This window comes from Dama dama, chromosome 5, assembly GCF_033118175.1.
Source record: "Dama dama isolate Ldn47 chromosome 5, ASM3311817v1, whole genome shotgun sequence".
NCBI lineage: Eukaryota > Metazoa > Chordata > Mammalia > Artiodactyla > Cervidae > Dama > Dama dama.
In genome coordinates, this window is record NC_083685.1 from 7,809,812 (window position 1) to 8,017,308 (window position 207,497).

The following is a 207,497-nucleotide window of genomic DNA, read 5'->3' on the forward strand; positions in this document are numbered from 1 at the left end:
GAGCCAGGGCTGGGTGTGTACTCACGTGCCACTCTGCACCCGCACGGAAGACACCTTCTCCTGGTAGCCATGGGCGTGGAAGCTGGGCACGTCATCGTCTATCACCTCCATCTTCTTCCCCGTAAAGTTAGGGTTCTCATACAGGGTGATCTTGTGCTCCTGGCTGTCCTGTGGACGGGGAGTGGGAGTGTGGGTGAGGGCACCCAGGGTGCCCTGGAGTTGGGACCAGCACGCTCTGCCTGCAGCCATCTGCCCAAGACCCCTACTGCTTGAGTGTTGATGGCACTGGCCAGCGACAGTGGTCATCATACTGGGCTACCTTCACAAAACAGTCACTCCAGCTTCTACACTTTGGGGCGTACTTGGCTCTGAAATGGCATTTTTCCCTCCCACAGCCTCAACTCCCCTTTTTAAAAATAAATGGTAGCCATGATACATACATACACATAGGCTTATCATGCCTCTAGAAGACACAATATTTTGGCTTTCCTTCATCTCCACATATCTTCCCATTCTCCTGTTCCTCTGACATTCTTCTTCTACGTCTAGTGTTCATTCTTTAAGCTACTCTTGGCTCGGACAGTAAAGAATCTGCCTGCAATGCAGGAGACCCAGGGTCGAGCCCTGGGTCAGGTTGATCCCCTAGAGAAGGGAATGGCTACCCACTCCAGTATGCTTGCCTGGAGAATTCCATGGACAGAGGAGCCTGGTGGACTACAGTCCATGGGGGTCCCAAAGAGTCAGACATGAATGAGCGACCAACACTTTCACGCTATTTGGCAGATGAGAAAACTGAGACTCAGAGAAAGTGACTTGGCCAAGGTCACACACACAGCCAGGAGGACTAGAGTCAACAAAGGAACTCAGGTCTATAGAATGCTAAATCCAATGTCGTTTGATTTTGCATCAAGCTCCGGGGGGAAGCAGGCTGGGCTGGGGAGGTTTGGGAGCGTAACTGAGCATTAGTGGTCGCTTTGCCCTTGCAGACCACACACCAGTAAGAATCAGGATCTGAGAAGCTCTGAAAGGTCACAGGGGCATGAGCTATGAACAAGAACAAGCTGCCTTCTCCTCCACCCCAAAACCCAGAATTTCTCTGAGTATTTATAGCAGCAATCGTTAGGGAGCAATTGCTCTGTGACAGGAGTTGCATAGACCTGAATAGCGCCATCCACATAGACTAGAATGTGAACGGTGCCCCTGGAGCATTCTGAATGAAACCTGAAGTCCCTGAAGTTGTGCACTGCGGCCACACTCAGGCTATGCCATTGACACTAATATCCCCATTTTGCAGATGCGGAAACTGAGGCTTAGGGAGGTGAAGTAACTTATGCAGGGTCACATGGCCGGGGGCATGATGCCAGAAGGGAAGGCTCCTTCCTAGTCCCTAGACCTCTGGCTTTAAGCGGGGCAAAGAGAGGAAGACGACGAGGGACGGGGGGCTCACCACTTTGATGGGCCTCAGGGAGCTGAGTGAGTCCGTCCTCCGACTGCTGGTCCACGAGTCCCAGCGGGGGTACTCACCCTTCTCAAACACGAACTGCTCCCCTTTGCAGTTGGCCTGCTCGTAGCCCACCCAGCTGCAGTGGAGACACAGAGAGACAGCAGGTCAGGCTCCCTCCGGGCTTCCTCTGGTGGGACCCTGGCTCCTCCCTCAGGCCCCAGAGTTCACAGTGGCCCAGCTCGTCACAATGAGTAGCAGCCTCATCTAAACCGAAGCACAGCGAATCAAAGGGCAGTGTCAGCTCAGTTATCCAAAACCCAGCACCGTGCTGGCTCGTCATCTGGAACACAATCAAGAAATATAAAGGAAGCCTAAAAGACAACCTAGCAACAAGCACAGATGTACAGAACCCATGTCCTGGGGCCAGTGGTATACTGGTGAATTAACAAGGAGCTCTCAAAAAGAAAACAAATCCAGCTTGCCAGTTTCCATGGTGTAAATACTCCCACCATACGTGGCTGATTTCACGCCCTCCACGTGACGTCAGTGCACACGGAGCTGGGAAGAAATGTGCCCAGTTGGCTTTCACCACTGAGGACTGACTCCAGAACATCATTGCTTCTAAAGCTCACACACCTTGTTCATACCAATCCATTCTCTCTGTTTCCTCTTTTGTTCCTGATGGTGGTCTCTGGACTCATTTTGTACAGACAGAACACCAACAGTCTTAGATCCACAGTAGGAGAGAAATAGTACCTTAAAGGGAAGGATTGCCTTCCAACGGGGCGTGGCTAATAGAGGAAAGGGGACAGTCAGAAAAAGGCGGCACGATTTCATGATGCCTGGTATTCTGGGGCGCTTCATCGCAAAGGCTAACAATCCAGCCTGGCACAGTAACAGCCATTCAGAACAATGATATAAGTCCTTAAGGGAAGGGAGACAGTGTTTCTTGCTGCTTTTAGAAGAAGAGAATGCCTGCCCTCTTGATCTGGCAATTCTGCTTTAGGTCACGTGTCCTTAGAAAACGCCTGTTGAGAGGCTGCAGACATAAGGGTAAGGCTGTTCATCATGGCGTTGTTTATAACATCAAATAATAGAAACAACTTACACAGCCAATAGGCAGGACCTGGTTGAGGAAACTGGGTAATATTCTGTGATGTAATGTTAAAAAGGCATGAAAAATCATGAGCTAGGACACAGGGTCTCAAGCCTAACTGGGCAGAAACATCACCAGGCAGGTTTGTGAAATGTAGATTCCTGGGCTCCAGACCCCAAGAGTCTGATTCAATGGGGCAGGGAGGGGGCCCAAGAACATGCACGTCAAAGCCTCCCCCTTCTGAGACTCTGATGCAGATTTATCTCCAAACAGCTCTTTCAAAAACATTGACATAAAATGCTCCTTAATGACACAGAGAGAATTTGAGGTATCTTGCAAAGTCTTCAAAATGAGTTACAAAAGAGTTTGTAAAGCATGATCTGACTTCTGATTAAATCTATTTCTAATATATATTTGGTGAAATACATACAGAGAAAAATCTAAGTATATACAGACAAAAATCAAAATCTTCATGGTTACTTCTGAGTAGTAAGACTAGAGTCATATGGGTTTTTTGGGTTTTTTTGCACTAAACCATTTCTCCTTAATGTTAAACAATGAACAATATAAACATCAGATAATTTTTAAAAAAGAAAGCAGAGAAGTGTAAAGTCTATTTGAGAAATTCTCCCATCCAAATACTAAAAAAAGAAAATCAGATGTGGTTCTTCAATGGTCAAAACCTTAGCTGTCCAGGAAGACATGGTCCTAAGCACACTGGTGTCCTGAGTGCATCAGGTTAGCGGGGCTGGGTGGGGCCATTCCTTTGGTTGTGTTGTCCGTCAGCAGACTCTGATTCAAGTAGGGTCATCACTCTCTGCACAATGCCCTGTGAAACTTGAGGTATGGGGCAGGTCACCCAGGACCCACACCAGACTCACTGACCCGTTGGTTGGGTGTCACTGGTGGCCACCTCTGATTCCGGAGGCTCTTGCAAAGAAGGAACCACTGGGGAACCACAAAGACAGGACCCTGAAGGTTGTGCTCAACTATGTGACCTGAGCATGGCTCAGTCCGAGCAGACCAGTCACCTCCCCTTCTTTCTTGGGTCTGGGGTCCCAAGCCTGCTGGCCCCCAAATGTGTCAGTGAGTCTACAGAGACCAAGTCATCATCAGGAACAGGGAAGGGAAGGGTGGATGCAGAGCTGGGACATCCAGCTTCAGACCTCCCAGCAGAGTGAGGACACTCCCAGAGTCAGAGACTGGCAGCTCTGCCAAAGTCCTTGGGAGTCACCGTGGCCATCTCCCTGCCTCAAGGAAGTGGCTGACCCGGATGTCAGGCTTTTCACATGGGCTCCATCCCATCATCCCCAGGAGGACACGGTTAGCCTCGTCCTACAGAGGAGGAATCTGCGGCCCAGAGAGGGAAGCTCCTGGTCCAACAGAACAGAAGTGGTGAAACCAGGATTTGAAACCTAGCTCTATCTGACTTTAAAACACAAGCTCTCTCCGAAGGCTGCCAAGACCCCAAATTCTGGTCCCCCGATTGCACAGTCTAGAAGCTCAGGACAGATCCCTCCAGCTCCACAGTACGGCCGCCTCACCTGTCAGCCCGTGACCGAGTGAGGCCCCCCCCCGCCCAGGTACATACGGTCCAGCCTGCACCAGGACAGAGGCCGCCTTCTCCACGCCAGTCTCCTTCAGGTTGGGGCAGGGCCCGTTGAGCTCATGTGAGTGGCCCTGGAAGTTTTCCTGCTCAAAGATGATGATCTGCAACAGGAGGAGAGAGTCAGACCCTCATCATGACTGGGAAGAGGAGAACAGGGCAGCGGGGTGGGGAGAGGACTCAGAGAGCCTCGAAGGATCCTGAAGGGTTCCGTGCTTGTAAATCACCAATCAAACATAAAGTCTGATAGTCCCAGCTCCAATGACCAGCTGTGAGACCCTGAGGCAGCATTTCACCTCTCTGAGCCTCAATTTCCCCATCTGTAAAATGGGAAATAAAGACAGAACCTACCTCATGGGGTTGTTGGAAGGATTCAGAGGAGCATAGTGGTGAGTATACCATATTTGCTCTGCATGTGGGAGGCACAGTCATATTAATTAAGGGACATGGGTGAGTGGCAGAGCTGAACTTGCAGCCCAGGCCTGTCTGATGCTGTCTCCGTTAGAGCACTGTTCTGGTACCACTGGTCTGTGGACCAGAGTAGGAATAGCACAATGCTAGGTAAGCCATGCTGCTCAAGCTTCTCCGGCCCTTGTCAATACCAGCCTGCACCCACATTCCACCCACAAAACCACACACACCCGTGCTCTTCTCTTAAGCCCCCATTGGTTCTGCAGGCTTTCTTCCCTCTCGGGATACCTCTTAAGAAGACTTCACCCCACTTGCCTCATCTGGTCCTCATCAGCCCAGGGACGGGCTGGCAGAATCCCCACCAGGAAAAATGAAGCTCAGCAAAATCAAAGGACTGCCTGCAGCTTCATAGCCAGTGCTAACTGGGAAGCAGGTGGGGACAGGGGGCAGCTGTCACCTTTCATGATTGCAAAGAGAACTCAGGGTCAGATGCACTTCCCCTGGGAGCTGCCTCTGGCTGAAGAGCTGGGCTCAGGGCAGCTGGCTCCCAGGAAGGGCAGCTGGAGAATCTACATGCTCAGCACTTGCTGGGTCAACATGCCCCTCTCTCCCAGGCCAGGGATTAGCCACACAAAGCAGATAAAGCCAGGGGAGGGAGGCCCAGTAGGGCTCAGATTCCATGGGCTCAATTCAGGCTTGATGCTCACTGACTCGACCATGGATGGGTCAGGAGATCTGAGCTCCAGTATCTCCTCTTCTGCATCCAGCTGGGCAACCTGAGAAAGCCACACGATCGCTCTGAGCCTCAGCTGCCCTGACTGTGAAATGGGGAATCATGCCAACTTTGCAGGGTTACTGAGAAGAATCCAGAACATGAGAGTCGAGGACTAGTGTGTTATGACCACCCTGGCCTGGGAGACAAGGGTTGCAGGCTAAGGAAGGTGAAGAAGGACAGCCTCCCCATGGATCTGAAAGGCCTCAGACAGCCCAGGAGCTCAGTATTATTATTATTGTTGCTATTTATCCACAGATGGATGCTAAAATTTTATGTATTACCTAATCCTTTCAACTTGCACTGTCCAATTCAGCAACCACTAGATGTATACTGAACATATGCAACTAATCTGAATTGAAATGTGCTGTAAGTTTCAAATACACATCAAATGTTGAAGATTTATTATGAAAAAAAGAATGTAAAATAGTCCTCTAACAATTTTTCTACTGACTATACATTAGGATATATTGGGTTTAATAAAATATACAAAAGCTAATTCCCCTTGTTTCTTCTTACTTTGTTAACATGGCTACTTGTTGTTTAGTCACAAAGTTGTGTCCGACTCTTTTGCGACCCCATGGACTGCAGCCTGCCAGGCTCCTCTGTCCATGGGATTCTCTAGGCAAGAACACTGGAGTGGGTTGCCATTCCCTTCTCCAGGGGATCTTCCCAACCCAGGGATCGAACTTGAGTCTCCATCATTGGCTGGCAGATTCTTTACCACTGAGCCACCTGGGAAGTCCAACATGGCTACCAGGAAGCATCAAACGCCGTCAGCGGCTCCCATTTGAAATTGACCGGATGGTGGCTCCAAGCCACGTCCCACTGGCCTTCTTGCTGCTCAAGCTCACCCAGCTCACTCCGACTCCTGGCCCTCTGTACTCACCATGCTCTCCGCCTGAACACTCTCCACCCCACGCCCCGATTTTCAGTGCTCCCCACCCTGACCGGGGCTTCTGCTCCATGTCACCTCCTCTGAGGAGTCCTCCCTGACCTTAGCTAATATGTTCCCTGTTCACCCTGACTCTGAAGGACCCTACTCTTTCTGTTTCTTCCTAATACTTCTCATTCCTTGAAATTATGTATTTACTAGTTTATTTATGTATCTGTCTTCCAGAAAGTAAGCCCCTTTGGGGGCAGAATGGAGCAAGCTGGGTCCCAAGTCAGACAAAAAGCAGTTCTAGGATGGAATCCAAGCCTGGAGCCCCCGAAGCAGAGGGGGCTGAGCCTGTTTCTTTGCCTTTTCACAGATATCTTAGGCACTGAGTCCAACTCTCCCCATTTTTAGGAGGAACCTGAGGCTAAGAGAGGTGAAGTGACTGGTCCAGGTCACACAGCAGGTGTGAAGCCCACCCCACCACCCATTCACAAACCCCCTCTTAGACTGGGCTGAGGGTTCACCCCAGCTTTGGGGACCCCTCTTGGGCAATGGGGTTCAGGGTAAGGCAGAGAAAATTGAGTCTCCAGAGTCAGAAATATGCTGGCTGTGGGCTGGGAAGGAGCCTTCTAGCACCCTCCTCCACTGTGCAAGTTGGGGAGACTACGGCCCAGAGAGAGGGACCCCAGAAAAGAAGCCACAAATCCCAATTTATAGAAGGAAAACCGAGTCTTAGAGAGACTCTGCACTTGCCACCCCATCCCCTGACGTGGTACCCACCTTGGGGTTGAGGGGCTGCGGCTTGCCCGCTTGGGTCTGGTGGTCTGAGGCCATGGTGGGCTGTCCCGTGCAGGAGTGACCTGGAAGGCATGGGGGAAGCAGCAGTGAGGACCCCTCCAGGCCCTCGGCTCCCTCACTGGGGGGCCTGAGCCACATCATTCCAGCCCCACCTCCTATTCTGTGTCTCCCTGCCTGGTTTCAGGTTCTCCTAGGGCAGTGGGGACGGCCAGCGTCTGCCTGAATGTTCGTCACTAGCTTTGCTTCTGTGCATCCAGGCCGGCTCCAAGGGGGTACAAAGAAATGAGGTGTACTAAAAAATAAAGTGAGAAACTAGAACATGACTGGGGGCCCACGTGGCCCCAGACAATTGATGCTACTACACCTCAATTTCTTATACATCAATCAATATTATGCAGAAATTTCTTGATTAAAAGAAAACAGCATAAGCAGAGGAAACTCACGCTCCGGCCATGCTTGGCCAGGGTGTAGTTCCCAATCTGCAGTCTCACAAAGTTCCCCGGACCCCCTGCCCCCGCCCCAACATCCTCCTTGACTGCCTCCCCACCACCTGGACCCCAGAACGCTCCTCTCCCCTACTGGTCTTATCCGCCCCCCACGATTAGTACATACATCTATTATGGAGCTCAGGAAGCAAAGACATGAGCATAACACAACTTCAGACACTGATCAGCAGCAGGACAGTTTCTTAATGACCGAGAATGTCAGAAAAGTACGGACAACGGTCAAGTGTCTCCTCCCTTCCCGCAGGAGGGGCAGAGAACCCAGCCTGCGTCTTTCCAGTGTGGAGGGGAACCTGTCTCCTTCTCCAGAGGTAACATCTAGCTTCCAGAAGCTCCTTCCACACCACAGGCCAGGCCAGGATGTTCCCCCAAAAGAGAACATTCAACTAAACAGCTTGGGAGCCAGACCTGCCCTTCTCCCCTAGGAAAGCAGCCCTCTGGGTCTGTCCCTGTGCCCAAGGCCCCACATTACTGCCCTCCACCATTGGCGTCCTCAGACTGAAGGCTAAGCTCAGTTGGTTCAGCTCAGGCGCTGCCTCTGCCGCTTACCAGCTTCAACCCCTGACAAGGGTGTCTCCTCTGTGCCTCAGTTTCCTGCTCTGTAAAGTGGGGACAGGATGGCGCCTGGTCACGTCTACAGACAGGTTGTGACGATCCAAGTATCGAACACAGAAAACCACAAGCACTTGAGAGTTCCTGGAACCCACTCAGCGCTCAGCACACAGCAGCGATTATGGCTTCACTAGGGTCCTTTCCACCCAGCTTTAGTCACCTGTGGCTGGGAGCTTCCATTAGACGGGCGGCCGCTTCCTATCTGTCCCAAGGCAGGACACAGAGCAGGTGTCCCGCACAGGTTTGTGGGTGTGGAGAGAACTGACTCACCGCCCTAGAAGTGAAGCTGAACCTTCCATGGGTTTATTCCTTCCACTCACAAACCCTCAGTCATATTCTTCTCCGCTGGCAAAACGAAGATGCTGACAGACAGTTTAGTATCAGTAAAGAGCATCGTCAAAGTACACGCTCCATGCCAGGCATCACGCTGGACCACTCACCTACATTGTCTCTGAGCCCCACGGCAAAGGAGGTTTTAGGACCCCGGCCCCTCTCCCCACTTCACAGAAAAGAAAACTGAGGCTCAGCGCCTTGAGGTCTTGGCCCCAAAGTCACCTGGTCAGAAAGCAGTAGCCTCTGGATTCGAACCCAGGTCTCCCACCCTTTCCATCAGGGAGCAGGATGAGAGCAAAAGGCAAGACAAGCACGACAGCCATTCTTACCAGTGACACCAGTCCCTGAGAGTGCCCGTGGAGCCTTCCAGCGGGAGGTGACATTTATACCTTCCCCAAAAGTGCCCGTGCCAAGATGGGTGACTGCTGCGTCCCCGTGGACAGTGAGGGGAGAATGCAGGATTAAGCCCACACCAAAGGCCGGGTCAGCAAATGCCCACAGACATTGTGTCTCTGCACAATAATGTCATTAGCTTTCAGATTCGGCCGCGCCAGGGTGGTCAGGCGGTCGAGCAAGAAGCTGCCTGCTTTGCAAGCATCAGCCATCCAGCTGCCAGGCCCAGGGGCATGCTGGGTTCACTGGTGTGGTCCGTTGAGCCCTGGGGGAGGCAGACAGATGCAAATCTCAGTGACCCTGGTAGGAAAAAAAAACAAAACAAAAAACCAAGGACAGGAAGGTGGTTTGGCAGGGTCCAGCACCCATCCATCCATCCAACAAATATTTATTAGGCATGGATTTGGTGCCAAGCTCTGTCTGAGGGAGCAGTGTCAGGGAGGGGACCTATCCGGGCCTGGACCATCCGGAAAGGCTCCAGGGAAGAGTCAAAGTCCTCAGAGATGGTGAGAAATGAGCCTGGGAAGCCGAGTTAGGAGGACAGTTCTAAGCAGAAGGGGACCAGGCACAACGCACTGTCGTGGTATTTCAAGAAGACCTGCAAACAGGTTAATGCATCTCCAGGGTGGCCTGCGATGGGGAGGGCCTGGGCTGGGCAGCTAGGATGAGCACAGGGCTGGCCAAGCCAGACCGAGAAGAGGGAATGTCACCCTGAGGCCCGTGACTCTCCCAGCACCCACTGTTCCTCAGTGGGGTGCCCTCAGGATCCTCACCCCCCGGGGTTTAAAGAAGGCTCTCGATCCCCCCTGCCAGCCCCATCACTGCCCTGTGGGCACTTGGCCTTAACTGGCATGCACACCCTCTTTGTAGACTGTCTGTGTCCTGACCGAATCCAAGGTCAGGCAGGAGAGAGGGGACCCCAGTGGGGCGTGGAGATTGGGTTGGAGTGAGGGGACTTGCTCTCCCCAACTTCCATACCCCCAGCTGTGCTGTCTCTCTCTGTAGCACTCCTCACCACCTGACGTCATGTTGCTCATTTATCTGCTGTCTTTACAATCAGCAGATAAACGTCATGAGGGCAAGGCCGTGGTCTGCCAGGTTTACCACCTATTGGACTGCACCCCAAAGTCTGTGAGCCTTGTCATCACTCGATCTTCAGGCCAAAGAAGGAGTCAGAGACAGTGGCAGAGACGTCAGTGATTCACTGGACAGGCGATCTTACACAACCCATCCTGGGGCCATGTGAGTCCAACAGGGAGCAGGACACAGCAGGAATCTCCAGCTACTCAGAGAAGGAGGAGGCTGGCCTTTGTGGAGGGAAGTGACGTAGGTGGGCTCACCAGTTACTAGGGACCAGTGAAGCCCTGTAATTGAAGAGGATTGGGTGGTCATGTGAGTAAAGCAGGGGCTGGCCAAGCAGGAGATGGACAGGAAGCAAGAGAACAGCCATCTTGAGTGGCCTCACCATACAAGTCTCCCTTACATCCTCCGTATGGCCCTGACAATGCTGATCTGCCCCTCTTCCCTGATATCCCTGGGGTCAGGTGAAGGGCACCGCAATCAAACAGCACAAATGCAATCCAGACACCAGCAGCTAGGAAGCATCACCAGTAATCCAGGTGCTCATTGGGTCAATTTTTCTTTGAAGTCCAGCAGACAGCCACAACAGCATCTCGCTATGGACCCAGCAATGAGGCCAGCATTGTCGCCCAGTCTGTGAACAGATTCCCTCCACTCAGACCAAGGAAGAAATGTAAGATGTTCAACAGGCACAACACAGGGAAGATCAGGGCCATGAAGCGACATACAGCGACAAGCAGCTGCAGCGCTGAGATAACCTCACCTGCCTGTGTGTCCGTCCTGCCTGCAGGACCGCACCGCCTGTGCACCCTCGGTCCCCACAGCCGGCACTGAATACTGGTTTAACAACGCACCACAGTAGTTGTTTAGTCGCTCAGTCGTGTCCAACTCTTTTGCAGCCCCATGGACTGGAGCCCGCCAGGCTCCTCTGTCCGTGGGAATTCCCAGGCAGGAATACCGGGCTGGGTTGCCATTTCCTTTTCCAGGGGATCTTCCCAACCCAGGGATCGAACTTGCAATTCTGGCATTGGTAGGCTGGTTCTTTACCACTGAGACACCAGGGAAGCCGGTTTTCTCCAGTAGGCGCCCAGGTTAATTACTGTCGCAGCCTCAGGTGGGGCCAGGGAGAGGAAAAGTGAAATCTGTAAACCCCTTTCTAATCCTATTCCTCAGGAGGCAACAAAGACAAACCAGAGGGACTTACCTGCCGGTCTCAGGCTCAACAGGGGGCAGATCCCATTTGAAGGGCAAAAGGTCGTTCTTGGTTGGCAATGATCCTTTGGTGTTGACAGTTGAGCTCAGATGATGTTGACTACAGTTCTGGGTTAACACGGCGTGGGTGCTGGGACGATGATCATGGGATGCTCGGTGATAGTTCACAGGGCTCAAGTCAGCCTCCTGATCCACGTGCTGAGAGCAAATTCCCCTCTCAGTGTTTAAGTGCTCTTTTAAACAGCCTGGCAGTGATAGAGTTTGTAAAGCAGGTGGAAAAGCCAGTGTTTGGTATTTTTAATGGCCCATTCCTGGACTTCATGGGCCTTAGTAGCAATCCATGTCCAAGGGGGTCCCGTAGGTCACACACGGCTGTTCTAGACCCCGAACAGTGGTTGTGGTGCTCGAAGACTCTGGTTACATCTTGTAACGTCTCACACCTGTTGTAACGCATTGTAGCCGGCATGTAGCCGTGGTCCCGGCCCCCTACATTGCTGCTCTGCCCACTCCTGTGGCCCGACTGAGGCCGGTGTTTGGGGAATGGGGTTGTCTTACCCGACCAGGTAACCCCCAAGTATGTGACATACTTGGTCCTCGCCTTTCGTCTGCATTCAGCCAACCCCGGGCAGTCAGAGGAGCCCCGAGCGCGGAGCTGCCACCTTTAAACTGGAATGAGACTCTGAATTGAAGAGGACACTCAATCTCACGGAAGAGAAAGATGCCTCTCGTGGCAGCCAGCTACGCAGGGCCCCTCGTGCTAGTGGACGCCACCTCAGGTCACCCCCACAACTTTCCGGCCCCGTCCTCACTTCCCGATGCCTACGCACTCACGAGTTTCCTCAGCCTCTTATGGCCAACTGTGAGTGAGCCTTGAAGTTGCCCAGCCTTAAACCTGGAGACAGAGAGACGTCAATGGTTATGCAACAGGGGACCTCACACGTCAAGAGAAAAGTGTCCTGAGGCAACAACCCCACTTCATGCAGCAAGGGGCGCAACATGGCGGCGCTATTCACCACTGGGGGTGGGGGGGGTGGGGGAGAGAGGAGAGAGACTGCCCTTGATTGGAGGAACCAATGTCACGTGGGTTCATTGGTTACCAGGGAAACCAGCCTCTTGGGCACGCCCCTCACGACCCGTCAGGTTAATAATCATCCAGGTGTTTCCGTTTAATAAACTAGCCCCTGGAGCCCTTCTGCCGTCAGGATTAGAACCATCCCTGGCTGGGGCAGAGGGCAGGCACCGACATGGTCTCGTGCATAGGTGCAGCTGAAGCGGGGGCTGGTGGAGCAAGGAAGGCGGCGTACAGAGAACAAGAGAACAGCCATCTTGCCTTGATTTTTTAAGACTCTTGTTGTGGGCCATTTTTAAAGTCTTTATTGAATTTGTTGCACTATTGCTTCTGTTTTGTTTTGGTTTTTTGGCGGTGAGGCCTGTAGGATCTTAGCTCCCCAACCAGGGATTGAACTTGCACCCCCACCCCCGCATTGGCAGGCAAAGCCGTAAGCACTGGACTGCCAGAGAAGTCCCAAGAGAACCGCCACCTTGAATGGCCTGACCACACACCGTCATATTCCCAAAGCCCGGTGCCTGACACATAGTAGAGACTTGTTTTGACTTCCTAGACTACCAAAGCCAAGGGCCTGAAACTAGCGGCTTGAAATAACAGAATTTGGGGATGTAAAATGGTGCAACCTCTGTGAAAACAGTACTGCAGTTCCTGAAAAAATTAAGCATAGGGTTCCGTGCGTGTGTGCATGCTAAGCTGTTTCGGTCATGTCCAACTCTTTGCGATCCTATGTGCTGTAGCCCACCAGGCTCCTCTGTACATGGGGTTCTCCAGGCAAGAATACTGGAGTGGATTGCCATGCCTTCCTCAGGATTCCCATGTGATCCAGCAGTTCTACTTCTGGGAATACACTCACGAGAAGTAAAGCAGGGATGCCAGCTGGTATTTGTATAATGCACCCATGTTCATGCAGCATCACTCACAAAGGCGAAAAGGTGGAAACAGCCCAAATGCTCACTGGCAGTTGAATGGATCAACAAAATGAATTCTAGCCTTACAATAGAATGTCATTCAGCCTTGAAAAGGAATGAGATTCTGATACAGCCTACAACCTAGATGAAACTTGAAGACATTATGCTAACTGACAGAAGCCAGGTACAAATACAGTATGGTTCCACTCAGATGAGATTATTAGTGCAGTTAAATTTAAAGACTGAAAGTAGGATCGTGGTTGCCAGGGTCTGGAGGGAGGGGGAACTGGGGAATTATGGTTTTATAAGTGCAGAGTTTCAGTTCTGCCAGATGAAAAACACTTCTGGAGATGGATGATAATGATGATCGCAAGAGAGTGTGAATGTATTTAATGCCACTAAACCAAATACTTAAAAGTGGCTAAAATGGTAAATTTAATGTTATGAATATTTTATCACAATAAAAATAATGTTACATAAAGACTTCCAGAAATGTATTGCCTCATAGTTCTGGAAGCTGAAAGTCTGAAATCACCTTCTTTTTCTTTTAAGATTTTTAAAATTGAAGTATGGTTGATTTACAAGGTTGTGTTATACATGTTATATATTTTCTTTTTTAAAATATTCTTTTCCATTATGGTTAACACAGGACGTGGATTACAGTTCTGTGTGCTAACAGCAGGACCTTGTTGTGTATCCGTTATATACATAAAAGCATACATCTGCGAATGCCAACCTCCTATTCCAGCCCTCCCTCAACCCCCGCCCCCTCAGCCACTACAAGTCTGATTTCTATGTCCATGAGTTTGTTTTGTAGACAGATTCATTTGTGTCATATCTTAGAGTCCACATGTATGTGATAGCATGTAGTATTTGTCTTTCTTCTTTTTGAAGAACTCCAGTTAGTTCTAGTTGCACTCATGTTGCTGCAAATAGCGTTATCTCATCCTTTTTTATGGCTAAGTAGCATTCCATTGCATATATGTACCTCATCTTCTTTATCCATTCATCTGTCGATGGACATTTAGGTTGTTTCCATGCCTTGACTATTCATAATGCTACTGTGAACACTGCAGTATCTTTTTGAATTACAGTATCTTTTTGTCTGGGTATATGCCCAGGAGTGGGATTGCTGGATCATATGACAACTCTATTTTTAGTTAAAATCACCTTTTTGTTGCTACAAAGAGGAGAAGACCTGGTATCCCCAAACACAGTTTGATCCTTAGACATAAAAGGAACCAAAGCCAGAAGGAGCCTCAGAGGCCACCTACATCAAGAGAACTCGTCTCCTCTTTCAGCACCAACACTCTCTTCTCATGACAATTATTTTGTGACAGTCCATTCATCTCTCTAAATAAAATTGAAACTATAACTCAAGTATGTGCATAATGTTCAGAATGAATTAATAATAAGATGTCCTAGCTATAAAGGAATAAATAAAAGGAAACATAATAATATGTATTTCAATAGAAATAGATTTGGACAGTTATACAAGAATGATATAAACAAAGAGTTAGGTATTTGTGCTGCTTACAATGGACAAGTTTGGACTGGAAGGTAATAGTAAACTGAATGTGTGTTTGACAATTTCATATGCCCAGGAAGAATCTTTTTGAACATAATACAGCCAGACATGCGAATTGATCCAGTGGTGATTTATTGGTGATGCAAACACTGCAGGCAACACCACCTCGGGGTGCCGTGATTTTTCCAAAATGGGGAGGAATGCTTGGTCAAGTTCCCACTGGGGTATTTACACAGCAGTTCCTGTTAGCTGTTGGATGAGGGCTGCTTCTAGTAGGTGTTAATTCCCCAGAATTCCAGCTGCCCCTGGGCACACAGGCATGCAGAGGCTGGCAGCTGGAAGTAGCCCTCACACACCACCACTGCAAGTTCTAAGGGGTATGGAGATTCACATACCATCCAGGGGGAGATAAATGACATCCAGGGTAAAAACTGGGGAGCAGGGGGCAGCTGGCAGCAGGAAGTGGCAGGAGGACCCCTAGAGAACCTGGCATGGGGAGTGCATTCGTCGAGGCTTGCTCCTAGTGGGCCTGTGGAGGAAGGAAGCCCGCAAAGTCTGCTGCCCAGCGCTCAGGAATCCTTGGGCTTCAGCCCAGTCCTGTCTCCTGAGTCCTGCTCCTCCCCAGGTCCCGTTCTCCCCATGAAGTCTTGCCACTATTTGGATTCCCCGTGCTTGGCCACGGAGCCTAGTTCCGTTATTCTCTCGCTTGCACTGGCATCCTTAGGATGAACCCCCATCACTGCATCACCGAGACATCTCTCTGGATCGTACAACCACAGAGCCCATCTCTAGGCTCATCATTTTTAAAGATACGAAGGAGGAGGGTGAATACTTTCGGAGCCCACACTTTATCTACTGTTCTCATCCCTTTCTGCAAATTAAACTTATGCACGTACTCAAAGCAACCTGGATAAATAGTGTTATTAACTGCACATTACAGACGAGGTGACGGAGGCACAGAGAGGTTAAGTGACTTGCCCACAGACACACAGTAGATGATGGAGCCTCAGAAGGAACTAAGTGATGTGGATCAAAGGCCCATCTGGGTCACCGTGTCTCTAACCAGTAGTCTACAAGGCCTCTCAATTAAGCAAAATGGTTTCCTGGTTCTGAATCTTGACCTTTAGTCACTGAGGGATGCTCTTGTTTCGCTGTCCTGTTCAGGCCCTGCCCCTGCACCAACTGGAATTTGAGTCTAGGTTGGAATGAAGAGCAGCCTTTAAGGGGTATGCAGCCTGGGGTCAGATCCCAGCACGCAGCTCGCAGCCCTGTGTGACCTCGGCCCTTGGCTGTCCCTGTCTGTGCTTCCCGGGCCTTTCAGAGGATTGAACCAAAGTAAAAAGCCTGTTTCAGGGGGCTTCCCTGGTGGCTTGGTGGTGAAGAATCAGCCTGCCAATGCAGAAGACCTGGGTTCAATCCCTGGTGCGGGAAGATCCCCCATGCCGTGGAACGGCTAAGCCCGTGTGCCACAAAGCCTGAGCCCACACGCCACTACTGCTGACGCCCGAGCGCCCAGGAGCCTGTGCTCCGCAACACGAGGGGCCGCACAACGAGGAGCCTCACACTGCAGCCCGAGAACAGCCCCCGCCCCCGACAACCAGAGAAAAGGCCACGCAGCAGCGAGGACCCAGCACAGCCACAAATAAAGAAGAACAATTTATTTTATTTATACCTTTTGAAAAAAATAATTTGAGGTGACTTCTTTGCTGTCAGTATTTTTTCAACAGGCAGGCTGAAGGAACTGAAAAATCACCCTATTTTCCATGTCTTCCTGGGGTCCCATGGGCCTCCCCCACATCAGCTGCCTCGGCCATGGGGAGGCTGAGGGTGGCTGGGAGGGGCCCTGGGTGTCACAGGGGAGCAAAGTCGGGGTGACTTCTGGAGGTGGGAGGGGTGGGGACTGGTCCCCGGGAAGCCAGCTGACACCTGTCCAACCAGACAGTCCCTCCTCTTCCCACGGGGGGAGGGAGGTCAGAGGAGACTCATGTGTTTACCCGGTGCTGCGGCAGCCCCCTTGGGCCGGATGAAGCCACTGAGGCTCAGAGCAGTGACGGTCAGGAGTCAGGGGCGGGGTGGGGGCTCCGCCATCGAACCGAGGCTGCAGAAGGGCAGGGGGCGGCCACTGAGCATGGGAGAGAGACTGTCGGGGCACCACGTCATCTCAGCTCACCCCGATCTCTGCAGGAGCCTCCCAACCTGTCCCCCTACCTCCCCGTTGGCCCCACTGTCTGTGTTCTGGGCCCCAGCTGGAGCGGTCCTGTGAAACCCAAAGGCAGACCATTCAAACTCGCCTTGTTCAAACTCTCCGTGGCTCCCACCTCCTGGAGAAGAGTCAGAGTTTGCCAGGGCCGGTAGAGCCCTACACGCTGACCTTAACTCCCTCTCTGACCCCTCCCAGTCTCTCAGGTAACACATTCCAGACCCACTGGCCTCCTTGCTGTGTCTCCAACACTCAGCTGCAAAGCCTGTTTTCCTTCCACCTGGAATGTTCCCACAGCTCACTCAGGTCTGCGCTTAAATGTCACCTCAGAGTGGAGTTCTCTGACCACCACCCCATCACCCTGCATCCTTGAATCCCGCTTTCTTGTCCTTAACCTTGGCCACCTCCTGACGTTATGGTCAAACTTGTTCATTTATGTTTGGTCTCTCTCATAGAAAGTGAGCTCCAGGGACAGTGGGACTTTCGTTCAGCTCTCTGCTGTGACCTCAGGCTTTGAACAGGGCCTGGCATTTGTTGAATACATTACTGAAAACAGAGATGGGCAGAGAGATGGAGGGGGGATGACAAACAGGTGGATGGGCCAGAAGAAGGATGGATGGATTAATGGGTGAAAGGGTGACTGTAAGGGTGGATGCATGGATAGATGGATGGAGGGAGGGGTGGATGGATGGATGGATGGATGAATAGCGGATGGAAGGATGGATGGAAGGAAGAAGAACTGCAGGAACAGAAAGAAAGATGAGTGGGTAGAAGGAAGGATGGATAAACCAATGGACAGAAGAAAACACAGAAATACGGAAGGAAGACTAGAAGGATGGATGGACGGACAGACTGCCAGATGGAGACGCAGGCGGACAGACACAAGACCAGGGTTCACCCGATGAGAACCGGGGGCTTGGAGACGGAGCACAGCTCACTGCCGTCCGCTGGGGCCCTCAGAACCTTCCAGCCGCAGTTTCCCTCACCTGCCCCTCCCCGGGCTCCACGCCGGGCCCGCCCCCTCATGCAGTGACTCGGAGGAGCATGGCAGGTGGGGGACCGGCCCCAGGCTTTATTGAGCAGATTCGGGGGAAGGGTGGCCCGGCAGGCCCTCACCCCGGCCCTGGAGCCGCCTCTTCTTGCCTTTGCTGCCCCCCGGGGCGGGCCTGGGCCCCTGGGGCCTGGGCGCCCTTCAGCTGCTGAGGAACACGCCTCTCTTGTGCCACTTCTGGTCGCGGATGCGGCGCACGGACTGCAGTTGCGGCTGGTTGGCGTCCCACTCGTTCCAGTGGCGGTACTCGCCCCGTTCAAACACGTACTGGCGCCCGCGGTAGCCCGGGAACTCGTAGCCAACCCACCTGCAGGGAGGCGAGGTCAGCGTGAGAAGCCTCCGGGCTCTCGCCTCCCAGCCAGACCCAGTCTTTCAAAACCAGCCTCTGAGCCTGCTCTCCACCTGCCCGAATCCTTCCTTGGCTTCCCGAGGCCCTGGGGATGAATTCAAACTCCTCGCCCTGCTCACAGACGAGACTCTAGCCTTACCTCTCATTCCTCCTTCATACCCCACACTCCAGCCTGGCTTAGTGTACTTTCTCTGAACCTGCATGTCTCTGAGCCTTTACACATGCTGTTCCTTCTGCCTGGAATGCTGTTCCTTGCCTCATCCTCATTTCATCCTCTCTTTCATAGCAACCTTTACATATCAAGTGGGACATCTCCTCCTCCAGAAAGCCCTTCCTGATTGCCTCAGGCTAAATCAAGCGCCTCATCAGGACCCCCAGAGCCCCTGCATGTCCACAGTTCTGATCACTACGAATTGTGAATAACTGTTTCCTTGTCTGTTTCCCTATTACACTGTGACATTCCCAAGGGACAAATGATGGGACTTGTGTAGTTCTTATTGCCCCCATACCCTACACACACAGATCCTCAGTGAAAACTGTTGAATATGGTATTATGTGGTAGAGGTGGCACCTCTCAAGGCCCAACCCCATGTCACAAGCCCACAAGTGAGATGTAGTTGCCTAGACAAAGGGAGAGTGACCCTAAGATTGCATTAACAGAGATATCAAGCCTAGAAGGAGGGAGGAGAAGAGCCTGTTCTCCTATGTAACACTCGGGCCACCCATACATACATGCTGGGTCTCCTGGTGAGAAGGACAAAGACTGTGAAAGGGGAAAAACAAATCTGAACTTCAAGGCCTAGGGGAGTTCAGAAAAGGAGTGAAGACTTTGATGCAGACAAGTAAGGGAGTGCAGATTTCACTTGGTTAAAAGAAAAAAAAAACTGTCTCTAAGTTGAGGCTTCCTGGAAATCCAATGGTACAGGAATGCAAGCAGGTGGACATTCAAATCACGGGGGCTTTGAGCAAGGCTGGTGTAGGGGCCCTGACTCGGATGAGGGGCCTCCAGACCCTGGGGAGCCGGAAGTGTCAGCTGTGTAGGAAACCGTGAACAGAGATTCCGTTTGGAACCCAAGGCAATGTGAATTGGAGGACAGGGCAAGGGCCGAGAGTGGGGTCGGGTCCCTTACGTCCCGTTGATGGCCCGGACGCTCGCCACGCGGTCCTGGAAGCCGTGAGCCCAGAGGCTGGGCACGTCATCATCCACTATCTCCATCTTGCGGCCGCCGAAAGCCGGGTTCTCAAAGAGATGCAGTTTGTGATCCGGGCCATCCTGGGGGCAAGACCACAGACGGCAAGACCATGGGATGAGCCAGCTGCTCCCTCGCCCAGGACAGAGGGCCCAGGAGGCTCCAGCAAAGGCTCAAGGCACCGCAGAGTAATGCCCACCCCCAGAGCTGGCCTCCTTAGGACTTCCAGAGCCAGAGAGCCGTGAGGCCGAGAGGAGGGGCTTTCAGGTCTGGTTAAACCTCGTCATTTAGCAGATAGGGAAACTGAGGCACAGAGAAGGTGGTAGGAGACCAGAATCACTCATGTAGAAACATTCCCGCTTTATGAAAGCAGATTCTGAGTCCGTCTACCTGGCCTTCCTCCTCCCAATCCCCTCCCCGCCCCCAAGGAGCATCAGTCATTGTGAGCTAGAGGAAGGGCGGGGCTAGCCCTGAGCCTGAGTCAGCAGGTGGGAGGGAAGAGCGACGTTTTACTGAGCCGCCATGCACCCGGCCTCTTTCAGGTGCTGGAGAAACACAGGGGAAGGACTTGAGCTGATTTGCAGTTACTTTCTGGAGCCGTTTACCAGGCTGTATGGGTCCGACTGGACCACATGGCTCCTGATTTTAATAAGGCTACAGAGGGACATGCCAGTGACCTGCTGGCTAACGCAAGATATGAATCCCGGCCTCCCGACCCGCAGCCCAGCGCCCATTCAGTAGCCGGCTTCTTGTCCCCCCAAAACCACTCAGATCAGAAATAACGAGGGCTCTCCCCGGGCCAGGCCCGTGCCAGCCGAGCCCTTGGCTGAGCTCGTGAGAGGAGCCTGCCTCGGGAGCCCCCGGCGTGTCCGGCTTCCAGGGGCTGTACTCACAATGTGCAGGGGTCGGACGGACAGGAGGCTGTCGCTGTGGTGACTGTTGGACCAGGCGTCCCAGCGAGGGTAGTCCCCCTTCTCCAGGACGTACTGCTCCCCGCGGAAGGCCCTGCGCTCAAACGCCAGCCACCTGCAGGAGGAAGGAGGGCTGGGTCACTCATCTCTGCTGCCCTGGGGTGGGGAGGACCCATGTCTAGGGAGGGGGTGGTGCCCGAGAGCTGCTGACCTCTGACCCTGCCCCTTTCCTCCAACCCTAGTCCTGGTATCGAGGAAGTTACTAGAACCTACTAGGAGCTGAGGCTCTGAGCCAGAAAACCAGCCTGGGAAAGAACAAGGCCTGGCACACAGCAAGGATTCCATCGACAACTCCTCTTTTTCCTTCGCTTATTCCTCCCCCTCCTCCTCTTCCTCTAATTCCTCTATTAGATTGTTATTCTTATTATTACAATTATACTGTCGTTTAGTACATCCCTCTGTCCATTTTCACAAAATCTCTGAAGTGCATACACTATTATCCCCATTTGACAGATGAGATAACAGAGGCCCAGAGGGTGAAGCACCTCACCCAAGTGGTTAGCACCAGAGCTTAGATTTTCCATCTGAAGAATTTAGGGTCCAGCAGATGGTTGGATGGCATCACTGACTCAATGGACATGGCTTGGGTAAACTCCAGCAGTTGGTGATGGATAAGTGAGGTCTGGCGTTCATGGGGTCGCAAAGAGTCGGATACGACTGAGCGACTAAAGTGACTGAACTGAACTGAATGGGACTCCTGCCTGCTGGGTGGACGTGGACAGGACAGTTAGCCACTTTGGCCTCAGTTTCCTCATCTGTCAAGTGGGCAGTCGTGAGGATTTAGGGGTATTGTTGCTGCTGTTTAGTCACTAAGTTGTGCCTGACTCTGCGACCCTATAGACGAGCCCGCCAGGCTCCTCTGTCCATGGGATTTCCCAGGAAGAATACTATTTGCCATTACCTTCTCCAGGGGGTCCTCCCCAACCCAGGGATCGAACCTGAGTCTCCTGCATTGGCAGGCAGAGTCTTTACCCCTGAGCCACCAGGAAAGCCATTCCAGGATATCAAGCGCATTAGAATTTGGATGCTATCATCATTAAAAAGTATTAGACCCCACTGGCTGGGCAGCGAGCCAGGTGCCAGAGTCTTTCTCTGTCCTCTCTGCACAGTGCTCTGCTACTGACCCCAGAGATGGAGGGCTGGAGGGAGTCCAAGAGAATCACTGTTCAATGCTCCCATTTACAGGTGGGAAGACTGAGGCCAGATATGGGGAGGGCGTTGCCTAAGGCCCCACAGCAGACTGAGAGCTTGCTCCTGGCCCTCCCGACTCCCACGGGGCTCAGGGTTGGGAGGAGGGCTGGGGGTCCGGGTACTCACGGGCCCGACTCCACCTGGATGGAGCCCACCTTCTCCAGCAGGCTTTCCGTCAGGTTGGGGCACTCGGCTGTGAGCTCGCACCGCTTGCCCTGGAAGTTCTCCATTTCGTACACGATCACCTAGAAAGACAGCCTCCTCAGCATCCCATCGGGCCGGGCTCCCAACCCCAGCCCGTGTCCTGCCGGGGAGGGCCTTGGAGGCAGGTACCACCCCCTGCTCCATCAGCTCTGCCTGGAACCGGCCTGAAGCCAGCGCCGCCGCGGGCTTGCCCTGCCCCCTGGTGGCCACAGAGGGCAACGCCTCCAGGAATCCCCATTAAACCAGGGGCCCGCAAGCTGGATGTCTGGCCGGAACCAGGGCAGAACTTAGTAAAGCGAAAGGTCCAAAATGACTGAAGGGAGGACTGTGGGGAAACGAAGCTGCTGTGGTCAGGAGGGGCTGTGGGCCCCCTTCTATGCTTTTCGAGAGAAGCCGCAATATGTCATTTCCTTAATGTGAGATGTCTCCATTTTGAAAGTCCTGGGCAGAGCAAATAAAACTCCAGTTTGCACTAGCTGAACTTCACCTGCCCCTGCGCCCCCGAGGAAGGGGCTGCTAAGGCAGAAGGGGGTTTTGCTTCTTTCACCCGCTTAGAAGCACTAACTGTCTCTGCAGCGGGTCCCTGGGGAACATCAGCTCCTGTCATTTTACACAAGGGTCAAGGGAGGCTCAGAAAGGGTCCTGGGCTGCACAGCAGGTCAAGTGGAGGTACTGGATTCAGAAAGTCCGCTGACTCTTCATAAGCACCGCTGTGGCCAGGGGAAAGCCCACAGATGCCGAAAGGAGCCAGGAAGGGCTGGCAGTGATGCCCGCTTCTCTGGCAGGGGGCAGCTGGGGGTCCACAGGGCAAGGCTGAGTCACCCACGAATCAGGCGCAGAGCCAGGCAAGCCTTGCTGCTCTTCCCCTCCCGGTGTTGCCCCGTCTGGTCAAAGACCCCACTTACTTCCTTAGTCAATCCATCCTGGGACCGCACCTTATTAAAGCCCCCGGCATAGCTTAGAAAGGGCGGAGAGAGCCCACAAACGTCAGCTCTCGGGTTTCTCCGTTTGCTGGCCGTGGTGACGGCACCGGCGTTTGACCCTCCCTGAGAGGCGTGGGTGCTGTCCCCAGGTTAAAGGTGGGGCTGCCGAGGTCCAGAGAGGCCCAGGGACTCGACCGAGCTCAGGCAGGAGGGTCAGCACCGTGTCTCCTGAAAGCCCCGTCGACACCGGCAGCGTGGGTGTGACCAGGTCCCCCGTGCAGATGAGGACACAGAAGAGGCAAGGGCGGCAGAGAGGGGAGATGCCCTCCTGCTCCTGGCTGGCTGGCTGGAAGGGCTGCTGCTGCTTTCTGGAGAGAGGCTGCCTGGCCGGGAGGCGGGCCCCGAGGACCCAGGGCCCCCCTGGGCCCCTCCCCTGACCCCGTACCTTGTAGCCGCCCCCGAGGCCGCCGTGGCTCTTGCCGGCCGCAGCCTGCTCCGGTGTGCTGTGCTGCTCTGCCATCTCCACGGGAATCCCTGTGGCTTCGATCAAAGCAAATGGTCACCAGGTGCGCCCGGAGGGGACCCCAGGTGCCTGGAGTCGAGGACAAGCTCCAGAACCCGACTGCCTCTGAGATGTGGTCGGTGCTCACAACCAACCTTCAGTCATTCAGCAAACATCCACCGAGCATCTACTGTGGCCCACAGGGCCTGGGACAGTCAGGGGAGGCGGATACCCACTTTACAGGTGGAAATCCCTAGGCCCAGGGAGGCAAGGCTGGGGTGGGGCTCCAAAGCCCGTGCCCTTCCCCTCCCCCGGAGCTTTGGGGGGACACGACACCTGAAGACTCTGCTCAGGGGGTGGGGTGCGGGCCTCGGGGAGCCTCCTCTACTAGGATCGCTCCTACCTCCGCCCCCCAGGCAGTAGGCTTCTGTTCACCAATTCCTTCATTTGCCAAAGATTCCAAGAGAACCGAGTTGGTCCCTTGCCCTGGGCTGGTGATTGAGAGGAACAGGGGGCCACGGACTAGTGGGAAATAGGCGGACGGACGTCTAGAGAAAGCAAGATGCTGGGGAGCAGGCCCTGGGACACCCGCTCAGCTTGCTTTCATTCCACATGCGTTTACAGAGCACTCACCATATAGCAGCCACTTAAAAAAGAGACACGGATGCAGATAGACAGACAGACGGCAGCCCCGCATCCCTAGGGACGAGGCCACATGCCTCGTGGGCCTCGTGGGCCTGAATTCTCACGTGGAAGGGCCTGCCTGATGCCAAACACCCAGACACACAGGCCTGTTCTGTTCATAAACACACCCATGAGCGCGCGCACACACAGGCTCCCATGATTACTGTACATGGCCACTTTCCACCTGCTGCGCAAAAACAGCCGCCCGCTTCTCTCTCGGGGACACACACATGCCCATTTCAGATGCCCCCCGCCAAGGTCTGGAAGGCATCACAGCCACCCCCCACATTCCTGGGAGCGGATGGGCTGCGTGGCCCTCATACGCAGCACACAGGCCCAGCGATGCTGTCTGCCTGCCTGTGTCCTGCCTCGTCAAAAAGTGGGGCCTGGAAATGGGGCCAGGTCCTGGGGGACTCTCAGCAGAGGTGCCAGCCCCCCACTTTGCCCACTCCCCTTCCTCAGCGGTGCTCAGTCTCTGCAGGCCCCCTGCCCTAAGCTCACATCCCAGGGCTTGACCCTGCGCACCCCGTCAGACACCGGCTGGCTCAGGGGCTCTCCTGAGTCCTCCCTCTCAGCTCCGGCCCTCATGTGGATCCCCGGTTGATGCGGGGGGCCAACTATGCATACCCCCTCCCCCGGAGACCACCCAGGTCTGGGCCGGCCTCCCCGTCCCCGCGCCCCCGGAGTGCACCTGTTGCAGTCGCCGTGAGGAGAGAGGGGGCCGGCGCCGTCTGCAGACTCAGTCCGCTGCTGCTGGGACTGCCCTATTTATGGGTGCTTTCTGACAGCCCAGCACAACCCAGCTTGCTGAGGCAGCGCCCTGTCCACCCAATTCCGTGCGCGCCACTTCACCTCAATAGCAGGCCCGGGGAGGCCCCTGCGCCTCTGTCCTCAGCCGTGGTCTCTGATGACTTCCTGGGGGCAGGTGGGCCGTGTCAGCTTCCCGGGGAGCCCCGCAGCACCAAGCTCTCAGTGCCCCCAACTTTCCTGCTCTGGCTTCTCAGCGCCAGCATCTTCCTTTTGGGATGCGCGACACCCTCGGAATGGCTCCAGTTCTTAAAAGCGCCAGGCCCTAGAATTCCTCAATTTTCCCATGTGCCACGGGGCCTAAAATTTAAGTCAGATCACCGTGAACATCCCTTCCAAGGTGGGTGTAAATCCGTCCACACATTTCCATGAGACGTGGTAACAGACCCAGCAAAGATTCCTTTTCTTCATACTGAAGGCATCTACGGACGACAGTGACCATTTATGGGAGAACTACTACGTGCGTGGTGCTGGGCCAGCTTCATGAGCAGTGTCTGTTCAGTCCTCACGAAGCTCCCTTGAGGAGAGAAATTGTGATTGCCACTTTTTAAAGGGGGAGACAATTCAGAGAGGTAAAGTCACTTACCCAGGGTCACACAGCAGACAGGAGGTGGAAGGGCTGGCCTGCTCCAGGGCCCAGCTCTCAGCCTCAGAAGAAATAAAGATGATCACAACAGTCACTTCATTTATGACCAAAAAATTAGATCCATGCATTTTGTGTGTGTGTCTAACAAAGTATAATTTCGCCTGTGACAGCTACATAATTTCCTCAGTTTTCAAAAGTTCGCCTCAAGCCACTTTGCTTTTATGAAAGACCTACATTAGTACCTGTTTTCTATAACAGAAAAAAAATCTAGGGGACCTTTGCTTTTATGAAAAAGGGCGAAAAACAACAGTTGCATTCAGCCTTTATTTTATAACAAGCCATTATAGAAGCAGGGTGAGCCCCAAGCAGCGACTGGCGCCATCAAGTGCCTCCCATGGGAATTACACTCAGCATCACGGCGTCGGGCGCCACGGCTTTGAACTGCGCCGGAGTGTCTGCTCACCTGTGAGCATTTTGTGCATCTGTGAGCAAGCTGTGTCCACAGGTCACCGCTTCTTCACACCCCTGCAGCTTAACCAAGATTTCAGAGGAGCGCTCTCCTCTCAGAAGAGAGGAACTTGTATTCAGAGGTTACTGAAGCAATAAAATAAATGACAGAGCAAAGGAGTGAATTGTTAAGTGGAGGGTTTTCTTTAGCTGTTGCTCGCTTTTGGCTAAAATCCTCAAGTCAGCGCAAACCCCAGCATCCCCGGAGAGGTGGATGACAGCAGGGCTCTGGAACCCGGTGGATCTGTGTGACCTTGGGGGAGTGAATGAAGGTCACGGCCACAGTCTCCTCATCTGCCAGGGGAGAAGCTTCTGTCTCCTCGAGCCACTGAGATCACGGGAGCAAAGCAGGGCGGCCTCACTTTCTTAATCACAGAGGACCCTGCCCACTGCTGACAGCTCAGACCGAGGGGCTGCTTCCTCCCGGGGCTCGTGGAGAGCAGAGTTGGTCTCAGCCCCTTAACCTGAGATGCAGCTGGCACCCGCCGGGGACATCAGGGGGTGACAGAGGTGGGGATGGCCCAGCAGGCCTGATTCCCCCCAACCACCTCCCCCCCCCATCAGCTCCTTTAGGGTCCTGAAGACCCATGTGCCCAGATCTCGCATGCCACCCGTCTTTAACCTAGAGTTCTCGGTCTTGGCACTGTTGCCAAGCGGGGCTGGGATTATTCCTTGTGACAGGGGAGGAGGGCTGTCCTGGGCAGTGGGGGATGTTGCTCAGCATCCCTGGCCTCCACTCACTACATGCCAGGAGCACGCCCCTTCCCTCCTTGAGATAATTTAAAAGACACCGCCTGTCATTTTGCCAGATGTCGTGCAGACGGGCAGAGTCCATCCGGGGCCACTGCCTTTAACTTCTGCCGGCTCATGTCACTCGCATCGCCTCTGTTCTGGAGGAGCGTGGGGGTCCAGAGATACCCCACAGCCAGGAGGAAGTGGAGTTGGGGACTCAAGCCCATGCTGAGTGGAGATCCGGCTCTGCCTCCATCGGGCCCCCTTTCCCAGGACCCCTGCTGCACCCTCCCGCAGTCGGGCCCCCCAGACTGGCCCCCCTCAGCGCGGTGGAGGGACTGACTCAGCGGGAGACAGGCATGCATGCGTGGGGGAGTCCATTCATTCACACACCGACACGCTGAGGTCTCCAGGGCAGCTCGCATCAAAGCTTTATTTGCTGTTTCCAGAGTCTGAATGTGACATCTTTGTACATGCAAAAGGTCATTGTGTTTTAGGGCAGTCGACCAGACTCCCAACTGCTCTGCTGTGCGTATGAAATCTCTTTACAGTTACAAAATAGAAAAGCACTTGTAGACATCCGATACTCTGAGAGGTCCGGGAAGCCCCGTTGGTTTTGACGTTAAAAATATAGTTTTTTTTGTTTTGTTTTTTTCTGGATGAATTCTCAGTCACATGATTAGAGGTCCTTTCTGGGATTGAATAAAGTGCCGGTCGACCGCCTTCCATTCAAAGCCCCTGGAGTCCATGAATTCGTAAGGCAACTGCGAGGACACCAGTTGGCAGGACGCTTCAACTCTCCTGCACACAGGACTCGAGTTCCTTTTCGATCGTGACTCAAATATTGGAGGAAGGGACCCAGGAGGAAGGTCAGGAAAATACAATGGTGTAGGTATATATATACACATCTCCACTGCCCCCCATCTTACAGAGCATTCTAAGGATCGTAGTCATCGGGGAAGTCTAGGACTTGGAGGATACTGATATGACTTAAGAAGCAACGCAGTACAAAATATTTCCCGTAACACAACAGATAACTTTTACAAGCCCCGTATTTACAGGATCTATAAGGCTGTGTGGAACGAGATCACTCTTTCACACAACTGGCATTATATATATTTTTTTTCTTAGGCAGGCACGACGCCAGCAGAGATGACTAAGAAAGTGCCAGGCTGATTCATGAGATGGTGTGGTGCCGGGTGTGAGGGTGACAGACAAGGGGATTCGGGGAGGATGATGGGGAGCGGCTGAGGGGTGACCTTGCCAGAGATCTCAGGCTGACTTTCCAAGAACCTGGCTTTCTGGTCTGCCCCCCTCTGCAGAAGCCAATCCAGACAAAAGATATCTCTAGAGGGGTGATGGGGGGCGGGGGGCGGAGGGCAAAGGAGACACAGACTGGCCAACACCTAGCGCGTTCGTGCCTACTGGCTTTCTACGTGGTTCTGCGTTTCCAGACCCTTGCCTTGCCCAGAATCCCAACACGGTGGCACCTGGCGGCTCTCAGCACGGGACTCAGATCCAGCAGTCCCCTAAGAGGGCGGACCCCGGGATGAACCCCCATCCAGATGCGGGGTGGGTCCCTCCTACCTCATGGAATCAAGATGCCATGGGGCTTTTTTCTTTTCTTTCCCTTTCCTGTTTCAACACACGTCGAAAGAGGAAAGACACAGTCCGACTAGTAACGCCACGGCTGAAATAGGAGGGAGGGGCAATTCCCAGCGGAAAGAGCCTTCCCCCCCTTCCCCATAGACTTCACCCTGCAATGCTAGTTCACACAAAGGCCACCGTCGTCCAGCTTCCTGCATTAAGGGGCAGGGTGGTGTGGGAAGGACCACAGGGATGGGGGAGGAGGAGGAGGGAGGCTGCCTGGAGAGCCCTCTCCTCTGGCGGGACGCTGTCTTCCACGCAGGACCTGAATCACCTGGACGCCAGCATTTCACTTTGGAGAAGATCTGACCACACATCTGTAGGGTGCTAGCACTGCAATCACGCCTGGCTCCTGGGCTGTCTGGGGGCGTTGCGAAGCGAGACATAAATGGACAAGGCAGCTGGCAGCACCGGGCTGAGCAGCTGAGCTCTCCTTCGGGGAAACCATGCCTCAGGGTTTTTCAAATCACCTGCACAGTCTCTGAGGCTGAGGGCCTCGGGCCCATTCCAATACCCAGAGCTTGCCTCACTTCTTCCGGGGAAGCAGAGAAGAAAGCACTGGAAGCATGCGGCTTGGCTGGTCCCCTGCAAAACCTCCCCATCTGACTGCCCTCTCCCCGAATCCCAGGCAACTGGAGGCTGTCCGGGCGAGTCGCTCAAAGCCCCCGACGTCCTACACACTGGGGGGCGGGGAGGGCGGGCGCATCTCTTCCACCGGAGTTTCTCAGGTGGCGCTGAGGGATTTTCCACAACACTGACTCTTGAGGCCCCGCCGTGGAATTTTACATGTCAAAGGCGTCTGTTACCTTAGGCAAGAGACCCTGAAGAGGGGGGATGACTGGAGGGGAAAGTGATATGGACTCATCAAAAGAGCAGCTGTCAAAATGCTGATGTGCAAAGCGGGTGGGGAGAGGGAAGAGGGGAGGGAGAGAGAGGGAGAGAGAGAGAGAGAGATTATACTTTAAAAAAATCACCTATCTAGCTATCTTATTTTGGATGCATTCTGTATAAAACTGTCATTTAAAGAACACCAAAGGCCCAGGCAAGGAGGGCTGGATGAGGGTGGGTGACTTGAATGCTGACGAATGCTTAAGGCATCATTCAGTCCGTTGAAAAGGAGACAGGTTTCCAAAGGTGGCTCCAGGAGAACTCAAGAAACCAGCATACATACAACCCCCTGCGTGGCCCCCAAGGGCTCACCCCGCTTAGAAAGAGGAAACGTAAAAGAACCCACTGGCCTAGCTGGCTGTCTGCAGAGGCTTCCAGCAGAGCGGCGGTCGCTGGAGACGTCATTGTACAGATCGCGGCCGGAGCCGGAGGTCCCAGGAGCCTGCGTTGAGCTGGTGGCTCCTTGACCCACCGAGACTGTCTGCTCTGCGGGGGAGGGATGAGGCTGCTGCGGTCAGTTTCAAGGGATGGACTTTGCCCATCCTCGTCACCAAGGAATTAAATGGATTTTTATTTCCAGTCCGGGAGTGGGAGGTTAGGTAGACGCTCTCCAGGTTGATCTCGTTTTTGAGGGTTTCTTCCTTTCCTCTAGGGTAAACTTGGGCTGAAACATGACTGATGGAGAACTGAGCCTGGCGGGTCCTAACTGAACACAGCAGGTCACTCGTGCTGCCTGAGACGGAACCAAGGGGTCTCCGCGCCTTGAGAAAGACACGGGAAGACCACCACCAGGAAGAGGGGTCAGGGTCAAGGCACACCCAGCGTGCCTTTCAAAGGGGACCTGTTGACCTGCAAAGTCACTACATCACAATGAATAAAAGGTGAACTGCATCTTAAAAAAAGAAGACAAAAAAATCAACTGACACAGATCCTGAAAGGATTAAATCCCCAAATGGCCGGAGAGAACGAACTGACTGCAAACTCAGGGGATGAAGAGGATGCAAACTACGGTCAAGCAGGACCAACCCTCCGGACACAGAAGCACATGGCTGCCGGCGACAGGCTCCAACCACGGCCCGTCCAGGGGCCAGAGCGCAACCCACAGGACTTGCGGGGGAGGGCCCCCCACTCCGCCTCAGTCACTGTCCACTGTCTGAGCCACAACCCCTCTCTGGCCCAGGTGTTGGTCGTAACCCAGAGCAACCGGATTGGTCTCCATCCTCCAAGAGAGGGAAGAGGCGGTGAAGGGAGAAAAGAGAGGAAGGAGAGATGGGGCGATGATAGAGACTGAAGGATGGAGTGGGTAGCCAGGGAGAAGGGAGGTGTGATTTGACAACATCTGCGAAGAATGGATTTCTCAAAGAGAGACTTAGCAAGCTCAGCCCCCACGCCCCGTAGCAGTTGTGGGCAGCTCTATGACCTGCCCAAGCATCCTTCTCTCAGGTGGGCGGCTCCCGGGCAAGGTTGGCACAAAGTTTATGGTGACTCCAGATGTGGCGGGTGGGCCGGCCATCTCTGGGATGTATGCTGAAGCCTTGGGCCTAAGAGGTGGAGGAGAATGGTGTGCAGAAATTTCAAAAAAAAAAAAGAGGACACAGTAGACAGTGACTGGAGATCCCAGAGGTCTTGGAGGTTTCTGGGAATGAGCTTAGAGCTGGCAAGCAACAAGAGGTCAGCCAAGGCTGTACCTGGTTACCTAGCATCCTCCAGGTCTGTCTGGAGTCCCTGGACGGGGGTTAGGGGGAGTGGGAGGACTCCCCTCCAGAGACGGGCTTTCAGCAAGGCTCTCCCTTCCTGCATTTGGATCTAGAAAAAGCACCTGGTCAGCTAGAACTGGGGGGCCGGGGTGGGGGCGGGGGAAGGGTGGGTACAAAGGAGAGATGAGAACAAAGCAAAAGGACCCCTCATTCACCGTGTGCCCTGAGGCCAATGGGGAACGCTTCCTTCCATGCCAGCAGCTCAGGTCGTGTTCAGAAAAGGACTCTGCAGAAAAAGACTCCAGGGGCGGGTCTGATGCTTGGGAGGGAAAGGCACTGCTGTTTGGGCTGCCGGTTTTGGAAGCCTTGAGAGCGAAGGTCACCCCACAGAAGTTCGGAGCTCTCACGAGAAGGAACCAGCAAAATGTACACCAGGGTGACAATGACCGTTTAAAACGCTTGGGGGAGGGGAGAAGATAACCTGAGATGATCGGATACTTCAAGCAGACTACGCGCACACCTCTCCTCCTGTTCTGTAGCGTGAAAACATACATAGGTACTGAATTTCAGAGAAAGTTGGTGAGATTATTGCTTTATCGCCTTCTGAAGCAAACAGATGGGAGGAACAAGGCAACAGGCCGGCCCTGCACACAGACCCGCTGGGAGGATAAACACACTTGAAGGAACCATGGCGAGGGTGTTTAAAGATTGGAACTGCTGATTTCTTTGAAAGGGAGAAGGAATTCGCCAAAGGAGCAATCGAGACCTGCCCTCCTCCACCGCAATCCGGTGGTACAGCCTGGACCGCTGGTTACAGCAGGAAATGAATGGGCTCATCTTCCTTGGAAATGTCCTTTTGAAAAAGATCGGCCCTGGGGTGAGGGGCGAAAGAGGCTCTTTCATGATTCAGAACCCAGGGGAGATGGTCCAGCCTTTATATCCATGTTCCTGGAGCTTCGCAGGGGTCTAAAAATGCGTAGAAATGCACATTTTTATGTTTAAAAAAAAAAAATCCCCAAAAAACAAAACCACCAGCATGGACATTTCTGGACCGCTCGGTCTCTTCCCCAGCCTGAAGAGCTGTCTGCGGAGACGGTGCACGGGCTTGTGAAGGGTGAGCCTTCCTCCCTGATCCATCGGGGGAGCCTGCAGGGGGCGGGCACTGGGATGCCTTCTCCACCTGACCGACAGACCGACCAGAAGGACCCAGGCATGTGCAGGAAGCAACGGCAGCGGCGGGACCTCGTCTTCGGGTTCGGACAGTTAAGGCTTGTTCGTTAGACGTGGCGGTGTCCCCTGTCTGGAGAGGACAGGTGTCAGCAAGGGGGACGTGAGACCCCACTTCTCCTCAGCATCGAGCCCGCAAAGCTTTCCTGGTGCTCCCCAAGACGCCACCCCAACAAGCCACGGGCCAGGAAAGGCGTTTTCTTTTTTTTTGAGGAGTGGGATAAAGAAGGCAGCGGGCGGCGGATACGATGGAATGAGCCTGCAGTTTAGGGTCAGGTCAGGGGGCCAGCTTGGGTGCCCTCAAATGGACTGCTGGAGGCCTGACTGAGACATCATGGGTACAGCACTCAACGCTGAACAGACACAGGCTCGGATCCCCTCTCCAAAACCCTAGAGTGCAGTTTATAGGAGAACTCAGAGATACTTTTGGAGTCTATTATATACGTGTGTGTGTGTGTGTGTTCAGTGGTTTCATTAGTATCCAACTCTCTCGTGACCCCATGGACTGTAGCCCGCCAAGCTCCTCTGTCCATGGGGTTCTCCAGGCAAGAACACTGGAGTGGGTTGCCGTGCCCTCCCCCAGGGGATCTTCCAGACCCAGGGATCGAATCTGCATCTCTTAAATGCCCTGCACTGGCAGGCAGGTTCTTTATCACTGGCACCGCCTGGGAAGCCTCGTGCAGACTACACAGGAATGTAGAAATTGGGGGCAGTTGGGGGCAAAGATCAAAGCTGATCTTTGATGTCATTTTACGAAGTGGGGCTGAGATTCAGCAAGCAGGGCTGGCCAAGGGCATGAGACCAGAGTCCTGCCCGTCCCTCCCACCCCAGGCTGCCCAGTGGAGTGGTTTTCTCTAAGCGGCAGCAGACCACTGCCCTCATCTTTCCAGGAACCCAGGACACCCGCATCCACATCTTCCCTTCTCCTTCCAAGGTACAGCACTTCAAGTCTCCGAGCCTTTGCTTCCCGGCCCAAGTTCCCTACTCCTCAGGTTGCAGGCTCTGCCCGAGTACCCACTCCGGGGCCACCCCCATACCTGCTCAAGCTTGATTCTCATACAGGCTTTGTCTCTTCTTGGATTTCAGCTCCTTCAGCCACTGGGGAGAGGGCTCGTCCGATCTGAAACCACAAATCCAGTGGGAGTCAGGTGCCAGCCTGAATGAGGGCTGGGCCTGCGGGCAGGGCTGTGTGGGACCCAAGTCTCCCACCGTTGTGCCAGGGTAGGGGGGCTGAGCCACGCTCGCGGGTGGCAAAGACACCCAGGTCTGTGTGATTGAGACAGGAACTAACCAAGGCACCCCCAAATTCCCAAATGGGAAACGTTCAATACATCATGGTACGTTCATTCTATGAAACCATCTGCAGCAGAAACTCAGGCTCACATAAAATTATTTCCATCCATCCGTCACCCAAATATCCATCCATCCGTCCATCTCTCTACCCATGCAAATGCTGGTGAGGGTTAAAATTCTAGGCTAGGCCACAGTATCCAGCTGCTTGCTCAAACATTATACTAGATGTTTCTGTGAAGGTATTTATTTAATTTTTTTTAAGATGAGGTTAACATTTAAACCAGTGGTCTCTGAATAAAGCAGATTACTCTCCATAACATGGGTGGACCCCACCCAATCAGCTGAAGGCCTTAATGAAAAAAGACCGACCTCCCCAGAAGGGGGAATTCAGAAAAGATACTGCCTTTGGGACTTGAACTGCGACACTGGCTCTTCCCCAGGTCTCCAGCCTGCCTGCCTGGCCTGCAGATTTCAGAGCTTATCAGCCTCCATAATCATGAAAGCCCATTCCTTAAAATAAATCCTTCTCTCTTTCTTTCTTTTCCAGAGTATACATCTTAATGTGCTATGTTTCTTTGGAGAACCCTGACTAGTACAATGCCTGTAAGATAGAGATAGATTAGACAGGCCTTCTGTTTACCGAATAATTAACAATAATTGTTGGGGGGAGGTACAATCTGTTTCAGCTTTTTCTAAAATTGAAGACTATACATTCAGAAAGCACTCAGGTCACAAGTTCATTTTCCCCAAGTGAATACACTTGAGTCATCACCATCTGAATGACAACCCTTTTGAGTGTTTTATTTTTTACTTTCTTCTTTACGTATCTTTTCTTTGTCCTCAGAATGGCTTGTCATGAGAACACATCATTTGAACAAAAACGATGAAGTCAAACAGAAACTCTTGAAATGTTTTTAAAGGAAAGACAGATCATGCTTATGAAGACTTTGATGGCCATGGAAGAACCATCATATGAAACATGTAACCGGAAAAGAAGCTGTGTGTAATGTATGCTATAATCTTGACTACATTTAAAAACCACTGAGGAAGAAAAGCCCAGATTTCACCATGGTCGTCTTTGAGTGGGGGGTGGAGGTGGGCAGCAGTGGTGTCAGATCTTGGCTGGTTTTCTTTCCTGCTTTATATTCATTTTATATTTTCTACAGTTCCTACGGTGAGGGTGTATGACTTTTATAATAAAACAGATGTTCACACAAGACCTGACCCCTGTTGGTCTCAGAGAAATATACCGACCCCACGGTCCTGGAGGGCCTGGGGACACTGGTGACTTGGCTGGGGGTGGGGTGGGGGTCTGCGAGGAAGGAGAGGTCCCCTGGGGTTAGAAAGGGGTTTGAGTGCCCCCAAGCAAGCCTCCTGGTGGAGGCTCAGGACCAGGGGGCCCCTAGTCTGGGGGCCCCTCCAGCCCTGGAGAAACACTGGCACCCTTAGCTGACTCCAGGGCAATTCTGGCATCCCCAGAGCAAGAGAGAGACACCATCTCGGGACTTCCCTGGTAGTCCAGTGGCTAAGACTCTGCGCTCCCAATGCAGGGGGCCGGGGTCTGATCCTTGGTCAGGGAACTAAGATCCCACGTGCTGCAACTTAGAGCTCACAAGCGGGGACTAAAGATCCCGTGTGCCACAACTAAGACCTGGAGTAGCCAAGTAAATAAATACTTTTTTTAAAAAAGAAAGAGAGCCACCGTCTCTGCCTCTGCCTTTTCTCCCTCTCTCATCCTCTTGACCTCTGCTTCCCACAGCCCACTCTGTGCTCCAGTATCACACACTGCCCACAGCACCCAGTTCTACCAGGTCTCTGGGCCTTTGCACGTGACTTTGGCTGCCTCTTTTGTCTTTCATGACCCAGCTCAGGCATGCCTTCTCTTGGAAGCCTTTCCCACACCCTTCCTCAAGTCTGGGTTCTGAACCCTTCTTCTGCCTTCCTCTGTCACCAAGGGCAGATATGAAGGTAGACAGTAAGTAACTCGGACTTTGAAGGTTACAGGGTGTCTGTGTCAACGCATCAAGCGGCAGGTGCATGAAGAAGGCAGCCGCGGACAACCCTTCCATGATGGCTGTGTGCCAATAAAACTTTGTTAACAAACACTACCCTTCCATGATGGCTGTGTGCCAATAAAACTTTATTAACAAACACTACCCTTCTATGATGGCTGTGTGCCAATAAAACTTTATTAACAAACACAACCCTTCCATGATGGCTGTGTGCCAATAAAACTTTATTAACAAACACAACCCTTCCATGATGGCTGTGTGCCAATAAAACTTTATTAACACACAGATGGTGGGCTGAATTTGACCTGTGGGCTATAGCTGGCCAACCCCTGCCCTATCATGGCTCTTGAATGACGATAACAGTATCAGGAACAAGTCTTAACTTTTACGTGTCAGCCACGCTCTCACCTCTCATCCTTCTCCATGCTGGAGGGTAGCACGCGACTGCCCAGCACCCCAGGCTGGAAGGGAGACTTGGGGGTCTTGGGCTGGGGGGCCCAGCCAGGGGCTTCGCTGGGACTGTCTGCCTCTGGCCTCTTGTGCAGCTGAGCCTGGAGAGAGAAGACAAGGGTGGAGTCTGTAAGCTGCCTTTGGCCTGGGGAAGGGCCCCATCCTACCTGACTGTGGAGGCCAAGAAAAATCAGAGGCCGGGTTTGTAGTCCAAGAGGCCACCCGTGACCATTGGGATCAAACAACCATCAGAAATTCACACCATCACATTATCTTTGGCTGAAAGGCCACCACGAGTGGTGTCCTCATCACAGGCCCTTCCGTCTCTTCTAGTTTCCTGAGAACCCCACGGTGGAGACAAGAGTTCATCTTATGGCCAAGGACCAGCTCTTCTAAGCTCCTCGCTCTGGTGAATGTGAATCAGTGGGGTTTCTGACTGTCAGACTCGCAGGAGAAAAAGGCCATCATTTTTGGAGGACGCGGAGGGAATGGCGTGGCTTGGAAGGGCGGGCCGGGGCTGTGACGGCGGCAGATGGCCCCAGGGGTAACGGTGGCACAGCCCCTGCTGCGTGGTCGTCACCACCACCGCCCGCCTGGCAGCCTGTGCACTGGGCTCCGGACTCTTCCAGGCTTAAGCTCCAGGACACGCGTTTCTGGGGTGGAGGCTGGCTTTCTGTATTTTATAGAGGAGTAGCCTAAAGGTCAAAGGTCGAAGGGTTTGCCCAAAGTCACAGGGTTTTCCAAAGTGGGATCCGCCTGAGGTCTGCCCAATGCCGACCCCGGGACTCATTTGAGAAAAAGCCCGGCAGCCTCCACAGGGCCTCTGCCCCGTCCTGTAAGCAGGGCCTGTCCCTGCCTCCAGCAAGGCCAGGAGGGAGAGAGGAGAGGAGGGGGGAGGCGGGTGAGAAACACGGGCCTGTCTGTTCTGCGGCCGCGCGCAGCTCTGGACGCGAGGTCCCACACCTTCAGTGCAGCCGGGTCCACGCCGGGAAACACAGGCATCCTCTGAGGTCTGCAGACGGGCGACCTCTCGGCCCTGGGCGTCCTCTCCTCCTCGTCTGACTCTTCCTTCCTCGGGGATTTCTCCTCTGTTGCAAAGAAAGGATCCTGAAGTCAACGGCAGCCACCGTTCTGAGATTCCAGCTGTCTGTCTACAGAGCAAGCCCAACCCTTTAGCCAGGAATCACACGGTTCGCCATGAACTGGCCCTGCCTTTGCAGCAAGATTCCTGCTAGTCCCGCTTGGGCAAGGCTGAACTGCTTAGAGAGACCTTCCTTGAGATTCCCCAGCCCTGCCACACCCATGGAACGTTCTTTCCACATCGCTGACCCTTTGATCCCGTTGCTGTTTTCACCCAGAATACCTTTCCCTGGCTAATTCCTATCTGCTCTTTAAGATCCAGCTCACGTTTTGACATGGAATGCAGACAAGGAAGCCCTCAGAGGAAAACCTATACCGTGAAGGACGGATCAGAAACCCCAAAAGACTGGTAATAAATGAACTGGTCTTTCAACTCGAGAATCTAGACGAAAAGGCCAGCCAAGAAACCGGCAGAGAGGGTAAGGGTGACTCGGATAATGATAAAAGCGGAAACAGTGAAAGCCTAATAAAGTTGTGTCTCAGTCCCTTGCAACCTATGGAGCCCCAATTAATAGAGAATCGGCAAAAAAAATTTTCCTACTTAGCTTCTAGCAAGCTCGGTGTAATGAGAAATCACAGTTTCTTACGTTACTGCGTTCTGATGTCCTGCAGCCTTCAAAGCCAGAAAGCTATTCCCAGAGTTTACCCTAACTCGTTCCTGCGAGCCAGTGCGCGCCCGCGGAGGAGGAGACGGGGCGTACCCGTGGAGTCCCGGAACATCCACGCGCTGTCGGGCTCCTCCTCCCAGGCGGACCTGCCGTCTGGCTCGCCGGTGCGGCTGCGCCGGAGCGAGCGGGCCGTGGGAGCGCGGCGCCGGCTGCTCTTGCCGAGCTGCACCCGGGTCTTGAGGGCACTTGAGTCGAGCACTGAGGTTTGCTGTCGGAGCGGCGGGGAAGAAGAGGGAGAAGATGAAGCTCCGGAGACATAAAGGGAGGGCACCGCCCCTGGGAGGGTGCGTGGCTGCGCTGATATGCACAAGATGCCATCGAAGGGGGCACGCGGATCAGCATTTCCGCCTTCTCCTAGGAACCTAAGGCCTCGAGCCTACATTCCCTGCGAAGGATACCACGTAGGCTGATTCTAAGAATCAAATGAACCCGGAGTGCCCCACGCAGTGCCTGGCACATTGTGGGCACATAATGCAAACACCGCCCCCCTCCTGGTGACACCATCTGAGCAGGTGAGCTGCAGCAGTACATTAACGGGAGCTCAATACACGTTTGTTTGTTTGTTTGTTGAATAAACAATTGAACATACCGCCTTAACTAAATCCTTACATTGATTTTACTCCACACAGGGTCCACGAGCTGAGATTCTCAAGGTGCTCCTTCCTCTACCCACAGTAATTCAGGAGGCGGGGGGAGCTGGTGGAGCAGCCTACTCAGTACCAGGCATTTGTTTTCAAGGAGCATGCTCTGAGCAGAGGCCGGGGGAGGGTCAGTGATGGTTTCCAAGATCACCACCTTTCCTGCTGGAAGGGCCGGGCAGGGGCAGACCCCCCCGGCTGAGCCCAGCAAGGAGGAGGTGGGGCAGCTGTGGCTCAGTGATCCCCCAGGAGACCACGGTGAAGAGATGGGAGCCTGGGGATCATATCCCGGTCACTTCAATTCCTAGCTGGAATTGTCACCTCAAGCAGGGGACTTACCCTCTCTGAGCTGAGGTGTCCCTAATGTCCCTATTTGTAAAAATGGAATGATACTAGTATCCCCTTCCTAGAGGGGCTGCAAGACTTCAGGGAGTCCAGGCATGGACAGCCCTGGCTCCAGCAGCATCTGAGCCAGGCTCATGGCCGAGAGCTGTTCCTACACGAGGCGTCTCTGTGCCCCGCCGGCTCGGGTCCTGGTGCGAAATGTTGGATTCTTTCTCTCAGGTCCACTTTGGAGAAATTCTGTCACCCAGGGCCTTTTAAGTTAGCAATGATGAGCTAATTTCAGTGACTCATTTCCCAGAACTGGTAAGTGACAGACACCCCGGTGGGGGCGGCAAGAGGGTGTTGATGTCTGCAGAGCTGTTTCCCAAACCGGCCACGATGGTGTCTGGTCGGGGGTGGCGGTAGCTAGAGAGAGACGGAAATCATAAAGGATCTGCCTTCCCTAAGAGGAGAGCATGCAGCTCTAGTGGTCACCAAACAGTCAGTTTCTGAGACTCAGAGGAAGTGGGAGGGAGCCACAGCGATGCAGGGGCTGGCTTGAGGGGGACTTGGTTCCATTTCCCTGGGGCCCCCCTTGAAGCCTCAGACTGGTGCAGAACATCCTGAGTTGTAAAAAAAAAAAAAAAAAAAGAGAGAGAAGAGACAGGACTGTTTCCAGCACTGCTCCCAACTACCGACTCACATCGATAAAGGAGAAGTCGTCCACCTTCTTTGCGGGGCAGGCGTCCGGCAGGGGCGGCCCCTCCATTCCGTCAGTAGACTCCAGGTCCGTGCTGGATCGGTCCACGCTGGTGCTCCGCTGGTCCCTGGAACAGTCGTGCTGGTCCCCGGCTGAGGTGACCTCCGTTTGGGAGGACAGCGAGGACAGGCGGCTGCTGGGGGGCTGCTTCCAAGCCGAGGTGGCACTGCTATCCGGGGACGGGGACTCAGGGGCCAAACTACTAGAATGGGAGGGAGGGAGGGAGGCGTGGTCAGGCAGGTTGCTTCTGAGACCTGGGTGTCAAGGAAGGGAATCTGCAGAAGGCAGGATGTGGGGCATGCTTTGTATGCCAGGAAATAAGAGACAGACATCCCAGTGACAAGAACCATCCTGGGCCCAGCCAGGTGCTGTCCACGGTGCCTCTAGAACACCTGGACAGGTGCGGAAGGGGAGGAGCCACTCCCCCATTCAAGGCCCTCTAACTCTGTGCTACCCAGTGGGGGAACCGTGGGTCACCTGTGGCCTCTGGGCCCTTGTGATGGAGCGAGTGAGGGCTGAACTGGGCCAAGAGTACAGAGTACATGCCGATTCCTAACACTTGGAGTGAAAAAGAAAGTAAAATACCACAGTAATAACTTTACAGTGATTACATGTTACAAGGACAGTATTTGTAAAGAGTCTATTGGGTTCGGTGGGGCTTCCCAGGTGGCACTAACCTGCCTGCCAACGCAGGAGACATGAGAGACGTGGGTTTGATCCCTGGGTGGGAAAGATCCCTTGGAGAAGGGCACAGCAACCCACTCCAGTATTCTTGTCCAGAGAATCCCATGGACAGAGGAGCCTGGCAGGCTGTGGTCTATAAGGCTGCACAGAATCAGACACGACTGAAGCGATTTAGCACACACACTATGTATTAGGTTCAGTAGAATATACTGTTAAAATTAATTTCGCCAGGATTTTCCCTGGCAGTCCAGTGGTTAAGACTTCCCCTTCCAGTGCAAGGGGTGAGGGTTCGACCCTTGGTCGGGGAGCTAAGATCCTGCATGCTGCATGGCCAAAAAAACCAACAACAACAACACAGAAGTGATACTGTGACAAATTCAATCAAGACTTTAAAAAATGGCCTTTAAAAAAAAGGAAAAAGAAAGACTTTAAAAAAAAAGGGAAAAAAAAAATCTTAAAAAAATTAATTTCGACTGTTTTCTTTCTACTGTCTTGACATGGCTACTAGAACATTGCAGCTGCATGTATGTCTTGGGTGTGCAACTTGTGCTGCGTTTCTGCCGGGCAGGGCTGATGGCGATCAAACCGTCACTGGCCGTCACCCGTGGAGGAGCGGGAGGTGGGGAAGATCTGCATTGCTTCATCCATTCATTCATTCATTCACTCACTCCACAAAGATTTACTGAGTGCCTACCATGTGCCAGGCCCTGTGCTGAGAAGCTGTATCCTTTCATCCTCCCCACAATCCTACAAGATAGGAGTAACCTCACGAAATTAAATATTAACTTTGCGAAAGATGACGAAACTGAGGCAGAAAGATGTGAAGAGGCTTGCCCAAAGGGGCAGGTCCAGAATCCAGGTCCATGACCCTCTCTCTCCTCCTGGAATTTCTGCCCATGATAATGTATTCCGAGTACCACTCGGATAATTGGAACCACAAAAGATAGAAAATTTATAAATAAACCAAGACATTACAATTAAATAGGCTCCCTGCTCCTCTCTTAAAAAGACCCCAAAGTCAAGAGCAGAGGAAAGCCTTATCCTAAGGAAGGGGGGACCGGCACAGCTGACAACACGTCCCTGATCGGAGGGTCTGCCCCAAAAGACCCCCGAACTTCACCCTTGGGCAGAGCTGTCAAGCCAGGTGTTCCGGTGCCTCACTCAGGGACCACAGCCTGCTTTTTGTCAGCTCCGAGAGGATTTTGTTACTTGGAATAAGCAGGACGGTGGGGCGTGGGGTGGGGTTGGGGCAGATCCACCAAAAATGAGGGAAATACCACCGAGGGGCAGCAGGCGGCGCTGCTGCTCAGGCCTGGGAGTAAAGCCGCGCCTGGGCCCTTTCTGGGAGGAGGAGCTGCAGTACCTCCGAGAGACGGGAGGGGGCGGCAGATACCAGGACACGGGGCGGGGACGGGGGCAGGGGGAGATGCCAGTGGCCGGGTTTCCCTCTCTCCCTGTAAGAGCTGGGAGGATACAGGCCCGGGGAGAGGGTACTCCCAGGGTCAGACAGTGACAGCGAAACCAGGACCCAGGCTTCCAGACTCGCAGTCCCCTGCTCCTGCAGGAACATTCTAGTGAAATTGAAGTAAGCTCATTAACTAACCATATATCACAGCTTAGACAAGAAAACGAAACGCCCTTCATGGGTACTATTAGAAACCTGTGCTTCCCTTTTTCTTTTCCTGTGTGCTTAGTCGCTCCGTCCTGTCTGACTCTCTGTGACCACATGGACTACAGCCGGCCAGGCTCCTCTGTCCTTGGGGATTCTCCAGGCAAGAATACTGGAGTGGGTTGCCATGCCTTCCTCCAGGGGATCTTCTCAATTCAGGGGTCGAACCCAGGTCTCCTGCACTGCAGGAAGATTCTTTACTCTCCGAGCCACCAGGGAACCCCGTGAATACTGGAGTGGGTAGCCTGTCCCTTCTCCAGAAGAACTTCCTGACGCAGGAATCCAACCAGGATCTCCTGTGTTTACCAGCTGAGCTACCAGGGAAGCCCACCCATTTCTAATTTCACTCACCTCCCCCCAACTTGGGTACAGATGACAGCTATGGGATGTAAGTCAGCGGAGGGGTGTGCCCGCTCCTGGCTGGGGTAGGGGGCAGGGGAAGGAGCTGGGAGACCTGGGTCTGAGTCCAACTCAGCCATGGACATGCCATATCCCTGGGCACGACACCCACAGATGACACCCACCACCGAGACACAGTGACACAGCCGGAAAGCGGCCACACTGGGGCTGACCCAGATCTTCCTGGCTTTAGAACACCGTGCGATCCTGCACCCCTCAGGTGGGAAAGGTGAGCCGAGAACATGGCAAGCCCACCCTTGGTATCCACAAAGCTGCTACTGTGTGTGTGATCCCGCCCAAGGGCAAGAGGAGAAAAACTGCATTTTTAAAACAAAGAAAAGGTACGATGAACAAGTGCAACGTATCAAACTCCTACGACTAAGTGCCGGGAAAGACGCCAACTGTGAACACAAGTTACCCTCCTGTCCACCCCATGTCTCAGTCTTCGTCTCTGCAAGATGGGACTAGAATTAAATGTTATGCTTCAGAGCTTACAACAGGGCTGGGCCCATCCGCTTAATACACCTCAGCTGTTTTGTGAGCATCATTCCCTTTCTACAGGGCCTTCCCAGGTGGCTCAGTGGGTAAAGAATTCACCTGCAATGCAGGAGATGCAGGTTCGATCCCCAGATAGGGGTAGATCCCCTGGAAGAGGCCAAGGCAACCCACTCCCGTCCTAGAGAATCCCATGGACAGAGGAGCCTGGCTGGCTACAGTTCCGTGGGGTCACACAAGAGTCGGACACCACTGAGCGACTAAGCACGCACGCACGCATGCACCCTTTCTACAGAAGAGGAGTTCGTAAAATCTGGCAAAAAAAACTAAATGATCCAGGACCCCACAGCCAGCCAGAATGGAGCTGGAATTCAGGCCTGCCTGCCTCCTGAATCCAGGTGATGCGTGGTAACCTTCAGGCTTCTGCACAGTCGTAACAACATTCCCTCCCAGCCAGGCTGACACCTGAGGGGCCCTCCACGTCACTAATAGTGATGATCCTAAATGCTGACATAGCTTATGAAGCGGTGTGTATAATATGCTTCTCTGTTTATAAACACACTATATATCTACATAGAAAAAGCCTAGATAGACAACCAAAACCACTAATGACAGTGATACCTGTGTCCTGACATTAAAGTTGGTTTTCATTTTCTTTGCAATTTTTTTTGTGTTGTGGTGAAACATGTAATGACATTTGCCAGTAGGGGCATTTAATGCATTCATAATGCTGTGGGCTTCCCTTGCAGCTCAGCTGGTAAAGAATCTGCCTGCAGTGCGGGAGACCTGGGTTTGATCCCTGGGTTGGGAAGATCCCCTGGAGAAAGGAAAGGCTACCCACCCCAGTATTCTGGCCTGGAGAATTCCACGGACTGTATAGTCCATGGGGTTGCAAAGCGTTGGACACGACTGAGCAACTTTCACTTTCCTTCTTAATGCTGTGTGACCATCACCACTCTGGTTTAAGAACGTCTTCATCCGCCCAGGAGGAAATCTGGTCCCCATCTGGCAGTCCCTCCCCGCCCCACCACCCCAACCCTGGCAACCAAAGTCTCCTCTGTCTCTATGGATCTGCCTATTCTGGATATTTCATATATCATTTTAAAGTCTTTTTTTTTTTGTACTTTCTAAACTTCTGTTTTATAAAAAGAATGGGTTGCTCTTATTACGCAACAACCTGTTACAGACACAACAGGTTCTACTTAGTAACGGAGAAATCAGGAGGCAGATGAGGGCCCTGAGTCCCCCAGAGGTCCTGCCCCACACCGCTTACCTCTCCCCGCTCTGGCGCTGGTCTGGCCACGTCCCATACTGACTGTCGGCTTCCTGCACGAGGGTGTCGGTGTCCTTGGCCTCGGGGGTCCGCCTGGAGAAACACTGCTTCAGCTGATCCTGCAAAGACAAGCCAGAGGGTTCTATCAGGCAAATGCTCAGAACCTGGTCCAGTTGATAAGCCTATTTATCAGCCCATCCAGCTGATAAATCATGATGCATCGCCCCCTGCTGAAACCCACCTGGCTCCCTACTCTGCTCTCAGAGACGGGTCCAAATGTCTGCGCTGAGAACTACAGTGACCGACGTCCGGGTCTGCCCAAGGCATCATAGGAGGCAGGACTGCTGGAGCCGAAGCCAGGCAAACTGGGGTGAAGGGGTCACTCTCCCGGGTCCCGTGTGGGTACCACCCTGGCCCTGGCCACACTTCTGTCCATCTCCAGTGCTCCCAGGACTTATCAGTCTGGTTAGGGCTAAGATGCCACGCTCCTGGTGCAGGGGGCCTCGGTTTGATCCTTGGTCAGGGAACTAGATCCTGAATACCACAACCAAGTGTTCCCACAACTAAAGACCCTGCATGCTGTAACTAAGACCCAGGGCAGCTAAACAAACAAACAAAACCCCAAAAGATGGGGATCTCTGAGTGCTGAGTAAGGGAGGAAGGGCCCCTGGCAATCAGAACGGCAAGACTCCAAGGCTGCTGAGGGTGGAATCAGGGCAGGAGGCAGGGGAACGCTTCCTGACCTCCTTTGGAAGGCTCTGGGCTGCGGGGTGGGGGTGGAGGAGTCATATGGTGCTCAGCAAAAAACACATTGGCTTCCGTGCATCCCCATTTGTGGGCTTTCCTGCAGAGGTTTAAGATTCATGCTCAGGGATGTGAAGTCCCTGAAGGCAGGGAGGGAGGTCTGCTCCCTGCACTGCTAAAGCCAGACTCGGGATTCTGGAAGGCAGCATCCCCAACTCCCCCGCCACTCTCACACCCATGTCGGGTCAACCTCCAAGCCCTTCAAAGTCTCCCTCGGGAACATTCTGTCCAACCCTGGCCAGCTCTGGGGCTCCCCTGCCTCCTTCACCTCTGGTCCCCTCCCAGACATTCTTTTCCCGTAACAATTTCTAAAGGTGAACTCGAAGCCTGCAGGGTCCTTGCTCAAAACCCTTCAATAGCTCCCCAGAGTCAAGTCCAAACACTGGAAGGATGGCTTGTGGGACCTTCACTGGTGGGGCTCTTTCTCCACCGTCCCCTGTCCCTCTCCCACCCCCAGAGCTTCCCCCCCGCTCTTACTGGCTGCCCCAGCCCTCCCTCACCTCGGGACCTGCTGGAGCACCTCTTGGCCCTCATTCAGACTGCAGCTTCAGCTTCATTGGCTCTTCCTCCAGGAAGTCTTCCCTGAACTCCCCCTCTCCCAAGGCTGGCTCAGGATCCCCCCAGCTCCCATTCCCTAGACTTCAGGTCTCTACACCTTTGTTGTCCAACACAATAGCCACACGTGGCTATTTACATTAATTAAAATTTGAAAAATACAAAGAATCCGGTTCTTCAGCGGCTCTAACTACATTTCAAGGGCTCCGCAGCCACATGTGGCTACCAGATTGCGCAGCAGGGACAGAGTACACGTCCGTCACAGCAGAGTTTCCAGTGAAGAGCACTGCTGCAGAACGTCCCACAGTATATTCATGGGGACTGACCTGTTTCCTTTCATTCTCCCGGGGACAAGTACTGTTTCCAGAGCCAGGATGCCTGGATTTGAAGCCAGGCTCCATGGCATGGTGGCTGTGTGACCTTGGGCAAGTTACTTAACCTCTCTGGGCCTAGTGTCTGGACAAAGCAGATGTTAAGTATTTGGTTGAATGCCATCTCGTTCACGACGTCTTAACACCGAACCCCCAAATCTAGAGTACTCCAGGGGTTAGGATCATCCAAGGGAATTCATCTTGTCGATGAGACTTAAGTAAGCAGGCTGTTTGTCAGCACTCCCTTCCGTTAGCCTGCTGCTCACCGTGTGCGCATTATCCATGTCTCATTGCGGCAGACCCTGGCGGTCCTTCACGTCAGCAAGGCTTGATCTTCACTCTCAGGGCCACGAGGCCTCAACAAGACCACAGAAAGGGTCCAAAACTCTCTAGAACTTGCTGAAAGTCAGGTTTTTAAAATTAGCTTTAAGGCAGAGTGTTTTTCCAAACCAGCTTTGCCTCACAGGCTGCCATAAAAACCCCCCACTGCCTGCAGGGGAGTACGTATCTACAAGGCGATCTGAAAATACACGATGGCTAAAGAGAAGAGTTGTCTGAGGAATACACGTGTCCAAATTAGCACCGCTCCCCCCATTTTGGCATGGACCCCTGATGGATAGCAAACAGCCACAATCCAAATTTTAGCTGCCATTTGCCACATGAGGTCATCGCATCTTAACATTTTACATCTCCAAGGACCCCTCTGAGTCCATTTGGTTGGCCTTTTCAGATGACAAACTTTTTCAGATGATAAAGTCAGAGGCACGGACGGGTTGCTCGAAGTGAGTCTGGAACCCAGGTTTGGGCTTCTTCCACACACACCCCACCCCTAACCTTTTCCAGGATACTTCAAGAGGTTCAGGTGAGGAAATGCATGTTAAAATGCTCTAAGAAGGCAAACTTGGCGAGATTTAAAACGAGAACTTGGTGGATTTAAAACCCCCCTGCTTGGGGACTCCCCTGGTGGTCCAGTGGTGAAGATTCCACACCTTCCACTGCAGGGGGTGCGGGTTTGATCCCTAATCAGGGAACTGAAATCCTACATGTGGTGTGGCACGGCAAAATAATAATAGTTATAATAAACTAATTAATAAAAACCACTTGCTCAGACTAGGTCATCAAGCCCCCAGGCTAGTGGTGGGTGGACATTCTGGGCCCTTGTCTTACAGATAAACACGACTGCCTCAGCCCAGGACAGAGGATGGACAGTTTTCTAACACCCAGGCTGGGGAGACCAGCCTAACAGACGCCTTTGAGGGCTGTGTTTAAACAAGCGGTAACACATGTCCTGAAATTTAAAACGTGTACACCCTTGACTCAGCCAGCTTAGTTCCAGAAATTTATCTCAAGAGAATTATCAGACACGCTCGCCAAGATCTGTGAACATGGATGCTTCCCCACGAGAGCGGGAAGATTGCAAAATATTGCAAATACTGGAATCGCCCTAAACATCCAACAAGACAGGGATCAGTGAAATATCAGTTCAGCTCAGTCGCTCAGTCGTGTCCGACTCTCTGCGACCCCATGGACTGCAGCACACCAGGCTTCCCTGTCCATCACCAACTCCCAGAGCTTGCTCAGACTCTTGTCCATCGAGTTGGTGATGCCATCCAACCATCTCATCCTCTGTCGTTCCCTTCTCCTCCCACCTTCAATCTTTCCCAGCATCAGGGTCTTTTCCAGTGATCTCTTCATTCTTTCTGGAGTTATTTGTCCACTCCTCTCCAGTAGCATATTGGGCACCTACCCACCTGAGGAGTTCATCAGTGAAATACACAGAATGAAATATCCATGTGGCGGAATAAACACAGCCAAGGAAAAGGATGCTCAGAAAGACTACTGACTATCACAGAAAGCTGTCTGTCTTATCCTAGCAAACATTCGTATTTTTTTTCCCCAAAGTCAGATCCCTTTATTACATGTAGGTAACAAAACAGCACATGTGTTGTGATACCAGCTTTGTGAAGACAAATATATAAATGCATGTGAGAATAGGCAAAGGGGATCTCTGGAAGTTTTCACAGAAAACTGTTGCCAGTGACACCGCCTGTAGTGAGGAAACGGGCTTTTTTTTCTCACCACACCACGGTGCAGCATGTGGGATCTTAGTTCTCCATTCAGGGATCGAACCCGCGCCCCACCCGGCCACAGTGGAAGCATGGAGTCTTAATCACCAGGGAAGTCCCTGTCTCTCTATTATTGATGATGATTTTATTTAGGAGCCACACTTGTGATTTTGGATCCCAATATCAGCAGATGATAAAATTAAATAAAATCAATTAAACCAGTCCTCCAACTCTATCATATGGTACACTTCCCTAATTAAGAACAAATCAGAAGAGGGCTCTTCATTTGTTCATCTCTACCAGAGCCCAGCAAGCTCTTCCTATCAAGGGCCAGATAATAAATATTTTGGGCTCTGTGGGCCATGGGGTCTCTGTCTCAGCTTCAGCTTTGCTGTCGTTACCAGCAGCACAGATGATGTCTGTGTTCCAGTAAAACTTTATTTACAAAACAGGGGGCTGGGGACTTCTCCGGTGGTCTAGTGGCTAACACTGCAAGATCCCAACGCAGGGGGCCAGGTGCCCATCTCTGGTCCGGGAACTAGATCCCACACGCCGCAACTAAGACCCGGCACAGCCAAATAAATAATATACAGGTGGCTGGCTGTTTGGCCCACGGGTGGCTGGCTCCTCCCTGACACCCTGTAGACTGTCAGCTGCATGAAAACGGGTTCTCTTTCACCCACTATTGCACCCAGAGCTTAGAACCACACCAGGCCTGGAGTACTTGTTGAATAAATATTTGCTGGAAGAATATGCTTCTGAAAATAACTTTTTTTTGCACGGAACAGGTGTGAGCTCCTTAAGTAGAAAAGGCCATGTCGTTAGGGAGGGGGTGACGGTAAGAGAAAATATGACCCCTGCAAGTATTCTGGGGTGTCTGACACATCCGTCTAGGAAGGGAGCCTGAGTCAGGGCGGCGCCGGGTGGCCCGCGGCTGACGGGGCAATTCTGAGCAATTCAAGACGCGCGCCCCCCTCCCCCTCTGCAACTGGACACTGTCAGCCGTGCAGGGTGCCCCGGGGTCACGGGGCCCAGGCTGTCGAGGGTGACACTGGCTCTGTCCCAGTGCCCCCGGGGCCTGGTGGCATCTCCCTGCCTTGTGCCCGGATCAGACTTGCACAACGGCTGAGCGGTAACAGTAACAACATCGGGGGCTGACACCACAGTGAGCACTGCTGAATATCCTGGCTTTTCACTCTGAACAGGAAGACTTAGGACTTGCGGGCACTGTCATGGGCCCATTTTTCAGGGGAGGAGACTGAGGCCCAGAGAGGGGCCCTGACACACCCAAGGTCACACAGAAGGTGGGTGGAGCTGGGATTCGGGTTTGCCTGACACTCAGGCCCTAAAGTGCTCCCCCAAAACTGCTGCATTCTCCCAGCTCTGGCTCGACATGGAGAGCTCCATAGGGCCTTCAGTGATCATGTCACAGATGGGAAAACTGAGGGCCAGGGAGAGGAAAGGATGCCAGGCCAGGCCTCGAATCCAGGTGTCCTGAGCCCCTGGCCTGTGCCTGGTGACCACAGGGCAGTCCTAGCGGCACCCAGGTGGGGCCTCAGGCCCAGGGGAGAAGGAAGGGGGCGGCAGGCTGAGGTTGGGCCGAGTCCCCCAGGGGGCCTCCCATCTACCTGGACCCCCCCACTCCAGGCTCTTATCTTTTTTTGTTTGTTTTGTCTCACCATGAGGCATGTGGGATCTTAGTCCCCTGACCAAGGATCGCACCCGTACCCTCTGCACTGGAAGCGCAGAGTCTTAACCACTGGACCAGCAGGGAAGCCGCCCAGACTCTCATCTTAAAACCCCGTCTGCCCCACTGTGGCCTGCGGGGCCCGGGTGTCCACCCCCTCACCCCTCCTTTGTGCTGCCCACACACTTGGGCACCGTCACAGCCCAGGCCTGCTGCCCAGCTGTTCGCCAGGCCAAGGGCCTCCTCATTCACAGCGCACAGCGAGTGGCAGCCCCCCGGGGCGGCTTCCCCGGCCGAGTCTAGGTCCTGTCCTGGCCCCGCCGAGCCCTGGCCTTGGCTGGGGGTTCTCAGCGCTTGGACGGGTCCTTGGGTGCCTGTTCCTCCCAATACACACGACCCCCAACAGCAGAGCTGCATCTTGTCACTGGCTTCTCGGTGCTCAGTCATAGGACCTGGCACACAGCACGTGCTCACCGAACGGGAAGGAAGAAGGTGGGGAGGAGGAATAGGGAAAGGGAGAGAAGGGAGAGCCAGGTAAGGCAGTCAGATCAGAAGGAAATGGGCAGGAACAGGGTAGCACAGAGCCCTCAGAACTCCTGATGCTGGCAGCAAAAACCCATGTGGCGTCCCCTCCCTGGGGACTTGGGTCCCAGCTAGGAGGCATCAGCACAACTGATGGCTTCTGGGAGCCCACAGTGTCCCCTTATCCCCCAGCGGCTGGAGGGCGCGCTTCCCGGGGAAGTACCGGTTTCTGACACCTCTCAATGGGCTCTGGGAACAGTTATGCAGTCTGGCCAGGTGTGGCTAGGTGTGGCCAGGTGTAGTCAGGTATAGCCAGGTGTGGCACGCTGTGGTGACTTGGATGGGGGTTATAGCCAAGATGGAGAGAGAGCAAGTCAGAGACGGAGAGAACACACCCAGGACCAGGAAACACGCGGAGATGGGCAGAGACAGACGGGGAGGCTCCGACGAGTGGGAGGCGGCGAGGGCTCTGAGACTGGCAGGTGGCGGGCAATTCAGCTCTGCCTTTTGGTAGCTGTGAGCAAATCCCTCAAACCTCGATTTTCCCGTCTGTTAAATGGGTGTGGGGGGTGTTGGGAAAATCTTGTAAAATGTCTGGTGAGAGTTGTACATGCCAGGCACGTGAGAAGGACCAGAGAGATTCCGGTTGAGATGATGGTGATGATAACGATAAATAATATCCACTGTTTAGTTCCCCAAAGCATCAGATTAACAGTCTAACGAGGTGCTACAATGCCCTAAGGAGGCCTGACTGCTCCATCATTCAGCTGAGAGCAAAGGGGTTGTCTTCACCAGATCCCTCACTATCTCCCCTGACCCTGACGTGAGTCAGCCGCTCTCCCGCGTCCCGGAGTGAACCAGGCACGGGCTCGTCCAGCACACCCGCCCTCCCCAGGGCCGAGCCGGGCGGGCAGGCTGCAGAACAACCGGTCTGGCAGAGACACGCGGTCTCCACGGGACAAGCCTGTCACCTGAAGTGCGGGAACACACGCTGGCAGCGGGTCCTCAGGAGGCGTGCTGGGTTATTGCACACAGTGCCCTGCAGGCCTCCAGGGAGTGGGGGCGCTTCCTGACTCCCCCAACCGCGTCCACCTCCGAGCCTATAAACAGAAAGGACAGCTGGGCTGGGGGGGCGGGGGGCCTGGGCTCCCGCTGCCCTTGGGGGTGGGGGGGCGTCTCCCAGACTTCGGAAGCCCGATGGGCACCCTGTGCTCTGGGTGTCAGAGGTGAGTAAGGAGACGATGGAAGAAGTAATAACTGGGAACACACGTAAGGAGCACCCACTGCGCACCCGGCACCAAGTCAGATTCCTCATGTGCGCCGTCCAGTTAAACCTGAGTCGATGCTTTAACATGCCCATCTCACAGGTGGACAGGGACGGTGGGAAAGGATGCTGACACTGCCCTCCTGTGTGCCCAGACTCATCCTCCCAACAACCCTAAGAGGCAGGTGCCACGAACCAGCCCCACTTTCCAGATGGGAAGACTGAGGCCCAGGGAGGCGAAGCCACTTGCCCAGGGTCTCAAGAGTGGGTGAAGGAGCCCAATTCAAACCCAGGTGGCTCCAAGTCTATGGCCAGTGATGCCCACCCCGCTAAGTCCCTCTGTCACTGCACCCAGGAAACATCCAGCTGGGAGCCCTCCTGGTACAGTCGGTCAGCCGCTGGCCAGGGCCCACCCCAGGCCTGCTCAGAGTGAGGCCCTGAAGCACAGCGTAGGCATCAGCTTCTCCCAGAAGCCTCCATTCGAGCAGGCCTGGGTCTCTCCTGGGACCCCACAGGGCCCCTATGCTCACTGTTTGTCTGACTGTGGGCTCCCTGAGGGCAGGCAATGTGGTCTGTTCATCCTCAGACCCTGGCATCAAGGCAAGACACAGCCCCGACAGTGGTCTGTGAATGAATGGTCCAGAATGAATGAATGAATGAGTCAGTGAATGGACAATCCACAGACGATCCCTGGCCCCCTTTCTCATGCTATGAACAATACTGTGATCTATTCAAAGTTTCTTGGTACAGCCCAGGACTGTTTTTACATATGCTATTAAATTTTAATTTTTGTTACTTTTTAAAAACAAATCTTTCTTCTAAGTCACCCCGTTCAGTGTGCTGACAAACATTGAAAGCAGTCTGGTGACAATGATATTTTTTTTAAGGTGCAAATGAAAGAGATTGGCCCAGGAATGAAGGACAACCAACCCCCATCCGCCCTAGATAACCAGGAACCTTCCTGCAGGGGGAGAGGAAAGAGCTTAGTACGTTCTAGAAGTCCTGAGATACTTTTACACAGACCAATTCAAATTCCTTTTAAGCCTCAAGTTCTATTAATAAAAGGCCTACAGTTCTAAGGTTAAAGAGTAGTCGAGAGAAAAAGAAATGTGGTTTTTTCCAAATGTATCTTTATATTTTAAAATTACAGAACCAACCATAGCGTGGAATACTTTTCAACTGTCGAAAAGAATGAGGAAGATCTATGTGTCCTGATATGGAATAACTTCCAAGATACACTGTCAAGCAAATTTAAGGCAAGGCTGGAAACAACAGGTGGAGGGGGGAAGAATATATATGTAAATATTTGAAAATGCACAGAATATGTGAAGAGGACACAGGAAAACTGTCATCACACTTGTCTCTGGGCGGGGAACGGAGTGACAGGGGGTGGGGGAGAGAGGGAGACACAGTTTTAAAATTCCACTTCTTTTTGTATTTTGTAACACTTGCGGTTGGTAGCTTTTAAAAATAAACGTTAAAAATGTACAATTCCATGTGAATATAGAATTCATGTTTCCGAGCATCTCCTCTTCAGGGGATCTGTCCCACCCACCCTGACTCGGCTCCTCTTGGAAAGATTCTTAAAACAGTCTCTCAGGCAAATTTGACTCTTTTTTTTTGAAACATCACATGTCAAAACATCTCTCCCATGTTTATTTCAGGCGAGGGCTCAGCTTGTCGGGTGACAGAATTGCAGACTTTTGATGTGTCAGTGTGAACCCAGGGAGGAAGCAGGGAGCTGGTGTGTCTCTCTGCGGGCCCGGGACCCCAAATCCTGCGGGATCTCTCCCTGACAGGCCACGGCCACCACCTCCACCACATCTGAGGCTGTGGGCACACTGCGGGGTCACAACATTGCTCCACCAGCCCTGCTTTTGGTGATTCACCTAGCGGGTACACACACGTGCATGCACACACACATACACACCCAGATGCACACAACACAAATAAACACACATGCAAACATACACACAAACACATGCTCTGTTGCGCCATCATGTCCGACTCGTCGTGACCATATGGACGGTAGCCCACCAAAGCTCCTCTGTCTGTGGGATTCTCCAGGTAAGAATAGTGGAGTGGGTTGCCATTCCCGGCCTAGGGATCGAACCCGCGTCTCCTGTGGCTCCTGCATTGGCAGGCGGATTCTTTACCACTGTACACAAAAAAAATACACAAATACACACACACAAACGCAAACACACACAGATACATGGAAAACACACAAACACACAAAATACACAGATAACATAAAAGACACAAACACACGCACTCACACAAATACACACATGTATCAACTCACAAACCCCAGGATGCTCATGGCAGCAGCGTCGATTTTGGTCAACAGCAAGCACAGCCCAGGTGCTTTTCCGTAAGGGCACCTGTGGAAAGGTTTATCCCTGCAAGGGCACCTGTCCTGCCGTTAAGAACAATGAGGCAGAATTCTCAGCGCTGACGGGGAATGATGTCAGAGCTCTCTGACAGGAAGGTTACTAGGAATGAGGGGCAGACAGTCCCGCTTTAGAACACCCCCTTGGTCACCCGTGCGCTGACTCTGTGCGGCCCCGTGGACTGGCGCCGGCCAGGCTCCTCTGTGCATGGGACTCTCCAGGCAAGAATGCTGGGGTGGGCTGCCATTTCCTCCTCCAGGGAAGATTCCCGACCCGGGGATCAAACCCGCATCTCCTTCGGCTCCTGCACCGCAGGCGGGGTCTTTACCGCCGAGCTATCAGGGAAGTTCCTTGATCATCCTGGGCCCCATGATTAATAATTTCCCAGGGGACATCTCTGGTGGCCCAGTGGTTAAGAATCCGCCTGCCAATGCACGGGACACGGGCTGGATCACTGGTCCAGGAAGATCCCACATCCTATGGGGGAACTGAGCCTGTGTGCCACAACTACTGAAGCCCGCACGCCCCGGAGGCCGTGTGCCCTAGAGCCCATGCTCCGCAACAAGAGAAGCCACGACAACGAGAAGCCTGCGAGCTGCAACAAAGACCCGGCGCGCCCAGAACCGAATAAGTAAATAAATGAAATGAAAATGATTTCCTGTCCCAGGTACCCGAAGTACCGAGAGGCTCCAGATAGAGGGGAAAGAGAGCGGGCACAGGTGGTCAGGAGGGGCGGCTGACAGAGGGCATGTGACATGGCCCGGGCCTTGAAAAGCGGATCCGACTGAACAGGTGGGAGAAGGGAGAAGACAGTGCAGGTGCCGGGACAGCCTGAGGAAGGGAGCAGCGGAAGGCCACCTTTACGAAGAGCGGGCTACGTGGGGGACTGGACAGCCCCTGTGCCTGCCGTCCACCCTGCAGAGCAGCCCTGCAGGGGAGGCTTGGGACCCCGCCCCCGGAGGGGGGCGAGGCAGGGGCTGAGCTGGGAGCTCTCTGCCATCGCTGGGCCTGGCAGCTCCCTTGTTGATGAGCGCCCACCCTGGTGCAGGAGGAAAACCAGTTGGGCTGCCGTTGCATCGCCCAGGACAGAGGCAAGGGCTCCGTTTCCTCCTGGTGCCCGGCCCAGTCTGTGGTTTTGTTCAAAGACCCTGACCAGGGTCCAGGGTGCTGCCCGCTGTAACTCACAGCTCAGCCCCATCCACCCCTGCCTCCTAGTTCAGCCCTCGAGAAGCCAGAGGCCCTGGAAAATGCTTGGTGGATGGTGTCTCTTTGGCCAACCCGTAGCGGCGGCACCCAGGTCGGGGCAGAACTGCCTGCCGCAGGGTCCTGTCAGCACATCACCTGACTCAGTGGGTTACAAGTGGGTGAGAGAGATTGGAAGCCTGTCGTGAGCTCCAGGACACAGGAGCCGGGCCCACGCACGGCTCCAGGCCAGTTTACCGCTGGCTGCTGGCCGAGCCCGGAGACGTGTTCAGACAGACAGTGCACCTTGGTCAAAGCCTATAAACGAAATAACAGGCCCATCTGGAAGGACCTGGTGCTGATGCAAGCTTTTGGGCATGCTGGATAAAGCCCTGAGCACCCTTGGGGCCAGGACCCAGCTAGCAGGACCTGCTCAAGGTGGAGACGGCATCCAGGCAAGGGACCCTGAGCATCCGGGCACTTTGGCTCACCGTGCCCGTGGACCACGGCCAGGTGGCGAGAAACATACTTTACCACATCAGCCCCCAAACAGTCCTCTCACCAATCTGGGAGGTGGGTTTTAGCATCCCAACCCCTAAACCAGGGGCCAGATGCACTCCAAACTCGGGACAACTCAGATTTTTAGCAAGGCAACAAGCAGACATACTGTATATTGGGAGGAACCCCCAATGGGGTCTAGAGGAGGGTTTCCCAATCTACCAAGTTGGGCACAATTGTGGGGGGAGGGGCTTTCGCTGTGCCTAGAGGAAGCCAGCAGCATTCCTGGTCTGTACCCACCGATGCTAACTGTAACCCTCTCCCCAGAGCTGAGACAACCCAAACTGATTCCAGACATTGCCAAGTGTCCCTGGGGAGCAAAGTCACCCTGGTTGAGAATTAGTGGTAAAGGTCCATGCATTCTCTACAGAGAAACTGGTTCTTGGTGGGGACCTTATATTTTGGCATATAAAGCACAGATGTGTATATACTACATGTATAGATGGGCTTCCCAGGTGGCTCAGTGGTAAAAAATCCACTTGCCAATGCAGGAGATGTGGGTTCAACCCCTGCGTCAGGAAGATCCCCTGGAGAAGGAAATGGCAACCCACTCCAGTATTTGTGCCTGGAGAATCCCAGGGACAGAGGAGCCTGGAGGGCTACAATCCATGGGGTCACAAAGAGTTGGACACAATTGAGCAATTGAGCATGCACTCATGCACATGTACAGATATACACTAGTATCCATGATATTAAAATTTCATGGAAAGGCAAGTAAGAAAAAATGTTACGAAAGCGTTCTTTAGGGGAATTCCCTGGCAGTCCAGTGGTTAGGACTCCGGCTTCCACTGTAGGGGGTACAGGTTCGATCCCTGGTTGGGAGGGAGATAAGACTGCATAAGCCGCACAGTGTAACCAGGAAAAAAAAAAAACAAAACAGAGAGGGAAAAAGGCCCTTTGGGGGATGATAACTTTAAAAAAATACTCCCACAACTGGCTAAGTACTGTTGAAAGGCAACCATAAGCAAACGTATTACTATTTCTGCAGCAAAGCGCATGAACAGTCACACCATACTGTTAACAACCTCCTGTCACCACAATGGGAGAGGAGAGGGTAGTTTTGCCACAAATAAGGGAGGACTTTGTGGATTTCAGAATGGTGGGTAAGGGTTGCATACCTTTACCACAGGGGAGAACCGGAGGCTCAGAGAAAATAAGAGACTTGCCCGTGTGGGCGCATGTGTGCTCAGGCCAAGGTTCGGCTGACACCAGAGGGATTTAATCAAATCCTGCGCGGCACGAGCTCTTTGCCGGCATCCCTGTCACCCCACTTCGAAAGGTTACTCTGATTATGTAGGTGATGTTCACTGTCGCATTATTTATAAGGCAAAAAGACTGGAAACAACCTGTGTGTCCCAAAATCAATCTGGGCCTGACTAAATAAAGTGGGCATAACCCGAGACATGGACTATACGTAGTCTGCAGGTCCATGTTCATGACATGAGAGGTCAGTCATAGAAGAGAAAAACGCAAGAAAACTAGGTACAAAAGCGTTCTTGCAGTATAATTCCATCTGGCTGATCTATCTGCAAAACTATGTATATATACTGCATATATAGTTTTGCATGGATATATGGGTATGTGTATATAGCATACATATGCAAATATATGCAAAGGAATTATTTATATACAAGTGCTATGTGCTAAGTTGCCTCAGTCATGTCCAATTCTCGCCATTTCATGGGCTGTAACCTGCTAGGATCCTCTCTGTCCATGGGATTTTCCAGGCAAGAATACTGGAATGTGTTGCCATTTCCTCCTCCAGGGGATCTTCGAGACGCGGGGATTGAACTCCTGTCTCTTTAAGTCTCCTACATTGACAGGTGAGGTTCTTTACCACTAAAGCTACCTGAGAAGCTATTTATATGCGTATGTGCATATATTATATATGCATATATATTTTGCACATATGTCTATGCATACGTTTTGCATATATATTACACATATGCAAAATATGAATGTATTTATATATACATGTGTATATATATCATATATTCACATGGATTGTATATATTTTGCATAAAAGTGAGTCGCTCAGTTGTGTCCAACTCTTTGCGACCCCATGGACTGTATAGTCCATAGAATTCTCTAGGCCAGAATACTGGAGTGGGTAGCCTTTCCCTTCTCCCGGGGATCTTCCCAACCCGGGGATCGAACCCAGGTCTCCCGCATGGCAGGTGGATTCTTTACCAGCTAAGCCACAAGGGAAGCCCAAGAATACTGGAGTGGGTAGCCTATCCCTTCTCCAGGGGATCTTCCCGACCCAGGAATCTAACCAGGGCTCCGGCATTGCAGGCAGATCCTTTATCAACTGAACTATGAAGGAAGCCCTCACGTATGTGTGTGTGTGTGTGTGTGTGTGTGTGTGTGTGTATATATACACACATATACATATATTTTAAAAGATTTGGGTTTGAAGCATCCCATTCTCCCTCTCCCACCTCCCCAAACTGCATTCTAAGCCTAGCATTCTCTCTGCCTACTCTTAAACACTGAGCTTCCCAAAGAAAAACATGAATTAAGCATGCAGAGTGTGAGCCGCTTCTTCCACCCCCGTGGGGCAGCAGAGCCAAGATACTCCTGGGCCAGGGCTGGTCTGGACTCTCCAGGTGAGAGGAGGGGGGCGGGCAGCCAGGGCTGAGATGAGGCCCTGCCCATTCAGCTCCTCGGTTTCCCCAGCAGATGCCGCTACACAATGTTCTCTTTTATTCTACTTTTATTTTTTCAAAGATTTTTTTCTATGTGGACCATTTTTAAAGTCTGCATTGCATTTGTTACAATATTGCTTCTGTTGTTTATATTTTGGTTCTTTGGCCTCAAGGCACGTGGGATCGTAACTCCCTAACCAGGGATCGAACCCACGTCCCTTGCACTGGAAGGTGATGTCTTAACCACTGGACTGCTGGGGAGGTCCCTATTTGCTTTTAAACACTGATCGGGTACCGACTGTCAACGTGGAGACCCATGCTGGGGGCATTCCTAAGGGTCATCTCCAGATGTGAAAACCAAACGGGGGGCTTCTGGTACTCAGCTCCCACTGGGCAGGGGGAGCGTGTTATCCTTGGTCAGGATCCCATTTTCCAGATGGGGAAACAGGTTCAAAGGGACATGACCTGCCCACAGACGCACTGGAGTAAAATCCTGGCAGCCCGGTGTCAACCCGGCCTCCTAGGTTACCTCCCTCACCTCCACTTTATTTATTTAAAAAATTAAAAAAAAAAGAAAAACCTTTATTTGGCTTTGCTGTGAAGCATGTGGGGTCTTAGTTCCCTGACCAGGGATCGAACCCATGTCCCCTGCAGTGGGAGCACAGAGTCTTAACCCTGGGCCACCAGGGAAGTCCCTTGCCTCCACTTTAATTCTTTAACAGCATTTAAATAATTAAATGCTGGGAACTGCTATAGTTCCCAAATGTTTTTCATGACAAATAACATTTCAGGACTCCGTTGCTGAGGCCTGGGGGAAATCTGGGAAAGACAGAGGGATTTTCTTTCTGCCCCCTCCCCCCAAAAAAGAAGTGCAGGCAAAGGATTTGTTTGAGCAACTCATCTTGGAAAGGCCATGTGATGTGGGAGAGTCCAACCATCATGGGGGGGGGGGGGGGGGCGGTGGGTCTGAGGTCAGACAGACCTGGGTTCCCGTCCTGGCAGTGCCTCATGCCAGCTGCGTGACCTTGGGAAGCTCGCTCCACCTCTCTGAGCCCACACCTGGCCATGACTGCCAGATCCTTTATTATCATCTATACTGTACTTGTCTTGAAAAGTGGGAGTGCTAGTTGTTCAGTCACATCCGATTCTTTGTGACCCCATGGACTGTACCCCGCCAGGCTCCTCAGTTCATGGGATTTCCCAGGCAAGAATACTGGAATGGGTTGCCTTTCCCTTATCCAGGGGATCTTCCCAACCCAGGGATCGAAACTTAGTCTCCTGCATTGCAGGCAGATTCTTTACCGTCTGAGCCACCAGGGAAGCACTAGTCTTAGGTTCTACTGAATACCACTGAGATGCTCCTGCCATCGAAGCACCTCCTGACCAGTGTGAAGTTCACTTTCTGCACAGATAACCTTCCCAGGGTGTCACTGTTTTATTTTTTTTTTAATATACAGTTTACAAACAGACTTGCATGTCCACCTGTGCACACTCATGTACACCACTGGGACAGTGACTCTGCTCTTTTGCCTGGGTTTTTTCACTCAGTGGACTGGAGCTGGCTGGGACCTCACTTAGGGTGCAGGAATCCAAGACCCCAGAAGCGGCTGGGCACCACAGGAGGAGGTCACATTCAAAAGAGACGCCGGACGCTGTTTCTGCTGCCTCCCTCCTGGAGGAAGCACAGGTCAGGGGGGGTAGCCAGGACCCACCTCTCCCCATCCTGCTGCAACATGCCAGCAGGGTCACCCTGTGGCCATCATGGTCATTGTCACCATCCAAGGGGAGGTCCCCGGAGGGCTCTCCACCCCAGAATCCAGCTCTGCGGCCTGTGCTGCCAGAGAGAATGAAAACAAGGGGACGCGGCCGAGTTCGCCTGAGTTTCAGCCGCCGCCCTCCACCCCCTCGGGCTTTCCAGTGCTGCGATGCCTGCGGCCTGACGGTTTTTTAACTCAACCCACCCACGCTGGGGAAAAAAAGCCAGTGGCATTTTTTTTCAGATCTTCCCCCAGCTCCCTATTTATAGCATGCTGACAGGCGAGGGATGGCTTCCAGCAATAATTAGGGAGCCCACACCGGGGACCCAGGCCTCAGGTGGGCCCCGCGGCCGTCAGGTGGCTCTGCGGACTACCGGGACCCACTCACTGTCCCCAAAGAGATGGGATTCCCAGGTGCACATGGCCAGGGGGAGCTGAAAGAAGCTTAGGGCTTCCCTGGTGACTCAGTGCTAAAGAATCCGCCTGCCAATGCAGGAGACACAGGTTTGATCCCTGGGTCGGGAAGATCCCACATGCCACGGAGCAACTAAGCCCATGGGCCACATCTATTGAGCCTGAGCTCCAGGGCCCGGGAGCTGCAACTACTGAAGCCCATGCACCCTACAGCCTGCGCTCTGCAATAAGAGAAGCCACCACACATTAGAGAGTAGCCCTGATCACCACATCTAGAGAAAAGCCTGTGCAGCAATGAAGACCCAGCAAAGCCCAAAATACTTGTTTAAAAAAAGCAGGTTAGTCGAGCACTATGAGAGCAAAACGGCCACAGGCCTCCAGTGGGGGACACACCTCCTATTCGTTTTCCTTTCTTGCCCTGAAACATCACCAAGTTCTAACATTAGCCACGCATGGGCCCTGGCAAGGTATGGGTTAACGAACAGTGATGGGGCTTGTACGGGGCTCCCCAGGGAAAGAAGGAGGTTCTGATGGGAATCCCTGGTGCAGACAGGCCTGGGTTCCAAGACCCGCTCTGCCCCTGCCTGGTGGTAGGGCCCGGGGCGGGGGGTCTCACTGGGCCTCAGTTACCCCATCTGTACAATGGGAACAATCATCATATTTCATTCAGTTGCTGTTGAAGACCAAACAAATATTTGTTTTAGGTTTGGCGAGCCTGGGTCTCCTTGTACCAGAGGCCACGTGACTCTGAAAACTGCCCCAGCTCAAAGTCTGCACTCTGTTTTGCCAAATCTTAGGACTGCTCTAGGAGTTTGTCCAGTGGCTTGCGGGAGAGGGGAGGTGTCGGGGGAGTGTCATTTGTTGAACTGCGCCAGGTGGAGGGCCTGGGCCAGGTGTTGTTGTAAAGGTAACCAGGGAGGACATGGCCCCTGCAAAGGAGTGTCCTCAGAGTGCAAGTCCCTGGAATGAAGGTGACCCGCTGTGAGTGGGGCTTAGATCGTCGGGCGGGAGTCAAAGCCCGGAAGGCTCCCTGGAGCTCCCTGGGTTTCACCCGCCTGGTTTAAAGGGAGCCCAGGTGGACTGGGAGAAGGTAATGGCAACCCACTCCAGTATTCTTGCCTAGAAAATCCCATGGATGGAGAAGCCTGGTGGGCTGCAGTCCATGGGGGTCGCTAAGAGTCAGACACGACTGAGCAACTTCACTTACACTTTTCACTTTCATGCATTGGAGAAGGCAATGGCAACCCACTCCAGTGTTCTTGCCTGGAGAATCCCAGGGATGGGGGAGCCTGGTGGGCTGCCATCTATGGGGTCGCACAGAGTCGGACACGACTGAAGTGACTTAGCAGCAGCAGCAAGTGGACTGAGAGCCATGGACGATATCCACCTGGCCTCAGCCCCCAGAACTACTGGAAAGCCAGACCCACAGTCCAAGACGACAGCGGTGCGGGTTCAAGGAGATGGAGCTGTAAACCCACGGGGCTCACGCGCTCCTTGAGGGGAAAGGACCAGTTTGTGACTCCAAGTCCCGCTTTGGGCTTGAGAAGTCCCCGGGAAGGGGCTGGATTCTACAACTTGTGGACAGGCTTGTGCATACTGCTGATTTTTCTCCTTCTCGCGTAACTGGATATAGGTTCCATTGTAGAGGGAAAGAAAAAAAACGTTCTGACAAATTAGAATATTGACTGGGATGGGTTTCCCGTTGCTAGGCAACCAGAGGCCGTTGCTACGGTGCACATCCCGTCCCCTAGTCCCGTGCCCCAGGACTTGAGTGTGGAATAACGGGGTACTACAGATGTTAAAGGTCTGGTCGCAGCAATACTTGATGGAAAAATTTGCAGCTCGTTAAATTCTTAATCTTGAACAAATACCCACCATGTTTGTGGTGTTTCCTGGCTTACGGGGTGTTACCAAGTGACTCATCCCCATTGCATTTCCCCCTTCTTCAGCCCCTAAGGGGCAAGGACTATCCACAGCCCCATTTAAAGCTGGGTATGTGTGTGTGCGTGTGGGAGAGTGGGCGAGGCTTGGCAAGAGAAAGGGGCTTGCTCCAGGTCACAGAGCTAGGACACAGTGGAGCCAGGGTTCAAATTTATGTCTACTGACCTCCAGACCTTGGAAGTTGCCAGGCAGACCCATGAACTCGGGGTCTAAATCAGAACCACTGGAACTCAGCTTCGAGAGGCTGGAAAATGGGAATCCACTTCGATGGACCATCTCTTTAAATACAATAATTGAGGGGAGGTGCGCAGCCTGGATCGGCTGAACTCTGAACAGGTTCCTCCTCGCAGGAGCAAGGCTGGTGGCTGCAGCCTGCCCGGTCCCTGTCTCCCCGTGGCCTTCCCAGGTAAGCCGCATCACCTCGGCTCCCCACTTCTTACTAGGTAATTGCCTCTCTGAGCACCACAGGCAATGAGTGTTCCTTTTATAAATATCTTCAAAGCAGCATCCCCAGAATTCCCAGCAGAGAAAAGATGAACACAGATGCTCAGGGGACCCCTTCAGACTGCCTAGATCCTATATTAATTCTTCCTCCACTGCTGCTCAGTTGGGAGCTTGTTGGGGGGGGGGGTGTGCAACTGGCTGGGGCTTCTCTCTGCTTAAGTACTGAAGCTGGCACCCCTTTCTTTCAAAGTGAAGAACAGGTAGGGATTGGGATTCCCAAAGCCCCAAGGACAGGCCACCTCCCTCAGCTCCCTGGAAACCTCCTGAGGCAGCTGGTAACCACAGCCCACTCTGACACAGGCATATAACATTCTGGCATGTGATAAGTGACGCCCACATGGGGTAACCCAGGCCTTAAGGTCTGCTTGGCAATACTTCCGTGGGTTGCAGAGACACAGTCCTGCATTTCTTTAAAGACTCTGAATTCCCATGAAAGATTAAAGATGACGTAAAGCTTTTTTTTTTCTTTCTTTTTTTCATCACTGCAAGTTGGCAGTCCACCTCTAGGATAAACCAACAAATGAAAAAATACATGGAAATGCCAGAATCAGGAATGGTGCTGTACTGGACAATGGAGGTATGTTCAACTTGGGGCTTCTTAGTGAATCCAAGAAACCAGGATGGAGTTAATTCAAAAGGGTGGCTCATGCAATAGGGAAGGAAAAAAAGAGCCTGTGCAAACTCATTTCTACAAATGAACCCACAGAGATCACGCAGAGACTGTGGCAGGCAGACTGTATTATGAGGCATACCTATTTACTGCTTCTCCCTATAGGAAAATTATACTCCCTTCTAGAGCACAGGTGTGGTCATGTGGTTTAGCCCTAGCCAATGACGTGCGAGCAGAAGTGATGTCATCTATTTCCAGGCAGAACTTTTAAGAGCCAGTGATGGATGCCCCATTCTCTTTCCCTCAGCCCTGTGGTTGGTTATGTCCCTAGCAAGTTGCTCCACTAACGGGGGCCTTGGAGTGACAAAGACAGGAAACATGAACACAACCAATGTCAGTGGACATGTGGAGCACTCAGGGAAGAAAGCTGTTTTTCTGTTTAAAGCCACTGAAGTTTTGGGGGCTGTTTGTCACTGCAGCATAACCTAACCCATGCTGACAGATACGGAGGCAAACAATTTTTGAGACAAGGACAAGAAAAATGAACCACTACGTACTGAACAATGACTGCAGGACAGCCGCTCACTTGACACACTTAAGAGCAGGAGCCTCTGAGGCACGCTGGCCTGGCTCTGCTGCTTCTTGCCTGTGTGACCTGAAGCATGAGTGGCTTAACCTCCCTGGGTCTCTGTCCCCCACGTTAAGTTGTTTACTTGCTGGAAACTCTCCCAAATACACGCGGGTCCTGGCAGGAGGACAAACTCTCTCAGGGAGGGATGAGCAATTTTTGCTTTGAAAGGAAATCACTTGATTAGGACATAATGACTAATAACAGTAATTGAGCAGAAACAGAAGAAGAGACTTACAGGAAAAGAGGCTATGCCCGTTCTGACCCCCCAGCAAAAGTCCAATCCACTGATTACCCAGGAATGAGCTCTGGAAACGAGGCGGGCATACAGTGGTGCCCTCCCAAGAAACAGAAGACATTAGTCTCAAGTGTTCTTGTCTGCTGTCTTGCTTGTTAACCTCGGTTACTGGCTATTGCCAAGTTCCCCCAGGCTGAAGGAAAACAAGGTAAAGAGTGACCATTCCATGGGTCCATGACGCTTTCCTAAAGCCTCTGACCTTTACAGTCAGACCCCACGGGCCTGGTAACATAGAACAGACAACTCTGGGCGTGGGAGTGGATGGCTGCTGACAACCCTGTCCTCCTGTGCCCAGATTTTAAAAAATAAAGTAACAATTTTGTGCTGCAAACGGAAAGCATTACCCTTTAAAATAAGAGAAAAATGAGGGTTTCCCTGGTGGCTCAGTGGTAAAGAGTCCGCCTGCCAATGCAGGGGACTCGGGTTCCCTCCCTGGGTCGGGAAGAACCCCAAAACCTCGGAGCAACCAAGCCCGCTCACCACAAACGCTGAGCCCTTGGGCCACAGCTACTGAGTCTGTGCCCTGGAGTCGGTGTTCCACAGCAAGAGGGGCCACTGCAGGGAGAAGCCCGCACCCAGTGATTAACGGAGACAGGGGCCCCCTCTCGATGCAACTAGAGAAAAGCCCTCGCAGCAGCAAAGACCCAGTGCAGCCAAAAATAAATAAATAAATAATCTTTTCTTAAAAAGAGAGCAACAATGAGGTGGTCCAGTGGCTAAAACTCTGCGATCCCAATACACGGGGCCTGGGTTCCATCCCAGGTCAGGGAACTACATCTGCCTGATGCAACTAAGAGTTCATGTGCCAAAACTAGGAGTTCTCACGCCACAGCTAAAGATCCCACATGAAACCACAAAGACCAAAGATCCTATGTGCTGCAACTAAGATCCAGCACAGTCAAATAAATAAATATTTTTAAAGGAGAAAAAAAAAGAACAAAGATGAGAAAATCAGTGACACTCTCTTGCTTGCCCATGCCAGACATCAATAATCAATTCCAGAACTGATGACGAGCCCTGAGAATCCCCAACACAGCACCCCAGGCAGCCACTGCATCATTCAGAGATAGTAGGTGGGCAAAGACCTATTTGGTACCCTGCTCTAGGTTATCTTTTATCAGAGTCATGGGATTACAGAGCTGAAGGGTACTAGGGACGTTATCCTAGCTTTCAGCCTAGGGGAAGATGTACATATATATATATACATAAAATGAAACGGGAGATGTATGTACAGGACTCACACTGTAAGCGCATAAAGTGCAGAGAAGCTGCATAAGGAGTATCAGTTCCCTCCCTTCATCCTCGTCGACACAGGACCTCCAGGACAGTTTCCAACTCAGAGCTCAGGTTGACTGCAGAGTTCACGCTCTGGGGTAGCATCACAGAGATGCTCAGGGGCTTGAGTCTAAAGGCCGATGCTCGAGGCCGACCCCGTGTCCTCCCAGCTGTGTGAACATTGACAGGCCATTTCATCTCCCTGCACCTCATTTCCCCAAAACGTACGGTGGGACGACACCACCTGCCTCGGGGAGGTCTGCGAGGAGCAGAAGCATCAAAGCACGCGTAGCCGCTGGGAGGGTGCCCGGCACGGGGCACTCGGGGAATGCACAGGGTTTTCTGTAGCTCTCCCAGGAGCTGGGAGAGGCCAGGCCCAGGGGAGACGGCCCAGAGGAAAACGCTCTCTCCGTCTATTCCCAGAGCCACCACCCAGGAGGGAGGCAGAAGCAGCACCTTGTCTCGTGGCTGCCATTGTCACAGCATCTAAAAGGTCCTATTTCCGCATTAGGAGGTGTTAATTAGTCACACATCTGGCTCTGATGCTCTAGACTTTGAGAGCGGGAAGGGAATCTCCAGGGTGTGAAGGCAGAGGAGAAAGCGGGAGGCTCCTGCTGTGAGAAGCGGCACACGGGGTCCAGGTGACACAGGATGGCCGAGTGTCCGGAGGCCCTCGGATCTTTGTGGCGGGGCGGGCGGGGCCTGTCGCAGACACACGTCTCACCGAGATGTGAGGCCAGCCCTTTGGCAAGTCGATGGATCTCTCCAGGACGCGGCCGTCACACCTCTAAAATGGGATGGATACGATGACGGCTACAATAACTGCTAACATTTATAGTGTTTGCTAGGAGACACTGTGCTTAAGTGCTCTGTCTGAGTTAGCTCATTTCATCTTTTTCTTTTTTTTTTTTAAATTTTCACTTTATTTTACTTTATTTTTTGGCCTCTCCTCCACAGCATGTGGGGTCTTAGACCAGGAATGCCCCCTTGTAAGCAAAGGGCAGAGTCCTAACCACTGGACCACCAGCGAAGTCCTAGATCGTTTTACTCTTTTTCTCTTTCATTCTTTTTAAGCCTTTATTGAATTTCTTACAACATTGCTTCTGTTGTTTATGTTTTCTTTTCTCCTTAGCCAAGAGGCTTGTGGGATCCTAGCTCCTCCACAGGGGATTGAACCCACACCTCCTGCATTGGAAGGTGAAGTTTTAACCACTGGACCACCAGGGAAGTCCCAGCTCATTCAATCTTTACATTAAATCTGCATATGTGTGTATGCACATATATATATATTTATATACATAAAATAATAATTAACGTTATCCCCACCTTACCTAAGAAGACACTGAGGTTCAGAGACGTTAAGGAGTTGGCCCCAGGCTGCAGCGCTGACAAGGGGCAGACACGGGGTCTAGAGTCAGGGCTGTGGGACCCCCAGTCCCGTGAGCACTGTGTGTGAGGTCCCGCGGGCCCGGCGGGCTCCCCCTGAGCTCAGGACGCAGAGGTCATCTCAGCGTGACTGGTCCCTGCAGGACCCGGGTCAGGTTTAAGGTGCCGGTTGCCAGAACCAACAGCACAAGCTGTGCTTAGGGCTGCCAGCGTCAGAGACACCTCATTCTATTTCCAGGGTCTCTGAGGGATGATTTTGTTTCTGAAAACCGATCGAGAACAGCTAAAAACAAAATGCCAGAGCTTCTGAAAACAAGACAGAAGAGCTTCTGCAGAACCAGGGCTGGGAAGGGGGTGTGGGAATCGGATTTCAGCTCCTCTCCCTCCCTCCCTCCCTCTCAGGCTCCATCAGGAGGGCAGGGGTGGGTAGGGAACTGCGCCCCACCCTCCCCTCGCAGCAGGAATTGCATGCCAGCCAAGCCTGTGGTAAACACAGGAATCCAGCCGCCAAGCCCTCTGGCACATTCATTAATTAAACTCTATGGATTTGCTCTGTTCCCGGAAACCCCCACTCCTGTCAGTAATAATTGGAGGCCGACCAGGCTCAGGCTATAAGAACGGCGTGCGAGGTACTCAGCCACGACGGCGCACAATAAGAAACTGGGGGGCCTGGGGTGCGGTCCTGGACTGGCCACGTCGTTTCCACCTCCGGGCCTCAGCTCCCCTTTCAGAACAAAGGGCTCTGAGTGGACGAAGCTGCTCTTCTGGCCTCTCAGGGCTGTTCAGGCCTGCCCCATCAATGCCCGGACAGCATTGATGGACACTTCCATGCACGGACCTTCCTCTCTGCCCAATAAAAATAGAGGAGGGAATGAATTCATGTTGACTCTACAAAGGCAGAGTCTTTTAATGGAAGCTAACGTATGCAATTCCGGGGTGGTGGGGGTGGTGGCGGGGGAAGGACTGAGCAGGTTTCCCAAAGTGTGTTATGTAAGATACCAACCCAGCAAAACCCTTTGTGAATTCCATACTCAATGCACGCCATCCAATTTAAAGGGATGCCTCTCATTTGAAGGGACATTTCCCCAATTCCAGATTTAGCAAAGTGGACATCTGACCATCGGGGTGTCCATTTCCTGCTGTGATGTTCTCTACCTCGAGTCAAAGAATGAACCTACAGCTCTCCTCTCGATGGATAGAGTTCAGACAGACAGGATGCCAACGACCATCTCTGGAGGTTCCTAATGTATATTTGCATAATTAAAGGCTCTGAAAAGTCCTGCATTAGAAGCATTATTTAACCAAGCGATTCTTAAATGAATTGTCTCTGGTAATTTCTATGTGTGGAACAGGGATCAACAAGTCAAGTGTGGCAAAAAAGAATTCTGGGAAACTCCCAGACTGGAAAAGTGAAGGCCAGAAGCCAGTTATGGGGGTCCCCAGTGCTGGCAAGGTGGGGATAGTCAACTGGACAAGCTAGGATCTAGCATCTAGGATCATCTAGGATCCCTTCCCTGGTCTGATTTTTGTGGAACACATTTATGTAATATCCATCCATTGATTCATCTGTTTTATAAGAGGTACCATTCACATTCATCTCAAGCCCTCCCAGAAGCCTCTAGAAACATCCTGTTGTTGTTCAGTCACTAAGTCGAGTCTGACTGTTTGTGACCCCGTGGACTGCAGCACTCCAGGCTCCTCTGTCCTCCACTATCTCCCGGAGTTTGCTCAAACTCATGCCCACTGAGTTGATGACGCTGTCTAACCATCGCACCATCTCATCCTCTGCCGCCCCCTTCTCCTTTGGCCTGCAATCTTTCCCAGCATCAGGGTCTTTTCCAATGAGTCGGCTCTTTGCATCAAGTGGCCAAAGTATAAATGGCAACCCATTCCAGTATTCTTGCCTGGGAGATCCCATGGACAGAGGAGCTTGGCGGGCTACAGTCCACGGGGCCGCAAAGAGCTGGACGCGACTGAGCAGGCAGATACATCTTACAAACAAGGAAACCAAGGCTCCTGGAGGTGTAGGCAGTTGCCCACGGTTGCCCAGAAGCTAAATGGCTGGTCTCAGCTTTGATCCTCGGTCACTCTTACTCTGCAGCTGGCCTTTCTTATGCTCCTGACCTTGTGGTTCCCGGCCCTGGTGGCACCTTGGGATCACCTGGGGAGCTATGAAAGCTCCAGCTTCTGGGACAGCATCCCAGACCGACTGTGTCAGACTATGAGAGGTGATGGCTTGGGGAAGCTGCATTTTCTGAGAACCTTGGTTCTCTAACAATGGTTTGCAAATTGGGAGGCTGAGAGCTTTTTGCCGGGGGAAAGGAAGGTTTTTGGAAACGACCCAAATCCTGCTTGCAGATGATTTGTGTCTTGTTAAGTTCATTGATTTAGAACAAGTAGGGCTGTCTAAGAGGGAGCCAGTGTGTCCTGTGTTCTGTTTCTTAAAGCCTGACTTAAATCAGTTCTGGGAATCATGCGAACAGCGTTCATAACCATGCCCACATGATAGGAACAGCACCCCTCAGCAGCCCCGTCATCGGAACAGGGGCTCACAGGCGTTCCTTGACGGCAGGCGCTGTGTGGAGTGGATTCACAAGCATCCTCGGTCATCCTCCGATCAACCCTGTGAGGTGATGCCCGGTCACCCGCTTTCGGAGAGGAAGACTCAGAGGACCCAAGGCGCAAACAACCTGCCCACCCAGCCTGGAGGTGGCAGAGTTGGGATCTGAACCTGAAACCAGTCTGCCCCATGCCTGGGGCGCCTCCGAAAGAAAAGGGGTGGCTCCACCCTGGCCTCCGAGGGCAGGGAGAAGAATGCATCTCCCTGAACCCCGGGACCTCCCAGAGCCTGCGCCACGGAACGGACAAAACAGGACACAGGGTACACCGGGCAGGCGGCCGGGGCTGGAGGCGGCCCTCGGCGCGGATGGCTTGCCAGGGTGACATCAGCCTCAGCAGATGCGAACGGCTCCTTCACCTGACCCGCCACGCAGCTCAGGGGCCTGGAGGTGGCTTCACCCACCCACCCCCACCCCGGAGCAGACCCGAGTTGCCTGCCAGGCCCTGGAGGGAGAAGAGCTGAACCAAAGACCCAGACGACAGCTGCTCTCCTTGGAAGCAGGCCTGGGGACCAGGCACCCGCTGCGTGCGGGCTGACAAGGCCCCAGGTCCCCTCACATGCTGAGCACCTGTGTACCTGAGACCCCTATAAGGGCATCACGTGGGCTGCAGGCAGGCCCCTTGGACTTAGCTTTCGCGGGCTGGACGACATCCAGCTGGGACCAGGAAGCCAGACCCGGGACAGCCCCCACCACCAGATTGCTGTGTGTTACCAGCAAAGCACTAGGCCTCTTCGAATGTCCCCTCGCCTCTGATCGAGGGCAGCGGCTGGCACCACAGCGCCCGTTTTCCACTTTCCTTTATTAGCTTTAGAGAAATCTCTCTAAGCAAAATCACAGACGCCCAATACATTACAAAGATCGAGGAGCAACCAGGTCTGGGATGCGGTGGCTAAGGTGTAGGGCGGGGGCTGGAGCCCAGGAAGACATCTCTCTCCTGCTGGTTCCTCCACTCCCATGAAGATCTCTAGCAGAATACAGTCTGGAAGCTCCTCTGCCTCCCATATTCGCAGACCTGGGATGCTAAGTGTCTCGGTTTCCCCAGGAGGGACGGATGTGGGGGGCAGCGGGGAGAGGGGTTTTCAGCCCAGGGGGTGGGTCTCTGGTGCCCCAGGGCCAGGGAGGTGCCTGGGCTCTGAGTGCAGACACAGGCGCCAGGGCGTTCTGTGACCTCACCTGGACGCTTGGATCTTTCACCCCAACCTTGCAGAGTCTCCTCCACCCCCAAGGGACAGTCATTCTGCCTTTATGGACTCTTTTCAATGTGTTTAAGTTTTCATAGTATGAGGACAACTCTCCTTCTGCACTTCTTTTTCTACATCTACCCAACAGCTAAACAGGTTATGCGGCTACGGTTACAAGTGAAACTGGCATAAGAGGTGTGGGACCAAACCCAATGGATCTCTATTCATTCATTCATTCATTCATTCAAGAAGCATTATTGAAGTGCCAGGTAAGGAGGACCTATTGGAAGGGGCATGAAGGAATTTTTGAGGGGGAGTGAGAATGTTCTAGAACTTGACAGAGTTGTGGGTTACATGGGTGTGTGCATTTGTCAAAACTCGTCAAGAGGTACGCTTAAGATATGTGCATTCTGCTGTATGGAAATCATCCCTCAAAATACTTATGATATTTTATACGTCTTTTACAATATGTTGGTGTTCGGTTGCTAAGTTGTGTCCCTGTGGACCGCTCCCCTGTCCCGCACTGTCTCCCGGAGTTTGCTCAGATTCACGTCCATTGAGTTGGTGATGCACTCTAACCATTTCACCCTCTGCATTTTATAATATAGCAATGAATATAATAATGTTAGTATCTGTAATAAGAACTTTTTAGAGCCAACTACATACCAGGTAGTGTCTGAGGTGCTTCACATGTGTCAGCGGATGGATTCTTCACAACAACCCTAGGAAGTGCTATTATTATCCCCATTTTAGAGACAAGGAAACCGAGGCACAGAGTAACTTGCCTGCACACCGCTAGTGGATTCCCAAACTGGGGTTCCAACAGACATGTCTGGCTCCAGAGTCTGCCTTTTGTCACTAACTAGCTCTTCCTGACTCTCAGCAAAACTGAGTGAGGCCCCTGTCCTCACGGCACTTCAGTTCTTGGGGGAGAGACTTAATATAACACCTCGGTGGCTCAGCTCACGGGATGAAAAGTGCACAGAAGTATCAGGGAGAAGCCCCTGCCTCGGCGTGCAAGGGCCTGGGCCTCCAAGTGAGTGCCTCCCTTCTGACTTAAACCTTTGAGCGATCCTGAGGGTGAAGTCAAGTCAGGTCTGTGAATGCACCCAGCCTATGCCCGGCAAACAGCTGGTCCTTAATACAGGTTGGCTGAATCTGAGCAGATGATGGTAGTCCCAACTAGCTGCTGAGGAGGCTTCAGGAGCCTGCCTCTGGCAACACATCCTGTTGGTTCACAAAGGGCTCGGGATTCACTCTCCGGAAGACTGCCTGACCCCAGCCCCACTCCGTCGCCTAAACAAAGATCTGTGAGTGCAGCGCGGCGCTGAGAACCTTGGGGTTCAGGGAGATGTCTGATGGGGGTGGGCATAGTGACGCAGGGCACCAATTGATGGAGCAAGACCAGAGCTGGACTTCTCCTCGGCTGGCCAAGACAAGGGCTGACCTCAAGTTCTTACAGACATGACTGCAACAGGCCCCGGGACTTCTGGGTCCCCAGAGAGAACGGCCCTGACCCAGAGCAAACGCCTTGAATGTGGAACTCCCATTTACAACCTGGAGCCTCTCCAGACCACTTTCCTAGCAAGCAAGCACAGCTCCTCTGGGCCCGAGTCATCCACCCAACTAATCAGCTGGTGGGCACCAAGGAGCTTAGAGTCTATTTGTGCATGTGTCCATTCATTCATTCATCCCTCCATCAGACATTTACTGAGTGCCACGGATGTGCCAGGCATTCTGCTGGACTCTGAGCACGTGAAAGGGTAAACATACCCCAGTATAGCTTTGCCAACCAAAGTCCATCTAGTCAAGGCTACGGTTTTTCCAGTGGTCATGTATGGATGTGAGAGTTGGACTATAAAGAAAGCTGAGCGCTGAAGAATTGATGCTTTTGAACTGTGGTGTTGGAGAAGACTCTTGAGAGTCCCCTGGACTGCAAGGAGATCCAACCAGTCCATCCTAAAGGAAATCAGTCCTGAATATTCACTGGAAGGACTGATGCTGAAGCTGAAACTCCCAATACTTTGGCCACCTGATGCCAAGAACTGACTCATTGGAAAAGACCCTGATGCTGGGAAAGATTGAAGGTGGGAGGAGAAGGGGATGACAGAGGGTGAGATGGTTGGATGGCATCACGGACTCAATGGACATGAGTTGAGTAGGCTCCAGGAGTTTGTGATGGACAGGGAAGCCTGGCATGCTACAGTTCACGGGGTCGCAGAGAGTCGGACACGACTGAGCGACTGAATTGAACTGAACTGATGGCTTTGTGGTCTAGCAAGGCAGCTAGAAAGAATCTGGAAGAAGCCGCAAAGGCACATCTATGATCAGAGCAATATTAACAATTCATGCAGCCACTCATTCGTTCCTCCAGCCACAAGGTGTTCGCTGGAGCAAATACAGAGCACATGTTCAGTGTATGACATACTTCTGTGCACTTCTCGTCCTGTGAGCGGAGCTGCCGAGATGCTTTGTTAAGTCTTTCCCCTCAGAAGTGCCATGCAGACAGGGTTCTCTTTGAGGACTAGGACCACCTCTGACTTGTTCTCTGATGAATCTCTAGGGCCTCTGACTGTGCTTGGCACACAGTAGGTGCTCAATACACATCTGCAGACCGAGCAAATCACTTTGAGAAACCGTTTCTCCAAGGATGGTACTTATGTGACCGTTCCCACCCAGAGCTGTGTTTCAAACACAGGCAGATTCTGGGGCTCACCTGAGACGCAGAAGACCTCCTCCTGGGACTCTGCTTACTAAACCAGTATCCAAGGGGCCCCCCAAAGTTTGAGCTCTGTCCTCACACATTAGCCCCCTTTGCACTCAAGGACTGTGTGTGCGCTCAGTCGCTCAGTTGTGTCTGACTCTTTGTGACCCCACGGACTGTAGTCCGCCAGGCTTCTCTGTTCTTGGGGATTCTTGAGGCAAGAATACTGGAGTAGGTTGCCATGCCCTCCTCTAGGGGATCTTCCCAACCCAGGGATCAAACCCAGGTCTCCCGCACTGCAGGCGGATTCTTTACCACCTGAGTCACCACTGTTCTAAGAGGTCAAGGCCCTGGGCCAAGGTCACACCTAGAGGAAGTGGCAGCACTAGGACTGGAACCCAGACCTGCCTGATGTTGCCACCTCGTGCGGCTTTCTCCTCTCTCCTGCTTCGGGAGGCCAGATGTCACTGAGGCTCACAGTTCAGCTCAGAAACCTGCAAGGATTATGCTTCCACCGGCTGCACCAAGCTGGTGAAAATCCACGGGGCCCCACATTATATGAAAAGATTAGGAAACTCATTAAGCAGAGCTCTGACAGCCTTGGGTTTTTTGTTTGTTTGTTTTTTTTTTTTCCTAGTCCCTCCCCCACCGAAAAGGGCTTGTATTTATGCATAAGAAAAAGAAAAAATGTACCCAACGTGGGACATGAAGAATCTAACTGTTCTGCCCTCAGCTACATTTCAGAACGCCCCTTCCCTACCTCGGAGCTGTCTCTTCCTTCCTAATGAGCTGTGGTTGTGAGTGACCCCAGTATGCTTTCATCACCAGGAAGCAACTCGGCAGTGGAGGCAGGGAGGGCTTGGGGTGGGGGGTGTCCCTCGAGGAGGGTGAGCAGGCCAAGTGGACACGAAGGAGTCTGGGAGCCGCCAGGCCCACCTGCTGGGCTCCATCCTTCTCTTGACCCCCAGAACACCTGCAGGGGGAGGACCTTCCTGAAAACAGCGCTTAAACTTTTCAAACCCCGACGGAGCCCCTGCTCCATCCCTGCAGGAAGAGGGAACGGCTGGTGCACAGATGGGGAGGAGGGGAGGTTCTCGCAGAGCCCGGATCAGGCCCGCGTGGTTGGAGAGGGAGGCCAGGGAGAGTGAAGCCGCTGCAATTACTGACCACAGGCGGCCAAGGGGTCACTGTGGGCCGGGCTGCCTCCTGAGCAGTTTACGCTCGTCACTGTAAGGAACTCCCACCCGGAAGGTAGGAGCTATGAACGCCCTTCTAGCAGATGAGGAGACCGAGGCTTTCTCAAAGTCTGGCTGAAAGTCTCACACCAGCAGACGGAAAAGACGGGATTTGAATCCAGGCAGACTCCACGGGCGAGGCCCAAGAAGGTCACACCAGAGCCTCCATGGACAGAGAGGGAAACTGAGGCCCACCGTCAGGCTGCAGAGAGATGGCTGGTTCGTGGCTGTATATAGCTGGGATCATGTACTTTGGTCACTTTTCCAAAAACGTCCCCGAGGTGTGAACGGCATCTTGTTACCTTTGGAACCTCACACAGCTGACTGCGGAGTTTTGCAAAGAGCAGGAGCTCAATAAATGTCTGCTGCTCCACTCTGAAGGACACCAGGGATTTTTGAGGACTGTATCATATCCTTAACCGCCCCAACTCTGGATTTAGAAATCCCGAGCTCCTGGGTCTGTCACTGGCCTGTTGTGTGACTTTGCGTAGCTTTCTTTCCCTCTCTGGGCCTCGGCTTCCCTAGCTGTAACATGAAAGGAGGGCACTGGAACAACCTAGGCGTTCTGGCAACCGAGGCTCGGGAGCTCCTCCAGGAAGAGAAACCCCACATCAGCAACCCTGACCCTTTTGCTCCCAAAGCGCACGTAACTTGTTTTACGGATAACAAAACTCGGTTTTCCGTCATCCAGCAGGGTGACTACCTTGGTGCAATCTTCAAGCCCAGAACCATGGGTTCCAGAACCTTCCAGGCACTTCCTGCCAAGATGTCTATAGGCAAAGGGGTGGGGGAGAGGAGGTGGCAGCCGCCTCTGCATGGCCCCCACATCCCCCCTTCACCCTCCCCAGAGCAGAGGGCAATTACCAAGAAGAACAGAATGGACTGCTAACTACTAATTGAGGAATTACAGATGTTAAATTATAGTTGTGCCCGGGGAAGGGCCGTTTCTAGAAATCAGGCTGGTGAGTGATGGGAGCGTGGGCTGCTGGATAATTTCTGGCTTTGGCAGGAAGCAAATATTTGGACGTAGAGCCTGAAGACACAGGATTGGAAATTCAACAGACCGTGAAAGGTATCTTCGATTGCTAGGAAATGTGCACCCCCCGCCCCCACACACATACCAAGTGACAGGTGGTAACCGGAAGGTCCATAAAGCGCTGACTGTCTGCTGAGCCAGGGCACCTGACAAGCACCTCGTGTCGCCCTAACAACTCCAGCAGCAGACATCGTCCGCTCCATTTCATAGCTGAAGGAAAATGCTTCATCCGTGTGGAAAGACTTGCCCAAAACGACACCAGGCATCAAAGGTTATTTTACCTAGAAGTCAGTAAATTCCTAAGTCCTGCTACTGAGGTCCTGGCTTCACTCGGAGTGTGCTGGTTAAGGCCGTGTGGTTACCCAGGGCCTGGCAGGGACCCCAGCTCACAGCTCGTGACGCTTACCATCCGCATCAGCGGTTCTCAACCACGGGCGACTCTGCCTCCAAGGGACACTTGGCAAAGTCTGGAAGGACTAGTTCAAGACCACAGATGCTGCTCAACATCCCAGAAAGCAAAGGACAGCTCCCCCCACCCACCAAAGGAGGATCCAGCCCTGGGCGTCAGGGTCGCTGTTGGGGGGACGCCCGGGTCAGCACCAGGGTGTCTCCTAACAGAGGCACTCGGGTCCCGCCGTCCACGGAGGGAGGAGAAAAGAGGCTTTGGCCGCCCAGGCTGTGAGCGAGGTCAGGTCCTCCCCCTGGGTCTCGGTTTTATCCTTTGTGAATCGGGGGTATCAAAAATCACACGATTCTGCCGGGCCGTGACAAGGCATTTGCTTTGCTCAGTGGCTGGCACAGGATAGGTGCCCAAGATATGTCCCTCCTGTGCCTTCAAGCCCCTGCCTTGGTGTGACCCTAAAGCTTCTTCCCTCTGACGCCGCTACACAGAAGTCCCGTTTTCCCAGATGGACTTGATACAAGATTCACACACAGCCCGGAGAGACAGTGGCTGCAGATGGAGCCAGGAGTGGACTTTGTGTGAGCAAGAAACAAACACTTCAGGGGGGTGGAAGCTGGGGGGGGTGGATAAACGGGGTGAAAAGGTACAACCTTCCAGTTATGAGATGAATAAACCCTGGGGACATAACGTACAGCATGGTGATGATATGAAACGATCCTGGGCTGTGTGTGTGAAAGTCGCTGAGACAGCAGATCTTAGACATCCTCGTCACAAGGGAAAAACTGTGTTAACTCTGTGAGGCTTGCTGTTTAGTCACTAGGTCGTGTCCGACTCTTCTGAGACCCCATGGGCTGTAGCCCGCCAGGCTCCTCTGTCCAGGGGATTTCCCAGGCAAGAATATGGGGATCTTCTCGACTCAGGGATCGAACCTGCGTCTCCTGAATTGGGAGGCGGATTCTTTACCATCTGAGCCACCAGGGAACGGTGTTAACTAAACTCATTGTGGTGATCAATTCGCAGTTTATACACATGCAAATCATCATGTTAAGCTCTAATACAGAGATGTATTATATGTCAATTACAACTCGGTAAAACTGGGGGGAAAAACAATACTTGAAAAAAATTCAGATTGAAAAAAAAGAAAAGAAAAATTTTGTGTTGAGAGTTGAGGGACCTCCCTGGTGGTACAGCGGTTAAGATGCCACATTTCTAATGCAGGGGGAGCGGGTTCAAACCCTGGTCGGATAACTAAGATCCCACATGCTCCATGGCCAAAAAAAAAGAAGAAAAAAAAAGAGTTGGGAACTACTGTATAGCACGGGGAACTGTATTCAACATCTTGCAATAACCTATATGGAAAAGAATCTTAAAAAGAATATACATACATATATATACATATAAAACTGAGTCACTTTGTTGTACACCAGAAACTAACACAATATTGTAAATCAACTATACTTCAATAAAAATTAATTTTTAAAAAGAGTCGAGAGTTGTCAGTCTGTTAGTGCAATATAGCATACCCTAATCTGACTATCTTATCAAGGTTATAAGGGGAATAATAGCAGCTAAGATTTATTATGCACTTTTAGGTTCCAGGCACTATGCTAAGAACTTCACAGGGAAACTGAATATCATAAAAGGAAAGTCTCCTGTCCAAGGCCCCACGGCTAATTAGCGGCGAGGCTGGGATTCAAACTGGGATTTGTCCAAACAAGCCAAGCTTTTTCATTTTTTTTTTTGATGTGGATCATTTCCAAAGTCTTTATTGAATTGGATACCATATTGCTTCTGCTTTGCATCTTGGTTTTTTGGCCCCAAGGATGTGGGATCTTAGCCCCTCAACCAGGAATCGAACCCTCACCTCCTGTATCGTAAAGCGAAGTTTTAACCCCTGGACCGTAGGGAAAGTCTCAGAAGCCAAGTTTTTAACTGGACTGACCTAATTCTACCTGCATCTCTAGACTTTTTTGCCCTCAATCAAGAAACGACAGACAAGGATGCCAGATCTATGTTTAAAAAAGCAAAAGTAAAAACCCACACACTTTGCAGTTTTTTGAACTCTTGGTGATGATTTATGTTTCGGGAGCTGCCTTTCAAGGGAGCAGGACAGTTGGTGGGGGTGTGCTCCTCTGGCCTAGAAATCAATGTAGGAGGGAAAAACCGCTCTTGTACACCTTGCTCTCAAATCCACGCAGAGGGTTCGCTGCTGTTTATGGCCCAGCCTCTATGATGAAAGTTTGATGAGTTAAACGGAGTGATAAGCACTCAGCATCCAAGAAATGGACTGCCTTCCATGCCAGGGGAATCATGCCAACTCCTCCAAGGATGTGTTGCTTAGAAGCCCCTGGGACCCTGAACCCAGACTGGTCGAGCAGCCTCCCTTACGTGCAAGAACCCCGGAGACGAGAAAAGTATCTGTTGGGAACTCCGAGGGCTACCGAGTCACAGATCTCGGATGGGTCCCTCGAGTTCTTCCCACCTCAACTCACTCATCTGCAAGATGAGGACTAAATAATACTCCCTGGCCACCCCTGGACTGTCTGTCATGGTAGGTATGAATGAGAAGGAACTGGTTATCTATTGCTGCATGACAAATAGCCCCAAAACTTAGTGGCTGAAACAACTAACATTGCCTCTCCCAGTTTCTGGGAGCCAGGGGTCCAAAGGCACTTGGCCCAGTGGCTCTGGCGCAACCTGCCTCAGGAGGGTGGAGTCAAGCTCCTGGCCAGAGATGTAGTCTCCTCTGCAGGTTGGCGAATACAGAAATATATGCTGTGAATACAGAAAAGCGATAGGGACTTCTTAAGCTAGTCCAGTGGTTAACAATCCACCTTCCAATGCAGGGGACAAGGGTTCAATACCTGGACAAGAAACTAAGATAACACACGACAACAAGCAACTAAGCCCACACATCACAGTGAAGCCTGAGTGCAGGCAAAAAAAAATAAAAAATAGCATCACCTAAAAAAAATATATATATATACACCCCACGGACTGCAGCACACCAGGCTCCACCGTCCTCCACCATTTCCCAGAGTTTGTTCAAATTCATGCCCACTGAGTCGGTGATGCTATCTAACCCTCTCATCCTCTGTCACCCCCTTCTCCTTTTGCCTTCATCTTTCCCAGCATCAGGGTCTTTAACAATGAGTCGCATCAGGTGACCAAAGTATTGGAGTTTCAGCTTCAGCATCAGTCCTTTCAGTGAATATTCAGGGTTAATTTCCTTTAGGATTGACTGGTTTGATCTCCTTGCAGTCCAAAGGACTCCCAGGAGTCTTCTCTAGCACCACAATATGAAATCATCAATTCTCTGGTGCTCAGCCTTCTTGACGGTCCAACTCTCACATCTGTACATGACTACTGGAGAAAATATAGCTTTGACTAGACAGACCTTAGTCGACAAACTGATGTCTCTGCTTTTTAATTCACTGTCTAGGTTTGTCATAGCTTTCCTTCCAAGGAGCAAGTGTCTTTTAATTTCACGGCTGCAGTCAACTGAACGTGCTTTGCCAACTATTAAACACTAAATAAACGATGACGATGCCAGGAAACATTGACTGAGACCCAGCTAACTCGCCTCGAATGGCGCCAAGTGCTGCGTGCGCCTTATGTCAGTATACTCCCCAGCGTATCTGTGGAGTCAGATGACATCACAGGCCCCGTTCTACGGAAGAGAAAACAGAGGCGGGAAGAGACTAAGTCACCTCCCCAAAGTCCCACAGCAAAGCGAGAGGCAGAATCAGGATTCAAACCCGCAGCTCCGGGGACCCACAGCTCACTGTCTCCACCCGCAGTGGTGCGGACACAACACAGTGGTGTAGACACAACAGTGAACGTCTCAGGAAGTCAGTTCTGAGTCAGCTGCCAAACACAGCCATTACTAGGCATTAATGATATAAAATTATAATTAAACAAATCCTAATAAAAGCAAAGGTAAGGAGTAGTCAAACCTCAATACTTCCTAATCACTACATTTTACTACCATCTGTGGTCTTGAGATCATGTCTATCCATTGAAATCTGTTCGGTGAACATACTATACTCTCGGCACCCCTCCATTCTCTGCACTTTCACTTTCTGTGGTTTCAGTTACCCACGGTCCAGCTGGGCCCAAAAATATTAAATGGAAAGTTCCAGAAATAAGCAATTCACAAGTTTTAAATTGTGCGCCTTCCTGAGTAGTGTGATGAAATCTCACACCGTCCCTCGTTTGCGCCTGACACCCATCCACCACCATCGACATGGCTCCGTGATCCGGGATAACCCAAAGTGCACGACCTTCCTCCTGACGTACGGTCAGGTCAACGGAAGCCCCGCGGTCTGAGGCACTGCCTCCGTCATCCTGCATGTTGCATCTTATCGTGGAGGCATCTGATCATCCCACATCGTTACCAGAAGAGGAGAGATGAGTACAGTACAGCGAGATGTTTTGAGAGACAGAGACCACATTCACACAACTGTTATCACACTATGTTATTGTCACTATGTTCTATTTTGTTGTTAGCTATTGTTACTCTCTTACAATGCTTAATTTACAAATTAAAATTTATCATAGGTACACATATGCATAGGAAAAACAAAGTATATATTGACTGGATATATTCATTGACTATATTGGATATATTCTTTGAGTATATCCTGGACATTCATTGGAAGGACTGATGCTGAAGCTGAAGCTCCAAGACTTTGGCTATGTGATGTGAAGAGCCGACTCTTTGGAAAATACCCTGATGCTGGGAAAGACTGAGGGCAGGAGGAGAAGGGGTGACAGGGGATAGGATGGTTGGATGGCATCAATGACTCAATGGGCATGAGTTTGAGCAAACTCTGGGAGACAGTGAAGGACAGGGAAGCCTGGCGTGCTGCAGTCCATGGCGTCGCAAAGAGTCAGACACGACTTAGCGATTAAACAACTATCCATGGTTTCAGGCATCTACTAGGGGTTTGGAACGCAGCCCCCTGGACATACAGAAGATTGCTGTGTATAATGATGATGTACTGCACATCTTTTCCCAGCTCCGTGTACAAGGACGGCTATTTGGTACCTGCAGTGGGCCCTGGTGGGAGTATTCACACCACGGGGATAGGCAAATGCTACATACAAATCGGGGCTTTTCCCCCAGAGACTCGGCTAACGTTAAATGTTCACCAGTGGCTCACTGCAGCTGACCCAATACGTCCTTCCTGTTCGCAAGGCGTGATCTCAGTGACTCCTTGCCAGAGACCCCATTCTTTCTGAAATCCAAAAATACACCATTCCCTGTGATATGCAGTGATCCAGATTTCCTTCCTGAAATTTCCAACTTCCTGATGAGGAGAGCCAGAGGCACTTTGAACAAAACATCTGAGAATTGAAAATGCTGAAAGAGGGAAAGTGAGAGGAACAGGGGGGCCCTCAGGTTGCAGAGACCCAAAAGGGGCTTTTTTAACCTTACCCACCCCTCAAAAATCTGGACAAAGACATGCCCACCCAGGGCCGCCCTCACAGTATCCTTCCTGGCCGCCCCAGATGGGGAGCGACCCGAGGGTATAGGCAGAGGGGTGGATACACACAAGAGCCTGTGCACGGCCACGTGCGACCCAGGCCTTAACAAGGTCTCTACTAGAGAAGAACAAAACCAGCACATTTTCTTTAAGGACAGAAAGAGACAGAAGGTGGGAGACGTTGCTTGAGAACGGGAGGAGAAAAGACAGAAAGGAAAGGCATTCAAACGCCAAGAGTGGTTTCCATGGACGTTAAAAATCACAAGTGGATTTTGTTTTTATTCAGGCTTTCTGTACTCTCCACGGATGGTGAGCGCATCTGCTTTTTTTAGGGGAGGGAGGGGGCGAAGGACTCAACCTAATTTCACACAAGCAGAGCCCCGTGGGGGCGGCCACGCCTCGGGCCTGCCCTGTTCTCCAGGTCTCGCCCAGAGGTACTGACTCTGGGCCCAGCCTTTGCCCACCACCCCCCGCCTCGACTGGACCGTGAAGAGACCATTGTTCTCCGGGGTGACATCATTCTGCTGCCAGCAGGGTGAAGCGCGACCTGGAATTGGGTGCGGCCAGCCCAGGAGCAGGTGACCCATCCTGCCTAACCATCCACAGCGGAGGTGAGGTGCGGTCACTGCGAGCTGGGCTCAGGGTTGCGGGGTGGGGGTCGGGGGGGAGTCACTGAAGTCCAGCACCCCAGCTCCGCGCCCCAAGGGGTGGCCCAAGACCAGGGCACCTGTCAGGGCTCTGGCCCAGCGGTGGCAGGCGGCATCGGCGCAGGGGGGTTTGTGACAGCTGGACCCTACTCCCCTGAAGCCCAGGCCTCTGGAAGAAACCTGACAACCTGCGCCCGGCACACGGTAGGCGCGTGGTAATCGGCGACCACGACTGTTACTCTGCTCTCCTCACCGCTCTCGTACTCCGCACCCTGCCGTCCAAAAAGTTCACACTGTCCTCACCGCGGCCCCCAGGCCCTGCATGCCCTGGCCCCCCACCCCCCCATCTTCTACCTTCACCACACTGGCCTCCCTGCTGTTCCTCAAACACGCTGAGCACAGACCTGCCTCGGGGCCTTCGCACTTGCTTTTCCTGCCGCTGGGATGTTCTTCCTCCAAACCCTTTGAAGACTCATTCCCTTCGCCTCTCCATGCCTCCAGTCTCTCATCTGTGAAATATGGGGCTACCCTACGTGTCCTTCAAGGGGGGAGCTGTGCAGACTCGATGAGACCAACTCCAAGCCAGAAAGAGGGGCCTGCCCTGCTTCCCCTGCTCGGGTCACTGCGAGGATACCCCAGATACACAGTCCCCCAAACCAAGTTACATCCAGCAGTGGTTCTCAGCTGGGGGAGGGTGGCGGTTTTGCCCCCAGAGACACTTGGCAATGTCTGGGGACAGTTTTGGTTGTCATGCTTGGGAGTGCTATGGCATGTAGTGGGCAGAGGCCAGGGATGATCTTTCACACATACATACACAGGACAGCCTCTCTGCACCCCAAAGAGTGATCAGGCTCAAGGTATCAACGGTGCTGAGACTGAGAAGCTGACACATGGCAAGAGTTCAGGGTTGGAGGCAAGCCCTTCATCTTTGAAGACGGTTCCTAAATTTTCAAACCTACACAGCGTATCAGAAAGCGGAGACACCACTTTGCCGACAAACGTCCATACAGTCAAAGCTATGGTGTTGCCAGCGGTCATGTACAGAGTTGGACCATAAAGAAGGCTGAGCGATGAAGAATGGATGCTTTCAAACTGTGCTGCTGGAGAAGACTCTTGAGAGTCTACTGGACAGCAAGGAGATCAAACCAGTCAATCCTAAAGGAAACCAAGCCTGAATATTCTTTGGAAGGACTGATGCTGAAGCTGAAGCTCCAAGACTTTGGCCACCTGATGCAAAGAACCAACTCACTGGAAAAGACCCTGATGTTGGGAAAGATTGAGGACAGGAGGAGAAGGGGGTGGCACAGGATGAGATGGTTAGATAGCATTAATATCACCGACTCAATGGACATAAGTTTGAGCAAACTCTGGGAGATAGTGGAGGACAGGAAAGCCTGGTGTGTTGCAGTCCATGGGGTCGCAGAGAGCTGGACACAACTTAACTTACACTCACGTGCTTTATGCTCTGTCCCCTTGAAGGCGACTCTGTAAAGGCCAGAGCTCTGTCTTGTTCTATTCACAGCTGTTTCCCCAGTGTCAGAACCCTAGTAGGTGCTCGATAAATACTGGTGGGATGAAAACATGAGTGGGCGAATGACAGGGTACAAATACACACCTCACACTTGCGAGGGCCTGGCATAGGGGACATACCCACGAAAGGTCAGCCAGGCTCTTACTCTCCTCTGCGAGGGGCGCCAGTCTGGCCATCTGGGCAGGAGGGACTGACATCACGGCTCCGGCAATGCATGTCCCCGTGAGAGCAATGGCGTGAAGCGCCACTCATTAAGCCCCTCCTGTATGCCAGGCGCTTAACAGGTACCAGTCCCACTGAACCGCCCGCCAGACAAGTCCCAGGTGAACCCCCGCTTTACGGATGACGATGCTGAGACTGCAAGAGCTGGCTTAACTTGCCCAAGATCACTCGGCCAGCACGTGGAGGAGCTGAGCCTCGATCCCAATTCTGTCCCGTTCCTAAGCCCTCTCTGCCGAACGCCCCTCGCCCTGGAGAATCCACCCCACCTCCCGGCTTCCCACTCTGACTCCGGCTGTAGGCCTCGGGGGGCGCTGCCGCTGCGCCTGGGTTCTGGAACCTTCTGCCTGGACTCCGCTCGGCGTCCACCTCTCTGGCAGGGCTTGTTCTCAGGCTCGCCCTGGGCTGCGGCACAGACGAGCCTCTTCCTGCCTTTGTCACTCGGAGACAATGCGATTATTTCCCCTCTTCCCCCCTTTTATTCGGCAGACGCCCAGGCAGGCCATTAGCAGATTATTTCAAGGCTGCCTTTGGAAAAGCGTTTCGGGGCACGCCTTTCAGGGTTGCTTTCTGCCTGCCAGAGATTCTTCTACTGGGCTCTGAGTAAATAGAAGCCTCAGGCAGGACTTGGGAACAGAACGGATTATTTAGATAAATCATGTACCAGTTTGAGTCCAAAGACTGAAATCCCGCCCCCTTCCCAGTCCCAGCTCAGGCTCCTGCAGGTGTCTCCTAACTCTTAATTGTCTGTGGCTTTGAAAAGTTTCCTCCCAGAAAACAAACACTGACGCCAAGTCCCCAGGGGAGAGGGGCGCGTGTGGATCTCCCAGTTCACTGGGAATCTTTGGAGGAACGGTTTGAGAGGAAAGGTTTCGGCGGTCACGTACTGGGTGACAGGGCCACGTACTGAGTGCTAAGCAGGGCTACCACGGGCATCATGCGTCTCCGCAGCAGGTCACTGCCCTTAAGCAGCTGCAATGGGAAATGTAAAGAATGAGGACATCCCCATCTCACAGATGAGGAAACTGAGGCACAGAGAAGGGAACAGTGTACCCGAGGCTGCACAGCTAGGAAGGAGCAGAGCCAGAAGTCAAAGACAGGAGTCTCTTCTGCAAAAGAGCCTGCGTCTCCACCCCAACTCTGCCCGGGAGGCAGGACACCGGGGCACCTGAGAGAAAGCATCTCCTGGTGCTCACCCACTATGTGCCCGGGCCCGCGGTGGGTACCCATGTCAACCTGATGACCCCCAGTTCTCCCCGGCTGACAGAGGAGGAAACCGGGGCTTGAGAACGAGTCAGGGCCTCTTTGCCAGGATGTGGCTGGGTTTGATTCAAGCTCTCAACCCCAGCGCCAGCTGGTAGATGCTGAACGTTAAATGGGAAGGAACCAGGTTAATTCAGCCCAGATTTACCGAGCGTGCATCAGCGCTGATGGAGGCAACAGTGAACAGAGGAGGCAAAGGCCCTACCAGGCCCCTCTTCGTTCACTCATTCATTCATTCACCAAGCTGGGGAGCAGGGCGATGGGGCCTGGGGGACTCCGGCCAATGCCCAGGGCCAAACAGCAGGGAACTGAATGTTACCAAAGCCCCAGGCCCTTAACTGAATTGCCAGAGAGAGAACAAGAGTGACAGAGAAGAGGGACACAGAGAGAGACACTCACACAGAGACAGAGGGGCAGAAAGAATGACCGAGAGGCCGTGACCCGTCCCAGAGCTTGGGTTGGGGGAATCTGTCTTCTAAGTTCAGGCCCCACTGATTCATCTCGAGCCACAAAGCAGCACAGACCCAGGAGGGAAGGAGATGTCATCTTCACGAGGCATATGTTAGCAGCTGACTGCTCTCGTTGCTGCGTGACCCTGGGAGGATCACCACACCTCTCTGGGCCAGCTGAGGGGACGCCTGCAGCCTCGAACGCGCAGAGGGCTGGCTCAGAGCCTGGTGCACCCCACGGCTCCGTCAGCCCTGGGTCTGAAATGACAACCGGGACTTAACACAAGGCTGAATCCGGGGGAGGAGGCGGCTCAGCACTCCATCCATCTTTGGTCTCCTGTGAACTGGGTCACATAGTCAGGAGACCCTCTCTCTTTGAGGGCCTGTGATAAGGGCTTCCCTGAAGCTATCGGGAAGGTCTGGAGAAATCTTTTTTATAGAAGCTTGGTTGGAAAGAGCCCTGAATGGGGTTCAAAGCTGGGGCTTCCGGCACTTGCTCTGCTACTCACTCCCTGTGCTACCCCAGGCAGCTGTCTTTCCCTCTCTGGGCTCAGCCCCACCTCTTCAAATCATTAGCAAGGTCCTTGAGGAAAAAAAAAAACCAAACAAACCTGGGTGCAGGTTGAGTTCGCAATCATTAGATGTCATCCCACCCTGAACCCCAAGCCCCATCACGCTTGCCAGAGTGGGAGCTGCTGGACTCTCAGGACCCAGATTACCCTCCTCCGGCCCGTGCTGGCCCATTCACTGCCTGCGGCACTGGCCAGCGGGCAGTCCTGCCTGCCCCCTCGGGCGATCAGAGGAGACCGCGCGGTTTTGCTCAGCTCGAAGACCACAAAAGCCACAACTCCACACGCACATGATGTGGACGCTCGGCCACCCATGGAGGGTGTTTGAGGAGACAGAGCAGGTGCCAACTAAGCCTCCCTAGAAATAGGAAGCATTTGCATTGGGCTGGAGTGTCAAACACTTACGGATAAACCAACCAGCAAAGCCAGCCCCGTACACAGAGACGCTGAACCTGGTATAAATGCACGCGCGTCTACCGTCAAGGGGAATCACCACCACACGCCTCTCTCCCAGGCACGGGAGCAGGAAACGATCTGGCTGGATGGACAACTGTCCCGGAAAAGGCAACTTCCCTGGCTGGATTGATGGGACGCCCCCCCGCCCCCACCCAGCCAATTGACAGGGAGGAGTTCTCACTCTTGTTTCAATACTTAAACAACAAACAAACAAAAATAATAACAAGCTTACTAGGTCTGGGGGCTCTGAATCCGGCTGCCTTTTCCTCAGGGAAGAAAATCTCTGTTGGCTTCGCGCCGAGAAGCGGCGGAAAGACTCTCGACTCCGGGAAGCCAGGTGTCGGAAGGACGAGGTGCGCTTGAAGGGGGTCCGTCCGGAGGGCTCCCCGCCCGCCCGCTCAGGGCCCGCTGTGCTGGTCACCAGGTTGAGGGCCTCCTGGAAGGAGCGCCGGACGGTCCCCATCCACTGGGTCACGTGGCTCTGGGCCACCGTGAGTTTGTCACCCAGGTAATCCATGGGGCTGGTGGGGCGAGGTGGGGAGGAGGGCAGGGAAGTGCCAGGGTCGGTCCTCTAGGGTCCCCCTGCTGCACGCTCGCTTGGGCAAGTTCTGGGCTCTCGCTGGAGAGGAAAGATAGCCGCCTCTTCAGTAGCTGGACCGGGAGCAGGTCAACACCCGCCGAACCGGTGGCCAGGGGCATCCACGGGGCTCGTTAGGATCAGGCTGAGAGTCCAACCCCCTGGGGCTGTGAGTAAACACACCGGCGGCTCCAAGATCCAGTTCCCAGTGCTCACCAGCCGGGCCAGGCCGGCTGGCTGGCTGGCTGGTTCGGGTGACGACAAGCTTTGCTGCGCTGGCTGGCTTCGGGGTGTGACAGTCCCCCCGCGAGCTGGGGGAGGAAGAGGCGGTGGCCCCCGGGGAACCCTCGGCACGGTCCTCACTCGCCCCCAGGGGCCCCCCCCAGCTCACCTGGCCCATGCAGGTTTACCCGTCCTCTGGCCAGGGGGAGGGGGAGGAGGTTTCCGAACCTGTGGGCCGGCGGGCAGCTAGCTCATTTCCGGAGGCAACCACACCGGGGCCGCGGGGCCCCCCCGGCTCCCCTGGCTCCCCTGGCTCGGCAGCCCGGGATGACATCAGCCCCCATTCTCAGCGAGGGGCTTCGCCGCCCGGGAATGCAGGAGGGGCCTCGGGGAGGCGGCCGCCCAGGGAGCTGACGTCCGCCCCCATTTGTTCTTCCCCACCCCACCCCACCCCCAAGTCCCGGCTCGCTGGCTCACCGTCCGCGGGGCTGTCAGGGCCTGCACGTGCTCGGCAGGCAGCCCACCCGCCCTGCAGCCCCGACCGCCGGCTCAGCGGGGGAGATGGGGCTGCACGTGCGTGCATGCGGGCGCCTGTGTGCGTGTGTGTTGGAAGACCCGGCGGCCCCGGGAAGGCTGAACAGTTGGGAAACTGCCTCCAGGGTGACGGGACCTGTGGCCGGCAGTCAGTCTGTCTCCCTCTGGCGGTCCATTTCTCGGTCAGGTTCCCAGCCTCTCCTTCCTCCCCGGCCCTGTCTCAATTTCCACTTGTTCCTCCCTGAGCTCCCTCTCTCTCTCTCCAGCCTTCCCTCCCTCCTCCCTAAAAGGCAACACCCAACCAGGTGAAACAGCCCCCAGGCCCCCCAAGGAAGGAACTGGGCCGGGCTGTGTTTTAGTACTGGCGGAGTTGCCATGGCAACCCAGGGCCCAGCACCTGCCCCATCCTGGGCAGGCAGGCTCCACGCGGGAGCAACAGGAATGATTCATGGTTTATACTGGGTCACATGAGCTCCTGGGCTTTAACCCTTGTGGAGCTGGAGTGGTTGGGACTCGGGGTGGGGGAAGGAGGGCTGGGGATGGGAGGCAGAAGCATCTGAGACCGGAGGGGGTGCTTGTCGGCAAGGGGGAGCAGCAGCCGGATCCTGAGGGGAGGCACGCGTGTTGGAGAAGCTTTCTTCCTTCCAGCAGGGATGGACCCTCTGCGGTACAGATGAGGAGGCTCAGGCTCAGAGACGTAGATTCACTGGCCCAAGGTCACACAGCAAGGCTCTACCACCAGGCCGTGGCCCAGGCTGTTTCCTCCCCGCTCTCCGCCCCTTTTCAGGGTCTGACGCGGCGCATGGTCCAGAGTTGGAGCTCAGTAAATATTTATTGTTCAAACGCCAACTCCAAGAGTGAAACTTTGATCAGTTTGACTGCATCCCAAGAGCTTTTCCCCACCCACGTCACCTCCAGTTTTGAATAAATATTTGCTCCCTAGACACTGATCAAAGGGCCTCACTTGAGAAAGTTTTTCATGGAGGCGTCTCTGACAACGCAGCTGACGCAGCTCTGCTTCTCTGGATTCCCAGTCCTTATGGATGTTCGTTTGCTCACTCATTCTTTCACTCATTCATGTAAACATCTGGAGACTGCCGTCTCTGGGCCGGCTGAACACGGACCTAAGGATAGCCCCTGCCCTCGAGGACTCACAGCCCAGCAGGACCCTGTAATGATGCTGATATTTACTGAAGAGTGACTCAGTCTCCAGTGCTCTTCTAAGTGCTAGCAAGAATTAACTCAGGAATCCTCACACGAACCCATTTGACAGAGGGGAAGACTGAGGCCCAGAGAGGTGACAGTTACCTGCCAAGGTCTTCCAGGATGGCAGGCAGCCCTCAAGACGGCCTCCAGAGATCCCTGCCCTCTGTGAGTCATACCCTGGTGTGGTCCCCTCCCACGATGAGCGAGAATTGGTCTGTGTGCCCAAGAGGTGAGGCAGAAGTGACAGCGAGTGACTTTCAAAGCCAGGGCCTGCCAGCCACCATGCTGTGAGGCACTCGAGCAGCCCCGTGGAGAGACCCATGTGCAGACAGGCCAGCCACCCCAGGCCAACCGCCGGCACCAACTTCCAGCCACGTGAGTGAGCTGCTTTGGAAGCAGGTCCCAGATCGCCAGGAAGACCCTTGGATGACCCAGCCCTTGACCGCAACTTCATGGGAGACCCTGAGCCAGAGCTACCCAGCCAAGCTGCACCCCCAGTTCCTGACCCACAGAAACCACAGGGGGGTCAGATGCCCAGAGGCAAGGTAGCACCTGGGCCATCAGGAAACACAGGCTGGAGCAGGAGGAGAGAGAGGGGAGGGGACTAGGGGCTCTCGCAGTAGCCTGCACCCCCCACTATGCAGATGAGAAAAGGTGCACAGGGCCCCAGATCCTCCCCCCAGGCATGTGTCTGGCCCCACCCACCACCCTATACAGCCTCCAGGGTCCCAGGGCTTCTGGTCACCAGGGTTTCCCTGCTTTCCACACAGTGTCAGCAGCTAGCCTCCTGTAACAGGTGGTCCCCAGCAGACCGGGGACTCCCAGGATGGGAGCAGTCCTCCCCACCTAACCCCAAAAAGCTGCACCAGAAATACCTGAAGAGCTGGAAAGGGATGCAACTTTTTAAGGTGGGGGGGATTTACTGAGCACCTCCGGGAGGAAAAAAGTTACATCAAAGCAGCACCTTTAAAATTGTAATATCCGGGGACTTCCCTGGCAGTCCAGCGGTTGAGAATCCACCTTGCGATGTGGGGGATGTGGGTTCGATCCCTGGTCAGGGAACTAAGATCCCACATGCCGTGGAATGACCAAGCCTGAGCTGCAACTACCGAGTCTGAGAGCCACAACTAGGGAATCCATACGCTGCAACCAAAGATCCTGCATGATGCAACGAAGATCCAACACAGCCAAATAAATAAACTAACTTAAAGTTAAAATTATAATATCCAGTGTTGGCCAGGCTATGGTAAAAGAGTCATATTTACTCACAGACAGAGATGGAGATGGGTATGCGTTTTCTGAAGGGACTTTAACATTCAAAATCAAAATTCTTTTTTTTTAATAAAATCAAAATTCTTAAAAACAATGCCCTGCCAGTTAGCGACACACATGCTAAAGTGTACTGACATCTATAGCTCACTTTGACACGCAGGGGGAAAAAAAAAAAAAAAACCTGTACACTAAGGAAGGGATGGGAGGCTAGATTTTTCTTAGGCAAATGTAGCAAAATGTGACCAATTACAGAATATTCCTGGTGGGGATGTATAATTTCTCCATATGTTTGAAATTTTTCATAATAAAAGGCTGGGGTGGAAGGATGAGCCTGCCTTTTGACCCCGAGTTTCTTGATCCACACCCAGCACTTTGTCCGGAAATGAGCATGATCTATACAAGACATTTTTGCCACAGAGGTGTTTATCACAGTCACATGTGATAGTTATATTTGTGAAAAAGTCGTAAAAACCTTATCATTCAACAAAAAAGAGACCTGTTCAGGCTGCGCTGACCCACATCCAAGTCAGAGGCAAAACAAAAAGTCAGTGATATTGATCCCACCTTTATGTGTTATGTCAGCGGTCGGTTTTGTGAATTAATTTTGATTTTTAAAGAATGCTGTATAAAAAATTATTTATCTTGATAACCTATTTTTTTTGGGGGTGCTCTCTTAAGCTGTAGACCTTACGGGTGTGCCTTAGTCACCTCACCCTCGACACAGCCCTGGATTTGCTAAATCAATACAGCATCATGGTTAAAGGTTTGTGGACCTGTCACTGACTCATTGGAAAAGATCCTGATGCCTGGAAAGATTGAATCAGGCAGACGGAGAAGGGGGCGGCAGAGGATGAAGTGGTTGGATAGCATCACTGACTCAAAGGACATGAATCTGAGCAAACTCTGGGATATAGTGGACAGAGGAGCCTGGTGTGCTACAGTCCATGAGGTTGCAAAGAGTTGGACAGGACTGAGGGACTGAACAACAACTCTTCTCTAGCTCTTCTTAGACTATGTGGCCCTAAGAAAGTTACTGAGCCTCCCTGATTTTCAGAGAGGAACTCATCAAAGGCTGTCATTGTCACTGATGCTATTGGTACCATGGGCTGTGAGTGCCAGGCATCGTATTAGTAACACATTGTCTGCTCCTCCCAACAATGAAATGAGGTCTGTGCTAGGATTACTACCCCAATTTTACAGATGGAAAAAACTGAGGCCGAGGGATTCCGTGACTGGCCTAAGGTCACACAGCTATGAAGTGGTGGAGTGTGCAATCCCCGGCCTTGCACCTTAAGCAAGGACAGGAAGACCAGCCTTTGCCAAATCAGTCTAGAAGGAAGACAAGTGTTGGGAAGAGCAGAGGGGACTAGGTGGTGGGCAGGATCACACAGTCCGCCTCCTTCCACACCAGGGGAGAGGGGTGCAGAAGGGAGCTAGAAAGCCAGATTGCCTGCCTGCTCCCAGCTCCCGGCTCCCTTTAGGTACAATGTGGTCTAAAAGTCTGACTATAAAAAGCGTCACTTTCTGAAAACTGGGGCACAGCCTGAACGCTTTCCCCACCAGAGGACTTTTTATGCAAACTCTTCTGTTCTCTCCAGGAAACTCTTGGGAGTTTGCTGGGCATCAAAAAGGAAAGAAAGTCATCTCCTTACATAATTAATCCAAAGGACTCTGGAGAAGCCACTGCGATCCAGGAAATAGAGGAGAATTTTACCACCACAGTAGGAGGTAGAGACCAGAGGTCACCATTTCCAGACATGCGTTTGCCGTTACAGAAATCAGCATGTCACTCATTCATTCATTTGACAAATTTCCCTGTTCAGTTGCTTTATGTGAGCTCCGTACTGATCCCAAAGGGACTATAGTCCCTGAAGAGCTTGGGGTAGTTCTCTGATTCTCAGCCATTAAGAGGAGAGGGTATCCCAATGGACCATATCAAACCCGAGACTATAATTTTTTCCCCCATATCTGATACAAACGTGAACACTCTATAGAGAATCCCTCAGTGGAAGAAAACGCAGAGAAAAAAAAAAAAAGAACATTTGCAATACAAATACCAAGAGCTAAGAAAGACTAGTGAATAACACACTATGATGGGAATGTTAAGAAGTGGAGACCCAACTAAGAAAGTAGGAAGTTGAGGAAAGACAAACAAATGGAAGATGATCATTTATTGAGGATCATTTATTTTAACTGGAAAAAGGAAATCTAGGTAGGGTTTTGAAGGATGAATAGGAGTTCTCTAAGAAAGCTGAATGGCATTTGCAAAGGTCACTGGGCATGGTCATATTCCACCCTCCCCCTGGGCTTCTGCACATGCTGTACCCCCTGTACCCCTGCCAAGAGCTGCTTTCCCCTGTTCTCCATCTCTATCAGATGTCCCCCCACCTCGAGACCACCTTCAACAACCTCAGTCTTTTCCAAATCTCCCACAGGAGGTCTCAATTACATGATCCTGCTTCCCAAAAAACCGGACATTCCAGGAGTAGGCATGCAAGGTCTCAAAATACATTAAAATAATATTATATATACATAATTGTATTATATATAATACGTATCGATATTATGTTGATAAGGAAGGTGATGTAGTGGTAATAATAGTGATGATGAATTGAGGATCTGCTCTATGGAAACTGGTTACCCAGGCACCTTACCTCACATAATCCTGGCAACAACCCTATAGGGTGAGCCCTGTTATTAATTATCCCCGGTTCGCAGAGAAGGGCAGTGAGGTTTTCAAGAGCTGAAGGTATTTGTTCAAGGTCACTGAGCTTGTGGGGCTCTGGGACTTGAACCGAGACCTGTAAGATTGCAAAGCCCTCTTCCTTCCAGGGCAGAAGCCAGACTCTCTCCACACCTCTAAAACTCCTTAGAACAGCCAGTTCTGCACCCAAGCCCCATGCATGAGGGCGGTGACTAGTCTACACCCTTCTTGGGGTGTCCTCAAATCTCCTCTGGTCAGGAAATTTCTGCAGAAAGACTTGTCTGGGTGCAAATCAAAGTTTCCTTTCTTGACAACTGGCCTAGAGACTAATTCTGGGGACCATGTGTGGGAAGGGCTGATTTGTGGACCCAGCTTAAATCTGTTTTCTCAGGGACTTTCCTGGCAGTCCAGTGATGAAGACTCTGCCTTGCAATCCAGGGGACATGGGTTTGATCTTTGGTCAGGGGACTAAGATCCCACACGCGTTGGAGCAACTAAGCTCGCATGCCGCAACTAGAGACTGTGCATCGCAACGAAAGATCCCGTGATGCAACGAAGACCCGAGGTGGCCAAATAAATAAATATTAAAAAAAAAAACAACCTGTTTTCTCTCCCTGTGGGATGGAGCAAAGCTTTTGAAGGGCCGGTCGGTGGCCAAACTTCTCCTTTCATTGAAGAACCAGGCCCACGTAGACGGCTGTCCCAGACCTCAGGGTACACCTGTGACAGGGGCCCTGATTTTCCACAGGGTCGCTCACAATCTGCATTTGACAGGGTCTCTGGCCTCAGGTCTGACCTCCACCCCCAGGGTCTCTCCACCCCAGCCCGACCAGACCAACTGCCATCCTGGGATGTGCCAGGCTGTCTCTTGTTCAGCCCTTTGCACATGCTGTTCCCTTGGGCGAGGAAACTGTCCCACCTGTTCCTCACCTGGTCGGCATCTACTGTCCTTCACAGCTCAGCTTAGGTACTCCCTCCTCCAAGAAGCCTCCCCTGATACATGCCCCCCAGGGGGCCACCTCTGGGCTCCCACTTTGCCAAACAACACTCTCCCGCATCATTAACAATCTGAGCTGTAGCTCAACTGACCAGTCAGTCTCCCCACTGGACTCTGAGACCAGGGGCAGCAGGTATGTGTTCTGTTCAACCTTGATTCTCAGCATCCAGCACTTGATGTGCCTACCGTGTGAAATGAGGGAATCACTGAGGCTTGAACCCGAGTCACACAACTCCCAGCATCCCTCTGCCTAGGCTTGTTTCCAAGGCAACAGGGAAAAGAATTCTGATATGGGAGAAAAAAGAAAACAGAAATGACTTGACCTGACAAGTCAATCCCAGATTATTTATAAACCAAGCCCACGACTGTTTCCTTGTGTTCATTTATCACATTCTTATTCAAGTAGTCATTTTAATGACCTAAGATGCCCCTCATTAACCTTGGAAGGGGAGTGGTGGGGGGAGAAAAAAAACTATCTGAAAAGGAAATCTTTGTAGAAACAGCCAGGAACTTGTCTCTCTGCTTTATCAGGCCCCACCCCGAGTGCAAGCGGAAAAAGGAGCATTTTCCACGCTGGGGAGAGCCTGCTGTGTGGTCCCGCCCCATGTGGCAAGGTCGGTCTGTAATTACAGTCCCCCTTTGAAGAGCTGGGCGTCTAATAAAGCTGCGGGGTCCGCCTTCTCTGAAATGGAAACGGGGTGGGCAGAGGGCCCCGCCCAGTTCACACAGCCACAGCGCTGCCCTGGGGCTCTGGGACAGTGTTTCTGGAGCGCTGCCATCCCTCCTTGGGATTCCTGGTAAGGAGAGGGGCCCCACTGAGGTCTGATCCCCTTGCCTGGGGTTGGTCAACACGCCCGTTTCCACAGTTCAGTTCAGTTCAGTTCAGTCCCTCAGTCGTGTCCATCTCTGCAACCCCATGGACTGCAGCACACCAGGCCTCCCTGTCCATCACCAACTCCTGGAGTTTACTCAAACCCATGTCCATTGAGTTGGTGATGCCATCCAACCATCTCATCCTCTGTCGTCCCCTTCTCCTCCTGCCTTCAATCTATCCCAGCATCAGGGTCTTTTCCCATGAGTCAGCTCCTCGCATCAGGTGGCCAAAGTATTAGAGTTTCAGCTTCAACTTCAGTCCTTCCAATGAACACTCAGGACTGATCTCCTTTAGAAGATTCTTTAGGCTTCCCTTTCCACAGGAGCCGCTGAAATCCCACATGTTTGGATCGGTTAGTGAACGAGAGCAAGATGTTCTTGGGGAACAAGAAATTATGACTAGGATGAAGGAGTCACGATGTCCCCCAGAAGACTTATCCCTGAGTACCGAGCCTGCTATCCTGGGCTAAGTGCCCCTAAGTTGCATCCCAAGATCTGAAGACTCTCCCTACGATAACAAAAGGCTGGAAGAAGGGGAAGAAAAGGCCTTCCTGTCCCTGCCCCTACGCTCCCCCCTGACACCTTCTGACTTCAACAAGCGTTTGAATGGGGGCCTACTTGGTGCCCAGCGCTCTGTCAGGTGAGAGAGGCCCCAGCCCGGCCCCTGGATGATAAGCAACCTCGGCGGAGCTCAGTCGCTGAGGGCCTGCTGTCACCCCCTGACTCGAGGAAGCCAGGAGGGTTGTAACCCGCGCGGTGCAGAAGAGGAAAGTGAAATGAGGGGGACCGGAGCCTGCGCCACAGGGGAGCCACGTGCAGAACTAGGCTCGAGCCGGGGGCTGGCTGGGCACAAAGCCGGGGCTCCTGGCCACCGGGCTACGCTGCCCCTGGGAGCGCCCCGCTTCATGGTAGAATTCATGGTAGAACGGGGTTGGCTTCTGGGGTGCAGAAGAGGTGGCCTCAGGAGCAGGGTCCAGACCCCTGTTCTTTCCTCCTCTCTGCTTTACTTCCTCAGACTCGGGCGGCCGCAAGTGAACCCCAAGTGAAGCCTGACCGTGACGGCACAGGTTTCCCGAGACAGCCTCGGAGACCCCCTCTTGGCATCAGCCGACCCAGGCGGCCTTGCAGGGGGCTCTGTAGCCTCCTGCCCCGTCTGAAGGGAGGCGAGAAGGCGGGTCCTGGGCCCACTGACTCGGGCTTGAGGCCCACCAGGCTCTGCCCCCAACCACTGAGGGTGCCCGGGCGGCGCTCCCCCGTCTCTGGGAAGTGGGGGAGCCCAACTCAAACCCCAGCTGCCTCGTGTCTAAGGCCCCCCGTCCCTGCCGGGCCCAGACACCGTGCGGCCGTGGGCTGTCATGTGGCCTCCTCTCGCCCGAGGTGCCTCATCTCACAAAAGGAAATCAAGACACCTGCCCCCCGGGTCAAGGTGCCCAAAGCAGGCCCCAGCAAAGGTAGGCGGCAGGGCCTTGGGCTCCGACGGAGATGTCCATGGCTGCAGCGTTCACTTTTCTGAGAACAAACTTATGAAGGGAAACGGCCTCCCAAGTGCCAAATCCATGTCTATTCAAACGCTGCTAGGACACGGTGGACGCTTTCTCAGCACCAATGACGCGCCAGCCGCCACGCCGTCTCTTGTCATTCCCCGCACACACAGTTAAAGGCAGGCCTCCCAGGACTGACTGTGCGCTGTGTGACCCAGGGCAAGTGACTCACCCTCTCTGAGCCCCTCCTTTCTTTTCTTTAAAATGGGATAAACATGGTCCTCCCCTTCCCAGGTGCTGCGGAAGGCTACACGGCGCGTGTTCTATCCTGTGGGAGCAGAACCACCGCCCCCATTACACAGAGGACACTGAGACAGCGAGGCTGAGGCCGCACGGTCAGTCACTTGGGGGTGAAGGCTGGCCGGGAGGCCTGCGCTCTCTCTCGGCAGCTGCGGCTCAGTGAGCACAAGGGTGCCGGGGAGCCCCCAGGCCCAGCCCCACAGTTCCCATCACCCAGCTCGCCCTCCGCTCATCTCAGAGCTGCTGTAACGGTCCCCACGCGGTCCCGCTCGCTGCACGCTTTCTCCCTGCCGGGCTAGAGCCCTATCATCTGGCGCCTTGTTCCTCGGATGGTGGGTGGGGGCCCTCCTCTGCGCCGCCCACGCTGTTCCAGGAGCCAGGCTGTGCCGGGCGGTGGGGAGGGAGCGACGGCAGGAAGGGGGTGGCCAGGCGGCCTTGGCATCTTGGCATCTCCCCACAGGCCCCCACCACCGCCCACCCGGGAGGCACGAGGCTGTATTCTGGCAGCCTCGGAGCCCGGGACCTTGAGCCAGCCTGGGCTCAAAGCCCTCCAGAGCCCCCGACCTCGCCGGGGTGATGAAGGTGAGATTGCCCCCACCCCCCAGCTCCCCCCACCTGGCTGCTTCCTGCCAGGGAAAGGCTGCGGCCCCCACACCAGGCAGCCTTCATATTTCTGAGTCTTTGCCCCCAGTCCCTGCCCTGATCACCCAACAACACAAAGGAGCTGCCAGACCTTCTCAGTCTTAGCGCTCTTTCCTTTCAGTTCAGTCGCTCAGTTGTGTCCGACTCTTTGCGACCCCATGGACTGCAGCACGCCAGGCTTCCCGGGGCCATCACCAACTCATGGAGCGTGCTCAAACTCATGTCCATCGAGTCGGTGATGCCATCCAGCCGTCTCATCCTCTGTCGTCCCCTTCTCCTCCTGCCCTCAATCTTTCTTTTACATGTTCCTTTTCACTACCTGGTATTGATTTAGTGTGATCTCTCCAAGCAAGTCTTGTGAGAGCATAAACCTGGAGTGTCTTACTCTCTGCTGTTGCCCCCTTGCCTGGCACACTGCCTGCTCTCAGTAAGTGTTCGCTGAATGAATGGGTAAATGAACCAGTGAAGCAAAGAAGCGGAAGAAGGGGTGAGGCAGGAAGGAGAAATAGGGTAGGCAAGAGAGGGAGGGGAGGAAAGGGGAGATGCACAATAACTTTTAAAAAATTACTTATTTATTTTTTAGCCATGTGGCATGCAGGATCTTAGTTCCCCAACCAGGGATCAAACCTGCGCCCCCTAAACTGGAAGAACAGAGTCTTAACCACTAGACCACTAGGGAAGTCCAAGCATGATAACGTTGGTCCTGCAGTCTCATCCTCTCCTCTTTCCCTGGCCGATTCCTACTCACCCTTAAAGACTTCACAATGATGCCCTCCCCTCCAGGAAGTCTTCCCTGCTACTCTCTCCCACTCAGTTCAGTGCTTCCTCTGGGCTCCCCAACCCCTGAGTTTTCCCATCACATCATAAATATAAGGGCGATGGGACTTCCCTGGTGGTGCAGTGGATGAGAATCCACCTGCCAATGCAGGAGATGTGGGTTTGATCCCTGGTCAGGGAACCAAGATCCCACATGCCGTGGAGCAACTAAGCCTGCGTGCCCCTGCCACCGAGCCCAAGCTTGAAGCCCCTCGAGCCACAACTACTAAAGCCCTCACACCTGGAGCCTGTGCCCTGAAGCCACCACAACGAGAAGCCCGCACACCTCAACTGGAGAGTGGCCCCACGTGCCTCAACTAGAGAAAGCCTGCACAGCACCAGAGACAGCACAGCCAAAAGTAAAGAACAGATGAAAACTATCAGGGCCGGTATCCACACCCCTCCCCCACCGGCTGCAGGCACTGGAAGGTCAGGGCTGTTTTCAATTCCCTTTTGCATCTCCAGGGCCCATCCTGAGGCCTAGCACCCAGCTAACGCATCTCAAGGTCTAACCAGACACCAGGCCCAGGCTGATGCTCTGAATCAGAGAATTCACAGACTCTTCAGCATCACCTTGTAAGTAGGGAGACCATCTTATACCCATTTTACAGACAAGAGAAGTAAGGCTGACAAAAGCCAAGCTCCTCAGCCAAGGTCCCACAGCAAGGACCCGGGGAGACCATCACACTATCCTGTCCTCCAGCACTATGTACGATGCACTGGGCACTTTATATAACCCTCATCGGTTCTCATCGGCCCTTAAAGGAGACATCACTCTCCCAAACCTCAGATGAAGGAACCAAGGCCAGGGACACACAGGGTTCTCATACTCAGCTCAAACTCATTCAAGACAATCAGGCACTGGGAAACTAACCAAAGAACCTGCACAGAAAAATATAGCTGTGAGCAAAGTTCTTCCTTCCTGGCTAAGTCTTGAAAACGCTGACTACTCACTTCCCACCCTCTCTTGCAGCAAAAGCATGTGGATGGGACCAAAATCCTGGCCAATGGGATCTGGGGTTGGGGGGGGTGGGGGGGTAGTTTGCTGGCTGTGCTCAGGGAGAAGTCTTCCTCCCAATGCACCCTCTCTCCCTTAGCTGGATGTTGTCAAGTCTCCCAGAAATGGCTGGAGCTGTGGCAGCCACTTTGGGACCATGAGAGGACAAGACACTGAAGGGATAGCAGGAAGGTGGAAAGAACTGGGGTTAATAAACTACTTCAGGATGTGGTAAACTTTTAAAATTATATAATTATTGGTTGTGCCACACAGCATGCAGAACTTCCCTGACCAGGGATCAAACCTGCACCCCCAGCTTTGGGAGTGGGACTCTTAACCACTGAGCCACCAGGCTAGTCCTGTGACAGACTTTTGAAAAGGGCCGGATAGTAAATATTTTAGGTCTTGCTAGCCACATCTGGTTACTGTGACATACTTTTCTGTTTTGTGGGTTTTTTTTTTTTTTTAATCTTTTAAACATGTAAAACCCATCCTTAGCTCACAGGCCATAGTTTAATGAACCCTGCACTACATTCCCTGTACCACCAGGTAAATCTTGTGAATAACACACATCCTTTTGGTTTGGCCCATCTTTATGAGGGGTCTTTTGCTACTTTCAGCATCTTCAAAACCATCTTTCCCGACAAAATGGCAGTGTTGGACCAAGTAGTGACGGTGAGGATGTGGGCAAGTGAAACTCTCAGGGGATGAGACGCAAAATGGGACCAAATGGTACTGGAAGACAGCATGGCAGCTTCTAAAAAAGTTTAACATACGCCTATCAGGCTTCCCTGGTGGCTCAGAGGTTAAAGTGTCTGCCTGCAACGCAGGAGACCCGGGTTAGATCCCTGAGTCAGGAAGATCCCCTGGAGAAGGAAATGGCAACCCACTTCAGTATTCTTGCCTGGAGAATCCCATGGAGGGAGGAGTCTGGTAGGCTACAGTCCATGGGGTCACAAAGACTCAGACACAACTGAGCGACTTCACTCACTCACCATATGATCCAGCCACTCCACTTCTAGGTGTTTACCCAAGAGGAACGAAATCACGTGTCCATACAGAAACTTGAACAAGAACGCTCACAGCAGCTGTATTCATACAAGCCAGAACGCGGAATCATCCCAAATGTCTGTCAACAGATGAAGGGGTACACACACTGGTACCTCCACGCAGCAGAATGGCCCTGAGCAATAAAAAGGAATGGGCCGCTGGTACCCACTAGGCCATGGATGACCCTCACATGTGAGTGAAAGAAACCAGATGCAGGAGAGTACGTGGTGTCCCACTCCACTCACAGAAAAGCCTAGAAAACACAGGCTAATCTACAGTGACAGAGAGCAGAGCAGCAGCTGCTTGAGGGCAGAGGGAGGGAGGGATGGGCTGCAGAGGGGCAGGAGGAAGCTGATTGAGCAACACGCTCAGTATTTTCATCGCAGCGGCGGGTCCTCGGGAACGTGTGAAAACTCATCAAACTACGCATGTGGTGCGTCAGTTACATCCCCACAAAGCTGCCACACACAGAACAGGGGCGGCTCTCACAGTGAGCAGGGCCCTGAGGGCACTGAGGGACAGGGCGCGGGTGAGTCTTGGCCAACTGTGCGCTAAGTCGCTTCAGTCCTGCCAGACTCTTTGCCACCCTATGGACTGCAGCTCACCAGGATCTGCTGTCCATGGGATTCTCCAGGCAAGAAGTGGGTTGCCATGCCCTCCTCCGGGGCATCTTTCCAACCCAGGGAACAAACTCATGTCTCCTTCATCTCCTGCATTGGCAGGCGGGTTCTTCACTACCAGCACTAGCTGGGAAGCCCAAATGGGGCCAACAGAAATGGCCAGAGGCCCCCAGCAGACCTCACGTGCCGTGGGTGAAGGCTGACGTTCAGCTATGCCTGCTTCATAATGCAGCTGAAGACAAGTGAAACCTGAGATGTTTCTGATTTGGCAAACGAGGCGCCCCAGCGGCAGCCCTTGGGGATAGCTCGTGGACCCTGTGGGCCATGCTGAGTGCCCTCAGTTCTTTTCGGAATTCCCGGGTGCCAGGGTTGGTGTATGGGCGCCAGGTCTCTTCCCGTCTGAGGAGACCCAGGGCACACAGCAGGCGGAATTTCCTGAAAGTCCCAGACTTTGTTTTTTCACTCAGCCCAGAAAGAACAGGAAGAACTCCCAGCTCAGCCCTCCAACCACCATCTGCAGCAGACCGGGAACAAGTCTGGCTTGGCAGCTTCAGAGCCTCCGCCCGCACCTGATCGGATCCCAGGGACAGGCTGGTAGGCAGTAGGCCCGGCAGAAACCTTGCCTTCCTCCCTCAGTCCCAGAGCCCTCCAGACAGTTTGGGGCTCTGCACAAAATCGCCTGCCCCTGGGTCTCAGCAATGGGCACTTCTGCTCCTGTTTAACCATTCTTAGCCCCACTAGACAGCATATTAAAAAGCAGAGGCATCACTTTGCCAAAAAAGGTCCATATAGTCAAAGCTCTGGCTTTTCCAGTAGTCATGTACGGATGTGAGAGTTGGACTATAAAGAAGGCTGAGCACCGAAGAATTGATGCTTTAGAACTGTGGTGTTGGAGAAGACTCTTGCAAGTCCCTTAGACAGCAAGGAGACCAAACCAGTCCATCCTAAAGGAAACCAGTCCTGAATATTCACTTGAAGGACTGATGCTGAAGCTTCAATACTCTGGCCACCTGATGTGAAGAGCTGACTCATTGAAAAAGACCCTGATGCTGGGAAAGACTGAAGGCAGGAGGAGAAGGGGACGACAGAGGACGAGATGGCTGGATGGCATCACTGACTTGATGGACATGAGTTTAAGCACGCTCCGGGAGTTGTTGATGGACAGGGAGGCCTGGTGTGCTGCAGTCCATGGGGTCGCAAAGAGTCGGACACGACTGAGCGATGGAACAGCAAAAGCAACAGAGCCCTGGAGCAGCAGAACCCACCCTCGCTGTGAGAACACAGATCCTTCGCAAGGAGGTCTGAGTTGACGGTCTGCTTTCCTCGAAAACAGGACCGAGGTTATAGCAACCTGTTTGGATGCAAAAGCCCCCATGGGGGTCCTCAAGGGGGTTCCATGTGGGAACTTCTGGGGGTGGGGCAGGGGGGCGGAGGGGTGCCTGCCAGCGAGCGTCTCTGTCCAAAGTGGAAAGATGCGGGGACAGTGAGAGTGTGTGTTGGGGGCGGGGGGAGGCAGCGTGGAGGGCGGGGTGGAGGGCAGGCAGGCAGGGTGGAGGGCTGGGTGTCAGGCCAGATCCCGGTGCCTCTCCATTCTCACCAGACAAGTTATTTCAGATTTGAATAATAACCATGAGAACTACCTTCCCTTCCTCCTGCCAAATGTTCTCGTTTCAAAATGGACTTAATGAGATCCGTTGGCGGAAGGACTCCTGGAAGCAATGAAAACGCTGCGCAGCCTCAAGATGCCAGTAGCAAGTGGCACTTGCTGGGGACCCCAGGCAACAGAAGTGGGGCAGGGCCGGGCGGCCATCACTTACGCGCCTGTGGGGGCTGAGCACAGCGTTCGGAACACGGCAGGTGCCACCGCGCCTCTCATGCCCGCGATGCTCTGCCAACAGGCCCGGCTGGTCTCAGCTCCTCTTGAAAGATGAGAAGTCTGGGCCTCAGGCTTGGTTCCCGGGCTGCCCAGCATCAAACCCTGACCACACCAACGAGCTGTGTGACTGTGGGCAAGGCTGCTGCACCTCTCTGAGCCTCTGTCACCCTATCCATCTGTAAACGGGGATCATAATCCTGACCGCTCTGGAGGAAGCGCTCGGTGGATGTCCGAGCTGAGCAGCTTGCTGGGGGTCGAATGGCTGGATGCGAACCCGGGAACCTGCCCGCCTTCAGAGCATCATCAATTCTCTCTTTCCACTAGTTGCCAAGTCCCTCTCACTTCGCTGAAAGAAACCGAGAGAATCAGAGGAGAGTGAGCCCACCCACTCCTGGCCCTGGCATCCAGGAGCCCGCCCTGCCTCCCTCTGGCTGCTGCGGAAGAAAGGGCCTCACTTGCAGCCCAGGCCGCCCCCACCTCTCATCCCCTCTCACCAACTCGAGGGCGTCACCCTGCAGCTGCCTGTCCCCCGTTCCCTGCAGCACCAGCGTGCCTCCTCCGATGGGCCAGCCCCATCAGGAAAGCTTGAACATCCCTCATCTTTAAAAGCCAAATGGCGGACTTCCCCTGTGGTCCAGGGGTTAAGACTGCTTGCTTCCAGTATAAGGGAATGGAAGTATAGCCCACATGGGTTCCAACCCCCTCAGGGAAACAAAGATCCCACATGCCCCTCAAAAAAATTTTTTTAAAAGCAAAGCCAAAGGGAAGCCTCCTTCAATTCCATCTCCCTCTCTGCTTAGAAATCTGATGGCGCCTCAAACGAAACATCCCAGGACAGGACTCTTGGTCCCTGTTCTCAAATCTGCTTCCTCCACACAAGGCCCCCTGCCCACCCCACTGGCCTGTAACCTGGAAACCCTCCTCAGTTCCTCTCCCCTCTCCCCTCCTCCCCAAAATATAACCTAAACCAGATCACGTCTCCCCCCACCCACCTCCAACATTCCTCCTCCAGCAGCAGGTTCCCGCCCCCATTTCCATCCTATCACACCAGCCTCCACCGAAAGTGCACCCTCAGCTCTCTGCCATGACCAGAGTGAACGCCAAACGCCAAACGCTCTGTCCTCAGACTCTCTGTGCCCAGAATCTCCCGGTGGGCCACTGGTTAGGACCTCGCCATCCAATGCAGGGGTGCGGGTTCAGTCCCCACTCAGGGAGCTGGGATCCCACATGCCTCAGGGCCAAAATACCGAAACATAAAAACAGAAGCAATATTGTAACAAATTCAATAAAGACTTTAAATAAGGTCCACATTAAAAAAAAAATCTTTAAAAATAAATAAATAAATTGGATTGCTCTGCCCTGGCCCTCAAGGCCCCAATCCACCTCTCCCCACCCCCTGCTCGATACCAGGCGGGACGATATTGACCCGACTATCGGCCTCAACCTCTCCAAGCTGCTTCTGGCCTCGGGGCCTCTGTGTGTGCTGTCCCCACCGCCTGAAACCCTCTTTCCCCGGACACCCAGGGGTGGGCTCCTTCTTCTTGGATCTCTGCTCAAAAGCCACGTGCCCTTTGGGACCTTCCCGCCACACCGTGTCCCAGCCTCTCTCTCCCATGTCATCCTGTCTTACGGCCTTCGTACGTTTGTCAGGCTTACTGTTCACACGTTTTTGTCCGTCTCTCCCGCTGGAACATACCCTCTGCTGGGGTGAAGACTGTGCGTTTCCTATCCCGCCCGGATGCTCGGTGCCTAGAACAGTGTCTGAGGCAGCGAAGGGGCTCGGTAAATAGTGAATAAACAAGTGAATAAAGGAGCCAACAAACGAAAGAGCGAATGGACACGCACACACCAGACAACTCTCTGGGGCTCATTGTGCTCGACTCTGAAGAGGAGGTGGCAGGCCCTGCACCCACGGGAGGATGGTGACGGTGAGCCCTGACGGACAGGGGCCCGGGAGAGGCTCAAAAAGTACCTGCTGGTTCAAGCGCTTCAGCCAGCAGAGACCCCGGCGGCAGGAGTCTCCTCTCAAAGCCTCGCTGTATTAAACTCGCTTTAAAGCCAAAATTCTGTAACTGAGACACGGTGGTTGAAGGTCTAGTGGAGACCATGTGTAAGGGCGTGATTCACTGGATTACCCGGTAGCCATGGCAACTGAAATCTTCAAGTATGGTTCCCTTTTGCTTTAACTTTTTACGCAGAAATTTCTAAAAGGAAATGTTCAGATTCCTTCCTCTGGTGACATTCTACAGAATAGGCATTCTCGTTTCACTCCCAGAGGGGGCAAAAAAAAAAAAGCAGCAAAATGTCAGATTCCTAGGAGATAAACTGGTTTGCAAAGAAAGATGCTTCATTTAAAATATATATATATATATGTATATATATATATATATATATATGAGTCTATTTCTGAGAGGAGAAACCAGATCATCATCACAATAAATACTATTATAAGCAAATAAAAGTTCTGCTGTAATGGAATGGACCAGTACTTTAACCTTCACTTGGTCATTCAACAAATGCCCACTCCCACTGTATGCCAGGCCCTGCGCTGGACTCTGGGGAGACAGTAGGGGATGAGAGAGATGATGATCCCTGCCCCCATGGGGCATGTGGTCCAACAGGACAGACAGCCAGTGAAAGATCATTCCCAGCAAGGAATTTCCAGCAAAGAGCAGAGAGCTATATGGGAGAGATGAAAGGACTGACCTGTGGGATGGTGTAGGCTCCATCATTCACTGGTGGTGTGACCTGGGCAAGTCACTGGATCTCTGTGAGCCAGTGATAAAATGGTGATAACAACACAGCTTGGTGACAAGTGCCACGAGAACCCAAGGAGAAGACAGGAAAAGTGCCCTGCGTGGTGACAGACCCCTCGTAAGGAGCCTCCTGTCCCCTCGGACTCTCAGAGCCAGAGTGACACCCTGGCAGATGATGCGGCCTTTGGACATCAGGCAGGACCCCAGACCTCGTCTGTGTCGGAGGCAGGTCACCCGCCCTCGGCTGCCAGCTCCTGTGTGTCCTGATGCCGTTCTCCGTACACGAAACGCCTCCCCTTCCCCCACTCTCCCACCCCTGCCAGCCCCAGCCCCACTGGAAAACCCTATTCAACCTTCACACGACCTGGCAAGTCCGAGGCCAGGCATTTCCCCTGCAGACGCAACACACAAGGGCACCGAGACCTTTGCACAAGATGTTCCCTGCGGTGTTGTTTATGGCTCACGAAACTGGAAATCAACTACATGTCCTTTGGGAGGGGACTGGTTCAACAAATACAGTGGGGGTTGGGGGGTGCTGGAATATAAAGCCATCAGAAAGAATGAGATATACCTACTGTGCTGATAGGGAAAGGTCTCAGCTCTATGAGGAAAAGAAAAATCACGACACAGAACACGACGAACAGCAAGGTCAGACTGGTGTTAAAAAAATACGTGTACATATACAGGAAATACAGATAGAAGCACAGACAGTCTTCTGTATGCTGAGAATATTTCTGAAAGGAGATGTGTGAAACTGTCACTGATTCCTGGGCAGGCGAGCAGGGAGACGCATTTTTCTTTAGAACGCTATTTTGCACTGCCGGAAATGTTTACTGTGACTGCACTACTTTTTCAAAGCTAAGAAAAATAAACTATGTTTAACGTTTGGACATCACCTGTGTTAAATTTCCTCCCCTAGAGACGGACCTCCAGTGTGGAGACAGCCCAGGTTCCGCTCCGTTTCTATGGGTGTCACCCCTCCTGTGGGGACTCAGCAGCAAAGAATCTGCCTGCAATGCAGGAGACGCGGGTTTGGTCCCTGGGTCGGGAAGACTTCCTGGAGGAGGAAATGGCAACCCACTCCAGTATCTTGCCTGGGAAATCCCGTGGACAGAGGAGCCTGGCGGGCTACAGTCCATGGGGTTGCAAAGGAGTCGGACACGACTTAGTGACTACACAACCTACACACCCCATCCTCCTCAGAGGCACTGAGGGTGGGGTCTACACCTGTGCGCCCTCTAAGAGCCTGGCCCCTCGTGCTCACTCAGGACGCCTTAGAGGAACAAACAGCGTCATGACATCCACGTACCCACTTCCATCTTCTTCACAGCTTTTTATTTTTACCAAGTTATTATTTATCGAGCATCGACTCCTCCATGGCAGCCAATCCACACCAGCGTCTCACTGCTCTGGGTCCATGACTCCCCAGGGTGCCTGACAGTACCTGCCGTTGGAACCCTGCCCAGACCCCTGCAGTGGCGGGAGCCCCGTCCTCCAGGTTCCAGGGTGCTGGCTGCCACTGCTCACGGCCCCGTCCTCTCCAACAGTGGACCCCAGCCGGTGGAGGAAGAGCCGCCTTGCTTCTCCACGGAGACTGATTTTGTGGTGCTGAGGACTCTCTAGAACTCCCCCAGAGATGTGGCAGACTGGAGTTCTCCATCACTAAACTGTGGACACGTGGATTCCCACTCAAGCTCTGTTTCTAGGGGACCCAGCCTGAGACACTGCCTCTCAGAGTCAACTGGAGTAGACAGTTCTTTAAACACAGTTGCTACGTATGGATGTGAGAGTTAGAGAACTGATGCTTTCGAACTGTGGTGCTAGAGAAGACTCTTGAGAGTCCCTTGGACTGCACGGAGATCAAACCCGTCAATCCAAAAGGAAATCAACCCTAAATGTTCATTGGAAGGACTGATGTTGAACCTGAAGCTTCAATACTTTGGCTACCTGATGTAAAGAGCCGATTCACTGGAAAGGACCTTGATACTGGAAAAGACCCTGATGCTGGGAAAGATTTGAGGGCAGGAGGAGAAGGGGGCAACAGAGGATGAGATGGTTGGATGACATCGCTGACTCAATGGACAGGAGTTTGAGCAAACTCCAGGAGACAGTGAAGGACAGGGAAGCCTGGCGTGCTGCAGTTCATGGGGTCACAAAGAGTCGGGACAGGACTGAGCCACTGAGCAACAGAAGTAATCCACTGAAAGCATGACTCTGGGAGCGGGCAGCCTCAGCACAGGGAGTTTAAAAGAGCAACAGACGTGTGGTCAAGATGGGAAAACAGGAAAGGGGGCGAGGGGTATTGATAATGCCTATTTCACAGATATGAAAACTGAGGCTCAACTGAAATCCAGAGGGAGATCTGAACCCTGCTGTCTCAGACCCCAAAGCCCTGACTCTCTGCTCTGTTCCCGCTGCTCAGCTATGACAGGGTTAACAGGTCTGGCCTGCATGAGGACAAGGTGATTTTAGGGGCTGGCTCTGAGTGGAACATACCTCCCAGGCATCACTTGCTTTGTGCAAAAAACTGCTCAGCAGGCTCTAAAATAGAACAGCTAACATGGTCAGGAAGTGGGGTCCCTGGAGGGTACTGTTCCTCAGCCAGCCAGCGCTGGGGCCTGGTGTGGCGCCTGGGTCTCACCGAGGGCAGCTGGCATGAAGAAAATATGGGAAGCAGGTCTCAGGCAGGCCTCTGGGGACTTCCTGTCCACCTGTGTGGATGGGAACAACAGGAAGTCTCGGAGGCCCCCCTGGGTCGGCCTTCCCCTCTCAGTCCATTCTCAGGGATGGATGGACACGCCCCGCAACGGTCGGGGCAGCAGGGAAGCATTTGCTAAGCACCTGCTGTATGCCTGGCCCTATGTCAGAATCTGAAGAAAGAAACGAACAAGGTACAGTCCCAAGCCTCCAAAAGTCTGACATATGTACTCACGCCTTCATTCCTCCATGCATTCAGTTCAACAGACATTTGTTGGGTACCTACTGTGGCCGAGCGCTATTCTAGGACCTGGGGAAACAAATAAGACATGTCCCTATCCTCAAGTAGTTTCACTTTTCATTCATTCATTCCTCATTGAATGAGCACCTACTGTAACCCCTCCCCTCCTGGAGGAGGGTTCACTGGAGTCGATCTTTCATTCATTCTGTCAAGCACCGTGTCACGTGATGAGGACACAGCCTAGGGCCCAGTCGTGCTTGCGGTCTCACCCACGCCTTCCTGCCTCCATTCATCTGGTACCACCAACATTTACTGAGGGGCGACTGGGTGCCAGGGACCAGGGGTGCACAGGAGAGAGCCTCCTTGCCTGAAGAGTCAGCCACTCTTTCCTCCTTCCGTCATCATTCATGGGTTCAGTCCACCAAACATGCCTTGGGCGTCCATCGTGTGTCAGACCCTCAGGAGGCAGGGGGATGAGCCCCAGCTCTGGCCCCCGAGGAACGGCAATGGTGGCGCACACACAGGGCTGGGTGGTGATGGCTCATTTCCTCTGTCAGGGCCCCGAGGCCCCACCCGCGGGTTCCTCAAAAGCCTGGGGAGAGGCAGGCAGCGCGCAAGTTTGCAACCAGCCCTTCCCACGAGCAGCAGAGTGGAGAAGGGGTGATGGCGGGGGCAGGGCGGGGGGAGGGCTCTGGGCACACAGGCAGAGGGAAACTGCTCAAAATAAACACCAAAGGGAAGAACCGGTGAGTGAGGAGGAGATGAATCAGACAGCTAAGTGAGAATTTTCAAGAACTCAAGGAATATTCTAAGTTTAGAGGAGGAAGGGGGAAAAAAAAACTGGCCCACGACTTCCCGCTGTGACACGCTCAATGCCAAACTCAGGGCAGCCCTGCTGATCTCCCTGGGTTCCTCCACCGTCTCTGATGGGAAAACATCAGGCTCCAAATTCCCCATCCCCTGGGACTACGGGGAGGCTTGTGCAGGTTCATCCACGGGAAGCCCTCGGCACAAAGTTAGTGCTTGATAAACTGTACTCAGTAATTTTACTGTTACTTCCTGCTGTGGCAGCTTTGAAACACGGCTGCACGCTCTTTGATGCTCCTTCCATTGAGAGGTGGGGGGTCTGTGTCCCCTCCCCCTGAATCCTGGGGGGCTTGTGACCGCTTTGATCAACAGAGAACAGACAAAGGGACGCTAAGTGACTTCTGAGGCTGCATCCATAATAAAGGACGAGGCGGCAGCGTCTGCCCTCTTGGCTGCACGTGCTCTGGGAGCCCCGAGCCGGAGCCCAAGCTACAGCAGGTGCCTGGACAACAGTCCTGGGAAGCCCAGCCTCCAGGTTACTGCCGGCACGAGACGGGTGGGTGAAGACGGTGGGCGATTCCAGCCCCCAGCCGCTAGGGACTCTCAACCGACACCCCAAGTATCACGGAGCTGCCGTCCCCGCCGACTGAGCCTTGCCTGACTTCCCGACCCACCGAGTGAGCGTGCTCATAGAGCACAATCATCAGTGGCTGGGGGACTTCTCTGGTGACCCAGTGGTTAGGAACCCGCCGGCCAGTGCAGGAGACACAGGTTCAATCCCTAGTCCGGGAAGATTCCACGTGCCGCAGAGCAACTAAACCCGTGTGTCACAACTCCCGAAGCCCGAGCACCCTGGAGCCCGTGCTCCACCACGAGACGCCACCGCAGTGAGAAGCCTGCACACGGCGACCAGAGAGCCGCTCCTGCCCGCCGCAACCAGAGGAAGCCCGAGGAAAGCAGCAGAGCCCCAGTGCACCTGAAGTAAACAAATAAAGCTAACTTATTAAAAATAAACCAGCTTGCACCCCGATGTTCTGAGAGCTTGTTTGGAGGTTCTAGCAGGGGAGCATAGCTACTAGTACATCCTTGACCAAAAACCTGTCCTCCTCCGTCGGGGATGCTTGTCCTCTTCAACAGAGGGGCCAGTTTGGGGAGGGACACACAGGAAGCAGGAAGGAAGGAAGGGGACACCCGCCTAGCCAGCCAGGTCAGCCGAATCAACCCAGGGGGTCGGCGGGGTGACAGCTGTCACAGCCAGACTGCCCTCACACCCCACACCCCGACGTTTGGAAGCGGCTCCTGGGGACAACTACTACCTGCCTCTCTGAGTCCCTGCCCTGTATGATGTGTGCGGAGAGGCTGGGAGGCTCCACCAAGCTGGAAAAGCTTGGAGCAATTCTATAAACTGTAAAGTCCTGTGCACTCTGGAGCCCCTGGCATCGCCGCTCAGGACTGGGGCGGGCTCGGCCGCCTTCCGGATCCCACCGAACTCTGCAACCCCATAGCCAGGCTACCGCGTCCCCTGCCCCCCACCGGGCTGAGCCTGGAGACTCTGCGGGTCAGTGGGGCTGACCTGAACTCACGTGGCAGGTCGCTGCTTTGTCCCCGGGCTGGGACTTAGGTCATCCCTCTGGGAGGGACAGACCGGAGGACAAAGGCTGCTTTCACTGGACTCAGGCTGCTCTAGGCAAACACGGGCGGCGGGGGGCCGAGAAGGGGACAGGCGGCCCCAGGCACACCCCTCCTGGGAAGGTGGCCAGCAATCCGGTGAGGGCCCGGGCAAGCTGGGGCAGCACTGGGGTCTGGCAAGGGCCTTCCCTCTCCCTCTGGGCCTTTTCCAATCACACCTAAAACAAGGACTGGGCAGGGTACAGAGAGGCAAGGAGAAATGTTAGGTACGTTTAATAGAATGAGACAGGTTTAAAAACAAAACACAAAGGCCTTCCTAAGATTCAAGTCAAATCATAAACAAAAACCAAAAAAGTGTGGGCTCCAAGGCAAGTCATGATGGGATCAAATCCCAGTTTCACTGCCGACCAGCTGTGTGATTTTCTGTAAGTGACACAACCTCTCTGAGCCTCAGTTTCATCATCTGTAAAATGGGGATGATGATACTATCTCCCTCCCAGGACTGCTGTGACGGATAAAACGAAGTAACATAAAGTGCTTTGCCGAGAGCGTGGCTGCTATGGGCTGAATTGCGCTTCCCCCATATTTATATGTTGAGACCCAGGACCTCATCCCAGGACCTCAGAATGAGACTGTATATGGGAGATGGGGCCTTAAGGAGATAATTAAGTAAAAATGAGACTGCTGGCCTTATATGGAGGAAATGAGGACATAGACTCCACGGGTGCACATGGAAGCAAGTCCACGTGAAAACAAGCCAGGAGGCAGCCCTCTGCAGCCAAAGAGAGTGGCCTCCTGAGAAACCAAACCTGCTGACACCCTTGGACGTCCAGCCTGCAAACGGACATAGATTTCTGCTGTTTAAGCCACCTAGTCAGTGGTATTCTGATAGGCTATCCCTAGCCAATACATACACTGACGCACAGGAAGGCTTACATGAAGATCTATTACTAGATTATCACATTTATATTGTGGCTCAGTGGTAAAGAATCTGCCTGCCAACTCAGGAGATGCAGGTTCCATCCCTGGGTCAGAAAGATCCCCTGGAGAGGGGAATGGCAGCCCACTCCAGTATTCTCGCCTGGAGGATCCCATGGACAGAGGAGCCTGGCAGGCTACGGTCCCTGCGGTTGCAAAAGAATCGGACACAACTGAGTGACTAATTCCATTCCACATACTATAACTATGAAATAATGTGATGTTAACATGAATGAGCTTATATTTTAATACAAGTAGGTTTACCACAAAATATTAATATGATAACAGACAGGATACATCTGCAAACAGTTGTCCCTTCCTACCTCAGAATTTCTACACCAAACACCAAGTTTTCTTACAAAGAAAGCAAGGAGTTTTCTTAATTTGGACCAAATTCCTTGACAATCTTCTCGTTCATGCCCTACCTCACCCTTGAGGAGATATTTACATTGTGTTCTAGCTTTAATCAAAGACACCTCAAACCTCTTCCTTTTTTTTTTTTTAAGGCTTTTTTTGATGCGGATCACTTTTAAAGGCTTTATTGAATTTGTTACAATATTGCTTCTGTTTTATGTTTTGGTTTTTCTCCCAAAGGCATGTGGGATCTTAGTTCCCTGACCAGGGATTGAACCCACATCCCCTGCATTGGAAGCTGGAAGTCTTAACCACTGGACCATGAGGCAAGTCCCCTCCCACCTCTTCCAGAAATTCCAGGCTCCCATATATGCTGGTCCCACTACCTGAATGTCCTTCCCTTCTTCTCCTACTCAGGCTTTAAGACCCAGCTCAGAGCCCAGCCCAGAGAAGGCACCCAAAATCTGTGCACGGCACAGCAAGTCAGCTCTGAGGTCAGCCGATGACTGCATCTCACAGATGAAGATGCCAGACCCAGAGAAGGGCAGGGACCATCGAAGGGTCTCACAGCCGGGACCAGACTCTGGCGTCCCGGCTCTGACTCAGCGATGCTCCCCTGCTAGGTCAGGCTGCCTCCCCACTCACCGGTCCTGCCCAGAACGTGGAAACCACGTGCTCATTCAGTTTGCAACTCCCAAATCCAAATGCCTTTTCAGCTCTAGAAAATCCCGTTGCCCACCAGAGACAAAAGTGGGTGGCAGAACGGGTGCTGGCCTGCTTCAAGTTTTTCATCCCGCCATTGCTAATGGACTGAAACCAGACTTGCAACCAAAAAAAAAAAAAAAGGAGGTGCAGCTCCTAAGGAACAATACCCTAGGATTTAGCAAAGCTTAGCGTAACCTGCTCCACGGCTGACACTCCATGCTATAACCCCGACTCTTGATACTGGATTTCCCAGCTGAAACAACTGGAGGTCTGGGGCCGGCCTGGCTGATCCCACTGAAACTAACCTCGGTGGCAACACTGTTTTCATGCTTCTTAGCCTCCACTGGCCTTAGAACTGGGGTAGCAGGAGAACTTAGGGGCAGAGAGAGAACGTGGGCGCCAGTGTGGAAAAACCTGGCCCCAGAAACCCAGTTCTGAGGCCTCCTTTCTGTGTGACTTTGGACAAGTCAGGTTTCCTCGGTGTCCCCATCTGTAAAATGGGGATAACCAGGGCGCCTGCCTCTCTGGACAAGGTCACACATGCTCAGGTGTGGAAAGCGGGTAGCCCTGCATTGGCTTTCAAAAGGCAGGCGTGTGGGATTAGCAGATGTAAACTACTATGTATGGGATGGATAAACAACAAGGCCCTACTGTGTGGCACAGGAACTGTGTTCAACATTCTGTAATAAACCACAATGGAAAAGGGGAAAAAAAAAAAAAAAAGAGCCGATCAAACTGATTTGTTAGGACAGGCGCGCCCTCTAGTGTCTTAATCCGGAAATCATTCTGCTGGTGAGGCCCCCAGCCCACATCTCGGACCAAGTCAGTTTGGATAATACTGCTGAGAAGGAACGTGAGGAGATCCGGCCCTCTTTATTTAGTGCAAATCATGTGCCAGGTGCCCTCTCTACTGATTTCCAAATGAGACGCTGACATAATCCCCATCTGAGAGAGGGAGATTACTCATCCCCAGACGAGAAAGCTGAGGCTCAGAGACAGGAAGACATCTTCTGAAGGTCACACGGTGGGGAAGGCTGGATTCCCACCCAGGTCTGTCTGTCTGACTCCAAAGTTCATGGGGTCCTCAGACCTGGGAACTGTGCAGAGCCAAGACCCTAAAGGAGAGCCTGGCCCGGCGCTCCCGCTTGGTGGTTCGGTCGCTAAGTGGTGTCTGACTCTTAGACCCGATGGACTGGAGACCCCCAGGCCCCTCTGTCCGTGGGATGCTCCACACTGGGGAATACAGCGGCGGGGGTGGCCATGCCTTCCTCCAGGCGATTTTCCCAACACAGGGGTGGGACTCATGTCTCCTTCGCCGCCTGCATTGCAGGCGGATTCTTTACCGACTGAGCCAGAGTGTTGTTGGTACACCAACAAAGAAACTGAGGCCCAGAGACGGCAGGCAACTGCCCCAGGGTCACACAGAAGCCACGCCCCAGCTCCTGGCTCCCGGAAGGGTTTTGCCAACATGCCCACCCCTCCGGACTTCCACCCTGCATTCACCATTCCTTCCGGCGGTCACAGGATTGCCACGCCCCTTCTGATGGCTCTAATCCCTGGAGTGTCTGAGACCCGGTGACGGCTTCTTTGGGACAGTGAGGACTGCCAGCCTGAGACCAGCCTTCTGAGAGCAGGGAGCCCAGTTCACTTCAGCCCTTCAGCGTGACGTTCTCAGTGGCCTGGGTCGGCGGCTGGGGCCCATGGAGGACCTTCCAAGCCTGGGCACCCACCAGCATCCGAGAGCAGGGTTCTCTTTTCATTTCATGTCAAGGATTCTGCAGACGACAGGGAGGAGGGGGGCTGAGGTGATGAGTGGTCCTGCCCCGGAGGGGCTGTTAACAGGTAGAAAAGTGCTGGACGTTTTCACAGTGAGAGAGGTGCCAAGGGGGGCTGGCCGTGGTCCAGCTGAATTCTCATAAATCCTACTATGAAGTTATTCGCAGGGCTTCCTGATGTTTAAAAGCTCTGAGTACCTCTCCCTGGGGACTCAGAAATGCTCAGAAATGCTAAAGAATTTCCCGACGTGGGCTTGGACTGATCACCCTCCTCAGAGGTCTTTTCAAATTCCTTTCAAAGCATCTCAACAACCTTCAGACACAGGCAGGGCAGGAATTACCTTCCATTGTACGGACGGGCAAAGAGAGGTTGGGGAAAGAACGGGGAATGTCTGGGGAATGTCCAACAGATGTTTCAAGCTCAGCAAGTCCAAAGCCGAATCCTGATCTGCCCCCAAGACCCTTTCCCCCCGCGGTTTTCCACCCCCTCCCAACTGCCAGGCCCCACATCCTCAGGGTCTGTGTGACTCTCCCTCTCTTCCACCCACGCCCAATCCACCAGCAAATCTCGCGGTGCGACTTTCAGAGCAGATCCAGACTCTGTCCGCTTCTCACCACCTCCTCCGCCGCCCTGGGCTGAGGCGGTCAGCTCCCACCTGGACAGCTAGAGGCTCCTCGCTGGTCTCCCCGAGTCTGCCTTTGTGTGTTCAAAACCCACGCCAGCCTGTGCCGCTCCCCGCCACGTGACTCCCCGCCCCAGCCGCAGAGCACCAGGCGAAGATTCCCGAGTGGCTGCCAGGCCCTGCATGACCCTGACAACTCCTTTCGCCTCGCTCACTCTCTGCTGCAGCCTCCTTCCAGTTCCGCAGAACGGCCTGTGCACACACAGACCTCAGGGCCTTTGCACTGGCTGCTCTCTCTCCCCTCAATCCCCCCGGGCCTACTCCCTCCCCTCTTCCAAAGTCTCAGTTCAAGAGTCCCCTTCTCAGGGTGCACCCACCCATCCAAGCCCCTGAGTCTCACAGGCAAGCCCCCCCGAGTGCTTCCTTCCTTCTTTCCCAGCAGCACCGCCTCCTGACTTAAAATACAGGGTTCCTGTGTCCCACGTTCCACTAGAACGCTAGTCCTCGAGGCAGGGATCTTCCTGGTTCACTGACTCTCCCAAACACTGAGAACATGCCTAGCATGGGCATTTAACTGAACTGAATTGAGGACCCATTAGCTGTCCACACCGGCATCAGCTGCTAACATTTCAAGACTAACCATACTCCAGGCTTGCTGGCATTGCCTCAGGCAATGCCTGAACTGCTTGAGTCTGCAAGGGAGATGTCATGTTCACTCCCACTCTACAGATGGCAAAACTGACTTTCTGAGAGGTCAGGAGACTTGCTCGAAGCCCCCCCACACCCTATTAGCAAGCAGCTCGGTGGGAACCGGAAGCCAGGAGGGCCTGACCCCAGTTCTCCACCCTGCCACTGGGTTTACAGGGCACCCTCGGCTGAAGTCTCGTGACGCTGGGTCCAAGCCTCTGACTCCAGATGCACAAAAATAGCTGGTTCTCCTGTTTCAGCCACAGACGCTGCAGAGCCAGGCCAGGCCCTGGGCACAGAGTGGGGCCGCCAAGATCTGAGATGCAGGGGCTGGTAGTGAAAATAACAGCGGGAACGATGGTAACAGAGGACAGGCGTGTGCGGAGTCCAGGCGCCCCGATGACCCCCCCACAGCCATCCAGCCCTCAGTACAGCTTCCATACGCACTGTCCACTGAGCACCAACTCTGAGCCGGGCACCGTGCCAGGGGGCAGGGTGAAGATGGGCATCCTTCCTGCCCGAGGGCAGCCGTGAGCCATAACCAAGCACGTCAGCTTTGATGCCAGACTTCCCAAATTCAAAGCCTGGCTCCACCCATTGCCGGCTGGTCCGTATCAGGTGGGCATTCAACCATGCCCCAGACCTCCAGGCTTCTCATCTGAAAAATAGTAACACTCGCCTCTCGAGGCTGCTGCAAGGATTAACCGCGAGGCCCCACGGATGAGTGCTCGGAGGCGAGAGGGGAACGCAGGTCACTGTCTCATGACTGGTATTATTATTCCTGGAGGTGACGACAGGCTGAGTGAGGGACACGGCTGAGTAATCAGGCAGCGAGAAGGCCCCGGGGAGAGAACTGCCAGGCTAACCACATTTAGACATTCGGACATTTTTCCCATTAAAAAAAAAAAAAAAAAAATCTGGCTGAACGTGGGGAGATGAAGCTCAGCAAGCACCATGGAATACACAGCGGTTCCCCATCCCCGCACACAGATGGAGCCACCGGACCAAGACCTCGCAAGGAGGCATCTGAAGGGGGCAGGAGAGGGGCCCACCAGCAACAGCACGGGGCACCCTGGGGCTCACACGGCACCTTCCTGAAGAAGCTGTCGGGAGTGACACCCGGCAAGCGCCTTGGCTGTAGCTGACAGTTGAGGAGGGTGGCCGGCCAGGAGTCAGCCCCCAGGCTCTGCAGTCAGGTGGGACAGGCAGCCTCTGGGGAGCCTGGGAAGGTCTGGTTGGGGGTGGGGGGCTGTCTGCCATTCTATCAGAGGCCCCCACCTCCCAAACAAGGACATCTAGACAGTGAGGGTCTCCTCGGAGGCCAGCCCTGTGCCAAGCATACTCGTGTCCCTTGTCTTGGCTGATCCTCGGCACAGTCCACGTGCGGATGGGGAAACTGAGGCTCAGAGAGGCGATGTTGGCAGAGCTCAGATTCTAAGCCAGCCTGACCCAGGGCGACATCCTTCTACAATCCTCCACCTGGCAAAAGCTGATCCAGATAGAGAGCTTTCCTGTAGACTGGCAAGTCACCTCAACCTGTGGGCCTCAGTTTTCCCATCTGAGAAATGGGAAGATCAGATTCAACAAAGCAGTCGCGGGAGAACCGCAGTCGGTTACAGGCTCTGACACCTCCTTGCTGCAGGCAGGGGTGGCCTTCAGGAAGCCGCTTAACCTCTCTCAGCCTCGAGTTCCCTCACTGCAAAATGGGGATAATGAGACCTACAGCTGGGCTTCTCGGTTCTCATGAGATGCCCATGAAAGACACTTTACAAGCGCTCAGTAGGAATGGTGGTGGTGAAGGTGGCCACTGTTGTTGTTATTACTGCTGGTGCAATAGCCAATCACAAACAACCAGCTTGGTGCAAAGGGCCCAACAAGGCCACCAGCCTTGGGACCGTCTGGCTGGGTTATCTCGTCCACAAAGGCGATTAAGTAACTCAAAACAGCCGTGGCAGGGGGAGCCACCAGCTACAGTTACTAATAATGATTTGAAGCAGAAACCTTATCTCCCTCCCCCACTTCCCAGCTGATGCTGGGCAGTGACTGGGCTTGTCGGCAGTGGGGTGGGGAGGAGACAGCCTCCTCCCCCCAGCCCCAGAACAGAACTGTAGCCCCATGGGGGGACTCGGGCCGCCAACAGGAAACCACCGACATCCCACTGACAAAGGGCAGTCTCTGCAGAAACCTGCTGCAGCCCACGCTTGGCCCCAATTCTAAGAAGCTGACTTAGAAAACAACCTGAAGAGTGAGTAAAGGTTTAAGGCTGAGAACGATGTTCACTAAGCTCTGCGTGCAGTGAATGCCTGAGAGCAACCCAAGCATCCAGCCCAGGGCGAACGCCTGAACGGTCAAGGCTGGTGACAAGTGCCGGGCATTAACCAGGCACCACACATCACGTTTGCAGAGGGTATCTCGAAGTGGGCAGACGTTCCCGTTATCAGTGGGCACGTAAACTGAGATGGGCAAGGTCTACACTCACTTGTTCACCACGATGGATGAAATTTAGAGGCAAATTACAATGTGGGACCTCGTATCGGATCATGGGACAGAGAAAGGACAATAGTGGACGATCTGGAGAAATCAGCGGGGCTTCTCAACCTTGGTGTGATTGATGTAGGGGCCGGGTCATCCTTGGCGGTGGTGTTTGGGGGGGGGGGGGGTTGGGGCTGTCCCGCTCACTGTAGGATCTTTATAAGCAGCCCTGACCTCCATTCCCAAGATGCCAGCAGCCCCTCACCCCCACCCCACCTGTGACGATCAAAGAATGTCACCAGACATTGCCAAGTGTGCCCTGGAGGTCACCCCTGGATGAGAACCACTGGAGTGAAGTCCAGAGTTTAGTTAATACCAATAGCACTGTGAAGTCAGGTCCGACTCTTTGCGACCCCATGGACCATACAATCCATGGAATTCTCCAGACTACTGGAGTGGGTAGCCTTTCCCTTTTTCAGGAGATGTTCCCAACCCAGGGATCGAACCCAGGTCCCCCACATTGCAGGCGGACTCTTAACCAGCCGAGCCACCAGAGAAGGCAATAGCAGTGAACCTGTGTTAATTTCTCCGCTGGACAGACGTTCTGCGGCTGTTACAGTAGGATGCTAACATGAGGGGAAGCGGGGTGAAGGGTCCACAGGGGCTCCCCCGACCATCTTTGCAACTTTTCTATAAATCTAAAAGTATTTTTTTTTAAAATTATGAAGAGGTGACTTGGAGCAGAAAGCTGAGAGCCGTTGGGGTCCGGGCTGATGGAGCGAGTGTATGTTCTGCGCCGTGCGAGTCCATGGCAGGGAGGGGGAAGGCCATCCCTCCCCATCCCTCCCCCACATCAGGGCCCTTACAATAATCGGTGCTTAGCTGATCCCGTGCCCTCTGAAGTGGCTTCCTGGGCAAGAGGAAGGACTCAGGCGGTTGGTTTCCCTGGCAACCAGCCCCCATCCATAGGTGCTGGCCAAAAGTCATCTAATTAACAGAAGGTCATGTGTGAATATCTAGACGCTTTTATCACTTTTATCAGCCTGGAAATTCCAAGGGTTTTAGGAGCTCTGTGGCAGAAACAGGAACAAAGATCAAATGTGTACTTCTTACTATAAATCAGTGTATCACGGCCTCCCTGAGGCTGGAGCCCAGCGCATCAAAGACACGCGGTCTCCGCGGGGGGCAGGTTCCCCAAACACAAATGATTGTGGGTTGCTTCTTTGCTTTCTCGCACATTTCAAAACTTTCCAAGTTTTCTACCATGTCCATCCGTTATTTTTGTAACTAAAAAAAAAAAATCAACTAATGTCCTTTTACACTTACAATACGACAATGCACAAAAGCCAGTGATCAAAGTCAAAGGCCCGGAGGGTCTCCTGTTTCTCCACTGCTGCAGGGAACTAGGGCCAGGGGAGGTGGGGCGGCTGAAGGACAATGTTTCCTAAAGTTGTATTTTTAGGAGCTCCGGAAAATTCCCTGGGTGAGAAGGCATTTGAAGTATTTGCAAACATTCAGCAGGGGGAAGAATAATATTTCCCAAGTCTTTCTTTCTTGGGCGTTCTCAATTGGGTTGGCGAATGTTCCAAAAAACCCCGAGACCACCTGTGACGGTTCTCTGCCAAGCTCCTCTGTTCACGGAGCCCTGATGAATGTCACACGACCCACCGTAACCCACGGCCCGCCCCCTTAGGGCAGCGAGGGAGGAGGAAACAGAAGCCCAGAGAGGGGAAGCAGCTTGCCAGCAGACACACAGCAGGTCAGTCTCAGAGTCAAAGCAAGATCTGAGAAGCACTTTAAACCCCACAAAGCACTTCCCCACGGGTTCCCTGTTTTTGGCATTCTGCCACAGAAAGTTTTGAGGTTTTTGTTTTTGTTTTTTTTTCCTTCTTCTCTGTTATATTTTGATAGAAAAGAGGCTGCGATGTGAGGGTTCCAATATTTTCCTTTTGCTTAGTAAGATCACCGAAGGAAAAACAAACTCTATTCTTTTCACCTCATAAAAGAAGAGACAATTTTACATGCACACAACTAAGGCAAGAAGGATGTAATTTCAGAATAAAGAACCATCTCGTAAATCAAAGAAATGTTGCTTTCTGGAAAGGTCGCTCGTTTTTCCTGTTTTTTTCCCGCGGACTGGAGGGGCGGCCGCTGTGCCCACTGATCACGGCGGACAGGACCCTCTCCTCTTCGATGAGCCCCTCTGTCTCCCAAACCGAACCCCCATCCCCTCCCTCCTTGAAACAACCACCATTTCTAAAGAACACAGAGGCGCTGCCGGCCAGGCAGAGCCAGGAAGCAAAGCTGGCAGGAGAAGAAGACTCGAGTCCGGACGGCCAGACTCACCCAGAGGTACCGCAGGAGCTTCAGCAAGCTGGGGCAGTAGTAATACTCCATCTCTGGAGCCCGGGGCTATGCCGCCTGCCTTGTGCACGCTTCCAGCCTCCCTCTGGAGGGGGCGGCTCTTCCCGCTCGGCTTGTCACGCAGGAGTCAAGTTCAAGGCGGCATGAATCATTCAGGGGCCGGCTGGCGGCCAGGGGGCTGGCAGGATGGCCCTGTCCCGAGCACCGGGAGCTGCTGCTCAGGTGTGGACTCGGGGCCCTCCTTGGGGTGCTCTGGACCTGGGGGTTCTTCCACTGAGGGAAGGCGCGAGGATGGAACCCCAGACCTGAGTGTGTGCCTGAGTGAGTCATGTGAGTGCAAGTTCCTCCCCAAAACCACACACCGAGGGGGAGCCCCGGCCTCCCCACCCCGACTCCTTCCACATTAAGGACATAAATCAACCCAGCCTCACACAGCCCCTCCCAGCTTCTGAGCAGCCCTGGAAGTCCCCCTTTTCCAGGGGGGGGGAAGAGGGGGGCCCAGAGAGGGAAGGGGACTTGGTCGAGGTCACACAGTGAGCTGGAAACCCCAGCTAGTCCTGGGTTCTGTCTGCTCCTGCGGGTGGGCAGCCCAGCAAAGGTGGGGGGTGGTGCTCCCCAGCCACCCCCTGCTGGCGGGGGAGTGGGGGCCAGGAGGAGCATCCCTTTTCAGAAGCTAAAAATGCCAACTACAGCAGACCTGCAGGCGACCCGAGGTGACCTCTCTTGGACGTTTCCTTCCAAAGAGTGTGATCATGCCATCACCCAGCCTCCCCGAGCCTCGGTTACCCCTTCTGTAAAGTGGGATGGAGGTTCCCTGCGTTTCAGGGTTTCCTGCACAGGACCGGGTAGAATAACATTTAACACCAAAGCGTCTCCTTTCGTCCCGTGGTGCTTTCCCGGGGTAAGCCTCACCACCCCCGCCGGCCGCATGGCGAGGTGCGAGCTGGCAAAGGGCGCTGCCCGGGTTAACCGGGCTTGGGCAGGGGTGGAGCCCCCGCTCAGGACCACCTCCATCAGGCCAGCCCCGTCACGGCCGGAACTGGACCGGCTCGCGGCGAGCACCCCACAGCAGAGCCCAGGCAGGGAGGGGCGGCAGGCCCTCGGCTGAGGCACCCCCCCACCCGCCAGGCCCCGGGGGGACCACCGGTACTGCACACAGCCCCATAGCCTGACCCGGGGAAGAGCGGCTGGCAGGAAACTCAAGAGGACCCCAGGGGGAGCTGAGCTCAACAGCGGAGGACGCCACCCGCGCGCAAACCTCAGAGCCCTGGAGAAGCAGGCCCGTGGCTCCTCTGACCCGACCCGGTGCCCGGCACCCAGCCGGCGGGGGCAGGTCCCAGACGATGGCGGAGCCGAAAAACCACCGGGCCCCGGCTCGCTGGCTGACGGACAGTACAGCTGGAAAGCGGAGCCCCGCTCTCCCAGGGGCTAACAGAACAGTGTGTGGGGGTGGACGCTGCTGACTCTGACTGACGTGGGGAGGAACAGTCCGCCACCCCCGGGGGAGCCTGGAGGCTGCTGTGTGCCAGCCCCCGCATCTGCAGCCTCCAGCCCAGGCTCAGGGCGGCCCCAGACACAGGGCCCCACGGCACCCCTTCTGGAAGAACATTCTGCATCTCCGTGACTCCTTCTTCAATCCCTCCTCAAAGGTCAGGTCCCCAAGGGCCACCACCCTGGTCGACCTGGTTCCCCTCGCCCCAACCCCACACCCGGTCACAGCAGGTCCTCGGCAATCCCCTTTTTGGTTTGGTTTTGTTTTTGGCTGAGACGCATGGCTTGTGGGATCTTAGTTCCCCTACAAGGGACTGAACCCAGGCCCTCGGAGGTGAAAGCACCCAGTCCTAACCACTGGACCCCCAGGAAATACCCAGCTATCCTTATTAATGTCATTCATTTTCCAAAAAAGACTGAATGTGCAAACAACCATGCGAACCTACTCAGAGGGCTTAGCTATAAGCAGAAACCTCTATTAAAAAGATAAGGAGGCTGTTAAGATCAACAAGAATCAGAGAGGAAAACAGGGATGTAAAACTGGTAGTCCCTGGGTGTGACTCTCTGAGAGTTGGGGTTTTTTTTTTTTGGGGGGGGCACTATTTTATTTTATTTGAATGAATGGAGTGCACACGAGAAGGTGCAACCTAGGAGGGCTTCTTAGAGGAGGCTACCTGGAGCTGAGACTTGAAATATGACCAAATGCTCCTATTCTCAAGGGACCCTGTGTTCAAGGAGAAGGCTGTGCATCTCTGGAAATACATCTACTTAAGTCAGAAATACCATTTCTATATTCACAGGGCTGTCATTGTGGGCTGCCCATTCGCTAGACACATGCATTCACCCCTCTCCACACACACACACACCTCTTTTAGAAATAAAAACTTTTTCCCAAAAATAATAATAATAGTTTCTTCAGAAGAGAAACAGCATCAGCAAAAACCAACTGGGGTGGCCAGCGCTGTGAGGGCTGCAGACCAATGTCCCAACTTGAGCCCAGCAACTCTGACAGGCCGGCAAAATCAAAACGTACCAGACACCTGGCGGGGAGCCGAACTGAGTGACACGCACTCCAAAACCAGCGACAGGCGTTAAAGTAAAAATCTAAATGGCCGCGGTGAATTTGATTTTGGGGGATACAGAATGAAGATTCTGGCATTAAAAACTAGTAAAGAAAAATGCTGAAAATAGATCGCCCCCACCCTGCCCTCTGGTGGTCACTCGTAAGCACTGCACCAGGAAGCTCGTGTCCAGTCTGGAAGGATTGGGGGGATGGGGGAAGGGAAGGGAAATTGCAGCAAGAACTCCCCCTGGTGGACACTCAGGGCATTTCTGATGCCCTGTGAAGGTGGAGGTTTCCCAAAAGAAGTCCAACATCGACAGAGCCTGCAGGTGGCACCTGCCGCCTGGGTGAGCCGGGGCCAAGTCACTCACTTTCCCAAGGACTCAGCAAGATAATACGTGAGTCAAGACTGCCAATACCCTGTGTGTTAGCTGAAGGCGACTGGGTGTGGTTAAGTTAAAAACTTTTTTTTTTTCCTGTACTGTATAAAATGGGACTTCCCTGGTGACTCAGATGGTAAAGAGTCTGCCTGCAATGCGAGAGACCAGGGTTCGATCCCTGGGTTGGGCAGATCCCCTGGTGGAGGGCATGGCAACCCACTCCAGTACTCTTGCCCGGAGAATCCCATGGACAGAGGAGCCTGGCAGGCTACAGTCCGTGGGATCGCGAAGAGTCAGACATGGCTAAGCACAGCACAGTGTATAAAAATGGCGAGATTTCACAGTAAGACCAAATCCCCATCATCACTTTTGCTCTCAACACTGGATCATCCAGCCACTCTAGACAGGACCACTCCAGGAGGCACCCCTCCACACCCCGCCATCTCTCTTGGTTTGTCATTAAATTCTCATCCCTACCTGACCTGACTCCCGGGGGGACAGCCCCTGATAGAGCATCTCAAGGGGCACCACCCGCGAATCTGGATTCAGATGCCCCGAATGCATCTGTCTGAGGCTGGTAGTTGGGAGTCACCAGGTCAGGAGTCTTCTGAGGCGGAAGGAATGGGGTCCTCGGGGTGCTGCCCAACCCCCTGACGAAACTCTCCCCTTTCTTACACATCTTCTGTTCTGCTCAGTGGCAAGGCCACCCTGTGAGCACAGGGGTCCCCTCCGAGGAGGGCACTGGGGACCACAGACTTCTTCTGTGGCACAGTCAAGCCCCGCCGCTGCTCAGGCTGGGCCCTCTCTGCCCGGGGGGCCCTCCCCACCTCCCTCCACCTCCCGACTTCTACGCACCTGTCAAGACCCAGCTTCACCTGGGACCCCAAACCCTCTGCCTCCCCCACAACCAAGTCGAGGGCGACTGAACCTTCTGCCTCAGCAGCTCAGTTAGCTGTCCCCCCTGCTGGCTGCCGACTCACCCACTCGCTGAATCACTCAACTCACTCACTCAGTCATTCAACAAACATTGGCAGAGGGCCAACTCCGTCCTGACAACACAGCATTGAACAAAGGAGTCATGAGCCCAGTAATGTGGCAATTCCTGTTTGCACCAGGGAGACGGGGGATCAGAAAACAAATAAACAGTAAGTACAGACAGAAGTCAGAATAGGGAAGGAATGAACCCGGTACCAGGGGACTGGGAAAATGAGAGGCGTGCCAGAGTGGAAACGCACCAGATGTCCCATCGATAGACGCTCAAATAGCCCAAGTGTGGTGGGCTGATGTGAGAGCGTGCTACCCAGCCGTAAAAGGGGACGCAGTATGGACCCACGTGAGGGCCTGGATGGACTTGGAAACACTACGCTGAGTGAGATAAGGCTGAGCCCCAAGGACAGACGGTGTGTGACTACATTTATCTGAGATAGCTGGAACAGGCGATCCTTTTTTTTTCTCTCTTTTACATATAGTTGGGTCTTGCTTTTTAAAAACCCACTCTGACAAACTCTGCTTTTTAGTTTGAAGTTTTTTTTACTTTCACTTTTTTGGCCATGTTGTGTGGCATGCAGCATCCTAGCTACCCAACCCAGGACTGAACCCACGGCCCCTGCACTGGGAGCTCGGAGTCTCAACAACTGGACCACCGGGGAAGTCCCTAGGCGATTCTTAGAGACAGAAACCAGGAAAGTGTTTGCCTTGGGCTGGGGGGTGGGCGGCGGCGACTGGGGTGGCAAGTAATAAGTACGGCTTTCTTTTGGGGTGAGGAACGCAGCCTAGAGGTGACCGTGGTGATGGCTGCATGTACTAAAACCCACTTAACTGTACCTTCAAAGGACTGAATTGTATGTCATGAATTACACCTCAGTAAAACTGTTATTTTAAAGTGAGCCAAGTTCAAGAAAAACATTAACTACGTATTAGCTCAAGCAGTTAACGAATATGAGAAATTTCCAGGTTCTGTGAGAATGACTAGTGTTTCGGGAAACATCGAATTCATCCCTGAGATCCTCCCAGCTGTTCCCCGTCCTGGGTGTGTGATGTGGGCAAGTGGCTTCCCCCCTCTCTCTCCATCTCTCTCTCTGTGGGCCTCAGCTTTGCTATCTGGAAAATGGGAACGAGAATACTTCCTACCTCCAAGGGTCCCCGTGAGGATAAACTGAGCATGATGCCTGGCACATCCTATGAGGTTTGATAAACGGTGTCAAAGAGGGGCTGGGGGACTGATTGAATGAAAATCTTCTAAAACCGACTGCCTGATGGACGCACACATTTGTGAGTATACCAGGAGCCTACGAAAACCCACACGCTGAGGGCCTGCTATGCGCCGAGCACCGTATTGGGTGTTCGCTGCCTCTCAGAGCCTCCTCTCTGCTGGGGAGGCCCCGCTGAGGGGTGACGCAGAGCTGACAGAGGCCCTGAGGGGAGGGAAGCAAAGGGCGAATCTGGAGAACAAACAGCCCGAGCCAAGGCCCCGGGGTAGGAAGACGTCCACGTGTGTCGGGAACATTCCGGAAGCCAGCGTGGCTCGCGGGGGTGAGCGGAGGTCACAGCACACTCAGGGCTCAAGGCCCTCTGTGCCCCTGGGCTGGAGCCTGAGCGTGAGGGGGCTTCATCCTGCAGGAAGGGATGTGAACCCGGCTTCTCCCCTGCACGCGGGAGGTGTTCGGCAGACGCTTCTAGAATGAACCCCGAAGTCTGCTTGGGACCTGGACCACTAACTCCGACTCTGCAATTCACCGCCTTCAACACTCACGACAGCCTGTGGCGGGCACGGAGTGGGCCTTGCCGCATTTTGCAGATGGGGGAAGCAAAGCTCAGTGAGCTGACCACAGCCGGGGGCGGCAGCTGAATGAGGTCAGACTCGAGTCCAGGCCGAGCGGGGCTCGTCCCGGGTTCCCAAGGGTGCACACGTGTGTGTATACATGTGTACACACACACACAAACGCCCTGCTGGGCACCCTGGAACTGGAATCCGTGTGGACCCAGCAGCCCTGCCCGGGTGTAGGGGCCGCTGGTGCGTCTCCATCGGCTACACGGGTGAAGCGAGGAACTGTGACTCTTGGCAATGGAAAGTGCATGTTCGTTAATCATTTATGGTCTCACCAAAAATAAATGAGTCAAGATGATTACGGCATGAGCATCATTCTCACGCAAGGGCACGTCAACAACATACTTTCTCGAGGAGGTGAAGCAAAGAGATCGGATCCCCCTCAGCCCTCCGGGCCCTCTATTTTCTGACCCTGGGTGAGGTGGAATGGGTCCATGTGGAAAAGGCTCAGCCGTAACAAAAGGGTGACATACTGACATGTGCTACACCACTGACAAAGCCGTGAAGACAGTACGTTAAACAAAATGAGCCAGACACAGAGGACACGTGTTAATACTAAACGGTTCCATTCATAAGAAGGACTCAGAATGGGCAAATTCACAGAGACAGAAAGCATTACAGAACAGAGGCTGCCAGGGGCTGGGGGCTAGGGCCAAAGGGAGTTAGTGTTTAGTGGCTCACAGTTTCTGTCTGGGATGATGAGGAAATCTCTAGAGGTGGACGGTAGTGACAGTTACACACTGTGGATGTATTTAATGATACCATATAGTATGCTTAACAATGGTTAAAATGGCAAATTTTCTGTTAAATATATTTAGCCACTGTGTGTGTGTGTGTGTGTGTGTGTGTGTGTGTGTGTGTGTGTGTGTGTGTGTGTGTGTGTGTGTGTGTGTATTTTTAACGGTCTTACCCAAATGGTTCAAACACCTCCTAACTGGTCTCCCAGCTTCCAGCTTCCCCTCTCCAACCGCCCCCTGCAATGGCCACTAGAGGGCGCCCCAAGCTGCATCTCTGACCTTCTACAACCCTAGTCACAACTTTCCTTGGCTCCTCCAAGGTGGAAAAACACCCCTTATTTTAACCCTGAGGGTGCTTCTCAGCTGGGTCTTGTCCGTGTGCTCGTGCCTGAAAGCTCCTGGAAAAGCCCACGTTCTCCCCACACCAGAGTGTTAGCTTCGGGCGGGCAGGAACCACATCAAGGTTCACTGCTGCACCTCAAGGACCAAAAAGCCCGTGACACACAGTGGGTACTCAACCCGTTTCTGCTGCTCAAGACATTTAGTGAGTGACGAAATCAACAGACGACCAGTCAGTGTCATCCTGGGTTTATAGTCTAAGAACGGGAGCAATCTGGGGACAAGTTAACTTGTTCATCTTTGTACCTGTAGAGCTTTGCATGTATTAAAAACTGGATGGAGGATGGGTGGGTGGGAACGTAGATGGGTGGGAGGGTAGGTGGGAGGAGAGATAGCTGGGTAATTGGATAAACACAAAATCTCCCCAATACAAAAATCTCAGGCACAACTGATCATTTGCATGTTAAGACCTAGGAAACAAAAGCTTTCTGGTCTGGCTGGTTTTAATCCCGAAAAGAAACTTTAATCGGCTGAGATATAAATTACTCAGTTCTTCTCCAGTCCTGTTGGGCTCAGCAGTGAAAGACAAGAAGCAATTAACAAATGAAATTAGCCTCCTGCCAAGAGGACTCCTGGGCTGCCTGGGAGTCCCGCTTGCCGCCGTTTCCTCAGCACTCGGCTCCACATCATGCCCCGAGGCCGAGTCCATCGTCCGGGCTCACCCAGGCGGAGGGGCCCCTCTGTCCGCTGGGCCGGCTCCCACCTGACCAGTCCCTGCCCCTCCGCCTCCCTTCCCTTCCCTGGCACACGCAGGCCCACGATGGGGTGAACTCATCACCAGATGAGCCGGCAAATGCAGACTGACGGGTTTGGGGATTGGAGAGAACATTCTTGAGGTTCCCAGGGGCCCGCCTGCCTGCCCCATCACAGGGAACCCCCAGAGCTGGTGAATCTGTGCCTTCACAGTCACAGGAGGGGCCTCCGGGGTGAAATGAGACTCAAGGTCATGGTCCGAGACTGAGTCACCGTGTTTTATGATCCGCAAGTGCGGGCCAAAGGCTCACCTCACGAGGAAAAGTGGGCGCGCCCACCCACCACCACCCTGGAGGGGGGAAGGAGGAGACTGGGCACGGGACTCAGACCTGCCACCTAGACCCGAGGTCCTAAGGGTGCCCCTGAAAGCAGCAGGGGACCAGGGAGAACAGAACCCTGGCCACAGAGTCAGAACTCCAGTCCCAGCCCAGCCAGGCTGCCCTGGGACCCTGGGTCGAACACAGTCCCCTCCCCTGCCGCATCTCCTCAACAGCCAACAGCTCCTAAGATTAGAGACAACTTCCTGTTCTATCAGTAGATATTCAAGAGAATGTAGGGGAATAAAAGCAACTGGCAGCAAAATCATAATTAACAACACATAATTAACAGCAGGTACATCTATCAGGCAGTTCCTTCTCCACCAGGCGCTGTGCTGAGCGCTTTATAAGCACCATCTTGTTTCAGCCCCGTCCTCCCACCACACGATGTCAGAGTAGTGGAAGGGTCAGCAGCTGATTAGGAGCCTGGACTCCAGACACAGACCTTGGCAGAGGTCCTTTACTGGTGCTGAGCCTCGGTTTTCCCACCTGCAAAATGGGAATAAACTAGTGTCTATGCCCCACAGTAAGCACCATGGTGGGTATTGTCATTTCTGTGATTCACCACCTTACAGAGGAGGAAAAGAGAGGCTTGGAACGGTAAATTCTCCGAAGCAGCTGGCTGGGACCAGTCTGACCTCATGCTCAGGGTCTGACCAGTCGGGGGTGGACTGGGTGGGGCTCTGGAGATCAGCAGGCATCAGCTCTGGTGTGTCCCGGCACCCTTTGGACCGTGGCCAACCCTGTGCAGGGCAAATGTCACATTCTCAGCCCAGGGGCTTGGTCGGGTGTCTTGTTTCCTTGTGAGTGAACGTCCCGAGCACTGCAGGCTCAAGAGGTGAGAGGCTGGCAGGCTGGCCCGAGCCACAAGCACAGTGCCGGAGCAGAAAGGGTCCGGGGCCAAGGCTGGAGGCGAAATAGGCCCAGTGTCCACTCCAGCTTCCCCCGCTTTCAGACTGTGTGGCCTGAGGCAAGCGGCTTAACCTCTCTGAGCCTCAGTTTCCTCCTCTGCAAAATGGGATTCATATTCCCTGAGAAGAGGGGGGAACTGGGGATTGACAAGGCCTGGGGCACAGGCTCAAAAAAGGGAGATGCACCTGAATCTCAACTGGAAACCAACAGAACAAAGTCATCGATCAAAAGAGTGACGAAGTACCAGCAGACAGCGTTTATCCACTAGTGAGAGGCTCTTCAAATACCCCACAGGGTGCAAAGCACAGCTCTGACCATCTCTGACCTCCAGAGCGGCCGGGCGGCCATCCGGGCCAAGGGGGGCTCAGGGACCCCAGGCGTCACCTGCAGGGTCGCCCTGGCTGCCCCTCTGGGGGCCTCAACTTCCCTGTTCATAATGAGAGAGTTGGCCCAGGTGAGGAAGAGGGAGAGGAGGGGAGGAGGGGGAGTGAGGAGGAGGGGGAGTGAGGAGGAGGAGGGGGAAGAAGGGCAAGGGAAGTGGAGGAGAAGAAGGAACAGCCATCCCTGCTGCCAAGGCGTGAAGTGGGAGTTTACTCTTCTGAGCGTGGAGTGACTTCACTTCCCGCCCACAAAACTACTCTTGAGGCCACTTAGGACCATCCTCATTTTACAGAAGCAAAAACAGGCTCATTGGGGCCCATCAAGTCACCTGCCCAAGGTCACAGAGTGCCAAAGCCAGAACTTGAACCCACTTCTTCCAGCCTCCAGAGCCCCAGAGCCCCAGTGCTGAAGTCCCCCTAGTCAGGACTGTGGAGGCATCAGAAAGCGAGTGCACCACCACCGCCTCCTGGTGGTCACGCCCCAGAATTGTAGGCCTCAGTCCCGGAAGCTGGGAACCCAGGTCCAAGGCCTCAGCTCTGTCTGGTTCAGGCTCAGTACCCAGACCCAGACGCCTCCAGGGGAGAGGTGATCAAACAGACTGCAATGGGACAGAGGCCTCTGGGGCCAGAGGGAGGGAGCCAAGGAAAGCCATCCAAGGACTCCATGGAGAAAGAAGGGCCAGCAAGCAGAGACTTGGACCAGGATGCTGTTCCCTCCATAACCTTTGCCTTCTCTCTCTCTGTCACACACACACACACAAACACAATCAGATAAGTTGAGTCAGTGCCTGACAGGGAATGGAGACAAAGGTGAAAAAGAAATCAGCAGCAGGGATTTGGACACTTGTGAATTTTCTGGGGCTTCTCAGCTGAGGTCTGAGTCCCTTCACAGGCAGGGTCACCCCCAGCCTCACATCAAGTCTTGGCAAGAACTCTGCCAGGGGCAGCATCTTCACCCCCTTTCACAGAGGAGGAGACAGAGGTTCAGAGAAGTGGTTTCTTGCCGGTGGTCACCAAGCTAGAAGGAATGGACCTTGGATGTCAATACTGCTGGATTCCACGTCTCTGAGACATGGGACCAGGCACAGATGACCACTAAAATGCACAGAGTCCTGCAACTCAAAATGACCTTGGGTGTGGAACTGGTGTTGCTCATTTAAAAAGACTTATCTCAGATGTCCCCAGGCAGGGCCCAGGGCCTGGGGAGGACTTTAGAAGGAAGTGCAGAGCTCAGCACATCTCCAAGGATCATAGAACAAAAGTGAAAAAAAAGAAAAAAGAAAATCACGGAAAATCAGAGGTGGTGAAGCCCTGGAACGCAGCTGGGGACACTGAGGCTTGGGCAGAAGGGGGCTTCCCTGGGGTCCTGCTGCCTCATTTACCCACCTCCTTTCACAAGTGAGGAATCAGGCAGAGAGGGAAGAAATGCTGGCTACGGAGAGAGCTCAGTGACAGCCAAAAGGATACACGAAAGCAACAACAACAATAATAATAATAATAATAATGGTAACATAACACTTATTAAAGTGTTTACTGTGTACCTAGGACCAAGCGAGACACTTCTCGAGTTATCTGAGTCCCACATCAGCCCTGTGAAGTAGATGCTATTATTACACCCATTTTATAGATGAGGAAACCGAGGTCAGACGCCCAGCTCCAAGCAGAGCCAGGATGTGAATGAACCCAGGCAATCCAGCTGCAGAACCAGCCCGATGCTGCCGTCCTCCCGCCGTTACCACACCATTGGTTCCTGTCTGAATTACGACGTGCTGGGCTCCACACAATCTCACTCCATCCTCCCAACAGCGCGAGAGAGACAGGAATCACAGTCCCGTTTTCCCGGGGATCAAACTGGGGTGCAGCGGAATTAATCGAGTTGTTCAAAGCAGCAGAGGTGGTGCCAGGATGCGAACCCAGGGCTCTCAAGACTCCAGGGCCTGTTCTAACCTCATGGTGCCAGATACCAGGGGCTGCCCCTCCACAGGGGGCCAGAAACCCACCAGAGGGGAGGCTTCCCCGGCAGAGTCGCCAAACACCGTCTCCTGTCACAACACGAGCCAGGGCCCAGCCAGGCCGCAGCAGGCTCCTGGACGGTCACGGGCCCACCCTCACCCCCCTCATGCCCTGGGACCAGCCTGGGACGTCCCCAGCGGCGTCCGCTCCGGCCACGCCGGCATCACTCACCACGAAGGGCCCGCTCCTCCTGTCCTTGCAGAAGCTGTGGCTCCTCCGGGGGCCCGCGGCTGCGGGGCTCACCTGCCGGCGTGGAGGCTCACTGTCCGGGAGGGCACGCTCCCTCCCCAGGTCCCTCGGTGACACCTGAGAAGCAGGAGACACAAGAAGAGGAAACTTGACTGGGGCTTCCCCTTTGGCAGGAAGAATATGTCACACTGAGGGGCCATGCTGCACCTCAAGGGGCAAAGGAGAAAATTAAAGTGCCCGATGCCCACCTCTGCTCACCCCTGCCCCACATCCTTGGTGGGTGGTCCACCTCAAATGATGGGGGTGGGGGGGTCACATATAGGATCAGCAGGTCTGTGTTCAGCCCAGCCTCAGCCATTTCATAACTGTGTGACCTCGGGTGAGTGCCTTAACCTCTCTGATCCATGACCATGTGGGAAAAGATCCGTAACAACAGTCCTCACCTTCTACGTTCAGGGCTGAACCAAAAGAAGACCAGCAACGGGAAAGGGTGTGAACTCGGAACTGCCACCAGGGGGCGGACATGCGTGAGACCCGGGAGCCTCCCCGGTCCCTGCCATCCCCTGCCTGGCATGTGAGGAGACCACTCTGAACGTCAGCCACTGGTAACTTCTGGCGGCCCCGTGATAGACATCTTTCCATGGACCCGAACGCACGTGCACATGTGCGCAAATACAGTGAGAACCGATACACGAATATGATGGAGTAGGTGCGCTGGTGTGAATCTTGTTATTTTTATATACAGGGGGATACTGTCACAAGCCAGTAAACATGGGACTCTGGAGGGTGCATTTTACGGGCCTCACACTGTCCCTGCACCGGCAAGAAAAGAAAGGCCCAGAGAGGGGAAAGTGAAACGAAAATGAAGTCGCTCAGTACTGTTCGACTCTTTGTGACCCCATGGACTGCAGCCTACCAGGCTCCTCCATCCATGAGATTTTCCAGGCAAGGGTACTGGAGTGGGCTGCCATTGCCTTCTCCAGGGGATCTTCCCGACCCAGGGGTGGCATCTGCTTAAGAACACACAGCATGATCAAGGGCAAGGCTGACCCCTTGCCTCACAGCCTCTTCTGGGACGTCTTATGAGACCCTCTGGTTCCCCTCCGACCTCAAGGGCTGTTCCTTCCCCGCCCCCGTGCATCTCAGAGGAACGCGTCAAGACGTGACCCAGGCCAGCCTCACGGCCCACTCTCCTGCTCCATCAGTGCCTGCTGGATGGACTTCTCGTCATGCCCCACGGCTTCAATAAATCCCATCTGGACTCCGTCTCTCCGTGGTGGGGCTCCGGACTTGCAGATCCCACTGCCGGCTGACCATCTCTGCTCACTGCCCACGCTGGTCTGAGACCTCATGTGCCCAAAACAGGCCCCCAGATTCCCCCCCTCCAATCGCCAGTCACCAGCTGGGCAGGCCAAGACCCCCGGGTCGTCCTCTATCCCCCCTCTCTCTCCATCCGGTCGACTCTGCCTTCAAAACATGCTGCCAACCCCACATCACAGACCGTCAAAGTCGACTCAAAATAGATCAAAGGCCTAAATGTCAGAGCCAAAAGGAGAAAAACTCTCAGAAGAAAATACACACTTGTATCTTCTTGACCTTCGTGGATTAAGCGAGGGTTTCTTAGATAGAACACCAGAAGCTCGAACACCAAAAGCAAAGTAAATTGGACTACATCAAAATGAAAAGCCTTTGGTGCTTCAAAGGGCACTGTTAAGAAAGTGAAAAAAATGAAATAAAGTGAAAAGACAACCCACAGAATGGGAGAACCTTCCTGCCAACCATTATGTCTGATAAGGCAGGCACCTGTATCCAGAAAATACAAAGAATAATCACAACTCAATAATGAAATGACAAATGGTCTTTAAAATAGACAAAGGGTGTGAATGGACATTATTCTGAACAGGTACACCAATGGCCAATACGCACATTACAGGATGCTCCAACAGGAAATGCAAATCAAAACCGCAATGATCATTGTGCAATATATACAAATACTGAATCACTACGCCGTACACCCGAAACTACTATAACATTACATGTCAATTATATCTCAATTAAAAAAAAAAACCACCCTGAGACACCACTTCATACCCACTAAGATGGCTAGAATCAAAAAGATGGACGATAACAAATGTCAGTTGGGATGGAGAAAAATTAGAACCCTCACACACTGCTGGTGTGAATGTAAAACGGTGCGGCTGCTTTGGAAAACAGTCTGGCAGCCCCTCGAAGGAAAAAACTGGAGGTATTACCATGTGACCCAGCAATGCCTCTCCCAGGGATACAGCCAAAGATATGAAAGCATATGTCCACACAAAAACTTGTACATACACGTTCATAGCAGCCTTCTCCGTGATAGTCAAAGAGTTGGAAACAACCCAGATATGCCTAATGCTGATGAATGGGTAGATAAAACGGGGCGGATAGATCCTGCAGAATATTATTCAGCCATGAAAAGGAAGTACCGATATACACTACAAAACGGATGGCTCTTGAAAACTCTATGCCAAGTGAAAGAGGTGAGTAATCTACAGACAAGTGAAAGAGGTGAGCAAATCTACAGACAGAAGGTAGGTGAGTGGCTAATCAGGACTGGAGGGTATTAGGGGAGCAGGCAGTGACTGGTCAGTGGGTACAGGGCTTTCTAAGGGGTAATGAAGATATTTCAAACTGCATGTGATGATGGTTGCAGAGCTCTGTGACTAGACTAAAAGCCATTAAATTAACTGTACGCTTTAAATGGGCGAACAGGGACTTCCCTGGTGGTCCAGTGGCTAAGACTCTGAGCTCCTAAAGCAGGGGGCGTAGGTTCGATCCCTGGTCAGGGAACTAGATCCCACATGCCAAAACTAAGATCCAGCACAGTCAAATAAGCAAATAATAAATGTTAAACAAATAAATGAGTTCTTGCATGGGCCATGAAAATTCTATCTCAGTAAAGCAGCTACCTTGGAGAAGGAAATGGCAACCCACTCTTGCCTGGAAAATCCCAAGGACGGAGGAGCCTGGTAGGCTACAGTCCATGGGGTCACAAAGAGTCGGGCACGACTAAGCAACTAAATTTTCACTTTCAAAGCTGCTACCCAGCTTCCTTGGTGGCTCAGTGATTAAAAAAAAAAAAAAAAAAAAAATCCACCTGCCAATGCAGGAGACCTGGGTTCAGTCCTTGGAATGGGAAGATCCCCAGGAGAAGGAAATGGCAACCCACTCCAGTATTCCTGCCTGGGAAATCCCATGGACAGAGGAGCCTGGCGGGCTACAGTCTGTGGGGTTACAAAGAGTCGGACAGGACTTAGCCAGTAGACAACAACAACAAAGTTGCTACCATCCCCTCAAAAAGAAGCAGCTAACCCCTCCACGGCCACCACCCGGTACAAGCCCTGTCTCCTGTCTGAGGGCCGTGGCAGCCTCCTCACGGGCCTCCCTGCCTCCACCCTCACCCAGAGAGCAGTCGGGGGGTCTCTCTGAGACACAGACAGTGGAAGCAGCGCTCAGAATCCTTTGGTGGCTCCCCTACGCTCTGGCCCGTCCTCACCTCTCCAGCTCAGGTCTGGCCATCGCCCCCGGAGCCCACTGCAGTGCCCCCAGCATCCACAGGACCACTCATCCCCATGCTGGGGTGTCTCCACTTGCTGCTTCCACATCCTCTCTGCAGATCCTGGCCTGCCTGGGGTCCCGCCATCACTCCCATGGCTTCTGTCGGGTCACCCCCCTAGAAAAAGGGGGCGCCAGGGAGGTTACTCTCTCTCCCCAGGACTTACCACTCTCTAAACAATCCCACCCCCTCGCTCGGCTCGCCCGTCTGGACCGGCGCTGTCTGCTAGAACATCCTGTGACCAAGATGACGTTCTCCATCTGGGCTGCCCGGGGCAGCGGCCACAGGCCACTTGTGGCTTTGGAGCACTTGCATGCGTTCAGTGTGACTGAGAAACTGCCTCTGGGGTCTTACTTAGTTTTAACTGACTTACATTGAGAGAACCATGCGTGGCTAGTGGCTGCCGACGGACAGAACCGACTGAATTGGTGGACTGGGCCCTCCCAGCGTCCCTGGTGCCCAGAACAGCCAGATATGACTGAGGCGACTCCACATGCACGTACCTGAAACTATTCTTTCTCAAAACGAAAATAAACCATTTGATGAAAGGAAATACTATAACTGGGCCTGGGACAAAGTTTTGATAAATGTTAAGTGAAAAAAAGAAAGAAAGAGGGAGTGAGGGTAAGAGAGGAAAGGAGGAATCACCTTAATCGCAATCACACCCCATGGGGGGCGTCCATGAGCAGAACTGGCTGTCAATCAAGAAATCTTCACCCCAGGAAGAAGACATGTACCTCCACACACTCAGTGGGGTCTTAGAACTCAAATCAACCCAAATGTACATCTGCGAGAGCCTTGATAAAAAAAAGCTTGGGCTCAGTCACATAACAAACAGCTTTGCAGCCATTAAAAATAATAAGGTGATGATGGACGCACTGTTTCTTACTGCTGAATTTTTGAAAGCACACTATCTGGGTATATATGAAAAAACACTAACTCGAAAAGATACCTGCACCCGAGTATTTCTAGCAGCACCATTTATAACTGCCAAGCTATGGAAGCAACAACCTAAGTGCCCATCAACAGATGAGTGGGTAAAGAAGATGTGCTACATCTGTGTGTACACACACATAGACACACACAGGGACTATTACTAGGCCATTAAAAAGAATGAAATTTTCCCTTTTATAACAGCAAGGATGGACCTGAAGGGTATCAGGCTTAACGAAGTAAGTCTGACAGAGAAAGACACATACCCTATAATATCACCTATATGTGGAATCTGAGAAATACAACAAACCAGTGAATATAGCCAAAAAGAAGGAGACTCACAGATATAGAGAAAACTAGTGATTACCAGTGGGATGGCAGGAGGGAGCGGGCACCATAAGGGTAGGGGAAGGGGAGGCACAAACTATTGGGTGTAGGACAGACTCAAGGACACACTGGACAACACGGGGAATGTAGCCAATATTTTGTTATAACTGCAAGCCGACAGTAATCTTTAAAAAACTGTACAAAGCATTTTTTAAAAAAGCTTAAATGTATGGGGAAAGAAGAAAGCAAGATGTGAGATTTTCTGTAGAATGCTGCCTTGCTTCCATACGACAGGGTGCATTGACAGATCTGTGCTTGGACCAGGGTCCCTCAGCCTGGAAACTACGTCGTACACTCGGGGCTGCAGGAGTCTCTGAGCTGGAAGCTGTCCTGTGCACTGTAGGAGGTGGTGGAGCTTCCCTGGTCTCTACCCACCAAGATGCCAGGGGCAAACTCTCCTCTGGTTGTGACAACAAAAAATGCCTGAAACGTCGCCAAACATGCCCTGGGAGCCAAGCTGTCCAAATGGCTGAGAACCACCAACAGGGCTGGAGGGGTTGGTCCCAGCATACCAGACTCCGCATTTGGGGGAGCTTTCCATCCCAAACCTGATGTTTCCATGACGTTTAAAATCTTGCCCAAGCATTCACTATCCTTGCAAGAAGAAAAATACAATTATAAAATCAATACATATATTGATTTATAAGCCACTCTGGAGCATCCGAAAGTCTCCAAGGAGATCAAGAACCCTAACCGCGTCTGCATCTGGGGAAACGGGAAAGGAAAGGGGGCTTGAGGGGGGATACGCTTTTACACACATTATATGCTGGTGTGCTTGTATGTGCTCAGTCGTGTCTGACTCTTTGCGACCCCATGGGCTGTAGTCTGCCAGGCTCCTATCTATGGAATTTCCAAGCAAGAACACCGGAGTGGGTTGCCATTTCCTCCTCCAAGGGATCTTCCTGACCCAGGGATCAAACCCGGGCCCCCTGCATTGCAGGTGGATTCTCTACCACTGAGTCACCTGGGTTTGAATCTTCAACAGCCAACATTTTGTCCTTCGGTATTGCCCTTATTTATTTTTTAAATGTCAAGAACCCAAGATCCTCGGGCAGGAGAGAAGAGAAACAGGGAGCTGGTCCAAGGCTTCCCAGTCCCCTTGGTGAGAAAACGGATCCCCTGACAACAAGCGCTCCTGGGGCCCCGGCACCCCGGGCGGGCGTCCAAGGCTGGGCTGGGGGCCCCTCTGCGAGGCCCCTGAGCCGGGCGCTGGCACACGGAGGAAGTGTCACGTTTCCACCGCCTCTTCCCTCTTGCGGGCTCCCTCAGCAGCCTGGAGGGGGCGGGGGAGGTGAAACCCTCAGCGAGTCTGCAGAGCCCAGGGCCTGCAGGGTGGAGCCCACCGCCCGCCCGCCCATGCTGGGTGCTTTATCTCCTCCCTGCCTAGCTGCGGGGCCTGGAGGAAGGAATCCCTGTTGACTCCCAACTCCAGAGGGGGGGAAACGGAGGCCGGGGGAAGCCAGTGCCTGCTCTGCACACAGCAGAGCCTGTTGAGTGGCAGAGCGGAGATTCCAACGCAAGCCCGAATGTGGTCCCAGGAAGAGACATGGGTTCAAAGCCACTCTGAACCTCAGGTGAATTCTCCTATCACTTAATTCCCACAACCTCCCTTTTCTAGGTTGGAAGCGGGGGTTGACCTGAAGGGGCCCTAAGTCAGTTTCCACACTGGCCGCAGAGCAGACTGGTTTACTCCCTCACCTCTGGACCTCTGCCCACACTGTGCTCCTACCAAGGATGCGCTCACCTCCCATTTCTCTCCGACCTCTGCACAGAGATCAAAGCTTCCCAGGGGCCGACTCCATGCCTCAGATTTCTTCCCCACCTTCGTGATCCCAAGGGCTCAGGTATCAGGCCAGACCTGCGTGCAAACACTAGCTGTGCCGCTCTGGTGCTGTGTGATGCGGGATAAGTTACCGAACCTCTCTGAGCCTTGTTTTTTTTTCCCCCTCTGAACAAGACGATCGCACCTGCAGCAGACGCTATGGGCACCCTGCCCGACACTCTGCCAGACACTCAAATACGCGCCAGTGTTGCGAGAGGATTTTCCTCTCCACCACTGAGCATGGCACCAGGAATTTGAATGTTAACGGCCCCAGACACAGCCTCAGGCGAAGACAGAGGGAAACGAAGAAACAAATGCTCCTGGTCCCCTGACCCCTGGACAGGATCGCTCAGAGGTGACCTGTGCGGCTCCCCAGGGGTCTCCAGTAAGAACGAGCCTCAGGTGCCCACACCTTTATCACCTGCCTTCCCTTCCCTGCCTCACTTCTCCCCCCCGCCCCCCGCCCAGTTCCTCTGGGATCACCTCCTAAAACAACCTGCAGGCGGCTGCTTCTGGAGAAACCCAAACCACAACGATCCCTCTTTCGTGGATTGTCCTGAGGCTCATGTAAGATCGTTCACTCAACAAGTACTCTCTGAATGATCACAAAACATCAGGCATGGTACTGGAGTCTGGGGATACAATGATGGCCCTGGTGCAGTAGACTGGAAAACAGCAGGCGCTCAATAAAGGATACCTAGCGTCATCATTCTAGGCCAGGGGGTTCAAACTGATAACCCACGGGCTGTATACAGAGCCGGCAGACAAGTTTTGTTTGAACTAAACAGCAATTTTTTTTTTAAATACGTTGTCCCCATTTCATGATGGGGGAGGGGACTGCTGGCCAAAATGTGGATCTTTCAAATTCTCTCGATAAATCGGATCTGCCGTCTCAGGACCCGTTTCCCCGCTTGTTGAGAACCAGCTGGGACTGTGCAAAGGTTGCCCCCTTCAGAGACGGCTTGAGCGTCCCATTTGCCACAAGCCCTACCACTCCCTAGCGCCTCACACCCCGCCTGACTCCATCATCCCCAGGGCCAGCAGGACCGCCTCGGTCTTAAGTTTGAGGCCTCTGGCCTGCATGTTTAGCCGGTGTACTCACCTTTTGACTGTCTCGATTCCCCGACTCCTGCCGACAGAGCTCCATCTTGGTGTCTCTGGCCTCCGCACTCTCCCTGGGGAGGCTGGGCCTCCCTTTGGGCGGCTCCTGCCTCCTCTCTCTGGCTTCCTGCATGATGGACAGGCCCTCTCGGATTTTGAGAGGGGGGCCTTTCTCCGAACAGGCCCTCTTGACATCCAGTGGTGACCTTCCGAAGTCCCGCAGGTGGTCGGCCCACAGGGCCACACTGCTCTCCTCGCCCCTCCCCGGGGGTTTCCTCGGGGTCCCTTTCCTCTGGTCAGCGGGGGACTCCCTGGGCTGCACCCTGGCCCCGCCGCTTGGGTCCTCCCAGGCAGGGGTGGGCTTTGACTCCGCCGGGGGATGCTGGCACTTCACGCTGTGATGTTTACTAACAAACGTCTTTTTCTCATCCTCGGGGATCCCCAGGCCTTTTTTCCTGGGGCCGGTGGCAGGGCCCGAAGAGGCCCCTGGATACTTCTCAGGAGGAGCTGAGTGGGGCGGGCCCCAGAGGGGAGAGCTGACCCTGTGCGTGGCTGTCCCCGGCGTCTCTGCCAGGCACTTGCCTGAGCCGGGAGTGAAACCGGGGTTGGTTTCGGCAAAACCGGCCTGTCTCTGGGGAGCCTCAGCTTCAGGGCGCTCCTTTAGACTCCTCCGTCTCTGATCCGCCTCGCCCTGCGGGCCAGGCCTCTCGGGGTCCGAGCCCCAGAGCTCTGTGGGCGGACCCGCCATCCAGTCCTGAGCCTCCCGCGGGCTTCCGGCCGGCGGCCTCTGATACTCGGCCATCAGCGCATCGATATCGAGGACGCTGGACCTGTAGCCGGCCTTGGCTTTACCTGGGAACGTCTCACTGACGGCCTCCGTCTTCCTTCGGACCAGGAGCTCGCTGGCTTTCGGGGGACTTCTGAAAGCTGGGGGTGTTTGGGGAGAGCCACCAGGGGACGTCTTGCTCCCGCTATCCTTCCAGCCGTTCTGAAAACCGCTGCTGCCTTCCGGGACCCGACGAACCCACACGGCATCGGCGTAGGAGATCCTCTCACCTGGGGGACCCAGAATCCTGTCCCCGAGAGACGTCGGATGCTCTGTCGGCCTCGGAGGCCTTGGGAAGCTTGCCTGCTCATGTTCTCTGCCCGGGGCTCGGTTTATACTGCCCATGGTCTCCAGCGGCTCTTCACGGTTCAGAGAAACCAAGGTATGGGTGAAAGAGAGAGAGGATAGGGGTGGGCCTGCTTTTCTAGAAGATTCTGTCCAGTTTTCAGGCCCAGGCCTAACCACGCTCTTGGCTTTCTGAGTGTCAGGGATCTGATAGGTCACGGCAAAAAAGGTCGCCTTGGGTTCCACAGGCGACCCCTGCTTTGCTGCAGGAAGAACCTGGTCCAGTGACGCACCTGGGCTCCCCTGCCGGGTCCCCTCCCGACCCGGGAGTAGCTGGGGCCTTGCTGAGGCACCCGCGGCCGTGGGGCTCAGGTGGTCCCCCTCTCTCGGCTCCGCCCTGGACGCGTGCTCCGGGGGCAGAAGGCTGAACTCGTCAAACTTCACGTCGTGGGGCAGGGTCCGCCGCCTCCATCTGTCCGGCCTCTGGTCGCTGGGGCTCACCCTCCGCCTCCTGGCTTCAGGCTCGTGGCTGCCAGCCCCGGCCAAGGGCCCCGTCTGCCCTGGCACGTCCGCCTGAGGCTGCACTCGGGAGTCATCGGCTTCATCCTTGGCCCTGGGAAGAGGCTCCAGAGGCGCCCCGCAGGGCGGAGCCCTGTCTCCCGGCTGGATTCCGGCCCCTTCGGTCCCCGGGTGCTGGGTGTCCAGGACGGTCCTTGCAGAGGCGGCCTCGGGGCTCAGCTCGGAGCCTCTCCCTTCGCTGAGCCCCACGGTGGCTTTATGCCAGCTCACAGCCGCCCTGCCCGTCCATCTGGCTGACCGGCAGCTGCCTCCATGTGTGTCCTTAGGCTCTTGGTGGAACTCGGGCTTCGGCCCACTGATCTCACGAGTCCCCCGGGCTTCCCAGATCAAACTGGCCCTTTGGACGGACCCCACCTGGCCCTCCGGCCTACACCTGGGGTCGGCGGGAGTCACGGCATGGGTGACCTCCTGGGACAGCAGGGGCCGAGACCGGCCGCTGCGGAGTGTCAGGGCCTTCTCCTCGGGTGCCGTGGGCACGGCCTCACTGTGCGCACGCTCCCCAACGGCATGCACGACGTCGTACCTGGGCTCAACCCTCTCGGGCGCGGGGGCGCTCTCCGGGAGCTTGAGGAAGGGGTGATGGCTGCCCTTTTCGCCCCCAGGGTGCCTTCCCAGCAGGGAGGACGTGCGATGCTGTCTGGGCTCGCCGCTGGAGAAGGCGGTCCCTCCGCCTCGCTCCAGGTCAGGATCTTCCAGCCACTCTCGATTCAGGGCCGTGCTTTGCGGGAAAGAGCTTCTGGGTCCAAGGAGCCTGGATCTGGGCTCGGAGACATCGGCCAGGTCCCTGGGGGTCGTGACCCAGGGACTGCGTCCCGAGGGGGCAGCCACGGTGTGCTTCTCCACATGATTCTCGAACACCGTGGCCCATACGGTCTGGAAGCTTCCGTCATCATCCGGGGTGCCCTCAGAAGGGCTCTGGGCCCCCACCCTGCCGTGACCCCGAGTGCCGCCGGGGACGCGGTCAGAACTGCCTTTCCGCTCTGTCAGCCTGGGTTTCTCCGGGGGTGGACCAGGCTTCCAGGGGCTTCTTGTGACGGATGTTCCCTCCATACCATGCCTGTCCTTTGGCTGGGAAAACAAACAAACAAAAAGAAACAATCCAATTTATTTATTTAATTTTAAAGACTGAAGAAACTTTTTTTTGATATTTATTTGTAAAGGTTTGCCACAACATTATAACAAATTCAATAAAGTTTTTTTTTGATGTGGGCCATTTTTTAAGTCTTTACTGAATCTGTTACTATGCTGCTTCTCTTTTATACTTTAGGTTATTTGGAGTATGGGATCTTAGCCCCCCCGCCCCGAACCCGGCCAGGGATCAAACCGGCATCCCCTACACTGGAAGGTGAAGTCTTGCCCATTGGACTGCCAGGGAAGCACCAAAACAATCCAATCTAAGCCAAAGGATTTGAAATGGGAAGGAAGAGGTGAGGGGACTGAAAAGGCTGCTTTTAAAATCACAGCAGTGAGAAACCATCCAGTCTCACAGACTGAACACAGCCAGGGAGGGAACACAGGCACTCCCGGCCCCGTTGGCAAGAAGACAAATGGGTGTGGCTCCTGAGCAGTTCAGCGCTTCTGCCGGGATGTTAAGACACTCGTTTCCTTTCACCTGGCCAGTGTCTTCCCAGAATCCCTGCCTGGCCCACGTGCACAAGTCTACATGAACAAGAAAGGTCGTACAGAACTGCCAGGGAAACAAAAGAGCCTAGACGCCCATCTGAAGAGCTAAATAAATTTTGATACGTGCAAACAGCTGACTGCCACACAGGCACTGGGACCCACAGAGAGGGGCTGGCTCCCAATGTTCTAAGATCTAAGGACACTTAAAACACTGTTTCGTTGATGGAAGAAAAGCAGATGGAGGAACCATGTATTTATAATAAAATATCATTTTAAAGCACTGTAGGTGTGCATGTATATACATATATGCATGTAGATGAACAGTGGAGAAGAGATATCGATCAATCTGACCCCCCCAAAAAAGAGCATTGGTTCCAATTATATAAAAAATCTAGAAAATGCAAATGAATCTATAGTGACTGAAAGCAGATCGGTAGTTGCTTTGGGGGAGGAGGGTGCAAGTGGGGGCGGATTACAAAGAAGAAACTTGCAGGTGCCGGAAACGTCCACTGTCTTTATGGTAATGATGGTTCAACAGATGTACACAGAAGTCAGAGTTCACCTGCTTTTACACTTTAAATACGCCCAGTTCATTCTATGTCTGTTATACTTCAATAAAGCTGTTCAAGAAAAAACTGAGCTCTGTGAAAAAACCAGCTCAAGAAAAAACCAGTGCTCTGTGACAATCTAGAAGGGTAGGATCGGTGTCGGGGGGAGGTGGGAGGGAGCTTCAGGAGGGAGGGGGCAGGCAGCACAGTGATGCTCTGGCTACTGTCTTCCATGTGAATAATAAACCATGTGTTTCAGTGTGAAATAAAAAAAGAGGGGGGGACATGTGGACGTACTTAAGGCTAATTCAGACTGACGTGTGGCAGGAACCAACACAACACTGGAAAGCAATTATCCTCCAATTAAAAATAAGTAAATAAATAAAAGAAAAACTTGAAATTTCAGAAAGCATCAATCACAAACCCATGATACCCAGCAGTTATTTTATGAGCTTTTTTTAAAAAAATTAAACAGACTAACTGAAAATACTTTCTAAGCAATTTAATTGCTGGTGATTTTCTTCTCCTTCTTCTCCCAGCTGACAAATGAGGGGGTGGGGAAAGGAGCTGGGGCCATGATGGGGGGAAGTTGAGGGGGTTTCTATTAACATTTTTCAATTTTTATTTATTTATTTTTGGCTGTGCTGGGTCTTCATGGCTACGCAGGTTCTTCTCTAGTTTTGGCGCCCGGGGGATGCTCTCTAGCTGCAGCGCACGGGCCTCCCCCTGGGGCAGCGTCTCTTGTCTCCAAGGATGGGCTTTAGAGCACAGACTCAATACTCGTGGTGCATGGTCTCAGTTGCTCCAAGGCATGTGGGATTTTCCCGGATCACAGATCGAATCTGTGTCTGCTGCATTGGCAGGCGGATTCTTTACCACTGAGCCACCAGTGAAACCCTCTATTAGCATTTAAAAAAAAATTTTTTTTTAATTTGGCTGCGCCAGGTCTTAGTTGTGGCCCACGGGATCTTTAGTTGCGGCATGCGGGATCTAGTTCCCTGACCAGGGATCAAACTTGGGCCCCCTGCATTGGGAGCTGGGAGTCTTAGCCGTTGGACCACCAGGGAAGTCCCAACATTTTAAAATCTTCATTAATTTCTAAAAAAAGCAGACATTCTTACACAGGAAAGCCATGTCCTCCTCCTGTTTGCACAGACCAAAATTCATGCCTGATGATTATATTTGCAAACAGCATTCAACACCAAGGAACAGTGAATCACGGGGCATTCCTCATGGCTCAGATGGTAAAGAATTTGCCTTCAATGCAGCAGACTCAAGTTCGATCCCGGGGTCAAGAAGATCCCCTGGAGAAGGAAATGGCAACCCATTCCAGTACTCTTGCCTGGAGAATCCCATGGACAGAGGAGCCTGGTGAGGCTACAGTCCACGGGGTCACGAAGAGTTGGACACAACTGAGCAACCAACACACACACACACACACACACAAAACATAGTATCACAGTCTATCACACTGGAAGGGACTTTGAAAGTCCCAACATGAAAGGAAAAAAAAATGTCTCACAGTCCACGAGAGGTCTCTGAGTCTTTCCTGGATCTTCGAGATTGTAAAAGCCCTTTTCCCAATAAGTATCACTACCCCCAAAAAAGGACAGTGCCAAGCGGCTTCTTACCTTTTCTCTTGGTTCTCTGGGAAGCTCACCGCTCAGCTCCAAACACTTCTCATATCTGACTTCGTTGCTTGAAGCTGCACTTGAAAACCTGGCACGAGAGACCCGAGTTACTTGTGTGCAGCCAGAAGCTGGGACTCCCTCCAGCCCACACCCCATAACTAGTTCAGGGACCCAGGGGTGAACACAGCACTGAGATCATCAGAGCAACCCTGCCCCATTTCCTCCAAGATGGGGCGTGTCCTTTCCAGTCGCCAAACCTCTCGGGCCCAGGAGGGAAAGAGCCTACCTTAAGCACAGCATCGCTGGGGGGGCGGCGGCCCCGGGCTCAGGGAAGGGGCCTGGGTGTTCGTGCCAGCTCTCCTTCCTGCCTCCCCGCTGAGGGAGCTGGGCTCAGGCTCGTGACCTCACCTGAGCCTCCGTCTCTTCATTTATAAAACGGGGATAATTAACGCCTCCCTATCGTCTTTGTAGGTCAGATAAGAGGCTACCCAAAGCCTTAATAGCTACATGAGGGTGTTGAGAGAGGAGCGAAGATGCCCCAGGAGCGATAATTAATGGCTGCAACCCCACAACAGCCAGCAGCCCCACCGCAGACCAACCGCGGGACTTGGGGGCAGTGGGCGGTCGGGGAATGCGTCGAGGAACAGGCTTGCCTCTGCCTCTGCCTCTCTGGGTGACCTTGGCCCAGTCTTGATCACTCTCTGGGCCTGTCTGCCTGCTGTAAAGGAGAAGCGAGAGAAAGGGGAGTTGGAGCTGGACTTTTCCCATCTCTGCAGAGTTCTCTGGAGCAGAGGCTGAGAGATTAGTTCAGGGTCGGGGGCCTGCAGCGAAGAGGGAAGTGAGACAAATCAAACATCTTGAACTTGACCCACGGGCAGCAGTCCAAGGGTTGACTCCAGGGACATGTGAGGCTGTGCAGGAGTTGTTTCTAAACCCAGAGCCTCGGTTTCCCTACCTGTCAGATGGGGATAACCTGAGGAACTGAGGGGCGGGGGACTCAGGGAGGGGAGGTGTATGAGGCCCTGATGAGGGTGCCCCTTCCTCTGTTTTCTGGTTTTGTTATTTTGCCCCGCCATGTAGCTTGCAAGATTTTAGCTCCCTGCCTAGGGATTGAACCTGGCAAAAGTGCTGAGTCCTAACTGCTGAATGGCCAGGGAGCGTCCCTCTTTCTCTGTTCCCTGAATTCAGGGGTTCTCAAGCCTGGCTGCACATGAAAATTACTTTGGAGACTTTGAAAAACCAAGATGAGAAGCCCTCCCCAGATCAGCTGAATCAGAGTCTCTGGGGGTGGGGGCCAGGCATCGATAATTTTTTTTCCAGGTCACTCCAAGTGCTGACAGCCAGTGGTCTCAGCTCTGGCCGAGCTGGTCGCCCTGGTTCCCAGGGCCGGAAGGGCACTCTGCCCAAAGCTCCCGCCCCCTGGAAGCTCAATCGCTGACAAACTATGTCGGTGGCATGCGTGCCATTAATGAGCTGGCGGACACACCCCGGTGGCGTCTCCCTGTCTTAGCCGAGAAGCCACTTGCGGAAAAACAAAGGAGGAAGAGATGTCAGGGGCCAGGCCATGCTCAGAAAATAATCATTAACCAACAGGATTCATCAAATCATTTGGGACTATTAATAATCACCAACATGTCCAGGGCTCCCTTGGGCTGAGCGATCTCCAGAGCTGAGTCCTGGCCTTAATCCTTTAATGCAGGTCTTAATATCATTTTCCTTTACGAGATGAAGAAACCGAGGCTCAAGGCAGGGAAAGTGACCCGCTCAAGTTATTGTGACCCATCTGATCTTGTTTGGGTTGGGGGCGGGGGGGCATTCATGGAGGTTTAGGCCATAAGTGAAGTGTCCTCGGACTTTACGAAAGGAAAGCTTAGTTATGGAGACAGGCTGAGCTGCAACTGCACGGGGCTCCTGACTTCCTCATGGTCCTCAACTTTCCTGTCCGCATCTGTGAAATGGGCTTGATACGACCTCCGAAAAGTGCAAAGAGGGGGAAGGGAGGAAAAAATGGGGCTCCTGGCCCTGCCACTGGCACACACAGTGAAGCGGTGCTATCCTCCACAACTCAGCCTCCTGATCTGAGAAGTGGGAGCTAATGCCACTTCCTCTCAGGGCTGCAGGTACCAAGAGTGCCCAGTACAGAACCTGGTGCCCTGCGGTATCCTCCTCCTGATGAGGAGGTCTCTGGTGAGGGGCCGGGGCTCTCGGAGGCTGGGGGAAACCCATGGGGTGTTCCCACTTACAGTTTGGTCAAGTCCGCTGACAGTGGCCGTGTCTGGACCGCCCTCCTCCTGAGCTCCGGCTTTGCTTCTGAGCTCTCGGTGGTCCAGCCTTTGATCCGCTCCTGGACACTCATGCCCACTTTCTCTGGCTCTGGCGGGATGGCTGGGGACTCGGGGGTGGCTGGCGGGGACTCAGACCCCACTGCCAAGGCCGAGGCTCCCTCCTCCCCAAACAGGCTAATGCGATTCTTCACGCTGCCCCTGGGGGTCTGCTCTCCCCCGACCCGGGTCTCTCCATCAGCCTCTCTGCTCTTGACCTCAGCCATGTCTTGGCCTTTTCCAGGCCTGGGCAGAGGGGACTGGGGGTCCTTGGCTGCCTTCTCTGGCTCCCCGTCCAGCTTGGCTTTCTCCTCGCCGAGACCCTGGGCACCGGTGGGGGTGACCCTGGCCGGGCCCCCCGTGGTTCTGAGGCTGCCCATCTCCCCCTGCTTGGACAGCAGCCTCTCCTTCCGTTCCTGGATCTTCTGGGCCACCTGCAGGAAATCGGAATCTGGGTCGTGTGGAGGTGGCTCTGCTTTGACCAGACACTCCCTGTCTACCCTGGGTTCTGGGTCCAGCCTCTCGGGTCCCCACCGCTGGAAGGCGGGCCCTGACGTGGCCTCGTCGGCCACCTTCCTCGCCAAGGCCTCTCTGCTCTCGAACCGGGCCGTGAGGTCCACGGACAGAGGCCTGGGCCTTCTCACCCACGTCTTCTCGGGAGGGGTGGGGGGCAGCTTCCCTGCCACGGCCACCCCGCCGGAGCCTGGCTTCGGAGTCTGAATGGACTCGGCGAAGATGGCCGACACAGGCCTTCTCTTCGGGCGAGGCCTGGGCGGCTCCGGGGCGGTGCCTCCCGCATCCTCCACACTGCTGGCCTTTGACAGAGGCTCCTTCGGGCCAGTCTCCTCTGGGGTGGCCACCGGCCTGGAGTCCTGAGGCAGGGAGGCTGGCCGGGGGAGGCTCCCCACGGGCTTTCGGGCTGGCAGGGCAGGCTTGGCGGCCACCTCAGGCCGGGGGGCAGAAGCGGGTCCCTGAGACACACCTGTGTCAGCCTCGCGAGCCCCTGGGCCGGCCCCCTGCCCCAGAGCGGGTCCAGCTTTGGTGCTTTCGAAGAAGACCGTGGGGTTTGGTGTGGGCCGCGGGATGGCGGCCTTGGGGAACAGAGACGTGCTTCTCGGGCGGTCCCCACTCCCCGCCGCCTGCCCCGCCAGGCCCGGCATCTTCTCGTCCAGACGCCCTGAGGCCACGTCCTGGGAGAGCCCCCCGGCAGGAGACGGCCTGGCTGGGCTGGGCCACAAGGGTGTCACGTCCGCGGCCTTCTCCTTGGAGAACGGTTTGGGGGCGAGTCTTGGCAGAGGAAGCAGGCGGACCGGGCTCCTGAGGGGGCTTTTTCCTTCCAAGAGCAGCGCTGAGGGGGGCCCGGGGGCATCGCCAGCCTGGCGGAAGTAGGTCCGCGTCAGGGCCTCCTCCTGGGAGAGCTCGCCCAGGCCCGGCACCCCCGTCAGGGAACTTATGGAGCCGACCTCCACCCGCGTCGCCATGGTTACGGTTGTGGATCCATGGGGAAGAAGCGCGTCAGAAATGGAGAGGCAACCACTAAAAAAAAAAATTTAAGTAAATTTAATATTCAGTCAGTGTCTGGGTTGAAGCAGAGAGATTTGGGCGGGTGGGGGGGAGATGAAGATGGATGAGGATCAAGGGACCGGAGCCCCAGGTCTGGACCACAGCTCTCCACTGACCACCGGGCAAGCCTGGGCCAGTGGCCTCCACCTCTCAGCTCTGGGCAAGGGCAGCGGACTAAAAGGCCTGACTCTGAAGCTCGTTCCAGCTCAAAGGGTGCCCAAACAGTGCCAACGTTCACTTGGACTTTCCCAACTCGTTTAATCTCAAGGCCAGCTTTCAGGGTAACAAACGACGCTCTCGGCTGTACAGACATGTAACTGACCTGAAGTCACTCAGAGGACAAAAGAGGCAAAGTTGGGATTCAAACCTGGGTCGGACTCCAGACGCATACCGCAGGCTCCCAGTGTGAGATTCCTGTCCCCGCCCCCCGCAGTATTTTCCCATTTCAGAGCCTGCCCACGTCGGGCTGATCCTCACCCTCTTCAGGACCAAGCAGAGAGGGCGGGTGACCAGCGCCAGCTCACACAGAGCCGGTGTTCCCAAGGTCACAGAGTTGGCAAGCGGCCTCAGAACTCCAGCTCCCCAGATCGTCCCATCTCTCTCCCCTTCCCAGTCTTTCCGGAAGCCTTAAAAAAAAAAAAGAAAAAAGCCATCCTCATTTTCCACTCCACCTGCTGTCATTATTTATTTATTTTTTGCCTTTGGGATCTTTTCAGCTGAACACCTATTTTAAGCTGACTGCCTTCAGAGTCTCAGGAAGAAGAGTATCATCAGCTAAGGATGAGAATTACCACGAGTCAGGCCTCAGGGAACCCAAGGGCTCCCTCTGTCTCACGAATCACATCCTCCTCCCTACAACGCTGCCAGATGGGCGTGTGATCATCGGCCCCTGTTCTGCAACAGCTCAGGCATGAGCCCCTTGCTCCTCCAACCATGAGCTCTGCTCTCTCAGGATAGGAGACCTCTCTCATCCATCCTCCAACGACCCTGAGAAGCAGGGCTTGTCCTTATCTCCCTTTGTAAGGATGGGGCCCAGAGAGGTTGCCCAACTTGCCAACCATCACACAGCTGAAACCGATCTCAAGTCCTGGATCCATTCAACTCTTCCCTTTTAACAGTAACGTCCTGTTCCTTCCCGGTTTTAAAAACTGCCAGACGATTTGCTGTTCTCGATGCATCCCCTACCCTAAAAAGCCCACCTTCACGCCAGTGCTCTGTTTCCCTACAAAACTGCCCCCAGCCTGCCCCCTCGTCTAGATGGGCTAAAAGTAGAAGGTGTTTTACTTCAACGCAAGCCTCCCGCTTCCCTTCCGGGGGCCCCACACTGCTGCCCCCGGCTCTGACTCACACTGCAGGCTGCAGGAAAGAAAGGCGGACAGATTCTGATCTTTTCTCTTCCCTACACGCTCGATGGTGCTAAACCGATTTCTTCTTCCCAATGCAGAGAACACCGTCTAGACGGGGTCAGAGGCAGAAGAGAAGGACAGAAGCAGAGAACCAGGAAATCGAGACTTGGGAGGAATCTGTCGGCAGTGACCCAGGGCGGAGTGCATAGGCATGCAAAGTCCTGCCCCAAACCGGGACTGCTCATCATTAGAGCCAGCTCCCATGACCTCCGGGATACAGGTGTGAGACATGGGACAAGGACAGGATATTCAGGGAACAGAGAGAAAATCCCTTGGCAGAACCCACAGGAGCCCCACTTACCCAAGCTGGCAGGTCCTGGCTGCGGACGTGTGACTGCCCGAGAAAGCAAGCAGAATCGCATCTCATCGCGGATGAACGGGGCTGTCTGCACACTCCCCTGGCAGAAGCCGGCAAGGTGTGGGGTGCGGGGGTGGGCAACAGGGGTAGGCTGGTCCCGGCAGGCTGAGTTTCGGGCAGTTCTGGGGAGACAGAGGGCGACAGGCTCGGTTCTGGGGTTCTGGCAAAAATATGGGCACAGACAGCACGAAAGCTTTCGAGCTCCAACCGCATCCCACTGGCATCTCTGCCAGCTTGTAAAACTCAACGCTCCTGTCAGCTTTGCAGTATTGTCGCCTTGTGAATACACGTGGGCATCAAGGGTGCGGAGTCCGCAGTCGGCGCTCAATTAAAAACCGCCCCTGTTCCTCTGAAATGTGTTTTATTGAGCACCTACTGTGTGCAGAGGGATGAATAAGAAATATCTCCTTTGTTCGGGGAATTAAGAGCCTTGTGTGAGAAACACACACAAGCAACCATGCTGGGCAACAAACATGCCTTATAAAGAGGGACATGGGGGGGTGCTTCCCTGGTGGTTCAGCGGTTAAGATCCCACGCTCCCAAAGAAGGGAACACAGGTTTGATCCCTGGACAGGGAACTAAGATCCCGCGTGCTGCAAAGTGTGGCCAAAAATAAATAAATAAATAAACCAAAAAGTTAAAAAACAAAGGGGGCTTCCCAGGAGGCTCAATGGTAAAGAATCCACCAGCCAATGCAGGAGCTGCAAGATACATGGGAGCAATACCCGGATGGGGAAGCTCCCCTGGAGGAGGAAATGGCAACCCACTCCAGTATTCTTGCCTGGAGAATCCCAAGAACAGCGGAGCCTGGCGGGCTGTGGTCCATGGGGTCACAAAGAGTCAGACACGCCTGAGAGACTGAGCTACTAAGCACGCATGCAAATCAAGGGGGACATGGGAGCACAGAAAAAAGGAAGGTTAACTGCCTAGAGCTGGGAGTGCTGGTCCCAGGAGACTCCCCTGGCCTAGAGGAGGTAACTCATGAACACCAGGGAGCTGGCGAACTTGGGAGCTGGTGCCCCTGGTTGTCCGGCTCAGCAGCACTTGGAGGTCCTCACACGCCTCCTCAGGGCCTTTGCACATGCTATCTCTGCTCTCTGAGATGCTTCTGTCGCTTCACATAGGCACTGGCCCAGCCCTGAGGTCACAGTTTAGACACCGCTGCCCGCCTCCAATCCAGTACTCTTACATGCCCAGAGACCCGCAGACACACGGCAGGACTCATCTCAATACACAGTTATATTTCGTAGTGCAGGATCCCTCGCTTCATATCAACGGAGGTCCCCAGAGGGCACCCCAGCAGCTAGCACAGTGGCCTGGCAGATTAAGAGCACTGAATGCATCATTATTGACTGAATAAATAAATGAAGAACTATCTTCCTGGCCCTGCTGTCCACATGCTGCTAAGATTCTGAGTAAGGGCAGGAGTCCTGAGTTTCGTGACACGGAACAGTCTAGGATACAAGGTGAGCAAGTTCCTCTGGCAAGCTCTGGCGCGGCCGTGGGTCAAGCGCTACTGAGTGACAGAACCAAAGAGCTGTGAAGAGCTCCGCTGGGCAGCTCAGCCCGCCGCCCCCACCAACAGGTCCCACTGCCGGGGACAGGCCACCGTCAGACACCTGCTGTGATGGCATCAACCCCACACTGTCACACGGGCTCATCTGCCCAAAGGTGGAACGAACGGATGCTTCTCTGTACGGCTTTTCCTGGGAAGGACCACCAAGAGCATCGTTGCTGAAGCAGGGTCCATGGCTTACAAATGTCGCCTGCAACTTTGGGATCCCTGAACGCATTTCAGGGGCCAGACTGCAGGGGGGGAAACAGGGGAAAACAAGATAAAAGATTCTTGGTCCACTTCTTCCTTAACCAGAAGGGTGTCTCTGTTATCCGTAATTTCCTTTCTATCTTGGGCTCCCTCTCAAGTTTCCATTTAAAATGCCAGGCAGATGCCTGATCTATAAATATGGTTGCGGGAACGAATCAATGAATGAATCAATCAGTGAACACAGTGGGGGTGGGGTGGGGAAAGAGCTTTTAAACCACCGTAGTGGATGGCTAAATAATATTTTGAAGTCTTTCCCAAACCTAGAAACCCATGAATCTCAGGTTTTCCTTTAACCTGTTGTAAAATACAAGGAAACCGACTGAAATGTATGCTTTAAAATCTTACTTTAAATGCATCACATATGTTATGCTTAATTTAAGAGATGTTAGTCTCTTCCAAAACATTTCAGAAGCCCACTCACACAGAAGACAGATGCTGTTTTTTTTTTTTGTTTTTTTTTCCTGGGGTGGCCTGGCTCGCTCTTTTTAAATATATTCGCACGGTGGCCAGAGTAAGGGAAACATGAGCTCGCTGGAGAAAGCAGGAATGCCAGGTATGAGCTGTGTCTGGTTTTATCTACGAATCAACATGGAGGTCGACTTGGAGGGTGACAGACGGGCAGCTCTGGGAGGTCAGGAGGCTACAGTGGACCAGGACACGGAGGATTTGTGGGCAGCAGCAGTAGGGGTAGCGGCGGGTGGACCTCTGCTGTCCCTGAACCTGCCAAGTCCACAGGCTCGAGCTCCCTGGATTGATCTGCAAGGTTTGAGATTCCCATTTCCTGCAATTTTACACAGGGAAAAACCATGTTCCTGGGAGTTGAGTCACCGACACCAATAGTGGCTGAAATTAGACAGGCGCCCGATCAAGAGCATTCATCCCTCCATCCTTCTGACCTTCCTTCTACAAGTCGGGCTCTGCGCCGGATGCCGGGGGCACGGCCGTGGAGTGCACAGGCTCCTGGGGGATCCGAGAGAAGCTTGAAGGGACGGAGCAGGAGGAGCCCTTCCATTCAGAACCTGGCTATTTGGCAGCTTCTCTCTCAGATTTGGAGGCGTTGATTCATTCTAACAGCTGTTGTCGATCTCTCATAATTACACCCCTAAATCTGATCCGAGAGCTCACAGTCATTCACTCAGCCGGCTCTGGGTGCCGTTTTCCTGGGAATGCCACCATCTGCTGAGGGCTGGGAGCCAGTCCTGACATCTCCCAGCATCTTCCGGAATGTAACCTGGCCTCCCAAATCTGCAAATCCATCCCACGTGGCACCCCGTGCAAGGTGCCAAGTACATGTCCAGTTGCCCCCAGGAGAGCAGGACTATGATAAACGCGCGTACTTGGTCCACCCACAGACCCCAGCAGGAGAGGGATCAACATCTAATGTCAATGGCGTGTGTGCATACCCTCCTTTCCCTCCCCATGGCTGTGCCTCTAGTTCATTCATTCATTCATTCCAATACACAATTACTGAGCACCTACTCAACTGGCGCTAGTGGTATAAAGAACCCGCCTGCCAGCGCAGGAGATGTAAAAGACACGAGTTTAACCCCTGGGTTGGGAAAGATCCCCTGGAGAAGGAAATGGCAACCCACTCCATTATTCTTGCCTAGAGAATCCCATGGACAGAAGAGTCTGGCAGTTTACAGTCCACAGGGTCGCAAAGAGCCAAAAACGGCTGAAGCGACTTAGCATGCACACACACCATGAGTCAGGCTCTGTGGATACGCAGTGAACAAAACATACAGAAAGCCCTGTTCCCATGGAGCTGACAGTGATGAAGTCGGGGACAGACCACAGATGACATAAACAAGCAGGACACACAGGCAATCAGGTAAGTGACTTTTCTCTGCTGGCGCCTCCTCCAATCTGTTCTGGCAGCAGCCGGAGGGATTCTCCAGTACACAGGGGTCATCATGCCACTCCCCTGCTCAAAGCCCACCTGGGTGGGTCTCCCCACTGCCCTCTGAAGGAAGACCAAACTCCCCTGGGGCCCACGGCAGGGTCTGGATCCTCTCCAGCTTCAGTCTCTTGATGGACGGCTCCCCCTCTGTCTGTCTGTCCCTCACACTCACTCATACACTTCAGGACATGAACCCCGGGCGGGTCACGAGACACCCTGTGCTTTTCCTCGCTTCACTGCCATTTCCTGCCTGGCTAACTTCAGCACCAGCCACCTCCTCCGGGAAGCCTTCCCTGATGCCCCAGGGCAGGTCCAGGTACCACCTCCCGGCTCTGCTATCCAACTCTCCTAGCTCCTCCCTAGCCCAGCGCTGATCCTGCATGTGGTAACTGCCTCCAGACTGGGAGCTCCTGGCCAGGAGGGTCCTGAGTCCAGTTCACAGCTGTTTTCCCCAGAGTCTGGCACCGTACCAGACATGAGGTCAGGGTGCAAAAAATACCTCCAGGGAGAGCATGCCTGAGAGAAGAAAATAATAGCATCCAGGGCAGGTGTGGGTGTGGGAAGCTGACATGCTCACCTGCTCCTGGGGACAATGCAAGTGACAGAAGCAGTGTGGCAATATTCACTTCCCACTATTATTTTTGGAGATCCCATCAAGAGTCAAGGACTAAGTGACTCTGCACCTTCTGCCTTCTCCCATGTATTACCACCATTCTACAGATGCGGAAAATGAGTCAGATCTCAAGCTAGTGAGGGGGAATGTTACGGCTGAAATCTTCTGACTATGAATCAAGTGTTTTCCCCACATACACCTCACCCCCAAAACATTCATTTATTTTTAACTTGCTAGTCCCGAGTCTAAAGTGTGGTGTGGTAGGGCTTAGCTGCTCCGTTGTGTCCAACTCTTTGAGACCCCCTGAACTGTAGCCCACCAGGCTTCTCGGTCCAGGGGATTTCCCAGGCAAGAATACTGGAGTGATTGGCCATTTCCTCCCCCAGGGGATCTTTCCAATCCGGAGATCGAACCTGCATCTTCTGTGGCTCCTGCACTGTGGGCGGATTCTTTACCACTGAGCCATAGAGGAAGCACTCTCCGGAAGGAATCTAAAGAAAGAAAAAACCACATACACAGAGATGCCCTCTGCGGTGTTATCCATCCCACTGCAATATGCAATAATGACACATCCCAGATTTATGCTGATAGACCTTATTTGAAAACACTCAGGACTCAAAAGCCATTTGAGATTTCAGAGTTGCAAAGTCAGCAGGCAGACCAGCTCACGGGTTTCCAGCCTGCCCACAAGTGGCATAAAAGTCCCTTCACACTACATGGCCTGAGTTTGTGATCAGAAGAGATGGTTGCCATGGCAGTCATGGCAAAAACTCAGAAATAATCCACATTCTCCCCAAAAGGTGAACGCCTCTCAGCCACATGTAAGGGGCTATTCTGCATCTCTTGAAAGTGAGAGTTGGAGGGGCGGGGTGGTGGAATCTGCGTAGGAAAAGTGGGAAGAGCTTATGAGAATGCCATTGAAGAGAGGGTGACAGATGGAATATTTTTAAAATATTTATTTTGGCCATGCCATGTCTTGGGTGCAGCATGTGAACTCTTAGCTGCAGCATGTGGGATCTAGTTTCCTGACCAGGGATCGAATCCGGGCCCCCTGCAACGGGAACATAGAGTCTTAGCCACTGGACCACCAGGAAGTCCTTGGATGGGATATTTTTTTGTACTCAAGGCTGTGACAATGGCAAAGATTGTTTGAACAAATGGTCAAGGTCTGGCAGAGAAAAGGGACAGATGAAAAATAAAAATGTGTCAGGGACCTGGAGAGGAATTGCTATATTTATAAATTGCCTTTCACTTGAGATTCCTTATTTCCATTCATGTTGTTTGTGCAAACATTTCTTTTTAGGCTTCAATACCAGAAGTCCCCCTCAGAGCTGTGTTCTCCCCATTGATTCAAGATGGAGAGGCACCAAGGCTCCCTTCCTGCCCATTTCAGAGCTTCCAAAAGCCAAGGATAAAGATAAATATTATTTATTAAGCACCATACCGTGTGCCAGGAACTGTGCTAAGTGCTTTAGGAAGATGACCTCATGCATCTCCTTAACAACACAAAGAAGCAGGTCCTGGGACTTCCCTGGTGGTCCAGCAGTTAAGGCGCTTCGCTTCCACCGCAAGGGGTGCAGGTTCCATCCCTCACTGGGATGGAACTAAGATCCCGCCTGCAAGAGCAGCAAAAAAAAAAGAAGGCCCTAACAGAAGCCCGTGTTACTGGTGAGGAAACTGAAGCTGGAGTAGCAAACGGATCTGCTGTGGGAGGTGGGAGTTACCCTGATCCACGCTCCCTGCCTGCAGGATTTCTTCCAAAACCCACATGGGCTTAACCAGAACATGTGCTTTTATGGTGTTACAATGTAAAGGGCACTTAACACCCATAAGGGCAGCTATTATCATTCTCAAAAGTGCCCATGTTGGGACAGTGAATTATTCTGTCATCCTACTTTTTAAAGAATCCTGTGGTAGAAGCCACATAACATAAAATTCATCATTTCAAAGTGTGCAAGCAGTGACATTTACTAAATTCACGGCATTGTGCAACCACTGCCACAGTCTAGTTCCAAAACGCTTTCAGCGCTGCAAAGGAAACCCCACACCCAACAAGCTAAGCATCACTCCCTCTTCCTCGTCGCCCCCACCCCCCACCCCCGCCCCCATCCTCTGGCAAGCACTACTCTGCTCTCCGTCTCCACAGAGTTGCCATTTCTGGATATTTCAAAGAAATGGAATCATCCAACATGTCTCTCACCCTCGTTTTGGCCTCAGTTCCTCCACCAACTCGAAATGAGAGCTTGGACAAGTCCCCGCCAGATTCTGCGATTCTCATTTGGCTCAATGCCAGGACTTATCAGATCTGCATTATGCAACTTCTCTCTGTCCATGGTTCATCACCCAAGCCCCAGCCTCCCACCCTCCACCGTGGAGCCCAGTTCTCTGGATTCTGAGCTGCCTGTTCCACGTCCCCTGGTCCCCCATGACTCTTTCTGAACTGGTGCTGAATAACGACTGTTGGGGGATTCAATAAAATTCTTATTCCGTGTTGACAGAAGTAGAGAGCTGAGTGTCTTACTGGAATATGTGTGATTTTTGTTAAGAACTGCCTTCATTAGTAAGGCCTTGACTTCTGTGTCAATTTCAAGTTGTACTGAATTAAGAGCTGGGGCATCTGACCCTTCAGACTCCAATCCACAGGAACAGGTTGAGGGGGTTATCCCCCAACTGGTCCCAGACCACTCGATGTGGGTGGCACGCATTCACACCCACACAGAGGATCCTGTGGTTTATAGAAAGCGCTTGGGAAATGCTGATATGTGTAAACTCATGTCTTTCCAGCAAGACTTTTTGGAGCCTTTGGTGTGAGCTAATTGGCGTCTTATACACTCCACAGCATAATCTAAACTGCTTCACCCCAGCACCCCTCCTCCAGGTGCAACTGCTGATTTGGAGAAAGAATGTTACGAGTGACCTTTATGCCTCTATGTAAACATCCGTCTTTTCAACTTTCATTGGCCTGTTCCTTCCTACTATTTGTGCTATTTTGGGACTGGCTACAGGGGCCTCACCCCTAAACCATTAATCAGGCAGCTTTTTTTGCTTTTGTTTGTTTTTCTCTGGATCCAGGATGGGCAAACTACAGTCTGCAGGCCACATCCGGCCCACTGCTTGTTCTTGTAAATAAAGTTTTATTAGAATACAGACAAAGCCACTCATTTACATGTAATCGATGGCTTCTTCCAAGGTATTAGGAGACCTGAGTGGTTGCCACAGAGGCCATATGGCCCACAAAGCCTTAAACTTTTACTCTCTGGCCCTTTACAGAGTTTGTGACCCGCTGCTCTAGACTGTGGAGAACTCAGTCCCCTGAGAGACCGATTGCACTCCCCCAAGGATATGACATCCCCCTCCTTAAATTACCTAAAGCTCTCACACTTCTGGCAGACACCCATGCCTTCATTAAATCTTTTCAGGCTCTCCACATGACAATTACAGAAAAACTCAAAAATATGGATAAGCAAAATGTTTTTAATAATCCTAAATCCCACCACCCAGAGCCAACAGCCATCATTAGCAATCTGATGTCCAACAATCTGGCCATTTCCAATAAAAGTGGGGACTTACTCTCAAAACTAAAATGGAATCAGGGCACGCCGTTAGGAACTTGCCTTGTTTCAAAATTTCAAAATTACGTCATAAACATCTTTCACATCAAATAACTGTGTAACCTGTAAAGCCGTTTTTCATGCTTTGTAGTATTCCATTACATGGCTATCTCATCATTATACTGAAACCACCCCCCACTATTGTATCCCTAGGCTGTTTCCAATCACTGACTGTTAAAACCAACACTGCAATGAACACTCACATGCAATGACTTTCCCAAGATAAATGTTGCCTAGAAGTGGGCTGGCTGGTTCCAAGGGTGTACACCATTTTTTTTTCTCCCCGAGCTTTGGATATATGCAGAATGGACCTTTACACCAAAGGAAAAAACATTCCATGATGACTCACTTCAAAGCTTAGGAGGCCAGGGTTCTTAACCTCTAACCTGGGGCAGACCCAATAAAGATGTCTAATGAGCAATAAACTGGGGCCCTGGGGGCGCTGGCTGTGCCATCACTGGGATCTCTACTGGTTCTCATTTACGGCCGGACCATCACACGCTTGGCTGTAAAATTTGCGAGCACAATTAAAACCAGTTGGTCACAGGGAGAGAAGAGTCTAGGCCCGGCCAGAAAGCTATGTGAGGCCTGAACGCACGTAGGAGGGGGGCGGGGAGGAAGCCCCACCCCAGGAATGACGTTCAGAGAGGAGGCACTTGAACCTAGGAGCTCAACTCTACACACGCACAGCACGAGAATGTGAGCATAAAGCGCGCTCTCTTTAGGGGGCCTAAGAGGTGCACATCGCCCTTCAGAAAAATAAATAATTCCCCCCCCCTCCCCCCCGGCCCCCCGAGCACGGATAGATTCCTGAGGGAATTAGCCTATTTTGGCCCAAGAGCTGCCTTAAGTTCAGGTTCAAACCCGGGGAAGGTCTGATCATCTCACACACCAGCCCCCACCGCCCCCCACCCCCCAGCTCCAAAATAAATGGCTCCCACTGTCCATTGCCTTGGGGAAGGTATTCTAGACCATCTGCACCCACCCACCCACACATAGGCCAAAACTAACAAACTTGATCTATATTACAGGCCCTGCCTGCACTTCCAGATTCCCAAAGAGGTCCCATGATCTGAGTATCTTTTTCACTTATTTCTTCTCCATGGAGAACCCTTTCAGTTCAATTCAGTTCAGTCGCTCAGTCGTGTCCAACTCTGCAACCCCATGCATTGCAGCATGCCAGGCCTCCCTGTCCATCACCAGCTCCCGGACTTTACTCAAACTCATGTCCATCGAGTCGGTGATGCCATCCAGCCATCTCATCCTCTGTCGTCCCCTTCCCCTCCTGCCCCCAATCCCTCCAGCATCAGGATCTTTTCCAATGAGTCAACTCTTCGCATGAGGTGGCCAAAGGATTGGCATTTCAGCTTCAACATCAGTCCTTCCAATGAACACGCAGGACTGATCTCTTTTAGGATGGACTGGTTGGATCTCCTTGTAGTCCATGGGACTCTCTCAAGAGTCTTCTCCAACACCACAGTTTAAAAGCATCAATTCTTCGGCGCTCAGCTTTCTTCACAGTCCAACTCCTTTACCCCACAGCAAAATTTCCATTTGCCCAAATCCCACCCGTGATTTCAGGGCAGATGGAGGGACACCTCTTCCAGGAAGCCTATGCAGATTTCCTAAGCCAAAGTGTCTTCCGACCTTCTTTGACAATCTGCCTGATCCTCAAGCCCTGCATCAGAGACAAAGCGTGAGGGTCTCCCCTGGCAAAATTTACGGATCCCTCCCCAGCTGGCACAGGACATAGACCCCTCTGGCTCTGGGTTCCTCTTCCCAGAACCTACATGATGCCTGGCAGAGGCAAGGCAGAATAGGAGAGCATGGGGCTCCGCAGAGGTGGAAGACAGTCCATGAGGGACACATGGTGGTCTTTGGTAACACTTAGGGTGCTCTGAAGGGCTTTTTGGGTGGCTCAGTGGTAAAGAATCTGCCTGCCAATGCACAGGAGCCTGGCAGGCTATAGTCCATGGGGTGGCAAAGAGTTGGTCATGACTGAGCGTGTGCACTCTTAGACACACACACACACACACACACACACACACACACACACACACGATGCTCTGATACCCAGGTATAGCATGAAGCTTTGATGAATGACGTCCTGTGAAAACTATTTCCTTTCTGATTCTCATGAGTGCCTTCCCATGAAGTCCTGAGGCCATCTCTGCTTGGTGCCCCATGACTTTAACACCTACACTACCTGCTATCCCCGTCACTATACTCTCCCAGTTTAAGAAAGACAAAACAGCCCTAAGCTTGGACCATCAGCTGCAGCAGTGAATTTTAAAATATAATTTTATTTTCACTATATTTAATTTTACTGTTGTTTTCAATTTAAGACAAGACACTGGTTTGCTATTTATAATAGAGATTTTCATAACAGTTCTTTTAAAATTTTAACTTTCAGAAAAGTGTAAAGTTTAAAGGAAATGATGGTACAGGGGTTATGTGGAAATGGCAAAAGGCCCCTGAGGCTAGAATTAACTGGGAAAATGGAAAGAACATGGCATTGGATTCAAAAACAGGCAGATGCAGCGTCTGGTGCTTCCTCCCCATCTTCCTGCCTGGAACAAAGATGTGATGCCTGGAGCCAAGGCAACCATTTTGGGCTCACAAGTGATACTTTAAGTGACATGAAAAAGACCTTGATGACATAGCTGAGCTACTGCACTGAACTATCCTCCTCTGTTGTTACTGTTATGTGAAAAGTAATAATGTACTGTTTAAGCCACTGTTTGTTGAAGTTTCTGTTACATGAAGGCAAAAGCATTCCTAACAGACACAGAATTTGGTACAGACTGGCTAAGTGGACACATGTCTTCTAAGTAAACATAGTGAATGCAGTCGTGCTTTTGACAAGCCACTTTACCCCTGAAAGCTCAATTTCTTACGAGTAAATTAAGTTCAGTGATACTTACCTCAAAGGATTCTGAGGATTAAAGGAGATGGTGCATGTAAAATACCATCAGTATATTTGGCTCATACATAGTAGGTTTCTGCAAATGGATGGTAAATAACGAGCAAATAAACAGAACATGAAACCTGTTGGAGGGACTGGTAGGTTGGTGGATTTTTTTTTTTAACCTAGACTTAAAGGAATAGCTCTCTGATGAAGGAATTTGAGAGAAACAGTGATTTAGGAAACTCCACCCTGACTCTCAAACTGTACCCCAGGTGCCCAGCTGGGGAGAGGGGAAGGAAGAGTGACTGGCTAAGTGGATACTATTTGCAAGGCTGGCCTAAGATCCAATACGAGCCTGTCATTTACACAAGCCTTGATTAAAATCAGAGGGCAGCGCCAAGGAACGTAGATCCCAAAGAGAAGCCAGGCACAAGAAAATCCTGAAAGGATGGTCAAGGCTGAACCCAGGGATGTAAACAGCCCAAGTCCATCCCCGGCTGTTGCACCCACCCTGTCCCACCCCTCCCCAGCCATAACCATCAGGGCACCACCCATGGCCGTGAACCTGCGGTGCCAGCCGACAGGTCCTCTCCTGACTTTCCCAGGAGGATAACCGCGCCTCCCATGCCCTTCAGGCAGCCGACTCCTCCTCCTCCTCTGGGATCAACTTCCCAGCACGCCTGTGGACCTGTCAGGGCCCGGCGCTGCCAGCCTCGGGGCACGACAGTCAGGCCCTGCTCTTGGCACAGAAGCTGAAGAAACACACCTGGCCCGGCCGCCAATGAGAGAACCCCCTGAACCATCCTAAGTTTATTCAGTTGCTTTGTCCTCAGACCTATGAAGTTGGGCCCCGGGAAAGCTCTGTTGTAATAATATACCATCGTCAGATCACTAACACGAGTGCAGCACTGACTTTGTGCCAGACGACACATTAAATAAATTTCCCCACTTAATTCACCTTCTGGGCTGGACTGCGTGATCAGGTCCACTTGATGGATGAGGACAAGTGGAGGCCTCAAGGAAAGTTTAGCAGTTTGCCGAAGAGATGCAGTCGGGATTCAAACTCTGACAGCCTCACTCCCAGTCCCACCTAGTCCATCCTCACAGCAGCCAACAGCTGTTGGCTTAAATGATGCCGTTCCCTGCCCCCACCCTGAACCCCTCCCACCCCTATCGGTGCTGGGTGCTGTTAATCTCTCCAGTGACCTTCTGGAGCTGATGCTATTTTTATCCCCATTCTACAGATAGATAAACTGAGGTTTCAAAAAGCAAAGTGAGGGGCTTCCCTGGTGGTCCAGTGGCTAAGACTCTGTGCTCCCACTGCAGGGGGCCAGGGTTCGATCCCTGGTCAGGGAACTAGATCCCACAAGCTGCAACTAAGAGTTCACATGCTGCAACTAAAGATCCCACATGCTTCAACTAAGACCTGATGCAGCCAAATAAATATTAAAAACAAACAAAAAAGAACAAAAAGCAAAGTGATTGAGTATCAAATCCTACAACGTAGGCCCTGGCACTGTACTTTCCCATGTAAGTATTAAACGTTAAATGTCAACTGATTAAATTTAAATGCAATTTTTAATTCAGTGCCTCAGTCACACCAGTCCCATTTTAAGGACTCAACCAGCACAGGAGGCTGGGTACCTGACTGAACAGAATAGGAAGTTCTATCAGACTGGGTTGGTACATACCCGATATACAGATGTGTAAACTGAGGCTCACAGAGAGGGAGTCACAGGGGCAGGAAGGGACAAGCTGGCATTCAGTCCCTGGATCTTCTAACTTCATCTTCAGCCCCCTCAGCATGCTGAAGGCCTGGGCCACCGACCGGGCTGGTTGCCCTGACCCCAGGCCCAACCTTGTTTAACTGAACCACGAATTATTCACCCACTGTAAGGAGTCATGACCTTTAGCATCGCTGAGAATAGTTTATTTTGACCTCTTTCTCTCTCTGCCTTAAATGCAGGGTGAGAGGCGAGGGAGGCAGAGGAGAGGCCTCTGTTAATGAAAGGTTCTGGTTAACAGAGGATCCAGCCACTCATTACGGTCATGGAGCACTTGTGGTTTAAAGTGAAGAGTGCCACGTGTTCGAGGGCTCAGCCAGTGGCCTTGTGACTCCCAAATCCATCATCTTTATCAGGTGGTACTAAGAAAGCCTCTGTCTACAGGGCCAGAATGATACCATCAACACAGGAGGCCAAACACGGGTCACTTTCCAAGGTAACATTTGCCACCTACAAGGATATAGGTGCCTCTCTGCGTGATACATGAGTTACCGTGAGCACATTCACGTTCACATTTTACACTTTCAGGTAGAAGCAGTTACAGAGAGTTTCAGGGGTGGGGGGTAGGGGCAAAAATACAATTAAAGATAAGCTTTAAATTCATTCCCTGGGGTGGCGGATGGGGAAAGGGGTGAACTGAGGGCCAGAGAGGGGGATTTCTCACAGTTGTCACTTTGGTAACTTTGCATTTTGTGAATGTATATTAACCTGGCCAAATGATTATGTAACAGTTAAATTTTAAAACATTTAGGTGTGATATGGACCATGAAGATCCCCTTTCTTGTTTTATATAGATGCACATGGGTGGGTATACAAGTATGAACACGTGGATGCCGAGAGACAGTGTTAGAAGAATACATAAGAAATACCAGTGGTTAAGAGTCCGCTTGCCAACGTAGGGCACACTGGTTGGATCCCTGGTCTGGGAAGATCCCACATGCCACAGAGCAACTCAGCCAACGCGCCACAACTACCGAGCCTGTGCTCTAGAGCCCTCTGGCCGGGACTACCGAAGTCCGCGTGCCTAGGGAATCCTTGTGCTCCACAACGAGAGACGCCACTGCAATGAGACACCTGCACACCACAACCAGAAGCAGCCCCACAACTCGAGAAAGCCTGCATGCAGCAACAAAGACCCAGTGCAGCCAGTAAATAAACAAACCAAGAAATGTTCAGAGGGGCTGACTCTAAGTGGAGGGAAATTAGACCACAGGGGATTTTAATCCTTTTTTTTTTTTGCTTAGCTATACTATCTAAATTTCATATCCTACTAATAAAAACAAGAACAGCTACCATTTATTGAATATGTAGCTGGTTTCCAGGAGAAACACTTCACAGGCAAAGACTCATCTTGTAGTATTTTACTCCCACTTTATAGAAACTGACGCTCAGAGACACCAAGACCACGAAGACCACCGCCTGGGTTCCTTTGCTGCGTTGACTTCTGATCAAATGAATGTGCTCCTGACAGGGAAAAAAGAAACGTTTTAAAAACGCTAGATATGTGGGAATTCCCTGGTGGTCCAGAGGTTAAGACTCTGCATTTCCATTGCAGGGAGCACGGGTTCAATCCCTGGCCGGGGAACTAAGGTCCTGCATGCCGCACAGTGTGGCCAAAAATAAATAAAAATAATGAGGACAAGAAAAAAATGGAATTGCAATTATTTTTTTTTAGTGCTAGATGCATGAAAGCATGAAGTGAAACAGAATAAATTTCTGAATATAAAACGCATGTCAGAGAGCCCAAACCTTTCTTGAGAAGGGTGCAGCTGATTCCCAGAGTGCCCTGCCCTACACCCTCAGATCTCATCCTAAGATGCAGAAGCCTGCCTACTGAAGATGCCCGTGATTCTCTGGCTTGCTTTCTGGCCATTGGAGCACAGGCTAGAAGTGCCCCACGGGCAGCATCCCACCTCAGACAGATGGCAACTGGTGAATCAATACCCCGGCTCCCTCCTTCTCTGGGGTAAACTCCGAGGTGCTGTCTGGGTGACGCACCCTGTTAGCTCCTTGACTTCCCTGTCTCACCTCCACACTTGCCTGATGGTGCTTCCTGAGGGCACTGTCTCCCCCATCTGATCACTCGCTTCCACAGTATGCCTGACTCCAGACAGACTCCAGGCTCTCAAGCCACCTGCACTCCAGGCAGACCTACTGCCTCTCACAGGTAAGTCTAAAGGGAATGACAATGACAGACTCGGGATGGGCCAGGAGTGCAGCTATAAGGAGAGGCAGCGTCCAGAGCGGGGGGTGTGTGTGTGTGTGTGAGAGAGGGGGGGGGGGGTGGTCTATAAGGAGAGGCAGCGTCCAGAGCAGGTGCGTGTGTGTGTGTATGTGTGTGTGTGTGTTGGGAGAGGGTCTACCCTCTGCTCCCAAATCCTTTCATCTCTAAAAGATATGGAGAAGGACCCATCCAAACCTTCTTGCTTTCGGTCACCAGCAACAAAGCTCTGCAAAGTCCCTCTGAGGGCAGCGAGGGCCCTCCCCTGAGCCATCCCACTCAACCACCAGCTCTGAGGAGAATCACCTTGGCAGACAGGGGTCTGTTCCCTGAAGAGTCATTTCAGACCCCTCCCCTGAAGGCAACCTACCCCCCATCTGGTGACAGAAAACACTACAATCTCCTAAATTCAAATTAAAAACTACCTGCTCTCAGTTCTTCCAGACTCTAATTTTGCCCAGTGTAATTAGCAGTTATTAAGAGCTCAGAGGATGATGTGCTTGGGAGACAATATGCAGGACTGGTGAGCAGAAGTCCCGGTCCTCTGTGCCCTGTCTCTATCCTTCTGTAAGACCATGCAGAAAGAGGACCTCCAGAGTCAACCAGCTGGTGTCCAATCCCATCCTGACCTCACCAGCTGTGTGACCTCAGGCGAGTCACTCCACCTCTCTGAGCCTTGGCTTCCTCAAGTATAAAATGGAATCATGGGTAGGTATTTCATGTGCTTTTGTGAGGATTAAAAGAGATCACACGTGCAAAATGGTCAGGGCACTGCCTGTGGGTGCCATATTCATCAGTTACAGTCCTTATCAACAATATTATTATTAATCACCAACGTAACGGACATGAGTTTGTGTAAGCTCCGGGAGTTGGTGATGGACAGGGAAGCCTGGCGTCCATGGGGTCGGAAAGAGTCGGACACGACTGAGCAACTGAACTGAACAGAACTGAGAGAGAGAATAAGGGATGGGGAGGAGCCTGTGGAGTTAGACCAAGGGCAGGATAGATGTGGGGAGCTGGGGCAGGGACGGGCTTTGTCCAGCATCCAAAGAGGCTTGGGAAGTGTATACAGCAGGCGACTGACATGCAGGAAATCTGCTTATCATGAAATTTGTCCTCAGAAGGGGAACCCAAGAAAATGACCTCTCTGGGCTTGGAGATCCTTTTATGCCCAAAGGAGCAACTATTTTGCAAACCGCCCCAGGTTTCCAGCAGAAACAAAGATGAGTAGCCAACCTCTTCCCGGTCACAGCCTCCGGGCTCACGCTCTGGTTCACTGGAGCCCCCATCTCTGTCTGTCTGCTGGAGCCAGCAGATCCCCGACAGAGCTCGCCACGTCGAGCATGCCAGCCACCAGGGGAAGAGCCTGCCCACTGTGGCAGATGCTGTCGGAGCCCCCACCCAAATCCTCCTGGCACGGGTGGACAGATTTCTACCGCTGCTGGGACAGTTTAAAGGCGCGTTCCAGAGTCTCCTCAAGGTTCCCGGCACATTTTATAACCCCAGCTGTCCCCAGAGGTATCCTGATGGTCAGCAAACCCTAACAGTGTCCCACCACCCAAGTACATCACTTGTCCTGGCACGATCGCCTCAAGCTGTGCCTCTGAGGGAGCCCAGCCTAAGACACCCCTCTTTTTCCTAGAATCCCTGACTCACAAGAGATGGACTTGTTCAGAACACCCATTCTCCCCGAGGGCATCGTGACAGGATGGTGAGACATGCCCCATTGTGAAATGGTCTGCTACCCTCTGACGACCAAGATGGTGGGAAGTGCCAACGTATGCGCTGGCTGAATTTGGAGTTGCTCCCTTACCAATTTATTCAAAAGATTTATTGACCCACTATATGCCAGACCCTGTGTTTGGGGATGGGGAGATACTGATGAACTTGAAACTCAAGGTCCCTGGTTTATATACAGCTTAGAGCTGGGGAGTGGGAAAGATGGGGAATGGATTAAGGCAACACGCCAGGACAAAGATGGCAGCATGTGACAAGGGAGGTAAAGGGAATGAGGTCTGCTGTGTGAATTCAACCGTGGTTGAATCCCATGAATTGTGTGATCAAGGAAGGCTTCCTGGAAGAGGTGACATTTCAGCTGCATGACTAAAGGGATCAGAGGGAGCCAGCCAAGGAAAGAGCATGAGGTCCAGGGTTAGAAAAGGCCTCCCAAGGTCACTGAAGGAACAGAGATTTCTGCTGACCTAGCTGGGGTGGAGTGGCAAAAAGTGGCAAGAGCTGAATCTGGACAGGAGGCACATCTGAGGATACCTATGGGAGTGCAAGTGGGGCTCTCCCAGGACCATCTCCTGCCCACCCCCGCCCCTGCATTCTGATCTGCTTTCCTGAGTGGGGGAGGGTGGAGGTACCGCCTGCCTGCCAGGAGCCTCGCTGGGTCCCGCACTCCCGGGGGAGGGCGTCTCACGTGTCAACATCTTCCATGCGGTGCGCCCAGGTGAGAACTGCTGGCTGAGGGAGAGGGAGAAGCAGAGAGGGCTACTGGAGATCGGCACCTGGCAGGCGGGCTTCCGAGTCAGGAGAGAGGTTCGGGTTGCCGCTTCACAGCACTCAGACTCCAGCCCACATCCTGCCTCTGTGCGCTGGGGCACCCTCCTTATCTTCCTTAGCCTCGGCTTCCTCACCTGTTGAATGGGTTTATCACCCTTTCCAGTTCCAAAAGTAGCTGAAAGGTTTGCTAAGGAAGAACAAGTGCTTGGCAGTGCTAATTTATTGAAGCCATTTATATAAGTCTATGTGCCAGGCCCTGCACCAGGAGCCAAGACCCAGCTGGGAACAAGCCATGGCCAGCTCGGGTGGGGCCAGGGTGGGGAAGACAGGGGAGCCATACAATGTTCACACAAGTTGGTAATTACAAAGACAAGAATTTACTAGCGCACCATTGATGTGTCCCCTCCATCTGAGACCCTGTCCTCTACTGAAAGCCAAGAGCCTAAAGCCACGACATGAACACTGCAATTTAAGACTCTCGTCTCCTGGCAGAGACCCAGGCATGGGCATCCTTCAAGAACCCAGCTCTTTAGGGGCCAGTCTCAGCTCCTGCAGGGACCAAGCCCTGGGCCCTACCCCTATCTCTGCCGAGAAGATCCCTAAGCCCCAGAGAGAGACAACTCGGGAGGATGGTTCCGGGCGTGGTCAGTAATGCCGGGCGTGGTCAGTTATGCCAAGGGTGGTGTCCGCCAGAGCAGCCGTGAATCACGTCCTGCCTGCTCCAGAGAGGAGGGGGAGGGGTCCCCAGACTCACGCCTGCAAACGTCGGTGCCGTGTGCCCCTGCCGAGGAAGGAGGGGACGAGAGGCAAACCTAGGTCCTGACCTCCCCACACTAGTGGAAACAGCCCCAGCCACAGAGCAGGCATTCGCTCCTTGCTTGCTGTGCGGGTCCCCAGCTCTAAAATAAACTCTGGATACAGATGATCCCCTCACTTCCTCACAAATACCCAGTGACTACAGGTGTCATTGTTTCTTCCACTTAAGAGGAGGAAACAGAAGCTTAAGGAAATTAAAAGCCTAGTGCAAGGTCAAACTTCAGACCCGAAAGGCTGAACCCCTCTGCTGGGTTGGCAGGAGTCAAGAGAGAAGACAAGCTTAAAAATATGGAAGGGAGGGTCCCCAAAGCCGGCCCGAGTGACAGGCGCTGCCTGGGCCAGGCCCCCAGCAGGATGGAGGGGTTGAGCAATCAAGAGGAAGACTATGGTCGGGGCTTGTGACTTTGGCTGTGTCCTGGGCCTCAGTTTCCCCAGCTTGGAAAAAGGGCCAGGCTCACCCATCAGACGCTGGGTCCTTCCCATCGATGAGGCAGGAAGACCAGCTATATGGGCTCTGGCAAGAGTCCAAGGCCAGCATCCTTGAGGCTGCCCACCTGCAAGGCCAGGTCACCATGGGGCCACCGTGACTCCACCCCTCAAGGACGGGCAAGACCAAGGCATGAGCCAGGGCCTGCTGGGCCAGCCTGCTGACACGCAGGGGTGACCTGTTCACACTGGGGCCTGGCACCCAGGGCAGCTGCTGTTGTGTGCTCACACTCGGCACACGCGCACACAGTGGGGCGGGGCTGTCGTCAAGAGCTCTGACCCTGGAACCATCCTGCCTCGGCTCATAGCCTACTTTAGCCGCTTCTAGTCTGTGTGGATCCTGGGAAAATTACAACACCTCCCCAAGCCTCAGTTTCCTCCTCTGTAATGTGGGGATGTTGAAAGCCTCTCTCAGGGGCTGGCTGTAAGAAGTAAATGAATAAAACAAATTATGTGTTCAAGAAAGAGCAGCTCTTACTTTCAGCGTGGTGACAAGGACATCTGTGGATCTCCATGGTAACCACCATGGTCATGTGGGTTCACATACATAGAGGATGTCAATGGAGGAACTCAATGGGGTGTCATACATCTGTGGGGCTCATTTTCATCTTTGCTTCATGCTTTGGGGGCCTAAAATAAAAACGGATCCCCTTCCCTCACCACGGGCTTCCCTGGTGGTTCAGATGGTAAAGAATCTGTCTGCAATGCAGCCAACCGGGGTTCAATCCCTGGGTCAGGAAGAACCCCTGGGAAAGGGAATGGCCACCCACTCCAGTATCCTTGGCTGGAGAATCCCATGGACAGAGGAACCTGGTGGGCTACAGTCCATGGGGCTGCAAAGAGTTGGACACGACTGAGCGACTAACACATGTACCCTCACCATAAAACTTATTCACCACCACCTCCACTCAACTACTTAGGACACGAAAGAAGTCGAGGCCCCGTTTTTATAACTCAAGGATTAACATCAGGGACTTCCCTGGTGGCCCAGGGGTTAAGAATCCGCCTGCCCGTGCAGGGGAATGTGGGTTCGATCCCTGGTCCGGGAAGACCCCAGGTGCCTCGGGGCAACAAAGCCCGTGTGCCCCGACTACTGAGCCTGTGTTCTGTAGCAGGAGGAGCCATTGCAATGACAAGCTTGAGCACTGCAACCAGACAGTAGCCTCACTCTGCACAATCAGAGAAAACCTGCACGCACCAACAAAGACCCAGTGCAGCCAAAAATAGACTTAAAAAAAAAGAAGAAGAATGAACATCGAGGGGGCATGGAACTAACAATCTCCCAACTCCTCCAGAGACAGCAACACCCCTGCCCTCAGGAGGCTCACAGTCATGGGTCAGGGGAGCCAGGCAGAACTCAGACAGAAACCCAAGATAGGTCGCCACACAAACTGTGATGAAAGTCAAGGGGACACACCAAAAAAGTATAACCGAGGGACGGGAAGCAGCATAGCCTGTGCAAAGGCCCTGAGGCAGGAGACCCTTTCAGGGAACCCAAAGTGCAGGCACCCTGGGGCCAGAGAGAACACCAGTACTCTAGGTGAGACATGGTCCAAGAAATGAGAAACAGTCTAAATGTCTAAACAATCTAAACTGGAGATTGGTTAACCAGACCACGGTATTTGGCAATTTTACATACTTGTCCCAAACAAAGTTTATCAACATGGGAGATGGGAGAAACTAGTTAATGGCATGACTTAAGGGGGGACAAAAAGCTTTGAAGCTGTATACAGCCCTGTAATCAACACGTGCGCCTGTTAAGTCACTCACTTCAACTCTCTGTGACCCCATGGACTATAGCCCGTCAGGCTCCTCTGTCCATGGGATTCTTCAGGCAAGAATAATAGAGTGGGTTGGCATTTCCTTCTCCGGGAGATCTTCTGGACCCAGGGATAGAACCCGCGTTTCCTGCAGCTCCTGCGTTGCAGGCAGATTATTTGACCACTGGGCCACTGGGGAAGTCCCGTAATCAACATAATCTACAGGAAAAACAAAAGCACCCTTAAAAATACAAAAATCCCCCTGCCAAAAGTTCATGGTGATTGTCTAACAGCAGTGGGCTTCTGGATGAAATTTCTTCTTCCTGATGTTTGGCGTGTGTGATATTCCATTAAATTTTTTTTTTTTTAATTTAACAAAGAGGGAGAAAAGCTCCCTGCTGTCTGCCCAGATCCCCCAACTCCAGCAAAGTTTCTGAAGGATAGCCTTCTTTTTTGTTCAAATCTCAAATAAACAAAAGCCTGCTTGGCAGAAGTCCCCGGTGGGGTGGACACTTGCCCCGCACACCCTCCCAGCCCCAACTCGGCAACTAAAACAGCTAGTGTCTTCTGGGGGGGAGGCCCCTGGGGAGGGGGCCCGTGAGCTCCGGTTAAACCTCGGCAACTCCTCCCAAATAGTTTCTTCCCCACCCAGGGACCCTCCCTTTCCTGTGGCTCGAGGTCATCCTTCCTCCCACATCTTCCCTCAGGCTAGTGCGTCCCCCAGAGCCCTGACCAGCCCTGAATTCCTGGGGCCTGGAAGCCCAGAACCTTCCATCTTGGAGACCATGCAGCCCAAGCTCCCGGGTTACACTGGCAAGGAGACCCCGAGTGGGGAAGAAAGTTGCCCAAGAACATCCAGGAAGCCGGGGCATCACCTGGACATTCACTCAACAAATATACATCAATTAAGCACTGACTGTGTACCAGACACCGCGGGTGCAGCCTCAGAGCAAGCCGAAGAGGTCTCAGTAAATGAAAGGCAAGGATGAGATTGGTTCAGAGCCGACCAGGGTTATGTGATAAGAGTTGGGGTTGCGGTGAGCAACTTGACCCTGGGGGGATGGGGAGGACTCTCCGAGGAGGTGACATCTGAGCTGAGACCCATGGGAAGGGGAGGAGCCTGCCCTGCAAACAGCCTGGGAAAGAGCCTTTCAAAGGGAAGCGGAGGCAGGCACCCCTTCAAAGTGAAGGGGCAGGACGAGGTCGTCCGGAGGGGCAGGCGGCCAGCCCATGTCAGGCAGAGCCTCTGCAGGAAGGCAGGGGGATCCACCCCTATGCGGGCTTTACCAGGGCTCTGAGCCGCCTGGAAGCTCACTCCAGGTGCCCAGAGGAGGATAAATTGCTGAGGACAAGGGTGGAGGCCACAGCCGCCTCCCAGGTGGAAGACGGGGCAGCGTGGGCCAGTTCGGTGATGGTGGAGTCAGAGAGAGGAGGCAGCGTGGCTTTAAACACAGATGAGAGGGCTGGCTGAGGACTGAATGTGAGGGTGAGAAAAAGAGCGTGAACTGCCCTCTGGATCGAAAAAGTGCAATTCAGAACACCCACCATAAATGTAAATTGGTGTAGCCCACTATGGAGAACAGTATGCAGGCTCCTCAAAAAACTAGAGCTGCCATATGATCCAGCAATCCCACCCCTAGGCACATATCCTGACAAAAGCCTAATTGGAAAAGCTATATGCACACCAGCGTTCACAGAAACTCTATTCACAATAGCCAAAACATAGAAGCAACCTAAATGCCCGTGGCAGATGAATGGATAAACAAGATGTGGTACATATACACACTGGAATACTACTTAGCCATGAAAAAGAATTAAATAATGCCACTTGTGGCAACATGGATGGACCTCGAGATTATCATAGTAAGCAAAGTAAGTCAGAAAGAGAAAGACAGATACCACATGATAGCACATATATGTACAATCTAAAGTAGGACACAAATATAAACATATCTGTGAAACAGGAACAGACACACAGTCATAGAGAACAGACCTGTGGTTGCCACCGGGGTGGGGGTTGGGGGGGGATTGAGAGTTTGGGACTAGCAGAGGCAAACTAGTATATAAAGGATGGATTAAAAAAAGCAAGTTCCTACGTAGGGCACAGGGAACTATGTTCAATATCCTGTGATAAACATAATAGAAAAGAATATGAAATATTCTTGCATACATATTCATGTACATACATATACATATACATGTGAAACGGAGTCACTTTGATGTACAGCAGAAATAAGGAGCCCAACCTTGAAGGACTCCAGAGGATTAGCTGTTGGGGGAGGCCTGCCAGGGCTGGAGGCTCAAGAGATTCATTCTCAGGACCAAGAGCACGATGCTGAGGGAATGCCTCTTAAAAATATCCGGGTCCTGAGTCTTGGAAGCAGGATGCCTGTTCCCATACATGGAAAATGGGTCTTTGCAGATGTACCTTAGTTCAAGGTCTTGAGAGGGGAACATCAGCCTGGATGACCTGGCTGGGCCCTAAATGCAATCACCTGTGTCCTCATAAGAGGGAGGGAGTCCAGGGGTTAAGACTTCACCTTCCACTGCAGGGGACAAGCATTCCAACCCTGGTCAGGCAGCTAAGACCCCACATGCCACAGAGCAGCTAAACCCACATGCTGCAACGACACAGCCAAATAAATATTTTTTAAAAGAACCATGTAATAATTTTTTTTTAATTTTAAAAGAGAGAGGCAGAGGGAGATTTGGCTGAAGAAAAGGCCACGTGACAATCTCAGCAGAGAGGACCCGTCTCCAGCAAGGGGTGGAGCATCACCCAGGTTTGCAATGAGCGGGTGACGACGGATGGATGGATGGAATAAAACACCCCAGATGGAAGCTATAGGGGTCATCCCTTGGGGTGGCCCAAAGCCCCTCCACGGAGTCCTAAACCAGAGTCTGACATCCTCGGGGTGGGCGTCCCTCCAACACCACCAGGCTGGCCTTGACATTCTGTGGGCCTCTAAACTCTAAAGAGAGGATGTGATTCATTCTACAGGCCTTTTACCAGGAGAGGAAGGAAACCAGCCCTCAGATCCCAAACCAAATTTAACTCCTCTCTGCCACACACCACCCCCCCGTGCATACACATAAAACACATGTACACACACACACACGCACGCACGCAGCATCTCTCAGCCTTGCTGGGTCAGTCCACCCCAGGAGCCACACTGGCGGCGGGAGTCAGCAGCGTCTAGCTCAGCCTTCTCCCCAAGGTGTACCCCACAGCTCCCTCAAAACACAGTCAGAGACAAACCCTCATCAGAGTGTGTGTGTGGTGGGGGTGGGGGGGCGCATTCCAGGGACCTCCCTGGTGGTCCAGTGGTTAGGACTCCAGGGCTTCCACTGCAGGGGGCACAGGTTCCCTCCCAGGTCAGAGAACTAAGATCCCACCAATGTGGCCAAAAAATAGTAATTTTAAAAATAAAAGCAAGAAGAGGGGAGGGCATTCCAGCATAACCCTCCCGCTCACTTTCCCTCACCATCCTTCTCTCTCTCTCTCAGCTTCGAGACAAAGAGAAGACTAAAGAGACAGGAGGCCTACCGAGCAGGAAATGACGACCTTGGGCCACACTGGGAGTCTCGGATCCAGCAAATAAGCCTGTCTCTCAGGAGGATATTAGTGTCCTCTGCACCTGGGAGACGGCACTTAATTTATGTTTTCAATCCCCGGGCGGGTTGAATGAGTCTGTTCACACTTTGGAATGTTTCATCTGAATAGATAAATGTTATTTTTTACTTCTCAAGAAGAAGAGAGGTCTTTTTTCCATGTGAAAAGACGCCCCAAATGTCACAGAAACACCAGCCCAAAGGTTCTGAAACAGTCTTAACTATGCGGCCGTTTCCTTTGGGCTTCGGCCCAAGATTTTATCGCAGACCTCCCAACATACTGCCCTTGGCCTGCTTTTTCCTCCTCTGGAGCTCTGCTCTGAAGGGGAGGATCTGAGCAGCTCACAGATATAAGAGAATTAACTCCACACTAAGTTGCTGAGGCTACCTTATCCCCACTGCATAGCTAAAGCTTCCCTGGGCTAGGCAAGTGACACGGCACAGGCAGAAATGACGATAAAATCAGGGCATGATCCTGCCCCAGAATCCCAGCTGTCTTCGAAAGTGGACCTTCAAGGTCCAAGGACTTTCACCTCCAAGGGCATTGAGCATTCGCAGGACAGAAGACATTGGTGATTGTCCTGAGTACTCTTCTTCCTAGCTGTGTGATCCTGGGAAAACTGCTTAACCTCTCTGGGCCTTCATTTCCTCAAAGTATAATAGCCCCGCCCTCCCTTCCGGGGCTCTGAGGATTAACGCACTTGTCAGAAGTAAATGTGCTTGAGGGTAAACCTTAAAGCACATACTTTAGGGACACCCCTGGGGGTCCCATGATTAGGATTTTGCCTTCTAGTGCAGGGGGAGCAGGTTCGATCCCTGGCAGGGATACTAAGATCCCACATGCCTCAGGGCCAAAAACACAAAACAGACGACAGAAGCAATGCTGTAACAAATCCCAATAAGGACTTTAAAAATGGTCCACATCAAGAAACCTTGAAGAAAAAAAAAAATATGTACACTGTTGGCCACTGCCTTGTCACTGCCCAGTCTATAGTTAGAACGACCTTTTTTTTCTTTCCTTACAGGGGACTATGTTCAATGGGCCTCCCAGGTGGCGCAGCGGTGAAGAATCCGCCTGCCAGTGCAGGAGACAAAAGAGATGTGGGTTCGATCCCTGTACTGGGGAGATTCCCCTAGAGTAAGAAATGGAAACCCACTCCAGTATTCTTGCCTGGAAAATTCCATGGACAGAGGAGCCTGGTTGGCTACAGTCCATGGGGTCACCAAGAGTCAGACACGACTAAGCACATATTCAACATCCTGTGATAAACCATAAATGGAAAAGAATATTAAAAAAAAAAAAAGTATGTGTATATATAACTGAGTCCCTTTGCCATACAACAGAAATTAACACAATATTGTATATCAACTAGAATGACCTTTTCCCAAAAAGGGAATCTAACCATGTTATGTACCATGTAAACTCGGAGGCACTTCGGATGAACTTCATCCCCTTCCAGCGGCTCTGTGCTGCAGCCCCCATCTCTCCGGCCTCGGCTCTCACTATTGCCCTTGCCTTAAATGGCAACCCACTCCAGTATTCTTGCCTGGAGAATCCCATGGACAGAGGAGCCTGGTGGGCTACAGTCCGTGGGGTCGCAGAGAGTCACGAATGACTAAGAGACTTCACTTTCACTTTCACCCTGCCCCAGTCACACCGGCTCCAGCCGCCCTCCCACCACAATGCTTTCGCACATGCTGTTCCCTCTGCCTGTAAGGACCCCACGCCCCCGCCTCCCCTCCACCCCACCCCCACCCCCACCCTGACCACGCACACCTCTTTAGGTCTCAGCTTTAACGGCCCTTCCTCAGCATAGTGGGTTGAATAGTGTCCCCCCCCTCCCAAATTCAAGTCCACCTGGAATCTGGGGATGTGACCTTATGTGGTCTTAGCAGACATCATGATGCCCTGAGGAAGTCATCCTGGATTAGGGTGGGCCCTGCTCGGGTGACTGCCGTGCTCATCGGGAAAGAAAATGCAGATACACAGACAAAAGCCAAGAGACACTAAAGGGGGAAGTCCCTGGCGGTCCAGGGGTTGAGACTCGGTGCTTTCACTGCTGAGGGCCGGGGGTTCCATCCCTGGTCCGCAAGCTAAGATCCCACAAGCCATGCGGTGCTGCCAAAAATATAAAAATAAAGACTAAGGATTGCTGGAGGCCACCAGAAGCTGGAAGAAGAAAGGAAGGGCCCCCCTCAGAGCCTTTGAGAGGGTGGGGCCCTGCAGACACCTTGATTTTGGATTCCAGACAATGAGAGTACATTTCTGTGTTCTCACAGATGGTGCTCACTTGTTACACCAGCCTCAGGAAAGCCTGAGCCCACCCCTCAGCTAAAGTCCCTCCCCCAGATTATCTTCAAAGCCTGTTCCTCTTCCCCTCTCCTGTGATGTCCTGCCTCCACCCTGCCCATAAACTCCCAGGGAGGAGGGGGTCCTGACTGCCAGGGTTCCCTATGGCAACCAGCTCAGAGCACTGGCCAGCAGGCATCCACAAGGGGTTTCCAAATGAATTAATTTGACAGTTGCATCAAGGGGAGCTCAGAAAAGTCAAGGGGCTCACCCAGGGCCACACTCCAGGGAGAGGCAGACCGCTGGCCGCTACACCTGGGCTCACAAGAGCCCCGCGCGATGCTGCCGCCCGCCCCACACCGACTCCGGCCCTGCAGGACAGGTCTCTTCTCCCTCTTGATTGCCAGCTGCCAGGCCCGTGCCCTCCGGGCTCTGCGCCCGACCAGGGGCCTGACCTCCTTGGCAGGGATCCGTCTCCACTCACTGAGCCTTTTGTCTCAATTACAGAGATAAAAGCCTCTGTAATCCTCCGAGGGGACTCCGTGGGGCAAGGGTCACCCTGGGGTTGGGTTACTCCCATGCCCACGGGGCAGTTCCCGTGGTGGTCACCCAAGACGGTGGGCCTCGCCCATGGGAAGCACCCTCCCGGTCACCCCGGCTTCTCCCTCGAACCCTCAATGCCTGACTCTGCAGCTCTCCAAGGGCCGGACGGCAAACGGCGCTGACTCTCGGGGGGGAAAGTAGTTCCAGGCGGGAGAACGCGGCCACGGGGTGCTAGCCTGCCCGTAACACTTACGTAACACTTGTTCGTCACCCTTTTTAACAAGAGAGCAAGACCGCGGGCTCAAGTACCCGGGGGCGTTGCAGCCTTTGAGGTCTGCCTTCTGCAACGTGGTTTCCGGGTCTGCTCTGTCTGAGTCCACGGCTTCTACCGCCGCACGCACGGCCTCCACCAAGCGCGCATCGGGCACTGTGTTTAGCGCGCGCAGTTGGTTGCATCGGAGAATAAGGAAGCCCCAGTATACGGAAGGCCGACTATCCTAGATGGGCTTACGCATCTGCAGATTTGGGTACCCACCCTGAGTGGGTCCAGAACCAGTTCCCCAAAGATACCAAGGGATGATTGTACCTGCTGACATGGTCTGGTTTCCTTCCTATCCTCTCGATATATGTACACTTACATACACATATTACATATTATTATATACACATATACTTTATTTTATTGGCCAATGAGGCTTGTGGAATCCTATTTCCCCAACCAGGGATGGTACCTGCGTCCCTTGTAGCGGAAGCATGGAGCCTTAACCACTGGACTGCCAGGGAAGTCCCAGTTTCCTTTGTATCTTGAAAGTAAACTGTTTATGGCCAGAGGTACTGGCTTTTCCAGTTTACAATAAGGATACATAGATTTCTTTGAGCACAACTAGGTGGGGTGACTTTAAAGCACAGTGACTAATAACATAGAAGGTATACATGCATACGTAGTTTTATTGCCCTTGAAAGATACTGTGTTTTTCACAAATGGAAGTTCTCTGACTACCCTGTGTGGAGCAAGTCTACCGGTGCCATTTTCCAACAGCTTTTGCTGACTTCTGATCTCGGTGTCACATACTGGTAACTCTTGCAATACTTCAAACCCTCCACCAGCAGAAAGGTGATGATTTGCTGAAGGTTCAGATGAGCAGTGTTTTTGAGCATTAAAGTATTTTTTAAATTAAAGTGTGTACACTTTCTCTTTTTTTTTTTTTTAGCCATCATGCTATTGCACCCTCAACAGACTACAGTATAGTAGTTATGTTTATAACTTGTATGTGCATTGGGAATCCAAAAATTCACGTGACCCGCTTTATTATCATATTGGCTTTATTGCGGTCATCTAGAACCGAACTTGCAATGTCTTTGAGGTCTGCCTGGATAGATGCGGGAAAAATTATGAAGATGGATGTGTGGATGACAGAGCTTGGGGAACTCTGCCCTCATCCATTGGTCTCTGTTCACTCACACTTTCACTTTAGCAAAGATGCAGACACACATATGACACCTCCAGCAGCTTTGTAATAAATTCCTCAGCTCTATCCAGAATAGAGTGATATGTTACACGACCGTGTCTCCTGGGCCAGGTACCCATAAGGATCACTTAGGGGAGATTTCTTTTTTAATATGGATGTTCAGGCCCCACACTAGGTCCCAGACTGCCCAAATGGTGGCCCCAGCACCTGTATTTTCTTAAAGCTGCCCGGGATGGGGGAGGGGGATTCTTTTTTGATCTTAGTCCCCTCCCCCCACCCAGGGATCCAACCCACGCCCGCTGTACTGGAAGCGTGGTCTTAACCACTGGACTGCCAGTCCCTGGGGCTGGGGGCTTCTTACGTTTTGAACAGCCAAGTCCCAGGTATTTAGCTGGTTGTTCTCACCTCCAGCACTTCCCACCCAGTGACCCAGGAACTGGGACTATGGTGTCCAGACAGCACCCTGGAAGAATTAGATCCAGGCCTTAGACATTCCTCCCCAAAACAACACATGTGCCCTGGGTCAGTGAGAAGCAAGTTCTTTAGTGTTTCCTCAGCATCTAACCCTGGCTTCCCAGGTGGCTCAGTGGCAAAGAATCTGCCTGCCAGTGGATGAGACGTGGGTTCAATACCTGGGTCAGGAAGATGCCCTGGAGAAGGAAATGGCAACCTCCCCAGTATTCTTGCCTGGGAAATTCCATGGACAGAGGAGCCTGGTGGGCTACAGTCCACGGGGTCAAAGAGACTGAGACACGACTTGGCGACTAAACAACAACAACCGCAGCTAACCCAGGCCGGCACCCTGAGGGAGCACTGGGCTCGACGTGAGAGAGCTCACAGTTACAACAAGTGGTTTTAAAAACAAACCCAGAAAACAACAGGCGTTGGTGGGATGTGGCTGCGCATAGATGGTGGGAATGTAATATGGTGCAGTGGCTGTGAAAAAGTGTGGTGGCTCCCCAAATGATTAAAAACACAATTATCATATCATCTGGCAATTCTAGCTTCCGGGGATCTACCTAACAGAACTGAAAGCAGGATTTCAAAGAGATGTTCGTACACCCATGATCACAGCAGCCTTAGCCACAATACCTAAAATGTGGAAGTAACCCAAGTGTCCAGCGACAGACGACTGGATAAACAAAGGATGGTGTTTATATACAATGGAATATTACACAGCCTTAAAAAAGGAAGGAAATTCTGACATGTGCTACAACATAAACCTTGAGAATGCTGTGCTCAGTGAAATAAGCCATAGAAGGACAAATACTGCACAAGTTCATATAAAGTCCCCAGAGTAGTGAAATTCATAAAGACAGAAAGTAGAATAATAGTTTTCAGGGGTTGCAGGGAGCTGGGAATGGGGAGCTAAGGTTTAATGGGTGCAGAGTTTCAATTTTGCAAGATGGAAAGAATTCTGGAGATAGATGGTAGAGACGGTAGTGTATTTAACGACACCAAACTGTATGCTTAAAAATGGCTAAGATGCCAAATTTACACTTTGTGCATGTCATCACAATTTCAAAATAACTTTTATTTTTTAATCTGGTGCCACATACGGGGGCCTGGGTTCAAATCCCAATTCTATCCTGCTGGCCTTCGGCAAGTTACTTTGTCTCTGTGTTGCTTCATCTGTAAAATGGGTATAGAAATAAGAATCCCTGCCTCAGGGGGTGTCACTGGGAGCATGAAATGAGTTAATTGTTACTAAGTGCTGAGCAGAGCACATGGTTCACAGCATGTGTTCAATGTGTTAATAGTTGTATGATGGTGGTGGCTATTATTACCATCCCCCGTCCACACCCTGCTGGACAGAGGGAGTTCTGAGCACCCACGTGAAAAATGTGTATGTCCAGGGGGGTATATTTTTGGCTTTGTGGTTTGGTTAATGCCAGGTGCCATTTATGAGCAAAGAATAAAGACATACCGCGGGTGAGAAAGTGGAGAAATTAAACTCACTGAGGACAGAGGCCAATCTGGCAATAAATAACATGTCCCTGCCTGGAGCCTGGGGTCAACAGCCCTCTGCCCTCGGCTTGCTGGGTGACACAGGCCAAGGCCCTGCCTTCTCTGGGCTTCAGGAACCCCAGCCCCCCCAGCCCACCCTGCTGTGAATCCAAGGGCGAGAAACCAGCCCATGGACCAGCCTGAACCCCACCGGAACCCCAATCGAGGAGGGGAAGCCAGATGCCCCCAAGTGACCACAGGGTCAGAGGGGCTCGGACACTCTCGGCCTTTCTGCTTCTGACTCATCGCAGCAGGAAGTTGGGGCGGGGTGGGGGGTGTGGAACCCGCCTACCATCCACACATCGGCCTCACCAAGGCCAACGACCCCATTTGTCAAGGGCCCAGTCGGGCAGAACACAGAGTCCCTGGCCTTAGACAAACATTTTACCCAGAATATCGGGAAAGGAAGTGCCCCGAGGGGTCACCTCATCCATCACCCTGCCTCCATCACCCTTTAGTCTCCCCCTTTTCAAAGAAACACATCCAAGCTCATCCAATAAACACACCGGGATGCGTCTGATGCTGATACTGTGGAAATAGTATTATCATTATATTAATGATAATCGTAACAACAGCTGCCAAAGACATGCCCAGCTAATTAGAACTTCACAGGCAGTATCTCAGTCAGTCCTCCTAACAGCACATGCAAATTGGCTCTCCTCTCATCCCCATTGTACAGAGAGGGAAACTGAGGCTGAGGACTGAACCTGCCCAGAGTAACAAGCAAGCGGTAAAGCCAAAGACTTGAGCCCAGGCTTTCTGGACACGAAAGCCTGCCTGCTCTGCTCCATCTGCCCCTCTGTGATTCCAAGACCATTTTTCTGAGTCCCTACTACAGGCCCCACCCTTACCAGTCCTCTGAAGTTGGCCTCACTATCACACCCACTTTGCCGATGAGGAAACGGAAGCAGAGGCAGGTGATGTGACTTGTCTGGGGGCAAGATTGGAACTGGGGTCTGTCTCTTTGTGGGACTGGGGTCGTCCTCACTGGGCTGTGACTCTGGGGGTCCAGTTACCCCGCCTATGTCTCCCCCTTCCCCTCTCCACTGGCAGGATCCCCGGGAAGCTCTGTCCTCCGAGGGCAGGGAAGACTGAGGCAGCGTTTCTCCTGCAAAGCCCGGCGCACTCAGGCCCAGGCAGAGTCAGGTGGCCTGTGGGCTGAGCGGGGGTTGGGCCCCCCGCGTGCGGGGAGATGGGTGGGGAAAGGGCCCAAACCAGTTCCTCCACCTGCTGGGGTGTTGGGTGCTGGAGCATCCTCAAGCTGTGGCCGGCCCGGTGGGCTCCTCACGTCACCTGGAGGCGGCCAGTGGGTCCTGAAGCCCCACCCAGACAGCTCGGGAGCCGTGGTACCCTGAGCCAGCTCACATCTGCTGTGGGCTCGGGGGTCAGGGAAGGAGCAAGGATGGGCGCCTCCAACCACAGAAAGGTTCAGGGCTGGGGGAGGGTACCAGGCAGAAAGAAGTAGGGATTCGGTGGCAGGAATCCTGCCATTTCCTCCCGAGCAGCAGCAGCTCCCTGCTGGCTGTGTGACCTTGGGCAAAACAGCATCCTCTCCAGGCCTTTTGTTCCCTTCGCTGGAAAGAAAAGCTTCCAAAGGGAAGGCACAAAACCCCAGACAGCCTAGTTAGGGCCCGGATCCAATGCCTGCCTCTGGGGATGCTGCCATCCCCCTCCACAGACAGGGAGCTGCTGAATATGGACCAATCCTCCGGGGAGGGATGCACCCAGCTCAGCGTTCCAGGCTGCGGCGGGGGCCGAGAGCCCTGAGTCACTGACTCAGGATGAGAACAGGAAGGACCAGGTGGTCGGGGGCCCTGGAGACCAGAGATGGCTAAGCTAGTTCAAGCTCCAGCCAGCGGCCTCCGGCAGGGCATGCCAATAGCCACGAGGGTAGTCACACAGCCAGCCCCTTCCGAACGGAGGGGAGCAAGGCTGGTGCAGACGGAAACCCATCCCCGCCGCTGAAATAACAAGCCAAAGCTCCCATCCACCGCCCGTGAGTCAGCAGTGTCACTAAAGAGCCAAGGGAGGCCAGAAGACCTGAGCGGGACTTGGCTCCCAGTTCCGCCTGTCCCCGCTGTGTCTGCAGTCACCTCCCTCTTAGGGCTCGGTTTCCTCATCTGCAAAAAACGGACCAAATTATTGCTGACCTGGTGGGGTCATCTTCAGGTTGTGCCATATGAAATCACAACATTGCACCACTAGTTGGCCAACAAAAAAGGCGCTTTTGTATGTTTCACTCCAGCATGTGGGTGAGAGCGGGATTCAGCACAGGAGCAATTAACGCTGAAATTTAAATCTCTCCTCAGCTGCAGCAGAAGAATGTGTTTTTCTCATTCATGGGACAAAATGGAAAATATGTCATCACACCCGATCTCCCCCAATATAACAACAATAAGACAAAACAGCACACTTGGGGCGGCGGGTGGGGATGGCGTGTTAAGAGTTTATGAGGTAAAGTCCCAAGTACATCAGAGCACGGAGTGTGTATGTACCACGGTGACGGTGATAACGCAGTGGAGGGAAGGCTGACATCAAAATATTTTGATTAAAAAAAAAAGCACCGTAAAGGCCCAGTTGTGGCAGGCAGTTCTTTGAAATTTGTAAAGCTTTTACCATATCCTAAATTTGCAGTCTTTGCAGACTTGTGCACATATATTACAGTTTCAGAGCAGTTTTGCAAATCACAAACAAACAAGAGACAAAAAAAACAAAATCATACAAAGAAAAAGAGAGGAAGCTTTTTAATTAAGAGATTGCATTTATAAATGTTCTGCATTAGAATGTAATAAATCTTCTGGTATAGTTAAAAAAAATTCTTTAAGGGATGTATTTTTCTGTGCTTTAGATCAGATATAACTAATATGATGAACACTTTTTAAAAATATTTTTAAGTTTAAAAAAAAAAGTAAGTCAAAATGTGGTCTGGCCATACAACAGAATATTACTTGGCCATACAAAGGAATGGAGTCCTGATTACATGGCAACATGAGTGAGCCCTGAAAATACTGAGTGAAAGGCGGAAGCACAAAAACCATATGTGGCATGATTCCACTTGTATGAAATGTCCAAAATAGGCAAATCCATAGAAACATAAAGTAGATTCATGGTTACCAGGGGCTGGGGTAATTGGAAAGAAATGGAGAATGACTGATAATGGGTACAAAATTTCTTTTTAGTGATCATAAAAGCATACTAAAATTGATTGTGGTGAAAGTTGCAGAACTCTGTGAATATACTAAAAACCACTGGACTGTATACTTTCTTAATTCATTTCATTTAATTTTTTATTAAAGTATAATTGACATACATTATTAGTTTTAAGCATATATATTGCAAAATGATCACCACAATAAATCTAATTAACATCTGTCACCATACATAAAGTTTTCTTTTTCTTATGATGAAAACTTTTTAAGATCTACTCTCAGCAACTTTCAAATATGCAGTACAGTATTATCATTAACTATGGTCACCATGGTGTACATTGTATCCCCAGGACTTATTTTTTAAATGGAAATTTGTACCTTTTGAACAGTCATTTCAACCCCCAGCCTCCACCCCATGTTGGCAACCACCAACCTGCCCTTTGTGTCTATGAACTGGAGGTGTTGCTTTTGTTTTGGCTTTTTTTATTGTTGTCGTTTTAGATTACACATATAAATGAGGTCATACGGTATTTGTCTTTCTCTGACTTATTTCAGCCAGCATAATGCCCTTGATCCATCCACGTTCTCACAAATGGCAGGATTTCACTCTTTTTTGTGACTGAGTAACAGTCCATTGAGGCTTCCCAGGTGACACTGGTGGTAAAGAACCCAGATGGCAATGCAGGAGATGAAAAAGACACAGGTTTGATCCCAGGGTCGGGAAGGGAAGATACCCTGGAGGAGGGCATGACAACCCACTCCAGTATTCTAGACTGGAGAATCACATGGACAGAGGAGCCTAGCGGGCTGCAGTCCACGGGGTCACAAAGTCAGAAATGACGGAAGCGACTTAGCATGCATGCATGCACGATATTCCACTGTATGTATGTGTGTGTAACACATATATATATACCACTTCTTTATCCATTCATTCATCAATAGACACTTAGACTGCTTCCATCACTGCAGTTAGGAATAATGCTGTGATGAATATGACGGGCAGATATCTTTTCAAGATAGTGTTTTCATTTTCTTTGGATAAATACCCAGAACTGGAGTTGCTGGATCCATTTTTAATTGTAATTTGAAGTGTACACTTTAAATGGATGAATCCTATGGTATGTGAACAGTATCTCAATAAAGCTCTTATTTTATTTTATTTTATTTTTTTTTTTTAGCTCTTATTTTAAAAAAGTGAGTCAAGTTTAAGAAAAACATTAACTGAGAAATGGTCCCAGGTAGTATATAAATAGGAAAAATTTTCAAGGTAACATAAGAATGACTGGAGTTCGGGAAACACAGAACTGATGCATTAAATTGTCAAAACAGAGGCTCTATGTGGGTTCAAATTCCACCTCCTGAGTGACCATCAGTGAGGGACTTGACCTCTCCAGACCTCAGTTTCCTCATCTGGAAAATGGGGACAAGAATTCCTGCCTCTCTGAGTCACCATGAGAATAAAATGGGTTAGCACAGTGTCTGGCACATCCTAGCAGGTTGATGGAAGAATCAATGAGGGATCAGATCTTTTGGGTGGTTCTGACCACAGGATCATGAGCACTAGGGTCCCAAATTCAGATCTTTCCTGAATACTATTTTCTGAGTAGGTGAAGTGAGATAAAGCAGGTAAAGCATTTAGCAAGTCCTCAATAAACATTGTTATTTTCACTGTTGTTAAATCATTGTGCTATCTGCCTGGGTGGTAATATTTTGGATGGTTTTTATTTTTTGCTTGTACTCTACAATGATTCTGTTTTGCTTTGGTACTGAGAGAACCACCCAAAGAATTATATTTAGTACTCAGCATCTTTCTGTAGTATGATCTTGGATTTCAGATAGAAGGGAAACCCAGCTGGGGTCCTGGTCTGTTCCAGCCACCTACCCTACCCCCTCCACTCTAGACACACTCTGGAACTGCAGAGTCCCCAGGGCCATTCTGCCTTTGCCATCGCTGTTACAGGAAACCCCCATCCCCAAACCAAACCAGCTGTGGACAAAGATTCCAGCCAGAGCCCAAGCCAGCAGCCCAGAGGACCAGTTATCCTCCTGTCACCTCGCCTCCATGATCCACTCCCTAAAAATACAGTTTCTGGGGGCAAGTTCCGTACCACCCCCCACAACAACAGCCAGATTGATCACCTCCAAATTTGGGAGAGATAGTTGGGAGGAACCGTATTGTGGCTACAACATTCAATCCGGAGGATCCCAGCGGCACACCCAAGATGTGGAGGCCACCCTTAAGAGCAGCTGAAGTGGATAAACAGAGCCTGCAGGGTCGCCAGAGGGGGACCAGGCATGGCACTGAAGTGGACAAGGGATAAGGAAAACCTGGTTCTCAAGATCCGCCCCAGAAGAACACTCAGCGGGGCAGACGCTCCGGATTACAGACCTTGGCGAGGGAGCGGCCTGTTGTCCAACAGCTGCGTGCAGCGCCAGCAAGACTAATCATGATGACCGCTGAAGCTGCCTGTTATCTACTGATCACTGACTGTGTGCTGGCTGTTTCATCACAGGCTCAGAGGTGTGAAGCCACGTTAAACAAACTGCCAAGCGGCGTGGAATCAGACAGCAAGACAGCATTAATAACAGCAATGACAGGGACTTCCCTGGTATCCCGGTGGTTAAGAATCTGCCTGCCAATGCTGGCGACATAGGTTCTGTCCCTGGCCCAGGAATTAGGATCCCAAGTGCCATGGGGCAACTCAGGCCATGCGCCACAAACTACTGAGCCCAAGCACTCTAGACCCCACGCTCCAGAACGAGAGAAGCCACTGCAGCTAGAAGCCCGCACACAACCAGAGAGTAACCCTCGCTCGCCCCAACTAGAGAAAGCCTGTGCACAGCAGTGAAGACCCAGAGCAGCCAGACACAAAATTCATACAATTTGAAAAATAATAATGATCATGGCAATGACAATTCATGACTAGGAAGTAATGCATGTATACATATACATACATACATATATATGTATATATATACACACCACATCTTCTTTATCCATTCATTCATCAATAGACACTTAGATTGCTTCCACATCTTGGCAATTATACTTAGCGTCACGTCTGGCTCAGTGCTGTTTTAAATGTACTAAATGATGATGAAAAGGAGGAGGAGGAGGCACTGACTCTGTGCCCAGCTGTGCTCGGACCTTCACTCATCACAGTACAACCACCGTACAAGGTGAGACCTACCGTCAGCCCCATTTTACAGAGAAGGAGGGGCTTCCCAGGTGGCTCAGTGGTAAAGAATCTGCCAGGCAAATAGGAGACCCAGGAGATGCGGGTTCGATTCCTGGGTTGGGAAGATCCCCTGGAGGAGGAAATGGCAACCCACTCCAGGATTCTTGCCTGGAGAATCCCACGGACAGAGGAGCCTGGCAGGCCATGGTCCACGGGATCACAAGAGTCAGACATGACTGAGCACGCACAGAGGAGACTGCTGGCAGGTGAGGCTGTTTAACTCCCCCGTGGTCACTGAGCTGCCCCCATGGACATCACCAACCCCAAACTCTCCTCTGAAAGCCAGGTTCCACTAACTGTCCTGCCTGACGGCTGTCCAAGCCCCTTCCTCTCCTGGGCCCTCAGGGTCCCCACTGGTGTTTCAGGCCTGCTTACAGGGGGCCGGCCGACCCTGTCCCTCATCCCAGGTGTGGGTGAGCCTGTCCTGAGGTCCCTGCTGCCGCCAAGGGAAGAGGAAGAAGGGTTCTTGCTGAGCTCATTTACAGGGGCCGCCTCCAGTCTGCTGGGAACGGCCAGCGGCTTTAACCTGGACAAACGCCCAGGCCTCAGTGGGGACAGGAAGCATCGCTGAGCGATAAAGATCGGGACCGGCTTGTGAGCGTGCCCGGGCACTTTGTGTCGGCCAAACCAGCCGGCCCACCCCACCTCCTCTCCAGCCCCCACTACGGGCCCTGCCTGGAGGAGGTGGTCAGGGTGTCCCCCCCAGCCTAAGGTCCAAACCCACCAGTTGCAGATGATAGCATTGTGAGAAAGGGCCTCAGCCCTCAAAACGAGAATAAATATCCATTCACATAAAACAGCAGTTAGCTCGTAAACACGAAGCATTTGCTGTATCCCAGGCATCTCTCTAAGCACTTCACAGAGAGTGGCTCGTTTGATCCTCACAGCCACCTTATTTGACAGAGGAGAAACTGGGGCTCAGAGAGGGAAAGTGACCTGCCCAAGGTCACACAGCTAGGAGGTTCCAGAGCCAAGATCTGAATCCAAGCCACGGGAGAATGAAGGCCACATTCTGGAGTCTACCATGCGGGGATGGCGTCTGTCCATCACACGTCTGAATGCGAGAGTCTAAAACTCACGCTGAAAAAGATGAGCCCTGGCTATCTCTCAACTGTGGGGTTATATGAGTTTTTACCTCCTCCTTTTTATCTGTATTTCTAAATATTTGACAATGAGCACTATTGTTGCTCAGTACTACTAAGCTCAGCTGAGCACCACTACAATGAGGACTACTAAATATACCGTAGTAAAGATAAAAGAATAAAAATGATGAATTTGGAAAATGAACTGAGAGTTGCCCAGCGGAGCACTGAACAGTTATCTTGCCACCACCTTAAGGCGGCACAGCTGGTAAAGAAACTGCCTGCCAACGCAGGAGGTGCAAGAGACTCAGGCTTGATTCCTCCGTGTGTCAGGAAGATCCCCTAGAGGAGGAAATGGCAACCCACTCCAGTATTTCTGCCTGGAAAATTCCACGGACGGAGGAGCCTGGTGGGCTACAGTCCATGGGGTCGCAAAGAGTCGGACACAACTGAACAGGCACGCGCTCACGTTAAGGCCGAAGGGCCAGCCAAGGGTAAACAGGAAAGGTAGAGAACCCTAGAGAGATGCATGCGCACAGTAGGGCCTTTACCTATTATCACCACCTGCTCCACTGACCGGTGCCAACAGCGACTGGCCGTTCACCCCGAAGTCCACCCACGGGATCTCGCTGGGAGCCCCTGGCCAGGCTGAAGGGCAGGCATTGACACCCCACTCCACGGGTGTGGACACCATGGCAGAGAGGGGACGCCATGGGACAAAACAGAGGCAGCAGGCGACCCCGGGGCTCCCAACCAAGCAGTGTCATCGCGGTGGGCTGATGCCTCGGCACGGGAACTGGGCAACACCCTGAAAGCCCCCGAGGTTGCCCAGCTGAGCCGACTAAAGCCAGGGCAGATGGCTCACACTGGCTCTGCCGGGTCAGCCAGCATTCTGGGCATTCCAACGATTCCTCCAGAGCTTTTTGCTGCCCCCCCACTTCCTCCACCCCACCCCCCCTTTTAATGAAGGAAGGCAGAGGGGCTGTGATGAAGGCATCTGGAGAGAGGCGACGCTTGGACGTCTTATCGCCTCCTCCCTGCAGTGAAATCTGACGATGACCAGGCACGCCGCACCTCTCCGGGAAGGAGGTGGTCTGCTGGTTGCCAAAGTTCCCGTCTCATCCAAGTCTGAGCCTGTCGAGGGAAACGGTTTTGCTTCAAGGCTGCCAGAAGGCGGGGGCCGGGAGAACACAGGCCCCACCCAGGTGCCCTCATGGGCCCCACGCCTCCCATCGCAGCCCTGGGCACAAGGCCCCCCCAACCCCCGGCAATCTCTCTCCTCCCAGGCTGCTCTGACATCCAGGAACCAGCCCAGGCCCTGGTACACAGTAGGTGCTTAATAACAAAGATGAAAATGACCAGCTGTCTCAAGGGAGGACAGGGATATGCTGGCCTGGAAGTTCTGAAGGAGAGACGCTGTTTCCAACACCGTTTTGGGGGGAGGTGGGAAGACCCACTGCATTAAGGGGTGGTGGCTTTCCAGGAGGCAGACCTGAGTTCAGATTCAGCCTCCGCCACCTCTTGCCTCAAGCTGCATGACCTTGAGGAAGGCTTTAGGTCTCTGGGGCTCAGTTTTCTCATCTGTACAAGGAGTTTAGTAACACCACCTCCAAGTCATTCTGAGGACTGACAGGAAGACAGACATGTAACATCTCCCTAGCAAAGGAGTTAGCACACGGTAAGTCTCCAACCAATGGTGGTTTTTCCTGGGTCCTACTGGTCCCATCATTTCGTGGCAAATAGAAGGGGAAAATGGGGAAACAGTGTCAGATTTCAAGGAGATCAAACCAGCCAATCCTAAAGGAAGTCAACCCTGAGTATTCTTTGGAAGGACTGATGCTGAAGCTGAAGCTCCAATACCCTGGCCTCCTCACGCGAAGAACTTACTCACTGGAAAAAGACCCTGATGCTGGGAACGACGGAGGGCAGGAGGAGAAGGGGGCGACAGAGGATGAGATGGTTGGATGGCATCACCGACTGAATGGACATGAGTCTGAGCAAACTCAGGGAGATAGAGAAGGTCGGGGAAGCCTGGCGTGCTTCAGTTAAAGGTCTGGTTTTGATTCTTCCCACAAGGAGCAGCAGGAATAAGAGGCTCTGGGAGTTATTCATCCAGGTCTTCCCTCCCCCTGTGAAAAAGGCCCAGAGATGGGAAGGGGCTCACCCAAGGACACACAGGAGGGAAGCGGGTGCTAGCACTCTGGGGGCCTGACTAGGGCCTAAACTCCTCTAATATATTCTGTGTTCTCTCCCAGGGCCCCGGACCCCTTCTCATGCCAGACGCGGCCCCTGGCTTGCAGGTAATACGTTCTAGAAACAAGACAGCTTTCTAGGGCTGGAGCCCACACAAAAGGGAGAGAATAAACTGGGGCCGCATCCCAGGTCAAAGGGCCCTGGGAGCTCCTCGACCCAGTCCAGGGAGCTGGGCAGGGCTCGGCAGGCACTGCGCCCAGCGGGGCCAGGCTCCGTGTCCAGACAGGGGTCAGCGGAGTTCCTGAGGGGGCCTCGGTGTACCCAACGCACCCAGCGGCCTCTCCACCCCCGGGGGCCCCGCACACCCCACGTTTCCTTCCCCCAGCGGTGCCTCACCACACCGTGGGTAAACAGGACGGCCCCCAGAAAGGGCTCTGGTCACTAAGGAAGCAAAATAAAAAGAAACATCCACACAGAGCCGGCTGGGAGCTGCAGCCCTGACCTGGAGGCTTCCAAAGTAAGGCTGTGTCTCTGCCAAGGAGATACACACGCGAACGGGCTGTCACTAGCCGGGAGCTCTGGGTGAGGAGGTTCACCTCGCCGGGACTCAGTTTCCTTCCTCATCTATAAAATAGGAACTACACCAGCACCAAGAATGGACGGGATAAAATAACGCACAAGGGTCTAGAGTATAAGAAGCTGTCCATCAATGCTAATTATTATTTTAAATTACTGCTGCTGCTGCTGCTGCTAAGTCACTTCAGTCGTGTCCGACTCTGTGCGACCCCATAGACGGCAGCCCACCAGGCTCCCCCGTCCCTGGGATTCTCCAGGCAAGAACACTGGAGTCATTCCTGCTACTACAAACAGAGAAGATTTATATAGTGATTCAAAAGTCATTCCTTGGCATAACTTACACACAGTTTTTAAAAACTCTAAACTGATTCTTTTATGGGGCGGGGCACCCATTTTTTAAAAGCACCTACTATGTGCACAGTTCCCTGACTTCACCTCACAACCACCCCACAGGGAAAATCTTAGCATCTTCTTTCTGCAGATGAGGACTAAGGCTCACAGCGGCAAAGTCACTTGCCCAAGGTCACACAGAAATGGCATAGCAGAGGTGGGACGGAACACTAGGATCGTCCAGCTCAGCCCCACCTGATCTCCAGGGCGGCCACGGGGAGGGACCCAGGGCACAGGGGCTGAGACAGGCTGCAAGGATCAGCACCACCTCTTCCCAGCAGGGAGGGGCATGGGACTCCCTCTCTGAGCCTCAGTGTTCCCACCTGTAATGTGGGGACATGAGAATCAAATAAAACAGCCATGGGCACAGTGCCTGGGACAGAATGAACAGTCTCTACCTATTATTCTTCTGTTACTCTAAGTGACATTTAATGTTCTCAAAAGCCAGGTCTCCGCAGACGGAGGAACAGCAGTCTCAGTCATCTGCCCCAAACCTCTGGAGGTCCAGGGGCCAGGGCAGACACCGCCAGGTACACACTGGGCAAGGACTGTCCTCTCTCACCTTCAGGGACACCGTGGCCCACCTGCGACTCACGGCACAGATATGGAAATGCTCAGAGAGGTGAAGCGACCTATGCAGGGTTACACAGCAATCCTGCCCCAGACTTTCCCTCTGGAAATCCAGCTCCAACATCCAGCAGATCCCATTTTCCCCACAACCAGCACAGGATTTGCCAAATGACAGGTACGGGATAAACATGCACTGAACGAACACATGACTTCTAACCCTGCATCTAGCTCTGGTGGCCTCTGGCCGATACGCATAACTGCGGGCTCCCTGAAACCTGCGGACAGCCTTCCCAATGGGGCAGTGTGAATATACCTTAAATACAGAGCATCCGAGACCCCCCACGGCCAGAGTGGGCTGGTAAAGGCTCGCCCTGGGGACAGAGAGGCCTGTAAACAGTGATCTATTAACAGACAACCCTCCAGCTAGAGCAGAAGGGGAAAAACACTGAAGCAGGGGTCTTGAGTCACTCCTTTCCCCAAGGCCCTGGGGCTCCAAGAACCAAAAGTAACCTCAACCAGACCTTCATAAATAATAATGATGCTAATAATGATGACATTAGCTAACACACGTATATTCATTACAGGGCACTATGTATTTTGTATATATTTTTTAAACTGATGTATAGTTGATTTATAATGTGCTAGTTTCAGTGGACAGCACACTGATTTAGTTATATATACATATAGTTTATATATATAGATTTAGTTACATATATATATATTTTTAGTTATATATATATATTCTTTTTCAGATTCTTTGTTACTACAAGATATTGAGTATAGTTCCCTGTGCTGTACAGTAGGTCCTTATTGGTCATCTATTTTACATATAGTCATGTGTATCTGTGAATCTCAAACTCCTAACTGATCCCTTCCCCATCTCTTTTCCCACTGGTAACCATAAGTTTGCTTTCTATGTTTGTGGGTGTATTTCTGTTTTATACATAAGTTCATTTAACCTTTTTTTAGATAGGGCATTATTGTATTAACTCATTTAATGCTCATCCATCTCAGGAGGCAGGCACCACTGCTACTCCCATTTTACAGATGAGGAAACTGAGGCACCAGGAGGTTAACTACTTTGCCCAAAGCCACACAGCGGGAAAGTAGCGCAGCTGGGGTCTGAACGCAAACAGTCTGGATCTTGATTCTCTGCAATATTCCCAAGAGATGTTGGGAATATCTAATTCTGTAACCAACTTTAAGTTTTGCAGAATTCCTCACTCTAACCCAGTCAGGAATCCCCACCCCAGCTCCACACTCACAGATCATTTATCTGTCATCTACTTGGTGCCAAGTGTTTCACAGTCCTTATTGCTAATGGTCACAAGCACCTTGTGTCCATTTTACAAACAGGAAAGACCGACATCCTAAATACCTTTTATTCCAACTGTTCCCCATCCTGGAATCTGTCCTCTTATCGAGTGCAACAGGTATGCAAAGACACATGACCAGGGATGCTTACTGTGACACTGGGTGTCACAGCAAGATAACAGACCACTCAGAATGTCCAGCAGCAGGGCATCTGCTCAGTAACTAACAGCACCTCCATGCCTTGGCATATTGTTCAGTTTTTCAAAAGAGTACAGTAAGTCAACTCAGTCTAATATGGGTTCAGATCTATGTTTAACTTCTGTGTGAAATTCTTTGACTTATGATTGCTGTTGTTCATCAGTTTATTCCACAACTATTCACTAAGGAAATAGCAGTGAAGACAAATAGGGGTTTCCACCTTCTTGGAGGGCTGTCTAGAGAGAAAGGAAGCAATACCAACTCTACTAAAACCACCACAAGGAACGAGAATAATGATAACAATCAACATACCCTGAGCACTGACCACGTGCCTTCTCAGCTCCTCCTCACAGCAACCCTCAGAGGTAAGACCCGTTATCATCTCCACTGACGGATGAGGAAGGGGCTTCCCTGGTGGCTCAGTGGTTAAAAAAAAAAAAAAACCACCTGCCAATGCAGGAGACACGGGTTCAACCCCTGGGTCAGGAAGATCCCCGGGAGAAGGAAATGGCACCCACTCCAGTATCCTTGCCTGGAGAATCCCATAGACAGAGGAGCCTAGCGGGCTACAGTCCATGGGGTTGCAAAGAGTAGGACATGACTTGACCAAATAACAGCGAAACCAAAGAGGAAACTGCAGTTCAGAGAGATTAAGTCACCTGCCCAAGGTCACGGAGCTGATAAGTGGCAGAACCAAGATGCAACTCTTTCCGTCTGGCTCCAGAATAGACAAAAAAAAAAAAAACAAACTTAAAATAGTTAGAGTGTGATAAGGGCTTGGAAGGAAGTGAACAGAGCATATGGACGTGGAAAGTTTCTGGACAGTCAAGGGAAACTGCTGACTGCATTATCTCTGAGGAAAGGGATGGGGGTCTTGAGTGGGATTTTATTTCACTTAACATAAAATCATTTTGCCATCTTTGAAGTGTTTGGTGTGTTACATGTTATTTTCACAATAATACATATATTGTGATTATTATTATTATTTTGGCTGTGTTGCACAGAACACAGGATCTTAGTTCTTGCACCAGGGATCCAACCCTTGCCACCTGCAGTAGAACCACTGGACTCTATGGAGTCTTAACCAGGGAAATCTTTATTATATATATTATTATAGGAACAACATGATATATGTCATCATATGTAACATTATATATATTATTATACTACGTGTGTATGTGTGTGTGTGTGTGTGTGTGTGTGTGTGTGTATCTCTTCTGACTCAGTGATGTAAATATCCAAAGAGCAGGCTTTGGGGACATATTTTATATTCTCAGTGGAGACAAGATTCAAAGGTCACTCAACTGAGCAATTAGCAAATGCAATAGTGATAACTACTTCCCAGAAGTCAGTCCAGAATCATTTCCATATTTGTCTCACTTTGACTTTCCCCTCCCTTCCTCCCATTCAGTAGACCAGATTTCTGCAGAGTGAATTCCTAAGGGCAGGGGCTCTTTTGCACAGAAGATGCTCAATAAAATATCCATCACATTGAAGGGGGGAAAAATGTGTGTGTATCTATCACTCAATTCAAAGTTTTTGAGCTTCCTTGTAAGTGACAGGAGTTTGAGTAGTGGGCTTGGGCAGAAGGACTCCTTGAAGCCTCGGTTTGATAAAGTGCAGAATCAAGGGTCCCAGAAGTAGCATCGCCTGGGTTTGTTGTGAAGAATTTAGAAAAGAACAAAAGAGCTTCGGCAGAGCCCAGCACTTGTAAAGGGTCTGGTAAAAAGTGGTTGTTCTGATGTGTTACATGCTATCTCTAAGTTCTCTCCCCAGTTCTTCCTGGCCAGCTTCCTCCTTTTTGTCCCTGCCTCTTTCTGGAAGCCTCTCTGGGTTTACCCCTGCTGCATCCTGACCCAACCTCACCAACCTTCGTGGTTTCTCTACTCAACCTCTCTGACTCCAAACATGCACAAGCTGCAAGTGGGAAGTGGGTTCAAGTCCCTGTTCTGCCACGGAGGACTGGCAAAGACCTTGCTGCCACACCACTGAGTCCTGAATCTATAAATCGGGAAGAACAAGCCCTACCTCCTCCCATAGGAAGGTGGTGAGGGTTCCAGGGTAAAGTCCTGGGAGGACCTGGATGTTTCATGACCCTCCCAGGGCAAGTGGACAACTGATGCACAGGAAGGTGTGCTGAATGGAATGAAATACAAGACACTTAAAATATTCAGGCGACTTCCCCTGGGGGTTTCCTTCTCCAGACTGATTGCCAGGCCTCCAGAAAGGGGTCTTCAACTGAGCAGCTCTCTAAACACAACAACTGACCACTGTCTCTATCCAAGTTCAATACCGTCGTCACCCCTCACCTGGATTTTCTGAGCAGTCTCCAGCCTCCTGGCATACCCTTATCCAATCTCCCCAAGAGATGGGCAAGCTTCCCAAAACACACATCTGACTCCATCCTTCTCCCCTCGAGAAACTTCCACAGTGCCCCACTGCCCTGGAATAAAGTCCAGATCCTTGGGAATAGCTGACCTGGCCCCTGCCAGCTTCTCCTGCCAACACCCCATGCTCCCTTCTCTGTCCAGGCCTTTCTGTTCTCTCTACAGCACATAACATCATCCTCTCCCCACTGGTAGACAAGCTCTCCAAGAAAGCTTCCCCGCCTTCCATCCCTCCCCAGGCCAGAAGTCATCAGCCCTTCCTCCCAGACAATTGCCTCTTTTCACATAGACTTTGCCCCTTAAGGGTGTGACTGCTAGCCTTCTCTTTGACACAGTGTCTTGAAATATTTGTTGAATGAATGAATGAATACCCTTTTAAAACATTCCCCCTTGGGGCTCTCTTTCTGAGTTGGTCAGAGATGTATTCTGGGGGTGCTGAGAAGGGAGAAAGGCTCAGGACAAGATGGTGGGCTGTTCCATTCTCCTGCCAAGATCAGTCCTGAATAAAAGACAACCCCCAGGACCTTCAAGGTGGGTAGAGCACCTCCAGAATCTGAGGTGAGGGCTGTACGCCCAACATCAAGAATCAGTACAGTTGTCTCACTGGACTGCAGGGCAAGTTGATTGTTCATAACTAGATTGCAAGCCAGAAGGACAGATCCTATATGGCTCTGGGTCATGTCATTTCTAGTGTCCTCCACATAGTAGGCAGTCAATACACACCCTGGTTGACCAAAGAGCCACTCACGTACCCAGACACAGTACCGAATGAAACCCTGTACTTCTCTAGGATAATTGCACCCTTGTCAAGCATGCCAATCCTTTCAAAAAAGCTTCCCCCTAAAACCACCAGGACCTCAACGAGTGTCTGCACAACTCCCTCTGGAACTGTCTCAGGGGTGAGATGCCAGTGTCTGGGGGTGAATGCATGTTTGTCCAGGAGCTCTGATGCATTAGCAAAGGAAAAGCTGGGCCAAAGGAGAAGTCTTGTCCAAATGGCCAGGTTACTGATTAGCCAAACCCTAGAGCTTCTCTCTGCAAGGGGGATCAGAGGGGCAATTAAACCCCTTTGGAAGAATGACCAAGTTAAATATCTCTCTAATCCTGCAGTTTAAAAAGATAGCAAGTTGAGTTTCTTGAGCCTTCCTTCAGATACCCTAGGGGAGGCGGCGGATATAAGACAAGGGAGAGGAGAGGCCACAGAATGAGGGTCCACTAGTATTTACACAGCCCATATCTGCTTCATACCTTTTATACCTATTAATCCCGCCAGTCACCCAGAAAAGGGAGGACTGCGACCCCACCCCCACTCCATTGTGCCCAGAAGGGAGATCTGGGCTCAGAGATGTTAAGCGTTTTGTCCAAGGTCACAAAGAAGCTGCAAAAAAAAAAAATCACTTTCTTTGTGCAACAGGTACAGTCCTTTCCTTTCCAAAAGGTAGTGGCAGTTCCTGGCTGGAGAAAGTTCAGTCCTGCGGGCAGGAAGCCCTGGCCACCCAGGTGGCGCGCGCAGGTCTAACGCCCGCGCCACTACGGACCCGCCACGGACCAGCAGAGAAGCAGGGTCTCAGGGCGCGGCGCCCGGGCTACGCGCCGGGTGCTTGCTAGGAGGGTGTGGAAAGGTCGGGCCCGGGTCGGGGGTCAACGCGCCGCTTCCCTTCCCCAGGGCCCCGCCTGTAGCTCTAGGCGGCGGCGCCAACGGGGTGGGGACCAGTCGAGCCTGCCGGGGAGCAGGGGGATTGAGCCTTAATCTCATCAGGGATCCTCTGCCCCGGGAAGGCGCGCGGAGGGGTGCGCAGGCCCGGTGGGGAGGGCGCGTCCGGAGCCCGTGGGGCCCGGCGCGCCGCTCTCTCCACCGCCCCCGCTGCCCGCAGGATCCCTTCGCCTCCGGCTCCGCCTCGATCTGCACCCCCGCTTCCCAGTGTCCACCTTCTGGGCCTCCAACCCGCACGGTCGTCCAGATCCTAGCAGTCGCAGGCTGAGTAGCCCGGATCTCCAACGATCCCCCAGTTCCCGGCCACCAGGTCTCCTCTCGGAATCACTCCCAAGGCTAGGACCAGTGGGGGGCAGGGGAGAGGGATCAACTAGCTCCCAGTTTCCAATCACGGTCCACAGTCACCCCAGGCTGGGGACCCAATGGGACCCCGGGCCACCGGCGCCAGATCCACTCCGAATATCTACTCGCAGGTCTCCAGCCGAGTGGCGCGGGATCCACTGGCTGCCCAGTGCTGGCTCTTCCCGCGGGATCCACTCCCAAGTCTGGAGAGACACACCTTCCGGCTCTCAAGTCGAGATGCCCCCTCCCCGCAGATCCAGAGCCCGGGGAGATCCACCAGGTCCCCACCTCTTCCCGGGCTAACTTTGTCAACTTTTCTCCGGGGGCCTCAACGGAGCAGAAACTCGGCAGCCACCGCCGGTCACCCCCTCCTCTATCCCCTCACAGGCCGGGGACACGGGACTGACGGCCGGCCCCGACCCGCCGCGGCCGCCGCGCAACCTACCCCAGAGCCGCCGCCGCCGCCGCCGCCGGTCCGCGCCGCGCCGCCACCTGCCCGCAGCCCGCGGCACCTGCCTGCGCCGCCCGCGGCCCCGCGCAGCCTAGCCTGCTGGGGGCGGGGCCTCGGACGGGGAAGCGCCCCCCGTCGCCATGGGAACCGCGGACGGTGGCGCCTGCGCGGAGGGCCCCGGGGCGGAGCTCAGCCGCGGACTCGAGCTCTCGCTCGGCGCCGGGACCAGGGGGACGGTCCGGCAGGTCAGAGGTCGCGAGTTTCCCCCGAGACTCCTCCCGAAAGCGCTCCCGGCCGTCGAGCCCCGACCCTGCCTCGCCCGACTCAGAACTTTTGTTCGTGATGCCTGCTTGCGTTGCCGGGGTTAGCCCCTGGCTCTGGCCCGGAACCACCCGCAACACACCCGGCGAACCGCCGCCGGGTCTGCGCCCGAGCGCCTAGTGCAGCCTGGGAACTCGGGAGGCGCTCGGGAGAGCCTCGCCCATTGCATCGCTTGGGCTACGGGCTCCTGGAGCGAGCCCGGTCTGTGCGTAGCTCTCGCGCCTCCTCGCGGCGAGCAGGGGAATCGCACCCGGGGCGGCTCATTTCCGCTAGGGCACCTACAATGTGTCATCCCTGCGGCCTTATGTTGAAGTGGGGGGTGAAGGGTGAGCCGAATAGAGACTTTTTGGACAAGCTGAGAGGATCGTAGGAAGTCTCTCCTGAACGAGAAAATGTCTGTTTTGCTATCCTTTACTCATTTCGTTCCATAGGTTTCTATGCAGCACCTACAGTATGCTGGATGCCGGGGACCCATCATACTGGTGGGGACTTGACCATTCTGGTGATACAGACAAGATACAGCTGGCAAGATATAGACTCTCATAGAGCTTCCAGACGCTGTCAGCAATATTTGCACAAAGAAGCTGAATTGCATTTGGGACTTGTGCTTCCTTCCTTAGGAAGGAAATGTATGGAGACAATAACTGAAAGTCAGTTAGACCTCAGTGAAGTCAAAGAGAGAAAAAAGAATGTAATGCTGTTTGGCTCCAGGAGATTTGTCAGGGTGCTCCCTTATCTGTCCTTCTCTCAGAATGTGTGTGTGTGTGTGTGTGTGTGTGTGTGTGTGTGTGTGTGTGTAAGGAGAAGGGACTCTTGTTACAGGAGATACATCATATCCATTGTTTCTTTTAATCTGCACTTTTGGAGCAAGGGTCGGCACCTCTGTACCTTATCAAGGAGCATTCTGAGGCTCCCTAGGAGACTTGTCCACGGTGATGGAACCCAGAAGTGGTGAGGTAGTGGCTCTATGACGTCTTGCAGCTTAGAATAATCTCCTGTATCAGCTGGATGTCTGGAGAACAGTCGTCAATAGGATCCAACTCAGTGGCTTTTAAGTACGGCTACCAACCACTTCCCTGGTTGTGCAGTTGCTGGGACTCCTTAGCCCTGGCTTACTCCCAGCCCTGGCTTTTCTCTTCCCAAGGAGGGAGGACAGTGCCGTCCAGGGACTTTTCCAGGACCCTTTCCTTCTCTTCAATCCCTGGTCTAGGAACTAGGTCCCACATACTAAGAGTTTGCATGCAGCAACTAAAAAAAGATGCTGCATGCTACAAGTGGTAATTCTGCATGCTGCAACTAAGACCCGGTACAGCCAAATAAGTAAATATTTTAAAAAATAAATAAAAAGTAAATATGACAACCATGCCCAGGGTGGTGTCTTTGAGGTAGAGAGAATGGTTGGATTGAAACCAAAAATGCCTCAAAATCCACCTTTAAAGTAGGGTTTTTCCATTACATGTGTATTGTATCAGCAAAGGCAAGTCCCTGTTTGTTGTTTGCTGCCCTCTCTAGAACTTCTGGAAGCAGGAGCTTTTGTCTCTAGTTCACTCCTGATTCTCAGTGCCTAGGGCAGGGCTTGGCAAATAGTATGTCCTCAGAAAATACTGTGCTTAATTGGATTAAACGCATGAATAACCAACAGTTTTAACAGAGTACTGACTGCTACCTCTCTCCCCTAACCTTATGGGAACTTCTTGTCTCTCTGGGCAAATCTCAACTCACCAGAATGTGTGGGTTGAGGGTTCTGTTGAAACTGGATGTCTCTCAGCTGCCCATTCAGCTTAGTCCTCCATCTTGGCATCTCCTCTCTATCCCAGAACTTAAGTGGGGGGAGAGAAGACAGTCCTTTTTCTGCCACTCATCACAGAAACCCCAAACCCGGATGTGGCCCCAGCCCTAGCCAGCCCACTCCCAACTTTGCACCCCAAGAAATGCCCAGCCCACGCCCAATGTCAATGCTCCTACCTACACCGAGCTTTGGGGGGGGGGGGGGTCCCAAAAGTGCCAAACTACAACTCCCAGAGTCCTCCCGCCCCAGGAGGGGCGGGACTTCCTGGTTCAGCCCCACCTTACCAGATTCTCCTTGCATTCCTGTGTCTCCCCCGCCCTGCCGCCCCCCCCCCCCCCCCGCGAGGTGAGAGGCTTCCAGCCAGCACACACCCAGCGATTACCCTGACCGAAGAGGTGTCAGGTTGTACATTGTTTTCAGAGCCAACACCCCTTACTCCCAGTCCTGGCTTTTCTCTTCCCAAGGAGAGAGGCCAGTGCCTCCCAGGGGCTTTCCTAGGACTTCTTTCTTCTCTGCCATCATCTGCCCCCACCTCTGTCCAACAGAACTTTCTGCAGTGACGGGGATGTTCTGTATCTGCACTGTCCAGCATTAGCCACAGATGACTACTGAACACTTGAATTTTGGCCAGTGTGACCGAGGAGCTACATTTTTAGTTGTATTTCATTTTAATCAAATAGCCACACATGGCCACATCTATCTACCACATTGAACAGCATAGCTCTAGAACTCACACACTCCCTGGCAAAGACCATATTCACATATTTTCATTGGTGCATATTCATTTTGTTTCTCTTGTAACTCGCCTGCTTCTTGAGACTGAGTGCCAGTGTGTTCTTTGAGATGTTTTCTCTCAACCCCAGGCCTTTGCCCATGCCATGGCCGCTGTCTGAACACTGTGCCCTCCATGTGCCCATCATCTATAGCTACTACGTGTCCTTCAGATCTTAGCTTTAATGCCACCTCCTCCGAGAATCCATCCCTGACTACCATCCCCACTCCCCATGCCAAAGCCTCTGAATCTTCTAGCCCCAACTGGGCACTGATGACCCTGTTGCAATATTGCTCAATTACTTCTCTGTCTCACTTTCTAGACTGTGAGGTCCTTGGGAGCAAACACTAGCATAATATCTGAAACAGAGTTGACCCTCAATAAATACTCATGAAGTTCAATGTTGAATAAATGTTTTCACATAATACAGTCCCGTGCCTCATTCACAGAAATTATACTAACGAAAGATGTCATTTATTGAGCTAAGTACTTTGCCTGTACTGTCTCATTAAACATCACAACAGTCCTGTAAGAGATGCTCTATTATCTCCTTTTCACAGGTAAGGGATCTGAAGCTCAGAGAGGTTAAGTAAATCATTCAAAGTCACACAGCTAAGATCACAGCCTGGGTTCCCTAGAAAACAGAGCGAGAGGCAAGATTAACAAACGAATGCCTTATCGGGGATGTAATCCCAGCTTAAGAAGAATGAAGGAAAAGGGACTGAGACTGAGAAGCAGGGAGGGCAAATATAAGACGTTCTTTACTGAATTGGCTACAGCTTTTCAAGAAAATGCAACCGGGAGTTCCAGGGCATCTCTGGGGAAGCCACGTGAAATAAGCAGGGATGAAGGGCAAGAACTTCATCTGCTGGCCTGTCCCATTTCCTCTCTGCCATTAGTGATCACTGGACCCAACCGCTCCTCACGTCTGGGCTGTATTATTGACGCCTCCAGGCAGCCAGGAGGAAAACCAGCTCTACACCCAGAAGTTCACCTCAGTCTACAAGAGAAGGCACCAGAACCCTATCCCCAAGCCCTGGCCTCGGATCTGGTCAGGTCGGCTTGGACCACAGCTGGGGCTGTTGGGAGACCAAGCCACGACTCAGGCCTCATCACCGCAGGCTGAGCTGGCCAAGTGGCTGCGGCAGTCTGACCCAGGCCGCCTGCCGCGGGAGGCGAGCGGAGGCTGGATAGCATCCCGGGCCGCTGGGTGGCCGGGAAGAACACTGCCAAGCACACTTCAGAAGGTGCAGCAGTCAGGCCTGCCGGAGATCAGACTTGGATTCAGATCAGTTGACACTAACCCTGAAGCCCTTCCACAAATATTGACTGAAAGAAAAAAGAGAATAAATATATGACTGAATGAGTGGGGGAAAAAAAAACTCTGGCAATCATCTCTTCAAAACTTTGGTGTATTCCAGATGCCCTCATTTTACAGTGGAAAGGCTAAGGCCCAGTAAAGCAGAGATGCTCGGACTAAGGCCAGCCTAAGAGTAGGTGGCAGAGCTAGGACTTGAGTCTCAGTCTCAATCCTCCTGCTTCCCGTGTGTCTCATTTTTCATGTCAGCATTTATAGCCTCAGAATGACGCCTCGTGTTCTCACCTGCCCAGCATCCATTTCCCCGTCCTCTGTAACAGCACCCCGGTTTTCCTCCTAGAAGCCACCCCACGCCCCACCTTTAGTTCATGTGGTTCCAGTGGTGGACGTCAGGACACGTACTCATCCCCAGTCTCCCACCCTCAACCCCTAACCCTTGCCCAGGTCCTAGGTCCAGCCAATCAGAGGATCCCATTTCCCTGGCCACAATGTCCAGTTCATGGATGGGACCCATGTCTGTCCAGTGAGAGTTAATCACAGTCATTGCAGCCACTGTGTGTGAAGAAGAGCTTTCTCTTCTCTGGGGTTGCTAAGCCTGGAGGCACCAGAAGCCAACACTCGGAGACAGAATCTGCCTGAGAGTAAACCCGACTCGGCAGGAACAGAGCTGAGAGATGGAGAGAAAGAGAGAGGGGGCCGCTGCTTGTTCTCCTGGAGCCAGCTGTGCCTGAAGCTGCACCACAGAATTTTCAGTTATGTAAGCCGATACATTTCTCGTTTCTTGTTGAGCTGGTTGGAGTTGCACTTCCATCATTTACAGCAAAAGACAAGACAAGCACCTACTGGATAAAACTTTTCAGATCTGGAACCTACTCTCTGGAAGTTCACAGCCTGCAGGGTGGATATTCAGATCCCAGAGAAATTTCCCTCAACTAGAATTACCAAGGCAGAAAGGCAGAGATCACAATGGCAAGAATTTCAACACCTGGCGTTTAATCTCGGTTAATCCCTATTCACACCTTCTCCTACCCAGGAGACACCACACCCTCACCCCATTCTGATTTGGGGCTGGCTTTTCTCTCTTTGCCCAGCCCACCCAGCAGCCCAGTGACAGGCTGTCTGTTTAAGAAACTGGGAAGGAAAATGCACACAGGCCAGTTTATCGCACACCTGGGCTTTGTTCACCAGTCTGACTGTTTCCTTCAAACGGTCACAGACTTACGTTCAAAACTGGAGCCTGAGAAGTAGCCACGTTGGAGGGTCTTGACCTGAAGTAGGTGAGTCTGGAGAGAAGAGGGAGGTGAGGTGAAGACTAGGGGGAGAGGAAAGTATTGTCCGTGAGCTATAATGAGCTTTAAGGGTCCATGAGCCCCTGAAATTACAGTAGTGTGTGTGTGTGTGTGTGTGTGTGCGCGCGTGTGCGCACGCAAGTAAGTCTGCATAAAGAATGCAGCCGTGCTTTTAAATCATATTTTCAAAGGAGTCCATCAACTCCAAAAGTTTAAGTCCGCCTGATCTAGGATGTGGCCATCCTTCTTGGGGTGGATGTTTTAGTCTATTCAGGCTGCTATATACAAAGTACCATAGATTACATGGCTTATAACCAACGGAAATTTATTTCCATCAGTTCCAGAGGCTAGGAATTCCGATATCAGGGTGATTTTGGTGTTTAGTGAGAGCCCACTTCCTGGTATACAGATGGCTGCCTTCTTGCTACGTCCTCACGTGGCAGAAGGGGCGAGAGTGGTCTCTGGGGTCTTTCTTCTAAGCCTCATGGAAGCTCCACCCTCATGACCTCATCCCCTCCCGAAGGCTCACCTTTTTACAGCATCACCGTTGGGGGTAGAATTTCAATATATAAATTCGGAGGCACACAAACATTCAGTCCACTGCAATGGGGAAACAAAAGCTTGGAGTCATTACGTTACATCACAGTTAGACCCCATGCACACGGACGACTTGTACCGGAGCTGGAAACGCACCAGCAGTGGGGGCTGCCCAGGCTGCGTGGCTGGCAGGATGAGACAAGGGATGCGGGTCAGAGTCCTGCCCCAACCCCGACTTGCGCATCTTCAGATTTCAGCCTGGATGTCCACCTGGCCCCCAGGTGCCCCTGCTCTGGGCCTGCCCCTGATGTCGTGCTGGGCTTTCCCTTGGTGTGACGCTGTGTCTGTGTGCATCCGTTGATTGATGGCTTGGTGAAATATACATCTCAGACTCCACTTGGGCTACGCCATGCTCAGAGAGCTTCCCTTCTCCTGACAAACCAACCCTTCCCGCAGCTTCCCCGTCTCAAGTAAGGACAGCTCCCCCATCCCAGGTGCCAAGGTCAAAAGCCCTGGAGGCATCTTTGCCTCCCCACCGCCCCTCACACTCCAAGTCCAGTCCATAAGCAAATCCGGTTGGCTGGACCTACCTCTGACCTTCAGCATAGATCCCAAACCTGCCCCTGCCCTCCCTGTCTCTTCTCTATCTGATCCACTGAATGTCTCTCACCTGACCCACTGAAATTGCTTCCTGGTTCCTTCTCCCTTGCCTTCTCTTCTGCCTCTTCTCCACCCAACAGACAGAGCTGACCTTTTTAAACTACTGAGACAAGTCATGTCCCACCTCTGCTCAAGACCACCCACAGATCCCCCATCTAACTCAGAAATTAAAAGCCAAAGATCTGTCACGGCCTACAAAGCTTCCCACTCTCCCCGCTTCCTCATTCCTTCCAGTCACCGGGGCCTCTTTGGTTCCTGCAGCATGTCAAGTACATGCTCACCTCAGGGCCTTTGCACCTGCTCTGCCCCCTGCCTGGAATATTCCTCCCCCACAGATCCACATGGCTTCCTCCCTCAGCTCCTGCTCAGAGGTCACCTTCTCATGAGGCTTTCCATGACCCTCCCCTATTCATTCACCATCTCCCTTCCTGGCTTCATTTTTCTCTGTGGCCTGATTTACATCAGGCATCCTTTTGTTTTGGCCTTGCCCATGGCATATGAGACCCTAGCTCCCTGACCAGGGGTCAAACCTGTGCCCCCAGCAACGGAAGTACAGAGCCCCAGTGCACTAGACCTCTGAAGGCCCTACGTCATGCATCTTACATGCTGACTTATTTCCTTATTGTTTCTCTCTCTCTCACGGGACTGTAAGCTCCATGAGGACAGTTGTTTTTGTCTGTTTTCCTCACTACTAAATCCCCAGCACTAGAATAGTTCTTAGAACATAGTAGATACTCAGTAAATTTGTTGAGTGGATGGACGGATGGACCATATTGTTCTATCTTGTTTCCCTGTCTTACCCACCAAACCGTAAGTTCCTTGAGGACAGGCAGAGTGTTTTCACTGCTGTATCTATGAAGGTCACATAGGGCTGGGCACATAAAAGCTGAATCAATGAATGAATGGACTCCTTCCAATTGACGGATGAGGACACACGGACGCCAGAATGGGAAAGGGACTTAGTAAGGACATAGTAAGACACTAGTAGCCACCTCTAAACTCCCAAGTCCCAGGTCCCCTCCTGCCATGGTTGTCTATGGCTCCCCTGAGCCCATCCAGTCTCCCTGGCTGGAGAAGGGGAGAGGGTTGACCAAACTTTAACCCTGGGGAGCCCCTGAAAAACGCTGGGGTATTTGACTTTAAATGAATTCCTTAATATCACTCTGGGTCTAGGGCTCAGAGTCAGCAGTCCCATCCCTGAGTTTGAGACCCTGGTCCACTGCTCACTTCCTGGGGCTTCATTTTGTCATCTGTAAAATGGGAACTCAGATAAGAGTAACACCCACCCTACCATGGGGGAACCATGAGGCTTAAACTGAATGAAGCACTGAAAGAGTTTAGAAGGGGCCGTGATGAGTGCTCAAGGACTGTCAACTGCCTTGAACAGCAAAGCGCCGAGCTGGAGGAGAAAACATCCAATCCCTTTCAAGTTTCCCTTAGGTGAATTCCAGCTAATTGGAACCCGGCCGGATGTGGTTTCGGGTTAGAATGCCTCATTTAAGTTTCTGGGCACCTGGATGGTTGGTGTGATTTTTCCCAGGTGACACTGAGCGTATTATCTGGAGAACAAAACTCCTTTCAAGGTCAGAAATGCCTGGAGAGGCACTGGGGCAGCCAGAGAGAGGCAAAATCATGGGCCACAGTCTGCTCTGGGCTCCCCAGCTTCCTGGCTGGAATTACACCCCTCGGG

The 207,497-nt window shown here is 52.7% G+C and overlaps 3 protein-coding genes across 9 annotated transcripts in view; all 3 read right to left on the reverse strand.

The window, feature by feature from the left end:
- Positions 1–8,929, reverse strand: part of CRYBB2 (crystallin beta B2) — a 10,957-nt gene extending 2,028 nt beyond the window's left edge. Inside the window, exons 1-5 of the mRNA XM_061140829.1 lie at positions 8,785–8,929; positions 6,990–7,069; positions 4,132–4,250; positions 1,448–1,580; positions 26–168 (exon numbers count right to left, since the gene is read on the reverse strand). Coding sequence (XP_060996812.1) covers positions 26–168; positions 1,448–1,580; positions 4,132–4,250; positions 6,990–7,043 — 449 coding nt within the window. The 5' untranslated portion in view covers positions 7,044–7,069; positions 8,785–8,929. The remainder of the gene's footprint in view (positions 1–25; positions 169–1,447; positions 1,581–4,131; positions 4,251–6,989; positions 7,070–8,784) is intronic.
- Positions 8,930–17,921: 8,992 nt separating this feature from the next.
- On the reverse strand, positions 17,922–25,341 carry CRYBB3 (crystallin beta B3). The gene is made up of 6 exons (XM_061141667.1): positions 25,304–25,341; positions 23,170–23,264; positions 21,724–21,842; positions 20,329–20,461; positions 19,376–19,518; positions 17,922–18,203 (listed from the first exon to the last, which is right to left on the reverse strand). The coding sequence occupies exons 2-6, from the start codon at positions 23,242–23,244 to the stop codon at positions 18,038–18,040; spliced, it is 636 nt and encodes a 211-aa protein (XP_060997650.1). The 5' UTR covers positions 23,245–23,264; positions 25,304–25,341; the 3' UTR covers positions 17,922–18,037.
- Positions 25,342–26,950: 1,609 nt separating this feature from the next.
- KIAA1671 (KIAA1671 ortholog) lies at positions 26,951–199,175 on the reverse strand. Of its 7 annotated transcripts, none has more exons than XM_061141660.1 (13): positions 199,116–199,175; positions 151,110–151,288; positions 147,762–149,375; positions 145,519–145,606; positions 140,028–142,784; positions 132,171–132,305; positions 43,807–43,925; positions 39,230–39,488; positions 37,598–37,772; positions 36,720–36,844; positions 35,715–35,857; positions 33,039–33,121; positions 26,951–32,074 (listed from the first exon to the last, which is right to left on the reverse strand). In XM_061141660.1, the coding sequence occupies exons 3-12, from the start codon at positions 149,318–149,320 to the stop codon at positions 33,043–33,045; spliced, it is 5,439 nt and encodes a 1,812-aa protein (XP_060997643.1). In that variant the 5' UTR covers positions 149,321–149,375; positions 151,110–151,288; positions 199,116–199,175; the 3' UTR covers positions 26,951–32,074; positions 33,039–33,042. The 7 variants fall into 7 exon arrangements, with proteins under 7 accessions (XP_060997643.1, XP_060997644.1, XP_060997645.1 ...); XM_061141661.1 differs by lacking the exon at positions 199,116–199,175 and adding an exon at positions 149,880–150,028; XM_061141662.1 differs by lacking the exons at positions 151,110–151,288; positions 199,116–199,175 and adding exons at positions 149,880–150,028; positions 150,751–150,859.
- Positions 199,176–207,497: the final 8,322 nt, after the last annotated feature.

Excerpts from the sequence above, each read along its gene's own strand:
- CRYBB3 (XM_061141667.1), bottom strand. The coding sequence starts at position 23,244 with ATGGCAGAGCAGCACAGCACACCGGAGCAGGCTGCGGCCGGCAAGAGC. Across the intron at positions 19,519-20,328 it reads CCGTCCGACCCCTGCACATT|GATGGCCCGGATCACAAACT; the intron begins GTGAGTACAGCC and ends TCTTGCCCCCAG. Across the intron at positions 18,204-19,375 it reads GTCCGGGCCATCAACGGGAC|GTGGGTTGGCTACGAGTTCC; the intron begins GTAAGGGACCCG and ends GCCTCCCTGCAG.
- KIAA1671 (XM_061141660.1), bottom strand. The coding sequence starts at position 149,320 with ATGGCGACGCGGGTGGAGGTCGGCTCCATAAGTTCCCTGACGGGGGTG. Across the intron at positions 145,607-147,761 it reads TCAGCGGACTTGACCAAACT|GTTTTCAAGTGCAGCTTCAA; the intron begins GTAAGTGGGAAC and ends CTCTCGTGCCAG. Across the intron at positions 39,489-43,806 it reads CAGCGCCAGAGCGGGGAGAG|TAGTTTGGCCCCTGAGTCCC; the intron begins GTAAGCGGTGTG and ends CTCCCATTCTAG.